Below are 288358 nucleotides of genomic sequence, written 5' to 3' on the forward strand. Positions count from 1 at the left end.
AGCATTGCCGCCCGTGGAACCTGAGGGCCGGGGAGGAGTGTGGGTTGTAGGATTGTGGCACGGTGAAACTGCGGGCCTCCCGATGTCATCAGTGTTGGGAGAGCTCCTTCAGCGAACTGGAGGTCTTTGGATACATGCGGACGCTGGTGAAAGGTCCATAGTCAGCCAGGGGGAGTGATGGAGGTGTCGGGCTGGTTTAGAGGGTCCGGAGGCAAAGTGGCCGGCTGTGGAGGGGAGAGTTTGGGTGATTTTCTCCGAGTTGAGTTGTCGGCACATGGAGGAGGAGCCTGCTGGGCTGATGAGAGGGGCGCCAGTGGCAGTGGAATGTTGCGGATCCAGTGAGGTGGGTTGGATTCAGTCTGCTGAACTGGAGGGCGTTGGAGGAGCGGAGGCTGGATGGTACAGGGTCCTCCAGTGAAGCAGGAGTTTTGGGATGGAGCTGAGCGTGTTGCGAGACCCAGAGGTTGAACGGGAGGCTTATGGAGGAGCCGAGGTGGTAGCATTGCCGCCCCTGGAACCTGAGGGCCGGGGAGGAGTGTGGGTTGTAGGATTGTGGCACGGTGAAACTGCGGGCCTCCCGATGTCATCAGTGTTGGGAGAGCTCCTTCAGCGAACTGGAGGTCTTTGGATACATGCAGACGCTGGTGAAAGGTCCATAGTCAGCCAGGGGGAGTGATGGAGGTGTCGGGCTGGTTTAGAGGGTCTGGAGGCAAAGTGGCAGGCTATGGAGGGGACAGTTTGGGTGATTTTCTCCGAGTTGAGTTGTCTGCGCATGGAGGAGGAGCCTGCTGGGCTGATGAGAGGGGCGCCAGTGGCAGTGGAATGTTGTGGATCCAGTGAGGTGGGTTGGATTCAGTCTGCTGAACTGGAGGGCGTTGGAGGAGCGGAGGCTGGATGGTACAGGGTCCTCCAGTGAAGCAGGAGTTTTGGGATGGAGCCGAGCGTGTTGCGAGACCCAGAGGTTGAACGGGAGGCTTATGGAGGAGCCGAGGTGGTAGCATTGCCGCCCCTGGAACCTGAGGGCCGGGGAGGAGTGTGGGTTGTAGGATTGTGGCACGGTGAAACTGCGGGCCTCCCGATGTCATCAGTGTTGGGAGAGCTCCTTCAGCGAACTGGAGGTCTTTGGATACATGCGGACGCTGGTGAAAGGTCCATAGTCAGCCAGGGGGAGTGATGGAGGTGTCGGGCTGGTTTAGAGGGTCTGGAGGCAAAGTGGCAGGCTGTGGAGGGGACAGTTTGGGTGATTTTCTCCGAGTTGAGTTGTCTGCGCATGGAGGAGGAGCCTGCTGGGCTGATGAGAGGGGCACCAGTGGCAGTGGAATGTTGCGGATCCAGTGAGGTGGGTTGGATTCAGTCTGCTGAACTGGAGGGCGTTGGAGGAGCGGAGGCTGGATGGTACAGGGTCCTCCAGTGAAGCAGGAGTTTTGGGATGGAGCCGAGCGTGTTGCGAGACCCAGAGGTTGAACGGGAGGCTTATGGAGGAGCCGAGGTGGTAGCATTGCCGCCCGTGGAACCTGAGGGCCGGGGAGGAGTGTGGGTTGTAGGATTGTGGCACGGTGAAACTGCGGGCCTCCCGATGTCATCAGTGTTGGGAGAGCTCCTTCAGCGAACTGGAGGTCTTTGGATACATGTGGACGCTGGTGAAAGGTCCATAGTCAGCCAGGGGGAGTGATGGAGGTGTCGGGCTGGTTTAGAGGGTCCGGAGGCAAAGTGGCAGGCTGTGGAGGGGACAGTTTGGGTGATTTTCTCCGAGTTGAGTTGTCGGCACATGGAGGAGGAGCCTGCTGGGCTGATGAGAGGGGCACCAGTGGCAGTGGAATGTTGCGGATTCAGTGAGGTGGGTTGGATTCAGTCTGCTGAACTGGAGGGCGTTGGAGGAGCGGAGGCTGGATGGTACAGGGTCCTCCAGTGAAGCAGGAGTTTTGGGATGGAGCCGAGCATGTTGCGAGACCCAGAGGTTGAACGGGAGGCTTATGGAGGAGCCGAGGTGGTAGCATTACCGCCCGTGGAACCTGAGGGCCGGGGAGGAGTGTGGGTTGTAGGATTGTGGCACGGTGAAACTGCGGGCCTCCCGATGTCATCAGTGTTGGGAGAGCTCCTTCAGCGAACTGGAGGTCTTTGGATACATGCGGACGCTGGTGAAAGGTCCATAGTCAGCCAGGGGGAGTGATGGAGGTGTCGGGCTGGTTTAGAGGGTCCGGAGGCAAAGTGGCAGGCTGTGGAGGGGACAGTTTGGGTGATTTTCTCCGAGTTGAGTTGTCGGCGCATGGAGGAGGAGCCTGCTGGGCTGATGAGAGGGGCGCCAGTGGCAGTGGAATGTTGTGGATCCAGTGAGGTGGGTTGGATTCAGTCTGCTGAACTGGAGGGCGTTGGAGGAGCGGAGGCTGGATGGTACAGGGTCCTCCAGTGAAGCAGGAGTTTTGGGATGGAGCCGAGCGTGTTGCGAGACCCAGAGGTTGAACGGGAGGCTTATGGAGGAGCCGAGGTGGTAGCTTTGCCTCCCGTGGAACCTGAGGGCCGGGGAGGAGTGTGGGTTGTAGGATTGTGGCACGGTGAAACTGCGGGCCTCCCGATGTCATCAGTGTTGGGAGAGCTCCTTCAGCGAACTGGAGGTCTTTGGATACATGCGGACGCTGGTGAAAGGTCCATAGTCAGCCAGGGGGAGTGATGGAGGTGTCGGGCTGGTTTAGAGGGTCCGGAGGCAAAGTGGCAGGCTGTGGAGGGGACAGTTTGGGTGATTTTCTCCGAGTTGAGTTGTCTGCGCATGGAGGAGGAGCCTGCTGGGCTGATGAGAGGGGCGCCAGTGGCAGTGGAATGTTGTGGATCCAGTGAGGTGGGTTGGATTCAGTCTGCTGAACTGGAGGGCGTTGGAGGAGCGGAGGCTGGATGGTACAGGGTCCTCCAGTGAAGCAGGAGTTTTGGGATGGAGCCGAGCGTGTTGCGAGACCCAGAGGTTGAACGGGAGGCTTATGGAGGAGCCGAGGTAATAGAATTGCCGCCCGTGGAACCTGAGGGCTGGGGAGGAGTGTGGGTTGTAGGATTGTGGCACGGTGAAACTGCGGGCCTCCCGATGTCATCAGTGTTGGGAGAGCTCCTTCAGCGAACTGGAGGTCTTTGGATACATGCGGACGCTGGTGAAAGGTCCATAGTCAGCCAGGGGGAGTGATGGAGGTGTCGGGCTGGTTTAGAGGGTCCGGAGGCAAAGTGGCAGGCTGTGGAGGGGAGAGTTTGGGTGATTTTTTCCGAGTTGAGTTGTTGGCGCATGGAGGAGGAGCCTGCTGGGCTGATGAGAGGGGCACCAGTGGCAGTGGAATGTTGTGGATCCAGTGAGGTGGGTTGGATTCAGTCTGCTGAACTGGAGGGCGTTGGAGGAGCGGAGGCTGGATGGTACAGGGTCCTCCAGTGAAGCAGGAGTTTTGGGATGGAGCCGAGCGTGTTGCGAGACCCAGAGGTTGAACGGGAGGCTTATGGAGGAGCCGAGGTGGTAGCTTTGCCTCCCGTGGAACCTGAGGGCCGGGGAGGAGTGTGGGTTGTAGGATTGTGGCACGGTGAAACTGCGGGCCTCCCGATGTCATCAGTGTTGGGAGAGCTCCTTCAGCGAACTGGAGGTCGTTGGATACATGCGGACGCTGGTGAAAGGTCCATAGTCAGCCAGGGGGAGTGATGGAGGTGTCGGGCTGGTTTAGAGGGTCTGGAGGCAAAGTGGCAGGCTGTGGAGGGGACAGTTTGGGTGATTTTCTCCGAGTTGAGTTGTCTGCGCATGGAGGAGGAGCCTGCTGGGCTGATGAGAGGGGCACCAGTGGCAGTGGAATGTTGCGGATCCAGTGAGGTGGGTTGGATTCAGTCTGCTGAACTGGAGGGCGTTGGAGGAGCGGAGGCTGGATGGTACAGGGTCCTCCAGTGAAGCAGGAGTTTTGGGATGGAGCCGAGCGTGTTGCGAGACCCAGAGGTTGAACGGGAGGCTTATGGAGGAGCCGAGGTGGTAGCATTGCCGCCCGTGGAACCTGAGGGCCGGGGAGGAGTGTGGGTTGTAGGATTGTGGCACGGTGAAACTGCGGGCCTCCCGATGTCATCAGTGTTGGGAGAGCTCCTTCAGCGAACTGGAGGTCTTTGGATACATGTGGACGCTGGTGAAAGGTCCATAGTCAGCCAGGGGGTGTGATGGAGGTGTCGGGCTGGTTTAGAGGGTCTGGAGGCAAAGTGGCAGGCTGTGGAGGGGACAGTTTGGGTGATTTTCTCCGAGTTGAGTTGTCGGCACATGGAGGAGGAGCCTGCTGGGCTGATGAGAGGGGCACCAGTGGCAGTGGAATGTTGCGGATTCAGTGAGGTGGGTTGGATTCAGTCTGCTGAACTGGAGGGCGTTGGAGGAGCGGAGGCTGGATGGTACAGGGTCCTCCAGTGAAGCAGGAGTTTTGGGATGGAGCCGAGCGTGTTGCGAGACCCAGAGGTTGAACGGGAGGCTTATGGAGGAGCCGAGGTGGTAGCATTACCGCCCGTGGAACCTGAGGGCCGGGGAGGAGTGTGGGTTGTAGGATTGTGGCACGGTGAAACTGCGGGCCTCCCGATGTCATCAGTGTTGGGAGAGCTCCTTCAGCGAACTGGAGGTCTTTGGATACATGCGGACGCTGGTGAAAGGTCCATAGTCAGCCAGGGGGAGTGATGGAGGTGTCGGGCTGGTTTAGAGGGTCCGGAGGCAAAGTGGCAGGCTGTGGAGGGGACAGTTTGGGTGATTTTCTCCGAGTTGAGTTGTCGGCGCATGGAGGAGGAGCCTGCTGGGCTGATGAGAGGGGCGCCAGTGGCAGTGGAATGTTGTGGATCCAGTGAGGTGGGTTGGATTCAGTCTGCTGAACTGGAGGGCGTTGGAGGAGCGGAGGCTGGATGGTACAGGGTCCTCCAGTGAAGCAGGAGTTTTGGGATGGAGCCGAGCGTGTTGCGAGACCCAGAGGTTGAACGGGAGGCTTATGGAGGAGCCGAGGTAATAGAATTGCCGCCCGTGGAACCTGAGGGCCGGGGAGGAGTGTGGGTTGTAGGATTGTGGCACGGTGAAACTGCGGGCCTCCCGATGTCATCAGTGTTGGGAGAGCTCCTTCAGCGAACTGGAGGTCTTTGGATACATGCGGACGCTGGTGAAAGGTCCATAGTCAGCCAGGGGGAGTGATGGAGGTGTCGGGCTGGTTTAGAGGGTCTGGAGGCAAAGTGGCAGGCTGTGGAGGGGACAGTTTGGGTGATTTTCTCCGAGTTGAGTTGTCTGCGCATGGAGGAGGAGCCTGCTGGGCTGATGAGAGGGGCGCCAGTGGCAGTGGAATGTTGTGGATCCAGTGAGGTGGGTTGGATTCAGTCTGCTGAACTGGAGGGCGTTGGAGGAGCGGAGGCTGGATGGTACAGGGTCCTCCAGTGAAGCAGGAGTTTTGGGATGGAGCCGAGCGTGTTGCGAGACCCAGAGGTTGAACGGGAGGCTTATGGAGGAGCCGAGGTGGTAGCATTGCCGCCCCTGGAACCTGAGGGCCGGGGAGGAGTGTGGGTTGTAGGATTGTGGCACGGTGAAACTGCGGGCCTCCCGATGTCATCAGTGTTGGGAGAGCTCCTTCAGCGAACTGGAGGTCTTTGGATACATGCAGACGCTGGTGAAAGGTCCATAGTCAGCCAGGGGGAGTGATGGAGGTGTCGGGCTGGTTTAGAGGGTCCGGAGGCAAAGTGGCAGGCTGTGGAGGGGAGAGTTTGGGTGATTTTCTCCGAGTTGAGTTGTCTGCGCATGGAGGAGGAGCCTGCTGGGCTGATGAGAGGGGCGCCAGTGGCAGTGGAATGTTGTGGATCCAGTGAGGTGGGTTGGATTCAGTCTGCTGAACTGGAGGGCGTTGGAGGAGCGGAGGCTGGATGGTACAGGGTCCTCCAGTGAAGCAGGAGTTTTGGGATGGAGCCGAGCGTGTTGCGAGACCCAGAGGTTGAACGGGAGGCTTATGGAGGAGCCGAGGTGGTAGCTTTGCCTCCCGTGGAACCTGAGGGCCGGGGAGGAGTGTGGGTTGTAGGATTGTGGCACGGTGAAACTGCGGGCCTCCCGATGTCATCAGTGTTGGGAGAGCTCCTTCAGCGAACTGGAGGTCTTTGGATACATGCGGACGCTGGTGAAAGGTCCATAGTCAGCCAGGGGGAGTGATGGAGGTGTCGGGCTGGTTTAGAGGGTCTGGAGGCAAAGTGGCAGGCTGTGGAGGGGACAGTTTGGGTGATTTTCTCCGAGTTGAGTTGTCTGCGCATGGAGGAGGAGCCTGCTGGGCTGATGAGAGGGGCGCCAGTGGCAGTGGAATGTTGTGGATCCAGTGAGGTGGGTTGGATTCAGTCTGCTGAACTGGAGGGCGTTGGAGGAGCGGAGGCTGGATGGTACAGGGTCCTCCAGTGAAGCAGGAGTTTTGGGATGGAGCCGAGCGTGTTGCGAGACCCAGAGGTTGAACGGGAGGCTTATGGAGGAGCCGAGGTAATAGAATTGCCGCCCGTGGAACCTGAGGGCTGGGGAGGAGTGTGGGTTGTAGGATTGTGGCACGGTGAAACTGCGGGCCTCCCGATGTCATCAGTGTTGGGAGAGCTCCTTCAGCGAACTGGAGGTCTTTGGATACATGCGGACGCTGGTGAAAGGTCCATAGTCAGCCAGGGGGAGTGATGGAGGTGTCGGGCTGGTTTAGAGGGTCCGGAGGCAAAGTGGCAGGCTGTGGAGGGGAGAGTTTGGGTGATTTTTTCCGAGTTGAGTTGTTGGCGCATGGAGGAGGAGCCTGCTGGGCTGATGAGAGGGGCACCAGTGGCAGTGGAATGTTGTGGATCCAGTGAGGTGGGTTGGATTCAGTCTGCTGAACTGGAGGGCGTTGGAGGAGCGGAGGCTGGATGGTACAGGGTCCTCCAGTGAAGCAGGAGTTTTGGGATGGAGCCGAGCGTGTTGCGAGACCCAGAGGTTGAACGGGAGGCTTATGGAGGAGCCGAGGTGGTAGCTTTGCCATCCGTGGAACCTGAGGGCCGGGGAGGAGTGTGGGTTGTAGGATTGTGGCACGGTGAAACTGCGGGCCTCCCGATGTCATCAGTGTTGGGAGAGCTCCTTCAGCGAACTGGAGGTCTTTGGATACATGCGGACGCTGGTGAAAGGTCCATAGTCAGCCAGGGGGAGTGATGGAGGTGTCGGGCTGGTTTAGAGGGTCTGGAGGCAAAGTGGCAGGCTGTGGAGGGGACAGTTTGGGTGATTTTCTCCGAGTTGAGTTGTCTGCGCATGGAGGAGGAGCCTGCTGGGCTTATGAGAGGGGCACCAGTGGCAGTGGAATGTTGCGGATCCAGTGAGGTGGGTTGGATTCAGTCTGCTGAACTGGAGGGCGTTGGAGGAGCGGAGGCTGGATGGTACAGGGTCCTCCAGTGAAGCAGGAGTTTTGGGATGGAGCCGAGCGTGTTGCGAGACCCAGAGGTTGAACGGGAGGCTTATGGAGGAGCCGAGGTGGTAGCATTGCCGCCCGTGGAACCTGAGGGCCGGGGAGGAGTGTGGGTTGTAGGATTGTGGCACGGTGAAACTGCGGGCCTCCCGATGTCATCAGTGTTGGGAGAGCTCCTTCAGCGAACTGGAGGTCTTTGGATACATGTGGACGCTGGTGAAAGGTCCATAGTCAGCCAGGGGGTGTGATGGAGGTGTCGGGCTGGTTTAGAGGGTCTGGAGGCAAAGTGGCAGGCTGTGGAGGGGAGAGTTTGGGTGATTTTCTCCGAGTTGAGTTGTCGGCACATGGAGGAGGAGCCTGCTGGGCTGATGAGAGGGGCACCAGTGGCAGTGGAATGTTGCGGATTCAGTGAGGTGGGTTGGATTCAGTCTGCTGAACTGGAGGGCGTTGGAGGAGCGGAGGCTGGATGGTACAGGGTCCTCCAGTGAAGCAGGAGTTTTGGGATGGAGCCGAGCGTGTTGCGAGACCCAGAGGTTGAACGGGAGGCTTATGGAGGAGCCGAGGTGGTAGCATTACCGCCCGTGGAACCTGAGGGCCGGGGAGGAGTGTGGGTTGTAGGATTGTGGCACGGTGAAACTGCGGGCCTCCCGATGTCATCAGTGTTGGGAGAGCTCCTTCAGCGAACTGGAGGTCTTTGGATACATGCGGACGCTGGTGAAAGGTCCATAGTCAGCCAGGGGGAGTGATGGAGGTGTCGGGCTGGTTTAGAGGGTCCGGAGGCAAAGTGGCAGGCTGTGGAGGGGACAGTTTGGGTGATTTTCTCCGAGTTGAGTTGTCGGCGCATGGAGGAGGAGCCTGCTGGGCTGATGAGAGGGGCGCCAGTGGCAGTGGAATGTTGCGGATCCAGTGAGGTGGGTTGGATTCAGTCTGCTGAACTGGAGGGCGTTGGAGGAGCGGAGGCTGGATGGTACAGGGTCCTCCAGTGAAGCAGGAGTTTTGGGATGGAGCCGAGCGTGTTGCGAGACCCAGAGGTTGAACGGGAGGCTTATGGAGGAGCCGAGGTAATAGAATTGCCGCCCGTGGAACCTGAGGGCCGGGGAGGAGTGTGGGTTGTAGGATTGTGGCACGGTGAAACTGCGGGCCTCCCGATGTCATCAGTGTTGGGAGAGCTCCTTCAGCGAACTGGAGGTCTTTGGATACATGCGGACGCTGGTGAAAGGTCCATAGTCAGCCAGGGGGAGTGATGGAGGTGTCGGGCTGGTTTAGAGGGTCTGGAGGCAAAGTGGCAGGCTGTGGAGGGGAGAGTTTGGGTGATTTTTTCCGAGTTGAGTTGTTGGCGCATGGAGGAGGAGCCTGCTGGGCTGATGAGAGGGGCACCAGTGGCAGTGGAATGTTGTGGATCCAGTGAGGTGGGTTGGATTCAGTCTGCTGAACTGGAGGGCGTTGGAGGAGCGGAGGCTGGATGGTACAGGGTCCTCCAGTGAAGCAGGAGTTTTGGGATGGAGCCGAGCGTGTTGCGAGACCCAGAGGTTGAACGGGAGGCTTATGGAGGAGCCGAGGTGGTAGCTTTGCCTCCCGTGGAACCTGAGGGCCGGGGAGGAGTGTGGGTTGTAGGATTGTGGCACGGTGAAACTGCGGGCCTCCCGATGTCATCAGTGTTGGGAGAGCTCCTTCAGCGAACTGGAGGTCTTTGGATACATGCGGACGCTGGTGAAAGGTCCATAGTCAGCCAGGGGGAGTGATGGAGGTGTCGGGCTGGTTTAGAGGGTCTGGAGGCAAAGTGGCAGGCTGTGGAGGGGACAGTTTGGGTGATTTTCTCCGAGTTGAGTTGTCTGCGCATGGAGGAGGAGCCTGCTGGGCTGATGAGAGGGGCACCAGTGGCAGTGGAATGTTGCGGATCCAGTGAGGTGGGTTGGATTCAGTCTGCTGAACTGGAGGGCGTTGGAGGAGCGGAGGCTGGATGGTACAGGGTCCTCCAGTGAAGCAGGAGTTTTGGGATGGAGCCGAGCGTGTTGCGAGACCCAGAGGTTGAACGGGAGGCTTATGGAGGAGCCGAGGTGGTAGCATTGCCGCCCGTGGAACCTGAGGGCCGGGGAGGAGTGTGGGTTGTAGGATTGTGGCACGGTGAAACTGCGGGCCTCCCGATGTCATCAGTGTTGGGAGAGCTCCTTCAGCGAACTGGAGGTCTTTGGATACATGTGGACGCTGGTGAAAGGTCCATAGTCAGCCAGGGGGTGTGATGGAGGTGTCGGGCTGGTTTAGAGGGTCTGGAGGCAAAGTGGCAGGCTGTGGAGGGGACAGTTTGGGTGATTTTCTCCGAGTTGAGTTGTCGGCACATGGAGGAGGAGCCTGCTGGGCTGATGAGAGGGGCACCAGTGGCAGTGGAATGTTGCGGATTCAGTGAGGTGGGTTGGATTCAGTCTGCTGAACTGGAGGGCGTTGGAGGAGCGGAGGCTGGATGGTACAGGGTCCTCCAGTGAAGCAGGAGTTTTGGGATGGAGCCGAGCGTGTTGCGAGACCCAGAGGTTGAACGGGAGGCTTATGGAGGAGCCGAGGTGGTAGCATTACCGCCCGTGGAACCTGAGGGCCGGGGAGGAGTGTGGGTTGTAGGATTGTGGCACGGTGAAACTGCGGGCCTCCCGATGTCATCAGTGTTGGGAGAGCTCCTTCAGCGAACTGGAGGTCTTTGGATACATGCGGACGCTGGTGAAAGGTCCATAGTCAGCCAGGGGGAGTGATGGAGGTGTCGGGCTGGTTTAGAGGGTCCGGAGGCAAAGTGGCAGGCTGTGGAGGGGACAGTTTGGGTGATTTTCTCCGAGTTGAGTTGTCGGCGCATGGAGGAGGAGCCTGCTGGGCTGATGAGAGGGGCGCCAGTGGCAGTGGAATGTTGCGGATCCAGTGAGGTGGGTTGGATTCAGTCTGCTGAACTGGAGGGCGTTGGAGGAGCGGAGGCTGGATGGTACAGGGTCCTCCAGTGAAGCAGGAGTTTTGGGATGGAGCCGAGCGTGTTGCGAGACCCAGAGGTTGAACGGGAGGCTTATGGAGGAGCCGAGGTAATAGAATTGCCGCCCGTGGAACCTGAGGGCCGGGGAGGAGTGTGGGTTGTAGGATTGTGGCACGGTGAAACTGCGGGCCTCCCGATGTCATCAGTGTTGGGAGAGCTCCTTCAGCGAACTGGAGGTCTTTGGATACATGCGGACGCTGGTGAAAGGTCCATAGTCAGCCAGGGGGAGTGATGGAGGTGTCGGGCTGGTTTAGAGGGTCTGGAGGCAAAGTGGCAGGCTGTGGAGGGGACAGTTTGGGTGATTTTCTCCGAGTTGAGTTGTCTGCGCATGGAGGAGGAGCCTGCTGGGCTGATGAGAGGGGCGCCAGTGGCAGTGGAATGTTGTGGATCCAGTGAGGTGGGTTGGATTCAGTCTGCTGAACTGGAGGGCGTTGGAGGAGCGGAGGCTGGATGGTACAGGGTCCTCCAGTGAAGCAGGAGTTTTGGGATGGAGCCGAGCGTGTTGCGAGACCCAGAGGTTGAACGGGAGGCTTATGGAGGAGCCGAGGTGGTAGCATTGCCGCCCCTGGAACCTGAGGGCCGGGGAGGAGTGTGGGTTGTAGGATTGTGGCACGGTGAAACTGCGGGCCTCCCGATGTCATCAGTGTTGGGAGAGCTCCTTCAGCGAACTGGAGGTCTTTGGATACATGCGGACGCTGGTGAAAGGTCCATAGTCAGCCAGGGGGAGTGATGGAGGTGTCGGGCTGGTTTAGAGGGTCCGGAGGCAAAGTGGCAGGCTGTGGAGGGGAGAGTTTGGGTGATTTTCTCCGAGTTGAGTTGTCTGCGCATGGAGGAGGAGCCTGCTGGGCTGATGAGAGGGGCGCCAGTGGCAGTGGAATGTTGTGGATCCAGTGAGGTGGGTTGGATTCAGTCTGCTGAACTGGAGGGCGTTGGAGGAGCGGAGGCTGGATGGTACAGGGTCCTCCAGTGAAGCAGGAGTTTTGGGATGGAGCCGAGCGTGTTGCGAGACCCAGAGGTTGAACGGGAGGCTTATGGAGGAGCCGAGGTAGTAGAATTGCCGCCCGTGGAACCTGAGGGCTGGGGAGGAGTGTGGGTTGTAGGATTGTGGCACGGTGAAACTGCGGGCCTCCCGATGTCATCAGTGTTGGGAGAGCTCCTTCAGCGAACTGGAGGTCTTTGGATACATGCGGACGCTGGTGAAAGGTCCATAGTCAGCCAGGGGGAGTGATGGAGGTGTCGGGCTGGTTTAGAGGGTCCGGAGGCAAAGTGGCAGGCTGTGGAGGGGAGAGTTTGGGTGATTTTCTCCGAGTTGAGTTGTCGGCACATGGAGGAGGAGCCTGCTGGGCTGATGAGAGGGGCACCAGTGGCAGTGGAATGTTGTGGATCCAGTGAGGTGGGTTGGATTCAGTCTGCTGAACTGGAGGGCGTTGGAGGAGCGGAGGCTGGATGGTACAGGGTCCTCCAGTGAAGCAGGAGTTTTGGGATGGAGCCGAGCGTGTTGCGAGACCCAGAGGTTGAACGGGAGGCTTATGGAGGAGCCGAGGTGGTAGCTTTGCCTCCCGTGGAACCTGAGGGCCGGGGAGGAGTGTGGGTTGTAGGATTGTGGCACGGTGAAACTGCGGGCCTCCCGATGTCATCAGTGTTGGGAGAGCTCCTTCAGCGAACTGGAGGTCTTTGGATACATGCGGACGCTGGTGAAAGGTCCATAGTCAGCCAGGGGGAGTGATGGAGGTGTCGGGCTGGTTTAGAGGGTCTGGAGGCAAAGTGGCAGGCTGTGGAGGGGACAGTTTGGGTGATTTTCTCCGAGTTGAGTTGTCGGCGCATGGAGGAGGAGCCTGCTGGGCTGATGAGAGGGGCACCAGTGGCAGTGGAATGTTGCGGATTCAGTGAGGTGGGTTGGATTCAGTCTGCTGAACTGGAGGGCGTTGGAGGAGCGGAGGCTGGATGGTACAGGGTCCTCCAGTGAAGCAGGAGTTTTGGGATGGAGCCGAGCGTGTTGCGAGACCCAGAGGTTGAACGGGAGGCTTATGGAGGAGCCGAGGTAATAGAATTGCCGCCCGTGGAACCTGAGGGCCGGGGAGGAGTGTGGGTTGTAGGATTGTGGCACGGTGAAACTGCGGGCCTCCCGATGTCATCAGTGTTGGGAGAGCTCCTTCAGCGAACTGGAGGTCTTTGGATACATGCGGACGCTGGTGAAAGGTCCATAGTCAGCCAGGGGGAGTGATGGAGGTGTCGGGCTGGTTTAGAGGGTCTGGAGGCAAAGTGGCAGGCTGTGGAGGGGACAGTTTGGGTGATTTTCTCCGAGTTGAGTTGTCTGCGCATGGAGGAGGAGCCTGCTGGGCTGATGAGAGGGGCACCAGTGGCAGTGGAATGTTGCGGATCCAGTGAGGTGGGTTGGATTCAGTCTGCTGAACTGGAGGGCGTTGGAGGAGCGGAGGCTGGATGGTACAGGGTCCTCCAGTGAAGCAGGAGTTTTGGGATGGAGCCGAGCGTGTTGCGAGACCCAGAGGTTGAACGGGAGGCTTATGGAGGAGCCGAGGTGGTAGCATTGCCGCCCCTGGAACCTGAGGGCCGGGGAGGAGTGTGGGTTGTAGGATTGTGGCACGGTGAAACTGCGGGCCTCCCGATGTCATCAGTGTTGGGAGAGCTCCTTCAGCGAACTGGAGGTCTTTGGATACATGTGGACGCTGGTGAAAGGTCCATAGTCAGCCAGGGGGTGTGATGGAGGTGTCGGGCTGGTTTAGAGGGTCTGGAGGCAAAGTGGCAGGCTGTGGAGGGGACAGTTTGGGTGATTTTCTCCGAGTTGAGTTGTCGGCACATGGAGGAGGAGCCTGCTGGGCTGATGAGAGGGGCACCAGTGGCAGTGGAATGTTGCGGATTCAGTGAGGTGGGTTGGATTCAGTCTGCTGAACTGGAGGGCGTTGGAGGAGCGGAGGCTGGATGGTACAGGGTCCTCCAGTGAAGCAGGAGTTTTGGGATGGAGCCGAGCGTGTTGCGAGACCCAGAGGTTGAACGGGAGGCTTATGGAGGAGCCGAGGTGGTAGCATTACCGCCCGTGGAACCTGAGGGCCGGGGAGGAGTGTGGGTTGTAGGATTGTGGCACGGTGAAACTGCGGGCCTCCCGATGTCATCAGTGTTGGGAGAGCTCCTTCAGCGAACTGGAGGTCTTTGGATACATGCGGACGCTGGTGAAAGGTCCATAGTCAGCCAGGGGGAGTGATGGAGGTGTCGGGCTGGTTTAGAGGGTCCGGAGGCAAAGTGGCAGGCTGTGGAGGGGACAGTTTGGGTGATTTTCTCCGAGTTGAGTTGTCGGCGCATGGAGGAGGAGCCTGCTGGGCTGATGAGAGGGGCGCCAGTGGCAGTGGAATGTTGCGGATCCAGTGAGGTGGGTTGGATTCAGTCTGCTGAACTGGAGGGCGTTGGAGGAGCGGAGGCTGGATGGTACAGGGTCCTCCAGTGAAGCAGGAGTTTTGGGATGGAGCCGAGCGTGTTGCGAGACCCAGAGGTTGAACGGGAGGCTTATGGAGGAGCCGAGGTAATAGAATTGCCGCCCGTGGAACCTGAGGGCCGGGGAGGAGTGTGGGTTGTAGGATTGTGGCACGGTGAAACTGCGGGCCTCCCGATGTCATCAGTGTTGGGAGAGCTCCTTCAGCGAACTGGATGTCTTTGGATACATGCGGACGCTGGTGAAAGGTCCATAGTCAGCCAGGGGGAGTGATGGAGGTGCCGGGCTGGTTTAGAGGGTCCGGAGGCAAAGTGGCAGGCTGTGGAGGGGACAGTTTGGGTGATTTTCTCCGAGTTGAGTTGTCTGCGCATGGAGGAGGAGCCTGCTGGGCTGATGAGAGGGGCGCCAGTGGCAGTGGAATGTTGTGGATCCAGTGAGGTGGGTTGGATTCAGTCTGCTGAACTGGAGGGCGTTGGAGGAGCGGAGGCTGGATGGTACAGGGTCCTCCAGTGAAGCAGGAGTTTTGGGATGGAGCCGAGCGTGTTGCGAGACCCAGAGGTTGAACGGGAGGCTTATGGAGGAGCCGAGGTGGTAGCATTGCCGCCCCTGGAACCTGAGGGCCGGGGAGGAGTGTGGGTTGTAGGATTGTGGCACGGTGAAACTGCGGGCCTCCCGATGTCATCAGTGTTGGGAGAGCTCCTTCAGCGAACTGGAGGTCTTTGGATACATGCAGACGCTGGTGAAAGGTCCATAGTCAGCCAGGGGGAGTGATGGAGGTGTCGGGCTGGTTTAGAGGGTCCGGAGGCAAAGTGGCAGGCTGTGGAGGGGAGAGTTTGGGTGATTTTCTCCGAGTTGAGTTGTCTGCGCATGGAGGAGGAGCCTGCTGGGCTGATGAGAGGGGCGCCAGTGGCAGTGGAATGTTGTGGATCCAGTGAGGTGGGTTGGATTCAGTCTGCTGAACTGGAGGGCGTTGGAGGAGCGGAGGCTGGATGGTACAGGGTCCTCCAGTGAAGCAGGAGTTTTGGGATGGAGCCGAGCGTGTTGCGAGACCCAGAGGTTGAACGGGAGGCTTATGGAGGAGCCGAGGTAGTAGAATTGCCGCCCGTGGAACCTGAGGGCTGGGGAGGAGTGTGGGTTGTAGGATTGTGGCACGGTGAAACTGCGGGCCTCCCGATGTCATCAGTGTTGGGAGAGCTCCTTCAGCGAACTGGAGGTCTTTGGATACATGCGGACGCTGGTGAAAGGTCCATAGTCAGCCAGGGGGAGTGATGGAGGTGTCGGGCTGGTTTAGAGGGTCCGGAGGCAAAGTGGCAGGCTGTGGAGGGGAGAGTTTGGGTGATTTTCTCCGAGTTGAGTTGTCGGCACATGGAGGAGGAGCCTGCTGGGCTGATGAGAGGGGCACCAGTGGCAGTGGAATGTTGTGGATCCAGTGAGGTGGGTTGGATTCAGTCTGCTGAACTGGAGGGCGTTGGAGGAGCGGAGGCTGGATGGTACAGGGTCCTCCAGTGAAGCAGGAGTTTTGGGATGGAGCCGAGCGTGTTGCGAGACCCAGAGGTTGAACGGGAGGCTTATGGAGGAGCCGAGGTGGTAGCATTGCCGCCCCTGGAACCTGAGGGCCGGGGAGGAGTGTGGGTTGTAGGATTGTGGCACGGTGAAACTGCGGGCCTCCCGATGTCATCAGTGTTGGGAGAGCTCCTTCAGCGAACTGGAGGTCTTTGGATACATGTGGACGCTGGTGAAAGGTCCATAGTCAGCCAGGGGGTGTGATGGAGGTGTCGGGCTGGTTTAGAGGGTCTGGAGGCAAAGTGGCAGGCTGTGGAGGGGACAGTTTGGGTGATTTTCTCCGAGTTGAGTTGTCGGCACATGGAGGAGGAGCCTGCTGGGCTGATGAGAGGGGCACCAGTGGCAGTGGAATGTTGCGGATTCAGTGAGGTGGGTTGGATTCAGTCTGCTGAACTGGAGGGCGTTGGAGGAGCGGAGGCTGGATGGTACAGGGTCCTCCAGTGAAGCAGGAGTTTTGGGATGGAGCCGAGCGTGTTGCGAGACCCAGAGGTTGAACGGGAGGCTTATGGAGGAGCCGAGGTGGTAGCATTACCGCCCGTGGAACCTGAGGGCCGGGGAGGAGTGTGGGTTGTAGGATTGTGGCACGGTGAAACTGCGGGCCTCCCGATGTCATCAGTGTTGGGAGAGCTCCTTCAGCGAACTGGAGGTCTTTGGATACATGCGGACGCTGGTGAAAGGTCCATAGTCAGCCAGGGGGAGTGATGGAGGTGTCGGGCTGGTTTAGAGGGTCCGGAGGCAAAGTGGCAGGCTGTGGAGGGGACAGTTTGGGTGATTTTCTCCGAGTTGAGTTGTCGGCGCATGGAGGAGGAGCCTGCTGGGCTGATGAGAGGGGCGCCAGTGGCAGTGGAATGTTGCGGATCCAGTGAGGTGGGTTGGATTCAGTCTGCTGAACTGGAGGGCGTTGGAGGAGCGGAGGCTGGATGGTACAGGGTCCTCCAGTGAAGCAGGAGTTTTGGGATGGAGCCGAGCGTGTTGCGAGACCCAGAGGTTGAACGGGAGGCTTATGGAGGAGCCGAGGTAATAGAATTGCCGCCCGTGGAACCTGAGGGCCGGGGAGGAGTGTGGGTTGTAGGATTGTGGCACGGTGAAACTGCGGGCCTCCCGATGTCATCAGTGTTGGGAGAGCTCCTTCAGCGAACTGGATGTCTTTGGATACATGCGGACGCTGGTGAAAGGTCCATAGTCAGCCAGGGGGAGTGATGGAGGTGCCGGGCTGGTTTAGAGGGTCTGGAGGCAAAGTGGCAGGCTGTGGAGGGGACAGTTTGGGTGATTTTCTCCGAGTTGAGTTGTCTGCGCATGGAGGAGGAGCCTGCTGGGCTGATGAGAGGGGCGCCAGTGGCAGTGGAATGTTGTGGATCCAGTGAGGTGGGTTGGATTCAGTCTGCTGAACTGGAGGGCGTTGGAGGAGCGGAGGCTGGATGGTACAGGGTCCTCCAGTGAAGCAGGAGTTTTGGGATGGAGCCGAGCGTGTTGCGAGACCCAGAGGTTGAACGGGAGGCTTATGGAGGAGCCGAGGTGGTAGCATTGCCGCCCCTGGAACCTGAGGGCCGGGGAGGAGTGTGGGTTGTAGGATTGTGGCACGGTGAAACTGCGGGCCTCCCGATGTCATCAGTGTTGGGAGAGCTCCTTCAGCGAACTGGAGGTCTTTGGATACATGCAGACGCTGGTGAAAGGTCCATAGTCAGCCAGGGGGAGTGATGGAGGTGTCGGGCTGGTTTAGAGGGTCCGGAGGCAAAGTGGCAGGCTGTGGAGGGGAGAGTTTGGGTGATTTTCTCCGAGTTGAGTTGTCTGCGCATGGAGGAGGAGCCTGCTGGGCTGATGAGAGGGGCGCCAGTGGCAGTGGAATGTTGTGGATCCAGTGAGGTGGGTTGGATTCAGTCTGCTGAACTGGAGGGCGTTGGAGGAGCGGAGGCTGGATGGTACAGGGTCCTCCAGTGAAGCAGGAGTTTTGGGATGGAGCCGAGCGTGTTGCGAGACCCAGAGGTTGAACGGGAGGCTTATGGAGGAGCCGAGGTAGTAGAATTGCCGCCCGTGGAACCTGAGGGCTGGGGCGGAGTGTGGGTTGTAGGATTGTGGCACGGTGAAACTGCGGGCCTCCCGATGTCATCAGTGTTGGGAGAGCTCCTTCAGCGAACTGGAGGTCTTTGGATACATGCGGACGCTGGTGAAAGGTCCATAGTCAGCCAGGGGGAGTGATGGAGGTGTCGGGCTGGTTTAGAGGGTCCGGAGGCAAAGTGGCAGGCTGTGGAGGGGAGAGTTTGGGTGATTTTCTCCGAGTTGAGTTGTCGGCACATGGAGGAGGAGCCTGCTGGGCTGATGAGAGGGGCACCAGTGGCAGTGGAATGTTGTGGATCCAGTGAGGTGGGTTGGATTCAGTCTGCTGAACTGGAGGGCGTTGGAGGAGCGGAGGCTGGATGGTACAGGGTCCTCCAGTGAAGCAGGAGTTTTGGGATGGAGCCGAGCGTGTTGCGAGACCCAGAGGTTGAACGGGAGGCTTATGGAGGAGCCGAGGTGGTAGCTTTGCCTCCCGTGGAACCTGAGGGCCGGGGAGGAGTGTGGGTTGTAGGATTGTGGCACGGTGAAACTGCGGGCCTCCCGATGTCATCAGTGTTGGGAGAGCTCCTTCAGCGAACTGGAGGTCTTTGGATACATGCGGACGCTGGTGAAAGGTCCATAGTCAGCCAGGGGGAGTGATGGAGGTGTCGGGCTGGTTTAGAGGGTCTGGAGGCAAAGTGGCAGGCTGTGGAGGGGACAGTTTGGGTGATTTTCTCCGAGTTGAGTTGTCGGCGCATGGAGGAGGAGCCTGCTGGGCTGATGAGAGGGGCACCAGTGGCAGTGGAATGTTGCGGATTCAGTGAGGTGGGTTGGATTCAGTCTGCTGAACTGGAGGGCGTTGGAGGAGCGGAGGCTGGATGGTACAGGGTCCTCCAGTGAAGCAGGAGTTTTGGGATGGAGCCGAGCGTGTTGCGAGACCCAGAGGTTGAACGGGAGGCTTATGGAGGAGCCGAGGTGGTAGCATTACTGCCCGTGGAACCTGAGGGCCGGGGAGGAGTGTGGGTTGTAGGATTGTGGCACGGTGAAACTGCGGGCCTCCCGATGTCATCAGTGTTGGGAGAGCTCCTTCAGCGAACTGGAGGTCTTTGGATACATGCGGACGCTGGTGAAAGGTCCATAGTCAGCCAGGGGGAGTGATGGAGGTGTCGGGCTGGTTTAGAGGGTCCGGAGGCAAAGTGGCAGGCTGTGGAGGGGACAGTTTGGGTGATTTTCTCCGAGTTGAGTTGTCGGCGCATGGAGGAGGAGCCTGCTGGGCTGATGAGAGGGGCGCCAGTGGCAGTGGAATGTTGTGGATCCAGTGAGGTGGGTTGGATTCAGTCTGCTGAACTGGAGGGCGTTGGAGGAGCGGAGGCTGGATGGTACAGGGTCCTCCAGTGAAGCAGGAGTTTTGGGATGGAGCCGAGCGTGTTGCGAGACCCAGAGGTTGAACGGGAGGCTTATGGAGGAGCCGAGGTGGTAGCATTGCCGCCCGTGGAACCTGAGGGCCGGGGAGGAGTGTGGGTTGTAGGATTGTGGCACGGTGAAACTGCGGGCCTCCCGATGTCATCAGTGTTGGGAGAGCTCCTTCAGCGAACTGGAGGTCTTTGGATACATGCGGACGCTGGTGAAAGGTCCATAGTCAGCCAGGGGGAGTGATGGAGGTGTCGGGCTGGTTTAGAGGGTCCGGAGGCAAAGTGGCAGGCTGTGGAGGGGACAGTTTGGGTGATTTTCTCCGAGTTGAGTTGTCTGCGCATGGAGGAGGAGCCTGCTGGGCTGATGAGAGGGGCGCCAGTGGCAGTGGAATGTTGTGGATCCAGTGAGGTGGGTTGGATTCAGTCTGCTGAACTGGAGGGCGTTGGAGGAGCGGAGGCTGGATGGTACAGGGTCCTCCAGTGAAGCAGGAGTTTTGGGATGGAGCCGAGTGTGTTGCGAGACCCAGAGGTTGAACGGGAGGCTTATGGAGGAGCCGAGGTGGTAGCTTTGCCTCCCGTGGAACCTGAGGGCTGGGGAGGAGTGTGGGTTGTAGGATTGTGGCACGGTGAAACTGCGGGCCTCCCGATGTCATCAGTGTTGGGAGAGCTCCTTCAGCGAACTGGAGGTCTTTGGATACATGCGGACGCTGGTGAAAGGTCCATAGTCAGCCAGGGGGAGTGATGGAGGTGTCGGGCTGGTTTAGAGGGTCTGGAGGCAAAGTGGCAGGCTGTGGAGGGGACAGTTTGGGTGATTTTCTCCGAGTTGAGTTGTCTGCACATGGAGGAGGAGCCTGCTGGGCTGATGAGAGGGGCACCAGTGGCAGTGGAATGTTGTGGATCCAGTGAGGTGGGTTGGATTCAGTCTGCTGAACTGGAGGGCGTTGGAGGAGCGGAGGCTGGATGGTACAGGGTCCTCCAGTGAAGCAGGAGTTTTGGGATGGAGCCGAGCGTGTTGCGAGACCCAGAGGTTGAACGGGAGGCTTATGGAGGAGCCGAGGTGGTAGCTTTGCCGCCCGTGGAACCTGAGGGCTGGGGAGGAGTGTGGGTTGTAGGATTGTGGCACGGTGAAACTGCGGGCCTCCCGATGTCATCAGTGTTGGGAGAGCTCCTTCAGCGAACTGGAGGTCTTTGGATACATGCGGACGCTGGTGAAAGGTCCATAGTCAGCCAGGGGGAGTGATGGAGGTGTCGGGCTGGTTTAGAGGGTCCGGAGGCAAAGTGGCAGGCTGTGGAGGGGACAGTTTGGGTGATTTTCTCCGAGTTGAGTTGTCTGCGCATGGAGGAGGAGCCTGCTGGGCTGATGAGAGGGGCACCAGTGGCAGTGGAATGTTGTGGATCCAGTGAGGTGGGTTGGATTCAGTCTGCTGAACTGGAGGGCGTTGGAGGAGCGGAGGCTGGATGGTACAGGGTCCTCCAGTGAAGCAGGAGTTTTGGGATGGAGCCGAGCGTGTTGCGAGACCCAGAGGTTGAACGGGAGGCTTATGGAGGAGCCGAGGTGGTAGCATTGCCGCCCGTGGAACCTGAGGGCCGGGGAGGAGTGTGGGTTGTAGGATTGTGGCACGGTGAAACTGTGGGCCTCCCGATGTCATCAGTGTTGGGAGAGCTCCTTCAGCGAACTGGAGGTCTTTGGATACATGCGGACGCTTGTGAAAGGTCCATAGTCAGCCAGGGGGAGTGATGGAGGTGTCGGGCTGGTTTAGAGGGTCCGGAGGCAAAGTGGCAGGCTGTGGAGGGGACAGTTTGGGTGATTTTCTCCGAGTTGAGTTGTCTGCGCATGGAGGAGGAGCCTGCTGGGCTGATGAGAGGGGCGCCAGTGGCAGTGGAATGTTGTGGATCCAGTGAGGTGGGTTGGATTCAGTCTGCTGAACTGGAGGGCGTTGGAGGAGCGGAGGCTGGATGGTACAGGGTCCTCCAGTGAAGCAGGAGTTTTGTGATGGAGCCGAGCATGTTGCGAGACCCAGAGGTTGAACGGGAGGCTTATGGAGGAGCCAAGGTTGTAGGATTGCCTCCCGTGGAACCTGAGGGCAAGGGAGGAGTGTGGGTTTTTTTCAGTCTTCTCTCATTTTGCCTCAATGTTTTAAAGTATCTTCGTTTGTCTAAAATCCCACTACAGTTTGTGGCTGTGTAATATTGGAGATTTGTGGTCCTTCTGTATTTTTTTTTAAAAATGTCAGTGCTTGTTTGAGTTGAAATATTTTTTTTCTTCTCTTTTTGACGATTTGTGTTTTATTAAATATCCCCCACGCCAACTATTTGATTGTCGTTTAGTTCAATTTGATCTCTTTTCCCCTTGTCAGCATTGAACGTCGTTATATAATGCAGGTTATGAAAAGTTTTTCAGGCAGTGTTCTGCTTGCTGCAGTAATGTGCCCTTAGATTTCCTCTTGCTGATCTGGTAGGTATTTGGTTTACTTACTTTGATGAAAATTCCCTCCGTGATATTCAGTTTTGTTCCAGAGCCAAGGTTGATGTTGTTGTTTTAATTTCTTTTGTGGTTTGTCGATGGGCCGAGGTATGTGAAAGATCTCGCAGGTAAATTTGAGGGGCATTTTACGCTGAGGTTCATGAAAGTCGTCTTGTTGAACTGGATTTCCGTGGAGAAACTGAGGTTAGTTAAAGTTACAGCTTTTCAACTGGAGGGCTTAGCTTGAACTGAGGTTGGTGTATGTCCCGCTGGCCTCCTTTGTTACCTTGATTTGGTCACAATGTTATAGATGTAACAGATGTGTCGTGACGTCATAATAGTTTTGAAGTTCCACCCAGGTTGCTTTGAATACTCTTCTCAAATGTCTTGAGGCCTATTTTTGTGTATCTGGACACCCTGATCGTGCCAGTTTTTTGAGGTCATAGGTTGAAATCTTGTTGACTAAGACTCTAGAGATGATTATGGTTAAGTGGAAACTGCAGAGGAGACCATCCTGCAGCTACATAACATGGCTGATACTGTTAGAGTGTGGGTAAAATGTTATTGTTGGGCAGTGTGAGATTCCTTTGTATTGAACAACTGCTACTTTGCTAGGCCAGGAGGTGCCTGGCCTTTTGGAGGATTCCGCTTTAGTGATAAATTTGCTCTTTGCTGCCTTGCAACTTTGTAAAGGCAAGGGCACAGTTCTTCTCCGGTCCCAAGAGCAGGAGGAAGATAAGGGTGTGAGAATGGGATGAGCCATAAAGATAGTGGGTATGGGAACAGAACAGGCTCCCTGTGCCTGAAGGCCATAAAACAATGAACATGTCTAAGGTTGTTACTTTTGATGTGTTTCCCAGCCCAAAAGGTCCTATATAAGCTACTGTCTTGGGCTGTTCGGGGTCCGACAGCCCGGCTTGTCTGGCCTGCATGCCCCAAGTGTGGTCTGACCCCAGCATGCTGACGCAATAAACTCTGTTTGCTGTTTATATTACCGGTGAGACTCTTTGTCATTCTCTGGGGGTTGACTAGCTCGCACCCTGATGTCTAGGGGCTTTGGCCCGGACTCTAACATTTGGAGGCCCCAGCAAGATTGTAGACCCCATTTTAGAGTGACCAAACAGTCAACTGGTATCAGAGTTAAGTATTCCTCGAGGGCTCGGGTTAGACCCGAGGGGGAGCAAGAGGTCTCGGGGGGCAAGTGAGGCCCCAGGACACCGTGGTGGGACCTGATCATCCCAGAAGGGAGCAAGGAAGCTCCAGGTACTGTGGCGGGACTTGATCACCCCGGAGAGGAGCAAGGGAAGCTCCAGGGAAGCCAGGGAAGCCAGGGAAGCCAGGGAAGCCAGGGAGGCTTCAGGGGAGCAAGCAAGGCTCCAGTGACCGCGGCGGGACTTGGCCATCCTGAGTAAGTAATGTAAGAAATGACCTGCAGGGCAGGAGTAAGATTACATCCTAGAGGAAGTTTTTGAGCTCATTGATTCTTGGCAGTCCAAGTGGACGCTGTTCAAGGCACTTCTAGTTAAGGATCTGGATCTGGAGGAGTGGTGTGTGAAGTGTGTGAGGTAGACCGGTTTGAGTGGAAATTGGCTTGCTATGAGAATTTGTGTATTTGCGGGCCTAAATTGGATGTGTGCTATGTGTCCTCCTTTTGTAGCCCTGTTTTTATTTCAGGCTTGAATTAGATGCCTGGGAGTGCTGCTGGTTTGCCAAGGTGTGGCTTCTAGGCAGCAGGACCTGGGCGGGAGTAAGCTCTTCATTTACTTTAACTCTTTCTAGTTTGAGAGATTTTAGTCCCTTTTCTGGGGTGGTCTCTGCCTCTGACTAGGAGTGTGGAATCCTATGTGCCTTTTGTGGTGTATTTTACTAATATTGGTGATGGGTTCATGCACCTTATCAGAGTTTTTATATTATGGCAAGTGGCACAGCAAGCTGAGCCTCTACATGCAGTGTCAGCATCCCTTATGATTTCTTGCTCAAGTACCACAGTTCTGGTCCCCAGGATGTAGACAACTCAACTAGTAGGCAAAATATATACCTCCTTTTATATATCTTCTTTTTAGAAATGACTATTCAGGTAATTTTCTCATTTTTGATTGGATTCTATGATTTGTAGTATTCACTGTGTTGCTTTTTATATTCTGGACATTAGTCCCTTGTCAGATGGGTAGAATGTATTATTTTCTATCATTTAACTGCTTTCTCTTCACTCTGTTCATTGTTTTTGTTTGTTTGTTTTGTTTTGTTTTTGTTGTGTAGAAGTTTCATGGTGGAAGCAATATAATTGCATTCATCTACTTTTTAAGAAAATTTTGTTTGCTTTAGAGATGCTATCATACCACACACACACACACACACACACACATCCTTAAGGTCTTACTATTTTTTGTTTTTGCATACATCAGTGTCTTGAAGTGCTGCTACATGTTTTCCTCTGGTAGTATGATGGCTACAGATCTGAATGGCTTTGGTCAGCCTTATCAACTCTGGAATTTGGGAGAGTAAGCCTGATAAAAAATGTATTTCGGTCTCTGCTCTCTCTATTTTTAAAATAAAAATAGAGCTCAGAAGAATGATCATATTTTTCTTAATTTTGCACAAATAACATGTTTACATGTCTGTATGTAAAAATTTACAATAAAAACCGTGATAGAGTATTGAGGTTTACAGTTAATATACAACACCATTGCTTTGCTTCTTTTTACTCTGCTGGCAATGAATTAGCACCTGGTTTCTGTAATTAGTGAATACATGAATGAATAGAATGTATTTCTTCAGCAATAATTGTTTAGTTGATATTCTTCACCAGGAAACTGAAGTCATATTCCCTATATTTAGTCATCTGTTAACAATTGCTATTAGCTCTCCAGGTTCCAATAGATCTAGATCTTTGTCCTATCTCAGGAACACAAATAGATCCTACCTCTATGTACACCCAACACCCAGTCATTTTCTCTATCCATTGGCTCCTCCTCAGAGACATTCATTTTCTTCCTAAATAAAGTAAATTACTGCTCCAGAAATAGGGAGTTGGAGTAGGATCAAGGGTAATTTTTAAAAATTTTTGTTTATTTTTATTTGCAAGGTAGATTTAAATAAAGAATAAGAGATATAGAGAAGGTCTTCCATCCACTTGTTCACTCCCTAGATGGGTACAATGTAAAAGCTGAGCTGATTCAAAACCAGGAACTCCTCTGGGCATCCCATGTGGGTGCAGCATCCCACTTTGGGCTGCTTTCCAACACTGTTTGTAGAGAGCTGAACTGAAAGTGGGAACAACTGGGACATGAACAGCTTCCATATGGAATGCTGGTGATTGAAGAATGGCTTCTAGAGTCACGGCACTGGCCCCAGGAGTGAATTTTTATGTGGATGAAGGTATCCATGTGCGAAGCACCACAGCAAACCAACTACTACCAAGAGAGTTGCTACCTCAATTGGCCACAGCTTACAGAAAAGCTGCAGGATACACTTAGGTCTGTAAACCTGTTTGCACTAGCAATCAAAACAGCTACACTCTTTAGAAGAATATTTGTATAGGGTGTACAACATTTTCAACACAAAGCAGTACAGGAAGGATTTTGTAGCACACGTAACTGTGCAGGCTTAACCTGCAGGAGAGCAATGCCTCTTTATCTGTGCTCCTTGCCATTTTCTCATTCCCCCTATAGTGGGTTTAGCGAATAGTTCTTTTTTATTTTATTTTTGAAAGGACTAAAGAAGATGAAGCCCTTGCCAATATCTAAGCCTGTGGTTATTTAACTGCTTGTGATGGTGAGCTCAAGTTCCTTCCTAGGCATGCAAAACCTGCAGGGAGAGTTTTAAAGGAAGGATTTGCTGGAATAAGATAATGAAACAATGGGCAAAGGAAAGCTCCCCTCCATAATCCTGAGATACATGGGACTTCTTCACTAGGGTTTATCCACCCCTGTGTTTCATTATGCAAATAGTTGCTATTTTCATAGTTCTCATTTACAACAGAGAAAGATATTTCTTGGTACTCTCACTTTTAAAAGACCTTTTCCAGATATATATTTTTTTCTCCATGAAGGGGAAAGATTCTTTAGATTTGCCTAACATACAACTGAATGTATTTGGTAAAAGTGGAGTGATAAAAAGACAAATCGTCTTATACCACATCGTCTTATAAAGCATTTTTAATTGTATTGTGTTCCACCTTGCAATTGTGATACTATGGATAGATTTGAAATGAAGTGTGTATTTCATTCTCCCTTGTATGGTAGCTCTTGCTGATCCGTTCCCTGCAGTTTTGACTTCCATGATTTCAGTTACTTTTAGTCAGATGTGGTTTGAAAAGTATTAAATTTAATATTCCAGAAATCAGTAAGTCAGACATTTTAAGTTGTATGTTATTATGCTGAGTAGCATTATAAATTTTTGTTCCATCCTAATCCATCCTACCTGGGACATGAAACTCTTTATTACCTTCCTCCCTCCTTGTTTTCCTCCCTCCCTCCTTCCCTCGCTCCCCCTCCCTCGCTCCCTCCTGCCCATTCCCTCTCCTTCCCTCTCTTTGTAAGGCAGCATTACAGGGTGAGGAGAGACAGACATAGAAGATAGATTTTAAACCATTAAACTCTCTCCCCAGATGGCCCCAGCCCTGCCCAAAGCTAAGAGCCAGCAACTCCACTCAAATATCTGACTTGAGTGGCATTTATTAACTGGATGACATAGGTACCAAAATTTTTTCTCATGCTGTATGTTTTTGAGCCGCCAAGCTAGGTGCCTCCAGGGGCCCGTGTTGCTCAGAGCGCCAAGCAGTCTCACAGCTTTGGTTGCTGGAAGTTCCGCCAGGAGGGGAGGGGTCGCTGCTGCTGGTAGGGGCCTTCGCAAAAGGCAACCCATCCCGCTGTCTCCAGCTGCTCTGGGTCCTCTGGGCTTCCCGCTGATGCGCCCCCTTCCCGGGATGACTCACCACGTTTTAACCGGGTCTTTGTGTTTCCTGCGTTCCTTCTCTGGATTTCTTCCAAATTATGTGTTTCTTCTTGGATGCTCGATGTCCAGGGAGCTTCTGGCACTCCTTCCTGTGGTTCTTCAGTCCGCAGATCTCTCTCCAGCGGCACCCTGTCTCTCCTTCAGTGCTTCACTTTCTATGCCCATCCTCCCAGGTCGGCCATCTTTTTTCCAACTCAACTGATTTACTTTTCATAAATTTAAAGCTATACTAGGCAAGAGATCATGCATTTATAAAAAAGTTGTATCTACCATCAAAGATAAATTTACGCCTGTTGATATTTTTAACATGTTTTTGTTCACAAAAATTCCCCAGTTCTTTGAAAGGCCTATTCAATATGAACTATTATTTTTAGAATTCTAGTCATGTCTACTATAACTCCCAATATATCTAGATGGAGAAACTATAGTAGCTGTGGATGAAAGAGTTAGGATTCTCTGTTACCCCTGGTGGCTCTTAAAAACTGCCACTGCACTAATGCTGTGCTGGAAACCCCCTAAAGTATACCTAAATGAAATCAGACTGTGGATTTGAGATTTAATTTTTCCAGTTCATCTCTCCATCGCACTATCTTTTCATTCCCGAATTCCTCTAAGTCACATGTTCTCTTTGTCATTCACGTTTTAGGTGAATTTAGATTCAGCAAGCACTCTCTTTGTCCTAGGCATTGTGAAAACACTAAGGAAAGGAAAACAAAAATATCAGGGATTGCTGATTCTGTGAATGTATGGACATGTTTAAGTATCTTTTAAATCATGAAGACAGATGAGTTCTACAAGAGTATTGAATTTTCCTTCCAGCTGTACCACTTAGCAACAATGTGACTTTGAGTAAGATATTAAACCTCTGAGAGCCCTAATTTCATTTGCAAATGAAGTAATTTATGTAAAACCATTTAGTCCAATGCTTGATACATTTGTAAAACATTGTTGGACTTTGTTAATAGCTACTGTTATTTAAATGGTGTCAATCTATATTTCTATGAAATCACCAGTACCTTGGAATGTCACCAAGCATTCCGCTTCTGTGTTGTAATAAACTTCTGCATTGCAAGACAATAAATTAAAAAGTGCATGATTATAGACATGGAAATGATATAGGAGATTCATAAATGTCACTCCTCTGTGATTTTCCTCATACATCCATAGTTTCTCCTCCTGTCCGGTTCAAGCCTTTAGCTTGTTATTCCTACCCACAAAAATTGCCAACAAGTTTGTCAATTATTTATTGAAAATAACTAAGGTTTTTCTATGTGTCGGTTCCAGGAGATGTAAAAACAATTAAGTTGGAGTTCCTCTCCTGACAGTCTGTTGGCATTGAGGAAAATGTAAATCATCTCTCAAAACGGATGAGTGTGATAGCCAAAGCAGGGCCTGAAACAAAGGCTGCGTGCAGGACTTTTCTTTGGGAGGTGATTACAAGGAAGAAGTAGGGGCAGTGGGAATGAAATGGAAGAGGAGGATTTCCTTCACAAGGTTGTACTAACCAGGTCTTAGTGAGTGGCCTGGCACATCAGCCCCCTGGACCTTGTGAGATACACCGTGCAATGTGCCTCAGAACCATTACCTTCTTTAGGCCCTTTGTCTCCACTCCTCAGTAACCCTCTCCCATTGCTTGGCCCCCAGGCTTCAACACCTATGCAGGTTCAGTTGATATGTGGCTGAGTAGACAGCTGCTCCTTTAGGTAATACAAGCTACTGTTCTTGGAATTAGAATAACATTTTAACTAGAAGTTCTAACATCCCAGCTTCTTAGTCTCTGATTCCTTCCTTAATGCTATGTTAAAACACTTCTGAAATCTTCAGACATTTTACTGTAGACCACTGTTGTTCCCACAGGTTAAAGAATAATTTAGTTAGTTTTCATACCAGCTTCAGTTTACTTTACTAGAATGCTGGATTTCACATCATAGGTATATACTACTAATTCAGCACTCTGCCATCCTGCCGTTTCTTCTAGTCATCTGAGGCCTACATATCCAAACCTACTCTCACACATATCCCACCGATATACGCCAACTACTGGCTAGAAGTGAATACTTTGGTGGGTAAGCCATTTTCCTTCTGCAAAAGGGACTTTTTGTTTGAGCTGTGTGGAATTCTGATCTATGATAAAGAGCAAAAGACAGTAAGGAAGAACAGCATAATCTTGTGAAGCTCTGGTTTCTTTCAAGGTTTCGTGATGTCTCTAAGCCAGGGGAAGCCTTTTTTCTCAAGCAATGGATTTACCTCTGCCAACCTGAAAGATTCTGATGGTTTCAGATTCTCAAGCTTATTCACAAAAATATGCTATTTCAAGATTTTAAGTGCACGTAGTTTATTTGAGAAGTGATTTCAAGTAACACGGGAGAGGTGCTGTGACAATGAAAGAGAAGGATTGGAGGCCAACAGAAAGCTGATCGATAAGTAAGCTATGAACATAGCGGACTGGTGCTCAATCCTGTATGAACTAATGTTTATTTTCACATAGGAAGCACTCAACAGCTGCCAGTGGCAGGAGGACTCAGGGAAGCACTTTCCCATTGCCTTTCATCTCCCAGTGGCCAAGTGTTATGCCATTGCATTAGTCCCTTGCACCCCCATGAGTATCCCAACTACATAATATGTCCCATAGCAAGCCTTGAGAACAAAATGAGCCAGCATCCCATATGGGTGCCAGTTTGAGACCCTGCTGTGACACTTCTGTTTCAGCTGCCTGTTTATGTGCCTGGAAAAATAGCAGAGAATGATCCAAAGTGCTTGGGGCTTTGCACCCATGTGTGAGACCTGTGTGACTCCTGCTTTCAACCTGGGCATTGGGGAGTGAACCAGTGGATGGAAGATCTTCTCTCCCCTCTCTTTCACTCTCCTTCTCTTGCTCTGTAAGTTTGTCCTTACATAAATAAATAACCAAATAAACATTTTTTAAATGGAACCCTAACACCTATTTTTAAGAAAGATTGGACAAAAATGTAAAACAAGATCATCATTCTCACTACTTTTAGAAAATATTTATTTCTTTGAAAGGTCAAGAAAAATGGTGAAAGAGAGATCATATGTATCAGTCCACTTTGTAAATGTCGGCAACAACCAGAATAGGATAGGCCAATGTCAAGTCAAAAGAGCCTCATCCAGATCTCCCACATGGCTGACTGGGACTTGACCACCTAAGCCACCAGCAGCTGCTTCCCAGGGTGCACAGTAGTTGAAAACCAAAAGGAAGAGGTGAGCTAGGACTTCACTCTGATATGGAATGCAAGAAAGGTCTTGATCTCTGCTCTAACACCCAATCCAGTATTTTTAAAATAAGATATGTAAGAATGTGTTAGCTGGAAGTATGTTCATTATGATTTAGGTTAATTTAAAATGTTCTGTTTTCATTTATGACATACCAAATATTTATAAATATTACCCACATAAATAATGACTGAATCCTCAATAATGTTGAAGCATCTAGGCTTTGAAGCCAAAATGTTTGGCAACAGGTACAATATATATAACTAATTGATCGGATGTCCTGAAGAATTCGGAAAGAAGATACCTGATGGTCAGAAAATTTGGTGAGGAGATGTTGGAGTGAGACTTGTAGTGAGATTTAATGATAAGGGAGTTAAGAGTTGTAAGCAACATCTATTTAGGAAAGCCAAAAAGACAAGTAACGTGCAAAATAGTGTGTTGCAGAGTGAGTGAGTCAGTTGGTTGTAACAGGGAAATCACAGCAACACATGTAGAACAATCACATGAGACCATTGGAAAGACAAAGACTGGAAGGCTTAAATTTAATAATACTGGCTGCAGGGAGCCACTGGGCTTTCCAGCAGATGGTAATATTAGGAAAATTCATCTTGGTAGTGGGCTGGATTCAGTATAAAAAGAAATTAGTAGAAGTTTTACTATAGGAGTTCATGCGTAACATGATAAATCCAACACTAGTGTTTCTAAGTTTGAAGCCCAAATTCTTCAATACCTGGGGAAGCTTTAAGATTAAACAGAGCCCTAACCTGGGAAAATAAGACAAGGCAAAATACCCACACTGATGATCAATCACTATTTGAAATTGAAAAGGCACCTGAAAAAAAAAAAGAAAAGGCAGCTGGATCAATAGCATAAAATGAAATGTGGCATAATTTGCATATCCAGATTATTTTATCACATCAAAATTGTTAATTACTTGGGTTGATAGAGTGTATGAAAACTAAAATGCAGATAATTGATTAATTAGAATGCTCTATTTTCAGTCATGCCAGGTAAGAAAAAATTTACTATGATTTTCACACTGGCATAAGCTATTGAGTTATCTCATCAATCATAAAGAAACGACAGTTCCTTCTGATTTAAAGAGGGTACTTCACACTTGATCAGGCCCTCTGTGAAGCTTGATAGTAATGATACTACTTGATAGTACTTGATCCTACTTTATTCTCCATTGGAAAGTGCTAACTAAGCACTGTTACTGAGAAACAGCTGTAAAATCAGTGGGAAAAATAAAGCCTTCAAGGAAAATGTTAGTTCTGAATTTGTTTTTTTCTTTTACATTTATTTATTTTTATTGAAAATGCAGGTTCACAGAGAAAAGAGACAAAGGAAAAGATCATCTGCTGGTTCCCTACCCAAATGGCCACAATGATTGGAGCTGAGCTTATCTGAAACCAAAAGCCAGGAATTTCCTCTGGGTCTCCCATATGGGTGTAGGGTACTAAGACTTTGGACCATCCTGTTCTCCCAGGCTACAAACAGGGAGCTGGATGGGCAGTAGAGCAGCGAGACAGAGAGCAGTGTCCATATGTGATCCGGGCATCTGCAGGGGGACAATTAGCCAATTGAGTCATTGTTTATCAGGCCCCCAAATCTTTTATTTTTAAGCGGCACTAAACAATAGTAAAACTGCTATACCAATGTGGGGGGGCGGAATCGGGTACGATCCTGACAACCTCTTAACAGGAGGTCATGTGCGTGGAGCAGGGGGGCACTCCAGAGTGGAGCAGGTGGTAAGGAGGAAGCTTGGATCCCAACCATGAAGACTCCCAGACCTTCACCACAAACTATTAATACGAGCAACAAGGACTACATCCCAACTGCCTAGGAGGCCACAGGGAATTGGATGCCCTGGGAGGCCGAGTACTCTGAGGTCACCCACCCCCAACCGGAGCTTCCGCAGGGGATGGAAGAAGTCCAAACACTACCGTGCAGAAACCAACGTCATCGGAAAGACAACCAGAAGCCCTGAGCGGTCCGCAGAAACAGAAGAACAATAAATGTCCTTCGGGACCAGGGAGGAGAGCTTTCTCTGGTCCGAGCCTGGCTCCACCTCTGGACCCCCCCCCCCTTGCAGTGACCATCGGGATCGCTTCGAAAACCCCTCACAGCAAACAAACAATCATACAAACTAAAAAAAAACTAAAATAAATAGACAAACAACAGAAAGTAGAGCTTGGAATCTGACAGGAAAGAGCTGGCATGGATTGGCTCATGCCTCGCTGGGTGGGACACAAAGATTAGTTACTCCTCACCGTGGTGTTGAGGATTTTCCTGCACACCCCCAAAAAAAATTTGTTCTGCACCTTAATTGTCGATAAATATCTTGTTAGAGTTACAAGCCAGTCTAGATTATCCTAAGATCTGCCAAGATCAGCAAAATTATACTTCAACACAACAAATGGCTAAATACGAAAATGAAATAGACATGAGACAGCTGAATTGTACCTTATAGCCATTTTAAGGTATATAGCAGCCGGTCCTGTATATAAACTAAAATTGAAATGTCAATGAGCTAATCATAGGTTGTGGTTAAGAACTTGCTTTTTTTTTTTTTTTACATACTGGTTACTCAAAACCATGTCAATTCCATAATGTTGCAAATTGCTGTTGATGTTATATTGGGACTCTTAATTGACTGGGATGATATTCTACCAGCTCTAACTTTGGACCAGAAATGGTCTCCCCAAGAAACTGTTCAACCCATCTGGACAATAAGTAGCTGGACTCTGTGCTTGGTATACGTTTGCAAGGAAAGAATATTGATTGAATTTGAACTGTAATACTGCATCAAGGTGGAGGAATCCACCAGGGGGGAGGGGCTTGTGGAGGGGTGGGGGGATCCCCAGAGCCTATGAAACTGTCACATAATGCAAAATAATTAATAAAAAAAGATTTGCTTTATTTATTTGAAAGATACAGTGGCAGAGAGAGTCAGATAAAACATATTCTGTCTACCAGTTCATTTCCCCAAACAGCTGCTGCAATGGCCAGGACTGGAATAAAATTATTGCAGGTTGAATCCCATTAAATAATAATTTAGTCAATTTAAAATTTGAGTTCCTTGATAAGTACTGAGTTCAGTGCAGAGAAACAGGCTTCAGCATATTTCTTCAAAATGGATTTAGTTTCTGAAACAGATGATGAACTCTTGCTGAAAATCAAATGATTTGTTATAATAGTCTATCATGAAAATTAATGACTGATTATAGTTTCAATTAAATGCTTAATTAGACTAATACAAAAAAAGTCACACTCAGCATGTGTGGAGTTTTTTTTTTTTTGTAAAACTATCCATCATTTCATTCCTTGAAAATGACAAATTTAAAATATACATGTATTCAGTGAAATAAAATTATTGGTTTATATGTTATCTCATTTGACGAAATTAGGATATAAATTGGTAAGAAAGATATGCGATTGGAGATTTAGTGTGAGTCCATTTATAATTTTTCAAAATACAGTTTAAACTTTAACATGTAATTTTAAAAAATGGTAATTCAAGTTAAGTCAAAAGAACTTGAATTGATCATTCGTATACTAACAAATTACAACATTTTTAGGCCATGGGAACCACACATCAAAATACTGTGTTAAGTATTCTGCAGCAAATACAGCTATCTAAGTCCAGACAGTCTGTTTGGCATAAAGAAGACAGCAAATTTATCTCTTCTGCTCACCTGGCTTCATAATTTCCTTTTCAGTGTTTTCCTGGCATTGTCGAACATTTCCTCAATTATTTCCAGAATCTTAGACATACTCTCTACCCATTCCTCCGACCCTCTTGGATTCTTTTCTGTTTTTAAATAAGTGCTACAGATTGCTTGAATTAAATAGTTTCAGTCATTTGTCTCACTTCCTTCTTTGTACACTTTCATTAAGATAAAGTGAATTTTCTTAGTGAGTCTCAGAAAATTCTGCCAAAAAGCAGCTAGACTTGGCACTCTGATCTCAAAGCATCTGATACAAAAGAATGTAAAAACAGAATTCTTTCCTCTTTCCTGTTTCCAATGACCTCCCCCTCTCCACCTGCTAATACCAATGAAGAGGTCTTTGAAATTATATTTCTTAGGCGTAGCATATGTTTCTCTGGCCTGTCCAGATACAGGAACATGCTGAAGAAATAAGGGAGAGACTGTTTGTTTGAGATAACCAAATATTCAACGTAACCAAATCATAGCTGAGGCTTGTTTCTGGAAACCTCCTAAGCACAAACACCAGTTATAAAATCCAATTACATTGGTACTTGCTCTGTAGTATTATAATTCCATGGGATAAATCTTTTACTGGAACATTCCTTAGTATTGTGCTTTAAATATTAATTTGTATTAGCTTTGATATGATAAAAATTTGGAGGAAAAAAATCCCAACAATAACAGACATCTCCTATGCAAAGGCTGATTTCAATTGTTCTCCTGATGATGTTTTGGTGCAGATACTTGCTTGGTGTCCTTCCTATCCACAAGGCCTCATGCATGTATGTTCCCCAAATCTTTGGTGCCTTCACCCCCCCTCTTTTTTTTCCTTTGCTGTGTTTTTAACTTTTAAATCATTTTAAAAAGGTTAAATATAGTTCATAGATATCAACTGTAAGAGTAAAATTATATTCCTTCTTTCCCTTCATTCCCCTCTTTCTTCTTTAGTTTTTAAGATAGTATGTATTTTTTTAAACTTTTATTTTTTTTAGACTTATTTTTATTGGAACATCAGATATACAGAGAGGAGGAGAGACAGAGAGGAAGATCTTCCATCCAATGATTCACTCCCCAAACAGCTGCGATGGCTGGAGCTGAGCTGAGCTGAAGCCAGGATCCAGGAGCCTCTTCTGAGTTTCCCACGCAGGTGCAGGTCCCAAGGCTTTGGGCTGGCCTTGACTGCTTTCCCAGGCCACAAGCAGGGAGCTTGAAGGGAAGTGGAGCCACTGGGATACAAACCGGGATTCCAGCACATGCAAGCCAGGGACGTTAGCCACTAGGCTACTGCACTGGGCCCAAAGACTCCTTATCTTTTATGATAAAGTTGTTCCATAGGCTCAGGAATTTCACCTTTCCACCTGCATTGTTGGTGGGAGTTTAGGCTAGTACAACCACTATGCGTGTCAGCATGGAGAGTGCTAAGACAACTGAAAATTGGTCTCCAACTATCGCACTTCTGGGTCTATATCTGAAGGAAATGGTATCTGTGTATGAGATAATGTAGTTTATTGCAAGTATGAAGTAGAAGGACACTGGTTTCATGGGAATATAGGCAATGTGTATAAACAGTAATTGAATGATTTGATATTTCACTCATACAGTAAATCTTAAGCACAAGATTATTAAATGGATAGTAGTATAATGTCCTTAACCATTGATTTGACAAAGATATAAAGCAAAGTTTCACAAAACTATGTTGTCAGGCCTAGCACAGTAGCCTGGAAGCTAAAGTCCTTGCCTTGCATGGACCGGGATCCCATACGGGCGCTGGTTCTAATCCTGGCTGCCCTGCTTCCCATCAAACTCCCTGTTTATGACCTGAGAAAGCAGTTGAGGATGGCCCAAAACCTTGGGACCCTGTACACGAGTGGGAGACTCAGAAGAGGCTCTGGGTTTCTGGCTTCAGATTGGTTCAGTTCCTTCTGATACAGTCATTTGAGGAATGAATCAACGGATGGAAGATCTTCCTCTCTGTCTCTCCCCCTCTCGGTATATCTGTCTTTCCAATAAACAGAAATGTCTTTAAAAAGCAAACAAACGATGTCTTCCTGAGTTAACTCTGAGGTTGGCATAGGGTTTTGCTCCTTTGCAGGAGAGTCTTCAGTAATATTCATTGTGCCTTTGTCTCTTCTTTTGCTCTTGGTCATTATACTTCTGGTTATCAAATTATTCTCCTTGGGGCAGGTTTCTAAGCTGTGTCACCCATAGGTCTACAGTTTGATTTTACTTATTGCAGTTGGTACACAACTCTTTGCTTGCAGCCAATTGTGACACTCGCTCCTGCGAGTTCCAGGTCTAAGTTCTTACATTAGATTTCCACCATGGTCTCATAGCCCCAGCTCCTGGCTCACCACTTTCCAACTCCTGTGATATCATGCTGAGGCTGCACTGTTGTCTGTAAAACCTTTCTCCCCCTTCTGGTTGGGGCAGGTCCCAGGATTAGTGAGACACCAGGTGTCCTATATAGCTAGGACACCTGGTGTTAAAAGAATTTGCCTCTTGGTAGGTCTCAGGATGGGGCGTCTCATGCCTGGATCCCAAACGCCAGCCACCACGTGCACATGGTCAGCTGTCACTGGGCCTGCCTGGACTCTAGGGGCTGCTCCTTTGGGGTGAGTACACTGAGTGGGGAGGTCTCCGTGTCTGGGCAGGTCTGGGACCCACCTGCCACCCTCATTGGGCAGTGAATGGGACTGGGGAGGGGTGCGACCTTGGGCCTGGGAGTTTAAACTTCTATCAGCCTCCTGGCTGCTGGTGGGTCTCAGGATGGGGCGTCTCATGCCTGGATCTCAGACGCCAGTCACCATGTGCATGTGGTGAGCTGTCCCTGGGTGGCCAGTGAACCTTTTGGTGCCAGGCTCCTCCTGCTGGCCACCCGGTCTGGACCTCCGGGATTTTGGTTCTTTGAATTGCTGCTTAGGTAGCTCCAGGTTTAATCCACTGTGCTTCTAGGACGTCAATCTATCCTAAAGATTCCCAATGACAGTAACTCTTCTTTTGAAGAACTTGTAATCACTGAACAATGCTGACCACCAGTCCATGCAAAAGGTATGGCTCGGGGCTTGTCCAGCAGAATCATATCCTGTTACCTGACATGATGATATTTCAGGAGAAGGGTTACATTAAGCAGGGCCATTACATTAACTAGCACTCGAGAACCATATCCGGGTGTAGATTCTGTGGGGGATGTGTGGGCCAAACCCTGTGGAAATTCTAGCCCCACTGGTTAGCTTGAGGGTTGGGGTGGTGATGGACTAAGCTAGGTGTGACCAAAGAGCCTGCTATCATTCACAGGTAAAGGAACCCACAACAGTCTGGACTGGTCAAGGCAGCAGCACCCAAATGTGCATCCTGAATAGGGTGTGGGGTGTGCCGGGCTGCAACGTTCACCAGCTCATACAAGGCCAAATGGAAGGCCAGACTTCGCTGGAACCTGGCCTAAACCCAATGGCATGTAGGGGAACTGGGTCTGGGAGTGGAGTAAGTGGAAGAGCTTGGGAAGCTCCTCTGGCGAGTCATAGCTCCCGCTGGTGAACATGTGGTCCAGACCTGGGGGTCAGACAAGCTGGACAAAGTAGCTTCAACCCCTGGCTAATGTGTCAATTGGTAATGGAACAGGATGGACTGGGCAGGACTGAGCAAACTTTGACCCACAAGTGAAACCAGAGACCAGGATGGAGCACAGATCATGCCGAGCTAGGCTCTTGTACTTACTGGTCTGCGTGAGCCAGGAACGTTAAGCCACAGTGTCTAAGGCAGAGGTCTGGACAGGTGAGAGGCTGGACCAAGCTGAGTCAGAGCAACCACTGGCAGGCGCGTGATCTACGGCTGGGAGCAGGGCCGGTGGGGGAGCTAAGGGGACAACCCTAACTGGGTTGAGGTTCCCACCAAGGGGCGCATGGGCTGGAATGGGGGCTGCGTTCTGATCAGGAAACAGTTGTAGTCTCCCTCGGCACAAGTGTGGACTGGGATTGGATGCACCGAGCTGGGCCAGACTCCAACACCCTCTGGTGTCCTGGAGGACCAGAGTAGGTGTGGGACAGACTAGGCTAGGTCTCAACCTCTACTGAGCCATATGTGAGCTGTATGTGGGTATGGACGAGCCATGGCTGGGCTGAAACATCCAACAGCAAGGACCAGTTTGGGTTGAAGGCCAGTCAGGAAAAGCCACTGTTCCTGCTAGGACAGGAGGTGAACTGAGTAGGGCTGGCCCATGGACCCCCTGATATGCGCAAAATCTGGCACTGGGAGAGGTTCTGATGGAGGAGCCTGGGCAAGTCCTCTGGCAGGACACAGTCCCTTCAGGTGAGCACTATTTAGTTTTAATTGCAAAGACTCTGGAGTTTTTGTCTGGCCTTTCACTAGTACTAATGAGCCTTTGGGAAGGTTCCAGGAGCTCCAGTTTACCCAAGCACTAACATTATGGACCACCGGAGTTGTCCCATGCTGTCTCAATCTGAAATGGTGACTCCTCCAGACCAAACAATCCTCTATGTTGTCTGAATAGAGCATTCACTCTTTCTCTGAGAAGTGAGATTTCCCAGAGGTAATATGGAGTTGTCATGACTATCTAGGGGAACTTGAATACTAGAAAGATTTCATAGTTACCTTCAAACAAAATGAGAAGAAACACTCATGAAGAGAATACTTTATTTTCTGTGAAAGGGATTATATGGAAGGTAAGACTTCAGTGTTGGTTCCTTGTTCTGAGGGTTTTTTTTTTTTATACAGCTTGATAAAATTTTGTAGGAATCCCTCTCTTGTACATGTGAATGTTAAACTGCGTCTCGGCTTCCTCTTATCTCCCTGCAGATGAGGGGTGGGAAGCAGCACTTTACCATGGTGATATAATAATATTTGTTCAAATGTGGCTCTTATTTTTCCCTTTTGATCTTTCTGCTCTTTTTCCTGTTCTTGGGAAATTTTCAAGAATGAAAGATTAGAAAAATAATTTCCTTGCTATATGTGCACTCTGGGACTGCCTAGTGTAAACATGAGATTTACTTAAAAAAGAAAATCCTTACTGAATTTCACTTACTTAAAAATCATCAATGCTAAAACTTGTATTTACATAGAAAACTTTATTGCTACAAATTTTAGTGAAAAATAAAGACCTTAGTCCAAAATTAAACTGCAACTATGAAAAGGTATAGAATTTACTTTAAATGAAAAGTAATAGCAGCACAATATTTAGCTTTAATAGAAGATCAGAGTTAAGTTTATTATGACTTAAGTTTCCTAAGTTGATTTTGTGAGTGGATCATCACTCTTCCGTAACCTTAAAAATATATTTTTTAAAATAAATCAAATCATAATAGAAATGACTTTTTAAGTTACAGGTTTTTTAAAACATTTTGTTTTTATTTGAAAGACAGATTTTTATAGAAAAAGATATTTAATCTGCAATTTACTCCCTACATGGCTGCAACCGCCAGAGCTAAGCTGATCCAAATCCAGGGGCCACCAGCTATTTCCAGATCCCCCAGATGGGCTTAGGAACTCAAGGGCTTGAGCCATCCTGCTGCCATAAGCAGGGCCATGAGCAGGAAGTTGGATCAGAAGTAGTGGAGGACACGAACCAGTTGCCTCTATGGGATACTGGCACTGCAGACAGAGGATTAGACCAATATACTTCCATGCCAGCCCCAAAGCTTAGTTTTATAAGACTCTTATGACACTGCTAGTCATGAAGACGTACTATTTTAGCTAAGACTACATTTCAAGTTCTTAACTTGACCTTCACACTATTTAGCCCAGTAGCAATTTACTTTACATCAATGTGGTATTTGAACTAATTAAAATGAAATATCCAGTTCCTCAGCTGCAGCAAGCAGGTTCGTGTACTCAATAGCAAAAACAGTGGCCAGGTTCTGTGATCATTGAGACGTTCAAATATGTGTGCAACATAAGGCATATGATTTCATTAAGAAAAATATTAGAGTTTATCAATCTGGTACATTTATTGTGACATATGAATTATTTAGAGTACTGATAAGTTATATTTTAACTGTATGCATATATACATATTAACTATGTATATATATAGCTTATATATGTATTTGTGAATATCAGACCAAGTTGTAAAAATTATTAAGTTCCTGGGCCCGGCGGTGTGGCCTAGCGGCTAAAGTCCTCGCCTTGAAAGCCCCGAGATCCCATATGGGCGCCGGTTCTAATCCCGGCAGCTCCACTTCCCATCCAGCTCCCTGCTTGTGGCCTGGGAAAGCAGTCGAGGACGGCCCAGTGCATTGGGACCCTGTACCCGCGTGGGAGACCCGGAAGAGGTTGCAGGTTCCTGGCATCGGATTGGCGCGCACCGGCCGATGCGGCTCGCTTGGGGAGTGAATCATCGGATGGAAGATCTTCCTCTCTGTCTCTCCTCCTTTCTGTATATCCGGCTTTCCAATAATAATAAAATCTTAAAAAAAAATTATTAAGTTCCTGTGCCTTTACTTCCATGCTCCTTTAACTCTATGACTCTAAGGCAACTGATGTCATGGTAACCAACAGATCCATCCTCTAGGATAGCTGCCTACAACTTTGTTATGTAACTATTTGGCAATGATTCACTTTTAGTTGTAAGATCACAAAATAAATCAGGGGCGATGGCTGGGTGCAGATACTTCCTTACAGTCCAATCACCTGCCTTGGACAAGCATTTATTTTCCTGGGTGCATTTTTGTCCACTGCTGTGAATAAAGAGGTATGAATTTGCACAAGATTCGTAAGTATTTGTTTGGTCTGTCTAAATCCAGACCTCATCTCCCAGGGGGTCAAACTTTTGAATTCACAGTTGGCATAGTCGGCAGGGTTTGACTCAGGCCAAACTCATGAAGCCTTTACCCCTTTGGAGAGTGAGATTCAGGGATGGTTTGTCAAAAATACGTAACACCCAGTGCTTAAAGCTTTGTCAGCCTGGGTGCCTCCCCAAGAATATGTGGGAGTAGGGGGCAGCCCGCTAATGTGACAAAGGCATTACATATCCTTGGAGAAACTCCTGATAACTGAGATGCTCAGATGGTGGCTGGAACTAAGGGGTGGATCTTTCTGATGGCTTTATGAGCAGAAAATGATAGGTGGCAGGTGGAGTCTTTGAAACTGTGGGAGGCAGGGCTGCAACTCATCTTAAGGTGAAATAGAAAAGATCAGAAGGTGAGAGGAGAGGCTATCTCTGACCAGAAGGGAAGGGCTGCTGCTGTCTGCGTTGACTCTGATGCTGGAGCTGTCTCACTGATTGCGATGGGCATATCTTTCAGGGTTTGAGGATAACCTTGAGCATCCTGTGCAGTTCAACGCCCAGCTGGTAATTGCTCACAAGTTAATGACCCAGACATTGAGCCTCCTCTTGGATATTCACACAGTCTCCCTGTTTCACCTCTAGACTCATATACAGCTAGTGGATCTGGGAAGGAATTTCAGGGAGAAGCTGTCTGATTTTCTCACAGCTTGGTTGGTTCTGGTTTTGGGATGTAGAGGTAGATGGAATTTTGTTTGTTGAGTCAGAGATAAACAAGCTGGCACCTCTGAGTGTGCACTGAGTCCAGTGTCAGAGATTCTAGATTGCACATCATACAGCAGATGTTCACTCCTTTTGGATTGTCTTAAGGATGTTTCTCCCTTAGTGACACAAATCTAAGGCTGTGGCTTGTCTGTGACGATTAAAAGGGACAGATATAGGGTGAATCACAGAAAGTGTTGTAGGAGCTGTGTAAGCATAATGCTATCTGCAAAGTTGGGTTCATGGACCAGATGAAGAAGTTGTCATTAGAGACATGTGGGATGGGGTGCTTCAACTGTTCCTTTGACTCTGGTTCTTTGGTGCAAGTACTAGTCCTATATGTGGGAGAGGCCAACTGTGTGATTACCTGTACTATGGCTGATCTGGAAGAGGCTAACACTGTGTGTACACAGGAGATGACAAATATGACTTGAAAGAGAAAGGAAAAACCCAATAAAGGTCACTTGTGGGTCAACCTCCTGGCAGCAAAGGCAGTCAATGACAAATTAGAAGGCCAGGCTAACAAGGTACTGCTGGAATTTTGGAACTCAATCAGCAGTTCTGTTCCCTTTAGAAGCTTAAGTTGAACAAAGCAAAACACCTAGATGAACACCAAGGGTCTGAGCAATGCAGCTCTGAGATTTTTTTGAGGGACTCTGAGCCATCTGACATGGCCATTCATGAAAATGAAGCGCTTACATTTGATTAGGGGATGGACAAATGTACCTGCCTGGTTGGGGCAGATGGAAGCCAGGCCACCCTGCTGGTCACCCTCCAATTTTCAGGGAGTGCTGGCACTGATTGATACAGAGAATGAATGTACATGGCTGCATGGCCACTTGGGCAGTTTCTTGGACTCCTGTAGGCATACATTGCTATGGAGAACACTTTCTTGAAATAAAGCCACTAAGATTGCCTTTGGGTAAAGGACAGCTGCCACCCTGGGAATATGTAGTAAATGCATCTCCCATACACAAGTACATTCTGGATACTGATGCTCTGCAGGTTTGATGGCTGAAAACTATAGCAATAAATTCTGCCTGCAAGTATGTGGTTAAAGCAGAAATGAGGGCATGCTGCCTACTCACTATTGCAGATACCTAAGCACAGGTGGATGCTAAATGCTAAGCAGAAGAACTTACCAGAGGATTGTGAGAAAATAGCCAGAACCATCTTGCAACTGAAGAAGATGAATAGGCCTGTACAATGCCTGTTTAGCTTATCAGCGTTATCTGTGACAAAAGCTGATGGGAAATTGGAAATAATGGTAAATTATAGGAATTTTAGCATAGCTGTTCCTCCCCTCTATGCAGCAGTTCCTTCAATGACTGACATGGATTGCCTCATTCATGAGCTTGGAACATGCCATTTTGTTATATGCCTAGTTGATCTTTCATCGGTATATTATCTATATTGACATGTCTCCTGAGAGTCAGGCCATTTTGCCTTCACTTGGAATAGACAGCAGTGGAACCTCACCATTTTTCCACACCACTCCCTACACAGCTCCACCCTTGGTCATGGCCTGCTAGCAGCAGACTTGGTGCAGTGGCCTGTGGGTCTGGTCATGCGGATGTGTCATTACATAGAAGTTATGATCACCTGTGACTCTCTTGCAGAGATGAAAACACATATTGCTACTTTGCTGAGTCATCTAAAGTCATGTGACTGGGTGAGTAATAAGTCCAAAATGCAGGAACCCAGTCTCTGTCCAATGTTTGGTCATTGTCTGGTCATGTAAAAGCAGTATCATCCCTGAAACAATGATAGATAGTATACAGGGTTTTTCCCAACCAACAACTATAAACCAGTTATGGGAATATATAGAATTCTTGGGGACATTGTAGTGTTTGTCCTACATTTGACACAAGTTCTGAGGCCCTTGAGCCATTTGGTCAAGACAGGGATCAGTGAGCAATATTAAATAACTTTCACACAGCAGCTGAGCCAGATTTACAAGCTGCACACCCTTCAGTGTGCTTGATCCAACCTACCAGTCAGACGTCGATGTGTGTGTTGCTACAGAAAGTTCTGGTTGGGACATTTGGCAATAGAAGAAAAGGCTGAAATAGCATATTGTGCTTTGGCCCTATTTATGAAAAGGAGCAGATACTCAATACTCCTTAACTGAGTTCACTGCAGTGTATGCTGCTTTGGTGGCCACTGAAAACACAATGGGCATGATTCCATTCACTGTACACACCTTATACCCAATGCCAGGTTAGACATGAGACTGAGCAAAATGTGGCACTGAAAAAATGTCGCTGATAGCAAAGTGAGGTGTCTACTTGCAACAATGGAGAGTTTTAATACTAATCCATTGTGAGCTGAATTACAAGGGATTTGGAGACTTGTGACTTATGAGACTGACAATACACTCCCTAGGCCCCATGTGATATAGACTCAGTACCTAATCCACTTCAGGTCGGGGCTCTACGGACTCCAGTAGAGGTCTGTTACATGGTTGGATCCAACAGAGGACATCTCATGCTGTGTGCTCTGTGGCCTCCCAGTCTTCCACTGAGAGGAGTTGGTGGGAATCAGGTAATCATAAAGTAGTCAGTAGGCCAAATTATGGATAGTTTGGCTGGTCAATGTCAATAAGCCCTCAGCTATAGCAATTTATATCAACAGTTGAGCTGTCAGTTGGAGCCTGTTTGGATAGAGACATGGCACACATAGAACTGGATGGTTATATATCAGCCTTTGTCAGGCCAAATGGTGTGGCAAGAATGGTGAGCGATGAGGTAACCATGAGAAAATCACCTTGTTTCATGTGATGGATCGCACACCTCTTTTCTATCCAGAAAATGATGAGGCTGATATTCTTGCTAAAATATATTGTTTGGAAACCCCCCAAAATGATATTGCTTGGTATTTATATTAGCATATGCTGTATTCAGAACAAAAGATGATGTGAGCCACAGTGGTCTGGAAATCTATCAGCTTGTAAAAACGGTACTGTTGGCTTCCAGCAATATGTCTGTTGGTGGCCACTGAAACTATGACAAGGTCTTTGGGAGGTGAGAAATGGACTTCTGCAGGCCTTTGCCTGATTTGACTGGGGCAGGTATGTCATGACTTGCACGGATGCTGCTACAGGACTGCTTTTTGCAGTTACTGCTAGGATACCTGACCACTGCACGCTCTAGAGAGACGATGCACTATGTATGGATGGCCACAGGAACCACTTTATAGGTCCTGGAGGGCAGGACAGAGCTGGCTTCCTGTGGTCCAGAGGAATTACTTCACACAAGAAAGGGGCCACTAAGTTGCTCAAGTGTACATTTGTTTCAGCCTTGTGGTCAATGTTGGCCTTTCTACTGTCCCTATAAATAGAACTCTATACAAGAAGAGCTTTGCTCTATGAAGCCTGGAAAACTCCTTTTTTTCCAGCTGTAAAGGTCAAGGCAGCTCCTCTCTCCAGTTCTGGGATTATCTCAATTTGTATATCTTATTTTACCAGATGGTAGAGAATTTTCCCCTACCCCCTTTTCCCGCTCCCCAAGACAGTGGGGATTTGCCATTGGTAGTGCCATAAGCTTCTTTGCCTTATCACCTTTAGCAAACTGTGCAAACTCCTTTACAATGGTGAACAACAAATTGGCTTATTGGATGTACACTAAGTTACCTATTCACTCAACTACTGGTTGCCTTGGAAAAGAATGCAGCTTTTTACCAAAACGACCTGGTTGGGATTCTTCTGATCCATTATGGAACACTTGGATTTATGCAAAGACTTCAGTCTAGGAGAAACACAGTAGAACATATAGAATGGGTGTTCTTTGTGGATTTGTGTAGGCTGACTCTGATGAGGCACTTACTACTTGCTTCACATGTGCCACAATGTGGAACAGGAAATAAATCCCAATTGGGATGGGTTCTTGGTATCTTAGCACATAACTGCACAGCACATGGCTAAAACTACCAGGTAGGAAAGGGAAATCCGAACACTCTTGCGAGCGCCTATTTTGTGCTTTCAGTTGCCTTGTGGATCCTACATAGAGTATTAATTGCCTTATGGTTGGGTAGGGGATGCTGTATGTTTAGATGCCCCTTTCTACCCAGATAATGTAGCCCCCACACTCCCCTAGTTACCTTCCAACTGGAATTCCTCCAAGACATGGCACTAAGTAGGATGTATGGCATGGAGGTATTACCTACTTGCTTTGCTCTCTCCGTGTGTGGCTACTACTGTCATTCTAGCCAAGGTTATGCATTTGTCCCTGCATACAGCCCCAGATTTTAATGCAAGGTATTGAGCCTTTTGGATAAGAAACTGTAACAAACAACAAAAATCAGATAGAATTAGATATCATTACAGCAGCCTAATTTGGTGTGTGTACCTTGCTAAAGACTGTTGTCCATAAGTCTCTGATGATCATCATGGTATAGAGCAGCCCTGGCTGCTCTGATCTGACAAAGATTACACATTGAGTAGGTGACTGAGGACTCCCTTTGTTTTGGTGAGTATCCCTAACTAATATACAGTGGTTACATTCAGTATTGCATGCTGGTTTGCAAATTTTTGCTGTAGTTTACATTGTTGTTGTGGCCTTTGGGTGCAGTGTTCTAGATCCTTGTGTGCTCCTCACACAGTAACATTTCAAAAAGATAATGAATGTGCAGAACCTAAGTGGTGGAAGATAAGGCTAAGAACCAAGTTACCATGCTTTTATGTCCTTGCCCCCTTATCTCTGTGCCTCTATGACTCCTGCTGTCATGGTAACCAACAAGCCTGGCTGCATGGGTAGATGTCCAAAATTTTGTTATCTATAACTTTGTTGTAAACAGCTACCATCATCAATATGTTCAGACAAGAAGCTGAGGCCACTATGGATAAGTGGTTATTTTCCCATGTACCCTTTTCCCACCATTGCAAAAAAGAGATATGAACTTAGAGAAGCATATATTAACACATTATTTCTGTATCCTTCCATGTTTTAAACAGATTGCTTATTTTAAAGCAAAAGCTAGGTATGTTTTGACAATATTGCCTGTAAATATTTTTTTGCCTTTAAATAGTTATGACTTATGTCTTACATTCTTTGACAAATATGGTAGATACCAGATGTGTTGCTAAGTTGACAGTTTAAAAATGAATATACAGCAATCAAAGAAGTGACTTTACTGTTGGCCAGGAATCAGCAATCACAAAGGAGGTAGTATGTGGGTTGTTATTTAAGGATGGATAAGATTTTGTTGCACAGAGAATGCAGACGATGTCATTTAGAACGATGCTACAGTAATGGAGGCAGGAACATGTGGCATATGGCAACTCAAGGTTCTTCAAAACCTGTGAGTATATCTCTCTAAGAACATGGAAAATTAAATATCCCTTTGCAAATTTTAAAGAAAACAATGAACACTAGTCACCATGATTTTCAATGTTTGCAAACATTCCGATTTCCAGTGAGTTGTAAATATTAATATTTTACAAGTAAAGCCATCATAAAATTCTTTTAACAGTTTCCAAAGGAGTGGAAATGAAAGCCAGCAACATGCATCAAAAAAGAAACTGTTGAACAAGAAAAACTTCTTAACTGTTAGATGCTTTATATAACCTATTTATTTCCTTACACATTCCATTATGTCCATGAGGTGCATATATATATATATATATTATGTACACATTTTGTAATTATAAATATTATTTATCCATGTATATATCTTATACCTGAAACTCTAACACTGAATGTGGGCATGCTATGTGGAAGCTTTAATGCATTGTGTCAAAACACCAACCCTTATATCATACTTTCTATAAAATTATTTAGTAGAAAAAAATTTGTATTAGAACATATCTAAATAAATCACACACTTACTGCTTGATACATTTTTATAAAGAATACATGTTAATGAGATGACCAGCATTCAGATGAAGAAACAGATCGTGAGATATTTCTGGCAGTTTCTCAGACTGTATTCCAGCCACTGCTGTCTTACGTCAAGGGTAACCAGTTTCCTGACCTCTGACCTCTTACATTAACTTCATGTCTTGATCCTATGTTGTAACTTTCACTTACATTGTTATGTAAATGTTAACACATTGTAATTGATGTGTAATAGGCTTATATCAAATGATTCTGTTGCTGATGGCTTTGTTCTTTCTATATTTGTGCTTTTATGAACAAAGCTGTCATATACATTTGTAGAATATGTGTCCATCCAGACGGGTCAGACAGGTTGTATTTGTTTTTTTCTTTTTTGTTTTTTATTGTTTTTGATACAATTTAGTTGGTGGTGGGCTCTCCCTTCCCCCTGCCCTAAGTTCCCTCCCCTCCCCTCTGCTCTCCCCTCTAGGTTCATAATGTGTGGCCATTGTGAATTTTCCCAAGTCCACTATGCATCCACTGGAGTGTCTCTCAGCTATGTAGGAGAATAACTTTTCGTTGTGGGTTAATTCTTGTATCCTGGGGCCCTAATGTAGGTATAGTGTAGATATCCGTCAGGCATTCCTTGTTCATGGGCCATACCAATAACAGTTATATGTGGATGCTGACTGTCTCAGGTGGTTATAAACAATTCACCTCTTGTGGATGGTTAATTAAATAATTACAACACAGGTTCTTATTACATTAGGTACAAGTAAGAATTAACATTGATTAACAGAGTAAGGTTCACATATGATATCTCTAGATTTATGAGTATCAAATAATAACGGCATTAAATACGCATTATAGATGTTAAGAAACTAAAGCATGCAAACTAGAGCAGTAAGAGAGGCACTCCAATGTGAGTTGAGTTCTACTCTAAGTCAGACAAAGGTAACAGGCTTGTAAGACAACAGAGAGGGAACAAGGAGAATGATAACAAACAACAAAAGGCTATCAGGGTAACAATGAAACAGAACATTAGAGAAGGGGATAAATGGAAAATTATTGAAAATAGCTTGGCAATATGGATTGGGACACTGTACACTCTGTCATGTAACATACATTTTTTTGAGCAAATATTTAGAATGGGTTTTGGGATCACTTTGGGGACACAGCCTGGTGTAGATAACAGGTTACAGATGGGGTGAGTCCTTTTGACAAATCTATGGGAGCTCACAGCAGCTACAGATACATATTGGAGATATTAAATCTTCATTTCCAGATCACTGCAAAAAGGCAAACATTGCAATATATCATCATACAAATTTTGTTTTCCAGTGCTTAAAGAAGTTATGTTTATACTGTAATTTAGTTTACTAACTGTGAAATAACACTGCCCCCCAAAAAACCAGTTTGCGTTTTAATTGAATGTATTGCAAAAATGCTGTTGATTACCTGAGCCTTCAGCAAATTCTCATCGTTTTGCTAGCAGAGCGTCTCTGCTTCTGAAGTCTGTTGACTGATTATAGTATTGATGGTTGAATACTGGGTGTGCTGTGGGGATCTCTTAAAACAGAGAAAATCACATTTCTCTGGTACATGAGATACAGTTTGGTAGCATTTTACACAGAAGTAGAATAACTTTCACAATTTGAATCAACCTTTTAAACCCTGTCAATTAAGGTTATGTAATATTCCAAATGCTTTTTGTCATTTCAGTCATGCTTATCCAGCCGTCTACAAGAATAGACTCAATCTCAAGAAACCAGCTTTGTTATTTTGTAAGAAGCTCTTCAAAGTTTCAGCATGACATTGCAGTAATTCAATCACATATTTAGGCTCCACTTCTAATTTCTTATTTGATCCCATATCTACAATTATTTCCTCTACTTGTTTTATACTCTAAAAATTATCCATGGGGTTTGGAACCAACTTCTTCCAAACTCATATTGATGTTATTTTGATCCTCTATGAGTTACAAATGTTCATAATGATATTTAGCATGGTGTATCTTTCCCAGAAGGTTTTTAATTTATTGTCTAGGTCCATTACAAAATGTATATTTTAAGTAATAAGGCTGTAACATAGTATTCTATGATCCGTGGTTAGCAGGATCAGAAGAACACCAATGCTGCTGTATAGTTCCATCATGCTTATTGAGTGATTAGGTGCATTATCAATGTGCAGCAATATTTTGAAAGGCATCTACTACTTCTGAGTAGTGGGCCTCAACCATGGCTTAAACCAAAAATTAGACATGCTATCAGTCTTTGTTCCTTTCCATAGACCACAGGAAGATTTAAGACAAATCTTATTTTTTAAGAATTATTTTATTTTTATTAGAAAGTCAGATACACAAAGAGGAAGAGAGAGAGGAAGGTCTTACATCTGATGGTTCACTCTCCATGTGGCCGCAATGGCCGGAGCTGAGCCGATCCAAAGCCAGGAGCCCAGAGTTTCTTCAGGGTCTTCCACGTGGGTGCAGGGTCCCAAGGCTTTGGACTGTTCTCGACTGCTTTCCAAAGCCACAGGCAGAGAGCTGGATATGAAGTGGGACCAGTGGGGTAGGAACCGGCCCTAAGTGGGAACCTGGAGTGTGCAAAATGAGACTTTAGCCTCTAGGCCACCATGTAGGGGCCAGTTGAAAACAAATCTTAAGGGGCCCGGCATGGTAGCCTAATGGCTAAAGTCATCTCCTTGCATGCTCCGGGATCAGTATGGGAGATGGTGCTGGTTCATATCCCATCTGCTCCACTTCCTTTGCAGCTCCCTGCTTGTGGTCTGGGAAAGCAGTAGAGGACGGCCCAAAGCCTTGAGATCCTATACCTGCATGGGAGACCTGGGGGTGGCTCTTAGCTTTGTATCGGCTCAGCTCTGGCCATTGCAACCAGCTGGGGAGTGAACCAGTGAACGAAGATCTTTGTCTCTGCCTTTCCTTCTCTCTGTAAATCTGACTTTTCAACAGAAATGGAATAAATCTTTTAAAAATTTACATGTAATTGAGGGGGACTGGAAACTCAAAACACAGGAGCATAATGTCAGGTAGTGGAGGTGTTGAGCCTATAAAAAGTTAAGGTGTGTGTGTGTGTTTTAAGGGTAGGGATTTTATATTTTAGATAGGTTGCTTTGAAAGAGCAGAAGCTTGGATTTTAGGAGATCTGAGAGTTGATCTAAATAAAGTGATGGAGTATACCAAGTAAACATCTCTGTAGGTGAAAATGCCTACAATATAAGGAAATAACAAAAGTGAAAGCTTTAGAGCAGGTGTGCGTGGCATATTTAAGCAAAACAAGACGGGTGGCACAGGTAGAGCACAGTGATAAAGTAGGAAAGACAGGAAATGTAGCTGGGAAGGTACTCAGGTGAAAGGTAATAGAAGGTTGAGGGGATGGATGACGGCTGTTACAGACGAGCACACGGAAAATACTAGGAACTGACTTGTGGATTAGAAGGATTACTCTGGCTGCTGTACCAAGAATAGAATGCAGGATGTCGGGCTAAGTAGTCTTGGATTATGGTCGTGCAGGAGGATACTAATATGTTTATATAGGAGGAATAACTAATTATATCTAATTTCATTGTAATAAATTCTAATATTTCACTGATATAAATAAGTTTCTGATTTATATAGGCCCCAAAGAGCCTATATTCATACATTTCAAGGGAAAGCAAAGAACTATTCCTTTGTAGGGTTAAAGCAAAACAAGCAGGCCATGCCTCAAAGGTTGTTTGTATAGTTGGAGTTTCTGTGTAAGCACACCTGTACCTGGAAATTCTTCTTGGGATTTGAAAAATGGGGGGGCGGGTGGAGCAGATCACAACCAAGTAGCTGACTGGTTGTAACAGTAGGGCCTACCCACCAGACCATACTCAAGAAAAAAGCCCAGCTGCAGCCAATTAAATAACTTCTTGTCCTCCACATTCAGCTCCTGCAGAACTGCTGCGCTTATTGTTAGAACTGGCTTTCTGAAGTTCTCCTCCTGCTTGCTGCCAAATTCACTCATTTGTCTATGCTCAAATGAACTGGTAAGTGTAACTCATTTAAAGTTGTTTTAAGTAATAACATGGGAAAGTGCACATACAGTCATGGCAAATCAAAAGCCTGAGGTAAGAGACATTGATTCACAGATTCCTTTCAAAACGCTCATGGAGCATAGTAATGCCTTACAGAGCCCAGCTACCACTGTTCTTCTGGCCTTTAATTTTTTTTTTATCTGAACATGTCTGCATTAGACAGTATTAGATATCTGATAGGGTTCTTGTGGAGCAAGAATCTTCATCTGGAGTAATGGAAATTTAAATTCTAACTCTCAGGAGCTCACAAAGTGCTGGAGTCTCTTGCATGTAATAAAGACAGTTAACAAGCCACTTTAAGAAGTTTTAGCAGAACCTGTAGCCCATACAAGTTAGATTTTTCTTATCACAGTACAGTTGTGAAGATATTTCGAAATACTGCAATCAGCCCTAATTCAAGACTCCCACATTTTTAGAATTCCTACTAGATTGCATGTAATGGCAGAATTTATTTGCATCTCTTATCCCACATAGCTGGCCAGCATCTGGAAAATTCTGAACATCTTGGTCATTCACACTGTGAAGCCTAAATGTTAATTTATTTTTTAGATGTATTTATTTTTATTGGAAAGTCAGATATACAGAGAGGAGGAGAGACAGAAAAATCCTCTGTCTGCTGATTCACTCTCCAAGCAGCCAATAGCCAGAGCTGAGCCGCTCTGAAGCTAGGTGCCAGGAGTCTTTCAGGTCTCCCAGGTGGGTGCAGGATCCCAAGGCTTTGGGCAGTCCTTTACTGCTTTCCCAGACCACAGGCAAGGAACTGGAAAGGCAGTGGAACAGCAGGGACAAGAACTGACACCCAATTGGGATCTCGGAGCATGCAAGGCGAGGACTTTAGCCACTAGCCTATAGCGCAGGGCTCTAAAAGTTTCTCACTTTTAAAAAATTTTTAATTTTAATTTTTTTGAAAGTCAGATATACAGAGTGGAGAGACAGAGAAGATCTTCGGTCTGTTGATTCACTCCCCAAGTGGCCACAACAGTTGGAACTGAGCCGATCTGAACCCAGGAGCACAGAAGCTGTTCCCGGTCTCCCACACAGCTGCAGGGTCCCAAGGCTAAATGTTTATTTCTAATATCTCCCCAAATATAAGCATTTGTTGTCTTATATAAAAGGTTAATTGGTTTAATTTTGATAACACTCTTTCACTGTAACTAGTTCCTTGGTAATCTTATATATTCATTTCTTAATATATTTAAATATGCTGTTTTGACCCCAGGATCTAGAGCTTCATGCAATGACAAGAGGTCACCGTACAAGGGAAGCCATGTTAAGGTACAGAAATACGAGCCAGGATATGTTAGAACAGTACTCTGGGACCACAGTGGCTGCACAGTGGCTTAAACTACAGTTTCTGTGCAGGTACATCATATGGGCAACGCTGCTCCACCATCTGGCTGAAAGGCAGGGTAAGATGGCCTTAAGTGTTTGGGCCCCCGCCATGCACATTGGTGCTGTGGCTCTGCCAAGGCCGCATGGGGACTGACCCCCAACCCCCACGAAGGAAGTTCTCTATTTTTCTAACTCAACTTTCAAATAAATCTTTCCTTAAAAGACCTCTTTTATGTCTGCACAGTGAGTGGTTGACTGCTACTGTCCTCCCAATATCCTAGAGAACAGGACTCACAACAAGTGCTCTTCGTGTCTGCATTGCTCTGCACCATGGCAATGCAGCAAACTAGTGAATGGAGCCAAGCGAGGGGGCGAGAGTGCCATCTCAGGCACCTCCATCGGTGGAAACTCTGGTTTATCCCTACCAAATGCCCCTAGGGGATTGAAGACAGCTGAGGTTGGATGGAGCCGGTTATCTATTCCACAAAAGCTCTTTTCCATCATCCCAGGAGCTCTCAGTTCGAGGCTTCAGTGTCGGGCTAACAGGGATCTCGTAGGGCCCGGGATCGGTTCAGCAGCGCACAGCCTCCTGCTCGGGCCTGCCAGAGGCACCTGTCCCCCCGGCGCAGGTGCAGCGCGAATTGCCCGCCGCACGCGCGGAGCCTCGCTGCGTCGCCACGCCCACTTCCTGCCCCATCCCGCTCCTTTCCAGGTCCCTCTCCCGGTGAACCGGATGCTCTGTCAGTCTCCTCCTCCCCGTCCTCGGCCGCCACCCCGGTCCCTCGCGAAGCCGCAGCCGCCCCGAGGGCCCACCCTGGGGGCTCTTGGCGAGCGTGAGGCGCGGTAGGAGCTGGGCGCACACGGTTACCGCGCGTGGAGGAGACACTGCCCTGCGGCCATGGGTGCCCGGGGCGCTCCTTCACGCCGGAGACAGGCGGGGCGGCGGCTGCGGTACCTGCCCACGGGCAGCTTTCCCTTTCTCCTCCTGCTGCTGCTGCTCTGCATCCAGCTCGGGGGAGGACAGAAGAAAAAGGAGGTAGAGTGAACCCCGCTGGCTTTCCCGCGTGGATGGGGCGGGCCGCGTTGCCAGGCAGCGCCGCCGCGTTGCTAGGCAGCGGGAGGACAGGGCGTGGGCGATGGCGGCCGCGGGGGTGGGAGGCCGCTGGACGTGGCGGGCAGCTGGACGTGGCCTCGAGGCTAGGCGTCAGTCCAGCCAGGCTTTTGCGCGGCCGCTTCTGGACACCTTGCGTTGCAGACCTGGGGCTCATTGGTCCTCATCCCGAGGCCGAGCCTCAGAGGCGTGTGGCTAATAGGGGGCGTGTGGGTAGTGAACACACGCTGTGTAATTCCTGACAAACAGTAGGAAATTGTTTTCTTATTGCTCAAGCAGCAGCAGAAAGTACTTGAAGGCGTGCTGTATTGCTTTCTTTCATTCTTGCTTGTTTCTCAATATGACTTAAAGCTTTGCCTTGAATTCTGCAATTCTGAGCATCACCTCATGATGAAAATTTATTTCAGAAGTTCAGGTCATTTGATTTCCTGCTTAGCCCATCAGGAACTGTTGAAGGCGAGATTTGAAGTCACTGTGTTTAACGTAATTGTGAAAGTGTTTAGGAATTGTACTTACCAGTAGTTGATAAGGCAGCTTTAGAAAAAATTTATTGGCGAGTGTGATTACGGTTTTGAACAGTAGGCCATTCTGGTAGGTGTCTCCTGGTTGTGTAATTTCTAAATGGCCTTTCACATGGAGTTACACTCCTACACATGACTGCAAGTGAATGTGAGTAGGTTGAAGATAGTTGCAAATTTTTCTAATAGCTTAGAATGAGAAAAACAGCCTCAGGTGAAACAGTGTATCCCTACTTCTTTCTCTTTACTTGAACAGCTGAATTCATTATGAGATGTTTTCCCCTTAATTCAAATCTTAAGGTGAAAATAGGCCCTTAAAAATTCTTGATAATGTTCTGAAAAGAGATTTGAGAGGCTCCACCATTAAATTTTTTTTTTTTTTTAAGATTTATTCATTTTATTACAGCCAGATATACACAGAGGAGGAGAGACAGAGAGGAAGATCTTCCATCCCATGCGCCCCGATCAGAAACCAGGAACCTGGAACCTCCTCCGGGTCTCCCACGCAGGTGCAGTGTCCCAACACATTGGGCCGTCCTCGACTGCTTTCCCAGGCCACAAGCAGGGAGCTGGATGGGAAGTGGAGCTGCCGGGATTAGAACCAGCGCCCATATGGGATCCCGGGGCTTGCAAGGCGAGGACTTTAGCCGCTAGGCCACGCCGGGCCCTCCACCATTAAATTTTATGTTTTCAGATAAAAATACCTTTTCAGTGATTTTTTTTTGTTTCTATGCCATAATCCAACAGTTTTAGTCTTGGTGGTTGTTCATAGAAAGTTAGGAGAGTCAAGGGTAAACTTTGGTGGGAGAATTATCAGTGTAGAAGGCAAAAAGAAATAAGGAGTTAGGAAGGTTATTACTACACTAACTTTGAAATGAAGGTTTAAAAAAAATCTAAAGAACATATTCATAGCATCTTACCAGCTTCAATGGCTTGACTAATGTGAAAACATTTGACAACAAAATAATTAAATTTGAAGAGCATTTTTTTATGAGCAGCATTTAACAATGAAAAAAACTGAAGAAAACATTGTCACAAATTAAAGAATGACTTTGAAAATTTTCTTTTTCATGAACAAGAGTTTTAATGCTAATACATGGTGATGTTTCAGTGTTCACTTGTTTGACAGGAAGAGAAAAATATCAAAGAAGTGAGCTTTTGAAATTTTATGAGTACAGGAATGTCTGGAATGTTGAGTCCTGGAACTCAGTCCACAAGCTGGGATCTCTTGCAGTCCTGGGAGATAAGCCTCCTACAGTGCAAAGAGAAGTGGTTATGGTGTACTTTTAAAGGGGTATGCAGAACAGGTTTGATCAGAAGTGATTTCATCCTTGCTGACTTCAGAACCTGAGGTCTAGAGTAACATTTGACAACACTTCACCAGAAAGTGTAGCAAATTAATTATTATTATTTTTCTTTACTGGAGTAAACGTTGATGGCATATGTCATAATAGTTGACTTGGCATGACTTCTTTCTGGACGAGGGGAATTGAAGCCTGCAGTTGACCCTGGATTGAAGCGATATTAGCTGCCTTTTAGGAGGTGGTAATTCTGGCAGCAAGTGTTAACACTTTAGTCTGTCTGTCAGCATATTTGAGAGGCAGAGAGAACAAGTGAGAAGAGAGCGCGCTATTGCAACAGTGTGCTCTTGTCTCCCAGTTCACGGCGCTAAGCTTGTAAGCACCTGTTGCTGAGAATGCCGTTGGAGTTCTGCCATGTCAGTGATAGGGAACCAGGGACTTGAGCCATTCCTACTGCCTCCTTGATCGGCACGGACAGGAAGCTGTAATCAGAAGCCTGAATTGGGTATCCAAACTCCCGTGTGGGTTTTGGGCGGCATCCTAACTGCTTACCTAGCTGCCACCCACTCCCCAATCATGGATATCTAAATCAGACACATGGTGTTCCAGTTACAATCCCAGCCCATATTTTAAATTAGTGACACTAGCCAAACCATTTAACAAGTCAGGGTTGTTAGGATTAAATATGGTGTTCAGTGCATTGCTAACACATACTATATGGTCAGTAAGTAGTAGCAATTATCAAATGTCCACTTAAATGAAAGCATTGCACAGCATGATGAAATTCTGAAATACAATTTTTTTAATATTTGAATTTTTTTCCAAATAAACTTTCCAGTAAGTTCTATATGGGCTCTGGAATACATGACCTGTTATTATGAAACAGCGAGCATTCCACATCTTGTGCATTGTATGATACCTTCCTTGGACGGGTCTTTTTGGGACGGGAGGAATTGGTTACAGTTGATGGATGGTGTGTGTGTGTGTGTGTGTGTGTGCGCGTATGATACCTGCATGTGGATGTGTATACAGCTGTGTGCTTCCTCATGAAAGCATCGTTACTCATGTAAATAAATTGTTAATTTCTTTAAGAACATGCTCAAGAGAAATAAGTGGTTAGGCCAAAAAAATTCTAGTCACTTTTCTGCGACTACATTGCATATGGTTATTGAAAACTAGTGTTGGATTCCTCATTCATGCAAAGTGATGTGACTTTGTGGGAAACTTGCTTTTTGATAGTATATCATTTGTATATCTAGTGCCACTTTCATTTATTTTGGTAATTTATTTAATTGCTAATGCAGATCAGTTAATCAGCACCTTTAGAATCGTTTTACTTTATAATGGCCTCTTTTGTTCATGTAGAAAGAATTCAAATTCCCTAATGATTTCTAGTAGGCTTATCAACTTGACCATCATCAAAAACTACTCTTGCAATAATTTGTGTGCAAATAATGTGATTGTTTCTTAGGCTAGGATATGTAAGTAGCTAGGAATATGCACTGTGAAAAATTGAATAGTTCACTACTACTTTCTAAGAAAAGTAGAATGTTTGCTCAAATGAAGATATTTGGAGTGCCTTTGACATACCTTTGTGTGTCATCAGTATTCCCAAGTAATTTTGCATGGATATGTAGTTGTTTTTAATGGCACAAAATAAATGCATGGTCACAGCATCCGCTGCGTCTCGTGCGTGTGAATTTATTACTCACATGCAGGAGACCTTCAGTGTATTTGCACTGGTTTCTGGAGTTTAAATCATCACGGAGTATATGAAGAGTGCCAGGTGATGTGTTCCACTGCAGGAGAGGGCTAGGTAGCTTAAGGAACTCAAATCTTTTAAAACGGACAATCTGTTTAACCTCTGTGCTAGAGGGAAGACATTATCTTTACTCAACTTGGGGAAGAGTGTAAACCTGAGGAAGACTTCCACAGTGAGGTGCTACAGGAACTTCTTTGAAAAACCCAGGACAGAGTTACAGTACTGCCACCTGCGATTTGTGTAGAAACTCTTGGGGAGTTTGTCTCCCTAAGAGACAAGTTGTCAAAACATTTTCAAATAATTTTTCTGCACATTCCACATATCACTGGCGTATTCAGTGCTGTTTGTATACTGGGTTCAGTGTGTCAGACACAGAGAAAGGGAAGGAGTTGGAGCATGAAATCCGAACCGCGAGTGAACCAACTCTGGACCTTTACCCATATTTATTTTTTTCTTATTATTTCTAGATAGCGAGTTTGGGGTGTAATCTGCTTTGCTTGGTATTGATGTTGGTCACTTCAGTGTGTTTATTTAGCATATCAGGCTGTTATGATTACTTATTGCTCTAAAGACCACTCCAGAACCATCATGCTAATTTTTCAAAATGGGCAGTTTACAGTTGGGTGTAGGAATGATGTGATTTCTTGTTTATCATTTGGATGAGAAACAAATGTGTGTACTTTTATAGAACTTTTATACTTTTATAGAACTCTGTGCGTGCATACATGTGTGTATTTAACTGTGCAATTTTTATTTCCATTGGATCTCATTGACCTGTAGGACATAATCCCAGCTTCTTTCCCTGCAGTAGCGGCCTTCTCCTGGGTGAATTTTTGTCTGCCTCTCCTGTTTGATTTCTGGACAGTCTTAAATGTTGTCCTTCCGTTATTCCCTGCAACCGTTACTTCATCTTTCCTGTTCCTAATGAACTACTCCTCTTTACTCACAGAGGTGGATCTGGGTACTTACCTCGTGAGAGAATTTATGTGAAGTGTGGTCTCCTGCCTGTCTTTCTCCTTATTCTGAAAGTTCATGGAGGAGGACGGTTACCTTTTTTGTTTTTTTCATTAATATTCATTAGGTGTGTGTGCCTCCAGCAGGATGCCTTGCACCTTGTTAAATGCTTAGTAGTTGCATTGGTCTATTTCATTTCTGGGAATCTAGTCATCTGTGGTGTCGATGGTTTGTTAGTCCTGACTGCAGAGCTGTGAGCGTTGAATGAAAATCACATAGGCTGCTTAGCATAGTGCCTAGGACATAGTAAATCCTTGATGTTTGTTCTGGTACAGATAGTGATAAATTCACAGTTCCAGTGTGAGTTGTCATTTTTTCTAAGTTAATTTCTAATTCTTAACAAGATTTATGTGTTTATTCAAAAGGCAGAGTTAGAGAGAGACAAAGGTATTCCTTCTGCTGGTTTAGGCAACAACTTCACCCACCATGCCTCAACACCAGCCCTTGAAAGTTATTTTTTAGTAGCAGATGTTGGTATTTACAAGTGAAAAATGTAAAAAAAATTATGGCTTTAAATGTACTTGATTTTTTTAATGATATATGTAATTTCTTGTCTGACAAAGTTTGTAGCGAGCTGATTCTTGAGATGATCACCATCGACTTCCTCAATGCAAGGCCAAGTGGGTACCCTTCCTGCTGGATTTCTCTCATGGCATTTGATGTTGTTAGCCGCCTTCTCCTATCTGAACTCTTGTCTCTGATGATGTGCTTAGAATAGCATTGTTTGTTGTGTTTACTGTTGACTTGTTCCTTTAAAAAAAAAATTAATTGAAGACCTTGATGCTATAAGTTTGGTTGCTCTTTCTCCGTTTTGATGTCATTTGTATTCTTTAATTATTGTTTAGTGTTATAGAATTAAAGTGAGAAAAGCAGGTAATATGAAGCCTTCCATTCTGTTTATTTTTGACAATTAGTCTACACATGTAGTCTGTTTTCCTCCTTTATAAACTATACATATATTGTTTGGACTATGTGCTGAAGAAGAAAATGAAGTGCTAACTTATAACATGCTCTGGGTTTTTATAATTGTAAAATATAACTCCTTTGTTTTGGGCTAAATCACTTAGTCATTGGAGGCATTAGTGTTCCTCAGATGTAAAATGAAGAGGTTGAACAATATCAGGATTTTTGAATCAGATGAAAATAACTAATTGTTATTTCTGCTGTGTTTTTGAAGTGAGATGCATTTTTCATTTATGGCACAAATGCATTGTTGCTGGCATACATATAACTATAAGATGAGGCTTTTGAAAACAACTGGAAGAGACCTCTGCTTATACTTTTTAGGTTTAAAATTACATGCTATGATAATAAAGTGATTTATGTTAGTCTTCACACCAAAGCTAATTGTGTCTTAGAAGTTAACCATAATAGCATTTCTGTTTTGATTTGATTACAACTTCCTTATCATAAAGAAGCATACAGAACATTAATTTTCAACAGTTTAATTGAGTAATATGATTTGTAGGTAATAATTAATGTTGGTTGAGTTATTTATGTTCTTTGATTATAAAGTAGCAATTAAATTTTTACTCTCACTACTGTTGTTTGGTTCAGATATCTAATTTATAATGGCACAAAAATAAAAACAAACTCTTTTGTACATTGCTATAACTTTCAAAGTCCTTTGTAGGTGTCATAACCTCAGTTACTCAATAGTCTAGAAAACTTACGTAAGTTATTTTTTTAAGCAAGTCTTACTGTTGGTCTCGTATGTTCAGGGTGTGTTGTAGAATAGTAGACATAGAATAGTGTACTTTCCACGAAGGGGTTGGGAGGAGCAGAGTTCCTCTGCTTTTTCTTCTGTCTGTAGCCCTTCTTCCTTGCTGTGTCAACCGTGAAGTTGGTTTAGGTCTGTGTAATTTCTCTGTACATATTAGTCTTTTTGTTTTGTTTTTTTTTTACAGGGCTTTCCTATGTCACATACAAGCAGGGTCTCCTAGAAAGGTTTTATGCTATGTTTTGCTCATTTGTTACATGCTAACCCTGAATAGGATGACTTTTAGATGTCTGAGCCATCGTAATCATGGTGTAAGCCCAGTGTAGATGAGAGTTTTATGACTGCTACTCTGTGGAGTTGTTAAGTGTTTGTGAATGATTTTTATGTCATGTCTTTAAAAACGATTCTAAGCAGAAATAATATGGTTGAAATAATCAGTAAAAATAAATATATTAGTGTCATGTCCTGAAAATATGTTCTTGTGTTACTAAGTAAAGTTTAGTAGTGTGTTTGTGTATGAAGTTTGTCTGAAATGAGATATTTATGTCCTTTGTCCAATAAATTTTTTTTAGTGATGCTACATATTAGACATTGTGCTGAAATTTTTAGTTAGAGTGATGAATAGGACATCTTTGTGTTCATTATGTCTTACAGATCATAGCATAATGGGGAATTGAGACAGAAAGCAGTTACAATACAGAATTACATAAACTAGAAACTTTTGGATACCTTGGGTATCAGTGTTGTATTCAGAAAATTTAAAAAGTGCGCATAGAAAATTACCCAACAAAGAGTGAGAGTTACTCTGGACAGAGGAAAATAGTACAGGTCCAGAAGTCCAGTAAGGGGAAACAAATCCAAAGAACTTAATGAAGTTAATTCTGAGTAGACCGGTTATTAAAATATCACCAATTTGGAGGAGTGTTGAGGCTAGAGTGGAAGCCAGAGTCAAATCATAAAGAACTTCCTAAGCCATTTTAAACATCTTGATCCTGAAATCAATGGGTAAATAGAAGGCTTTTATCTTGAAGGGGACAGGATGAGATTTGTGTTTAGAAGAATAGTTCTGGCTATGCTGTGTAGTTTGGAAGATTGGAGGAAGGGCCACAGTCTACTCAGGAGGCTACTGTGGGAATCAAGGTGAGGTGTAACGGGGACTGCAGATTGGTTGTAGCTGTGCGATGAGGAGAAATAGCTGATTTCACAGCCATTGAGGAGCCACCTAGAGTATTTGGCAATTGTGAGGTGAGGGTAAGGGGCAAGAATAATGAGTATACTCCTTGGTAAAAGGGCAGTCCTTTTTAATGAGGCTGGGAGATAGTAGAAGGGAGAGCTTTTGGGAGGATGAGCGTTTCAGCTCTTGAGAATGTGTGAATGCTTGTGGGATGGCTAAACATATTTGGAAAAGCAGTAGAAGATACAGAATTGGAGTGTTGGACTGAAGATAATAAGATGGAGATATTAGCGGGCCCGGTGGCGTGGCCTAGCGGCTAAAGTCCTCGCCTTGAATGCACCGGGATCCCATATGGGTGCCGGTTCTAATCCCGGCAGCTCCACTTCCCATCCAGCTCCCTGGTTGTGGCCTGGGAAAGCAGTTGAGAACGGCCCAGGGCCTTGGGATCCTGCACCCGCATGGGAAACCCGGAAGAGGTTCCTGGTTCCCGGCTTCGGATTGGCGCGCACCGGCCCGTTGCGGCTCACTTGGGGAGTGAATCATTGGATGGAAGATCTTCCTCTCTGTCTCTCCTCCTCTCTGTATATCCGGCTTTCCAATAACAATAAAAATCTTTAAAAAAAAAAGATGGAGATATTAGCATGGGAATGGAATTTTTGAGAATGGATAAAATCACCCAGCTCAGTAGTGTGGATATTTGTTTCCTGTTGCACTGACCTATCTGATTGGCTGAATTGTGAAGAAAGGAAGTTATTCAGAGGTGCAAAATGCAAGACCTCGGGGTTGGCAGAGTTCAGAGGTGGTATGGAAATCTCATAGTAAGAGACGGAGAGCTCATGTGTCTCTTCTCATCTTTTTCCCTCTTATAAAGCCCCCAGGATGTGTTAATGGGAGCTACACTGTAAAGACTCCTCTACTCCCATACACCTCCCAAAGACCTCACCTGTAACAACCACTCACGTGACATTTCTAGCCTCTGAACTCCTCAAACTGGAGATTACATTTTAACACATGAGACAGTGAGAGACACACATCAAGCCATGCCAGAACTGTGGCATGGAGTATGTACAGTGCTGATGCAGACTCTTCAAGAATAGCAGTATTTTCCTGTGCTACCGGCTCTTGAAAGGGTAACAGTTTGACACTGCTGGAGGGCTAGAAAGAAATCCTGCCTGATTTTGGCTGTCACAGGAGAAGGACGGAGAGGTCCTTCGTGGTGACTGCTGAGATGATAGATAACAACCACATACAAAGTCCCTTGGATTAGCAAGAAAATGCCACTGCAGTGTTAGGATGGAAACTAGAATGCAGAGGTGGATTAATGAAAGACTGGGTTGTGAGAAAGCAGAGCTAGCCATCACTCTGGTCAATTTTCCTGTGGCTAGGAGGTGATTATGATAGACATGGTAGCTGCAGAAGAGGCTGAAATGAAAAGGAGAACCATTGGTGTAATTATACTTCCGTCATTGGAAGGTGGTAGTTCTTAGAGCTATTGACAGGAATTTGCGTTTCTTTTGTATGGTGCTATTGTGTAGTCAGTTTGTTAAACACCATAAACTGGGCTGTTTATAAACACCAGAAATTTATTTCTCACAGTTCTGGTCTGTAAACTGCAAGGTAAGAGTGTTGTCCCTCAATATCCCCCTTTACCTCAGATACAAGATGGAAACAATGTGGACATAATAGTATTACCCACTTCCCTAAAAAAAAAAAAAAAAAAAAAAAAAGAGTTGGTGTCTGATGAGGCCCATTGAACCTGAGAGGGTGCCTTTCTAGTCCGTCACATGGTGAAAGGCGTAAACAAGCTCCTTTTGCCCTATTTTATGAGCCAAAAATACTCTACCTTTATGCTTTAATCAACCTTAAATGTTGCCTCTTAATTCCATTACTTTGGTTAGTAGGTTTCAGTATACAGGTTTGTAAGGGGCAGGGACATAGAGACATAGAAGATAGAATTGTGCTTCCCTGCCCCTTTGAACTTGACAGTATGACGATTGACTTTGGTGAAGTGTGAGCATATGTGTGTTGTCACTTTTCAGCAGAAGTTTTAAGTGTCATTCAAGGTTTTCTAACTCTCCCTCCCCACTTTTTTGTGACTGTGAGTGTTTGAGGGTGCGTTAGTAACCTGGATTCCTGAGTGACTACATAGAGAAGAGTCCGTGATGCAAGAATACAGCTTTGATATTTTTAATACTGAGATTTGGCGGCTAGGGCCTTCTGATCTAAGCTGTTAGATTGTTTAAGCACTGTTGGTCTCTCTTTAAATGTAATTAAATGTGAAACCAAATGTGAGAACAGACGTTAAACTCAGAAAACAATGCGATGTCTATCATTATACACCACCTGAAGGACCATTAAGTTTTGGGTTCCAGCAGAGATTAAGAACATACATGTTACAGTTATAGAAAACATAAGCATTTTTTGTGATTTTGAAAATTCTGTGTAAGCATTTTCATTGATTAGGAGGCAATATTGTAGTCTTAAAATGAGAAATTGTTAGGCATGTAGTGATGACCTTCACTTGTCTCATAGCTTACTTCCAGGGTCTCAAGCCAATTCCCGATGTTATCATGCTTCTGTGAATCTCATGGACCTTTTCAGGTTTGCAGTATTCCATAGTTATATGGGAAATGCCTCTGTTTAAAAGATCATGCAGAAATTTGGTAACATTTGAACATTTGTTCTAAGAAAACTTTTGTTTAGAATTGTCAACCTTAGCTGTATCGTAGACCCATTCAGTGGTGTGCTAGTTTCTGACCAATATTGTAATAATTTGTAGCTCTAATAAACCTATCTTGATATATGATTTCTGGATAAGTAATCTGAGTTCTGTTTTTCAGTAAGCCTTTATGCATAGGAAATGAAAAAAATAGCAGGAATAACCATGTAGGTATATCTGGCTTCAGAGATAGGGGAGGTAAAACTTTTTCTAGCGTTTTCTTATAACTGCTGTGCTCACCACAGAATTGCTTCTTGTGGTAAAGTAGGGCAGTGATTTACAGACTATCATCTTGTGGTTTTCTTCTGAGATGTTATCATAGGCAGACTGTATATAAAATCTTGTTCTGAAATAGTGTGGTGCGACTAATATAACTACGGTTTATCTTTCTATCACTCTTATCTCCTCTTAAAATGAATAATCTCCAAAGAGCACAAAGAAATAAGATATTGTACAAGGATGGTTTGTGGATATATTTATACTAATATCTAACAAATTTAGTGCTTTAAAAGCAATCTCTTTCCAGTCTTACAGTTTCTAGTTGCCAGAGGTCTGAGCGGGGTATAGCTAGATTTCCTTTGTCATTTTTCAGGAGGATGAAGCTAAGGTGTGTTGCATTCTCATGTAGATCTGAGTCTTAACATCTCATATCATTATTGGCAGTGTCCATTTTCTTGTAATTGTAGGACTCGGGGATCTGTTTTCAGGCTGGCGAGGTACACTCAGTCTTTAGAGGCTAGTTCAGACTCCAGCCAGGTGGGACCTTCCCCAGGCAGTTTACACGGGGTGGTTTTTCTTCTGGTCATTGGGATGGCTGTTTGACATTTCACTTTCTTTTAAATGCTCACTGATTAGATCAGTTCCTTTTTTTTTTTTTAAAGGTTTATTTTATTGGAAAGGCAGATTTACAAAGAGAAGCAGAGACAAAGACCTTCTATCTCTTGGTTCACTCCCCAAGTGGCTGCAGTGGCTAGAGCTGAGCTGAGCTGATCCAAAGCCAGGAATCAGGAGCTCCTTCTGGGTCTGCCATGCAGGTGCAGGGTCCTAAGGCTTTGGGCTGTTCTCTGCTGTGTTCCCAGGCCACAAGCAGGGAGCTGGAAGTGAATTGGAGCAGCTGGGATACTAACTGGCGTCCATATGGATCCTAGAGGATGAAAGGCAAGGACTTTAGCCACTGGCCATTGGGCTAGGCCCCTAAATCCATTCCATTTTAAATAACTGGAAGTTCATTGTTTTTTACCTGCAAATGATTGCTGTGTAAGATAACATAATTTGGGCACTGCTATCTATTCTGTTACAGGTCTTGTCCACACCGAACCTGAACCATATAAAAAGTAGAGGCTCACTGGAGATTACTTCAAAATACTGTCAAAATTGACAAGCTGTACTTTTAGATTGTTTTGTATAATTCTGAGTGGTGACAATAAAAGCAACACAAACAAGCATGATAGTAAATAGGATAGCATTATTTAATACAAGACATTTTGCAATGACTATAAAGTGATAATAACATGAATATCAGGGTTTAGTCGGAGAATGACAAGATGTGTATCTGTCTGCCTGGATTTATTACAGACTTGACCTGATGCAATGGTAGAATTAGTTATTTGCCTGCTGAGGCTAGAAAAATGACCTTGTGGTGGGGAAGAGACCTGTGTGGATGGCCTGGAAACAGTCGCAGAGTGACCATAAAGCTTCAGATTGTACAGTCCTAAGCAGTTACCTGTTTTCAAAAAAGAGTAGTTTAAAACAGTCCTAAGAATTACATTTAGCAGTTCACTTCTTTTGCAATGTCAGGCTTACCCATTAGACCAGTCCAGAAGTTTGGAAAAATAATGGGCATATTTTTCCTGCAGGGGAAATGGACAATTAAAATACATTTTTATTGTGTTAAACAGTTATGTGGTGGGACATGCTTCTAACATATATTTCACTAGATTAAAAACTTTATAGAGTTGCTTCCTGCTTCATGTCCATTATAAAATGAGCCATTATTTTGATGTGATATTTACCTGAAGTTTCAAAGGAGCAGAGTATTTATTGCAAATCAGATTATTTAAAAAAATGTATGGCTAATACTGTATATATTTTTATGTCTGCAACAATGGATGTTGCATTTCCAAATTGCATGTGTTGTATACTTTATGGAGGATAGTAAATATGTAGGTTGAAGCAATGTTACTGTTAACATTTCTCACCAACTAAAATAAATACAGATGAAAAAGTGATCTGTGTCATTGAAGTATTTATGCAAGTATTTAACCTTTGTTCAGCTGCCAGTAGATTTGTATTGCAAAAATATGGATTGTGAAATTCACTGTCTACAGTCTTACTACTAAGTCTGGGTTAAAACTGACAACTTATGCTATTCGCCATTATTTTGAAACACACAGATCTTTTAACAGCCACCTTTATTTGTATATATACTGTGACTACAACATTAAGAAAGCTACTTTGCTTTCTTTAAAGATTTATTTTTTTTGGAATGGTAAATTTACAGAGAGAAGGAAAGATAGAGCTTTTCCATCTGTTGGTTCACTGCCCTGTGGCTGCAATGTCTGGAGCTGGGCTGATCCAAAACCAGGAGTCAGGAGCTTCTTCCAGGTCTCCCATGCAGGTGCAGAGTCCCAGGATTTGGGCCATCTTCTGCTTTCCCAGGCCATAAGTAAGGAGCTGGATGGAAAGTGGTACAGCTGGGACTTGAACCAGCACCCATATTGCGTGCTCACACTTGCAGGCTGAGGATTATCCTGTTGAGCTATTGTGCCAGTCTGCAAGAAAGTTAATTTTTGTGTGTGTGTGTGTGTATTATTTTTCCTGTTTTGGCTTTCTTATTGTTTGTCATATTTTATTACTACATTCTTCTGGTAAATTATTTGGTGATTTTTCAGATAATTCACCATAGACTTTTTGCCTCTTGATAGGCACAAGCTAAGTGCTATTTCCCAATCTTCCTGTCTTGTGCTCCACTCTCCTAAACCTTTGAGTTCAGCGAGGGTCTTGTAAGGATTCCAAGCCGGTGAGTGTGAAGTACTCTGTCTCCTCTCTTAGCTGGCCTCTGAGGTTTGCAGGTGCTTGACTGCCCTGGCTCACTATTCTCCTGGCTCATCTGTCCTCTTGCATGAGCTTCCTGAAGAGCTTCTGGAACGGTGTGCCACTGAGACGGGACGTCAGAGGGCAGAAGCTGCTGTTGCTCACTAAGGGTGTAGGTAGACTCAATGGCCAGATAAAAGATTGGAAACATTGTGACACAAAGTCCAGTATGTCCATTTGTTGATTTCAACAATTTACTGGCTGAGTAATCTTGAAGTTCTGGAGGTAAGATATTCCAAAATCTGTCTCTCAGTGAAAGTAAGCATGTCCATCTTCATGCCTTCTGGAAGCTCTGAGCAGAGCACATACAGTTATGTTCAGCCTCAGTGTTGCCGCTTGCAGAGCTCTGGTTGGCATCCCCAGTGTGCCTGGCTCTGAGCCTCCTGCTTTGCTTTTGTAGAGACCCTTTAAAGTTGACTCAGTGGCGGATGTAGCACAGTCTCCCTGCTTCAGATCTGCTTAACCCCATCAGTACAAGTCCTTTGACCAGGTGACATCGCATACTACACCTCTCTGAGAATTCGAATGCACATGTCCTCAGGGAGTTCTGTTTAGCTAAACCTCCATTGCTCTGCTTTTGCAGACCACATTACTTGGTGGAGGCCTTCAAGAAATTCAAGACCTCTGGGTGAGCTCTTGAGCCTACCAGCTTTGTCAGCGCAGGCTGAAATGGTTGGTCGATGCTTTCTTTGTGTTCGTTTCTCCTCTCCTGCTATCGTTTGGGTATGGTTGGTTTGCTAGCAAAATGCATGTGTAGGCTTAAACCTTCACTTTCCTCATGCTTTTTCTGTATGCTTGAGTTGGTTCTGTGAAGAGGGCCCCAGACCCCTTGCCTTCACATAGCAAAGAAGCTGTCAGCCTGGGTGTGGGGAACCGGGTGGAGAGCAGAACCTGCTCTCTGGCTGGTGCTCTGCACTGGTTTGGGGACCAAGACACTAGTATCTCATTGTCTTTTACTGTAATGCTTACCACCAACTCCTTTTATTCTTACCAATAGAAATCATTTACTGAAAAGCAGTCACTAACAGAAATCCTATTTCTTTGTGCATAAACACATCTCATTTCAAACAGTACCCTTTCCTTGTATTTGTGTCTATGGATATAGGCAGAAAGGATCATTTGTTAAGAAAAAAAATTACTCCCAACTCTTCAGTGATGTTGCTGTGCATTCTCAGTGCTGTTTGTGGATGTTATCAGAGTGAAGTACTGTTCAGAGAAATGTGCTCACATCATTCACATTTTACAATGTGTGGATGAAAACACAGAATTCAGTAGCTATTCATCAAACAGTATAAGCCTCTCAGGAGAGATGTGCCAGTTTTATTACTAGTTAAATGTATTTTTGTAAGCAGAATTAAAATAATGTCTGGTACTCCAGAGTCATCTTCAGTGGCTAATGGCTAATGACTTGAAGATAGCTTTGAAACCATAGCATAGTCTTATCTTTGGCTTGTAGGAATACCTTCAACAGGTAGTAGTTTCACTATTTTAAGCTGATGGAACCTAGCTTAGTTCACAGATTTTTTCATCCCAAGGTAACACAGGTGGAGAGAAGAGCTGGACTAAAATACTGATCCTTGGTCTGTAAGTTCATTGTTTTTCATCAGATACAAGGAAATGTCAGACATTAGTAGAAATAAAATTAAAAGGTGACTTTTTTAGTGCAAAAAGTTTAGAAATTCGTGCACTTGGTGGGAACTAAAAAACGTTTGTAGAAAATATGAGTAAAACATGAATACATGTAAATTATTTGCTATGAACTTTTTTAAAAAAAAGATTTATTTTACTTTTATTGGAAAGTCAGATATACAGAGAGGAGGAGAGACAGAGAGGAAGATCTTCCTTCCAATGATTCACTCCCCAAGTGAGCGCGACGGCCAGGGCTACGTCGATCCAAAGCCAGGAGCCAGGAGCATCTTCCAGGTCTCCCATGTGGGTGCAGAGTCCCAAGGCTTTGGGCTGTCCTTGGCTGCTTTCCCAGGCCACAAGCAGGGAGCTGGATGGGAAGTGAACTTGTCAAAGTTCCCTCCAGTCCTGTAGTAGGGTATGTACTTTGTTACTTTGTTTCACAGAAGCCACATCTGTTGTTCTGTTTTGTGCCTTCTAGTGGTCTTGGCTTAGTAATGAGCATGAAGGGATGCTTCTTGTGCAGTGTGGTGTTGGCTAAGCAAATGTCACTTGGCGATTCTGTGCCAAGGGCCTTATTCCTAGCTATTATAACTCTGAGCTCTGTGATCTTGGTTAAGCTGTATTACCTTTGCAGATCATAGTGCTTTCCCTAGTTGAAAACTTATAGTTGAGCCAGATCAGAGGTGGTTTTGACTTTTTATATCCTTTTTCTTCTAATGAATGAGAGTTGAAATTTACTTAGGAAAACATTGTTTTGAAAGAGCACTGAAGTTACAACTTGTTTTTCAGTTTCAAAAGGTATTCTCCTATCTTACTATTTCTTTAATTTACAAAAACTGGTGCAGTCATAGAAATAATAAACAAAGAATGTGTTGAATAATCGCATAAGGTCCTTTATAGTTTCTTCAAATCTATAGAACCTATTCCATTTTCTTGCAGAGTAATTATTTAATATTAAAAACAGTGATCATTTCTCAAGTACACATGCTTCATTCTGAATTGAATAGCACTTGGAAAGCAGTTAGTTTATGATCCTAGTTAAAATGACGACAGTTTGTAGTAGTGAGATCAAATTTTGGGGTTCTCTATAAAGAGAAGCCCAATTTATAAAAATTTGCCTGTTTGTTCATTTATTTGATCTTTACAATTTAGCTTTTAAATGTAAGTAGTTTTAATTTGTTGGAATGAGCAAAGAATGAATAAGTGCTGGTAATTATATAATATGACATAGGATATTTCCAGTTGATGATGAGCTTCTGGATCAGTATTCCTTTTTTTCTCAAGATTTATTTTTATTTGAAAAACACATCATACAGAGAGAAAAAGAGACAGAGAGGGAGAATGAACCATGCACTGGTCCTTTCCCCAAATGGCTAAAACATCCAGAGCTGAGCCATTTTGAAGCCAGGAGCTTCTTCAGGTCTCCCATGAATGCAAGGGCCAAGGATAAGGGCTGAAGGGAACTGGAACAGAAGTGGAGCAGCAAGGACACAACTCTCAACTCATTTGGAATGCTGGTGCTACAGGTGGGAGTTTAGTGCACTGTACTACTGCACTGACCCTAGGGAATTATGTTAGAGGCTATTTCTGCAAAAAATTAAATTTTGTTGTACCTGTTTTCTCAGGATGCCATTCAGTTCCTTGGTGTTTGCATTCTTTTCTGAGGTACCTAAATATTATCATTGTAGTCTTTTTGTTTTCATGTGTTAACGGCAATATTTTTGACAGATTCTCATTTGTCAATAGATTGACTGTAATCTAAACAGTTCCTTTTAATTAGTTTCAACAGAACAACTCCAGGAAATCCTTTGGCATTTCAAAATTGTGTTGAAATATGAATATGAAGTCATGTGGCATGCTCAGTTGGCACAGATGGCAGTGCGGTATGAGGATGGATGTTTTTTGCACAGTGATTGTTTTAAGTGGCTCATCAGTAAATATACCAGTGTTTTCCCTCTTCATGCAACTTTCTATTTTTGTGTGTGGACACAAGGACTTCCATAAGAAGGATCTCCTGCGGTGTATACTGAAAGACTGAAATCACTAAGAAATTTCCAAGGTAAAAGGCTTACTAGGCATCTGGGGTTTGGTAATAAAGAACACACTAAATTAGGTGTGCTACCAATTAATTTTGTTTTCTGTAGGCCTTCTCGCCTTTTCCTTTTTGTTTTCATTTAAACAAACTCCTCCTTCCGCAGACAGCTCACTGTGTTGGTTGGCAGTTCTTTCAGAGCTTAAAATACTGGATCACTCCTTTCCTTCTTGGCCTGCAAGGTTTCTGTTGCGGAATTTGCTGTTCATGTAATGTAGATTCTGTTAAAAGTAACTTGGGATTTTCCACTGTAAATTTTAAAGTTCTCTGGGTTTTGCTTTTGAGTGTTGGACTATTGTATGTCCTGTTGGTAATCTTTTCTGATCATGTTTATTTTGCATCTGTGCCCCTCCTATACTTGGTGGTCCATGTCTGTCTTTAGATTGGGGATGTTTTGACTTATAATTTCATAGGTTTTCTGTGTCTATATTCTTTCTTAGTTCCAATGCTGGAAGTATTTAGTTCATTTTTAATACTTAGTTCACAAGGATCAAGGAAGTAGATTTCATCAATTTAAAGATTATATTTTCCTATCTTTGTGATATTTTAATCTATCTGTTTTCAAGAAGTGTTTTCTTATCTGATTTAGTGTGATTTTTTGAGGTTTTGCATTTTATTTTCCATTCAGCTCACTGACTCATTTATTCCTAAGACTGTCATTTGATGATTCTTCAGGATTTGTATCTGCTAAGTTTCTCGTTCATATCATGCATTGATAGCTGATTTTGTTTAACTTTAGATGTGCTCCTTGTCTGTTTGAGTAGCCTTAGGCTCATTCCTTTGAGTTCTTTATTAATCTTCTGTGGAGACACTGAAGTGTTACTGAGTGCCTTTAAAGGTATCCTATTACTTCATGTATTTCAGTGTTGGTTTTTGTGTATTTGATGGGTCATTTGTTTCAAATGCTCTCTTTTTTAAAAAATATATATATATTTTATTAATTACATTGCATTATGTGACACAGTTTCTTAGGCTCTAGGGATCCCCCAACTCTTCCCTGTACCCTCCCCCCATGGTGAATTCCTCCACCTTGTTGATGTATTACATTTCAAATTCAGTCAAGATTGTTTCATTGCAAGAGTATATGAAGCATAGAGTCCATCATCTTATTGTCCAGATGGGTTGAACAGTTTCTTGGGGAGACCATTTCTGGTGCGAAGGCAGAGCTGGCAGAGTATCATCCCGATCAATTTAAAGCCACAGCATAACATCAACGACAATTTACAACATTATGGAATTGACATGGTATTGAGTAACCAATATGTTAAAAAAATGCAAGTTCTTAACCACATCCTGTGACTACTTCATTGACATTTCGATTTTAGTTTATACACAGAATCAGCTGCTATAAACCTTAAAATGGCTATAGGGTACTGTTCAGATGTCTCATGTCTATTTTCATTTTAGTATTTAGCAGTTTATAGTGTTGAAGCATAATTTTGCTGAACTTGGCAGATTTTAGGATGGTCTAAACTGTGATATAACTCTAGGAAGGCATATGTCAACAATTGAGGTGTAGAACAGTTTTAGGAGGAGTGTGCAGAGAAACCTTCAATACCTTAGTGAGGAGTAATTAATCTTTGTGTCCTACCTAGTAAGGTATGTGTGAGTCTATGCTGACCATTTCCTGTCTGGTTCTAAGCTTTCCTTGTTGTTCTCTGCCTATCTATTCTAATTTGTGTTTGTGTGTGTGTGTGTGTGTATGTGTGTGTGTGTGTGTTGGGGTGTGGGGCTCTGGAGCGATCCTAATGGTCATTGCAAGAGAGGGTGGGGATCCAAAGTTGGAACTAAGTAAGGACCAGAGAAAGCTCCTCTCCCTAGTCCCGAAGGAAGTTTACTGTTCTGTTTCTGCAGACCGCTCAGGGTTCCTGGCTGTTCTGATGACGTTGGATCCTGCGAGGAAGGATTTGGGCTTCTTTCATCCCATGAGGGAGATCCAAAAGGGGGTGAATGACCTCAGAGTTCTCGGCTTCCAAAGGCACTCTAATTCCCTGTGGTCTCTTTGGCAGTTGGGATGTCGTCCTTGGTGAGGATTTGGGAGTCTCCAGGGTTGGGATACAAGCCTCCTCCTGTCCACCTGCTCCACTCTGGGGTCCCCCCCTGCTCTGTGCGTGTGACCTCCTGTTAAGAGGTTGTTGGAATTGCTCTTGATTCCCGCTGTATGTCTTTGTAGTTTTACTATTGGCTAATACTGATTTGAATCTGTTGTCTATAAGTTACCTATTATGATCCTGATAGGTTATACTTCACATCTTCCTCACACATTCTAAGGAGATGGAAGATTTCTCTGCTCTCCCACCCCATTTACGAGTAGCACAGGACTTTGAAAGTATATTAAGTTTTACAATTTTTTGATGTAGATCATAAGCAGTCTGACTCACATTGATTGTTGGTTAATTGGTTACAACACAATATTTTATTGCATGAGATACAGGCTGTTTGGGGATGAAATAATATTCCATTATGCTCAGTGAAATGAGTCAATCACAAAAGAACAAATACCATATATTCTCTCTCATATAAGGAAGCCAACATGGAAAGTGTAACTCCAGTAGTCCAATCCGTACTGGTTTTTTTTTTTTTTTTGATTGATTGTTTGCTTTTTTGACTGTATCCCATGTGTTTTGATGTTTTTATTTCAGTTTGGTTCCTTCCAATTAATCTCTTTTCTCCAGTTGAATTCGTCACGTGCCTATGAATTATACGATGGAATCATTTTTCCCAAGAGACTTCTGTGTTTCCTTTTTGTCATTCATGTGTTGGTTACTCAGTGGTACATTATTTTTTTCAAGGTGCTACAATGCGTTTTAGATGATGTTGTTGTTGTTGATGTGGCTGTCCTAACTCATACAGGTTGTTGACCTCATTTCATGGCCTCTCACTTATGGTAATGTAGAGTGATGGAGTATTAGGGTTTATCATATACACACGTGGGGGTACGATGGAACATGCATCCCTACATCCAGACAAAAGATGGATTCCCAATGAAACTATTGGACATGTGTAGAATCAATAATTGCAAAAACTTGGAAGCAACCGAAATGCCCATCAACAGAAGACTGGATAAAAAAGCTATGGTTCATTTACTCCATGGAATACTACTCAGTTATTTAAAACAAACAAAAAAAAAACCCCAAAAAACCAAAAAAAAAAATGAAACCCTTTGTAGCCAAATGGGCCCAACTGGAAACCATTATGCTAAGGGAAATGAGCCAATCCCAAAAGGTTATAAAACACACGTTTGCCTTAATTTAACATGAAATGATGTCAATCTGAAAAACAGTACCTGTAACCTGTAATATTATTTTAACCTCAAATGCTGCAGACGAGATCGGCGCGTTCTGGGTGGTATGGCCGTAGAGTCTCAAATGCTTTCAAAGATTGGGCTTTTGTTGGTTGAATGCTTTTACCAGAATATATGTCTTCAGCTGTCACTTTGGAATAGTTTGATGATGGCTTTGTTTCTGGCTGGATGCTGGTGTGTAGTCTTGCATTTCTTACAGTATCCCTGATGGCAGTAGCAGCAGGGTGAATAGGCTCCTTTCAGTGCCGGCAGGGCTGCATGGTTCTCTGTGATGGTGGCCTAGGCTGTGAGAGTCTGGGCCACATGTGCTCACCAAAGCCATGGTGCACTTCTGCCTGTGATGAGGCTGGGATCTGAGTCCATCACCCTAGCCAAAGTACCCTGGAGAAGGGGGCTGACAATGCTCACGGGTCTAAAGCCAGCTGACCTTAAGCTGTATGAAAAGGCTCAAGTGCCAGGTGCCTGTGTCCACTAGAGAATAGATCCCACAGCCTGAGAGAGGTGTATGTGGCTAGTCGTACCTCCCCTCTCCCACTCAAGGCATGCCCACCAGCCACAGGCTGGAGCCTAAGGCCGAGGCCTGCTCAGGCAGCATTGGGGCTGGGTTCTGGTGTCCTCGCCAGAGTTGAGCTAGCTGGAGAGGGGAGCTGTGTAGCTTGTGTGTATGTTCAGACAGGCTCCCCGGAGCCTTGCAGTCTCAGGAAAAATACTGTGGTGAACCCTGGGTAGCTCTTCTTCTGTTGCTAGAGTGTATTGCTGATATGGGGTGATAAGGAATGCAAAAGTTAGTACTGTACCTGTGGAGGCAATGGTTCCAGATTTCTAAATCGTGAAAGTATAGCCTAGCATACTGTGCCAAATCTCCTGTCCCATGTATTGTAGAGTGTTAGTTGGACTAAGGTGATGAGCTGACTGTTGCTATTGGTTTTGGTTGGGCTTTTGAGGCTGCAGTTTTCACTACGGTGCTGGAATGACCATGAGTGTCACATGGGAATATGCAGTAACTTTTGTCTCCTAAGTTTGTCAGGATTCCTAGTGACTCCTTTCTTAGGATAGCATCACAGTGTCAAAGTTTGTGCTCCAGGAGTTAATGGGTAGACAATGGGAGTTTCTTTTTTGAGGAAAAGCTGTCATCTATATGGCAGATAAATGCTTCCTAGGGTCCATGCTGGATGCTGCTGTGATGCTTCCTGTTGTTAAAGTTGCCTGAGCTTAGTGTCCTCAAGAATGGCGTCTGATGGAGCGCGCCTAGTCAGTGCTCCCCTGCCTGGGACTGGAATCTGGGCTGTAGGTGCTGCTGGCCCACATCTGTGTCTTCCGGGGCTCCCAGACTTTCTTGATGGAATCAGGGTTTTCGCTTGGACACTTAGGCTGAAAAATTATTTACCTATCGTTTCGGTTCTTCTCTGCGGAGGAGGGGGAATTAATCTTGCTGCTTTTATTAGGCTGTTTTGAACTCTGTCCTATATTGTCTTTAAGTAGTGGGAATACACTAAGTGTAAAATATAGTAAGTACCTATAGCAATAACAATCATTTCTTATCAAATGTTACATACCAAACACAATTTTGTGTGCTATGCTTTCATGTGTTAATAACAGTATGTTCATTTACCTCAGTGGAACCACAAATGCATGAGTAATGTTTTGCCTTAGACAAGAAGTCATTAGGTGATAGGAGCCTCTCATCTCTGTTGCTAGGTCATGGACTCGTTGTCAACTAAAATGCTGTTACACATGACTGTATTCCAGCTCTTAAGGCAGGCAGTTGTGTGTTGTAATAGTAGTAAATGATACTTATATGAATGTTAATAGTCTACATTCTTGTGTGTGCATTCATATTTAAGGCTCAAAACAATACATTATGTCACTACTAACATTACTTTTCATTTTAAAGATGAGAAAAACAACAAGAGAATTACTGTACTCCAGTCACCCCATCAGTAGTGTTGGTAGCATTTAAACTCAGGTTTTCTGGCTCTGCATCTCAGGCCCTTAAGTAACCGGTCTACTAAGGTACTTATGTAAATGGAGTTGTTAAAAGATTATAATTGGAGTTGTGAACATTTTGGAATTCAGTAACCTATAGAAAATCTTCATTGTATGGGTTTTTTTTTAAGCAATACCGTTTATCAAAATGACATAAACTGTCTTTTCCATCATGCTAGTAGCTGTGTTAGAACATTATAGACTTCCATAGAATTTGAAATAAGTCATTGATGATTCTGTATGTAAATCATATGCTCCTTGATCTTTGTTGTTACATGAACATTTTGTTTAAAGCCTAAACCATTTGAATTGTTCACATCTTACATTCTGAAGATTGGTGTGATACTACTGTTACAATTCATATCCACACCTTAACCTCTTGTAGTTTTTCCTCAGTCTCTACCAAAATTACTCTGAATTTTTCCTGTTTTTTTCCGTTCTGTATCTAAAATCTTTTTAATTTTTGTTCTTGTTGCTTTTTGTGCTGTTTCTTACTACTACCCAGGGCTTCCTTTTCTACAGTCTTTCAACTGCTGCTGCTGTATCTTTTAATTTTTTGTCACCTACCAAATATTAACAATATTGAAAGTTCTTATGAAAACATTAGCATCTTACATTAAGTTGTTTTTGACTGTTATACCAGTATTGATCTTCTTTAATTCACTTTTTCCATATCACTGATTTTTGTCTGTGTTAATATGAGGTGTTCTATGAAAGTATGTTCTTTCTTCTTCATTAGTACATTACTCTGTATAATAATTAAACATTTATTAGTTTTCTTACAGATGTTTCACAGTTGATTGGTTTTCTGTATGATTTTGTATTTTTGCTTCTTGGTTTTGTGCTTTTTCATTTTGTATTATTTTTATTGGATATCTCCAACATTACTAATTTCTTTTGTCAACCATCCCACCTATTACTGTATTTTTTATTTCAGGTGATGTAGTTTTTATCTCTGGATTCAATCTGGCTGCATTTCATATATTTTATGTATAATGTATTTTGAAACAATTTACTTGAGAAGCAGGGAGCTAAAGGTGGCTCCCATCTGCTAGCTCACGTCCTAAATGCTCAGGATGACCATAGATTGGGCTGAGCCAAGGCCAGGAAAGGAATTCAGTCCAGAACCCCCGTGTAGATGTCAGGGGCCAAACCATTGGAGACAGACCTGCTGTCTCCTGGGTTCTGCCTTGGCAAGGAGGTCAGTTTTGGGAGCTAGAGCTGGGAATCAAATTCAGACACACTGAGGTGATACCAGCTGATATCCAAACTTCCATGCCAGTCATCCACTCTTATGTGAAGTTTACTGCATTGTAGAATAAAGTTTAATGTTCTTTGCTGATTTTAACATCTGTCAGCTTTCACAGCAAGCAAGCAAGCAAAACATGCCACCATCTGCTGACTCATTTCCCAAGTATGATGACTAGGGTGACGTTAGGGATTAGGGCTTCAATTCGCGTGTCCTATGTGAGTGGAAGGGATGCAATACCTTGAACCATCACTGCTGCCTTCCGGAGTCTGTGCCGGTGGAAAGTTGGAGTTAGAAGCTAGAGACAGTCATTGGAGACAGTCGTTGAACCCAGGCATGGAGATGAGGATTGGAGTTGTTCTAACCAATTCACCAGTATATCAAGTGCTCACGCTTCAGTTAGTTCCGATTAACCTTTTTCCATATGATGAAGTGCATTTTCCTGTTTATATTCCTACCTGGAGCATTTGATCGAGTGCCAGACAATGTGAGTTTTAATTTGGATGCTAGCTATTTTTACAGTCCTCTCAATGTGTTGGGAACAGGCATAATTTCTGGTCCTTCGTGAATGCTGTGTAGTGTTCTTGGGTATGCAGATCTGCTGTGTACTTAGCATCAACTTGTCTTAGTCTGATGAGACAGAGCACATTTGTATGCAACAAGTTACATGTAGGGGACCCTATATTCATAGGGTTCTAGAAGCTTGTTTCCCAAGTTTCAAGAAAACTTTCTGGGGAAATTCAGGTCTCTATTGCATATCCCCTACTTGCACATAACTGAGAGACCTTGGAAAGGAGCACTCCCAACCCCCTTTGTTTTTGTACGGGGGGGGGGGCAGTGTGACATTGTGCTAACGCATGAAGGACATACTGTTTCTAAGAGGGGCTGGAACAGAGTGGTGTAGTTTGGCCAGTTTTTTCCTATATCGAGATTTGAGGTGTTGCAGTCTTACCACATTCTACCATTGTTCTTGAGAACTAGCTTGATCCAGGACACTTGGAGAACTGACATGCAGTTCTCATCATCCTTTCAGATAAATCTGCTCTCCTCCCCACTCTCGCATCTCAGGTAGTTTCCTTACCGGAAGCACTTGAGCCACACTGAGCAGAGAACGCAGGGGAGAGCATCCCTGGTGCTCTGTGCAGCTCTGTCTTGCACTGTGCTGCCCTATGATTGTAGTTGACTAGGTTATCTGCACTTTGAACTTTCTAGTTGGGAGTCGGCTGGTCTGTTTTCCTGTCATGCTTCAGCCTTGAATCTGTGTTTAGGCTGTAAGTTAGAACACAGGGCTCACATTTGTTCCCTGTCTCCTAAGGTTTCACCATCTTTCAGTTCCTTTTATCCAGGGTTCTGAAAAGCTATTTCAGGTGTTTGTTGACTTTGTTCTTTCACATGGGTGATGAAGTCCAGTCCATGTTGCTATGTCTTGTCTAGAAGTAGAGTTAATTTGTGGTTTGTTTTTACATAAGCATTGTAAGGTTGTTGAAAAGTTCTTAAGTTATTTTTAAGCCCCATGCAAACTATAGTGCTCCAGTAGCTTCGTATTTTCAGAAAATTGTTTCAAAAATTTGATAAGACGTAATAGTCTTTTTGTATGTCAGCTATCATGACTTTAAGAATTATAATGACAGACTTAATATGCTAAAGGTGTGCTATAAGGAGTTTTTTAATTTTAATGAGTGACTTTAATTTAAATAATTGAATAATAAAGGTCCCAGTGGTAAATCTTTGACATATTTCTCTAGGTTTTTAACACTAAAGTTTTGTGTAAAATAGTTTCAAGAGGATGGCCAATATTCCCTGGATGTAGTTTGCAAATTTTATAATCTTCTGTCTAAAGTAATACAATGTTTTATATTCTCCAGATGAATTTACATGAAGCATTTAAAAACCTGTCCTTTCCCTTGTTATAGTCACATATGTCTTTAAGTAGTGGGAATACACTAAGTGTAAAATATAGTAAGTACCTATAGCAATAACAATCATTTCTTATCAAATGTTACATACCAAACACAATTTTGTGTGCTATGCTTTCATGTGTTAATAACAGTATGTTCATTTACCTCAGTGGAACCACAAATGCATGAGTAATGTTTTGCCTTAGACAAGAAGTCATTAGGTGATAGGAGCCTCTCATCTCTGTTGCTAGGTCATGGACTCGTTGTCAACTAAAATGCTGTTACACATGACTGTATTCCAGCTCTTAAGGCAGGCAGTTGTGTGTTGTAATAGTAGTAAATGATACTTATATGAATGTTAATAGTCTACATTCTTGTGTGTGCATTCATATTTAAGGCTCAAAACAATACATTATGTCACTACTAACATTACTTTTCATTTTAAAGATGAGAAAAACAACAAGAGAATTACTGTACTCCAGTCACCCCATCAGTAGTGTTGGTAGCATTTAAACTCAGGTTTTCTGGCTCTGCATCTCAGGCCCTTAAGTAACCGGTCTACTAAGGTACTTATGTAAATGGAGTTGTTAAAAGATTATAATTGGAGTTGTGAACATTTTGGAATTCAGTAACCTATAGAAAATCTTCATTGTATGGGTTTTTTTTTAAGCAATACCGTTTATCAAAATGACATAAACTGTCTTTTCCATCATGCTAGTAGCTGTGTTAGAACATTATAGACTTCCATAGAATTTGAAATAAGTCATTGATGATTCTGTATGTAAATCATATGCTCCTTGATCTTTGTTGTTACATGAACATTTTGTTTAAAGCCTAAACCATTTGAATTGTTCACATCTTACATTCTGAAGATTGGTGTGATACTACTGTTACAATTCATATCCACACCTTAACCTCTTGTAGTTTTTCCTCAGTCTCTACCAAAATTACTCTGAATTTTTCCTGTTTTTTTCCGTTCTGTATCTAAAATCTTTTTAATTTTTGTTCTTGTTGCTTTTTGTGCTGTTTCTTACTACTACCCAGGGCTTCCTTTTCTACAGTCTTTCAACTGCTGCTGCTGTATCTTTTAATTTTTTGTCACCTACCAAATATTAACAATATTGAAAGTTCTTATGAAAACATTAGCATCTTACATTAAGTTGTTTTTGACTGTTATACCAGTATTGATCTTCTTTAATTCACTTTTTCCATATCACTGATTTTTGTCTGTGTTAATATGAGGTGTTCTATGAAAGTATGTTCTTTCTTCTTCATTAGTACATTACTCTGTATAATAATTAAACATTTATTAGTTTTCTTACAGATGTTTCACAGTTGATTGGTTTTCTGTATGATTTTGTATTTTTGCTTCTTGGTTTTGTGCTTTTTCATTTTGTATTATTTTTATTGGATATCTCCAACATTACTAATTTCTTTTGTCAACCATCCCACCTATTACTGTATTTTTTATTTCAGGTGATGTAGTTTTTATCTCTGGATTCAATCTGGCTGCATTTCATATATTTTATGTATAATGTATTTTGAAACAATTTACTTGAGAAGCAGGGAGCTAAAGGTGGCTCCCATCTGCTAGCTCACGTCCTAAATGCTCAGGATGACCATAGATTGGGCTGAGCCAAGGCCAGGAAAGGAATTCAGTCCAGAACCCCCGTGTAGATGTCAGGGGCCAAACCATTGGAGACAGACCTGCTGTCTCCTGGGTTCTGCCTTGGCAAGGAGGTCAGTTTTGGGAGCTAGAGCTGGGAATCAAATTCAGACACACTGAGGTGATACCAGCTGATATCCAAACTTCCATGCCAGTCATCCACTCTTATGTGAAGTTTACTGCATTGTAGAATAAAGTTTAATGTTCTTTGCTGATTTTAACATCTGTCAGCTTTCACAGCAAGCAAGCAAGCAAAACATGCCACCATCTGCTGACTCATTTCCCAAGTATGATGACTAGGGTGACGTTAGGGATTAGGGCTTCAATTCGCGTGTCCTATGTGAGTGGAAGGGATGCAATACCTTGAACCATCACTGCTGCCTTCCGGAGTCTGTGCCGGTGGAAAGTTGGAGTTAGAAGCTAGAGACAGTCATTGGAGACAGTCGTTGAACCCAGGCATGGAGATGAGGATTGGAGTTGTTCTAACCAATTCACCAGTATATCAAGTGCTCACGCTTCAGTTAGTTCCGATTAACCTTTTTCCATATGATGAAGTGCATTTTCCTGTTTATATTCCTACCTGGAGCATTTGATCGAGTGCCAGACAATGTGAGTTTTAATTTGGATGCTAGCTATTTTTACAGTCCTCTCAATGTGTTGGGAACAGGCATAATTTCTGGTCCTTCGTGAATGCTGTGTAGTGTTCTTGGGTATGCAGATCTGCTGTGTACTTAGCATCAACTTGTCTTAGTCTGATGAGACAGAGCACATTTGTATGCAACAAGTTACATGTAGGGGACCCTATATTCATAGGGTTCTAGAAGCTTGTTTCCCAAGTTTCAAGAAAACTTTCTGGGGAAATTCAGGTCTCTATTGCATATCCCCTACTTGCACATAACTGAGAGACCTTGGAAAGGAGCACTCCCAACCCCCTTTGTTTTTGTACGGGGGGGGGGGGGCAGTGTGACATTGTGCTAACGCATGAAGGACATACTGTTTCTAAGAGGGGCTGGAACAGAGTGGTGTAGTTTGGCCAGTTTTTTCCTATATCGAGATTTGAGGTGTTGCAGTCTTACCACATTCTACCATTGTTCTTGAGAACTAGCTTGATCCAGGACACTTGGAGAACTGACATGCAGTTCTCATCATCCTTTCAGATAAATCTGCTCTCCTCCCCACTCTCGCATCTCAGGTAGTTTCCTTACCGGAAGCACTTGAGCCACACTGAGCAGAGAACGCAGGGGAGAGCATCCCTGGTGCTCTGTGCAGCTCTGTCTTGCACTGTGCTGCCCTATGATTGTAGTTGACTAGGTTATCTGCACTTTGAACTTTCTAGTTGGGAGTCGGCTGGTCTGTTTTCCTGTCATGCTTCAGCCTTGAATCTGTGTTTAGGCTGTAAGTTAGAACACAGGGCTCACATTTGTTCCCTGTCTCCTAAGGTTTCACCATCTTTCAGTTCCTTTTATCCAGGGTTCTGAAAAGCTATTTCAGGTGTTTGTTGACTTTGTTCTTTCACATGGGTGATGAAGTCCAGTCCATGTTGCTATGTCTTGTCTAGAAGTAGAGTTAATTTGTGGTTTGTTTTTACATAAGCATTGTAAGGTTGTTGAAAAGTTCTTAAGTTATTTTTAAGCCCCATGCAAACTATAGTGCTCCAGTAGCTTCGTATTTTCAGAAAATTGTTTCAAAAATTTGATAAGACGTAATAGTCTTTTTGTATGTCAGCTATCATGACTTTAAGAATTATAATGACAGACTTAATATGCTAAAGGTGTGCTATAAGGAGTTTTTTAATTTTAATGAGTGACTTTAATTTAAATAATTGAATAATAAAGGTCCCAGTGGTAAATCTTTGACATATTTCTCTAGGTTTTTAACACTAAAGTTTTGTGTAAAATAGTTTCAAGAGGATGGCCAATATTCCCTGGATGTAGTTTGCAAATTTTATAATCTTCTGTCTAAAGTAATACAATGTTTTATATTCTCCAGATGAATTTACATGAAGCATTTAAAAACCTGTCCTTTCCCTTGTTATAGTCACATATGTTTATCTATAAAAATGAGATAAGGCTTTTGAAATGAGTATTTCTTTATTTGACTGTTTGTAGAATGTTATTCCTTTGTTTTTTGCTAAAATTATTTTAACCTTCAGTTACTTTCCTGTAATTTTAATTACAAATTAATAATAGATGTAAGTTTTAACTAATTTCTCACATTGCCGTTCTATAATAACTATATTATAGTTTATCCCTATAAAATCTAACATTTTGTTGATATCTCACCATTGAAGGTGAGATATGTGGTTTAACTATTATTGGGAGAATTTACGTTGTTGAAATTAGTGGGTAGTTTTTACTATGATATACCATTTTGTCTGGGATTATATTTTGTCTTATTGTAGATTACTCTCTTCTCTGGTTGTTTCATGAAATGAAAATTTAACTGTGCTCAATTATCATTTCAAATAGCAGGAAATCTTTCTTAATTTAACTGAATAGACTCATCTGCAGTTGTGATAGATTGTGTAATATTTAGAACATTGGGTGGTCTGATTTAAAGATGGATCATAATTGTGGAAGGCTAATAGAAACTGGGTCAGCTCAGTGGAGGTGAGAGTTGTTTTTGCTAGTATCTGTAAGGTAGGGTAGCACAGTAGGAAGACTTAAATGACACAGTGATTGAGATGAGACAAGATCTTAACCAAAATTAGAATCATAACTGGGAAGAGATGAGCTTAATAATAGGCAGTTGTTGTATATTTTTTCTATGAAGGCTTACTTGTTTCAAAGATACACTTACAGAGACAGAGATCTTTCCTTGCTGGGTTACTGCCCGAATGGCTGCATTGGTTAGGTTTGGGCCAGGGCAAAGCTAAAAGCCAGAAGCTTCATCTTGGTCTCCTGAGTGGGTGCAGGATTAGAAGTGGAAAAGCTGGAACATGAACTGGCAGACAAGTGGGATGTTGGCATCCCAAGAGGCAGCTTAGCTAGCTTTGCCATTGCTGTTCATCAGTGGGAGTAATGCACAGGTTTGAAGTCTGACATAAGGTTTGTGTACACGGCCTTTGAAGGCTCATGGTCCGCTGAGCTAAGAGAACCTTGCCCATACCATTTGGTTTATTGGGAAACAATTGATTAAGCATTCTAAAAATAACATCTAATTCATTGTTTTGAAGATTTATTTTATGTATCTAAAAGATGAAGTGGCAGGATATTGGGAGAGATAGAAATAGAAAAGGATCTAGCATCCACTGGTTCACTCCCAACGTTGTGGTATTGAATAAGGCTGTACCATGTTGAAGCTAAGGAATTATATATAATTGCATTCTGATCTCCCGCATGGGTTGGAGCCCAAGCCCTTGGAGCATTTTGGTTGCTTTTGCAGGCATGCAGGCAATGTGCATACATATGAAAGTGCAGATGTTTCTTAGAAGTAACTGCTTCAGATTCTTTTGGACATATATCAATGAGATTGTTGCATGAGATGGCTGCCATTTCCAGTTTTTATAAGACTCTCTATTGTTTTCTTTAAGGGCTATCCTAATTTACCTATCTATTAACAAGTATTGTGAGATTGGTAAGTGAGTGGTAAGTGAGTTCTTGGTAGGGGAGTTCTTTCTCTGGATTCCTTTAAACAGCTGTTACTGTCTCCTTAATAGTTACCATTCTAAATGGTGTGAGAATGCATACAATTGTACTTTCGATTTACATTTCCCTAAGGATTAGTGGATGTGTAGCATTTATTTCACCCACTTACTGTACTTTTGTGTATATTCATTTGAGACGTGACTAGTAAGGTAACTTGTATACATCTGTTTTGTTTTTTAGGTGGTTTTCTGTTTTTGTTAATTTCTTAAATTTTTTTTTTCTTTAAATATTGTGGATTTTAGACCTTGGTTGGATAATTTTGTTTTTTTCTGTTCTGTATTTCTGTATGCTATCTCTTCATTCGGTTTTTTTTTAATGTTTGCACAGAAAAAGAAAGTTTGATGTAATTCCCATTGTCATGAAATCCCCACTTATTAGTTTTCCCCTTTGTTATCTGTACTTTAGGTATCATATATAAAGTGATTACCCAGACTATTGTCCTGAGTATTTTAAGTGTTCTGAGGCCCAGCCCCCCAAATAGCTTCATAGTTTCAAGTCTTACATTCAAATCTTTGATTCAGGTTGGAGTTTTGTTTGTGTTGTGTGCTGAGATGAAGGAATCTAGTTTTATTTCTCTGCAAATGGATATCAAATCTTCTTGACACCATTTATGTACACCAGTATGTATTCTTTCTACATTTGTTAAACTCCCTTAACTGTAAATACATATTTTTTGGGCTTTCTAAGTAGTTTCATTGGTTTCTATTTCTATTTTTAAGCCATAACTGTATTGAATTGGCTACTGTGACTTTTGTGATGTGATAAGTTAGAAATCATTCTCTAGCTTTATTTTTTTATATAAGCTTTTTTTGGATTTATTTCTTTTTATTGAAAAGGCAGATATATAAAGAGGAGGAGAAAAAGAGAGGAAGATCTTTCTTCTGATGGTTCACTCCCCAAGTGGCTGCAACTGCTGGAGCTGAGCCAATCCGAAGCAGGAGTCAGGAGCTCTTCAGGTCTCCCACACGGGTGCAGGGTCCCAAGGCTTTGATTGCTTTCCCAGGCCACAGGCAGGGAGCTGGATGGGAAGCAGGGCCGCTGGGATCAGAACTCGCGCCCATATGGGATCCGGACACGTCCAAGGGGAGGACTTTAACTGCTACGCTATCACACCAGGCCCTAGCTTTATTCTTTTTAGTCAGAATTGTTTTGTCTCTTTAAGGTTTCTTAAATTTTGTAAACATTTGTAGAAGTGTTTATTTCTGTGGAGACTATAATAAATGTTTCATAGACATTGCATTGCATCTGTAGGTTTCCCAAACTATTGTCCTGAAGTACTCTAAGTTCTGCACCCCACCTCTCCTTGTCCCCCAAATAGCTTCATAGTTTTAGATCTTACGTTCACATGAATTGTTCCACTCAGTGAACATAGGATGCATTTTTATTTTTAGTTCTACTATTTCTTTCATCAATATTTTGTAATCTTAATTGTAGATATTATTCATTTCCTTTGTGAAATTTATTCTTATTTAGCTATTGAAGCCAGAATTACTTTTCTGGTTCTCAACAGTTTCATTCTTGTTATAAAGCCTGTAATGCCTATTGTATGTTGATTTTGTATCCTGTAGCCTTAATGAATTGCTCGTTACTTCTTACTATTTAATGGTGAAACTTTTGAGGTTTTCTAAGTGTAAAAATCTGAGTGTGAGAAATACACCACTTACACAATCAAAAGATGGACATGGATGCGGAAGGATCAATGAAAGCTGGAGTTAATTGATGGTCTTGCAAGAACAGTATCTGGTCAGTAGGCATACCTAGGGCACTTACCAAAAGAAACTTATTCTCCTAGCATGCAGGTCCCTTCCCTGGCTCCTATGGCTGCATACTGGGGGATACACAATCCTCTCAACTCTTGCCTTATTTTCACTATTTCTTGTTCTTTATTTTTGATTGTTTATTTAGAAAGGCAGAGTCAGTTCTGGAATCACCTCAGACACAGTGTCTTTGGGGATCTGCTCCCCCTGCACTAAACAGCTGGACTCAGAACTCCAACCAGGATCTGTGATCTGATCGTGAACTGCAGTGGCTAAGATGGAGCAATAGATGGCATGCCAAATGCACATGGGAGATACGGCAGTCCACTGGGGCCTGCAAAGCACATCTGGTAAGATAGCAGAGGATACAGGGCAGAATAAACTGAACAATACCATCAGCCAAACGCTGACAATGAGTATCTGGGTGAATGGAGACTCCAAGATGCACTATGTCAGCCAGTTGATCTTGGAAAGATTTCCTCATCCTTAAGTGGTGAGACGCACAGCATTTCAGAACGATGGAAGCCACTTGAGCAGAACCCCTCAGAGCGTGCTGCATATTGGCGACCTGGGATGACAACAGATGGCCATTCCCCAATCCTGGGTCCTGAGGTGGTTGGGAGGCCGGGTGTGGCTTTTCCCTTTATCTTTCCCCCTTCTCCCAGATACCGGAGGAAGAAAAAAAACTCCCTTCACCTCTCGTTTGTCCCTCCCTGTTCCACTCCCCCCTCCCACCCCTGCCGCCATTCTTCTTCATATTATCACAGTAAATCCCTTTAGTAACAGTTGTGAAGTTTAATCTGCTATGTAAATGCTTCATGGTATTATAGGCTTAGGCAAAGGTAGTACCTGTAGCATCATAATGGCAAGGAGTATTTAGCTGTCATTGGGAGTCCTCCTTTATTTTGGAGTAGAGATGTGTACAGACAGCATGTATGCGGGGCTTTTTGTCTAAATAAACTGGACAAGTTTCACATGATAAAATTTAGAAGCTTCCCTTCTTACTTCCCCTCCTTCCTCCCTACCCTCTTCCTCCCTACCCTCTTCCTCCCTTCCCACCCTCCGCCTTCCTTACTCTATTCTGTTCTCGTTTTTTATTCTGTTCTCGTTTTTACATTAGCATACTTTGATTTCATTTTGCAGTCACAGATTTAACACTTTATTAATTAAAGATACCTATGCATGGCAAGTATAAAATGATAATATTCAAGAAAAACAACTTCTTCTATTCTTTGGTACCATTAACAAAGGCTGTACACAATAGTTAAGACCCCAGAATGTCACTCTCACACTTCTAGATTATATTTTTATTGTGTTAGGGATTAAAAAAACATTTGTATTTTTAGGACTGGTTTATTTCACTAAGCATGATCATTTTGTTAAGATGTAAAACAAAAAAATGTTTTTTACAGCTGAGTAGTATTTTTTTAAAAAGATATTTTATTTTATGATACAGTTCCATAGGCTCTGGGATTCTCCCCACCCCCAGTTTTCCCTATATTATAATAGTATAATCCTTCATAAACAGTCATAAGTCATTCTGTTTAAGTGTATCCTGATATTGTAGGCATAGACAATGGCAGAGTTTCCATCATCCTATTGTCAAGATATATTTAACAGTTTCTTTGGGAGTCCATCTTTGATTTGGAAGTAGTAATGCATACTGCATTGTATCCTCACATCCGGATATGATAGTCTCTATTGCACAGTTACTATACATCCCCTTAAATAAAAAGCCATAAAACATAAAAAATTAACAACAGCAAAAAAAATTTATAACATGAAGATCAATAGCCCTTTCAATACTATTTTCACTAGTTGTCTTTAAAAAAAAATTTTTTTTTAGATCTTCACATAGTTGATCAAGGTAGAAGGTTCTAGGGGTAGGGAGAAGTGGGTGTGATCATTGTTTCCAAACTTTCTATTTCTTCTTCCCATTTCTGTGGAGAAGGGAGAGATGAAGGGAGGGGCCATATCCAGCCTCCCAACCATCCCAGTACCTGAGGATGGAGAATGGCCACCTGATATCAACCCAGGATGACAATGTGGCACATACTGAGGGTTCTGCCCAGGTGGATGCGATAGTTCTGAAATACTGTCGATTTTGCCAATCTGTGGTTGAGGAATGTCTTGCAATGTGTATTGGCTGACACAGTCCACCTTATAATCTCCATTTGCTCAGATACATGCTGTTGTAGTTTGGCTGGGGTAATTGTCCATATGTTCTGTTCTCCATTCTCTGCTATAGCATCAGATATCTTCTACAGGCCCCAGTGGGCTACCATGTCCTCTGTGCACCATGGTCTGCTGTCCAGCACTCCATTCTTTACATTGAGGAGGAACAGTTCTCACAAGTGGGTCCATGGACCTGGGCTAGGTGACCCAGGCCCAGCTGGACCCCCAACCCTGGGGCTTATGGACTCAGCACCCACCCTGAGGGTAGGCCCAAGAACCTGGGTCAGGTGACCTGGCCAGGCAACCCAGGATCTGCTGGATCCCCATTGCAGGGGCTCACAGACCTGGCACCTACCACATAGGAGAGCCCAGGGACCTAGACCAGGAGACCCAGGTCCGGCTGAACCCACTCCCTCAGTGCTCATAGACCCAACACCCAACACATAGGTGGGCTGCAGGACCTGATCTAGGTGACCCAAGCCCCCCCAGGCCCCCACCCATGGGGCTCATGGATCCAGCACCCACTTCGCAAGTGGGCTGAAGGGTTTCTCCGTCACTGGGGCTCACAGCCCCAGCACCCACTGCCCCCAGGCTGATATGAATCATTTCAGCTCAGCATCTACCAGTGAATGCTTCAGCCTAGTTTGATTGAACCTGCCCCCAGTTCCAGCTTATGCAGGTTGGTGCTGCAGCCTAACCTTGCCCAGTCAGCCACCTGTCCCTGCTCCACTTTGAACTAATTGGTGTTGCAGCCTGATCTGGCCCCTCCTGCACCTCATCCTGGTTCCTGATCTGCCAGTGGATGTTATGAACTGGCCTGGCCTAGCCCACCCCCAGACCTGACCCATGTGTATCCCAGTGGGTACTGTAACTTGGCCTGGCTTGGGCTGCTCCTTTCCTTGGTGTTTGTGCTTATCTGCAGGGACTCAGATAACCTCATGAAGGAGTTCACCAAGCTCCTCTATCCAGAGTCCTCCCAGTGGCAGATCTTGCACATTTCTTGGCCCAGGTTGACTTTGTCCACCTCCTTTTCTGGCAGAAAGAGTCCTTGCCTAATTGGCCCATACCCTGTCTGGTTCTTACTGTTGGATATTGCAGCCTATCCACACCTGGTCCATACCCAGACACAGCTCACATATGGTTTAGTGGGAACTGGGACCTAGCCTATCCTGTTCTACACCCAACCTGACTCATGAATACCAGTGCATGCTGGAGTCTAGCCCAGTCTGATGCTCCCCAGACCTAATCCACACCCATCCTGAGGAAGACTGCAGCCATGTCCAGTCAAGCCCAGTGTCCCCATTCCATCTCTCACACTCACCAGTGGGTGTAACAACTCAGCCGGGGCATGCTCTCAGCTCCCGAATCAGAACTATTCCCAGCCACAGATCTTGCGTATGCCAACAGAGATTGCTGTTCCACATGGGTGAGCACACATACTCCCCTGCAGAATCTACCCCCAGACCTGATTCTGTATGTGTTTGTCAGGTTCGTGGCCCAGCTTCACAGCACCCATTCCCTTTTCCAACATTTGCTGGTGGGTTCCATGTTCTAGCGCTTTGAGTAGAGTGGTTTTATCCATGGAAGTCCCTCAGAAGTCATTCCTTACTTGGACATGAACCCTCAGTTCCCTGCTTGGCCCCACCTGTGCTGTCCGCAAAACTCACTAACTCCATACCCCCAAGTCCCCAGAGTGTACCACTGAGTGACTGAAGGGCTTTGCTCAGCACCATAGGTGCCCTGGCTACCTGGCCCTAATTCCCCCAACTGCGTGGCTGCACTAGGGGAGCAAAGCACCTAAGCCTCCAGCCCAGACTTGGGATCCACGCACAACATGATGGCCATGGACAGAGAAAAGCCCAGACTAGCTCAAGATCTGTGGTGGTGGCTAGAATCTCGAGCCTCAAGCCTGACCTGGCCTGAGTTCCCTGGCTGCAGTCATGCAGCTAGGGGAGCAAAGCTTGTGAGACTCTAATTGAGACTTACTTCATTTCATGAGTTTCGATGTATTTGTCTTAATTTTCATTTCATCAAAACTTTTTTTTTCTTATTTCTTCACTGACTAATAAGAATATAGTAGCATTGTTTTCTTCAAGAACGTTTTTGATTTTTTATTTCTTCAGTGACACATTGGTCATTCAGTAGCATATTTTTTAACTTCCTGTTGTAAATTTTCTGTTTCCCTTCCTGAGTAGTAGTTTAATTGGAGGTGTTAATCTTCTACAATATAGATTACTGATATATAAAGACAGTCTACATTTTTTTCTCGGTTCCTTTGTATGTTCTTCCTTTTGTGTGTCTTTGCTGTTTGATGTCTTTCTATGTTGATAAGGCTTGATTCTTTTTTGTATATTTACTGTTGTGATTGGTAACTGCCATCATGAAAATTCCATTCTTTCGCTTTGAGTATATAGCACCCCATTAAGCATTTCTTCAGGGCTAGTTTGTTTTGTATTAGGAAGACTTTCTCTTTCCTTTGTCAAGGATAGCCTTGGGTGGTATAATATTCTTATTTTGACAAATTTTTCTTTTTCTAATACTGTGAGTTTATTATCCTGTATTCTCTTGCATGTAAGACATGTAAGACTTCTACTGAGAATTCTTCTCTGAAGTCTAATGGGGATTCCTGACTGTGAATTGATCCTTTTCTATTTCTTGAGTAGAGAATTCTTTGTCTTGTATTTTTGATTGTTCGGCCATAATATGCCTTGGATATATTTTTGGTCATATCTCTTAGAGGAGTCATTGGAGTTTCCAACCTTTGTTTCCTCAGATTTGGAAATTATTGAGCATATTTTTTATGCCTTCCATTTACTTTTCTCTGATGTATCAGTGATAAAATTTGTTCACTTATTTTTTCCGTAAGTGTAATAGGCTTTCTTTGTTCCTTTAAATTTTTTCTTGTTTTATATATGATGGATTTATTTGAAAAGACATGTATTCAGGCAGAGAAATTATTCTGCCTAGTCTAATTTTTTGTTGAGGCAATATATATATATGGATATGTGCTTCTGAATATTGGTATATATATTAGTGATAATCTAAATGATAGCATGTTTTTTTACCTTTGAATTCTGCTTGGTTTTTGCTGGCATATTTTTAAAAATGTCATCACTGACTTCATTAGCAGTTGAATGTGTCAGTCGTGATAGATTTTGTCACAGCATTATGACTTTGTATTTTCCTGCTGAATTTGTATTGAACAATCTTTTTATGTTTATTCCCCATTTGAATCTATTCTTTAGTAAGATGCTGTTAAGGTGTAATTGTATATGCTTTTTTTGTGTGGGTTTTTGAAGTAAAGGAGTTTTTTTTTTCAATACATTGTAATTTGTTTTAAGGTTCATTTATTTATTTCTAAGACAAAGTGATGGGGAGAGACAGAGAAAAGACATTTTCTGTCATTTGGTTTACTCCTGAAGTGCATATAACAACAAGAGCTAGGCCAGACATTACCCAGGAGCCAGGGAATTCTATCCAGTTTTCCCATTTTGGTGCAAAAGCTCACATACTTGGATCATGACCTGCAGAATCTCAGGAACAATAACGAGTTGGAAGCATAGGAGCCAGGACTTGAGCCAGGACTTACGGGGTTCCAGTCGAGGTTTACTGTGCTGTGCCACAATGCCCAACCTTTACTGAAGAGTTTTAGCAATTTTTTTTTTTTTTTTTTTTGCTGATACTTCTTTCTAATACATGTGTTTTTCTTTTTTTTTTTTTTTGAAGATTTATTTTATTATAAAGTGAGATATACAGAGAGGAGGAGAGACAGAGAGGAAGATCTTCCGTCCTATGATTCACTCCCCAAGTGAGCCGCAAAGGCTGGTGCTGCGCCAATCCAAAGCCGGGAACCAGGAACCTCTTCCGGGTTTCCCATGCAGGTGCAGGATCCCAAGGCCCTGGGCCGTCCTCAACTGCTTTCCCAGGCCACAAGCAGGGAGCTGGCTGGGAAGTGGAGCTGCTGGGATTAGAACCACACCCATATGGGTGCCGGTGCGTTCAAGGCGAGGACTTTAGCTGCTAGGCCACGCTGCCGGGCCCAATACATGTGTTTTTCAAAAATTTTCTCCAAAGCTGTGGTTTCTTTTTTTTTTTTTCCTACTTACTCTCTTGACATTTTTAAAAAAAGATTTCTTTTATTTGAAAGGAAGATTTTATGGAGGAAAAGAGATAGAGAAGGTCTTCTATCCGCTGGTTCGTTTGCCGAATGCCTCCAAGGCCTGGAGCTGAGCTGATCTGAAGATGGGAATCAGGAGCTGGTCCTGATCTACCCCAGTGGTTGAGGGACCAGAGAAGCTGAGCCATCCTCTGCTGATTTCCCGAAAAACAGGGAGCGGCATGGGAAATGGAGCAGCTGGGGCATGGGCCATTTGTCGGAAGCCTATCTTTTTTTTTTTATCAACTATCATTTGACTATATTTATGTTAACTTCTTTATTTTGTAAATTTAGTAATTTATTTGAGAAGGCAAAAATACTTAGAGCTTCCAGGATTATTCTGGATTGAAGCTAGGAGCTGGAAACTGCTGAGGCTTGGACTCCCCCTTGGGTAGCAGGAACCAGCTCTTAGACTATCAGCACAGCTTCCTAGAGTCTTCATATTAGAAGGGTAGAGCCAGGGCCCAAAGCTTGGGATCAAATCCAACTGTTCCAATATGACACGTGTTTTAACTGGCAGAGTCATCATTAGTCTAAGTGACCATTCTTCAGAATATTTGTTGGTTGTCTATTCTGTTCCATGAATCCAATTGATATTCTTTTGCTAATATCATGCTAAATTGATTATTGTGGCTTTAGAATGAATTTTTGAGTTGGGAGATCATTATGTGTTGTATATCATTAGTGTTAGTTCCCCAGCTTTGTTCCTCTCTAGTAATCTCTAGAATCACTGGCTTCATGCATCAGTAGCCATAATATTTAACAAGTAAAAGGTAAAAAGACCACAGTTTCAAAGCAGTGTATCAAGGGCTGAAGACAACATGTCTCATTCTCCCTGGATCTTCCTCACTTTCTCCTGAAATATTTTATTCATCATTTCATTTTCTTACATAGTGCCTAAGGGGAATTCAGATGAACTACTTAGTCTTATACCCATAGAGATAATGATTTTATTTTACTTAGCTACCTTTCTTTTTAAGGCTTATTTTTTTTTTTGTTGTTTCTTTAACAGTGGAGTTACAGCAGAGTAGCAGAGGGAGGTGAGGGTGGGGGAGAGAGAAGGTGGAGAAGGAGGAAAATTGAGACTCCTTCATGTGCTGGGTCACTCCTCAAACAACCATAGTTGAGAACGTTGCGCCCTGTGGAAGCCAGGAGCCCAGGGCTACTTCTGGGTCTTCTACATGGGGGAAGAGGCTGAGGAACTTGAGTCATTTTCTGCTACTTTCTCAGGTGCATTAATGGGAGATGGCCCAAAGTGGACCAGCCAGGTCTCCCAGCAGGTGCCCAGTATATTATACTGGGGTGGCAGGCAAAGCCTTAACTGCTGTGCCAGATGCTGGTCGCATCTTTTTTTTTCAGTGTTTTTCTTTTTATTTTATTTTCTGTAGCTTGAAAATGACATTTGTGCTTGTTTTGTGGGTTTGGTGTCTGATCTTCATTTAGGGTAATTCAGTATTTTAATTTTCAGTTTTATACTTCTCAGTTTAATTAAGGAATTAAGCAAACTTATGACAAAATTCTTTTTAGTCTGTGGATGTTTGGTAATGTTTATTTTCCAAAAAAGTTCTGAAGACCACCTCATGCTTATCATAGTTTAAAAATGTAAGTCTGTTAATTGCAACATCTTTATCATGTCTTATTTTTTAAAGATTTGTAAGTTTTTATTGGAAAGGCAGATATACAGAAAGAAGGAGAAAACAAAGAGATCTTCTGTCCACTGGTTCTCTCCCCAAGTGGCCACGACAGTCAAAGCTAAACCAGCCTGAAGTCAGGAGCCTGTAATTTTCTCTGGGTCTCCCACGAAGGTGCAGGGTCCCAAGGCTTTGGACTGTCCTCTACTGATTTCCCAGGCCACAATCAGGGAGCTGGATGGGAAGTGGAGCAGCTGGGATATGAACCAGCACCCACATGGGATCCCAGCACATGCTGGGCCAGGATTTAGCCGCTAGGCTACTGTGCTGGGTCCATGTCTATTTTTTTATGTGTTGTATATCATCAAATTTGTATCTTTGCTCTTACTATATCCTGAAATGTTATCCCTCCCTGCACCCTTTTTCTTCTTGTTTCTTTTTGCTTTTTCTCTTTTAAAGCCGAAATAGTGAAAGAACTGAAATAAATCAGTCTTAGTAATATGGTGATGAGGTGTTGGTGTGAGTGGGGGTGTAGTATTCTGAATCTGGTAATTTCACTGAGCTTGTTACCTTGGAATGTGGTTGCTATGGATTTTATGTGTATTTTTCTCCTCTTTAAGAGGAGCTGGGATAGTTAGTGTGATCAAACGGTTTTCCCGTTTCCCCTGGTGAGTCAGGCCCTGATCCGATCCCTGCGGATAAGGCTGTGGTTGATTTGTTTCTCTTAATAGCAGCTATCATTGAGAAGGAGAGAAGGTCCTGGTGTATTTCAAACATTGTTCCAGTTCCCTTCCTGCTGCCATAAAAATGAGATTTTTCTCTGATTTTTCCTGTGAGAAACTGATCAGTCCCTCACAGGTTCGACTTATCACTGTGTGTGTCAGGGTGGGGGAGTGCATGGCTGAACCTGCTGGAGTTTTTAATTTTCTGAGTTACCCAGCTGAGTCTCCAGAGATTTCTCAGTTACAGTTCAGATTTTCTGGGTCTGGCACTGGCTGCCAAGGTAGTTCGCACAGGTGAGTGAGCTTCTGGTGTGCTCAGCTGTCACTGTCTCTGTTCACTTCTCTGCCGTCTTGGGTGCAGTGGCCTGCCCTGTTCTCACCCTAGTTAGGCCTTAAAGAAGCATTGTTTTTTTTTTTTTTTTTTTTTTAGCAGTTTGTATCTCCCTCCCTCCCTCTTTTTTTTCTTTTTGTTGTTGTTAGCATGGGGTAGTCACTTCCATTCTTCTCATATGTAAAATCAGAACGCAGAAATACCTGTGTCTTCTTACTGAGACTTTGATGGGGTCAAATAAACTTTAGCTTTATTCCAGCCTCCATATATGCAGTTTAAGTTTTGCTTTATTTCATCGTTAATTATAATTCCCTTTTATGTCTTACTGCAATTCATGTAGGAACATAAGAGAAGTACTGAGGATTTTTCATCCTATTTTTACACTTTAAAAATAGACTTACAAGTTTTTCAAAATCCCTTAATTTATTTTTATTATGTATGTATTTATTTATTTATTTATTTATATTGGAAAGGCAGATATACAGAGGAGAGACAGAGAGGAAGATCTTCCGTCCGATGGTTCACTCCCCAAGTGACCGCAACGGCTGAAGCTGAGCCAATCCAAAGCCTGGAACCAGGAGCTCTTCCAGGTCTCCCACACAGGTGCAGGATCCCAAGGCTTTGGGCCATCCTCAACTGCTTTCCCAGGCCACAAGCAGGGAGCTGGATGGGAAGTGGGGCTATTGGGATTAGCACTGGTGCCCATATGGGGTCCTGGTGCGTACAAGGCGAGGACTTCAGCTCCTAGGCTATTGCGCCAGACCCAAAATCCCTTAATTAAAACACAGTTCTTACCTATGTGTACATAATCCTAAATTTTCTTGATTTATATTCAGTCTTTGCTATATGATTTCAGGGATCTTTCTGTGTTGGTTAAATTATTAGTGGTTTCCATTCTTGTAATATGAATTTTCTTGTTATGAAGTAATTTTGGTCTGATGACACAGGATTTGGATTTTAGATAGTTCTTTAGGATACGTGCATGTTACAAGCTCTGCTAGGGCTTGGGTCCCTGCTGTGTGTGTGGGAGACACACATGGGTCTGTTTCTCTCTTTCCCTGCCTCCTCCCTATCAAACACAGTTAATACTCCCGAGAGGTTGAGGTTGATGCTGCATTGCTGTTACTATGGAAAAGCAAAAGTGACTCCAGTTAGCAGCGACCTCCCGGGCCAGCCCTCTAAAGAGAGGAGTAATGCTGCTGACGGCCATTCCTGTCACATCTGACATAGCATGTGTTCAACATATAAGTATTCTATTTGTAAAAATATTTATTTTATTATTCCATGATTGTTACAAACTTTTTTATAACATATTTTATAATTATTTGTTGGCATGTGAAAGTAATTTGTTTTCTAAGTCCATTTTCTACCAGGAAAGCACAGTTAATCCTTGGGAAACCATTTAATCGACCGAGAGTAAAGTATGATGAAGATGAAAGGAAATGCTGTATAAGTAAGAGTAAATATGCAAAAAAAAAACTGAGTTTAAAAAGGCACATCAGAAACGCCGATGCTTAAGGCCAAACAGGTTTTATTAAGACATGAATAGGCTTAAAAAATACAAAAATAACATTCATGTGTTGAGAATTAGAAATGGCTAGTTACAGATTTTCTATATACATAACTAAATCCCTTGATTAAGTCTATCAGTGAATGTTAAATTTGTTAGGCAAATGTTAAATTTGTTAGGGGATTGCACATTCTAATGGATTGTGATAGGAGATGTGTGGGATATGAAACACACATGAATGTTTGAAGAATTTGTAAGAGGTAGGGGATTTTGTCTTGCTTTCACAGGTTAGTTTTTTTTTTAAGATTTATTTATTTTATTACAAAGTCAGATATACAGAGAGGAGGAGAGACAGAGAGGAAGATCTTCCGTCCGATGATTCACTCCCCAAGTGAGCCGCAACGGCTGGTGCTGTGCCGATCCGAAGCCAGAACCAGGAACCTCTTCCAGGTCTCCCACGTGGGTGCAGGGTCCCAAGGCCCTGGGCCATCCTCAACTGCTTTCCCAGGCCACAAGCAGGGAGCTGGATGGGAAGTGGAGCTGCTGGGATTAGAACCGGCGCCCATATGGGATCCCAGTGCGTTCAAGGCGAGGACTTTAGCTGCTAGGCTGCGCCACGGGCCCCGCTTTCACAGGTTAGTAACCGAGGTCTCTGTGTCCCTAAACCCTCTTCATGAACGATACAGTATTGCTGTGTTGTCTTCTGATTTGTGTGTGTGTGTCTGTGAGCATTGTTGATCTTGCTTACAAAGGATGTTACTAGTAGATTGGCTAAGTGAATGTATCAGTAAAAATTGCTGAAAAACAACAGAAGTGACTCCTATAGTGGTTGGTGCTGTGGCATGCACGACTGCTGTCTGTGGCACCAGCGTTTTGTATGGGAGCCATTTCCAGCCCTGTCTGCCCCACTGCTGATCTGGGAAGGCAGCAGCACATGGCCGCAGTGCCAGGAAGCTTGTGTCTTGGCTTCTTCCTGGCTTAGTCCTGCCGATTTTCATCGTTTGGGGAGTGAACTAGTCCATGGAAGATCTCTGTCTTTTTCCTTCTCTCTCTCTCTCTTTCTGTAACTCTGAAATAAAACAAATTTTAGCAAACAAATGACCAACCTGAAATACCTAATAATTTAACAATTAAAAGTATCCAGAGCCAATGTGTGCAGATAATGCGCTTAAATAGTTTGAGAGTAGTGAAATGATCTTCCCTGCACCCGTGTAGATTGGAACTATAAAATCGGGAAAATTCTGAGTGCTTAGTCCATTACCCTCCATGAGTTTAAAATATGTATAACTTTGTTTCTTTTTAAGCTTTATTTTTGTATTTTATTGGAAAGAGTCAGAGAGACAGAATGGTTTTTCCATTACTAGTAACTCCCCAAGTGGCTGCAATATCTGGAGCTGAGTTGACCTGAAAGCAGGAGCCAGAAGCTTCTTCTGAGTCTCCCATGCAGGTGCAGGATCCCAAGGCTTTGGGCCATTCTTGACTGCTTTCCCAGGCCACAAGCAGGGAGCTGGATGGGAAGTGGAGCAGTCAGGGCGTGAACCAGTGCCCATATGGGATCCTGACTCGTAAAGCGAGAGCTTTGGCTATTAGGTAACCATACTGGACTCATATGCATAACTTTTGTAAAGGTCAGTGGGTTTGTCCTCATAATATCCATGAATAGTGAGTCTGTTACCCAAATATTCTTATGAGGAGGAGGACTCACCATGTTACAGAAGATTATTATTTTAATAAGCATTAGTTGCCCTCTTGTTTTTAAATCACCAGGACTTTGTAATTCTCATTTGTATTTCATAGTGTGTAAAAAGGCATTCCTCAGGTCCTGTCTCCAGCAAAACATTTTTTCCCAAGCTGTTCTTTTAGAAATGTGCATCACAATCGGTTTGGAAGGTCTTTGTGCCTGACACAGGGGCTTATGGGTGTTGGTCTCAGGTGAGACCTAGTCCATCCAGGAGCCTACACTGGCTGGACTGTGGTGGGGAGCCTTTCTTCTGATGTTGCCTTCAGTTAGTTCGGAAGAGGAAACTCCTGTGGAGAATTTGCTCTTTTTTTTTTGAATTATTTATTATTTAACTTCAGTAATTACATTGTATTATGTGACACAGTTACATAGATACTTGGGTTCTCCCCACCCCTCCCCAAACCCTCCCACCATGGTGGATTCCTCCACCTTGTTGCATAACCACAGCTCAAGTTCAGTTGAGATTTCCCCATTGCAAGCGTATACCAAACATAGAGTCCAGCATCTTATTGTCCAGTCAAGTTCAACGGCTTCTTAGGTATACCCTCTCTGGTCTGATGACAGAGCCAGCAGAGTATCATCCCAGTCAATTGAAAGCTCCAACATACCATCAGCAAAAATTTACATCACTATGGAATTAATTGACATAGTAATGAGTAACCAATATGTTAAAAGTAAATGCGGGTTCCCAGCCACCTTCTGTGACCACCTCACCTATACTTCGATTTTAGTTTATACACAACATATAACATTCAAAACATAACATGTTATACATAACATCATATCATCTTACATTAAGGCAAACATGTGGTATTTAACCTTTGGGATTGGAGAATTTGCTCTTTTCGCTTGTTTAAAAAATAATCAGAATAAAATAAAACTGTACATACAGTCTGGGTTGCTTCATGATTTAAACTGAAATTTGTTGCTGTCGTTTGACTTTTATAAAATTTATGGTTGCATAGTAGTGGGGGCATTGCTTTTTACAGAGAACAAGGTAAATTTTACAAGATTTTATAAAGGAAGTAAAAAATACATAAATAATTATAAGAATACTGTTAAAGTATTCTTTTGAGACCTTAGAACCATGATTTTTATATTGCTTTGGTTTTCTTTTCTTTTTTCTTTTTTAAGATTTATTTTATTTTTATTACAAAGTCAGATATACTGAGAGGAGGAGAGATAGAGAGGAAGTGGAGCTGCCAGGATTAGAACCAGCGGCCACATGGGATCAAGGTGAGGACCTTAGCCACCAGGCCACGCTGCCGAGCCCCAGAACCATGATTTTTATATTGCAGAATAAAAATGTTCAATAGTTTTGCATTTCTTTTTATTTGTAACTATCAGAAAATATATGTATTTAGAATGTGCAGTGTGTGATTTGATGTACGCATACTTTGAGAAGCCGTTAACACGATTGAGCTAAGTCAGTCTCCATTTTTGGGGCGCTGGTTGGACCTGGTGCTTTAGAGGCAGGCATCTCTGGTTAGGGGATCTGGGTGGGGCATTGTTTGGTTCCTGATTGCAGCTTCCTGCTGATGTACTTAGCAGGTGATGCACTTGACCCAGGTACTTGGATATCTGTCACACACATGGAAAACCTGGGTTCCTGGTTTCTGGTGTCCATCTCCAGCCTAGCTTAAGCTGTTTCAGGTGTTTGGGCCTTGAACCACAGGGCAGATCTCCATTTATGTCTCTGCAAACAAGTACTAAGATCACACAGAAAGCACCACCACTGCGTGTAGGTACCTCTGTTCTCTGTGGAGAGAATACCGAGTGCCCCTGCAGTATAGGTTCCCTGTGCCCACGCTGCTGCACACTGCATCTCCAAGCCGTCCAGTGTGACCCCTGTGAAGCATCACAGCCCTGCGCTCTGACTGCACCCCTTCCCTCCCTGATACATTGCCCTTCTGCTGCTGAAGGTCGGTGTCCTCTTTGGTGTTAGGGTGTGGCGAGTGAGCTGTGCTCCACCTGCCAACGCTTGGCTCCTGTGAGTCCCGTTTCTTCATTCTCGGGAAGGCAGAAGCTGTGAGAGCCTGAGGTTTCAGTCCCTTGTGGCCTAAGGAGGGAGCCTGCCAGGTGGCAAGTGCACGTCCTCACCCGTGGCCAGGATCCAGGAACTCCGTCCTGGTCTCTTCTGCAAGCTCCAGAGACCCAGTGCTAGGGCCGCCTTTGTCTACTGTTTCCCAGCTGCTTTAGCCAGGAGCTAGGTCCGAAGCAGAGGAGATGGGCCTGGAACCTGAATGTTGACATTAGATGTCCGAGTCAGAAACGGGCCTAACTGGCTGCAGCTAGGCCATGGCCTCTGTTTTGCTCAATTTTGTTGCATATTATCCGTGAAATGTTCTGATTGATAACACGGGTGAACATAGTGCTGCCAATTTCTTCAGTTGATTACATTGCATGTTCTTGGAGCCTTTTTCTTCTCTTTGAAGTATTTGCCTTTATACGATGTTTTGTGTACAATATGTATAGTAATACACATTCATAATATTTTGTGGCTTTTGTACCAAGTTTTATGTATGTATTTTCTTTGTGTGTATTTACACATTATGAGAATTTATTCATTGTAATGGTGTGTTTTCTACATGGCAGTTTGTTTTTTAGTTTCCAGAATTAACAGAAACGGATAACTGCCATTTTATTTTACATTACAATTTGTATTATATGGGAGTTCTAGGAAATTTGCTTTGTTTTATTACCTACTATTTATATAATACTGTATTTCTTATGAATTCTTATGTATAATTTATTATCACAATTTTATGTGTCTGGACAGGCATTTGTAAAATGAATTTTAATATAGTATTATAGAAATATTTAATGCATTTCCTTTTCCCAGAGTTTCTCAAATGGGTTTTTCATATTTAACATCAGGTTGTGAAGAACATTGTTTAGTGTTTTGGGAGAATGGTTTCTCGTGGTAGGAGTTCGGAGTGCTGCAGGGTTTAATCATGCATTTCTGTGAGGCACAAATAATTGATTTTTTCCCTATTGCCATAGCTTTATAAAGGATATTGTAGTAGTTACTCTTTTGGGATTATTTAAAAGTGATTTTTAAGTGTGTATATGTATCTTGGTGGGCGTGAGCAAAAACATATTAGTGTGTAATACTTAATACGTCATGTCAACTCGGTCTCAGTCTAGGCTAGCCACTATTATTAACACTCATTGCAGTTGTTTTATATGAAGAAAATCAGCACAACAATGATCCAGGAAAAAAAATAGGTTACTAATTCTTAGAAACAATGAAAAATACCTCTCCCCACCCCTCCCTGCTTGGCCTCGTTGAGATTCCAGTTAGACAGATGCGTCATGTCAGTTTGTGTGTTCAGTACCCACCCCTCATTCTTGGCTTTGGCCATGGCCAGTCCTGATCTTTTGAGTGTTTAATCATTGAAATGGAACGCGGATTCTGTTTCTCATAAAACAAAACAAAGCCAAGCCAAGCCAAAAACCCAAGCTGCAAGTAAAACATGTAGGTTAGTAGAATAAAAGAAGATTTTGTGAGACTGAGGCAGATAGAAAAAGTCTTAAGATAAAATTCCAAGGACAGCAAATTATGAAGGTCCATACAGTTTTGCTACAATAGAAAAAAAAACTTTCTGGAACGGAGAGTATAAGTAAATGTATATGTATAGGTAGATTGCCATTAAAACAACTGCAAACCTGTAAAAGACAAGCCAGTTGGAAAATACATGTTTTGACCAAGCAGTTCATGTATGAAACTTTAGTGGTTAATAAACATATTAAAATATGTTCAATATTATTGATAATTACAGACATGAAAAACACAGTAAGATTGCAATACTGTTTTGTACTTTAAGAGCTTAGTAGTAGTTTAAAGTCTGACACTAATGTTGATAATCTTATGGAAAAATTAGGACTTAAATTTACACTTGCCAAAATAAATTGGTAAAATTAGCTTTGAACATGCAACTTGACAGTATCTTGTAATTAGTTCTAAACAGAGCTCAAGTGAACATCTATTGGGTTATAATTGTGTTTTATGGATGTGTATGCATGGGTATGTTTGGTTTTTATTTGTTTTTCTCAAAACTCTTAAAATTCTAAAATAGAAGAACATCTTTATTATATATATACAGGTTAGTCGTTGAGAAGAGGATCAGCCTCTCATGGTACAGGTACTGGAGTTTTTTAATTACGTAATTGCAGAACTGATACTTTGTAGTTTTAGAAATTTTATTTTTTGCTTTTCTATTGAGAAAGTAAAAGTAAGTCCCTGGAAACTTTTTGCTGTTTATGGTGGCAAACATAAGTTCTGTATGTAGCCTGGACTTGACTACTCTGTTGTAACTCAGTAGCCCTAAAATTGTCCATTTTGGGCATCTTTATCACCAGAAAAGCTTAAGACTTTATCTTACTGCACCCAGGAATGTGGTTTTATTTATTGGACTTGTATTGGTTTCTTGTATCTCCTCTTTCTAAAGGTTCACAAAATTAGATTTAAACGATCTGGGATTGCTTTCTTCAGTTTCTTAGTCAAGAGATACATAAAACTCTGGCTATTGAAGAACTTCTGATGCACACTCCAGGCGATTCTCACCAAAATGAACTAAGGTGTTAGTCAATCAAGATGAATGTAATAGTAACTGTGCACGTTAGAATGTAATGAATGTCCTCATTTTCTCGCACGGCATCCTGATCGAGAAATAGGGTTAGATTGAAGGTAAGTGAGTATAGCTTCAGAGAGTGGATTCAGTCAAAACAAGGCAAGACTAGTGTAGAAACAGCAAAGGGATGGACCATGACTAACGCCTATACCTGGCTGTTTCACATTTCTCTGAGAGGACCAACTTTTCCTTGTTTTTGTACTACTCTTTTGTATCAGATATCTCTTTTGCCCTCTCTTGTTGATTAGTAAACTTTACTGTTCTTTTCTAAGATGCTAGTAAGATAAAAATTTCAAATAATAGTAAAATTTGGGCCCAGCGCAATAGTCTGGCAGATAAAGTCTTCACCTTGCACATGTCAGGATCCCATATGGGTGCCTGTTTTAATCCCAGCAGCCCTGCTTCCCATCCAGCTCCCTGCTTGTGGCCTGGGAAAGCAGTCAGGGATAGCCTTGGGACCCTGCACCTGCAAGTGAGACCTGGAAGAAGCTCCTGGCTTAGGATCAGAGCAGCACCAGCCATTGCAGTCAACAGGGGACTGAATCATCGGATGAAAGATCTTCTGTTGTCTCTCCTCCTTTCTGTATATCTGACTCTCCAATAAAAAAGAAATCTTTAAAAAAATTTTATCAGGCAGAAACAAGTTTACTCCTCTAGTCCTCTTCTTTACAACTAAACCTTTAACAATTTGAAGTTTCAGCAGTAGAAATGTTAAGACTTACAGTGAGAACTCAAACTTTCACCACCCAGATTCGAAAGTAAATTTCATTGTAATTTATCACATATAGATGAGCTCATGAGTTTAAATGCTACTGTGTATTAATTTATTAATTGTAGTTCATAAAAGATTGGGATATTTTATACTTTTACACTTCACCCTAGTTCTTTTCTTCAACTCTTAATATTTTATAAATTAACTTGTATAATTATATCACATGAAATGAATCTTACTTCTGTTAGAAAGGCAGAGTTAGAGAAGAGAGACAGAAAGAAAGATCTTCATCCATTGGTTCATCCCTCGCGCGGCCGCAATGGAAGCCCATGCAAAGCCAGGAGCCAGGAGCTTCTTCCACATCTGCCGTGCAGGTGCAGGGTCCCAAGGCTTTTGGCCTTTTTTCTACTGTCTTCCCGTGCCACAAGCTGGGAACTGGAGGGAAAGTGGGGGTGGCTGGGACACGAATTGGAGCCCATGTGGGATGCCAGCACTTGAAAGTGGGGGACTAGCCTGTCGTGTCACAGCACCAGCCTCAAGGGTCAAAAATCTTAAACAACTATTTCTAACTTGCATAAACTATGTCTTTTCTCTTTGGGACAGTGTAAGGCAGTGCTGCTAATAACTATATTGGGATTAACTGTAAATGCCAGAGTGTTTTTTAAAAATGTTTAAATGTATTTACATTTAAAAATGCTATAGTCAACAGTTCATCTTTTACCATTGTTTAATATTCTAAGTTCTTTGTTTTGATTAATCACTTAATTAGATTTTGCCCTCAAATAATTTCTCCCTTCTCCATGAAGATTTACTGTTTATTACATTAATCTCTCCTTCCCCATTTACCTTATATTATTCTGTAACTTTTTATTGGTGATAAATTTAGGTATTAAATAGTTATTTCTATTGAAGAGTTTCATGGAAAAGTGGTAATGGCGTTACTGTCTTAGAAGGGAACTTGGGTATTATAGCTAGGTTATTCCATGTCTTCTGCATATATGTGTCTGAATCTTTGGTGATTTTAATGTTTTTACAGTTACTAAGTAGCTGCGATCATTTTAACCAGTGCATGTCTTATACAAACTAGCCAAAGGAAAATTTTTGTTCTACAGAAAAAGCTTGAGTTGTTCCTGCTAATTAGAAGCAATTTGATAGACTGAATCCTATTTAAGTTTATGAGAAAAGTGGTATAAATCTTATAAAATGTTTCATGGATTATTATTGTTGAATTCTGTGTATTATTTCTTGATTTAAATTATTCTATCACTGCATATTTTACTGAGTCAAAAGTTTGTTGTATAGGCAACCCTAATTTTGGAATTTTTTGTTATTTTTATTCTAGTGTGGCTCTCCTGAAGCCATAGCACATAGCATGTTGCTGTTACGGTGAAGAGTTCAGAAGGGTCACTTCTAGAGCAGTAGAGATTGTTCATGATACAGTGTAGCATTAAACAGGGTGACTGTTGTACCTCGAAAACAGCCATCTCATCTGGATCACTTGTCCCAAGAGGGCAAGGACAGATGGCTTTGTACTGCTGGAAGCAGATCCTGCTGTATGCTTTAACAACTGCCCTGATTCTCCATATCTGGCACGTGTTTTAAAGTGGTATATTGATTTATTCAATAACAGCAAAATTTTATGAAAGAGTTTACGAAGACTGTGACAGAAGTAATACAGTGATGGAATTAAAACAGGGTGGTCAGCTTATTTTATGACTGTGGGTCATTGAAATGACGTCGTGTTGTGATTGCACAGAGTATGTCATGGCTCCCATTCTGATGGTGCTGTCTTTTAATAGTAAGGTATGATACTGAGGCAGTTTCATAGTGTAAAATAGTCACAAGGACAACCTACATAAACAAAGCAAAAAAATCAAACTGTTGTCCCTTTATAGTAAAAATAAAGCGCAGCTACTGATATTGATGGCAAACTGTTTGCAACTATTTACACGAGTCTGTGACCTGTCTTTATCGTCAAAAAGACAGTTTTGTTTAGTTGTAGTTGGTGTTAACTTGCTCTTTTTTGATTTTTATTTTTCATAGTGCAGTTCTATAGGCACGGGGATTTCCCTTCCTGTCATCCCTGTTTCTGGCTCCGCCCCCCGCTGTTTTCCCCTGTAGTGTTAAAGTAGATAGTACCTCAGCTACAGTCCCGCCACTTCAGTGTAGCAAGGCCTCGTAGGTACAGCTAATGGCAGTTGTGATAAAATGTTCTGACTGTTCACAGAAAACGGAGGCATCCTAGTCCCTAATATTGCTTCCCTATGCTCTTTATTTCTACCTATTTTTATTTTTTAAAAGATTTTCATTATATTTGTTGGAAAGCCAGATACACAGAGAGGAGAGACAGAGGGGAAGATCTTCCGTCCGATGATTCACTCCCCTGTTGACTGCAATGGCTGGTGCTGCGCTGATCCTAAGCCAGGAGGTCAAAGCTTTTTCTGGGTCTCCCAAGCAGGTGCAGGGTCCCAAGGCTATCCTTGACTGCTTTCCCAGGCCACAAGCAGGGAGCTGGATGGGAAGCAGGGCTGCTTGAATTAGAACAGGCACCCATATAGGATTTTGACATGTGCAAGGTGAAGACTGTCTGCTAGGCTATTGCGCTGGGCCCAAATTTTACTATTATTTGAAATTTTTATCTTACTAGCATCTTAGAAAAGAACAGTAAAGTTTACTAATCAACAAGAGAGGGCAAAAGAGATATCTGATAAAAAAATGTGAAACAGCCAGGTCCACAGCCTTGAGAGTCGCAGGCTGGTGTATGGAGGCTTCAGTCAGCTAAGTCTGAAGAAGAGAGTGAGAGCTGAGGGCCTGGCCTGGTGGACTAGGAGGGCTGCTGAGATTAGAACTGGTGCCCATATGGAATCCTGGAGCGTGCGAGGTGAGGACTTTAGCTTCTAGGCTACTGCACAGGGCCCTATTTCTACCTATTTTTATTGCTTTCTGTCATGTAACTATGTTTGGATTTTTTTTATGTATTTTTAAGGTCTTATTTAAAAAGACGTAATTAATTATGGTTATCACTTCATTTTGTATCATGTAATGAGGTCCTAGTATTTTAGGTATGAAATCTACTTCATGATGTATCTAAATTCATGTAATTACTTGTAGTTGTTGGTTTTATGTTTTTAAGTTAGTACTGCTGTCCAAAACAAAACATTTCAAAACAGTGTATGATATTTTCTGTTGTGTTTACTTTGTGAAATGTGAAAGATTTATACGATCTGAAGAGAAACCAGAGTATTGTTGTGTTTACTTTATAAAATTAAGGTGCAAGAAGGAGGAATGTTTAACTTAGCAATTAAGATACCGGCATCTCACATCAGAGATGCACATGGTGTCCGGCTCCAGGTGCTGAAGCAGGCCCTGCATTGTGGTCACAGCTCATGAAATTTGACCCCTGCTGCCCATATGAGAGCCCTGGTTTGAGTTCAAGTTCCCTGTCCTAGGACATTTGGGAATGAAGAATCAGATGAGAGAGTGTTTTCCTTCTTAGTTTCTATTCACTGTCACCTCCCCAATAAATTAATTTTTTAGAAGAAGATTGTTGTTGCTGCAAATCGGATACCATTCCCTTGAGGCTCGGTGTGGATAACTGCCTCATCTTTGATCCAGCTGCTTTCTGATTTGAGCCATGGTAGGCAGCAGGTAATAACATAAGTGCTCGGTTTTTGCCAGCTAGTTAAGGGACTCAAATAGATTCCCTGGCACCTGGCCCAGGCCGGGCCCTTGCTTAGCTGTTGGCTATCATTTGGAAAGCTGTATCAGCAAATCGAAGAGTCATTCATTGTTCTTCCCCCTCCCTTCATGCACTTTATTTTCATAAGGAACATATATTCATGTGTTTATGTAAATGTGTTTTTCTGTATTTTTGTAAATAGGGAAATCTTAAAAATATTAAAATTGGTATTCATGTTTTGAAATACTACTGTAAAAATGCCATGGTAATTCATGTTTTTGTATGGTTGCACCAATCGTGTGTATAGACAGGTGTACGCATAGATAATTGGGACAGATGTGTAGTTTTTATAAATAATTGTTCCTTTAGTGTTTTGTTTTATAACCAGAGAATGAGTAGTACAAAGAGAAACTAAAGCAAGAAATTCTCTGTGGTAGAGCTTGAATAGGATCCCCAAGTTACCAGTTCCTCCATGATTTATTAATTTTTTTATAAATTATCCTTCAGCTCGTGTCTCTGTGTGAAGTGTTGTAGGGTTTATTGGGAGTTCAACATGTTTTGAATGTCTTGGGGTATATCTCAAATGAAGGACTATTTCTGAGGAGAGTTCCAGTTGACAAAACCATAATTAAATGTGTGTTATTGGTAGTTTTTCTTTTTTTTTTTTTTTTTTGTTACTGAGTCTGTAGACAAAGTTCATGTAATTGAGTATTGTCATACTGTCATGTGAAAGTTTCTTTCTGAAAAAAAAAAGCATGCATTTGCGAATGAGTGTCTTCTCAAGGAAACTTTTCTCTGTGCTCAGATGTGAATGAGTTGGATATCACTGGGCTGGCAAACTTACTTGATGATACCTTAGTGGAAGTGTGCAGATACTGATGTACCTGTCAGGGCTGAATTCCTCTTTTTTTTTTCACTCAGAAAAAAAAAAAATCTTTAGGGACTTGTCAAAGCTGGATTTTGTCTAGATATTTCAATATTCTTTAGCTCTCAATGTTTCACTGTGATTTGGTTAATGCATTTTTAGTTTCTTTTTAAACTTTTAATGTAGTGACAATGGCAATTTAGAGTCTCTAGTAAGAGCGTAGATAGTGTTGTCTGTAGAAATGTAAAATTTCTGTGTTTTAGCTGATTAAACTTATTTTTGATTCTCCCTCTTTATGGTACACATGGGTTATTGTATCTTTGATACCAAGAATACTTGTCTTACTGTGTAACTCATTTGGGTGTTCTTGTTGCTTTATTACTGTTAGTAGTCTTTATTCAACTATCAGTTTATGATGTAATTGATTTAGTATAGTGCTTAATCAAAATATGATTTCTAGAAGCAGTAGTTATGCTATATTTTACTTAGATCTGAGAATGCCCTGCTGATACATAGGATCTGGTATTTAAAAATGAAATACTTTCCAAGCTGAAAGTAGCCTTTCTCCCAGTTACAAAATGGTATACATCTGGCAATTTGGTTTATTAAGCAAGTTGTGCTATAGCAGTTGATGATAGCAGGTATGATAATAAATACTACAACAATGAATGGCAAAGAGACACATGAATTGGTGACCCTGTGGAAAGTAAGTCTTTATTATGATACGAATTATGATGTGAAACTGCATCTTTGCTTTGATACATCTGATCATCATTAAACTGTACCTGTAAGGTAATTTGTTTATGAAAGTATTAATAGTGATATCTTTTTACCTTCCATTCTGTGATGAACAATTTGATTGTTTTGCTTAATGAAATATGCCATTTCTTCTTTTTTTTGGTATGAAATGGCTTGTTATTGGGACAAAAATTCCAATTGAGAAAAAATTTTCTCAATTTTTTTGTTAACTGGTATATATATTATGCTAGTTTGTTTATAAATAGTGTATTGCCTGTTTTATTTCATAAAAACCATTAGGTAAGAGATGAAGCATGAACACTTACATTAACCTCATTAATCCATAAGTCCTGCCAGGCTTACCTATCTCAAGGTAACAATGGTAGAATTCCTTCCTAGAAGGTTGTGATTATAGATGTCTTTTTCCTTTTCTGATGAGATCAGTGTGTGCCAACTGTGTTCTGGTTTCCATCCTTGGGTCAGCAGTAGACAAAGCCATTTACTCACACACTCTATACAGGTAGGTATGGGTATAAAACTGTGTGTTGATGCTAAAGCCATTACCAGTTAGTGTTACAGAAATAAGATGCATAGCATTCTTTTCATTATAGATGCATAATAATCACACATTAATATGCAAGATTATTCCACTAACAGTGGGTCTGTCAGATTGAGGCAGACTGATGAGTTATCTGTTTTCATATTTAAAATGTATTTTCCATATTATCTGCGGCAAACTCACATGCATGGACTTCATTTTTTTTTTTGCACCAAACTCAATTTACTTCTCAATTTCTGCTTGCCATAGACTTTTTGATGTGGTCTTATATAATTGAAATTTGCTTTTTTTTTCCAGGAATGATTGTGTAAAAGTTAGATTTTTATATTGATGTTTTATATTTTTATTAAATATGTAATACTTTTCTATAAGAAAATTATCTGGAAAATATGTTTAATTTGATTCCTCATTAAAGCTAGGAACAGCTACAACATGTTCTTTTTTATGGTTTTCAACACTTTGGGGTATTAAGTAGGCAGAGCCTTACCTTCTAAAGTAAACCTTATTGAACTTTGAGTTTAATCAGTATCATTGCACATTGGTTGTGTATATATGTAGCATTTTTATAACTCAACCCACTTGTTTTTGAGATTGTAATACTTTTATTTAATTAGCCATAGTTTTTCCGTTTCGTGTGGTTGCCGTGCTGTGTGGTGTCTGAGGGCTCTGACCTGTTACTAATCCAGGTATCCTGCTCCTGGCCAGGTTCTTCTCCTTTCCTCCCCACTTTTGATTTCTTACCATTGGCCTTTGTGCCTGGCTGTGGTGGGTACTGAGCATTTCAGGTCCTTTGCTGTAACACAGGGTAGGATGCCTCTACTGATACACGTGCACTCACATAGGCACATATCCAAGACATGGCCCAGTGTCTCTGAATGTCTCATGGGTGCCACGTCCCTTTTCCAGCCGAGAGGGAAATGATTGAAAAATTTCACCTCAGTAGCTTTAAGAACATGTTCTAAAATGGCTCTGTTCAAGTGTCTTTGTTTTGTCCTCTGAGTCTTGTTTGCTTTTGCAAAGACAGGGAATATTCCTGGTAGATAGGTAAAACCTGTAGAGGTCATCCTTCTTAGACTTGCCAACGGAATGAATGACTTAAAGGTGAGAGGAGCCTGCGCAGAGCTAGTGTGCTGTTTTCTTCCCAGCAGCAGGCTGTCTCTAGTATGTAGGTTTCACTTCTGTGCCACTGTCACCTGGCCCCCTGCAGTCCCTCTGTTCCAGGAGAACCCTGTCCTTAACCAGAATATATATATTTTCTGTTTTTGACCTTAATGTAAAGAGATTTATATAGCACTTTTTGCTCATGGTTTCAGCTTTGTATCTGAGATTCACTGGTGGTGTTGCTGGTAAATACTAATATTAAGGGAACTTGTCAGGTGAGATCCCTATTAAACCTTTTCTAGTAAGGGTTGAAATGATGGTTAATGTTCATTCTTCCCCATGGGTTTGCGTGGAGTACTACAGCAAATATTCTGTTACTAGGCTGCTCCTCTACTTGGCCCTTGACTAAGCAGAGCAAACTTCTGTTGAGGCACTCAGTAGTTTTTCTGGATCAGCAAGCAGTTCGGGAAGTGTGAGGTCCAAAGAACACCCAGGAAGAGCAGCTCAGGGCGTGCCATCCTCAGGTCAGGGGTACCCTAGCCAGTGAGTCCTGAAATTAAGCAGGGTCAAGATCAACCGTGATAACAGTCATGCGGTGTTTACATGAAATTCAGGATTTTAATTCTGTTTCAATTCCTGTCTTTATTTGCAGAACCTTTTAGCTGAAAAAGTAGAGCAGCTGATGGAATGGAGTTCTAGGCGCTCCATCTTCCGGATGAATGGTGATAAGTTCCGAAAATTTATAAAGGCGCCACCTCGAAACTACTCTATGATTGTTATGTTCACCGCTCTGCAGCCTCAGCGGCAGTGCTCTGTGTGCAGGTAATGTTTGGATAGTTTTTGAATGTTAACAACTGTTGTCCCAGGGCTATCTCATTATTTTAGAATAAATATGTAGGAACTTTTCTTTGAATCAGCGTTAAAGTATGTGAAAGCTGGTTTATGAGAGGTTATTTTTTTGAAATAAATTGTCAAAATGATTCTAGTGTGGTTGCATTATCTTACATTGCCAATAGCAGTGTATAAGTAAGTGAGGTCACTTTTTTGTTGGCTTGTTTTCCTTTGCCAGACTTTGATGTTATCACTGTTTTTTTAGGCATTTAGATAGAAAATGTGGTAGCATTTTGTTGGGATTTTATTTAGCACTTACCTAGAAACTGTGATGACAGGAATTTTTTATTCGCTTATTTCTCATGTTCTCTCTGAGCTGTCTGTTTATGTCTTTTGTACGTTTGTTTTTGTGTGTCATGAGTTTTAAAAAGTTTTTCAATATTTTACATATTAGGCCTTTGCTAAATATGTGCTTTTCAAATATATTCTCCCAATCTGTGATGCATCCTCATTACAGAATTATTGCATGTTTTAATTTTCGTTAGGTCCAGTTACCAGTCAGATTGAAGAACAACTGATTCAGCTGTGAATCCTAAATACTGTCTCAATTTTTGCTATTTAAGATTTATTTTTATTTATTTGAAAGGCAGAGAGACAGAGAAAACAAGAGAGAAAGAGAATATGGAGAATATGAATGAACAGATTTTCACCTGCTGGTTCACTTTTCAAATGACTGCAGTGGTGGGAGCTGAGCCAGGTTGAAGTCAGGAGCCAGGACCTTCCTCTGGGTCTCCCACTTGGGTACAGGGACCTAAGCACCTGGTCTGTCTTCTGCTACTTTCTCAGGTACATTAGCAGAGAGCTGGATTGGAAGTGGAGTAGCTGGGGCTGGAAATGGTACTCATATTGGATGCCACTGTGCAAGGCTCTCCTATTGTTTTTTTTTTCCCCTAAAAGTTTTACCCTTTCTGTGTTCTGTAGTTTGATGGGACCTTGATGAAGTGTGTATATATATATATATATATATATATATATATATATATATATATATATATATATTTAATTTTTATAGCTGATCTTGATCAAGTAGAGAAGCTTCACCTACTCCCTAGTGTCCTTTTTGTTTTTATTATGTATGAGTTTTGAGTTTTGTTAACATTTTTTTAATGTGAATTGATATGGTTTCTTCTTTAGCCTGTTGGTACAGTGAATTGCATTGATTGCTATTTGTTATATCAATCCTGCATACTGTAATAAATCCTATTTAATTATGTTATATTATTGATTTATGCATTTTTGTGTTGTTTCTAATATCTTATTGAAGAATTTTGCATTTAAGTTCATGATAAGTTCTGGTGGGTAGTTTTCATTTATTGTGATATCAAAACAAAAGACTTTTTTTTTAGTTGTTGGACGAGATTATGTAAAATTAGTGCTAGTTGTTTAAATGTTTCTTAGAATTTTCCAGCAGTCATTTGGCATTAGAATTTCTCGTCCAGGGACTTTATGTTACATGTTTTACTTCTTTTTCCCAGAAGAAGCACTAGTTATTTTGTGGGTCCATGTGACAAGACTTCTCAGAGATTTAGTTTATGTGTTTAAATTGTTTTGGGCTATAGTAGAATTTTGGGTTATTGGTAACCTATGACAGTGAAAAGAACCTGTTTCATTCAGACAAGCTTGCAGACTGGAAATTTTGGTGTTCTATAAATTTTGGGATTGATCTTACAACGTATTAATCACAGCATATCACAACATAGTCATGAATGTATGTGTGATGATGGCTACAAAATAAGCGTTTTGAAACACCACACCATCAGATTCTTCTGTCAATTCTGAGGCTCTGTACTCAAGTAAATACCAATGTTATTTTCAGAATTGTGCTAGCACATGTGAATAGAATGTGTCTACCTTAAGGAATGGTCTAACACACTACTCAGGTGAAATAAAATCAATTTGGCACTTTGGAATAGAATTACAGTTTCCAATAAAAATATAAAAATGGCTCTTGGCTTCATTAGATATATGTATTTTATGTTTTGGCTTCTGAAATAGGAAATATTGATTCTCTATTAGTGCTATTATGAAGTACACTTCAGTAGTCACACTTTTTTGTAATGGTAATCTAGGAATATTTTATTTACAATTTATTTCAGTTACATATAATTATAGGTGGTTTGATGACAAACAATAAAATATTCCTAAAGACACACCCTACAGGTAGCATATTTACTTAGCTTAGGTTTTGTAATTTATCGATACGGATCCTTAATTTTTTAATGGTATTTAGCTTTTCATGGCCTTAATATATGTGCTTTTTGCTTATTTAATTATTATAGCTAAATTTTTGTAAGCTGTAGAATTTTGGAAGTGTCTTGGTTACGTAAGAAAAAGATTCATGCTATCAGAAAATTTTCATGAATCAAGGTATGATTGGAGTTGTTACAGAACAAGTGGAGGTTTGTTTACAATGTTGGAAGATTTATCGACTCTATACCCAGATATTCTTATATAATTGTTGTGTGAAAAGACCAAAGGATTAACTGCAGTGATCACTAAGTTCATCACTTACAACTTTGTTTTTATCTTCACTGAGGAGGAGTGGGAAGGGAATCATTTAACTGCATCGATGGCCATGTAGCTTTGGGAGTTCTTTATAGGATTAGAAGACTTGACTGTTTTGTGAAGAATGTATAAAACCGATTGATTTTCTGACCCCATATTCTGCAAGTTATGAGCAAGAACAACTTTTCTGTGGGATTACCCTGTTTGCTTTGTGGTATAAAGGGGATTTAGAGTGCCAAGAGAGTGTCTTTGAAATATGTGATTTCAAAGTAAGGTGGGAGTTCAAGACAGGTGACAGGTTAGTGTGATCCCATCAAATTCGTCTCCACTAAGCAGCTTTCTCAAGAAGCAGGATGAGTTAAAAATAAGGAAGTTTTCATAAAAAAGGATTCCCAGTAAATGAGGGAATTGCTCAAAAGTGATGAAGCTGAATCTTTTACGGGATAGAAGAGCTTGAGAAGCTGTGAGATTAGGGGGTTGTCTAGATTATACATTTTTTGGTGTGTTGTGTTATTCAGGATGATCCTGAAACTGGAGTGGAAGACTGAAGCTGATGGTAGTATGTTTGATGCTTCCTGGGTGGAGTTGATACATTTGTATTTTAGCGTCATCTAAACTTGAAAGGAGAACTCTGTTGATTCCTTATGATGGAGCCTGAGGTCTGATCCCAGGTGACACGTGTGATCAACGACAGAGTGAGTCAAAACCTGGCAAGATGATGGTGGCCAGATGAAAGATCAGCAGAGTTCCAAGAACACAATTTTAGTAAAAATATTGAAGTTATATTTCTGTACTATAGAATAGGCCTCAAAACATATGGAAGATACATTGAGATAGGTTCCTAGACATGTTTTGAAAATATCTTTTGTGATTACGTATTTATAAATATATATGTTTATATATATATATATATATATATATATATATAAATATATATACTTTTTTTTTTACTGAAAATGCAAACTTTACAGAAAGGAGAGACAAAGATCTTCCATCGACTGGTTCACTCCTCAAATGGCTGCAGTGGCTAGAGTTGAGCTGATTTGAAGCCAGGAGCCAGGAGCTTCTTCCAGGTCTCCCACGTGGATTCAGGGTCCCAAGGCTTTGTGCTGTCTTCTGCTGCCTTCCCAGACTGCAGGGAGGTGAATCAGAAATGGAGCTGCTGGGATGGAAACTGGTGCCTGTGTGGGACGTGGTGCTTGGAGGTGTAGGTTTAACCAGTTGAGCCAATACTCCAGCCCTATGTTTTTAAAAAATCTTAAAGTTTTCCATTAAGAAAAAAAGCAAAATTGTCTCGTAGAGTCAGTTTAGTTTCTCTGGTTATTTCTCTTTGAAATGCTAGTGAATGAGCTTTTGACTTCCTTATAAGTTCTTTTTAAAAAACATTTATTCTTCCTTCACACAGTCAGTAATCTCAGGATTCAATTCTCACTTCCCTGAGTGCTAACATCAAATTTCTTGTCCAAATAAAGTTGTTAATTAAGACTATTCAATACAATTCTCACCTCCATTAAAGTGTTAACTCTAAACTTCCTTTATGAAATTATACTGTAGGGAGTAGTCCTCATAATTGTAAAATTTCTAGATATATTGTCCCTTGAAGTCAATAATCTTCAGAATTTACCCAAAAATTTAGCAGTACAATGTCCAGTTTTTAGGTTTTGCTGTTGGATCAATTGTTAAGAAAAAAAATCCTTATAGAGCAAAATTAGAAGCCATTTGTGGAAAGAAGAAAGGTGTATGTATAACAAAACTTTTGAGGATGTGTTGAAGATAGATAATTTTTTTGGATTCCAACTGATTGCAAACGTTAGTAAATTACAAAAGTATTTTGAAAAGGGTGGAAAATAATTTCTTACTGACAAATTAGATGTTCGCTAATGTCTTTCTTCTCTCAACTAATTAAGATTGTTTATTATGTGTCAGATATGTAGAATCTTCCATTAAAGTGTCTGTCTCCATACACACGCAGACACACAGACACACACACGGAATCATCGATTCTTCATTACACTGAGACTGAAATACAGTGACCCCCATTTTTGAATGTTAAAGAGGTTAATTTGTTCAAAACTCTAATAATTTGCTAAGCTGTAATAGCTGTCAGGGTATGATTTGTGACTACAAAGGATTACATTTGAGTCCCTCTCCTAAGTGCCTTTGTCATGTGATTTGTAGTTTGCATCTTGCTTTTGTTTTCTCAACTAAGACTATTGATCTTTTTTAGTCTTTCAGGGTAATGGGGCCTCAGATAGTACTTTTTGAACCTAAATGATCACTTGTTGCCAGAAATCTTCTTAATAGAAGTATGGTTTCCCCTGCAGTAAGAATTTTACAGAGAAAAGTGGATTAGGAACGTATTTGATGATCATATGACTATCTTTTTTTCTTAGAAAATATTTACCCAGTGGCTGTCGCATCCATTGTTACCCAGTGATGACCCTTGCCTGAATATGGCATTATGCAGGTGATTGTAAAATGGTGATTTAAAAATCCTGTCATTTTTTCTATGAAAGAATATCAACTAATTGGCATAAAGGAGAGCCTCTGCTTGCTTTTCTGTTACTAGGATCGTCTCAGTTCCCTGGTTCTTTGGTGTTGACTAATGCATTGCTGTGATGATTCTTCATGGTTACGTGGTCCTAGATTTGGTCTTGTGGACCAGTTCCTGAATCATGATGCATCTACATTTGTCTGCTGCTTGGAATAAGATGTTTTAAGGTTACTTTGCATGTTCTCTTCCATGGAAGTAGTATTAGTGCTTCTCCCAAGGAGCACTGACAACTTTTCCATGGAAAACAGTGTTTAATGCAAGAGCTGAGCTCGGTACTTTTGTTGCTGGGGTAGTGTTGTTTTCAGCCATTTGAGTAGACAGAGTTCGGAGGGGGATGAGTATATTAGTGTGTGTACATCATTACTTGCACATACATATTTTAGAAATATTACCTCATTTATCTGGTATAGGAAAACATAAAGTTCTTCCTTTTTCCCTTTTCCAGATGTTTATCTCCATTTTCTAAAACTGCTGAGTTCTAGAAATATAGATACTCATTGATGCTGTGTTACCAAGTACATTGAAGTTTTGGAATCACAACACCAATGTGACCTATGACATAAAACCTGTGAATTAAGCTGCCTAGTTTTTATTTAATAATTTTTTACATTAGAAAAGAATGTACAGGGCCCGGCGGCATGGCCTAGCAGCTAAAGTCCTCGTCTTGAAAGCCCCGGGATCCCATATGGGCGCCGGTTCTAATCCCGGCAGCTCCACTTCCCATCCAGCTCCCTGCTTGTGGTCTGGGAAAGCAGTCGAGGACGGCCCAAAGCTTTGGGACCCTGCACCTGCGTGGGAGACCTGGAAGAGGTTGCAGGTTCCCGGCTTCGGATCGGCGCGCACCGGTCCGTTGTGGCTCACTTGGGGAGTGAATCATCGGACGGAAGATCTTCCTCTCTGTCTCTCCTCCTCTGTGTATTTCTGACTGTAATAAAATGAATAAATCTTTTTTTTTAAAGATTTATTTTATTTTTATTACAAAGTCAGATATACTAAGAGGAGGAGAGATAGGAAGTGGAGCTGCCGGGATCAGAACCAGCGGCCATATGGGTTCAAGGCAAGGACCTTAGCCACCAGGCCACGCTGCCAAGCCCAAAATGAATAAATCTTTAAAAAAAAAAAAAAGAAAAAGAAAAGAATGTACAAAATATTGTGTTTATAACTTACTGTATTTCCTTGGTTATGCTTTCTTTTGATATATGGGTTTGAACATGTGTTTCCGTTATTATTCAGTTTTAACTTTATTTCGTTAAAATGTTGATGTTTAATTTTACCTTTTGCGCGTGCAATCCCATGGTACATCAAGTTACACACATTCATGCATACGTGAATATATACATATGTGTGTGAAAATGTAACATATGTATGATTAAACATGAGTGAGAAGTCATTCTCTGCATTTCGTGTACCCCATTCCCCCTCTCCCCCCACTTCCCCCACTTCATATTGGTAGCATGTACTGCCCTCTGGCTTAACCATTCTATTGATATTTTAGATGATTTCATGCGTTTGTTGTAGATGACAATCGCTCTTGTTTGAATGCCACCAGCAAATCTCATCTTGAAATTGATCTCCTAGTAACAAGGTAGTAGTGTGGCCGGGGGAACCTCTGGGTTACTGTATCTTACACTGATGCACCAGCTGTCTGCGGAGTGGGTCTCTTAGAAAGCCAGTTTGGCTTTGTCTGATGTAGGTGCCCCTGTTGATACATGATGCCCTGCACCGCTTTGGGACATTGAAAGGTGTCCTTATGAGCACTGAGGCCTGCACCAGATGTACCCCTCACACTTGAGCTTGCAGACAGTGAGATAAATAAACCTTGTTCTTTATAGATCACCTAGTGTTCAGCTATAGAAATAGAAAACGAAATGAAACAGGCCTCTGGATTATTACGAATATTTTTGCCTATGTAAATATGCCACAATGAATAATTTTGTGCATGTGTCTTTTGTTCCTCTTTAAAATGTTTTCTTTTATACAAATCGCTGTTTGTATATTAGGTAGATTTGTTCTTTTTCTGTGGTATAAGATTTTCTCTCAGCTCTCCCTAACCTAGGTTATAGAAGAGTTCTCATAAGTATTACATCTATAATTTTACACCGAAGTAATGTTTTGGTTGATTGGTCTGCTCTTGTGTCTTACTCAGCCTCTCTCGGGTTCTCTGTCTCTGCCCTAAGCCTTGTGTCGTCCCACCTTCCTCTGACTGCCATATGCAGAGACGTTTTCTTTTTCGAACCAAGTAAAGTAACTAACAACACATTGCAGGATTTAATACAGAGACTTTTTTTTTTGAAGGAGAGCAGCATTATTCAGCTACATAAAGTTGCATTTTGTGCATTTTATAGATACAGGTATGTTTTTGTTGTATTTAGATTTTATTTTAAAGTGGTATAAAACTAAGATCGTAACGTAACTTTTTCCCGCAGACTAGTTCTAAGCAATTTTTGTTAATAGGTACACTTTCCCCACAGTTAGAGAGAATGCCTTTATTATGCATTGTTAATTTATTTGGTACTCATGCACAGCCCTGCTTTGGTTAATTTTTAAAAATTATTTGATTTCATTGTTTATGTACTGTTGTTTTAATCATAAAAGCTTTATAACTTTAGGTTTAGTGTCCATTATCTTTTTCTGGGGTTTTCAAGTTTGGTCTTGTATTTTTATTTCCCTATTTCAACTTCAGAGCCAATTTATGTGATTTCAGGAAAAAAAGCACTGATACGTTTCTTTGAATGCACTGAGTTCACATATTTATGTGAGAATTGACAGCTGTATGAGGTTTGAGTTCACCTGAAGAACAAATAGGATTTTTGTTTCTCTTCCAGTCTTTTAAGAATATTGATTGGCTCTTTCATATTTTACTCATTTCTTCATTTTACTTTATTGAACTGTGTTGGGACTTTGTTTCCCACTGTATTATTGTAGCTATATGTGAATATATGAAAGCTGTCATAGTGTGTTGCTTTACTGAATTCTTGTATGCTTTATGTTTTATTTTACTGCTCTTCTTGAGTTTTCCGTATTTACTACTTGTCTTCTGCAAATGCAGTTTGCCTTATTTAAGTAGAGATCAGGCCTCCATTTTCTAGATCAGTTCTGAGGATAGCATTTTCTTAGACTGCTGAAGAAATGAAGAGTTGTGCTGAATGGGCTTAAGTAGTCTCAAGGAATTTTATTTTCTGTGATGATTTACAAAATCGGTGCCGACCTAATTTCCTACTTGGATTTGCTTTGTCTTTTTGCCTTGAGGACCACATGCATTTTTCTTCTCTACTCATTTATTTATTAATTACATTGTATTACATGACGCAATTCCATAGGTACTGGGATTCTCCCCGCTTCACCCCAAACCCTTCCCCCATGGTGGATTCCTTCACCTTGATGCATAACCACAGCTCAGGTTCCGTTGGGATTCCCTCATTACAAGCACACACCATACATAGAGTCTAGCATCCCACGGTCCAGTCAGGTTCAGCGGCCTCTTAGGGATGCCCTCTCAGGTTTGAAGGCAGAGCCAGCAGAGCATCACCCCGATCAATTAGAAGCTCCAACATACCATCAGCAACAATCCAGGTACGATGAGACTGGTGCAGAGTCCACTGATTGACATAGGCCACCTTAGAGTTTCCCCTTGTCCAGTATTTTGCTGCCAACATATAGCTGAGGTGGTTGATTGATCTACTCCATCTTCCATCTTTTCTTGATTAATGTTTTGATTCCTCCATTTTGTTCAGGGGAATCCCCAAAGAAACTTTGAGGTGTTCCCAGTCCAGGCTCCTACATGTACTAGTAAGCACAGTGCCCGCCACAGTCCATCACTCCGATCAGCTGGTGGTTGTAACCCCTGGGTTGGTTCTATTCTGAGCCCTGACCTCCATTGGAACCAATGAGTATTGCAGCCCTTTCCGGCTCTGCCCATCACACACTGGTCCCTCACCTAAACCAGTGGGAGGTGTGCTGGTCGGGTGCCTCATTCCCTACTGGCACAGGCCATTTCGCCTTGGCATTTGACCACATGCATTTTTAAAGCTTTTTTTTTTTTCAATTAGAAGGTGAAACTTTGTCTAAGAATTGATTGTTTTGGATCACCTTTTGTAGGTATACAGAAGGCTCTCTAAGTGTGTGAATTAGGGGCTCGGCAGCCGTGGCCTAGCGGCTAAAGTATGTGAATTAGGTTTTCTTTTATTTCTAGGAATTTACAGTTTAAAACAGCAGCTCTGCTTCATTAATTTCTATGTTTTTGGAGCGTATGTATTATTTTGTTATGTTTTAGATATTTATTTGAAGGGCAGAGTTAGAGAGACCTCCCCGCCCCCCGCACCTGCTGGTTCAGTCTCCACATGACTGCAGTGGCAGGAGCTGGGCTTGTTCCCGTACAGATCTCCCATGTGGTGCAGGGGTCTCAACGCCTGGGCCATCTGTGCTGCTCTCCCAGACTGTTAGCTGGGAGCTGGATAGAAAGTGCAGTAGTTAGTACAGGCATGCATACTGGATGCAGGTTACCTGCCGTGCTCCAGTGCTGTCCCTGTTCATTCATCTCTCTACTTCAGGACTCTGTATCTCACTCCTGATTGAAGATTTCTTCAGTGCCTTCCAGTACATTTTCTACTTCAGGCTGGAGAATCATGTTTCAGGTTTTTTTTTTTTTCCAGTTTTTAGCATTTGAACTTCTTTTTTGTCGGCTTGTATGGAAGGCATTGGTCACTTGATTTTCTTTAAAAATTTTTTTCCTGGACAGTAAATAATAGTCTATATGTGGAGTTATGGCTAGGGTTTTGCATGGCAAGGATCCTTTCTGGTTTGTTGAGTGCAATACGCTTCCTTTTCTTCTTCACCCAGCTCTGATTCTGAGATCCTTTCTTTTTCCCAGAGAAGTGTAATTTCCATAACTTTCTCTTCTGTTTCCTCCTTGTTATGCCACCAGGCCTCTTACACAATTCTGTATTTTCTGAATTCCCTCCCGCTTCACACAAAGGTGTACATTGGAAAAAAAAAGTTTGTTTCTGCTGCTTGCCAAGGTGCATTAATAGGGGGCTGGACTGGAGTGGAGCAGCTAGGACTTTGACTAGCACCCATGTGGGCAGCTGGTTTGCAGAGGCTTAATGTGCTGTGCCACCATATCATGCATTTATAAGACTGCTATGTTTATTCCTTTGTATCTTTCAGTACCTTTCCTTATACTTCTCTGCAATCCATTTTCAACTCAGCTAAGATCTCATTCTCAGATTGATTCCCTGTCCCACTCAATACCTGATTCTCCTTCTGCTAGGATACCTCTTCCTTTCTTTTCCACAGTCTCCACTTGACATTTTCCTGCATGTCCTGCCCTCCACCACCACTTTTGCATCTTCAAGATCTGTTGAATTTCATTTATGGTATACCGTTAGCATCTTAACTATGTGGGTTTTAGAAGTTTGTAGGTTGGTGTTCTATTTCAGAAACAAATATATTTTCTAACTGTTCTTTTGTTCTTACCATTTGCAGTCCAACAACAAATAAATTTCTTTGTGGACAAATGATAATATTATGATGAAAGTTACATGTTAGTGCTTGATCATGTGAAATTCAGGATATTGTATTTATGTGCTTAGTAGGATGTTACTGAGTGAAATGAGAGAATATTCTCATTGCGGAAAAACTCATTTCTTAATACATGGTTGTGGCTACAGATGAGCTAGAAAAAGTAGGTTTATTATCTGAAACACTTTTTTTTTTTTTTTTTTTTTTTTAATTTTATTTTAAATTCATTAATTACATTGTATTATGTGACACAGTTTCATAGGTACTGGGATTCTCCCCACCCCTCCCCAAACCCTCCCACCATGGTGGATTCCTCCACCTTGTTGCATAACCACAGTTCAAGTTCAGTTGAGATTCCCCCATTGCAAGCGTATACCAAACATAGAGTCCAGCATCTTATTGTCCAGATAAGTTCAACGGCTTCTTAGGTATACACTCTCTGGTCTGAAGACAGAGCCAGCAGACTATCATCCCGATCAATTAAAAGCTCCAACATACCATCAGCAAAAATTTACATCACCATGGAATTAATTGACATAGTAACGAGTAACCAATATGGTAAAAGTAAATGCGATTTCTTATCCACCTTCTGTGACCACCTCATTGACATTTCAATTTAGGTTTATACACAACATATAACATTCATAACATAACTTGTTATACATAACATCGTGTCATCTTAAATTAAGGCAAACATGTGGTATTTAACCTTTTGGGATTGGCTCATTTCCCTTAGCATTATGGTTTCCAGTTTGGCCCATTTGGCCACAAAGAACTGCATTTTGTTTTGTTTAATAGCTGAGTAGTATTCCATGGAGTAGATGAACCATAGCTTTCTTATCCAATCCTCTGTTGATGGGCATTTTGGTTGCTTCCATGTCTTTGCAATTACTGATTGTGCTGCTATGAGCATAGGAGTGCATGTTGGTTTCTCATAAAACAAGTGTTCTGGATATATTCCTAGGAGTGCTATTGCCGGGTCATACGGTATGTTGTATTTGAGTTGTTTGAATGTTCTCCATACTGATTTCCATAGAGGCTGTACCAGCCTGCAGCCCCACCAGCAGTGGAGTAGGGTTCCCTTTTCCCCGCAACCTCGCCAACAAGTGTTGTTGGTGCTTTTATTCATATGGGCCAGTCTTACTGGCGTTAGGTGGTACCTCATTGATGTTTTAATTTGGATTTCCCTTATTGCCAGGGAACTTGAGCATTTTTTCATATGTTTATTTGCCATTTGGGTTTGTTCCTTTGTGAAGTGTTTGCCCATTTCCCGTGCCCATTTCTTGAGTGGCTTGTTTGTTTTGACATTTTGGTTGTTTTGTAGCTCTTTGTATATTCTGGAGATCAGCCCTCTATCACCTAAGTCGTGTGCAAAGATCTTCTCCCATTCTGTGGGTTGCCTTTTTACTTTGTTGATTGTTTCTCTAGCTGTACAGAAGCTTCTTAGTTTGATGAGGTCCCAATTGTTTATTTTGGTCTTGATTTCTACTGCATTTGGAGTCTTTTTTAGGAAGTGAGGGCCTACCCCTAAGTGTTCCAGTGTGTTTCCAACATTTTCTTCCAAAAGTTTGAAGGTTTCTGGATGTAGGTTTAAATCTTTTATCCATTTGGATTTGATCTTAGTATATGGTGAGAGATGTGGGTCTATCTTTTTGTTTCTGCAGGCTATCAACCAGTTGTCCCAACAGCATTTATTGAACAGACCTTCCCATTTGCCTGGGTTGTCGTTTGTCTTTTTGTCAAAGATTATTTGGCTGTATTTCTGTGGGTTCCCATCTGGTGTTTCTATTCTGCTCCATTGATCTTCTTCTCTATTTTTGTGCCAGTACCAGGCTGTTTTGATAACCACTGCCCTATAGTATGTCCAGAGGTCCGGAACTGTGATTCCCCCTGCTAACTTCCTGTTCTTGAGAATGGTTCTAGCTATTCGTGGTTTTTTGTGCTTCCAGATGAACCTTTGGATCATTGTTTCCAGGTCTGTGAAGAATGTTTTGGGCAATTTGATTGGGATTGCGTTGAATGTATATATTGCTTTTGGCAGTATAGACATTTTAATGATATTGATTTTACCTATCCAGGAGCATGGGATGTTACTCCATCTTTCTAGATCTTGTTCAATTTCTTTTTTAAGTAGTTTGTAGTTTTCTTCAAATAAGTCTTCTACATTTTTGGTTAGGTTAATTCCCAGATACTTCATGCTTTCCTTTGTTACTTTGAATGGTATCTTGCTGGTTAGATCTTTTTCCAACTTGGGGCTGTTAGCATACACTATGGCTGTTGATTTTTGTTCATTAATTTTGTACCCTGCCACTCTACCGAACTCTCGTATAAGTTCTAGTAGTCTCTGTGTTGAGCCTTTTGGCTCTTCCATATAAAGAATCATGTCATCTGCATATAGTGAAAGCTTGACTTCTTCATTTCCCATTTGGATTCCTTTGATTTCTTTTTCTTGTCTTATGGCCTCAGCGAGTACCTCTAGAACTATGTTGAATAGCAGCGGAGAAAGCGGACATCCCTGTCTTGTTCCAGATCTCAGTGGGAAGGGTTCCAGTTTTTCTCCATTCAGTATGATGCTGGCATTGGGTTTTTCATATATTGCTTTGATTATGTTGTGGATTTTTCCATCTATGCCTACCTTGGTTAGGGTCTTTAGCAGGAAGTTGTGCTGAATTTTGTCGAAAGCTTTTTCTGCATCTATTGATACTATCATGTGATTCTTGTTTTTCAGTTTTTGGATGTGGTGTATCACATTTATGGATTTGCGAATGTTGAACCATCCCTGCATTCCAGGGATGAATCCTACTTGATCTGGATGAATGATCTGTCTGATGTGTTTTTGAATTCTGTTGGCTAGGATTTTGTTGAGAATCTTAGCATCAATGTTCATCAAAGAGATAGGTCTGTAGTTTTCTTTCTCTGTAGGATCTCTGCCCGGTTTTGGGATTAAGGTGATGTTGGCTTCATAGAATGAGTTTGGAAGGGTTGCTTCCTTTTCTATTGTTTTGAAGAGTTTGTAGAGGATTGGAGTTAGTTCTGTTCGGAATGTTTTGTAGAATTCTGGAGTGAAGCCGTCTGGGCCTGGGCTTTTCTTTGTTGGGAGGTCTTTAATCACTGATTCAATCTCTGCTTCAGTTATGGGTTTGTTCAGGTTGATTGTTGCCTCTGGGCTAAGTTTTGGCAGGTTGTGTGAGTCTAAGAACTTTTCCATTTCTTGGTGGTCTTCTGATTTGTTGGAGTACAGTGCTTTGTAGTAATTTCTGATTATGTTCTTAATGGTTGTAATGTCTGTTGTTATGTTGCCTTTTTCATCTTTGATGCTGTTAATTCTTGCTTTCTCTTGTTTTTTCTTTGTCAGACGGGCCAGCGGGGTGTCTATTTTGTTTATCTTTTCAAAAAACCAGCTTTTTGATTCGTTGATTTTGTGTATGGTTTTTTTTATTTCTATCTGGTTGATTTCCTCCCTTGTTTTGATGATTTCTTGTTTCCTGTTGTGTGTGGGGCTCATCTGCTGCTGCTTTTCCAATTCCTGGAGGTGTGTGGTTAGTTCCTGTATTTGGCGACTCTCTTGGGCCTTGACATGAGCTCCAATTGCGATGAGTTTACCCCGTAGCACTGCTTTGGCAGTGTCCCACAAGTTTTGGAATGTTGTGTCAGAGTTTTCATTGGTTTCCATAAATTTTTTGATCTCATCTTTAATTTCTTCCCTGACCCATTGTTCGTTTAATAGCATATTGTTCAGCCTCCAAGAGTTTCTATATTTCCTGGGACATTTTGAATTGCTGATTTCCAGTTTCATTCCGTGGTGGTCTGAGAGGGTACATGGTATGATTCCTATCTTTTTGAAGTTATTTAGATTTGCTTTGTGTCCTATCATGTGGTCGATCCTGGAGAAGGTGCCATGCACTGCTGAAAAAAATGTATAATCTGTGGTCTTAGGATAAAAAATTCTATAAATGTCTACCAAGTCTAGTTGTTCTAATGTTTGTACGAGCTCTGTTGTTTCTTTGTTGAGTTTTTGTTTTGTTGATCTGTCTATAGTTGTTAGTGGGGTGTTAAGATCACCCACTATTATTGTGTGTGTATCTATGTCTCCCCTTAAGTCTGTAAGTAGTTGCTTCACGAAGCTAGGCGCATTGGAATTAGGTGCATATATGTTCACGATTGTAATTACTTCTTGATGGATCAGTCCCTTCACCAATATATAATGTCCTTCTCTGTCCTTTTTGATGTCTGTCAGCTTGAAGTCTAGGTCATCTGAGATTAGAACAGCTACGCCAGCCTTTTTTTCTCGTCCATTGGCATGAAATGTCTTTTTCCATCCTTTCACTTTAAATTTCTTACAGGATTTTCTGGTTAGATGTGTCTCTTGTAGACAACATATAGTTGGGTGCTGTTTGATGATCCATTCCGTTAATCTATGCCTTTTGATTGGTGAGTTTAAGCCATTTGTGTTTAGAGATAATATTGAAAGGAATTGGTTTTGGGCTGCCATGAGTGTAAGTATGCAAGTGTGTATTTGCGACTATTAGAGTTCTTGATTGGTTGACTTTTCTTGTATGGATTTTAGTGGGGAGGTCTTCCCATTTGCCATCTTTGATTTTGGTTTGTATTTTTTCTTTCTGGGTTTAGCACCTTCCTGAGGAGATTTTCCAGAGCTGGTTTCGTGTTGATGTATTCTTCGAGTTTCTCTTTACTGTTGAAGTATTTAATTTCATTCTCAAATATAAATGAGAGCTTTGCTGGGTACATTATTCTTGGTTGGCAGTTGTTTTGTTTCAGGATTTGATAGGTTTTACCCCATTCTCTCCTTGCTTGGAGCGTTTCTTCTGATAGGTCGGCTGTGATCCTGATTTCCCTTCCCCTGAAAGTAATCTTATCCTTTTTTCTTACTTGTCTTAGAATTGTTTCCTTGTGTTCACTTGAAGGTAGCTTGAGGACCACATGTCTGGGAGACGATTTGTTTGGGTCGTATCTCCTGGGGGTTCTTTGCCCTTCCTGGATTTGTGCTGGATTTATATTTCCAATATTCTGGAAGTTCTCCTGTATTATCTCATTGAGCACCCGTTGCAAGCCTGTCTCCTTTTCCACTCCTTCGGGAAGGCCTATTATTCTAATATTTGATTTTTTGAGGTTGTCTTTCATTTCCTGTATGGACCTATTGGCTTTCTCTAGATTTGTCTCCAACTGTTTGATGAGCTGCTGCCTTTCATTCTGATTGTCTTCCAATTCTGATATTCTGTCCTCTGCTGTGTTCATTCTGTTGGTTAGGCTTTCAATTTTGTGCTCTATATCGAGGATTCCCTTTTTGATTTGATTTATTTCTGCAGTGATATGGTTTTCGAATGCCTTAGACTCTTCCCAGCGCTTTTCACTCTCTCTGACGAATTTCATCATTAGCTTCTTAAAGTCCTTATCTGATAGTTCCTCTATGTCTTCATCTTGCATCTCAGATATTGAGATTAGTTTTTGGTTGTATTGGGAGGGAGTGCTTGATCTTTCCTCTGGGTCATTGCTTTTTCTGATACTTCTCCTCATTGTGTTTTTGCTTCTTGTTGTTTTGAGATTTTAGCGGTGATTCAGCTGAGCTGGCTCTGGTTTGGGGTCTCCGGCTGAGCCCAGCAGGGCTTACTGCCTGAGTCACCAGCTGCTTTCAGGGTCTGTAGATCACAGCCCTGAGCTGGGTCAGGAGGCTTTGTGGGCCAGCCCCAGTGCCAGGCCCCTTCCCCTGTGGCTCCCTCTCAAAGGCAGTGCCCTACAGATTCACTCTGCTGAGCCGCGCCTGGGCTTTGGGTCACAAGGCTAATACAGCGGGGGTCTCCGCCTCAGTGCTGAGCCGAGACTCTCCTTCAGGGTTTGAGGTTAGCACAGCAGGGGCTCCTGCTGCTCGGAGTCTAAAATCCCCAACCCCGGCCTGTGCTGGGCTGGAAATCTCCGCGGCCCCAGTGCCAAACTCGGAAGCGCTGCTCCGCTGAGGGCTGCAACACCACAGGCAGGTCTTTCCGAGTGGGCTCCTGCTGGGAAAACCTGTCCGGCCAGTTCAGCTGAGCCCGCTCTGGTCTGGCCTCTCTAGCTGAGCCCAGCTGGGGACTCTGCCCTGAAGAAGCCACTTCCTCAGCTGCACTCTCTCAAGGGTAGAAGCGGATCTCTGAGAGGCACAGAGCCCTTGAGGTAAAATGTGCCCCCACTAGTCCGCTCCTCTGACCAGGACGTGAGGCCCTGTCCAGCGTTGCCCAGCCTCTGGGGCTCAGGGCTAGTCCAGCAACAGGATCCACTGACTCTCCCGCAGCCAGTCCACAGCTCAGAGCCGATACGGGGATCTCTGAGCCCCAGTCCCACAGCGCCGCTCCTGTTCCCTCTGCACTCTCCCTCAGCCGCTGAGCAGCGGGTAGGCAAGCCTCTGGGAAATCTCCCCTGCTTTTCCTCCACTTCTGCAGGGATGATGCACCCAATGATCAGTCCAGTAGCCTCCTCTGGGGGCTCCTGCCTTCCAGGGGACTGGTGCCCCTGTCGGTGTGGGCGCCTATCCTTCCGGCCGCCTCTGTTTTCCCTGGGGCGGTAGAGCCTCTGCCGCCTTCCCCCTGCCTGGGATCGTGACTCACCAGGTTTCTCGCGGCGTGCTGTATTTTCTTTCCTACTTTTTGCGGCTGTTCCTTCACGCTGTGTAGATCTTCTTGCTTTAGTGAACTCCAGTGACCTTCTCGTTCTTCTCCCTACAGTTTCGCACCTCCTGGCCTGTTTCTCTGCTGGATCGGCTCCCCTCCTTCCCTACTCCACCCTACACCAGCTCTCTGCAGTCGGCCATCTTTGCAAAAACCCTATCTGAAACACTTTATAGAAGCTGTAGCTGGAATACTACTTTTATAAGTGTAGTATTAGTAATTAATTGCAAAATTCAAAGTAAAGGTCAGGATTTCTGCATTTAAATCTAAAGCTAGAAATATTTACTGTATGTAAATTCATGTTAATACATTATAGCAACATTGGTTATTTACGTATTTTTGCCCTAACTGTTCATGATTTTAAGATGTTATTTGTAATAGTCCATTTTTTCACTGCTGTGGTGAAATGCCTCAAGCAAGATACCTCAGAGAGTCAATTTGTTTAGTTCATAGTTGTGGATATTGAAGGGCATGGCGGTATCCTCAGGCCAACTCTAGTGAAGACCTCCCATGAACTGTAGGTGTGCATATAGGACGAAGAGATCACCTCCGCACAGTGTGAGAGTGACTCAGCAGTTGGGTCTACTCCTGTGCAGCATCGCCCTCGGGAGAACTTGGGAGGACGGTGAGCCTTTCCTTAACCCTTCCGAGGAAAACTCCCTGCAGCTTAAGGGTGTAACACTGGCTACACTTTGATTTCATTTTTAACAAGTTGTTTATTTTAAATAACTTCTTTTAGTAATCTATTTTAAGTTATTTTAAATAACTGCAGGGTTTCATCTACAGATGGCCTCCTCAGTGATGGGATTGGGCTAAGGCAAAGCCAGGAGAGGGTCTGCTTTTAATGCTGCAAACCACCTGCCGGCATTGCCGCCCTAGGGACACCTGGGAGGCATATCTATCTGAACCATACTGTAGTCATTAAATATATTAAATAGGATATATTATTTTTATGGTATCAGACTTTAGTTCTTAAGTGATTTCTCTTGGTAGTCTAGATTCTTGGGGAGGTGTAATATAATCCAATATTTTTTAACAATAAAATGGCTTCACATATTCATGTTGTGGTAGATTATTGTCTTTGTAAATGAAATAAAGTGCAGAATATAACTTTCACATTATTTGCAGCTAAGTAGTGATTACAGTGAAGCTTATAGGAATATATATTTTAAACGATATTTTTATTGGAAAGGCAGATATACACAGAGGAGGAGAAACAGAGAGGAAGATCCTTCATCCAATGGTTCACTCCCCAAGTGGCCGCAATGGCTGGAGCTGTTCTGATCCGAAGCCAGGATCCTGGAGCCTCTTCTATGTCTCCCACGTGGGTGCAGGGTCCCAAAGCTTCGGGCTGTCCTTGAGTGCTTTCCCAGGTACAAGCAGGAATGGTCTCCCAATGAAACTGTTGAATTCATCTAGGCAATAACATGCTTGACTCTCTGCATGGTCCATGCCCGCAATGAAGGAATCATGACTGGATATGAACTGTACTACTGTAACAGTATGGGGGGAGGGCTTGGAGAGGGGTTGGGGGAATCCCAGAGCCTATGAAACTGTGTCATAAAATAATAAAATTTTAAAAATATGCTTGGTTCAAAAATTTTATTTTGCCTTTAAAAAAAGATTGTTTGCATTGGAAAGGCACATTTTTTTTTTAAATTTTTTTTTACATTGCATTATCTGACACAGTTTTATAGGCGCTGGGATTCCCTCCACCCCTCCCCCAACACCTCCCATAGTGGATTCCTCACCTTGTTGCATTACCACAGTTCAAATTCAGTTGAGATTCTTTCATTGCAAGCATCTACCTAGCATAAAGTCCAGCATCTTATTGTCCAGATAAGTTCAACGGTTTCTTGGGGAGACCATCTCTGGTCTGAAGGTAGAGCCCGCAGAGTATCATCCTGATCAATTAGAAGCCGCGACATTACATCAGTAACAAGTTATGACGTTTTGGAATTAGTTGACATGGTATTGATGAACCAATATGTTAAAAGAAGAAGAAAAAAAATGCAAGTTCTGAACCACATCCTGTGACTTCTACATTGGTATTTCAATTATTAGTTTATATACAACTGGGTGCTATACACCTTAAAATGGCTATAGATTACTATTCAGCTGTCTCATGTCTATTTTAATTTTAGTATGTAGCAGTTCATAGCGTTGAAGCATGATTTTGCTGAACCTGGCTGTTTTTCGGGTAGTCTAACTCTATAACTCTAACAAGACATATGTCAGCAGTTTAGGTGAACAGTTTTGGGAGGGGTGTGCAGAGAAATCTTCAATACCCCAGTGAGGAGTAACTAATCTTTGTGTCCCACTCAGTGAGTTATAAGTACATCCCCGCTGACCGTTTCCTGTCTGTTTCTAAGCTTTTCTTGTTGTTCTCTATTTATCTATTCTAGATTGTTTGTTTGTTTTGAGGGGTTTCTGGAGCGATCCTGATGGTCATTACAAGAGAGGGTGGGGACCCAAAGTTGGAATCAGGCAAGGACCAGAGAAAGCTCCTCTCCCTAGTCCCGAAGGAAGTTTACTGTTCTTCTGTTTCTGCAGACCGCTCAGTGCTCCTGGTTGTCGTTCTGATGCCCTTGGATCCTGCAAGGCAGGATTTGGACTTCTTCCATGCCATGTGGTAGATCCAGATGGGGGTGGGTGACCTCAGAGTTGTTGGTCTCCAAAGGTACTCCATTTCCCCATGGTCTCCTTGGCAGTTGGGATGTAGTCCTTGGTGCCCTTACTGATAGTCCTTGGTGAGGAACTGGGAGTCTTGAGGGTTGGGATACAAGCCTCCTCCTGTCCCCCTGCTCCACTCTGGGATCCCCCCCTGCTCTGTGCATATGACCACCTGTTAAGAGGTTGTTAGATTGCTCCTGATTCCCCCCATATGCTGGGAAGGCACATTTGCAGGGAGAGTCAAATAGAAAGAACTCTGGGAGCTTCTTCTGCTCTCCACACAGGTGCAGAATCCCAAGGCTTTCCAAGGCCACAGCAGGAAATTGGAAGGGAGTGAAACAGTCAGGATAGAAATCTGTACCCTTATGGGATCCCAGTGCGTGCAAAGCAGCGATTTAGCTGTTGAGCTTTTGTTCCAGGCCCAAGACTTCACCTTGTAATTTAATTTTTCTGTGAGTATTTTGAAGTACTCTTGTATACAGATGCTTCATTTTATGTTGCTAGAACACATGCCTAGAAGGGTATGACTAATTTCACATGACACAGATTCAAAGTATTTGTATTTAAACATAATGCCCGGTGAGTTTTGATGTAAGCGGACTGGAGAAAACACTCTTGAGAATTGAGTTTGTGTACTTTTGCTTGTATATGTGTAGACCTTTCTGTATCTTAAAAAAAATTGAGTCCACCTCACTTAACTAACGTTTGGTTGTGCGGCATAGAAAAGTTGCTTAATCTGTGCCTTGCATTTGTCATTTGAAGGGAAATGAACATAGTTTCCATATCATAATGCTTAGTTAGAATAAAAACAATAAAAATGTGCAAGGAGCCTTTGAAAGTGATGGAAATGTTTATTACGTCATTTGTGGTAACACAAGTATATGAAAATGTCATGCCATGAAATTGTATCAGTGTGTTCATTCATTATATTAATTATTTGTATTGCAGTTACATTTCGATTAAGTTGTTGAGGAAAAACATCCAAGGATCTGTTTTCAATATTAAGCATAATGTTCACATATGATCTAGTAGTGTAGTGGTCAAACTAAACGTAAAACATGGGGAGTTGTTGCCACAGCAGAGTAAGCAGTGAGTGGCTGGTTTGAGTCTGGCTGCTCTGTGTCTAAGCCAGCTTCCTAGTATTACACCTGAGAAGGCGGAAGAGGACCTGCTGAATGATTGGGACACGGGCTAGAATGTGAAGTTCCTGGCGTTGTCTTTCCCAGCTGTTATGTCCATTTGGGGTGTCAGTCAGTAAATGGAAGATCTCATTTTCCCTGTCTCTCCCCATGTTTCTGTAACTCTACCATGCATTTTTAAATGAATGGTAAAAGCATTTTAAAATGAATGGTAGAAACATTTTTGTTTAAAAGGTAGAAACATTTGGAACAATCTTTTTGGATAAAAATGTTTCTTACAGTGGAATTTCTCAACCTCACAGGATAGTGTGTGTGTGTGTGTGTGTTTGTATAAAATCTCCAAACACATATATACACACACACAATTGTATATGTAATACATGTAATAAATTCTCTGATTAATCAGTAGCCAAGAGTTATTTGTATAAGTAAGTTATAACTCTCTACTTTTTCCCAAATTTATATTAGCCTGTTAATGTTATGAAGTAGTATAAGTTGAGATGATGGACATACTAATTAGCTAGATATAATTTTTCACATTCTGTTTAAGTCATTCTTTTGTACTTTGTAAATGCATACAATTATAATGTGTTAGAGCATATTAAAAACTGTTAATAAAAATGAAAATTACCTGAAATATAAGTGCATAGATGGTTTCAGGCACATGCTACACCTTGGTAAATGTTACTGATGATGGTGGTGCTAATTTGGCAGAGTAAAAGAAAACATAATGGCCATGACCTGTGTCTGTTCTTTAAAGGATATGTGTTTTCTGTTCTTTAACCCATGAGGCTAACACAAAGACAGGGAATTCTGCAGCTTTCAAATGTGATTTGATGCTTTACTGAGTTTTGACTTGTAATATTGTGGCAATAAGTATAGTAATTTACTTATTCAGTTAGTTCTTTTTTAATATATTGATAGTTCTAGATGTATTATTATGTACAAACTTTACATTATTTTTGACGTACTTATTTGTTGTTTTGTATGCATTTCTAGTAGAATGAAGTACCTTGACGTAAAGTCTTGTCTTAACCCTCCCAAACATTATATCAAGTATCAAATAATCTGTTTATTCCTTCCTTATTATTAATTCTAAGTATATACCTTTAAAATCAGAGTTCTTTTTTAAATTCACCCACAAGAGTTTGTGGGGTTTTTTTTGCTTTTGTTTAATCTTTTTTTTGAGTGTTTTTTTTTTTCAAATAATGATTTCACATCCTTAAACACTAGGTGAATCAGATCACTTCAGTCCTATGTATGTTACTTTGTATAGTAATTCCTTATTCGCAATTTTTATGAAGACATACTTCAGAAAACCTATATGTATGTTATTTCTCATAGATAAATGACTTACAGTGCGAACATTGAGGTTTTTATATAACTATTTTATACAATTTCATTTAAAATTACAAAGACAAACCACAGTTTTTAAAACATCCTTTCAAGATCATTAAAAGTAAAAATTACACCCATCGTAGGAAACATTAAATATATAGAAATGTAGGCGAATTAATGCTTCTTGATTTCACATAACCTTTAAAAAGGATTATAATAAAATGGCATATGGATTAAGTGATGTTTCTTCTTGTTCACATAATAAAAATGGAACAAATTTAATATAACTGATTTAGCAGAGCAATGCCCTGCAGTTACTGTTGAAGCTCTCCTGGCTCTGTTCAATGCAACTTGACTGCCCTCTTCAGGATATAGTGTTCCCTAAATATTTAGATGTTTTTTTTACATCTCTATGAAGTACCGATACCTAAATATTTTTATTTTATTGTGCGAAATATAGTTAGAAAGTCTGAATGTTTGGAACAGTTTGATTTTCAGTTTCCAATTTGAAATGGTGCTGGTGGATGAAGTTGCCAATAAGATCTAGAAAAGCCTTAATACATCCAAGTTGAAATGATTGTATGCACGAAGTCTCTGAATTTCATTATCAAGTGTTGGGTTTCCTCTGTCTACCATTAAACATTAAGGAGTTGGTATACAGGGTGACATAATGGACAGTTGGATAATATGGAGAAGAGGGTAGTTGTTGCAACAGTTTTCTGGTGAATTGTTTGCATTCTGGATGCATGACATTAATATTAAAATTTGTATTTCTTAGGCTCACTGAGTTCATATTAACGACACACAGTTTTCTTCAGGGACCCTGGTACCATTGAGTTACACCAAAGGAAGAGGACTTCCACCTACTTCGTCACTATTACATTTTAAGAATTGTGCTTGGTTCAAGAAAATGCAATTTGCCTTATTCTTGTGGAGTGCTTTATTCTTCCTGGAGATTCTCCTAGAAATCATTTAGGAATCATTTCAGGCTACTTTGGCAGGTTCTGCTCAAAGGAGTGCATGGATAGGTAATGGGTCTTAGCTGTCAGATCTCTATTTATCAGTTTTCCCTGGCATTCATGTTTCTCCAGCTAGGCTGTTATAGCAACACTGGGAAAGAATTACAGACTCTTGCTTCCCCTCCTCCCAAGTATTGCATGTTTCCAAGATGCAGTGGGATCAGTATTTTTGCAGCCTGCATCAGTCAAGAAGTTTTTGAAACTGTAGTTTTCAATATGAGTTTGTACAATAAAGCAAAAATCCTATTTGTGTATTGCTTTCTAACATGAAAATTAAATGCTGTGTCCAAAAAAAAATAATCTATATTTCATACTAGATAGTCATACTATTTTTTTTTTTACACCTTAGTGTTCTTTCCCTGAGCTTTCTTGGTATTGTCATTTTAGTTCTTTAACACATAACTGTTGTTTTAAGTTTTCACAGCTTCCCATTTTCTAATTGTTATGCAGAACTCAATATCTATTTTGTTTTTAAATAAGCGCTTGCTTTATTTAAGATCTATTCCATTTTGCAACAAATGTAAAGACTAAAGTGAACTCCATTACTGTAGCACATTGTAAAATACTGAACGTAAATATTGTTGATTAAAGTCTGGATTCCATGTTAGTATTTCAAATTGGCGTTAGACACGTCACATAGTTAGAATAGCCTTTTGAATCTATTCTTTTGATGAATAGCTCTAACTACTAACTTATACAGTTACAAAATGTTTATTTCCCTAAGTACCAATAGTTTTTTATTAATCTAAGTGAGCTCTTAGACTCTGTGGAATTCAGAACCTGTCCTGTGGTAAATTTAGTTCTTTGTATGTTTATGCTACATTGATTAGTGATCATAGTATTTTTTTTCAACACCATCAGCAACTTACTGTTAGATGTCTTAAAATGTACCATCTATCAACCTTTGGACCCTGTTTTTATAAATGTAGGATTAGATACACATACAAATACATGCAAAACACACACAGGAATCGACAAATACCTGTACAGTACACAAGTATTGTAGGGGTAGAGATTGTCTTGACTTCTGCAGGAAATAGTTTCTGAAAGTTTTTGAATAAAGAGGATATTATAAGTGAAGTGTTTGCACATTACATGGACACAAAATTTTGGTTATCCTGTGTAAACAGAGGCATAGCTCTCTTAAGGTTTGGCTAGGCCATGTAAGAATTTGATTTCTATTTCAATAGCTTTTAGGAAACTTACTAGGATTGTAGGTAATAAAATCTACAAGTTGGTTATTGATGAATTCTGTATGAAAATGGGAAAATACACACAGTACAGAATGCGAAGATACTCTATCATACTTTTATGTTTTTTTCTTCTCAGTATTTATATTTAGTTACCATGTTTATAAATAAAAATCTCTGCTTTTTCTAACTGAGTGTAAGCTCTTTGAGATAAGGGAGTTTCCATTTATTCAGTCTTACCTGTCATACTACCTACACTTACATGAATCGGTGTAATGACTTAATGAATGCATACGTGTATATATAATCGGCTGTACTAGGTCTGCTTAGGTCGTAACAGCGTAAGGTAAAGAAATTCATTGTATTTGCCTTAAGTCATTCCATGAAATACAACACACCTGTATGTCAAACACTAATACTTGATTTTTTCCCAGCTTGTGTTTTAGATTGAAGTGTTTTTTTTTCATATAATATCCTTACCACATGAATGCTGTTGCTTGCTGAAAGTAATTTCCATAAGTTTCGATTTAAGTTTCAACATTTAAAAAGTTTTACAAGGCATACAGTACGACATTTTACTAAATATATACTTTGTTAATTCTTTCATTACTTAAGAGATTTATTTGGAAGGCAGTGTGACAGAGAAAAGGGAAACTAAGAGAGAGAAGAGATTGTCCATGTCTTGTTTGGTCTCAAAAGGTCTGCAACAGCTAGGACCTCCGTCTGGGTCTCCCAGTAGTGTGGGCCTGGCCCAGCACCATGCGCATCTTCTGCTTCCTTCCCGGGTGCCTTAGGAGAGAGGTGGATCAGAAGTGGAAGTGCTGGGACTGGAGCAAGCACTGTGTTATGGCATAGCTGTATTGCAGGTGACAGCTTAAAAAAAATCAAGTCAGATCATAGGGTTCATGTTTTAGCCCTTGCAGGCTTTGAGGTAAAGAGAACAACAACGTTCTAAACTGATCAGTGATGGCTTAGACTATACACTCTCTGAGTCTTTGAAAATGCAAAGCATGCTCTTATTTACATCTCAGCTTCATTTTGCCAGCTATTGAGTTATTACCTTCTTTAGGCCTCTGTGTTAGCTACACCTGCTGATGCAGTGTTTGTGCTCTGTTTAGTAGTATTCTGTCTCATACACAGTATTACAGCTTTAGATGGCTGTTATAATCATACAAAGTATTCATTATTCATTACTTTATATAACAGGACCTGTATATTTTTTAGTATTTACCTTTTTATTTTTGTATGTTTAAACACATGGATCCACACAAAACACAAATTCAAGAGAGTTGAGCCTGTTGGAATGAGTTTGCCTCGCCTAATAAGTGTGAACTAACGGCATCTTGAAATAACTGCAAAGAATAAAACATTGACTATGCAGGTATTAAAGGTATGAGCAGATTTATTTAAAAATATTTCCCAATTATTCTGCCTCAAACAACCAGACAACATCCACTAGTTTACCAGAGGCATAGGGAGGAGCATACCTTATTGAATTGCCTCTAGCTGAACTTCAGGAACAGGGAGGAGCTTAGCTTGTTCAATTGTCACACAATTCATCCGCAGGACTATGGTTGAGAGGAATGTTGTGAAAGGTCAGTCAGAATTAGAGCAGCTATAAAATGATACTGATAAAATCTCCCTTAGTTAACAGGAGATTTGTGGAGGATTGAGCTAGGTAAAATAGGGTGCCCTGTGGATAGACCTGGCATTAGATGAGATGAAGGTGAATTTAGGGGAAATTAGCTCCAGTGTCATTGAGAGGTGTGGTTTAGGAATAGGAGAACCAAAGGAAGTGGAATGTTGCGGATCCAGTGAGGTGGGTTGGATTCAGTCTGCTCAACTGGAGGGCGTTGGAGGAGCGGAGGCTGGATGGTACAGGGTCCTCCAGTGAAGCAGGAGTTTTGGGATGGAGCCGAGCATGTTGCGAGACCCAGAGGTTGAACGGGAGGCTTATGGAGGAGCCGAGGTGGTAGCATTGCCGCCCGTGGAACCTGAGGGCCGGGGAGGAGTGTGGGTTGTAGGATTGTGGCACGGTGAAACTGCGGGCCTCCCGATGTCATCAGTGTTGGGAGAGCTCCGTCAGCGAACTGGAGGTCTTTGGATACATGCGGACGCTGGTGAAAGGTCCATAGTCAGCCAGGGGGAGTGATGGAGGTGTCGGGCTGGTTTAGAGGGTCCGGAGGCAAAGTGGCAGGCTGTGGAGGGGAGAGTTTGGGTGATTTTCTCCGAGTTGAGTTGTGGGCGCATGGAGGAGGAGCCTGCTGGGCTGATGAGAGGGGCGCCAGTGGCAGTGGAATGTTGTGGATCCAGTGAGGTGGGTTGGATTCAGTCTGCTGAACTGGAGGGCGTTGGAGGAGCGGAGGCTGGATGGTACAGGGTCCTCCAGTGAAGCAGGAGTTTTGGGATGGAGCCGAGCGTGTTGCGAGACCCAGAGGTTGAACGGGAGGCTTATGGAGGAGCCGAGGTGGTAGCATTGCCGCCCGTGGAACCTGAGGGCCGGGGAGGAGTGTGGGTTGTAGGATTGTGGCACGGTGAAACTGCGGGCCTCCCGATGTCATCAGTGTTGGGAGAGCTCCTTCAGCGAACTGGAGGTCTTTGGATACATGCGGACGCTGGTGAAAGGTCCATAGTCAGCCAGGGGGAGTGATGGAGGTGTCGGGCTGGTTTAGAGGGTCTGGAGGCAAAGTGGCCGGCTGTGGAGGGGAGAGTTTGGGTGATTTTCTCCGAGTTGAGTTGTGGGCGCATGGAGGAGGAGCCTGCTGGGCTGATGAGAGGGGCGCCAGTGGCAGTGGAATGTTGCGGATCCAGTGAGGTGGGTTGGATTCAGTCTGCTGAACTGGAGGGCGTTGGAGGAGCGGAGGCTGGATGGTACAGGGTCCTCCAGTGAAGCAGGAGTTTTGGGATGGAGCCGAGCGTGTTGCGAGACCCAGAGGTTGAACGGGAGGCTTATGGAGGAGCCGAGGTGGTAGCATTGCCGCCCGTGGAACCTGAGGGCCGGGGAGGAGTGTGGGTTGTAGGATTGTGGCACGGTGAAACTGCGGGCCTCCCGATGTCATCAGTGTTGGGAGAGCTCCTTCAGCGAACTGGAGGTCTTTGGATACATGCGGACGCTGGTGAAAGGTCCATAGTCAGCCAGGGGGAGTGATGGAGGTGTCGGGCTGGTTTAGAGGGTCTGGAGGCAAAGTGGCCGGCTGTGGAGGGGAGAGTTTGGGTGATTTTCTCCGAGTTGAGTTGTCGGCACATGGAGGAGGAGCCTGCTGGGCTGATGAGAGGGGCGCCAGTGGCAGTGGAATGTTGCGGATCCAGTGAGGTGGGTTGGATTCAGTCTGCTGAACTGGAGGGCGTTGGAGGAGCGGAGGCTGGATGGTACAGGGTCCTCCAGTGAAGCAGGAGTTTTGGGATGGAGCCGAGCGTGTTGCGAGACCCAGAGGTTGAACGGGAGGCTTATGGAGGAGCCGAGGTGGTAGCATTGCCGCCCGTGGAACCTGAGGGCCGGGGAGGAGTGTGGGTTGTAGGATTTTGGCACGGTGAAACTGCGGGCCTCCCGATGTCATCAGTGTTGGGAGAGCTCCTTCAGCGAACTGGAGGTCTTTGGATACATGCGGACGCTGGTGAAAGGTCCATAGTCAGCCAGGGGGAGTGATGGAGGTGTCGGGCTGGTTTAGAGGGTCCAGAGGCAAAGTGGCCGGCTGTGGAGGGGAGAGTTTGGGTGATTTTCTCCGAGTTGAGTTGTGGGCGCATGGAGGAGGAGCCTGCTGGGCTGATGAGAGGGGCGCCAGTGGCAGTGGAATGTTGCGGATCCAGTGAGGTGGGTTGGATTCAGTCTGCTGAACTGGAGGGCGTTGGAGGAGCGGAGGCTGGATGGTACAGGGTCCTCCAGTGAAGCAGGAGTTTTGGGATGGAGCCGAGCGTGTTGCGAGACCCAGAGGTTGAACGGGAGGCTTATGGAGGAGCCGAGGTGGTAGCATTGCCGCCCGTGGAGCCTGAGGGCCGGGGAGGAGTGTGGGTTGTAGGATTGTGGCACAGTGAAACTGCGGGCCTCCCGATGTCATCAGTGTTGGGAGAGCTCCTTCAGCGAACTGGAGGTCTTTGGATACATGCGGACGCTGGTGAAAGGTCCATAGTCAGCCAGGGGGAGTGATGGAGGTGTCGGGCTGGTTTAGAGGGTCCGGAGGCAAAGTGGCCGGCTGTGGAGGGGAGAGTTTGGGTGATTTTCTCCGAGTTGAGTTGTGGGCGCATGGAGGAGGAGCCTGCTGGGCTGATGAGAGGGGCGCCAGTGGCAGTGGAATGTTGTGGATCCAGTGAGGTGGGTTGGATTCAGTCTGCTGAACTGGAGGGCGTTGGAGGAGCGGAGGCTGGATGGTACAGGGTCCTCCAGTGAAGCAGGAGATTTGGGATGGAGCCGAGCGTGTTGCGAGACCCAGAGGTTGAACGGGAGGCTTATGGAGGAGCCGAGGTGGTAGCATTGCCGCCCGTGGAACCTGAGGGCCGGGGAGGAGTGTGGGTTGTAGGATTGTGGCACGGTGAAACTGCGGGCCTCCCGATGTCATCAGTGTTGGGAGAGCTCCTTCAGCGAACTGGAGGTCTTTGGATACATGCGGACGCTGGTGAAAGGTCCATAGTCAGCCAGGGGGAGTGATGGAGGTGTCGGGCTGGTTTAGAGGGTCTGGAGGCAAAGTGGCCGGCTGTGGAGGGGAGAGTTTGGGTGATTTTCTCCGAGTTGAGTTGTCGGCACATGGAGGAGGAGCCTGCTGGGCTGATGAGAGGGGCGCCAGTGGCAGTGGAATGTTGCGGATCCAGTGAGGTGGGTTGGATTCAGTCTGCTGAACTGGAGGGCGTTGGAGGAGCGGAGGCTGGATGGTACAGGGTCCTCCAGTGAAGCAGGAGTTTTGGGATGGAGCCGAGCGTGTTGCGAGACCCAGAGGTTGAACGGGAGGCTTATGGAGGAGCCGAGGTGGTAGGATTGCCGCCCGTGGAACCTGAGGGCCGGGGAGGAGTGTTGGTTGTAGGATTTTGGCACGGTGAAACTGCGGGCCTCCCGATGTCATCAGTGTTGGGAGAGCTCCTTCAGCGAACTGGAGGTCTTTGGATACATGCGGACGCTGGTGAAAGGTCCATAGTCAGCCAGGGGGAGTGATGGAGGTGTCGGGCTGGTTTAGAGGGTCCGGAGGCAAAGTGGCAGGCTGTGGAGGGGAGAGTTTGGGTGATTTTCTCCTAGTTGAGTTGTCGGCACATGGAGGAGGAGCCTGCTGGGCTGATGAGAGGGGCGCCAGTGGCAGTGGAATGTTGTGGATCCAGTGAGGTGGGTTGGATTCAGTCTGCTGAACTGGAGGGCGTTGGAGGAGCGGAGGCTGGATGGTACAGGGTCCTCCAGTGAAGCAGGAGATTTGGGATGGAGCCGAGCGTGTTGCGAGACCCAGAGGTTGAACGGGAGGCTTATGGAGGAGCCGAGGTGGTAGCATTGCCGCCCGTGGAACCTGAGGGCCGGGGAGGAGTGTGGGTTGTAGGATTGTGGCACGGTGAAACTGCGGGCCTCCCGATGTCATCAGTGTTGGGAGAGCTCCTTCAGCGAACTGGAGGTCTTTGGATACATGCGGACGCTGGTGAAAGGTCCATAGTCAGCCAGGGGGAGTGATGGAGGTGTCGGGCTGGTTTAGAGGGTCTGGAGGCAAAGTGGCAGGCTGTGGAGGGGAGAGTTTGGGTGATTTTCTCCGAGTTGAGTTGTCGGCACATGGAGGAGGAGCCTGCTGGGCTGATGAGAGGGGCGCCAGTGGCAGTGGAATGTTGCGGATCCAGTGAGGTGGGTTGGATTCAGTCTGCTGAACTGGAGGGCGTTGGAGGAGCGGAGGCTGGATGGTACAGGGTCCTCCAGTGAAGCAGGAGTTTTGGGATGGAGCCGAGCGTGTTGCGAGACCCAGAGGTTGAACGGGAGGCTTATGGAGGAGCCGAGGTGGTAGCATTGCCGCCCGTGGAACCTGAGGGCCGGGGAGGAGTGTGGGTTGTAGGATTGTGGCACGGTGAAACTGCGGGCCTCCCGATGTCATCAGTGTTGGGAGAGCTCCTTCAGCGAACTGGAGGTCTTTGGATACATGCGGACGCTGGTGAAAGGTCCATAGTCAGCCAGGGGGAGTGATGGAGGTGTCGGGCTGGTTTAGAGGGTCTGGAGGCAAAGTGGCCGGCTGTGGAGGGGAGAGTTTGGGTGATTTTCTCCGAGTTGAGTTGTGGGCGCATGGAGGAGGAGCCTGCTGGGCTGATGAGAGGGGCGCCAGTGGCAGTGGAATGTTGCGGCAGTGAGGTGGGTTGGATTCAGTCTGCTGAACTGGAGGGCGTTGGAGGAGCGGAGGCTGGATGGTACAGGGTCCTCCAGTGAAGCAGGAGCTTTGGGATGGAGCCGAGCGTGTTGCGAGACCCAGAGGTTGAACGGGAGGCTTATGGAGGAGCCGAGGTGGTAGCATTGCCGCCCGTGGAACCTGAGGGCCGGGGAGGAGTGTGGGTTGTAGGATTGTGGCACGGTGAAACTGCGGGCCTCCCGATGTCATCAGTGTTGGGAGAGCTCCTTCAGCGAACTGGAGGTCTTTGGATACATGCGGACGCTGGTGAAAGGTCCATAGTCAGCCAGGGGGAGTGATGGATGTGTCGGGCTGGTTTAGAGGGTCTGGAGGCAAAGTGGCAGGCTGTGGAGGGGAGAGTTTGGGTGATTTTCTCCGAGTTGAGTTGTCGGCACATGGAGGAGGAGCCTGCTGGGCTGATGAGAGGGGCGCCAGTGGCAGTGGAATGTTGCGGATCCAGTGAGGTGGGTTGGATTCAGTCTGCTGAACTGGAGGGCGTTGGAGGAGCGGAGGCTGGATGGTACAGGGTCCTCCAGTGAAGCAGGAGTTTTGGGATGGAGCCGAGCGTGTTGCGAGACCCAGAGGTTGAACGGGAGGCTTATGGAGGAGCCGAGGTGGTAGCATTGCCGCCCGTGGAACCTGAGGGCCGGGGAGGAGTGTGGGTTGTAGGATTGTGGCACGGTGAAACTGCGGGCCTCCCGATGTCATCAGTGTTGGGAGAGCTCCTTCAGCGAACTGGAGGTCTTTGGATACATGCGGACGCTGGTGAAAGGTCCATAGTCAGCCAGGGGGAGTGATGGAGGTGTCGGGCTGGTTTAGAGGGTCTGGAGGCAAAGTGGCCGGCTGTGGAGGGGAGAGTTTGGGTGATTTTCTCCGAGTTGAGTTGTGGGCGCATGGAGGAGGAGCCTGCTGGGCTGATGAGAGGGGCGCCAGTGGCAGTGGAATGTTGCGGCAGTGAGGTGGGTTGGATTCAGTCTGCTGAACTGGAGGGCGTTGGAGGAGCGGAGGCTGGATGGTACAGGGTCCTCCAGTGAAGCAGGAGTTTTGGGATGGAGCCGAGCGTGTTGCGAGACCCAGAGGTTGAACGGGAGGCTTATGGAGGAGCCGAGGTGGTAGCATTGCCGCCTGTGGAACCTGAGGGCCGGGGAGGAGTGTGGGTTGTAGGATTGTGGCACGGTGAAACTGCGGGCCTCCCGATGTCATCAGTGTTGGGAGAGCTCCTTCAGCGAACTGGAGGTCTTTGGATACATGCGGACGCTGGTGAAAGGTCCATAGTCAGCCAGGGGGAGTGATGGAGGTGTCGGGCTGGTTTAGAGGGTCCGGAGGCAAAGTGGCAGGCTGTGGAGGGGAGAGTTTGGGTGATTTTCTCCGAGTTGAGTTGTGGGCGCATGGAGGAGGAGCCTGCTGGGCTGATGAGAGGGGCGCCAGTGGCAGTGGAATGTTGCGGATCCAGTGAGGTGGGTTGGATTCAGTCTGCTGAACTGGAGGGCGTTGGAGGAGCGGAGGCTGGATGGTACAGAGTCCTCCAGTGAAGCAGGAGTTTTGGGATGGAGCCGAGCGTGTTGCGAGACCCAGAGGTTGAACGGGAGGCTTATGGAGGAGCCGAGGTGGTAGGATTGCCTCCCGTGGAACCTGAGGGCCGGGGAGGAGTGTGGGTTGTAGGATTGTGGCACGGTGAAACTGCGGGCCTCCCGATGTCATCAGTGTTGGGAGAGCTCCTTCAGCGAACTGGAGGTCTTTGGATACATGCGGACGCTGGTGAAAGGTCCATAGTCAGCCAGGGGGAGTGATGGAGGTGTCGGGCTGGTTTAGAGGGTCCGGAGGCAAAGTGGCAGGCTGTGGAGGGGAGAGTTTGGGTGATTTTCTCCGAGTTGAGTTGTGGGCGCATGGAGGAGGAGCCTGCTGGGCTGATGAGAGGGGCGCCAGTGGCAGTGGAATGTTGCGGATCCAGTGAGGTGGGTTGGATTCAGTCTGCTGAACTGGAGGGCGTTGGAGGAGCGGAGGCTGGATGGTACAGGGTCCTCCAGTGAAGCAGGAGTTTTGGGATGGAGCCGAGCGTGTTGCGAGACCCAGAGGTTGAACGGGAGGCTTATGGAGGAGCCGAGGTGGTAGCATTGCCGCCCGTGGAACCTGAGGGCCGGGGAGGAGTGTGGGTTGTAGGATTGTGGCACGGTGAAACTGCGGGCCTCCCGATGTCATCAGTGTTGGGAGAGCTCCTTCAGCGAACTGGAGGTCTTTGGATACATGCGGACGCTGGTGAAAGGTCCATAGTCAGCCAGGGGGAGTGATGGAGGTGTCGGGCTGGTTTAGAGGGTCTGGAGGCAAAGTGGCCGGCTGTGGAGGGGAGAGTTTGGGTGATTTTCTCCGAGTTGAGTTGTGGGCGCATGGAGGAGGAGCCTGCTGGGCTGATGAGAGGGGCGCCAGTGGCAGTGGAATGTTGCGGATCCAGTGAGGTGGGTTGGATTCAGTCTGCTGAACTGGAGGGCGTTGGAGGAGCGGAGGCTGGATGGTACAGGGTCCTCCAGTGAAGCAGGAGTTTTGGGATGGAGCCGAGCGTGTTGCGAGACCCAGAGGTTGAACGGGAGGCTTATGGAGGAGCCGAGGTGGTAGCATTGCCGCCTGTGGAACCTGAGGGCCGGGGAGGAGTGTGGGTTGTAGGATTTTGGCACGGTGAAACTGCGGGCCTCCCGATGTCATCAGTGTTGGGAGAGCTCCTTCAGCGAACTGGAGGTCTTTGGATACATGCGGACGCTGGTGAAAGGTCCATAGTCAGCCAGGGGGAGTGATGGAGGTGTCGGGCTGGTTTAGAGGGTCCGGAGGCAAAGTGGCCGGCTGTGGAGGGGAGAGTTTGGGTGATTTTCTCCGAGTTGAGTTGTGGGCGCATGGAGGAGGAGCCTGCTGGGCTGATGAGAGGGGCGCCAGTGGCAGTGGAATGTTGCGGATCCAGTGAGGTGGGTTGGATTCAGTCTGCTGAACTGGAGGGCGTTGGAGGAGCGGAGGCTGGATGGTACAGGGTCCTCCAGTGAAGCAGGAGTTTTGGGATGGAGCCGAGCGTGTTGCGAGACCCAGAGGTTGAACGGGAGGCTTATGGAGGAGCCGAGGTGGTAGCATTGCCGCCCGTGGAACCTGAGGGCCGGGGAGGAGTGTGGGTTGTAGGATTGTGGCACGGTGAAACTGCGGGCCTCCCGATGTCATCAGTGTTGGGAGAGCTCCTTCAGCGAACTGGAGGTCTTTGGATACATGCGGACGCTGGTGAAAGGTCCATAGTCAGCCAGGGGGAGTGATGGAGGTGTCGGGCTGGTTTAGAGGGTCTGGAGGCAAAGTGGCCGGCTGTGGAGGGGAGAGTTTGGGTGATTTTCTCCGAGTTGAGTTGTGGGCGCATGGAGGAGGAGCCTGCTGGGCTGATGAGAGGGGCGCCAGTGGCAGTGGAATGTTGCGGATCCAGTGAGGTGGGTTGGATTCAGTCTGCTGAACTGGAGGGCGTTGGAGGAGCGGAGGCTGGATGGTACAGGGTCCTCCAGTGAAGCAGGAGTTTTGGGATGGAGCCGAGCGTGTTGCGAGACCCAGAGGTTGAACGGGAGGCTTATGGAGGAGCCGAGGTGGTAGCATTGCCGCCTGTGGAACCTGAGGGCCGGGGAGGAGTGTGGGTTGTAGGATTTTGGCACGGTGAAACTGCGGGCCTCCCGATGTCATCAGTGTTGGGAGAGCTCCTTCAGCGAACTGGAGGTCTTTGGATACATGCGGACGCTGGTGAAAGGTCCATAGTCAGCCAGGGGGAGTGATGGAGGTGTCGGGCTGGTTTAGAGGGTCCGGAGGCAAAGTGGCCGGCTGTGGAGGGGAGAGTTTGGGTGATTTTCTCCGAGTTGAGTTGTGGGCGCATGGAGGAGGAGCCTGCTGGGCTGATGAGAGGGGCGCCAGTGGCAGTGGAATGTTGCGGATCCAGTGAGGTGGGTTGGATTCAGTCTGCTGAACTGGAGGGCGTTGGAGGAGCGGAGGCTGGATGGTACAGGGTCCTCCAGTGAAGCAGGAGTTTTGGGATGGAGCCGAGCGTGTTGCGAGACCCAGAGGTTGAACGGGAGGCTTATGGAGGAGCCGAGGTGGTAGCATTGCCGCCCGTGGAACCTGAGGGCCGGGGAGGAGTGTGGGTTGTAGGATTGTGGCACGGTGAAACTGCGGGCCTCCCGATGTCATCAGTGTTGGGAGAGCTCCTTCAGCGAACTGGAGGTGTTTGGATACATGCGGACGCTGGTGAAAGGTCCATAGTCAGCCAGGGGGAGTGATGGAGGTGTCGGGCTGGTTTAGAGGGTCTGGAGGCAAAGTGGCCGGCTGTGGAGGGGAGAGTTTGGGTGATTTTCTCCGAGTTGAGTTGTGGGCGCATGGAGGAGGAGCCTGCTGGGCTGATGAGAGGGGCGCCAGTGGCAGTGGAATGTTGCGGATCCAGTGAGGTGGGTTGGATTCAGTCTGCTGAACTGGAGGGCGTTGGAGGAGCGGAGGCTGGATGGTACAGGGTCCTCCAGTGAAGCAGGAGTTTTGGGATGGAGCCGAGCGTGTTGCGAGACCCAGAGGTTGAACGGGAGGCTTATGGAGGAGCCGAGGTGGTAGCATTGCCGCCCGTGGAACCTGAGGGCCGGGGAGGAGTGTGGGTTGTAGGATTTTGGCACGGTGAAACTGCGGGCCTCCCGATGTCATCAGTGTTGGGAGAGCTCCTTCAGCGAACTGGAGGTCTTTGGATACATGCGGACGCTGGTGAAAGGTCCATAGTCAGCCAGGGGGAGTGATGGAGGTGTCGGGCTGGTTTAGAGGGTCTGGAGGCAAAGTGGCAGGCTGTGGAGGGGAGAGTTTGGGTGATTTTCTCCGAGTTGAGTTGTCGGCACATGGAGGAGGAGCCTGCTGGGCTGATGAGAGGGGCGCCAGTGGCAGTGGAATGTTGTGGATCCAGTGAGGTGGGTTGGATTCAGTCTGCTGAACTGGAGGGCGTTGGAGGAGCGGAGGCTGGATGGTACAGGGTCCTCCAGTGAAGCAGGAGATTTGGGATGGAGCCGAGCGTGTTGCGAGACCCAGAGGTTGAACGGGAGGCTTATGGAGGAGCCGAGGTGGTAGCATTGCCGCCCGTGGAACCTGAGGGCCGGGGAGGAGTGTGGGTTGTAGGATTGTGGCACGGTGAAACTGCGGGCCTCCCGATGTCATCAGTGTTGGGAGAGCTCCTTCAGCGAACTGGAGGTCTTTGGATACATGCGGACGCTGGTGAAAGGTCCATAGTCAGCCAGGGGGAGTGATGGATGTGTCGGGCTGGTTTAGAGGGTCTGGAGGCAAAGTGGCCGGCTGTGGAGGGGAGAGTTTGGGTGATTTTCTCCGAGTTGAGTTGTCGGCACATGGAGGAGGAGCCTGCTGGGCTGATGAGAGGGGCGCCAGTGGCAGTGGAATGTTGCGGATCCAGTGAGGTGGGTTGGATTCAGTCTGCTGAACTGGAGGGCGTTGGAGGAGCGGAGGCTGGATGGTACAGGGTCCTCCAGTGAAGCAGGAGTTTTGGGATGGAGCCGAGTGTGTTGCGAGACCCAGAGGTTGAACGGGAGGCTTATGGAGGAGCCGAGGTGGTAGGATTGCCGCCCGTGGAACCTGAGGGCCGGGGAGGAGTGTGGGTTGTAGGATTGTGGCACGGTGAAACTGCGGGCCTCCCGATGTCATCAGTGTTGGGAGAGCTCCTTCAGCGAACTGGAGGTCTTTGGATACATGCGGACGCTGGTGAAAGGTCCATAGTCAGCCAGGGGGAGTGATGGAGGTGTCGGGCTGGTTTAGAGGGTCCGGAGGCAAAGTGGCAGGCTGTGGAGGGGAGAGTTTGGGTGATTTTCTCCGAGTTGAGTTGTGGGCGCATGGAGGAGGAGCCTGCTGGGCTGATGAGAGGGGCGCCAGTGGCAGTGGAATGTTGCGGATCCAGTGAGGTGGGTTGGATTCAGTCTGCTGAACTGGAGGGCGTTGGAGGAGCGGAGGCTGGATGGTACAGGGTCCTCCAGTGAAGCAGGAGATTTGGGATGGAGCCGAGCGTGTTGCGAGACCCAGAGGTTGAACGGGAGGCTTATGGAGGAGCCGAGGTGGTAGCATTGCCGCCCGTGGAGCCTGAGGGCCGGGGAGGAGTGTGGGTTGTAGGATTGTGGCACGGTGAAACTGCGGGCCTCCCGATGTCATCAGTGTTGGGAGAGCTCCTTCAGCGAACTGGAGGTCTTTGGATACATGCGGACGCTGGTGAAAGGTCCATAGTCAGCCAGGGGGAGTGATGGAGGTGTCGGGCTGGTTTAGAGGGTCCGGAGGCAAAGTGGCAGGCTGTGGAGGGGAGAGTTTGGGTGATTTTCTCCGAGTTGAGTTGTCGGCACATGGAGGAGGAGCCTGCTGGGCTGATGAGAGGGGCGCCAGTGGCAGTGGAATGTTGCGGATCCAGTGAGGTGGGTTGGATTCAGTCTGCTGAACTGGAGGGCGTTGGAGGAGCGGAGGCTGGATGGTACAGGGTCCTCCAGTGAAGCAGGAGTTTTGGGATGGAGCCGAGTGTGTTGCGAGACCCAGAGGTTGAACGGGAGGCTTATGGAGGAGCCGAGGTGGTAGGATTGCCGCCCGTGGAACCTGAGGGCCGGGGAGGAGTGTGGGTTGTAGGATTGTGGCACGGTGAAACTGCGGGCCTCCCGATGTCATCAGTGTTGGGAGAGCTCCTTCAGCGAACTGGAGGTCTTTGGATACATGCGGACGCTGGTGAAAGGTCCATAGTCAGCCAGGGGGAGTGATGGAGGTGTCGGGCTGGTTTAGAGGGTCCGGAGGCAAAGTGGCAGGCTGTGGAGGGGAGAGTTTGGGTGATTTTCTCCGAGTTGAGTTGTGGGCGCATGGAGGAGGAGCCTGCTGGGCTGATGAGAGGGGCGCCAGTGGCAGTGGAATGTTGCGGATCCAGTGAGGTGGGTTGGATTCAGTCTGCTGAACTGGAGGGCGTTGGAGGAGCGGAGGCTGGATGGTACAGGGTCCTCCAGTGAAGCAGGAGATTTGGGATGGAGCCGAGCGTGTTGCGAGACCCAGAGGTTGAACGGGAGGCTTATGGAGGAGCCGAGGTGGTAGCATTGCCGCCCGTGGAGCCTGAGGGCCGGGGAGGAGTGTGGGTTGTAGGATTGTGGCACGGTGAAACTGCGGGCCTCCCGATGTCATCAGTGTTGGGAGAGCTCCTTCAGCGAACTGGAGGTCTTTGGATACATGCGGACGCTGGTGAAAGGTCCATAGTCAGCCAGGGGGAGTGATGGAGGTGTCGGGCTGGTTTAGAGGGTCCGGAGGCAAAGTGGCAGGCTGTGGAGGGGAGAGTTTGGGTGATTTTCTCCGAGTTGAGTTGTCGGCACATGGAGGAGGAGCCTGCTGGGCTGATGAGAGGGGCGCCAGTGGCAGTGGAATGTTGCGGATCCAGTGAGGTGGGTTGGATTCAGTCTGCTGAACTGGAGGGCGTTGGAGGAGCGGAGGCTGGATGGTACAGGGTCCTCCAGTGAAGCAGGAGTTTTGGGATGGAGCCGAGCATGTTGCGAGACCCAGAGGTTGAACGGGAGGCTTATGGAGGAGCCGAGGTGGTAGCATTGCCGCCCGTGGAACCTGAGGGCCGGGGAGGAGTGTGGGTTGTAGGATTGTGGCACGGTGAAACTGCGGGCCTCCCGATGTCATCAGTGTTGGGAGAGCTCCTTCAGCGAACTGGAGGTCTTTGGATACATGCGGACGCTGGTGAACGGTCCATAGTCAGCCAGGGGGAGTGATGGAGGTGTCGGGCTGGTTTAGAGGGTCCGGAGGCAAAGTGGCAGGCTGTGGAGGGGAGAGTTTGGGTGATTTTCTCCGAGTTGAGTTGTCGGCACATGGAGGAGGAGCCTGCTGGGCTGATGAGAGGGGCGCCAGTGGCAGTGGAATGTTGCGGATCCAGTGAGGTGGGTTGGATTCAGTCTGCTGAACTGGAGGGCGTTGGAGGAGCGGAGGCTGGATGGTACAGGGTCCTCCAGTGAAGCAGGAGTTTTGGGATGGAGCCGAGCGTGTTGCGAGACCCAGAGGTTGAATGGGACTTATGGAGGAGCCGAGGTGGTAGGATTGCCTCCCGTGGAACCTGAGGGCCGGGGAGGAGTGTGGGTTGTAGGATTGTGGCACGGTGAAACTGCGGGCCTCCCGATGTCATCAGTGTTGGGAGAGCTCCTTCAGCGAACTGGAGGTCTTTGGATACATGCGGACGCTGGTGAAAGGTCCATAGTCAGCCAGGGGGAGTGATGGAGGTGTCGGGCTGGTTTAGAGGGTCCAGAGGCAAAGTGGCCGGCTGTGGAGGGGAGAGTTTGGGTGATTTTCTCCGAGTTGAGTTGTGGGCGCATGGAGGAGGAGCCTGCTGGGCTGATGAGAGGGGCGCCAGTGGCAGTGGAATGTTGCGGATCCAGTGAGGTGGGTTGGATTCAGTCTGCTGAACTGGAGGGCGTTGGAGGAGCGGAGGCTGGATGGTACAGGGTCCTCCAGTGAAGCAGGAGTTTTGGGATGGAGCCGAGCGTGTTGCGAGACCCAGAGGTTGAACGGGAGGCTTATGGAGGAGCCGAGGTGGTAGCATTGCCGCCCGTGGAACCTGAGGGCCTGGGAGGAGTGTGGGTTGTAGGATTGTGGCACGGTGAAACTGCGGGCCTCCCGATGTCATCAGTGTTGGGAGAGCTCCTTCAGCGAACTGGAGGTCTTTGGATACATGCGGACGCTGGTGAAAGGTCCATAGTCAGCCAGGGGGAGTGATGGAGGTGTCGGGCTGGTTTAGAGGGTCCGGAGGCAAAGTGGCCGGCTGTGGAGGGGAGAGTTTGGGTGATTTTCTCCGAGTTGAGTTGTGGGCGCATGGAGAAGGAGCCTGCTGGGCTGATGAGAGGGGCGCCAGTGGCAGTGGAATGTTGTGGATCCAGTGAGGTGGGTTGGATTCAGTCTGCTGAACTGGAGGGCGTTGGAGGAGCGGAGGCTGGATGGTACAGGGTCCTCCAGTGAAGCAGGAGTTTTGGGATGGAGCCGAGTGTGTTGCGAGACCCAGAGGTTGAACGGGAGGCTTATGGAGGAGCCGAGGTGGTAGCATTGCCGCCCGTGGAACCTGAGGGCCGGGGAGGAGTGTGGGTTTTTTCAGTCTTCTCTCATATTGCCTCAATATTTTTAAGTATCTTCCTTTTTCTAAAATCCCACTTCAGTTTATGGCTGTGTAATATTGGAGATTTGTGGTCCTTGTGTATTTTTTTTTTAAATGTCAGCACTGGTTCGGGTTGAAATATTTTTTTTTACTTCTCTTTTTTGGACGATTTGTGTTTTATTAAATATCCCCCATGCCAACTATTGGATTGTCGTTTAGTTCAATTTGATCTCTTTTCCCCTTATCAACATTGAAAGTAGTTATATAATGCAGGTTATGGAAATTTTACAGGTAGTGTGCTGCTTACTGCAGTAATGTGCCCTTAGATTTCTTCTTTTTTACCTGGTAGGTATTTGGTTTACTTACTTTGATGAAAATTCCCTCCGCGATATTCAGTTTTTTTCCAGAGCCAAGGTTGATGTTGTTGTTTTAATTTCTTTTGTGGTTTGTCGATGGGCCGAGGTATGTGAAAGATCTTGCAGGTAAATTTGAGGGGCATTTTACGCTGAGGTTCATGAAAGTCGTGTTGTTGAACTGGATTTCTTTGGAGAAACTGAGGTTAGTTAAAGTTACAGCTTTTCAAGTGGAGGCTTAGCTTGAACTGAGGTTGGTGTATGTCCCACTGGCCTCCTTTGTTACCTTGATTCGGTCACAATGTTATAGATGTAACAGATGTGTCGTGACATCATAATAGTTTTGAAGTTCCACCCAGGTTGCTTTGAATACTCTTCTCAAATGTCTTGAGGCCTATTTCTGTGTATCTGGACACCCTGATCGTGCCAGTTTTTTGAGGTCATAAGTTGAAGTCTTGTTGACTAAGACTCTATAGATGATTATGGTTAAGTGGAAACTGCAGAGGAGACCATCCTGCAGGTACATAACATGGCTGATACCATACAGAGCAGGCAAATAACCTTGTACTTTGTTTAATTTGTGACCCACAGAATCATGAGACAATCTTTTTTTCCCCAGCTAGTTCCTAGACAATACATCGCTGACTTAGACAGCTGAACACCGATGTTGCCTGGCTGGAATGAACTTCTGAGCTCCATTTCCTTCACTCAGCCCTACTTAGCAGAGCCGTCCCAGTTATTTGGTATATCTCTTTCCATAGATGTGACTAAATATCAGAGGGCAGGCAGAAGTTATTGTCATTGTTTATCTATTCACAGGATTGCATATGTGTTTGGGCTAAAATTTATAATTTATGTTCCTTGTTGAAGTATACAGCATGTACATGGAACCTTCTTCAGGATTGTCCATATTATATGCTACTAAACTAGCCTCAGCAAATTTAAAACATCAAAATTATGCTATGCATCCACTCAGTGCATCATGGAGTAAAACTAGAGACCAATAAATCAAAACATCCAGGAAGACATGCAAATCAATGAAGACTGAATAATATGAAACTAAATGAGCAGTGGGTTAGAGAGGAAATCAAAGTGGAAATTGAAAAATTGCTTGAGAACAATGAAGGCATCAACACATTGTATCAAACTTATGGGACACAGTCAAGGCAGTATTAAGAGAAAATTTCATGTCAGTCAATACCTATGTTAAGAAATTAGGAAAGCAACAAAAAAATGAGTTAACCTTACAGTGTAGGGAGCTAGAAAAACAATAGCAAAGCAATCCCAATATTAGTAGGAAAAATTAAATAACGAAAATAAGGGAGGAAATAAACCTGATAAAGACCAAACGAACAATATGTAAGGTCAGTGAATCAAAGAGCTGGTTCTTAGAGAAAATCAACAAAATAGATTCCTCAGTAGCCCAACTAATCAAAAAAATGAGGGAGAAGGTATGCATCAGTTGCGTAATACAATAAAAATCAAATCTAGTAACAGATTCCTGGGACATATGTAGAATTATTAGGAACCATGACAAGCAACTATTTGCCAACAAGTCAGATGTAGAAGAAATGGGTATTCAATTTTGAGGACACAAAATTCACCAAAATTGAGTCAGGAGGCAATTAGTAATCTAAATAACTTATAACATGGACTAAAATGAAATAATTAAAGCCTTCCCAACAAACAAAAGCCCTAGGTCAGATGGCTTCACTGTAGAATTCCACGAAAAGTTTCAAGAACTTACCGCAGTTCTCTGCAAGGTTTGCCAAACAATACAAAGGGAGATAATCCGGGCCTGGTTGCGTGGCCTGGTGGCTAAGGTCCTCGCCAGGATCCCGTATGGTCGCTGGTTCTAATCCTGGCAGCTCTACTTCCTCTCTGTCTCTCCTCCTCTCTGTATATCTGACTTTGTAATAAAAATAAAATGAAAACCTAAAAAAATAAATAAATAAAAGGGAGATAATCCTCCCAAAATCTTTCTATGAAGTCAGTATCACCTTAATACCAAAGCAAGATAGAGACGTAACAGAAAAGGAGAACTACAGACCAATATCCTTGATGAACATGGATGCAAAGATCCTCAGCAAAACACTGGCCAGCAGTATCCAGGAGCACATCAGGCAGAGTACTCACCCAGACGAGGTGGGATTTATGCCTGGCATTCAGGGATGGCTTAACATTTGCCAATCAATAAATAAGATATACAACATCAAAAGATTTAAAAGTAAAATACCTATTATCTTCTCAGTAGATACAGAGAAGGCATTTGATAAAATCCAATGCCACTTTAACAAGATAGGCATAGAAGGAACATTCTAGAACACAGTCAAAGCAGTACATGGGAAACCCAGTACCAGCATCCTGCTAAATGAGGAAAGACTGGAAGCTTTTTCACTAAGATCTAGAATGAGATAAGGAAGTCCACCCTCATCACTGTGATTCAGTGTGGTATTGGAAGCCCTTGCCAGAGTGATTATTGAAGAAAAACAAATTAAAAGAATTCAGATTAGAAGTGAGGAATTAAGATTACCCCTTCCCTATTTGCATGTGACTTGGTTCTCTACATAGGAAACCAAAAGATTCAATCAAGAGATTGTTGGAACGGATAAGAGACTTTGACAGGTTAGCAGGATACAAAATTAATGAACATAAATAGATGGTGTAGTATACACAAATAACTCTGTGGCTGAGAAAGAAATTGTTAGGAACAGTCCCCTTTAAAGTAGTGGAGAGGAATCTTACATACTTTGAAGTTAATCTCACTAAAGATTTGGAAAATTATAAAACATTAAAAAAGAAACGGAGGAAGACATTAAAAGATGGAGAACTTACGTGTTCGTGGATTGGTAGGATCAATATCGTCAAAATGCCCATATTACCCAAAGTAATACTCAGATTCAATACAATCCCAATGAAAATCTCAACATTCTTCTCAGAAAAGATGATACAGAAGTTCATCTGGAAACACAAGAGACCATGAATAGCCAAAGCTATCTTGAAGCATAAAAATCAAGCAGTAGAATTCACAATTCCAGACCTCAAGACATACTTACAGCACTGGTCATCAGAACAGTCTGGTACTGGTACCGACATAGAGGAGAAGATCAATGGAAAATAATAGAAATCCCAGAACTCAACAAGGGATTATTCTATTTTCCATAATCTAGTGTTGCTATTATTATACAGTCCAGTTTGAATGTCTTTATTTTTGTTAGAATATTGTTTTGTTTCTAAAAATATTTAGCTTTCTCTTTGTAATGTTCAGAAATGTACTACACATTTCTTAAGTTTTAGTTTTGTTTTCATTATTAAATCATTTTTAACTGAAGATTCAGTCTCTGTATTGTCTGCAGAAATATGACTTCCTTTGTTGTATTCTCATTCTAGGACTCTAATATATTATGCCTATATCTTATTCTGTTAACTTTATTTCTTACAATATATTAATTTAATTGAAAGATTTAGTGACAGAGGGAGAGACCCAGAAATAGAAGGAAATTCTATCTGCTGTTTCAGTACTCAGATGGCCACAAAATGGCCGCAGTAGCTGGTGTTCAACCATGCTGAATTATGTTCCTTCTGACTTACTGGCACAGGTATTTGCGGAATAATCTCCTGCCTTTTCCACTTCATTGATCAGAAGTTGCATCATAATTGGAACAGGGAAGATTCAAGCTGTAACTCAGATATTTGTAATTGATAAGTAAATCAGTACTCCCCCACACCCGCACCCTCTTTCTGTTTGTTTGTTTTTACCATATTATTCTTTAAGTATAATGCTTGTGGATATGTGAGTACTATTGGAGGAAGCCAGGCTATTCTGGCGATGAGCATCCATCCCTGTGTGCTCTGCCAGAGTGTGGCAAAATTAGAAAGGGTCTGACTGTTTTCACCTTAAGAGTTTCTTAGGGCTGTGCATACAGTGACAAACCTTAAGGAATGAAGTGTCCTGCTGAACAAGACATAGAATAGATGAATACCATCTCTATCTCTTTACCTCTGAAATTTTCAAAAGAAGTGAACTGCTTCGACTTACCATCCATGAAACAATAAGAGGCATGTGTATTAGTGTATAAAGTCTCAAACACTGCACATTTTTTGAGAAAGCATATACTGTTAATTTTATAAGTTAGATTGTATTTTCATCTTTTTTTTTTTTTTTTTTACTTTATCAGCAGTTACTTTTTTGCCTGTGTGGGGCATTGATTTGAATTATTTCAGTTTTTTTTTTTCCACATTGTGTGTGTGTGTATTATGGGCATTAAACAATAGTGAAACTAACATTCTAGGTAAAGATTGGTGCAAGTTTGAGTCTGTTGTTCCATTTGCAGTTTTATCATGACCATCAACTTTTAGTTTCATGTCTCAGTTTCTTACAGATTCAGTGTTTATTCCCCTACCTTGTTGCATTGCATTGCCTTGGAAATTGTAGCTTCTACCATCAAAACTTTTCTACACCCTTCCATTTTGTAGATGTTTCTTGGAATCTTTTATATGTGCGAATTCCACTTTGACACAGGTTGTTACCGTGAAATTGTTTATTTTTTTCTAAGCTTTTCTTTTTTTGGAAAAGAAGAAGATGAACTTGTGAGAATAATGAACTGTATGGAAGAATGTTTTTAAAAATATAGGAACAGCAGCCTGGTAGATAAACCCTTGCCTTACATGCTGCAGGACCAGTTTCAAGGTCCAGCTCCAGTTCCAATCCAGCTCCTTTATGGCCTGGGAAAACTGAAGGATGGCCCTAGGACTTGGGATCCTACACCCGTTTGGCAGACCCAGAAGAGCCTCCTGGCTTTGGATCAGCTCAGTTCCGGCCAGGCACTTGGGGAGTGAACCAGCAGACAGGATATCTTTCTCTCTGTCTCTCCTTCTCTCTGTGTATCTTCTTTTCCAATTGAAATATATAAAATATCAAATGAAATTAAAAAATGCATCAGCTATAATATATTGCTATTTGTTTTTATTATTGTGCTTATATACTTCCAGTAATACCATTTTCTTATTTCTACTTTCTTGCTTTATGTAGATATAAATCTTTCTCATCTGGAAAAACTGGCAAAATACCCAATTAAAATAGATCTGAAGAGTAAATATGGCCCTAGAGGAAACTTTCATTGTGCCGTTTTAGCTACTGAGAGGAATTTTTGCTTGCTTTTATGTGAATGTATTAAAAATACATATGCAAAGATGTACCATAACCCTTTATAGCTTTAGAATCAGTGTGATATTTTTTTTGTTAACATGAAGTACAAATATTCAAAATTACCCTGTGCCTTTTAATATTAGAAAACTTAATGTATTTGTGTAGGAGATGTCCAGTTGTAACATTGTTCTCAAATTGTAGCATTGTTGTAACAAATCATAGCTCAGTGGCATGAGCCCGGCGGTGTGGCCTAGCTGCTAAAAGTCCTCACCTTGAATGCCCGGGGATCCCATAGGGGTGCCGGTTCTAATCCCGGCAGCTCCACTTCCCATCCAGCTCCTTGCGTGTGGCCTGGGAAAGCAGTCGAGGACGGCCCAAAGCTTTGGGATCCTGCACCCGTGTGGGAGACCTGGAAGAGGTTCCTGGTTCCCAGCTTCGGATCGGCGCAGCACTGGCGGTTGTGGCTCACTTGGGGAGTGAATCATCGGATGGAAGATCTTCCTCTCTGTCTCTCCTCCTGTCTGTATATCCTGCTTTCCAATAAAAATGAATAAATCTTTAAAAAATATGTAAATGAATTATTATGGCTGTATTTTAATGAAACTGATTGCAATATAATTTACATTTCATATAGTTTTATCTGCCATAGAATGTTTTTTATAATTGTCTGAAAATATAAAACTTTATTTTAGCTTGTAGTCTGCACTCAGACCATTCAATTCTTGCCCTAGAATTACTCATTATAGTCATAGCTTGTTAATATTTGAATATTGATGTTTCTGCTTTGCCCCATTATCCTTATCAGGCAAGCTAATGAAGAATACCAAATATTGGCTAACTCCTGGCGCTACTCATCAGCGTTCTGTAACAAACTCTTCTTCAGTATGGTGGACTATGATGAGGGAACAGATGTTTTCCAACAGGTAAAAGAGTTGTTTTTTGTTATTTTGGTAGCATATAATATTTATCAGTATGGTTTATGTCTCTGTATTTGCCAGATAAAAAGCACAATTTATTGAATAGGTTAGTACATTCTGGAAATATTTGTAATAAATTCTGTGGTGTGATTGATTACACCTAATGTTATTTTATCTTTGCAGAATTTTTATCTTAATATGCTAGATAACATCTTGACCTTTGCGTTGTAAAGGAAAGAAGTTTTTTTTTTTTTTGAAATTATTTATTATTTTTACTTCATTAATTACATTGTATTATGTGACACAGTTACATAGGTACTTGGGTTCTCCCAACCCTTCCCCACACCCTCCCACCGTGGTGGATTCCTCCACCTTGTTGCATAAACACAGCTCAAGTTCAGTAGAGATTCCCCCATTGCAAGCATATACCAAACATAGAGTCCAGCATCTTACTGTCCAGTCAAGTTCAACGGCTTCTTAGGTATACCCTCTCTGGTCTGAAGACAGAGCCAGCAGAGTATCATCCCAGTCAATTGAAAGCTCCAACATACCATCAGCAAAAATTTACATCACTATGGAATTAATTGACATAGTAATGAGTAACCAACATGTTAAAAGTAAATGCGAGTTCCCAGCCACCTTCTGTGACCACCTCACCTACACTTCAATTTTAGTTTATACACAACATGTAACATTCATAACATGACATGTTATACATAACATCATATCATCTTAAATTAAGGCAAACATGTGGTATTTAACCTTTTGGGATTGGCTCATTTCCCTTAGCATTATGGTTTCCAGTTTGGCCCATTTGGCCACAAAGAACTGCATTTTGTTTTTTTTAATAGCTGAGTAGTATTCCATGGAGTAGATGAACCATAGCTTTCTTATCCAATCCTCTGTTGATGGGCATTTTGGTTGTTTCCATGTTTTTGCAATTACTGATTGTGCTGCTATGAGCATAGGAGTGCATGTTGGTTTCTCATAAAACAATTGTTCTGGATATATTCCTAGGAGTGCTATTGCTGGATCATACGGTATGTTGAATTTGAGTTGTTTGAATATTCTCCATACTGATTTCCATAGGGGCTGTACCAGCCTGCAGCCCCACCAGTAGTGGAGTAGGGATCCCTTTTCCCCGCAACCTCACCAACAAGTGTTGTTGGTGCTTTTATTCATGTGGGCCAGTCTTACTGTGTTAGGTGGTACCTCATTGATGTTTTAATTTGGATTTCCCTTATTGCCAGGGAACTTGAGCATTTTTTCATATGTTTATTTGCCATTTGGGTTTGTTCCTTTGTGAAGTGTTTGCCCATTTCCTGTGCCCATTTCTTGAGTGGCTTGTTTGTTTTGACATTTTGGTTGTTTTGTAGCTCTTTGTATATTCTGGAGATCAGCCCTCTATCACCTATGTCGTGTGCGAAGATCTCCCATTCTGTGGGTTGCCTTTTTACTTTGTTGATTGTTTCTCTAGCTGTACAGAAGCTTCTTAGTTTGATGAGGTACCAATTGTTTATTTTGAAGGAAAGAAGTTTTTTCAACATGTGGTGGCAGTTTAGATGCATGATCTTATTTTAATATTGTATGTGCTTTAGGTTGTGTTTTGCATACATTTATGACATTTTATATAAAATTCAGTGCAAATTTTACTTAACCTTTATTTCATCCAATACAGCATATAAAGCTCAGCTAACTACCTCTGAGGTAGTATTTACTTGAATGTGGTTATTTTTTAGATTGTGGACTGAATTGTGTCTTCCTAAATCTATGTATTGACTCAATGTGACAATATTGGAAGTAAAGCCTTTACAGCGTAATTCAGGTTAAATAAGATAATAGAATGTGTGCATAATCTGATATAACTCTGGTGTTTGTAAGAGAAAGAGACACTGGGGAGCAGTATTTGGAGGAAAAGGCCAGAAAGCACACAGCACAAAGATGACCACATGCAGATGCGGAAGAGAGGCCTTAGCAGAACCATCTCTGTGGGCACAGTAATTTTTGACGGGTGGAACTAAACTTTTTTTGTTTGTTTGTTTTGTGGTTTCACCCTTTATTTTTTTTTTAATTATTTATTATTTAACTTCATTAATTACATTGTATTATGTGACACAGTTACATAGATACTTGGGTTCTCCCCACCCCTCCCCAAACCCTCCCACCATGGTGGATTCCTCCACCTTGTTGCATAACCACAGTTCAAGTTCAGTTGAGATTCCCCCATTGCAAGCGTATACCAAACACTTTTGTTTTTTAAGCTACTGAGTTTGTGATTTGCTCATATTGCAACCAAAAACGGTCTTTTCTAGCGTAGTGTTGGATTTGGGGAGGACAGTGCTAGTTGTCATGGGTGTTGTTGGAGTTAAGTTATCATCCTTGCTAATGTTAATAGCGCATGGTCCAGGCCCTGTCCTAAAAGCTTCAAGCAAACTACTTTAGCCTCACAGTGAGCCATAGAGGGAGATGTTCTTTCCATTTCACAAATGAGCAAATTAAGGCATAGAAATGTATTGTTTATTCCAAATTACAAAGTTAGTGTAATGAGTATCTAGAATTTGAAACTTGGTGTCAGGCTTCTAGAGTTCCTGTGGTTCTTAATAATATTACCTTGCAGTTAATTTTTTTTTTCTGTTTTTACTGGCTGGTAATCCGTTTCAAACTTGAACATTGATGGTTTCGAACAGCTATCCTGGACTTTTTACCTGATATTCTTTATCATAAGGCTCTGCCAAGTCATAAAAAAGCATTTAGGTTTTTTGTTTGTTTTGTTTTGAAATAACTTATTTTCTCAAAGCTAATAAGTGCATTACAGGAAGCTGAAAAATACAAGAAGCAAAAAACAAAGCCATTCACAGTCACAAGCAGTGGAGTTCAAGTTCCGTAGAGAATCTAGCTGACTAAATATGAGTGGGCCAGCTGTCGGAGGTTTTGCTAATTTGCTGCCAGACGGATTATTTATTCATCTTTGAGACTGGTTACATAAGATGAATTCTGTTTTTCTGCCTTCATTGCCCTTTTCCTACTAGTATTCTTATTTCTTCACCCATGGTTTTATTTTAGTTGTATCTAAAGTATATGGGATATGTATTTGCATTTGAGTGCTTTTTTGTATTAATCCATTTAGCAAAATTACTGAATGCCTACTCTACAGGAATAATACATTGACTGTGATGTTACAGATTAAGAGTTGAATCATCATAATAATGATAATATACAATACTTAAAAATATGACTTACCTAATAACAAACAAAATATAATTTTTATTACTTTATAAGGAAAATGATAGTACCATGGGGACCAAATGTTATTAGAACTCTTTGGTCTCTGTAGAATATCAGTATAATTGACCTTGGGCATCATAAGATGGAAGTACTGTGGATTTTACATGTAAATTCTTTCTGCCGCTTTGGCACATGGTCAGCTGCATTTAGCCAGAGTACTTGCACAGGGGTTTAATGCCCGAATGCTTACCCTAACCGTGCCTGCCAACTAGAAAAGGGTTGAGTTAGCCTAGTTGTGTAGTAGTATTTGTGTTTAATCTACCTTCAAAATAAATATTTAATTGGAATACCGTATCACTTTACTCCTAAAATCATGTTTCTAGAATATTGGTCTCATTCTTGGAGAAGCAGTATAATGCTTGGAAAAGAAACATTTGACCTCAATGGGAGAAAAAGAATTCACCTGTATTGTTTTGAAGAAATGTGGCCACTTGTAAAATGATATATTTTTCAAGAAAAGAGTCTTTTGCAAATAACTGAAGTTTCTTTGTATTTAAAATGCTGGTAGCTTACTCAAATTTAAAAGAAGAAAAACAGGCTGAATTGGTCATGCTGATTCTAGCTTAGTGGTAGATAGTGACTCATAGTTGCCCTAATGTGGCTACATCACTGTATGGTTAGATGTAATTTTTCTACATGTTCACATCTTTCGACCTAATTTTCTTAAAAGTTCAGTGTAGGTATGAGAGATGAAGTTAAGGATTTTCTTATTTGTTAATTAATAGAAAATTTCTTGAAGTTAATTTTGATTCAACAGGGTTGTAGACACAAATTGACTTTTCTCTTTCACCATACCTAGCCATTGGCTGAGAAGGAAGAGCTGTTGTTTTAGAATACAGAAGTGCATTACAGTAACAGCAGGCAATAATTTCCATGAGAAACGAACACCTATAAAATTAGGAAGTGTAGATTTTACTAAACTTGTAAATTACTAAACCTTATGTTTTCTTTCCTGGAGTCATGTTTTCAAAACACTCTCAAAATTGATGTTTTTAAATACTATCTGCTGTAGTGTTTTATGTGAAGACTGTATTTATAGCAAGTTTACAAATTTGCTGATTTCCAGTTGGTTGAGGCTTTGTTGTAATAGTCTTCATCTGTATGCGATCCCTGTAGGAATGGGTGAAGCTATGCAATGATACATTACAGTTAGTGAGTATCATTTTTTGGAATCAGCATTGGACTAGAAAACGGTTCTGTGCTCTATTCTTTTTTGTGTAGTTTTAGGATTTTGTAGACATTAATTAAAAGAAAGGCTTTGGATTGCCCAATTTTTTTTTTAAAGTCTGGAAGTCTATGGCATTAAGCCTTGGTCTGCGGTTTCTGAATTAATGCAGTGATGAGAAAGAGGACATGTTCTCTGTCATCTTACATTTACATGTTGGTTCTAGCCATCCATCGCACATCTGTGAGAATAATTGTGTATGTCTTGAGTGGGAAAGCTGCAGAGAAGGAAGGAACTGATAACTGTGTTCTTAGTTTGATTGAATCAGTGATATTAAATGTATGTAACGTTCAGACCCCAACAAATGAGGTGAGATAGACTTCTAGTACGTATATGTACATATACAATAGTGATAAAGTGTCTTGCTCAGAAGATCTCACTTCACAGTTTCATTGTATCTCATAGCTACATGACTTCTGGTAAATTGTGTGATCTTAAACCTTTAGCTACTTATGTATAAGAGAGGGGAAATGAAATATATATTTTCCCACAGGACTGTTGAAAGATTAAAATGAGATTCTAGTGTATTTATATCTTTAGCTCTGTGCTTCGCTTTGTTCATTAAGTAGTTGTACTGCTACTACTGTAACACTAGCAATAATATTGGCATGCAGCCTCAAAACTACATTATTTTTTCCGCTAAATCTGATTCTGTAGAAATCAAGAAAAGGTAGGGTAACGGTAAGGGACCTTGAAACGGAACAGGGGTGTCTAAATCTTGGCTACCTTCATGCTGCCCCTGCACTGGCCGAGCAGTTTCAGATCAAAGTATTAGCTTATGGTAAGGTGCTTTTTGCTGGATCATGAAAGAATTGGGGAGTCTGAACTGGTCTATTATAGTGCCAGTCCCACCCATTACTTAGAAGACTCTTCTCTCTTTTTTTAAATCTTTACTCAGTCCATTTATATAAAAATGAACAGATTTCACATATTTCATAATACAGATCTCAAAATCCTACTCTTTAATTTTGTTACAATTACAGTTAGATTTAAACATCAGTTTTTAAGGGGACAGACATGCAAACCATAGCAAACATGGTCAACTAATCTCTACCCATACTCTTCCATACTATTTGAAAAGTGCCTATGTAGGCAACATGGGGTTCAATAGTAGAAATGTGTAATACCAGAAAGAAAAAATTGATTTAGGATATATCTCTTAGGTACTCAGTCCATTTAAGCTAAGCTATCTGAAGCACTATAAAGTGATTTGGAGTCATCTGGAATATAAGGCCTCCACAGTCACATGTAAGGAGGGAATTGTTTGGATCCTGACTACAAATTGTTACTATAATTAAACAGTTTTTAAATTTGGTGTCAAGTATGATATAATGGTTATACTATTTGCTTTTGTTTTTCTTGTTATTTGGAAATACTGGCCTATATTGCAAGTCATGTGTCAAAAATCTGGACTTTCACTTCAAGACATTTTTTATAATTGACAGCCAAAATTGAATATACATTTTCGTTGTTTGCTTCGCAAGTGCAAATTAATCCAAAGTGTTATTTTTAGATATTATATTGAAGATCATTATGTTGTAGGAGTATTCTATCTAGTATAGTTTCAAATAGAAATTATTTTTGAGAAATATTTCTTACCACAGTTTTAAAATAATAAAAAAAATTAGCAGTAAAACTATCATGGGGATTTCTTTCACATTCTCTGATAATAATAAATACTTTAAAGCAAAATGTTGGTTTCTGTTGCATAGTCATCTTCATTACATTAAAAAAGGAAAGGCCTTGAATTTTTTTAATAGGGAAACAGTTGCACAGCGTGTTTATTTTTCATTAAATCCAATACTTTCTAAGACTCAATCACCATATTTTTGTATTGTGCTTTAATTCAGTTCTCTGTTTCAGTTACAAAATTCTAGAGGCCAAAAGAATGAAATAACTGGTGAGATGCACAGGATACAGTTTTGAAAGTTAATAATTATTTTGAGGACTCAGAACTTAGATTTGCAAGTTCTTTTTCATAGAATAATTGCATTAAAATTAATAAAAATAAATTAAATTTGGGTGAATACTGTGTTTTCATAGCTTTATAGAAAATATATAAAATTTTAGAGCAATGTGATAAAAGAATATTGAAGTGTATTTAATATTTTATCTCATGTTTTACAGCTCAACATGAACTCGGCTCCTACCTTCATGCATTTTCCTCCAAAAGGCAGACCCAAGAGAGCTGATACTTTTGACCTTCAAAGAATTGGATTTGCAGCAGAACAACTAGCAAAGTGGATTGCAGACAGAACAGACGTTCATGTATGTTTTATTCCCTGCAGCTTTAGTAGTGCTGTGATTAATGTGGTTTGTTTATTGTAATATGCACACAGCAATATGAACATGTGGTATGTGTTTTGGATATTATCTTTCACATACAGAAAGGTATGGTTGACAGCTATACACAAAGAAGCTGAATCTTCATTGACTAGTTGAATTCAGCTGGTTTTACTAATGATTAATTTATAAAACATTAAAAAGTACATACTGGGCACAAATTAATTTTACAGGCAAAAATATATTTTGAAAGTTCAAGTTATCTGAGAAATTGTAATTTATAACAAAGATACAGGTTTTCCATCTGTCTTTTGGCAAATAGATTAAAAAGATAATTCCAGGTTTATAGCCTTGTGGAGAAATGCCTACTGACACATCTGGTCTTGACACTGTAGATTGATAGGACTATGCTAGCATGATGTTTCATTTTTAAAATTTTTTGTGAGTATACAAATTGAAAATAAGGTAGAAAAATAGTATGTCCAGTACACTTCCAAATCCTGTTTAACAATTATTTGAAGACATTATTAAAATTATGTAGTAGATTTTAATAGTGTTCTTATAATACAAGCTCACTTCCTGCTTCTTTTGAAGTATTATGGTACACATGTTGCTAGGCAATACATGATGTAGTTGATACCAGCCATGAAGGATGGTTTCAAGGACTATTAACTATTTATAAAAAGTAGTGAATTTGCATATAACTTGTTGTGACTTGTCTGGATGCCTCATTTATGTTAATAAATTTGTTGTAAAAGCATTTATAGAAATTACTTAAACATAAGTTTTTGGAAAATAAAAATAGTGCAAGTAGGCCTGTGTGTGCCCTACACTGAGTTTTAATTCTTGCTTCTAAAAAGGGAGAATAGCTTTCCTAGAATCTCATGGTGTAGTTTCTTAGCATCATTGTATTAATGATAATGCTACTATTATCAGTTTTACAATTTTGTCTGTTGACTTAGTATCTTTTATAACACATTCCCATCTTTAGAATGAGATCCAGTATACAGTTAGGCATTTCATTTAGTTATCATGTCTTTCATAAGTCTTTTTAAAATTAGAAATATTTTATAACCTGTCTTTTTCCTGAAGAATGTAGTGTGTACTCTTGCTTTTAGTGTATTGAATGAGTATATATATATTTATTTTTAAATTATTTTAAAATAATTATGTGCAATCATTATGTTTTCTTCCCTTAATATGATCCTCTAATTGCATAGGGGACCATCCCTTCTCCCTCTTCCTTTTTTTAAAATTGTTTTTATTTAAAAGGTCAGATTACAGTGAAACAAGGAGAGACAGGGGGAGAGATAGTACACGTGCTGGTTAACTTTCTAAGTGGTTGAAACAGCCAAAGCTCTGCCAGTCAGAAGTTTTGAATCAGGATCTTGTTCTTGTCTTTCACGTGGATGCAGGGCCCCAGGCACTTTGGCCATCTTGTCCTGCTTTTCCAGGCACATTTTCAGAGAGCTGGATCAGAAGTGGAGCAGGCAGGACTCCAGCCTATAGCCATATGTAATCCCAGCACTGCAGGAAGAGCCTTGAGCTACCATCCAATAGCTCTAGTCTGACTCACTTACTTGTTAGTGGATCTGTGATCTGCCTGGTGTTTGCTCATAATAGAATTCTTCTTTTGTATTTTCTACCCGTTTCTTTAATGTTTGTGGTTCTATAATGTCCTTCTGTACTTCATTGCTCATACTAATTTTGAACGTTTGACCAAAGTTTTTCATGTTGTCCCACTGTATAGTTACTTTTTTCTTTCATTTCTTTGTAATTAATTGGTCTGTGTGGAGCTGCCATGAAATCAAGACAAATATCTTGTTATGCAGTTTTTTCTTAGGGTTCATTGACTATTTTCCAGATCCAGTTTTTTTTTAAAGATTTATTTATTTTTCATTACAAAGTCAGATATACAGAGAGGAGGAGAGACAGAGAAGATCTTCCGTTCAATGATTCACTCCCCAAGTGAGCCGCAACGGGCCGATGCGCGCCGATCCGAAGCTGGGAACCAGGAACCTCTTCCAGGTCTCCCACGCGGGTGCAGGGTCCCAAAGCTTTGGGCCGTCCTCGACTGCTTTCCCAGGCCACAAACAGGGAGCTGGATGGGAAGTGGAGCTGCCGGGATTAGAACCGGCGCCCATATGGGATCCCGGGGTATTCAAGGCGAGGACTTTAGCCGCTAGGCCACACCGCCGGGCCCCAGATCCAGTTTTGATCATGATTGTTGCAAAATGATAATTTTGAGCTATAGTTGTCTCTTTGTATTTCTGACACTTAACACACTCAGCTCACACATTCTTTCTCCCCCTCTTTCCCTATGTATATATCTGTATCTGTCGACCTAGATGTATAATCTGTGTCTTTATCGTTGCTTGGACTTAGATTCCATTTTGTATCATGTATATTTTTAAAGTTTCTGCTTATTAATGATGTGCTAGCTTCTTACTGAAGGCTTCCTACCGGGAAAATTTCATCTCCCGTTACAAACGATAGACACAAATATTTAGTCTAATGAAGTGTATAGTACCTGAACAATTAAATACTAAAAAGGTAAAACAAATAAAATGGGCAAAGAATCTGAATAAACTTCTTCAGGAAAAATATAAAAATATGGGAAAATGCTAAGCGTTGCTAGGTGTCAATGAAATCTAAATGAAAACCACAGTGAGACCACAGTATACCTATTACCATATTTACACCCCTAAGTCCTATTACAGTTTTGAGGAAATAGAGAAATTGGAAGCTTCATACAATGCTAATAGAGTGTGTAATGGCACAGCTATTCTAGGTACAATTTGGTAATTCCTCATTCCATTGCTAGGTATCTACACAAGAGAAGTGAAAGTATTTGTGTAGTAACTTGTAGCAGAATGTCAAGAGCAGGATTATCAGTAATGACCATTGAGGGGAAACAACTTAAATGTTTGTCAGTTGAAGAATGAGTAAATAAAATGTGGTATGATCACAAAAGGGAATATTATTCGGAAGGAATATATTACCCATATATGTTACTATGTGAGTGAATGTGGAAGATATTAGCTATGTGAAAGAAAATAGTGGCTCTACACCTCACATTATGTTAAAGTTCAGAATAGCAGTAACTTTAAAGAGGGAAAATGGGTTACTAGTTACTTAAGTATGGGGGTTGGGAGGGATAAGTGAGCTGTTGTGGGTATTAAAATGTTCTGAAGACAGTAATGATGGAGGCATATCTGAGTTTACTGAACAATGTATTTTCAGTGGGAAAATTATGTTATTATGATTTAACTCATTAAAGTCACAAAAATAGCTTCTTAAAAGTTGCCATTTGATATAATACAAATCTTACATTTCTTCTTACCCTTTCTGTTTGCTGTTTGATTGCATGTTCTGTGGGTGAACCTGAACAGCATTGGGTTAGGTTATATTAATATATTTCATGTTCTTGAATGTATTCACATAAAATTAAGAGTGATCTTTTTCACGTAGTCACAATATTTTAAAACATGATTTTTTGACTCCTTAAGAGTATAAATATCATGTTAGTGCTAGGTGTAATTTTAGGATGTAACTTTCTGAGTTTTTTGTTGTTATTGTTGAAGACTAGTAGAACTAGAGTATGTGTAACAGAAAAAAATTAGTATTTTTCTTTTCCTTTAAAATTTCTCATTGCATTTTTGCAGATTCGGGTTTTCAGACCACCCAACTACTCTGGTACTATTGCTTTGGCCTTGTTGGTGTCACTTGTTGGTGGTTTACTTTATTTGAGAAGGAACAACTTGGAGTTCATCTATAACAAGACTGGTTGGGCCATGGTATCTCTGGTACAGTATCATATTTTACTTATTTCCTATGTTTTTGAAAGATAGTATAACTTGTACAGTGTTAACAGCGTGCACCATATTGTTACTCTCGTGAAAATCAAATTTCAGTGAGGAGAATTAATGTTGTAGGACTTGGGTGATTCAGTTTCAGTTTACTTTGTCTAAATTATGCTGTCCTCCTTTTTAGTGTTAAGATGTAATGTCTTGATATATTTGGCATTTACAAGTACTACATAGACACTTTTTGAATGTATTGAAATATGTGGAGTTAATTAGAATAATTTCCAAAGTAAAAAGGTTTGGAAATATTCTCATTTATTTTTTCCCATTGTAACTGTTTCTTGGATTTTGTGTACCTTGTAAGTGGGAGAACATCTTTTCTTTCTCAGACTGGGTATTTATAGCTCATGAAAAATTATAAAATAATTTACACATCATGCAAAATTATGAACTTACGAATTAACCTGATTTAGAGTTTCTTGAAATTTAAGTCCACCTGTGTTTGCCTTGTCCGAGCCAGAGCAGGTGATTTTGTGTACCTGTGGTCAACATGCTTTACCTTGATACCTAGTAGAGATCTAAGAATACCACTACATTTTGCTGTAAGGAATTTCTTATAGGGATGCAAATTAATCAACAGATAAAGTGTAAAGTGTGTTATCATGGAAGTAGGCAGTTATTACTAGAGGAATACAGAAAAAGGTACCCGACCTAATGTAAAAGTAATCATAACGTTTCCTGGAACATAGCACAACCAATGTTTAAGAGTAAGTGAAATTATAGGCCTGGCACAATAGTCTTGTGGTAAAATCCTTGTCTTGATACCAGCAGGGTCCCATATGAGTGCTAGTTTGTATTCCAGTGGCTCCATTTCCCATCCAGCTCCCTGTTTGTAGGCTGGGAAAGCAGGAGAGGACAGCCCAAAACCATAGGAACCTCCACTTAGGTGGGAGACCTAGAGGAAGCTCCTGGCTTCAGATTGGCTTGGCTCTGTCCATTGCAGCCTCTTACGGAGTGAACCAGCGAAAGGAAGATCTTTCTCTGTATCTCCTTTTCTCTGTATATTTGTCTCTCCAATTAAAAAAAATTTTTTTTTCAAAAAAGAGTAAATGAAATTCTATAGTAGTCGGATCATGTCAGAATTTGCAAAGCTTAAGCTTTTCTGAGAATTACAATTCTGTATTACTAGCTAGCATGATGATGTCCAGATAGGAATGATTAAGTAATGAAGTTGGAGTGAAAAGAATGGAACAGTCTCATCCATAATGCTAGTGAGTATGGGGTTTCTGCCTGGGCACAGGGAAGCCATGGGATGATGAATGACATGTTTAGTCTGGGAAATTAATTGAAATGTGTAATGTGGAAGTATGACTATGAGATGAGAGTATTACTATCTTCCTGGTACATAGATACTATTTCAGTTGATGCAAAAGTATATTTTCTTTTTATTATTATTATCATGCTAAACTGTTTAAACAATGCTTAAATTTCAATTTTATTAAGTATATGCAGACAGCAATACTATGTCTCCTATATACAGTTAAATCTGTGGTGGGTAGATCTTGAGCTAGTCTGGACTATGGATAGAGAAATTTCTCTATCCATGGCCGCCATGTTGTGGGTGGATTCTGAGTAGGTCTGGGCTTCAGATCCAAGATTTTTGCTCTGCCCACATCTGCCATGCTATGGGGTGGATCTCAGGTAAGTCTGGACTGGTAGCTTGGGTGCTTTACTCCCCAGCTACAGCCATGAAGCATTGGAAATATGGTCTGACTGACCCAGGTGCTAGTGGTGCCAGGCAAAGCTCTCACGCCATCTGAGGACTTGGGGATGTGGGATTACTGGGAGTCTGGGAGATGGCATGAAGGGGTGGGGCATGAGCAGGGACCTGAGGGTTCATTTCCAGGCGAGAAATGACCTCTGAGGGATTTGCAAGGTAAGACCACTCTACTAGATTTGCTAGTATATGGAACCCACCAGTGAGTGTCAGAAAAGGGAACGGGTACTGTGAGAACGTTGGCTAGTCATTCCCCATCATCGGATACTGGGGTAGTTGGGAGGCTGCGTATGGCCTCTCCCTTTTTCTGCCCTCATACAGAAATGGGAAGAAGAAATAGAAAGTTTGGAAATAATCATCACACCCACTTTTCCCTAACCCTAAATCTTTTCCACTCTAATCAACTATGTAAACATCTAAACTAATAAAAAAGAGTTTAAAAAAAAGGATTAAAAAGAAACAAATGAAGGCATCAGCACAACATATCAAAACTTATGGGACACAATCAAGGCAGTGTTAATAGGAAAGTTCATCTCAGTCAGTGCTTATATTAAGAAATTAGAAAAGCACCAAGTAAATGAGCTAACCTTACATTTAAAGGAGCTAGAAAAATAACATAAAAGCATTCCGAGATAGGCAGGAAAAAGAAATAACTGAAATAAGGAGGAAATAAACCAAATAGAGACCAAAAGAACAATATGAAGATCAGTGAATCAAAGAGCTGAATCTTTGAGAAAATAAACATGGAATCATTTGTTTCAGTCCTACCAAAGTCCAATTAACAGGACTCAGGCATTAGTCACTATTTGATAGCTTTATGCTAAAATTGATAATTTTGTTTTACCTGCAGATGATGCTACAAATATCCCAGTGTCTCTCAGCAGAGAAAATAAAGATCCTTCACTTTTGTTTTAAAGTAATTGGGCTTTATTTTTTTAGTAGACTTATGTTGAAAGAGGGAGAGAGAATGATCTGCTGGTTCACTTCCCAGATGGCCAGCCCTGGGCAAGGCAAGTCTCTAGCCAGGAGCTTTGGGTCCCCAACAGGGGTGGGCCGTATCCGTATACTTTTCTTAGGCCTTTAGCAGGAAGCTGGAATTGAGCAGGCACTCATATTCACTTGCCTGTATAGAAGGATTTTAATTACAAACTAATAATAATCAATATCTATTGATCTCTTCTTTGGAGTTTGTATTCTTCCTTGCTGTGACTGGAAAGGACTGTGTATTATCCTCATTTTACAAGCAAGTAAAGAAGATTTAGTTAAACTCAAGTCACTATTGTTCACAAAGCTAACAGTGATGAACTAGGATTTGATCCCATTTGTCCAACTGCAATTTCTATATTTTTTTCCACAATTAGGCTTTTCTATGTGTAGGTATGTATCAGATGTGTTAGGTGTGTAACCCACTGGATATAGTGAGCCATTATGGTAACTGATACATGCAGGAGAGAATAGGATGCATAAATATTAAGTAAAATAGATCTGTTTAAAGATCAGTTTTGTGACATAGATGGCTATGTCATGCAGATTTCTTATTTTGCTTTGTTTTTAATCCTTGAAAGCTAATTAACTTGGCCTGGCACAGTATACTCTAACATTTTCAAACACATACTTGAGAAAGGAATTGTCGCAGCTGTAGCCTGCTCCCCAGTGGCAGCCTTTTAGGAATCAGTAACAGGCTGCAGAGAGCAGACATGTTTTCAAACAATGTGTTTGAAACTCTGCAGTGATGATAAAACTTTGAATTAAGAAATATTAAAGTAATATTTTAAACTCTCAGCTTCCATCAGTAGCATAAGTGCAAATGTCTGGTGCCTTTCACTTGTCTGTTGATGGCCTGCAGAAATCTTTAAATCATGTAAGAATGAAGGTCAAATATGTATCAATTTTTTTCAGAATTTTCTGAAAATATCATCATGATCGTTAATACCATTACCACCATCAAAATTGATTCTATGTTTACAACCTGAAAATCTGGATTTATTCATTTCTAATATATCCCAATTCTGAAAATTGCTTAGAAAGTCAAGATTTACTATAAAATGTTGACCTGGTTATTCAGATTCTCATGTATTTTCAATTTAACTGATACCATATTTCTTTTAGAAATGAAAATACATTTATAAATTTGCCAAAATGCTGTAATCTGCTTTGCAGAAACTCTCAAAGCATTGGCTTTGCGTAGTAAAAGGAAATCCCAGAAGTTAAAACAGTAATGGATTGTATATAGAGGCAAACCTCTTTAGTAATAAATAAGTAAATAAATAAATAAGCTAAAAAGATATACAGAAGAAACAGTAGTTGATGAGAAAATAAGCCTTTTGATGAATCTTTATCTCCATGCTAATTTCTTAGTGGAAGAACAATCTCTAGGTGTAGTTATCAATTGTATCTTTACCATTGAATCTATGCAAAAGTGCTCTCCTAGGTATTACTGGGGGTTTTGAGTCTCTACTTCTGTGCAGACAATTCTGGTCATTGTTCTGTTTTTCATTGTTGTGTTCCTTTAGTTGTATATGACTCATAGGTAAGACAAGAATGATAAAGTGTAGGCTGGACAAAAAGTTACTCATACTGCTTTAGAACAGGAAAGGGGAGTAGCTGCAGTATATAAAGCATGGAAAACTGGTCTGTATAGTTTTCTGGTTCTGTTTTTTTTTTTTTCCTTTAAAAAAAAACAAAAAGCATTGGGGCGGGGAAGCTAATAAATAGATCCTCCTGGTCACTTGCTTACTAAGGTGAAAAACTACTTCTTGTAAATGTTGATGGTTCATGAAGCCAAGTATGTGTTGTTGATTAGTTCTGAAAAGCAAGGACAATTGATGCCTAAAAGGAAGACAACTTTGGGCCAGTGGTGTTGTTAATTCATCAAGGAACTATAGAAACATCTAGCTGAGAGTCAAGTTGCTATGTTCAGTTCTTTGCTGAAGCACCTCCTTTTGTAAAAGATAATGTAGTAGAGAACGCTACAGTGAAGTAGGAATTTAAACCTGGGTTTGTTTTCAAAAAAAGGTTTACTTTTTAATGCAAAGTCAGATATAGAAAATGGAGGAGAGACAGAGAGGAAGATCTCCGTCCGATGATTCACTCCCCAAGTGACTGCAATGGCAGGTACTGTGCCGATCCAGAGCCAGGAGCCAGGAACTTTCCTCCAGTCTCCCAAGCGGGTGCAGGGTCCCAAAGCTTTGGGCCATCCTCGACTGCTTTCCCAGGCCACAGGCAGGGAGCTGGATGGGAAGTGGAGCTGCCAGGATTAGAATTGGCACCTATATGGAATCCTGGGGTGTTCAAGGCTTTAGCTGCAGTGGCCACAGTGCCGGGCCCCTGGATTTGTTCTTGGTTTTGGCTGTTGCACATAGTCCCTAGTGTTTAGAATTGTTCCTGGAATGTAGAAACCACTTAATATATACTTGTTGAACAAGTGAAAATTGTAATTAATGTGAGGTTTAAGGACGTTTTGAACACTGGTTGGTAGTTATATCAGTTGTGTGTAGTCCAGGGCTGAGTCTGTATTCATCTTTTCAATATATTCATGTATTTCTTTAATCACATGCTTATTGGTCATTCACTTAGAGTTTGAACACCTCTTGTTTATTCAGAACTGTGAAGAACCATGTAGATTACAAAACTAGGACAAAAAAGCAAACAAGCAAACACTTCAGACATTAATCCTGCCCGTAGGGACCTTACTTTCCTAGTGAGGAAGGTCTGATCAAAATACATCCAAACTGCTGTATTTGCAAAATTTGTTGTTTTTAGAACTTTAAAAGAATTGCCTACAGGTGAGAACCAATACTTTCCAAACGGATTGTCTGGAGGTGTTCTTTGATGTAAATGTGGCAAATGTCTTAGTGGCATTTTTACTTGGCTTTGTGCATGCTGCTGTTTGAGAGAGAGAGAAGAGAAAGAGAAAGGAAGGGAGAGAGAGAAAGAGAAAGAAAACAGAATCAAAACAGTTTCTAATAGGATATGAAAATCTGAACTTACAATGTTAAATTCTTTGGCAGAACAGAGAAGTATGTGCAGTTATTTATGATTTGGAAACTTTACTAATCTTGAGATTTAGGCTTTTTGCTGGTGAAGAGTGGGTAACAGCTTTATCTGGAAAGCTGCTCTGAAACAGTATGGAGTATTTTTATAACCTTGTGAATTAAGCATTACAACTTAGGGGGCCAAATGCGGCTGGTTAGTAAATCAAGCTGCCACGTCACCATCTCTGTTTAGTGCCAGTTTAGTGCTAATACACCTAGGAAAGCAGTGCTTGGGGCCCTGGTACCTACATGGGAGACCTGCATGGAGTATCTGCGTCCTTGTTTTTAATTGGCCCGGACCTAGCCATTGTAACCCTGTGGGACGGTAAAACCAGAATATGGAAAAACTCTCCTCATCTCCTCTCCCTTCTCTCTCTCCTCCCTCTTTCTCTCTCCCCCCACCCCCGTCTATTTTCTCCCTCTCCTCTCTCTTTTATCTCTCTTTGCTCTTCAACACTCTGCTTTTCAGCTGATTAGCTAAATAAATACACTTTGAAAAAAGTTGTACCTTAATAGCCATCAGACTTTTCCTTGATAAGCTTTGGTGGCTGAGGTGAATGAGATGTAGACTGAAGGTTGACAGGGTCATAAAGCAGCCCTGAAAACAGTGCATTCTTCTGCTGGATTAAGGTGGTCTCATACTAGCAATGCAGTGATTAGCATTAAGGAAATTGGACAGATCTAAACTATTTGACCAAACTAACAACTTATTTTACTAGGTATTAAAGTAGGAAAATGACTAATTCTTCTAAACATAAATAGAAATACAAGTCATCTTACTGCCCCAACAGTTTCAGGCATTAGGGGGTGCGCTGGCAAATGGATGGTACCTGTTTCTCTGTTTATGCACTCTGTTTTTTTCCTCTGCTTTTCAAATAAATGGATAATTTAAAAAATCTAACAGGGACATTTGAAAATGTATACGTGATAGGCCAGTCCTTGTCATTATTAGGGATGGAATTATAATAACTAAAATAGTAAAAATTCATGATAAAATGGTAACATCAGCTGTTTGTTTCAATAAAGATCTTCTATGTGAAATTTTTTTCTATGTGAAAATTTCTGTATTAAGAGGACTAAAAATATATCATACTCATAATGCATGCATATGGTATTTTATAGGTTAAGTGTCTATTAGGCAATTAAAAATAATGGGAAGCTTCCTTAGTAAGCATTGATTGCACGTTGGATTTGTTACTGAATGGGAATCCTTGAGATAAAGAGTGACAGAAGAGGACCCGGCACAGTGGCTTAGTGGCTAAAGTCCTCCCCTGAATGCCTCAGGATCCCATATCGGTGCCAGTTCTAATCCCGGCAGCCCTGCTTCCCATCCAGCTCCCTGCTTCCCATCCAGATCCCTGCTTGTGGCCTGGGAAAGCAGTCCAGGACGGCCCAAAGCCTTGGGATCCTGCACCCACACGGGAGACCTGGAACATGTTCCCGGCTTTGGATCGGCACATTACTGTCCATTGTGGTCACTTGGGGAGTGAATCATCGGATGGAAGATCTTCCTCTCTGTCTCTCCTTTCTGTATATCTGACTTTGCAATACAAATAGATAAATAAGTGACAAAAGATACCTTTTACTAGAATCTATGAGCAATGTGCTATAAAAACGAAAACTACTTTCATTAGATGGCAATTTAGTTTTGTAAATGAAAAAATATTTAATGTCAAATTCAGCAGGGTTGATGAACATGTTGTTTATGCAAATGAATTTTCTTTATATATACCACGGGGAAGTAGCTGAGGGGCCAGTCTTGTGGCACACCAGGTTGAATTGCTACCTCCAGTCTTGCTTCCCTGATGAAAGTCGTATCAAGTTCCAGCTACTCCACTTCTGACCCCCTCCCTGCTAAGTTCCTTGGGAAAACATTGGGAGGTGGACCAAATCTGTGGGCCCCTACACCCCAGTAGAAGTTGTTCCTGGTTTACCTCCGACCTGGCATTGGTCTCTGGCCATTTGGGGAATGAATCAGTGTCTATTCCAATAGACAAGTAAATCTTTAATAAAAAATACTGAAATTTCATTCATGCATTGTCAGAATATCAAAAGCCCTCCTGAATCAGTCTAATAAAAGATGTGCAAAACTTCTGTGCTAGAAACTCAAAAATTACATTTTTAAAGCCTAAACAAGATTGAGTGTAACAAATTTAATAAGTTGGAATTCAACAATGTAATGTTCATTCTACCCCTGGGCAGATTCTTAGAAACTCTTCCATTTTAGTTTGTTTGATGGTTAGTGGAAGCTGTCAGCGAGCAAATTTTTATGAAAGTGAAAGGGTAGGAAATAGGGCAATCATTAAAGAACAGTGCTGAAGAACTTGCATGAATGTAAGTAAATATTACTGCATGGTGTTAATATCATGAAGAAGCCCATGAAGTGATTATATTAACCCTGAGGCAGACTCAGGCTTGTAAGTTTAACTGGGTCAAGTTAGGTGATTTAAGGGGTGATCATGGTGTAAAAAAAATGATGGAAGGTCCAGTGCTATGGCTTATCTGACTAATTCTCCATTTCCAATTGCCAGCATCCCATATGGGTGCCAGTTTCTGTCCCACCTGCTCCACCTCCCATCCAGCTCCCTGCTTGCATGCAGGATGGCTCAAGTATCTGAGATCCTGCATCCATGTGGGAGACCAGGAAGAAGCTCCTGATTCCTGGGCAACCATATTTACAAAAGAAGTGGAATTGTGAATTTTAAGCATTAAATGAGGAAAACATTAACATTGTTGGAAAGAAGCTTGCTTACTTGTATGTTCTCATGCTTGAACTCTAACTTCTGTTTCATGCATTTTTCCCTTTAACCTCCTTGTAATGCCTTAGGTCTTAGAAATTAGTTTTCCAAATACAGGGTTTCCCCTGTAACAGCTACAGCATAGGGGAAGTATAAATAATATCTCTGGAATATGCTTGGCTTGTTTTTTGTGTGATTTCTTTCATCTCCAAACAGTTTGTGAATATTATGCCATGTACTTGTTGAAAAAATTTGAATACCTCTATGGATCTAAGTGCTGTACACTGGGACTGTTGATTCTTGGTGATCCAGTCTAACACACAAACGAAGTTAGGTGGATCTAGAAAGTAAATTCCCTTGGATTTAAATTGTCACTAAGACTTCAGGCATTTCCTCTTTGCTTCTGGCTGGGTCAGGGTAGAACACAATATCAGATAATCTTTCTCATGCAAATATTTTCCAGTTAGCCAGTTTCCATCACTAACTTACCTCTTCTTCGGAATTGTTAACCAGCTTTTATATAAATGTAAGCTGAGATTCAGGGAAAATTGATAACATGTGCAGCCCAAGTTAGTATGCCAAAGAAAGTTTTGTGGATCAGCTGATAAATGATTCTTAATTCTGGTTTCATGATGACATTTTTTAAAGTGTTAAAGTCTGGTATTCTTTTGCTTATATGTTGAAAATTGAACCTTGTTTTTCAGTGTATAGTTTTTGCTATGACTTCTGGCCAGATGTGGAATCATATCCGTGGTCCTCCGTATGCTCATAAGAACCCGCACAATGGTCAGGTGGTAAGTGTGCACTTCATCAGTATCAATATGCCGAACTTTGGTCACGAGAGATTTATATAGCAAACATTATGTTTAGTGTTTGATAAGTGTTATTCACTGCTTCTGTCATATGCATACACACAAAGGGAAACACGCATATACACATGTACATAAACACACATAAACATTCCTTGCCTGTGGCTACTTTATTGTAGAGCTTTACAAAATTTATTCAGTATGTTGGTGATGTACAGTGTACTTACATAAACTACTCTTTAGCTTTATGGGCTGTGTTAGTAATCAGTATGTAATAGGACTAGAGAAGATAGAGAAGATAGGCACTGGATCCAGAGCCAGGCTTCTGCCAGTAGTAAATTTGTTTTCTGAAGAAATTAATTAAAACCTCATAAAAAAATCCTGGTTTTTACTATATTAGAATGTTAGCAAGCTTTTATCACAGGATTAAAAATGAGATTGATGTATTGTTGAATTAGTAGTTGAGGTCATATTAGTAATTGCTACCAAATTCGTTTAATTTAGTTTCCCATCATCCCTTTCCAAAATTTTGGTGGATTTGAGATATTGTGATAGATCAACATAATAAAAAGCTCCCTGTATCTTAACATGATGTTAATGAAGATTAATAACATTTCAAGACTTTTTTGTTTTTGCCTTTTGTTTTGAAAAATATGTAGATACTAAGAAGTTAACAGGAAGAGCTAATTGTAAATTTTCAATTATATTTATTAATACATTCATTAGTTAATAAATTTGTTCTCATAGTTTTGTGAACATTTTCAGATTTCTGTAGATGCAAAAGGTAGTCAGTAGGCTCTTTGGATACTCAGTTGACATTTTCATATTGTGCTTGTATGTTTCTGAAGTCTCTTGGTTTCCAGAGAGAATGGGTTCTCCAAACTATTTTCTTCAATTTTCAAAATGGAACTTTACATTCAGAAAGATTTGGAATGTACTCCAGAGGAATGGTCTGTTCCCTTACGTTGGACTCCTCACTAATCCATTCTTCTGTGTGACACTCCCTGGAGGGTCCTGTTGAAAAGTGCAGCCCTTCTCGCTCATCTTCCTGTCCCCCCATACTCTTTCCTATTGTAATTTCTCCCATAATACTTAGTACTTTGTAGCTTATTGTATATTTCCTTATTTGATACTATTTTTTGGTCACCCTTTTGCCATGAACCCAGTGTTGATTTTATGTTTCTGTTATACAATATGTTTCTATCATATAGTGAGATCCAGTACAGACTTTTATATCTGTTAGTAAATGTTAGTGTAGGAAATTTTACATTATTTTTATTACTGATGTTTTCTTCCAAAGTAGTTTTCTTGAATTAATGTAAAAAAATAAAAATTAATATGAAAACATATTACTTATATTTGTATTCACATTATTTGCAGCTTGCTAAAGTACATGAAAAATTGATCAGTTTGTTGTTGTCATCTCCATCTTCTTGGCTGTCACCCACCAATTTGCTAATTCGTGAGATCTTGGCCTCCAGTACATGTTTTATTGGAATAATTGTAAAGGACTTTGTCTTGTTAATAACAACCAGTGCTGTCCATCAGTCATTGACAATATGTCAGGCATTACGCTATAGAGACTAAATTTATTCTAAATCATACCCTGATTATAGTTATAATATCAATATATGTGGAATTGAATTACCAGTTAAGATTTAAATCCAAAATGATTTGTTTTCAGTGTTATATGTTGGGTACTGTACAAAGAAACTTGATGTAAGGTTGTTTGTAGTCTATCTTATTCCTTACAGCTAAGCTTTATTTTGCTACCTCCTTTCTTGTAATATCATCTACTTCTCTCAAAGCATATCCATACTTCAACTCCGGTGTTCTAGCATCCCCCTGAAATTCGTCCCTCTGCAACAGCACTGGAATTCCATCCTCTTTATATATTTATGAATATATGATATTAATCCATGTATGGATCACAGATTTTTCATTGTATTGGTTTTTAAGTGTTCTTCATTTCCTATATGTGTCAAATTCATTTACTTTTATTGTAAAGTCAGAATTACAAAGAGGAGAGACAGAGACAAAAGTCTTCCATCTGCTGGTTCACTCCCCAAGTGGCTGCAACAGCTGGAGCTGAACTGATCAGGAGCCAGGAGCTTCTTCCAGGTCTCCCATGCAGTTGTAGGGTCTCAAGGCTTTTGGCTGTCCTTGACTGCTTTCCCAGGCCACAAACAGGGAGCTGGATGGGAACTGGAGCAGCCTGGATATGAATCTGTGCCCATATGGGATCCTAAAGCATGTAAGGTGAGGACTTTTGCCAGGGCCAAGTCAAGTTCTTAAACATAAGAAATTGCTGTTAATTTTTTTTCCATTTGTACAGCTTGTATATAGTTGGTCAGCAGAAAAAAAAAAAAAAAAGAAAAAAAGGAAGAAACAGAAAGTTCTTCCATCTGTTAGTTCACTCACCTTTGGCCTCATTGGCATGAGCTGGTACAGGCCAGATCCAATCACTATGTAGGTAGCAGGGACCCGAACACTTGGGTCATCTTCAGCTGCTTTGGCCTTTTACTCAGGCCATTACATTTGCAGGAAGCTGGCTCTGAAGTGGAACAAGCAGGGTTTCAAGTTCCCCATCGTGGATTGGCACTATTGACAGCTTAACCTGCTCCCACCCTTAATTATTTACTTTAAAGTTACACATTAGAAACGATTTCTTTATTGACTTAGGGATATTTAGGATTTTAAAAATTAAAAAAAATTCTCCTCCATATTTCTGTATTACTATCTTTAACTTTTTTATTTTTTGTTATTATTTTCCATGATATAGTTTTATATCTATGGGGATTCTCTCTCTTCATCCATTTTCTTCTCCCAAACCCCCCTCTATTATTATAGTAGCATATTCCTTTAGTAACAGTTTCAGGTTTAACATTCTGCTATTGAAGTACATCATAGCATTGTAGATGTGAACAAAGGTAGTGAATTAGTATCATATTGTCAAAGCGTATTTAACTGTTACATTGGGAACCCTTTGATGCTGTAGTAGAGATGGGTACTGCAACATATCTTCACTTCCCAGCATGCTAGGCTCCATTATATTTGTTTATGAGAATATATGTGTATACTTGTTCACCTACTTAACTGTTGGCTGCTTGATCTTTTGCGTGAAGGAATTAATATTTTACAAGATGTAACTGCATAAATCTTGGGGAAAGATGTTATATTGGCACAGAGAAAATATTTAAGAAAGTAGAATATTCTGTTTAAAAAATTTAGTTTGTTTGAAAGGCAGGGTGTCTGGCATAGACGCAGAGAGTGAGTTGAGTCCCTCCATCTGCTTAATTTGGATGCTGGTGCTTAAATTCTTTGTCCTCTCCTGCCTTCCCAGGTGCATCAGCAGGGATTTGGGTGACATGTGGAGCACTCCGGACTGCAAACAGCACCCATGTGGGATGCCCGTGACATGGGTGATTGCTTTATGCACCATGCCACTGTGCTTGCCTGACATTCTTGTATTTACAGCCAAACCTTATGCACAAATACCAGCTAATTAAACCCTAGTTTTAGTTCCATTTTTTTAAAAAAAATTTCTGTATACATTTATTTTATGTCCAGTTTTGAATTAGGGTTTTTTTTTAATAAAGATTTGTTTATTTTTATTGCAAAGTCAGCTATATAGAGAGAGGAGGAGAGACAGAGAGGAAGAGCTTCCATCCGGTGATTCACTCCCCAAGTGGCCACAATAGTTGGCACTGAGCTGACCCGAAGCCAGGAGCCTGGGGCATCTTCCGAGTCTCCCACAAGGGTGCAGGGTCCCAAGGCTTTGGTCAAACCTCAGCTGCTTTTTCAGGCCTCAAGCAGGAGGAAGCTGGATGGGAAGCTGAGCCACTAGGGTTAGAACCAGCGCAATATGGGATCCTGGCACATGCAAGGCGAGTACTTTAGCCACTAGGCTGTTGCACTGAGCCCTTGAATTAAATTTAATGCTTGTCTTAAATATTGGTTGTTTTACCATGGTTATAATTCCAACTATTGAGTTATAACTTCAGTGTTGAAATGAACAAACTTTTTAAACACTTTGAATTGGTGCTGTAAGTATCTGATTCTTAGAAGTAGTTTTTTATTTTCTTCCTCTAAGGTAGGAGTTTCTGTTTCTAAACAGCATCCTGGAAGGTGATGGATAATTTTATGCCAGATTTTTAATACTGAAATTGATTGCCAATTTTCCTGTATTTTTCAGTTTTATTTAATGAGATAAAAACATTTGACATTAGATATGCCATCTTAACTATTTTTAATTGTGCAATTCAGTGTTCACTGGGCAGGATATTGTACAGCAGACTTCAAGACTTAAATATATATACATACATACTCATATATGCTTCATTTTCTCTGTGCACTTACTGGTTGATATTGTTTCTGCTTTTTGCATCTATTCTAAATATTGCTGCAGTAAATAGAACTGCTAAGTGTCTCCTCAATTTGTAATTTTTTAAGAAGATGTATTTATTTTAATTGGAAATTCAGATTTACAGAGAGAAGGAGAGACAAAGCTCTTGTGTCAGCTACTTCACTCCCCAAGTCACTGAAATTGCCAGAGCTGAGCCAGTCTGCAGCAAGGAGCCTCTTCCAGGTCTCTCATGCGGGCATTGAGTTCCAGGGCATTGGGCCATTCTCTGTTGCTTTCCCAGGCCACAAGCAGGGAGCTCGGATAGAAATGGAGCAGCTGGACACAAGCCAGTGCCCACATGGGATCCTGGTACAAGTATGGCAAGGACTTCAACAATAGGCTATCCCACCAGGCCCTTTTACTTTGTAACTTCAAATGAATACCCAAAAGTGCAATTGTTTCATTTTTGTGGAATTGCTATTTTTTAATTTGAGAGTCTTCCTGCTGTTTTTATTTATATGGTATGCACATTTCCGATATTGGACTATTTAAGAACTTAGTGAGGGGCCAGGTAGCTAAGCACTAGCATCACATATGGGCACTGGTTCATGTTCTGGATGCTCCACTTGCATCCAGCTTGTGGCCTGGGAAAGCAGTGGAAGGTGCTTCAAAGCCTTGCATCCCTACAACTATGTGGGTTACCCTCAAGAGGCTTCTGGTTCCTTGCTTCAGATGGGCTCAGCGCCAGTTGTTGCAGTCATTTGTGGGAGTGCACTAGCAAATGAAAGATCTTTTCTCTCTCTCCCCTCTGTAAATCTCTTTCCAATAAAAAGAAATAAATATTTAAAAAGAAAAAAACATAGCGATATTTTCCACTCTGCTCATGTCCTTTGCCAGCTTCTTAACAGGAATGTTTTGTTGTTGAGTTACTGGAACTCTTTATCCCTTGTGGATATTGTTTATCATCTTATATTTTGCAATTATTTTCTCTCATTCTGTCAGTTTCTCCTTCACTTTCTTAAATGCTTCCTTTGTAGTAGAGTAGCTTCTCAGCCTGGTGTAAGCAGAGTGGTCGACAGCTGGTTTTATTCCTGTGCTGCTGTTGTCTTTTCCAACAAGTTTCCATCTATTGCCATTGTCTAACAGTTTACTCAGTTTTTCCTTTAGTAATTTAGTGATACTAGATCATAGATTTAGATCCTTGATCCATTTGATATTGATTTTTTGTGAAAGGTACAAGGTAGAAATCTTGTGTCATAATTATCCAATTTTACCATCATCATTTATTATTGGGGCTGTCCTCATTCTGCTTAATGTTTTAGTTGTCTTAGGTTGTTTTACTTTCTCACCAGTGGGTGCAAGGATTTACTTTTCTCCACATTCTCATCAACCAGTATCTATTTATATTGTGAGAGTGAAGGAGATGATAAAAGTTGCTGCTACAATTTTTTGAGCATGTTTCATATGTGCGTTAGCCAATTTAAAGACTTGGAAAAACTGCTTAGCCAACTCCTTTTTACATTTAAACAATCCAATTATTTGAGTTATTCCCTGCTTTTAAAGATTTAATGTTTAGGAAGCTTTTTATTTTATTTGTGTATTCTGTGAAATTTTGATACAGTAGTACACATCCATACATTTTGTATTGACCAAATTACAGTAATTCTCACATTCATCACCTCAAGTATATGTCATTTCTTTGTGGTGAGACATTAAAAATCTTACCCCAGCTGTTCTGAAATGCATGATAAATTATGGTTACTTACAGTGGCTCTGCTGTACCATAGAATTTCAGGACTGTTTCCTCTGAAGTGTATTCTATGTATTGCTTAGTCCCCGTTCTTTCATTTGACCTTGTTTGCTGCCACTTCCTCATGCAACTTCAAGGAAATTAAAATTTTAGAATCTACATGCAAGTGAGATGGTAGCATTTTCTGTATATGACTAGCATGTTTTACTCATTATTGCAACTGATAGGGTTCAGCCTTTATATGGCCAATGTTGTATTGCATTTTTGTACCTGTATCACTTGTCTTTATCCATTCATCTATTGAGGGACAATAGGCTATTCCCACGTGGTGGGTATTGTCCATATTGCTGCCACAAATATAAATGCACACATAGCTCTCAAATTCTGGTGTAATTTTAATTTTCTTCTGATTTTTATTCAGTCGTGTGCACTAAGTTAACAATTTTGACAGCTTATGTGAAATGGACTTATATTCAAACATGGAAATTGTGAAGATATAGAATCAACCAACACGTCCGTCATCAGATGAATGGATAAAGAAAATGCGCATACATACAACGGAATGCTATTTAACGCTAAAAATGGAATTCTGCCATTCGCAACAGTATGAATTCAACTAGTGCCAGTCATATTTAGTGAAATAAGGCAAACATGTTAAATATTCTTCCTCATGTGAAATAATACACTAACACACACCTCAATCTGAATACAAAATGTTGATTACTAGAGACTTGAGGAAGTCAAGAAGATAGGAGGGAGTTTGGATAAACTACTAGGGGAACGTAGCTGAGGTTCATTAATGCTGACAAGTAAAGTTATCTGAGATGTTAATGTGGAAGCCAGAGTTTGGGAAATATAGGAATTCTTTGAACCACTTCAGTTTTTCTTTTGGGTATTTAAAATTATTTTTATATAAAAACTTCTGAATAAATGAAACAATTTAAGACCTAGTTTATATATTTGGATCATCATTTTTTACTTTTAATGTTTAAATTTGTTCACATTTATTTGAATTATGAAATAAGGCATGTCCAGAAAAACTTGAAAATATTAACGTTCCATTTAATTGAGCTTAAATGTGAATGAATGCAGAGAAAGCCAAGGAAATCAATAGTGCAAGGAACATGATGCTGTGCTGATTTGCAAGTTTATTTGCTTGTTACCGTTAAGATTCTGTGTAATGGCACAAGTCAAGTACTTATGGTCCACTTAACAGCATGAAAACCATCACAATGCCATTCATTACTGTGTGGCTTAAGGGGAACCATAAAACCATATGGTTACATGGGACATAAAACTATTTTGTGTTGTTAAAAGCAACAATCATCTCTAACAAAACACATTCAGTGATATAAAGCTTCTACTTAGCTTGTAATTCCTACCATAAATTACTACTCTTTTACCCTTTCTGTCCAAGCTTTGGAGCTTCGCTGCTGCCTAAGGAGGTTTATGAGCTTGCCATGTGTTACCCAAAAATCTTGGCTGCATTATATTTCAGTTGTGAATAAAACTAAGTGCCTGTGTTCAGCATGCACTTACCCAAGGATTTTATTTCAAAATGACACACTGCTGCTTTAATCAAGAACTTAGCTTTAAGGAGGACTTTGTGTTTTAAAGATCTGTAGTTTTACACCTTTCTCTAGTGTGCCAAACATGGATGCCTCAGGGATTTTGCACATTATAGATCTTTGAAAACTTGTTAGGATTCTCTCATCCCCATTGTTTGTCACAAGTTGAAAATTGTGTGTACTTATTCAAGCTAAATATAATTATTAAATTTTGAATAGAAATGTTTTTAGATTCTTAAGAAGTAGTATCCTCATGGTCTCATCAAAAAGAATGCATGCAACATTATCTAGAAGATTTTGATAGGAAAAAATTAAAAGTCATTGACATACTAATGACAGCCAGGAAACTTGTGATAGAATTTGTAATTGGGATTCTAGTTTGTCATTTATTTGTTTCTTTATTTATCCATTCAATAAATATTTCTTGGGAGCTTATTAGGTGTCAGGGATATAATACTTGCCCTGGAGTACTGAAACATCATGGAGCTCATAACCTATTAGGAATAGATAGTATGATATGTGTTGGTCCAGAGTCTCATTTTAAAACCTACGGATCCACATTGAAGTGTACAGTTTTAGCAACTGGAGTTGTTTAATGTTTTTGCCTCCATATTAGGGTCACCTTTCACTGATTTCTTGGAAACTTTGCCTTATCATTGCATTTGTTTTTGTTTGTTTTCTAATGTGTTTGCTGGGTTAGGTTAAGCTCTTTGTGTTCCTGTCATTTCTTGCTGTTAGTCTGCCTTCTGTTTTTCACTGGATTATGATTTCTGTTGTCAACATTGTATTCATTCTTGGTCTTATATTCTCATTGCATTTAAAAAAATTTTTTTTATTATGTTTCTGTAGTTGATTAGGATGGAAAAGATCAAGGATTAGGGAAAAGCGGGTGAGACCGTTGTTTCCAAATTTTCTATTTCTTCCTCCGGTATCTGGGAGAAGAGAGAGATAAGGGGAGAAGCCGCACCCAGCCTCCCAACTGGCTCAGCACCCAGAGGTGGGGAATGGCCACCCAGTATCATCCCAGGGTCCCTGATGTAGAGCATGTTCCAATGGTTGTGTTCAGGTGGTTTCGACAATTCTGAAATGCTGTGGTACTTGCCATTCCAAAGATGAAGAAATACTTCCAAGATCCATTGGCTGACATAGTCTACATTAGAGTCTCCATTCACCCAGATATTTGCTGTCAGTGCTTGGCTGGTGGTGGTGTCCCATTTGTTCTTCCCTGCATCCTCTGCTATGGTACCAGATGTCCTCTGTAGGACCCACTGGATTTTCATATCCTTCATGTGCATCTGACATGCCATTCACTGCTCTTTGTTAGCCAATGAGGTGGTCTAGTTCTGACACATACACTACAGTCAGTGCACTGTTCCTCTGATTCTTCCCATTGATGGAGTTCTGAGTCTAGTGCTTCAGTCAGGGGGCATCCCCAAAAAGAGCTCATCTGAGGTGATCCCAGAATTGAACCTTGTGTGTGCTTGCCAGTATAGTGTCCAGCTCAGTCTGTCCTCCACATCAGCCTATGCACACATTGGTAATTGCTATTGCTGGGTCAGTTCTGTCTCCAGTCCCACCTCTAACGCAAACCAATGGATGCAGCAACCCAGCCAAACCCAGCCCTCTACACACTTGGCCTTCATGTACGCCGGGAGAAATTGCAGCTTAGTTGGAGTGATCCTCAATAACCCACACACAGCCCTTCCCTAGCCATAGTTCCTACAGACTGATCCAGTCTGTCCCATATCCCATTCAGCTCTTGTACATGTCAGTGGCCACTGGAGCCTAGTTCAACCTAACCAACCCCACTATCCAGCTCACATTGATGTCACTGAGGGTGCCACAGCCTGTCTAGCCAGGCGCTCCTCAAGTCTTGTTCTCATGCTCACCAGTGAGATTTAAGCCCATCAAAGAGGTGCCCACAGTTTCCCTACTGGGTCTGTTCCCATTTCCGGATATTTGTACTCTGCAGGTGGTTCTGTAGTCTAGCTTGACAGGATTTGCCCCTAGTCCCAACACTTGCCAGCTGAAGCTGGCACTGAACTCTGGCTCATGCATGCACCAGTGGATACAGTGGGTTTCTATATAACCCAATTCATATGCAGGGCAACAGGTGTTGTAGCCTTGGTATTCTCCTATTCCTAACTCTCACACTTACTATTCAGAGCAGTGGCCCCTCCTACCAGACTTGCACTCCTCCCAGGTCTCACATTACTGGTGGGTACTGCAGCCTACTCTGGCATGGCCTGACTCCACTGGGCATTTTTTGGCAGGTGCTGTAGCCTGCACCTAATTCCAGCTCATGTTGCTGAGTGTTACAGCCTAGCCTGGCCCAGCTAGCCCTCAGTCCTGGCCCTAATGTGGATTGGCTGTCCTGTACCGTCTTGGCTCTCAATCTGCCAGTGGATATTATGAATTGGCCTAGCCGGCCTGCCCCCAGACCTGACCCACACATATGCCAGCGGGTACTATAACCTGATCTAGTCTTGGCTGCTCCTTTCTTTGGCTCTTGGGGACTGCATCATGACAGAGGAGTTATCCAAGCTCCTCTATCAGGTCTCCTACCAGTGGCAAATCTCATGCACATTGGTGGGTCCTTGGCCTGGACTGACTTTATCTGCCTCTTGTCCTAGTAGGAACGGTGTCCTTGCCCAACTGGCCCACACCCATTCTGGTTCTTACTCTTGGGTGTTGCAGCCCAGCTACACCTGGTAGACACCTGGACACAACTCTCAGGTGATCCAGTGGGAGCCAAGACCTAGCCCACCCCCATCCTACACCTACTTTTACTTTCACGAGCACCAGTGGGTACTGGAGTCCAGTCTAGTCTGACTCACCCCAAAGCCAGTCCACAGGCATGCTGAGGGACACTGCAGCCATGGCCCACCCAGATCAATGCCCCCATCCTGGCTCTTACCAGTAGGAACCCCAACCCAGCCAGGACTTCCCCTTAGCTTCCTAACCATGCCTATTCCTAGCCCCAGATCTTAAGCATGCTAGTGGTTGCTCTGACCCAGCTCGGCATAGCCCATCCCCCGTCTTGACCTTTGCTGTTGGCCTGCCCTGTGTCAACCCACCCCTATGGTAGGTGGTACGGCCTAGCCCATCATGGTCTGCACTCCAGCCTGGCTTGTGCACATGTCATTGTGGTAAGGTTTAAGCCAACCCTGCCCAATTTGCCCCCTTTCAGAACCAACCCACGCACTTCCAACTACTTTGCCCTGCTTGACCACATCCGGGCATGAATCAAATCTTCTTAAGAGGTAACTGGGGATTTTCCCAAGTTCTTTTTTTTTTTTTTTAGATTTATGTTTATTACAAAGTCAGATATACAGAGAGAGGAGGAGAGACAGAGAGGAAGATCTTCCGTCCAATGATTCACTCCCCAAGTGAGCCACAACAGCCGGTGCGCGCCAATCCAAAGCCAGGAGCCAGGAACCTCCTCCAGGTCTCCCACGCAGGAGCAGTGTCCCAACGCATTGGGCCGCCCTCGACTGGTTTCCCAGGCCACAAGCAGGGAGCTGGATGGGAAGTGGAGCTGCCAGGATTAGAACCGGCGCCCATATGGGATCCCGGGGCGTTCAAGGCGAGAACTTTAGCCACTAGGCCATGCCGCCAGGCCCTTTCCAAGTTCTTTATTCTTTTGAGTGCCTGTGGGTGCTGCAGCCTGGATCACCCCAGCCTGCACCCAATTGCAGTACCCATGATAGTTGGAGGAGGCCATGGTTATGGCTAGCTCAGCCCATCACCACACCCAAGTCTTAAGCAAAACAGTAGAAATTTCAGTTCCAAAGGGATGGGCTCACATATCTCCTAAGGAATGTGCCCCTAAACACAATTCTCCCAACTGTTGGTTAGTGTCATGGCCCAGCCTAACATTACCTGTCCCCTGTTCCACCTCTCACTAGTGGGTACTGTGATCTAGCCCTGCCAGGTAGGACTACAACCCTAGCTTTAGAATGCCCCAGTGAGTGGTGGTCGGTGGTGGTTGATGCTAACTAGCCAAGCTCAGGTCTCCCACGTGGGCGGGTACATTGGTCTGACACATGAAGGTCTTCCATTTACCCCTCCAAACCCTCAGCCTCCTTGCATACCTGTAAGTTCAGTGACCTTGTTGATGTTCAGTCCCTTAGTAGTCATTCTTCACCTGCAACATACTCCCTCAGTGGTCCTCTCTCCCACACATCTTCTCACCTGCTTCCCTGGGCAATCTGTTCTCTGTCCTCTGCAGGCCCCAGTGGACTACCATATCTTCTATGTGCATCTGGGTATGCCATCCACTGCTCTGTCTAAGCCACTGAGGAGGCTCAGATCTGTAAGAACTGTAGCCTTGCCAATGCAAGTCCCTCAGAGGCCATCCCTCACCTGGACATGAGCCCTCAGGTCCCCCTACGCCCCCACCTGTGCCATTCCCCAGATACCCTGCAAGACCACACCCTCATGCCCCCACGAGGGTGCTGCTGGAGCTCACTGGCCCAACACCCACTGCTCATGCAGGCCAAAGGACCCAGGCCAGGCAACCCAGGCCCCTGCTGGTACTCCCCAGCCCAGCTGCCACCATAAGAGCAAGTCAAAAGCCTGACTATTTTGATTGCCAACTTTTAAAGGCAGTCCACACTGCTCCTAACTACCCCTTTAATCTTCTGCCACCTGGAAGTCAAATGAAAGAGAACGATGAACTGAGTTATATTCTTAATTCCAACAAGGTGCATCACCATGATAGATAACTAAGAAGTGAAAGCTGAATAGATGAGTACATTTTTGTATATAGAACATGAAATTACGTTTTCAGTGTTTTAAGACTGTTAGGGATTCCATGGTGGAAAAAAAATTGTTTTATCCTCACAGTTTTTTTATATATATATATACTTAAAGCTGTGAATGTACAAGCATAGAGGACCAGGGAACTACAAAAGATAATATGGTTCAGTTTGACAGACTTCTTAAGATTCAGTTACATATTTAAGGACAAACCAGAATAAATTTGATTTCAGAGTAGAATACAAAAACTAAAAAGTGAAGAAAAGAATTGCCCTCCATACTGTTTACATTGTTAAGTTTTTCTAATTATGGAAAATAGATTTCTGGTATATTTGGAAGAATGTAGTAAATAGAACCCTATGGTGTTTATAAACCAAATAATTGTTCTCTTCCTCCTGTTAAAATTTAAAATAATTACAGCAAAGTTAATGTATTAATTACATGCCTTGAGGTTTTAGATAAAAACATTAAATAGAATGACAAACTTGTGACTGTTGGTGAAGGACTGTAATATGTAATAACATAAGAGAAAATGATGATGAAGGGAGAATAAGTGGAGATCATGGAAGGGGAAATTTCTGATCCTATGAAACTGTATCTTGAAAAATAAGAAAAGCCAGTAAAACACGGCCCAAGGCCTTGTGACCCTGCACCCACATAGGAGACCTGGAACAGACTCCAGGCTTCTGGCTTTGGATTGGCTCAGCTCCAGCTGTTGCAGCACGGGCGGGGGGGTGGTGAATCAGCAGACAGAAGATCTTGCTCTCTGTCTCTCCTCTGTATGTCTCACATTGCAATAAAAATAAACAAATCCTAGACATATATGTGTGTGTGTCTATATAGAGAGATATATATGGATATATAGACACAGACATCCATTAAACTATAACTTCCTAATTGCCCACAATAACAGGAACTGAGTGAATCTGAAGCCAGGACCTTCTTCCAGGCCCAAGCAGGTGCATGGTCCCAAGGCTTTTGGCCATCCTCTGCTACTTTCCCAGGCCGCAAGCTGAGAACTGGATTGGAAGTGGAACATCTGGACGCGAATTGGTACCCAAATGGGATGCTGATATTTGAGGCGGAGGATTAGCCTGTTGAGCCATTGCACCAGCCCCTATAAATATAATTTCATATCACATTCAACTTTTCCTTATTCTTTTCAAATGCTTTTCCTTTGCCCTATTCCAGGCATCACTTTTTGACTAAGCTTTTCTTGATCTCTTTGGGTAAATACAATTCCATTCTGAATGGTCATGGAAGGTCATGTGTCGTATATCATGTGTGTACATGTGTGGTGTGTATATATTTACCATAGTCATATCTACCAGCTAATTGAAAATGTAGTGACGATGAAATCAGAGCTTGCTCATTTTTATAATCCTATTTATAATGCTGTAAAAATTTGTTGAATGATTAAGCCAGGGAGAGTGCACACAGAATTGACAATTTAATGGAGTGTATATATTTTCTTTCAGTTGATACTGCTGCCTGTGTTTCCCTAGGTATTTCCCAAATATTAAATTCTTGTTTTTTTATTTTTGGAATAATCTGAGAACATAAATGTTATAAATTTATTTTTAGTTACTAACTTTGGAAATACTAAATCCAATGTAAAGATTGCTGCTGAAGTTATTTATAGCTATATATTACTTAATCTCATTGTAATTTTTAGATTTACAAGTTGTTTATTTCTATATATGCTGAGATTTAATGTTTCAAGTTATGAATTTATGCAAAATACTTAATTTGGGATTACCGCAAAGTGTATATTGAGGCAGGTGATTTATACATAAGATATTGAAACCCAATTTAAATATTACTTATGTTTTCTTATTTAAAATATTTCATCCATGAACTTGTTATTTTAAAAAGTATTGAATTTTGCATGCAGCGCATGGCTGAATTGGTTAATCCTCCACCTTCAAGCTCTGGAATCCTATTTGGACACTCGTTCATGACCCAGTTGCTCCACTTCCCATTCACCTGTCTGCCTGAGACCTGGGAAATCAGCCCAGGATTACCCATGCAACGGTGTGAGAGACCTGGAAACTCCTGTCTCCTGGTTACAGATGGGCTCAGCTCTGATCATTGTAGTCACTTGAGGAGTGAACCGGTGGATGGAAGGTTTTTCTCTGTGTCTCTCCTTCTTTCTGTATGTTTCTTATGTTTTATGACTTAAAATACTTCATCCATCTCTGTAAATGAGAGGAGATGGTTCACTACCCAAATGGCTGCAAAGGCCAGGGCTGAGCCAATCCAAAGCCAGGAGTTTGTTTCTGGTCTCCTGCACAGGTACAGGGTCCTAAGGGTTTGGGCCAGCCTCACTGCTTTCCTAGGCCAAGGGCAGGGAGGTGGATGGGAAATGGAGCAGCTGGGACATAAACAGGCAGCCAAATGGGATCCCAGTAAGTGTAAGACAAGAATTTAACCACTAGACTAGACCATTGTGCCAGGCCTGAAATATTTGTACATTAGGTTCTGCAACATCTAAAGTATTTGAAATGGTTGCCTCTCAGAATAATAATTTGTATTTGACCATTATAGTAGTTAATGTTGTGATTGTTATAGTTCTCCAGTTCTCATTAATACATGAAGAGGAAATAAATTTTACTCTTTTGATGATGATTCTTTCTCCCCAAGGTTTTCTGTCTTTCATATTTTAAATTCTGATAACTGCAGTCTATTTATCTCTAGTTATTATTAATATGTTCTGAAAGTATGAATCATCTGCAACATATTTTAAATAATAAGCTTATTAAAATACTGTGGCAATAATTTATAATAACTTCAGTAAGTTGTCATATATACTTAATTTCTTATTGTATCATTACTAAGTAATTCTCATTTTATAAAGTTTTTTTCTCATTTTTTCTGCTTCTGTTTCTTGTTGTTCTAGAATCTTGCAAATATCCATACTTCTCTCTCATTGTACTAATCAGTGATGCTTGTAAAACTCTAATCTATGTGTTAGCAAGCAAAATCAAAACTCATTATAAAATATAATATTAATACTGGTAATGTGGTCTGAGATGATTTATGTGAATTAAAAAATTTTGTTCTAGGAGAAGGAAAATACAGAAATTCAGCTTGCTTCCTCATTAAGTAATGGTTCATAGTTCTAATGAGGTTTGGACCTTCATAGCATATGACAGTTTTTCCTTGAAGTATTGGGAAAAATAAGGAAATTGTATTATAAGAATGTAAAGCCTTTGGAATAACTTGTGACTTGGTGTTGCAATTTACAGGACTGATAGGCAGTAATACAAGCACTGGAAAAACCTAGTTCAGTGTAGTAGAAATTAACACTTACAAGTACAATAGGAGGGTCCCTCCAAACTTTGATAAATGAGATTTTACGTCTGTTTTATTTATTTTTAAATGAATAATTTTTGTAGATGTTGTTATCCACATTTCAGGAGATTTTTTAAAAGCCCTTATATGCATTGCTTTTAAAATTATTTTGTACCGGGACTGGCGGCATGGCTTAGAGGCTAATGTCCTCGCCTTGGACGTGCCAGGATCCCATATGGGCGCCGGTTCTAATCCCGGCAGCTCTACTTCCTCTCTGTCTCTCCTCTTCTCTGTATATCTGACTTTCTAATAAAAATAAAAGAAATCTAAAATTATTTTGTACCAAAATAAAATCAACCACTAATTCTACATGAACTTTTAAAAGCAATATTATGGCACTTAAAATGTATCTTAATTATTTTTATTTGAGAAAGATACTGAGTGCCCATCCACTGATTAACCCAGCTCCCAAATGCTGGCCGCGGCCAGCATTTGGTTACTCAGTTTAGGAATCCCATAAAGGTGGCATGGGCTGAATTCCTTGAGACATGACCACAAACCCTTAGAGTGAGGATGATCTTAAATTGATGTACTGGGTCATTCATTGAACTCAGGTACTCTGCGGTGAAATGTGGATGTCCCATCTGGGAACTTAGCTGAGAAGATAAACACAACCTCATAAAACAATTACTTGTTTATTTGAGAGGCACACAGTGGTGGGAGTTGCAGACTTTATATTACAAAACTGTGATTAAATGACAGCATTGGCACAAAAACATACATACAACAGAAATATCACAGAAATGCAGTAGAGTCCCTGGTTATAGTATATGTATGTACAGTCATCTCACATTTGACAAGATACCAAGAACATGCATTGGGAATAGGAAAGTCTTCGATACAGTGTTTTGGGGAAAACTGGATGTCCACATTCAGAAAGACTAGACAGCTGTCTCTCACCATGTGCAAAGAGTGACCCAAAAGAGATGAAAGACTTACATGGAAGACCTGAAACTCTGAAACTACTATTAAAAGAGTAAGAGGCACTTTAGGACATTGGTAAGACCAAGAAATTTTGGTATCAGATCCACCAAAAGACAGAAAAGTAAAAATTAATAAATACTATTTCGTAAAACTGCGGCAAAGCAAACAGGCAGTGGTTTACTTCGTTTGAAGTTACCCAGCTTCATGTATTCTATTGCAGCAGCACAAAACAGAGGAAGGCGTCTTGTTAGTGTGCATTTTCACACTCAGAATTGTAATACTGCTTTACAAAGGAAGTTAATACTGTAGTGGGTACAATCAGTCCTTCTTGGGTGAGGGGATCGCTCACGGTTACGTGCGTAGTGATGTTGAACTCCTCACAGAGTCTTCAGACAGGCTGCCAGCAAAGCAAAACAAAATGCCTTAGAATTATTGCCGTAAAAAGAATCAGCATTGTTTTTCAGGGAACAAGTAGATTTAAAATCTTTGCAAAGCTTTGGGATCTGAGCTCAGATGGTTTAAAGTAGGCTTTTCACGGCATGCAGCTGATATGGATGAGGCACAGCAATTGGCAGAATATTTTAGGTTCACTGGAGAGTGCCAAACACAAATTTTAAACTAAGCTGTTTATCCAGAAGACTGGACTGTTGTCTCTGATAAATTGATAGATAGACATTTCCTGAGGTAAACAATGAGGTTGTTTCTTTGGCATATAATCTTATCTCTGCAAGGCAGATTTCCTTGGGCAGAGTACTAAGTCATGTTGACACAGTTGGTCTCAGTTCTCAGAGATAAGTTAAAAGGTTGTTGATGAATTTCAGGTTATTAAGGCTGCTACCAAGATAATGGCAATGTGATCAGAATGGAGGAAAAATTATGTAAGGAACTAATCAAGTGTGTAAGGGTAAAGTTACTCTGATTTCAAAGGCAGTTGGGGCTTATTTTTGTAAACTTTTTAACGTTGGCATTTATTCTTCAACAATCTTTTCATTGATCTTACAGTTGGCAAATTCTCTATAAATTACCATAGTCTATACTTTTACAACATCCATGTTACTTAAGAATAATTGAGCTTTTCCTAAAGAATTTAGAAATGGGTCCCAGCACAAGAGCCTCCTGGTTAAATCTTTACATTGCATGGGCCCGGAATCCCATCCAGCTTGCTGCTTGAGGCCTGAGAAGCAGAAGAGACTGGGCCAAAGCTTTGGGACCCTGCGCCTGTGAGGGAGACCTGGAGGAGGCTCCTGGCTCTTGACTCCTGGCTTTGAATCAGCCTAGCTCTGGCTAAGAAGTGAACCAGTGGATGGAAGACCTTCCGCACTGTCCTTTATTCCTGTTCTCTGTAAACCTGTCTTTACAATAAAAATAAGTAAATCTTTAACAAAAAAGAATTTGGGGGAAGTAGGGATTTGCCTTCTTGTAATATAGTCAATTTTAGCTGTAGAAACCTCTGTTAGTTGGGAAGCTATTATATTAACTTAAAAACTATTTTTAGGTGGTTTCTAGTAATTTTTCCCTTCCCTGGATCTTCCACAGAAGAAAAGCCTTTCATGGCTCATATTTCAGCCAAGTAAGTGTTTGTGGTGGATTGTGGTACTGTCCTCTTTATTCTAGACACCTCATTCCAGATCCTACAAGTGTTTTCAAGGCATATAGATTTTCGGACCTCACTGTCCTGATATCTGTGTTCCCCTCCTTTTTGCCACTGTTTTTCTTAGTAACTAGTGGAAATGATCTTGACTTCCTACTTTGCTTTTTCTTTCTGGGTGCCAGACTTACTTATTTAAAATTTAAAACAAAATGAGAAACAAAATGAACTTTGTCTTTTCTGATAAGTACTTCACCCTGTATAATGCTTAACCAGTAATAGGCATAGTTGTAGATGGAGGTAACAGTTCCAGAGCAGTGATGGTGAAATTGTTTGTGCGGATGATACTGAGAAGATAATTGTTCTCATTTGCTAATTTGGAAAAATAGTTCACTCTTTAGCTATCACGTCCAAAAGGTGTAAGAATGTTTTGTTGTGAATCTGTTGGAGTCAAGAATTACTTTTATGCAGATTTAAACTGCTTGTTTTTATTCTCGAATGAAAGCCTTCGTCAAGAGGTAGGAGTTTCAAAAAAGAGATTAGAAGGTATTAGCGGAATTCTGGATGAATAGACAACTTTTAGATTTCTTATTCAACCAGCTTTTTCCTTTAGTAACTAACTCATAGATGGGGAGAAGAACCTTTGACTCGATTACTGGTTTTGAAGCTGAACACAAATGTGTGAAACTTGGTTTAAGGTAGACTGCAGTGCTGAAGACCTGCTGATAGCTTTACTGATTTCAGTTATGACTCGCTATCATCCTTTCTGATAACCTATTCTGGGTGCTGTGGACGAAATAGCAAGGGGAGTGTTACGGCCATTAACTGCAGGAGACTTGAGCCTCATTAATATCATGTAGACGTAAAACATATTATGCCTTCCAACTACTTTACCCCGATAGTTTTCCTGGACTATTTTAAATAAGTTATTCTCCATCAGTTTTACTGTGTCTTCCTTGAAATTGAGCTGTTAATTTTGAAATCAGTATTCTTAAATATAAGTAATGTTGAAAAAAAGCATTGGAAAAACTCCATCACTCCCGAATTTGCATCCATTTTCCTTCTCTTTTCCTCCCTGTTTCCCTGTCCTACCCTGCTCCCCTTCCCTTCCCTCGCCTCCTCTTTGTCTCTCCCTGCCTACCCCATTAACAGCAGATTTGTAACGCTTTAAAACATAAAATGAGTAAAGTTGTTTTACTAGGCAATTTATTTTTTCCTATCAGAAAATATGAAATGAAAAGGATATTTATTCAAGTTACTCAAATTTTTAAATGAAGACTCAATCAGGTATTAAATGTAGGGATTTGATCCAACCTGAGTTGACTTTTATATATGGTGAGAGGTATTAATCTAATTTCATTCTTCTGTATAACCAGTTTTCCAACACATTGCTTTGAGTACTCTTATCAAAAATCAGTTGGCTCCATGTATGTGCATTAATTTCTAGGCTCTACATTCTGCTTCTTTGATTTGTGTGTGTGTTTTTAGGCCAATATCATGCTGTTTTAATTATTATAGCTTTAACATGTTCTGGATGAAAATGTTATTTTTTGGGTGAATTTATTCCTAAATATGTGAGTGGGGGGGATATTGTGAATGGGATCTTTCTGTTTCTATGAATGTATCACTAGCATACAAAAATCCATTCTTTGCACATTGGTTTTGTAGCTTGAAATGTTCCTGAATCAGTTTATCAGTAACAGCAGCTTTCTGGTCCAGTCTTTAGATTTTTCCATGTACAGCATGATGTCATCTGCAAACATAGATAATCTGACTTCTTTTTCATTTTTAAGTTTCTTTTCTTTCCTCCCATGTTCTTGCTAAGACTTCCAATACTGTATTAAGTGGCAAAAGTGAACATCCTTGTTTTGTTCCAGCTCTGAGAGGAAAGTACTTGAACTTTCCCCCATTCAATAGAATATTACCTGTATGATTGTCACATACAGTCTTTGTAATGGTGCGCAGTGGTCATGTGTTGAATTTATTGAATACTTTTTCTGCATCTGTTTGTCTTTATCAGTTCAGACAGTGTCTTTGACAAATAGCAATCTAATCTAGTGCATTCATAGGAGTAGAAGTGTGGTTTTGAGAAAAATTAGGGTGTCCTTGAGTGTGTATCTTTGGCTAACACAGAGTATGATGTTAATCTCCCTGAAGTATTTGGTAGCCAGCACCTTGTTCTTAGTGCTGAGAGAGGCATGAGTGATTGCTACTTGTCTTGCTTGAAAGGACATGTGATGCCAGGGTTTGTGGAACCAATTGCTGTGGCTCTAGGACTGGTGACACAAATGGACCCTTCCTTAGGTCATGCTGGAAGAGTCCAGCTGGTGTTGTGGCATCCAACACCTTCAGCCCTAGTCCTAGGATGAGAGGATGTAAAGTGAATCCTGTTCTGTTCCTACAGGTTAACTGCCAGGTGTATGGATTTGACTGTGAAGACAGTGAGTAGAGAGTTAGAATACAGGTGGATTCTTGCCTTTGTACATTTTGAGTTGGTTCAAGTGGCACCAAGAAATTCATAATGAATCATTACAGTCCAGCTGTTGCAATATATAATTCCTTCTGGGTGATAGCCTCCAGATGCAAGTGTGAATCTGCATGAACATACCCCTGGGTTAATGCCCTGAAACTCCTGCAGGTGCAGTTTGCAATGAATTTGTCCTTTGCCCCACATGTTGACCTTACTTGGAGTTGTTAGATCATTTGAACAGTTAAGTAAAACTGATTCCATAATGCTTTCTACCTGGCAAATCCCACATATTTGAGAGATTATAATCATAACTCCTGTTTTAAAACATTAATGGGACACGTGGTGTCTATGACTAATTAAAGTAAAGCAGAAAATCCATGTTATTCTATAAGAATACAATTATGACCATGAAATCAGCATTTCACATTAGAAAAAGATCATGTGTGGGCTAAAGTGCATGAAGAAGCTTTATTTTAAAAATGGTACTTACATCTGAGAAGTTATTTTTAATTCATTCAAAAAAGGTTAGAGTTGGCAGGTGATCTTAAGCAGGGAAGGCAGAAATAAAAATAAAATGTATTATATAGGATACATAGCAGAACTAGAAAAAAGAAGACAGTCATATTAGATGATATTTTAGCCTAAAAAGGTATAATGCAGCCAGTATATTCTGTCTTGGAAGGCCAGCAGAAACATATTTTACTCCGTATATAACTATACTCCGTATATAACTTTTGCTTCAATGCAATCTACAATTTTCTTTGCTTAAAAACTATAAGTAGATTGCCCCAGCCAAGCAGGAGAGGATAAGAAAATGTATTACTAAGACGTTGGGTTTTGCCTTAGTTCTCTCTTGATGCATTCTTGAACTATACTTGGTTAATCCATTTTCTTCTTTTTAAAATTTTGTTAGTATTATTAATTATATTGCATTATGTGACACAGCTTTATAGGTACTGGGAATCCCCCCACCCCTCCCCAAACCCTCCCCCCATGGTGGATTCTTCCACCTTGTTGCATTACCACAGTTCGAGTTCAGTTGAGACTCTTTTATTGCAAGCATCAACCAAGCATAGAGTCCAGCATCTTATTGTCCAGATAAGTTCAACGGCTTGTTGGGGAGACCATTTCTGGTCTGAAGGTAGAGCTGGCAGAGTATCATCCCAATCAATTAAAAGCCCTGACATAACATCAGCAATTGACATAGTATTGAGTAACCAATATGTTAAAAAAAAAATGCAAGTTCTTAACCACATCCTGTGACTTCATTGACATTTCAATTATTAGTTTATATACAACCCGGTTCTATTCACCTTAAAATGGCTATCGATCACTATTCAGCTGTCTCGTGTCTATTTTCATTATAGTATTTAGCATTTTATAGCGTTGAAGCATAATTTTGTTGAACCTGGCTATTTTTTGGGTAGTCTAGACTGGCTTATAACTTGAACAAGACATATGTCAACAGTTTAGGTATAGAACAGTTTTAGGAGGGGTGTGCAGAGAAATCTTCAATACTCCAGTGAGGAGTAACTAATCTTTGTGTCCCACCTAGTAAGGTATATGTGAATCCACGCTGACCGTTTCCTGTCTGGGTTAATCCATTTTCTTACATGTATTTAATACTTTGTTCATTTTCCCCCTTGCTCTATCTTTTCTTTTTCTCACCAGTGTTTAGTTTGCAGTAAAACTCATAAGTCATTTGGATATACCCTGTCTGTGAACTTGGGGAGGACATAAGCCATGCAAATGAAGATATCAACAACAATGATGGTGATAATAAATTGCCTCTACTGTATTAAGAAATTGGCATATTGTTTCCTTCCATGTGCACTGTACCCCTATATGAAATAATCACTATTATTCCCCAGTTACAGCTGTAGCAACTATGGATGAAAGGGATTAAATAGTTAATTTGCCATTCCTTGTTTAGATCAAGTCTATGTGGTTAAAATATTCTATACCCTAATAATGTTTTGTCTGGTTGTAGGAGTTTTGTTTACATCTGTATTCATGATTATAGAGCTGTCCATTTCTCCATCATTCTGTTGGCTTATGTTGCACTAATACATGAGTTTTGAATTAAAAAAAATAGTTAATTAACATGGGAGGCAGTAGGACCTACATAGGTGTAACTTCATAGGCCTAACTCACCATCACTTTGATTCAGCATGCTTGCCCACTGTTATCCTTCTCTTACTGCGGTGCACATTATGATCTACGTTCCTAGTCCCCCAGTAGCACTGCATGCAGTCTTTATATTCCCTTACCCTGGTTTCCCTTCTACCTCTTCAACAGTGCAATTTCCTTTTTCATTATCTTTTGAAATCCTTAATACTAAGTTTTATCTAGAAATTACAAGATGGTATCTTCTCAGAAACTCTGTTTCTTCACCCTTCTAATCTTTACAATCCTTTTTTGCTGCCACTTATTCCACCCTTTTATATTAAAAAAATTAGATGAATAAATATGTATTTAAAATGGATTATAAACTACATGAATGCAGAAATGATTTCTCTAACCTATGCAATACAGGCTGATACTATAAAACAAATAGAGTAGAAATGAGCTTTGACCTTAAAAGAACCCATATTCTTTTTTTAAAAAGATTTATTTATTTTTATTTGAAAGTCAGATATAGAGAGAGGAAGAGAGACAGAGAGGAAGATCTTCTGCACACGCAAAGATCCCGTATGGCTGCCAGTTCTAATCCTTGTGGTCCTTCTTCCCAACCAGCTCCCTGCTTGTGGCCTGGGAAAGCAGTTGAGGATGGCCCAAAGCCTTTGAACTGTGTACCCATATGGGAGACCCGAAAGAGGCTCTTGGCTCCTGGCTACTAGCTTCTGGCACTGGGCTTCGGATCAACAAGGGTCCACCAGTTGTGATTGCTTGGGGAGCAAGTCAACAGAAGGAAGATCTTCCTCTATATCTGACATTCCAATAAAAATAAAATAAATCTTTAAAGAAATTAAAATATGAATTCCAGAAAAGGGGGCCTAGAAATGAGCTTAGGTGTATAATTTCCAGATCATTTACTCAGTTTTTCCAGTTTTGAGTGCAGTTTGTACCAAAACGTGATGTATATACATACAGAGAATGCACAAATTATACATATGTTGTTGATGCAACTGACCTAATTTCCATGAAATTAAATGTAACCGTTTGTGTAACGTTTTGTATAAGCAGCACCAGAAATAGAATATTAGTCATTTCCGGAAGGCATTTCGTGTTTGCTTTAGTTAGTTCACATATGTGTAAACACATACACACACTCTGTTAAGCCCCCTGGTTTTTAGTGGTTGAATTCTTGCATTATTTTTAGGACCTGGAAAGAAGTAATAAATAAAACACCAAAATGAACGTTCTGAATATTATGAATTTTTATGTTAGTAGTTTATTAAAGAAAATATGATAGTAGTAAGTGGATGATTCATCAGTCTATAATCTAGGAACAATTATAATTGTACAAATTATAATTGTTTTGCTATTTATTTTGAAATCTTATTTTGAAACAATTATAATTGTATAATTTTATAAAATTATAATTGTACATTTTATAATTGTTTTGCCATTTATTTTGAAATCTTTTTCCTTATGGAGAAAACAAAACATTAAGTTGATGTACAATTTCTTGATTTCATGCTTTTAACATTTGAGTGTTGGCTTTCTTATGTCACATACATTTTAGGAAGTTTGGTATGTTCTCATATTGAAGATAATCATAACTTAGTTGATAAATAAGCTTAAAGGTTCTCAAACTTTCCAAGGTCATATAATTCATTCTATTGTCTCTGTATGTTTTTCTCTTTTTTCAGTCTGTTTGTTCAGAGGTCCTGCTGATACCTGTAGTACACAGACTTGACATTATCACCTTTATCTTCCAGTTCTGTCACCTCCCAATCCATGCCACTTCATCTTCTCACTTGTGAACTGCTTCAAAACTCAAAAAACTTTCAATTGATTGTAACACCAACATCTCAAACCTGGAAAACACATCATTATGTTCAGCCTGGCTGTCTTCAAGCTTATTCTGATTACCATTTTCCTATCCATTTCCTTGCATCTGTTTTTCTGCCTAGTCACTGTTTGTAAGGGATTTACATGATTTCCCAAGGACACCAGTCTTTTCTTTCTCCAGAACCTCCACCCTCATTCTTTTAAACTGTATCTTCCTTGTGAATCCCCATTATTATTAGGCTCAACGGACTATTACTAAGAAAATATTGTGAAAAGTTTGAAACAAGGCATTGATTTCTCATTCACAGTGTGTTTTCCTAAAGTTTATCACAAGCATCCAGCCGTCCTAACTTTTGTACTTCACACCAAATGTAGCTTTAGATAATCTTATTTCCTAAGTAAGCTAGTAAATAATGTCTGTGCTTTTGAATTTCATTGTTGCCAGTGTACTCTTCAGTGCACTTCAGCCTGGCTGCTAATACCCAACATCGAGATCAGTTACTATAGGACAGCAAGTTTCTCTGTTAATCAGGTGGATATTTTAGTCATTAGGACTTATTTTTCTAGAATATTTTAGAATCATTGATGACAGTGGTAGATGTTTTTAATATTATTTTCAAATCTTGTTTATTGACATGTAATCTGCATACATCTCAGATGTAAAGATTAAGTTAAACACTTTCCTTTGAATAGTCTCCCAGTTTATTAGATTAAGATCGTATAATGGTTTATTATGTATCCTCCCAAATTATTTTGTATATTTTTTTCACATGTGAAATTAGTTTCACATGTGAAAGGAGTGTCTAAATTTGCTGCTTAGATGTTCAAAAGGAAGCTGACAAGGACATCAGTCCTTCTGATGCTCAAAGATTTCAGCAGAATTGTGGTGATCTACATTAGTTAGAATGTGCGTTAGTTTTAGTTTAGTACTGTCATACCAAAATATTACTGATTTGATAATTTCAACAGTAAACATTTTTTCTTCGCTTCTCAAGCCTGGAAGGTTCTTTTTTCTTTCTTTTTTTTTTTTTTTGGTTTTACTTTTATTTTATTTGTACCTATTTTTTTTTAAAGATTAATTATTATTGGAAAGCCGGATATACAGAAAGGAGGAGAGACAGAGAGGAAGATATTCCATCAGATGTTTCACTCCCCAAGTGAGCCGCAACGGGCCGATGCGTGCCGATCTGCAGCCGGGAAACAGGAACCTCTTCCGGGTCTCCCACGCAGGTGCAGTGTCCCAAAGCTTTGAGCCGTCCTCAACTGCTTTCCCAGGCCACAAGCAGGGAGCTGGATGGGAAGTGGAGCTGCCGGGATTAGAACCGGCGCCCATATGGGATCCCGGGGTGTTCAAGGCGAGAACTTTAACCGCTAGGCCACGCCGCCGGGCCCTATTTGTACTTATTTTTAAATTATTATCATTTTATGATACAATTCCACAGGCCCTGGGATTTCCCTTGCCCCCTCCCCAAGTGCACCTCCCCACCGAATTCCCCTATATTATGACTGTAGCATAGCTCTTCATAAAAGCCTGGAAGTTTTAGATCACAGTGCCAGCAATGTTGGTTTCTTCAGTGGCCCCTTATCTTGAACTGCAGATGGCCACCTGCTCCCAGTGTCTTCACATAGTCTTGATCTGTGCATGTGTAGGCCCTGATTTTCTGAAAGATTCCCATCATAATGGAATAGGACCAATCCTAATGATCCTACTAGGCAGTCAAAAGCAGAATGAAATTCTACCATTTGCAACAAAATTGTCTCAATTAAAGACCATTATCTTCAATGAAATAAACCAATCCCAAAAGGACAAATATCACATGCTCTGATGCAGGGCAACCTTTATGCAAAATACTGATCAATAGATGTTCAGGTAAACACATGTACATGTAGTCATCCAGAGGACCATCACATCGGGATGTGAGGAAGCAATGCAGTATGTGTCCACTTCCAAATCAAAGATGGGCTCCTAATGAAACTGTTCAGGACAACTATGTTTTCATTTAGATCTGCAGGTTGATCTTTGCTAAGTTTTCAGAATAACTACTGTATAAAGTTTAGAGTCTGTATTATAATGTAGAAATTTGAATTAAAACTAGGAGAAGCCATGTGCTTCATTCTTTTAACTTTAGAAGATTGCATAATAATTTAAGTGAACTAGTGGCTTCAAAGTGGAAATTTCAACAAAATAAACCTGAGTTCCTGTTAGTCTTTAAAGATAAAGACACACACTGTTCATAAATGAAGGTAAAGTCTTAGTGTACAAACTGATAAAATAGCTTTGAAATGTATAAGGAAAAGGTATTTTAAAACTAAATATCAAAAGTATCAATTGTGGGTAAAAATGGGTTTAAGTGTATATTGAAACTGATATATTCATATTATTACTGACGTAATATGAGTTTTAATTATATGGCTGCAAATAATCACCACCAAATGGCAATATTCATTAAGGAAATGTTTGGCAAAAATCTTCCTCTGAAAAGAAAATCACTGTTTAATGTTCCCAGTGTTTATCTCAGAGGAGTAGAATCTTTTTTATTGATTTTATAAAATTTCATTAGTCATGTAAAGTATCACCTTTTCTATCTAAGATTTATTAATGTGGCTTAATTCATTCTTCTTGTCAGTATTAGTTTTATTTGAGAAGTTAAACATTGGTATGGAGTTATAAGTAGATGCTTCAAATTAAATGAAAAATTGCTTAAGTATTAGAAATATGAAGGCCAGTGTAATCTTTGTTTTTATTTTGCTTAAGCGTACTAATGTTTTATTTTTAAAATTCTTTATGTCAAATTGAACTACAGGTCTGATATTTATATTTAACGTAATGAAGATTTTCTGCTTTATTCTGTATACCATATGTCATTTTTCCTAAGACAGGAATAATTTTTTATTTATTTGAGATTCCTGCAAATAATGCTATAAAGTATTAATCTTTATATTATGAGATACAAGTTAAATGGTATAAGCGGATTAAACTAATAGTTTAAGAGCAGAATAGTTATCCTGAGGAAAAATGACTAAGGAAAATTTTAATGAAGAAGGTACTACTTGATTTAGCCTCAAAAATCAAGGTCAGTTTTCATCAGGCAGTAAGAGTAAAGCTCATGCATGGGTTCACATCTAGAAAAAATGAAGCAATCTTACAAATGTGTGTGGCAGCAGATTAAAGATAGTAAGGCTTGGAGACATAAAGAGATAACTTTTACTGAAACATGTCATTTTCTTAATAATTATAGCATGAGACAATCTTCCTAATTTGGAATTTCAGTCACTTATACCTTCAAACCCCTTCTTGATAAAATCAATTAAACAGTATTGTTTTCCATCCCTACTCTAGTCATGTCCTTGTTATTACTTGTCTTTTGGAAATCCTATTCTAATATCCCTCCTTTATATTAATATAATCTGCCTTTAATTACGCCGTTTACTATTAACTATCTCCGGAATCATCTTTCTTTGCATATATCCTACATTAATTCCATTTTTTTGTTGTTGTTGAACGCATTTGGACATACACATTTATAAACCTATGGCCAAAACTACAGTGTGTATTAAACTCCAACTAATTTATTAGGTAAATTAAGTAGTATATGATTGTTTTACTTGTGCAACATTCTTCAATAAGAATATTATTATCTCTACTTATAATGGAGTTGGTTTAGCTACAAATTTAGATTTCGGTCTGCTAACAACTCCTAGCATGTTTTAATGTTAAAGTCAAATGTGAATTCTCTTTTGCCTTATGTGATCAGATATATTCTTGTCATGTTCATCTGGGCATATATGCCATGTTTTGTAGTTTCTGATTTTACGAAGTACATTATCTATCACTGAAATTTCATCTGCTGATTGACTTTAGGTGTTTGAGATTATTTCTGAACAGTTACACATTTTTTAAGGTCTGTGAGGTGATGGGAATTGTGTTTCTTTTTTGTTGTTGCTGTTAATTACATTGCATTATGTGACATAGTTTTATAGGCACTGGGATTCCCCCCACCCCTCCCCAAACCCTTCCCACATGGTGGATTCCTCCACCTTGTTGCATTACCACAGTTCAAGTTCAGTTGAGATTCTTTCATTGCAAGCACATACCAAGCATAGAGTCCAATATTTTATTGTTCAGATAAGTTCAACGGCTTGTTGGGGGAGACGTTTTCTGGTCTGAAGGTAGAGCCCGCAGAGTATCATCCCAATCAATTAAAGCCCCGACATAACATCAGTAACTATTTCTAACGTTGTGGAATTAATTGACATAGTATTGAGTAACCAATATGTTAAAAGAAGAAGAAAAAAATGCAAGTTCTTAACTAAATCCTGTGACTTCTTAATTGACATTTCAATTTTAGTTGTATCCAACTGGGTTCTGTACACCTTTAAAAGGTTTTAGATTACTGTTGAGCTGTCTCGTGTCTATTTTCATTATAGTATTTAGCATTTTATAGCGTTGAAGCATAATTTTGTTGAACCTGGCTATTTTTTGGGTAGTCTAGACTGGCTTATAACTTGAACAAGACATATGTCAACAGTTTAGGTATAGAACAGTTTTAGGAGGGGTGTGCAGAGAAATCTTCAATACTCCAGTGAGGAGTAACTAATCTTTGTGTCCCACCCTGTGAGGTATAAGTGCATCCCCGCTGACCATTTCCTGTCTGTTTCTAGGCTTTCCTTGTTGTCCTCTGTCTGTCTACTCTAGATTGTTTGTTTGTTTTGAGGGGTTTCTGGAGTGATCCTGATAGCCATTGCCAGAGAGGGTGGGGATCTAAAGTTGGAACCAAGCAAGGACCAGAAAAAGCTCCCTTCCCTAGTCCCGAAGGAACTTCACTATTCTTCTGTTCTCTGCAGACCGCTCAGGGCTCCAGGCTGTTGTTCTGATGCCCTTGGATCCTGCAAGGCAGGATTTGAACTTCTTCCATCCCATGTAGTTGATCCAGATGGGGTGGGTGACCTCAGAGTTCTCGGCCTCCAAAGGCACTCCAATTCCCCATGGTCTCCTTGGCAGTTGGGATGTAGTCCTTGGTGCCCGTACTGATAGTCGTTGGTGAGGAACTGGGAGTCTTGAGGGTTGGGATACAAGCCTCCTCCTGTCCCCCTGCTCCACTCTGGGATCCCCCCTGCTCTGTGCATATGACCTCCTGTTAAGAGGTTGTCAGGATTGCTCCTGATTCCCCCATATGCCTTTGTAGTTTTACTGTTGTCTAATGCTGATTTGAGTCTGTTGTCCATGAGTTACCAGTTATGATCCTGATAGGTTATACTTCCCGTCTTGTTCACACATTCTATGGTGATGGAAGATTTCTCTGCTCTCGCCCCATTACGGAATATCATAGGGTATTACAAGTATATTAGGTTTTGAAAGAGCTGGCGTGGATTGGCTCATGCCTCGCTGGGTGGGACACAAAGATTAGTTACTCCTCACCATGGTGTTGAGGATTTTCCTGCACACCCCCCGCAAAAAAAAAAAAAATGTTCTGCACTTAATTGTCGACAAATGTCTTGTTAGAGTTACAAGCCAGTCTAGATTATCCTAAAATCTGCCAAGATCAGCAAAATTATACTTCAACACAACAAATGGCTAAATACTAAAATGAAATAGACATGAGACAGCTGAATGGTACCTTATAGCCATTTTAAGGTATATGGCAGCCGGTGCTGTATATAAACTAAAATTGAAATGTCAATGAGCTAATCATAGGTTGTGGTTAGGACTTGCTTTTTTTTTTTTTAACATACTGGTTACTCAAAACCTTGTCAATTCCATAATATTGCAAATTGCTGTTGATGTTATATTGGGACTCTTAATTGACTGGGATGATATTCTACCAGCTCTAACTTCGGACCAGAAATGGTCTCCTCAAGAAACTATTCAACCCATCTGGACAATACGTAGCTGGACTCTATGCTTGGTATATGTTTGCAAGGAAAGAATCTTGATTGAATTTGAACTGTAATACTGCATCAAGGTGGAAGAATCCACCAGGGGGAGGGGAGGGAGAGGGGTGGGGGGATTCCCAGAGCCTATGAAACTGTCACATAATTAATACAAAAATAAAGACAAGTATATTAGGTTTTACAGTTCTTTGGTGTAGATCATAAGCAGGCAGACTCACATTGATTGTAGGTTCATTGGTTACTTCACAATATCTTATTGCATGTGATAGGCTGTTTGAGTTTGAGATAATATTACATTTTACAGGTACTATTTTTTCATATTGACATTATTTCATCTTAAGACAAACATGTGGTATTTAAACTTTTGGGATTGGCTCATTTCCCTTAGCATAATGGTTTCCAGTTGGGCCCATTTGGCCACAAAGAACTGCATTTCGTTTTTGTTTGTTTGTTTGTTTGTTTTAATAGCTGAGTAGTATTCCATGGAGTAAATGAACCATAGCTTTCTTATCCAGTCTTCTGTTGAAGGGCATTTCGGTTGCTTCCAAGTTTTTGCAATTATTGATTGTGCTGCTACGAACATAGGGGTGCATGTTGGTTTCTCGTGTAACAGGTGCTTTGAATATATTCCTAGGAGTGCTATTGCTGGATCATATGGTATGGTGGTTTTCAGTTGTTTGAGTGTTCTCCATACTGATTGCCATAGAGGCTGCACCAACCTGCATTCCCATCAGCAGTGGAGGTGGGTTCCCTTTTCCCCACATCCTTGCCAGCAAGTGTTGTTGGTGGTTTTTTTATATGAGCCATTCTTACAGGCGTTAGGGGGTACCTCATTGATGTCTTAATTTGGATTTCCCTTATTGCCAAGGAACTTGAGCATTTTTTCATATGTTTGCCATTTGGGTTTGTTCCTTTGTGAGATGTCTGCCCATTTCCCGTTCCCATTTCTTGAGTTGTTTGTTTTGGTGTTTTTGTTTCTCTGGAGATCTTTGTATATCCTGGAAATTAGCCCCCTATCACCTATGTAGTGTGCAAAGATCTTCTCCCATTCTGTGGGTTGTTTTTTTACTTTGTTGATTGTTTCCCTTGCTGTGCAGAAGCTTCTTAGTTTGATGTAGTCCCATTTGTTTATCTTGTATTTGATTGCTATTGCTTTAGGTGTTCTATTTAGAAAGTCAGGGCCTACACCTAAATCTTGCAGGGTGTTTCCAACATTTTCTTCCAAAAGTTTGAAGGTTTCTGGATGTAGGTTTAGGTCTTTCATCCATTTAGATTTGATCTTAGTGTATGGTGAAAGATGTGGGTCTGTCTTCTGATTTCTGCATGGTATTAGCCAGTTGTCTCAACAGCATTTATTGAAGAGACCTTCCCATTTGTATGGGTTGTCGTCTGTTTTTTTGTCAAGGATTATTTCGCTGTATCTGTATGGGTTTCCATCTGTTATTTCTATTCTGCTCCATTGATCCTCCTCTCTATATCTGTTCCAGTACCAGGCTGTTTTGATAACCACTGCCCTATAGTATGTCCAGAGGTCTGGAACTGTGATTCCCCCTGTTAACTTCCTATTCTTCAGGATGATTCTAGCTATTCATGGTTTTTTGTGTTTCCAGATGAACCTCTGTATTATTTTTTCGAGTTCTCTGAAGCATGTTTTGGTATTTTGATAGGGATTGTGTTGAATGTGTATATTGCTTTTGGCAGTATGGACATCTTGACAATATTGATTTTACCTATCCAGGAACATGGGATGTTTCTACATCTTTTGAAGTCTTCCTCAATTTCTTTTTTAACCTTATTGTAGTTTTCTTCAAAGAGGTCCCCTACGTTTTTGGTGAGGTTTATTCCTAGATACTTCATACGGAAATGTTGTTTCTTAAAGATTTGACTCGAAGTGAGAGATTTCATGACCCATAATCCAAGCCTGATACGATAAACATTTATACGAACGAGTTACATCAAAGTACTAGGATCACATCAGACAGATTGGGCTGTGCACACCGGCTTCAGGATAGATGGTGGGCACATAGCTCCACAATGAGGCATGGCGCATTAGAGGAAAGGTTGTGTTATTGACAGAAGCATGAGGTTTGACAAAGATATATTAATTTGTGTGGAGAATGTTGACATTTGTCCATAGTGTTTCGTTTTTGCTATGGGTTTTCAAGCAGAAATATGTAAAATGCATTTACTCCATTATATGTGAGAATAGGCCTTGGTGGGATTCTTCATGTAAAATGTTAACATTCTTGAAAATAAGCTTATTAGTAAGAAGTTGTATGGCTGCCAAGTAGTGTTAATGTTAGCACACTGGGTTTAAGTGAGTATAAGCTTCACTAAGAGATCACTGGAACTCAAAAGATTTTGGCAAAGTTGTAGGATATAAAAGCAACACACAAGGAACAATAGCACCGGGATATGAAAGCAATCCATGGATGGAACATAGCCTGTTAATCCCATTCATAATAAATAAAAAAATTTTTAATGTTCTGAGACAAATTTAGCCCACCATGTGAAAGATCTCTGCAGTGAAAATAAACAAAAACTGAGCAAAGAAATAAGTGCACCCCAAGTTGAAAATTTTTCCGTCTTCCTGAAATAGATTTACTATCACCAAAATGCCATACTACCCAATGTATTTTGCTGATGTCAGTGAGATCTTAATCAACATAAAATTACATTCTTCTCAGATCTGAAAAAAAAGACCCTAAAATTTATATGGAAAAATAAGAGACCCCAAATCCCTTAAACAATAAAAACAAAGCAGAAAGCATCATAACACCAGGTTGCAAGACACATTAGAGAACAATGATAATCGAAACAGACTGTTAATGGAACAGAAATAGAAATGTGGACCAATGGAAAAATTTAGCCATTCCAGAAATTAATCAATGCATCAACAACCAACTCATGTTTGACAAATGAGCTGAAATCACTCCTTGGAGGAAGGACAGACCTTTCAATAATTGATGTTGGAATAATTAGCTCTGTGCATGCAGAAGTATGAAATACTCCTAAAACTTCTAAAATTTAACTACCAGTGATCAAGGATCTAAATGTGAGACTTCTGAGACTTTAGAAGCAAAAGTAGTAGTACAAATAAAAATAAATGTGATCCATGTTTGCCTTAATTTGAGATGAAAAGAGGTCAATCTGGAAGATAGTACCTGTATATTGTAGTAGTATTACAATCTCTAACAGCCTGTATCAAATGCAACAAGATAATGCGATGTAATGTATAAATCAGCAATTAATGTCAGACTGCTTATGATCTACATCGAAAAACTGTAAAACCTAAAACACCCTCAATACCCTATGTTACTCCGTAATGGGAGAGGGGTGCAGGGAAATCTTTCAGGACCATAAAAAGAGTGAGGAAAAAGTACAGTATAACCTATCAAGATCAAATCTGGTAATTCATAGACAACAAACTCAAATTGGCACTAAACAATAGTAAAACTACTATACTAAGGCATGAGGGGGGAATCGGGAGCAATCCTGACAGCCTCTTAATAGGAGGTCATGTGCGTGGAGCAGGGGTGGTACTCCAGAGTGGAGCAGGTGGACAGGAGGAGGCTCGGATCCCAACCCTGAAGACTCCCAGATCTTCACCACGGACTATTAATACGAGCAACAAGGACTATATCCCAACTGCCAAGAAGGCCATGGGGAATTAGATGCCCTCAGAGGATGAGAGCTCTGAGGTCACCCACCCCCAGCCGGAGCTTCCGCAGGGGATGGAAGAAGTCCAAACACTACCATGCAGAAACCAACGTCATCGGAAAGAAAACCAGAAGCCCTGAGTCGTCCACAGAAACAGAAGAACAAAAAATGTCCTTCAGGACCAGGGAGGGGACCTTTCTCTGGTCCTAGCCTGGTTCCGGCTCTGGACCCCCACCCTCCCTCGCAATGACCATTGGGATTGCTCCGGAAAACCCTCAAAACAAATGAACAAACATACAAACAAACTGAAAACACCTAGAATAAATTGACAAACAACAAAAAGTAAAGCTTAGAATCTGACAGGAAAGAGCTGGCGTGCATTGGCTCATGCCTCACTGGGTGGGACACAAAGATTAGTCACTCCTCACCATGGTGTTGAAGATTTCTCTGCACACACCTCCAAAAAAACAAAATGTTCTGCACCTTAATTGTCGACAAATGTCTTGTTGGAGTTATAAGCCAGTTTAAACTATCCTAAAATCCAACAAGTTCAGCAAAATTATACTTCAACACAACAAACGGCTATATACTAAAATGAAAATAGACACGAGACAGCTGAATAGTACCCTATAGCCATTTTAAGGGGCATAGCAGCCAGTTCTGTATATAAACTAAAATTGAAATGTCAATGAGCTAATCACAGGATGTGGCTAAGAACTTGCATTTTTTCTTTAACATATTGGTTACTCAAAACCCTGTCAATTCCATAATGTTGTAAATTGTTGTTGATGTTATGTTGGGACTCTTGATTGATTGAGATGATATTCTGCCAGCTCTACCTTCAGACCAGAGATGATCTCACCAAGAAACTGTTCAACTTATCTGGACAATGAGATGCTGGACTCTGTACTTGGTATATGTTTGCAAAGAAAGAATCTTGATTGAATTTGAACTGTAATACTGCAAGGGGGTGGAAGAATCAACCATGGGGGAAGGGCATGGGGAGGGGTTGGGGGAAACCCAGAGCCTATGAAACTGTCACATAATGCAATGTAATTAAGAAAAAAATAAATGTAATCACATCAAGCTGAGAAACCTCTGACTGAACAGCAAAGGAAATTCAACAGAGTGAATAGGCAGCCAACACGATGGGAGAAAATAATTCTGATAAAGATTAATATCCAGGATGTATTAGTATCTGAACACATTCCACAATAACAAAATAAGCAACCCAGTTAAGAAATTGACTAAGGATATGGAAAAGTATTTTTCTTTTATATATATATATATATATATATATATATATATATATATATATATATTATTATATTATTATATTTTTGACAATCTTTACATAGTTATTTACGGCAAAATGGTTCAGGGGCTATAGGGAAGTGGGTAAGACTATTATGTCCATATTGTTTCCTTCTTGTTTCTGAGGTAAAGGGGGATATTGAGGGAGAAGCCCCACCCAGTTTCCCACCCTCCCCAAGTCCCAGATGTGGGGCATGCTCTGAGATACTTGCTCAAGTGGTTTTAATAGTTCACCAGTTATGAATCACTGCCAGTTTTGCCACTCCAAGCACGATGAGGTCATTGAAGAATCCACTGATTGACATAGTCCGTCAGAGTCTTCATTTGCCCAGTATTTCACTGCCAACATACAGCTGAGGTGGTTGATTGACTTGTTCTTTCTGCTGTCTTTTCTTGGCTAGGGTTCTGAGTCCAGCAGTTCGATTAGGGAGATCCCCAAAGAAACTTTTGAGGTATTCCCAGACCAGATTCTTACATGTTCTAGCAAGCAAGTGACCAAAAATGCATTAAAACTTTTTCAGTTCACTAGCTGCCTGAAAATCCAAACCAGACTAACAAAAAAACAAACACATGGTTTTACCTCATCCCAGTTAGAATGGAAGATAGTATGGAGATTCCACAGAAATCTGAAAATCAACCATTCCACTCCCGAGAATTTACATAAAAAATTATGAAATCAGCATATGCGTTATATGTATCCTTATGCTTCTAACAGCCCAAGTAATAAAACTTAAGGTATGGAATAAATACTAATGACCATCAATTGGTGATATTATAAAGAAAATTTGTATATACACAAAGGAATATTGTTTGCTTATACATTTAGTGAAACAATCCACAAAAGGCAAATTTATGTTCTCTGATACATGTCTAAAGCTAATGTGTATATAGTCCATAGTTTAGTTAAATAGACATCTTGAGATTTGATTATTGTAAGTGGGCCCTGACTGTACTATTCTGGGACTGTGGTCTTTCCACTTGTTATTTATTTAGTGGAGGATTGAGCTTGTGGTTATAAAGTAAATTGAAAATGTTTTAATGCAAAACTTAAGGGAAAAATGGAGGAATGGGAGAGTGCAGTGCTGTTTTGTTAACATTGTATCTATGAAATATGTGAAATATTTTCCTCATGTAAACAAACACAAGAAGACAGCAGGAATGGAATTCCTGAGCATATGGTCTGCAAATACAGAGAGTGAAAAAGAGTTCAGTATTTAAGTCAAATCGACCCAAGTTCAATCCCAGGGTTTATACAGAAGAAAGGTGAGAATGTTGATTAGCAAGTTTGCCTTCTCAAGCCTCAGTTATTGTTTCTATGAAATGATCGTTATCAAAATACATGTGTACTAGGATTTTAAGAAATAGATTAGATACTGAGTAGAAACCTTGAATGCCTTGCACAAAACGAGTGCTCAATAATTGGTAGCTACTCATGTTGTTACTCATCTTTTATGGCTGTGTTTGTCTTTCTCCTTGCTAGTGTAACTATGCAAAGGATGCAATGTTAGCTGGTTAGTTACTTTCTCATCAGAATCAATGTCAAGTGTAATTTATAACATCCACATTTGTTTTGCTGCATATTTTTTTCAGTGATTTCATATTGTCATCCATTAGCAATGTTGAAACTCTTAGGATTTTCTTTATAGCAATTAGATTAGGATATTTGTCGTTAGGCTTGTTTATATGGAGATAGAAGTTATAATGTGAATACGCCAGAAATGACAGTTTTATCTAGGTTTTCTAAAATTTTGTATAGTGAATGAATGTGAACATATGATCAGATGAAACACTGTGCTTTGACTTGCTGTGAAATAAGACAATCCAACAAACAAACCGAGAATTCTGAGACAGGGCTGATAGCAAAGCACACTTTCTTTCCCCTCAGTATGACCGTAGGAATAATCTATCTCAGTTTCCAATTTTATGTATGTGAAAATATCGAACTAATGAAAGAGTTGCTGACATGTTCAGGATGAACAGGATGAACATGAAAACCAGAAAGGAATAATTTTCTTGCTTCTGGTTAAGTAGTCTTATCCATTAAAACACTCCTAATTTTTCAAATTTGAAATACATATTTCAAAAATAGAAACAAAAGAGAATGTTGAACATAAGATTTCTTTTGTTAGTAATAAAAACAAGGAAAACCATCCAGAGGATTTTAGTCCTTATGCATGGTACATTTTTGCACCACACGAGCTGCCAGAATTTAAGCCAATATTTAATATTGTGAGCTGTTAATATCCTCATCGAGTTTTTAAAACTTTTTTAATAAATGGAAAGTCTGACAGGGAGTGTTATTTTAAAAAAACTGTAGTGCACCTAATTTTCATAAGCATTATGAACAGCAGAAAAATACTTTTGGGAATTAATTTAGAAGCACACTATTCCAGATGGGTATTTGTGTCAAATTTGTTATAATCAACTAAGGTCAACTGAACATACAACTCTTCCCAAGTGTCGAGAAAAAATTTTCAGTATAAAAAAGATTCAGTACTTTTATTTTGAAAATAAAATCATTGATTTGACAAACTGCATATGAAGCTAACTTCTAATTTTAAAACTAGGAAATTGAAAATGAGTTGGTATTTCATCATATTTGATTTTGAAAACTGAAGATTCGGAAAAATTATTTGCTCATGTTGATACCATATATTATTGAGTATATTTTTGTCATAACCCTTGAAGGGTTATGCATGTGTATTTTGTGTAGTAATTCCTTTTAGCAAGTTACATAATTAATTCTGGTATTAAACTGTTGTCTATAGTTTACAGTAATACCATCAACCAATATTTTTATGTATTTCCCATGAGTTAATTATTCAAAAATTATAAGTTGGAACATAATGAAAAACATCTAGTAGGTAACTTCATGACATAAAGCTGTGAAATAATTGTGAATTTTTCCCAGACTTTAATTTCTGTTTCTTTGTCTTCTGTTCTAGAGCTACATTCATGGGAGCAGCCAGGCACAGTTTGTGGCAGAATCCCACATCATTCTGGTGCTGAGTATCCTTTAAACATTGAATTTCAAAGGGCAGACCAAAGAGCATTCCATCAAATTGATTTTTCCCCTGACAGTAAATGTCAAGAATTTTACAAGACTGTAAAATCCAAGCTTTACTGTATTGCTGATTTTCTCATACCTATGCTAGTTATACCAAGTATACTAGACATGTGTATTATTTTGAATCATTAACAAAAGTCCATTTTTCTTTTTGCTATTGACTATTGAATTTCAGAGTATTGCTTTTATCTTGCATTGCTTGTCTGGCTGGATTTTTGGTGGTGTTTATATGGTTTTCCTCTCTAGCATCTTAAAAAATCCAAGTTATCAATAGAAACATACAAATGAAACTATCTTACTCTTGAATATGTAAATCAGAAAATTGAGTGTTCAGGATAGAGAGCCATATATGAAATGGACCTTCGTATTGTGAGTCAGATCTTCTGGTTAAAATTACAATTTGGAGTTAGGAGAGCAAATGAGAGTGGAGTAGGAATGGGAAGAGGTTTCAGTGTCTAAGTATGAATATTCATAAAGCAAAGTTCATGTTTCAGAAAACATTTAGAGAGTGTGTAAGTGGGTATATGTGTGTTGTGAAATCAAAGTTAAATTTATAGTGTGTTGCTTGAACATATCAAATTAGTATTGGAATTTAAATGGTGCCCATAGTATTACCTGTAAAATTTACTGGTGCTGGTTAAGAATCATATTATGAGGCAAACTAGACCAAATTTCCCAGTAGTTTATAACTCATGTTTTGCAGAACTCATGTAAGCCAAAACCTCATACCGGTTGGAAAGTTTGAGTTGACACGTTTGTTGACTTGCTTTAAGTTAGTGGGAAAATTGGGATTTTAATTTGGTTTTTCACATCCATGGTCTGTTGATTGTAAAGGCATTTACATTTTCTATAGAACGCTGACTTTAATAAAGTCACCAGATTATACAGCACAGTAAGGAGAGTAAATAATTGTGAATACATTTAGAGAAGTATCTTCTTACTAAAATGTAAGGGCAAAACAATGTTTACTCTGTTTTTGAAATTGTTTAAATGTATTTATGCTGTAAAATACATTCATATGAAGTCAAATGGGAAGAAACACATGTTGCAGGTGAGTTTTAGCTCTCACATGCATCTTGTAGAATATGGAATTTTGCGTTATATGAGGTGACGGAACTGTTAAAGCACATCAGGAATGCCTTGCAGGAGGACTGAAAGCGCTTATGAGACCATCTTTCCATTGCAGGGCAAGAATTCTCCAAGGTGTCATTTCATGGATCATTGACGTCAAGCTGAGATTTAGCATGCAAAGAAATTTTGCAAGCAGTAGAAAACCTTTGACACAGATCCCAGTAGTAATCCGTAAAGGATTAAAAGTCCTTGTTCTATTTATGAGAAGAAATCATATCTTGCTTCATTTCTTCAGTATTTTTCTAATTTTAGAGATACCTCAAGTAATGAGAAAGAAAAAATTTTAAGTGGTACCATCATGAGTATTATCGGTAAAAGCTTATAGGGAACTATGTTATAATTTCTAATTTTACTTTTACTTTACAGTGCCTACTGATAACTTTGACTTAACTGCACTTCTTTTGGTTAACTCACTTGTGTATTATTTACTTTAATGCGAAAAAGTAAGTACCAGATGGTTATTTGTTGTTATCTCTAGAGAATATCGCTCCCTTTTAGTTTTCCTGTCCTGATTTAGTAAGATCATTAGTTGCAGTTGGTATATACCAATAAATTATACCTATGAGAAAACAGATGGAATCTTTTGATGTCACAGGTTATAGATTTATATTTACAAAGGGTAAGGGTTTTCTCTATGTCTAAATTTTATTATCTTATTCAGGGAAAACTTTTTAATTTTTATTTAAAATTTTGAATTGTATGTTACAGTTCTGTACAGACTGGGATTTCCCTCCCTCCAATTCCCACAGGGAAAAAATATCTTGAGTAAGGACTAAGAAATGTTACATTTTTCATTTAAATAAAGCAGATATGTATACTATATAGTAACATGGAATGCTTTGTGTTTGTCCTAGTAAGATTGTATTTCCATTTTTTATTCAGGTGTATGTCCATTCACACCTGATGCACCATGAGTATTTAGTGTTTGTAAGAAGTGAAGATATGTGTAACCCAGCTGGCGGATGCTATGATGATTTCTTGCAAAGGAAGCAGCAGCAGCTCAGTGACTAAGGAGACTGGCTGCAGCTGTTTTACAGTAGTTTCACAGAGGCACATGAATGTAGAGAGGACAGGGGTCTTCCTTTGGAAGGCATAATTGGTATAAAGGAATAGAGAAGAAATGTTGTTTAGTAGAGGAAAAAAGGCAAGCATATAAACTGGGAGCAGACTCTTGGGAGTTCCATAGGCCAGATAATGAAAACCTTACCAACAGGTTTGACCTTCATAAATGTAATACGTGTGTTGCAGCTGATGGGCCAATTCTGTACATTGGAAATTGTTAACCCTGAGAGGCTTCATAAACTTGGCTTTGGACTCCTTTTCATTAGAAATTACCATGTTTTATATGAGTAAAATATTTCTAGAAATAGTTACAAAATCATTGAAACCACAGAAATATATTATTATTAGCCACCTGACAAATCTTTAAGGTTGGACAAAACAAATTTGAAACAAAAGTGGCACAGGCATTTTTTTTTTATTTTAAATCAACCTAAAACATATTGGCATGTATATTCAGACTATCTTGTTTGTCCTTATTTGTTCCTGTTTATACAACTCCCCCCCCCATGTCAGTTTGACAAAATCAGGTTTGCAGTACTCTGTCAGTAGAATTCAGGAGAAACGGAAACTCTTCCGTTGGCCATTTTAGAGATCCCTGTGACTAAGTAACAAACTAGAAAACACATACACCTCATATCAAAAATTTTACCAATGAATGTAGAAAATACAGCTCATATTTATAGGGAGTCTTACAAAACAGTCATTTTGCAGAGATTTTTGTAATTTGCAAAAACATTTGGAAGCAAATGTCATACAGTCACAAAATGTCATCAAAAACAATTTGTTGTGTATTTGAGAAGTATAGTTGCTCATGTAGTTTGTAACCTTTAATGGTTTAGAAAGTATTAAAAATGGACACTACATTAACAGGGTATGTTACAGTGAAGTCACCAGTAACACTTTTGGCTGAGATGTCTATGTAAATGTTCTTAATTGCACACATATATTTTATAAGTTTATATAAAATTGATGTTGATGTTTTAATACAACTTGCAATTTTTAGATATTTCAGGTTTTTTTTATTAATTACATTGCATTATGTGACAGTTTCATAGGCTCTGGGTTTCCCCCAACCCCTCCCCATGCCCTTCCCCCATGGTTGATTCTTCCACCCCCTTGCAGTATTACAGTTCAAATTCAATCAAGATTCTTTCTTTGCAAACATATACCAAGTACAGAGTCCAGCATCTCATTGTCCAGATAAGTTGAACAGTTTCTTGGTGAGATCATCTCTGGTCTGAAGGTAGAACTGGTAGAATATCATCCCAATTAAGAGTCCCAACATAACATCAACAACAATTTACAACATTATGGAATTGACAGGGTTTTGAGTAACCAATATGTTAAAGAAAAAATGCAAGTTCTTAGCCACATCCTGTGATTAGCTTATTGACATTTCAATTTTAGTTTATATACAGAACCGGCTGCTATACCCCTTAAAATGGCTATAGGGTACCATTCAGCTGTCTCGTGTCTATTTTCATTTTAGTATATAGCCGTTTGTTGTGTTGAAGTATAATTTTGCTGAACTTGTTGGATTTTAGGATAGTTTAAACTGGCTTATAACTCCAACAAGACATTTGTCGACAATTAAGGTGCAGAACATTTTGTTTTCTGGAGGGGTGTGCAGAGAAATCTTCAACACCATGGTGAGGAGTAACTAATCTTTGTGTCCCACCTAGTGAGGTATGAGTAAATCCACGCTAGCCCTTTCCTGTCTGCTTCTAAGCTTTACTTTTTGTTGTTCGTCAATTTATTCTAGGTGTTTCCAGTTTGTTTGTATGTTTGTTCATTTGTTTTGAGGGGTTTCCGGAGCGATCCCGATGGTCATTGCGAGGGAGGGTGGGGGTCTATGTAAATGTTTTTAATTGCATGCATATATTTTATACTATAAGTTTATATAAAATTGATGTTGACGTTTTAATACAACTTGCAATTTTTAGACATTTCAGTTTTTAAACTTTAATTTTCCTAGCAATATAAATAGAGGCACTTTTCCCATGACTATTAATGGGATAGAGAAACTGCAGTAGATGGAATAATGAAATGAACAATGTTTGTTCTTCATATCTGCATCAGTGTGTTTTTAAATGCCACTCATACTTGGAATATTTATATAAATGGTTTTTTCCTAAATAAACTTCTGTATAAATTGCAGTAAAGCGTATATGTACATTTAAGTGTATACAGTAATGTGTTCATTTGTTTTCTCAAATAATAGGTCATCTACCACGAATAGTTTTAGTGGTTTTGGTTTCTACTTCTGTTTCCATCATTTTATTAGCACTGTCTTGTGACTATGAACTGGGGTGGGATAAGTAATATGCAGAGATTCTCCCAAGTGTTTGATAAGGTGGAAAATTTTCCAATCCACAGAATTATTATCACATTGGTACTAGTAATAGTTGTTCCCTGGAAATATTCAGGTCATTGCTACACACTTGAACCCAAGAATTCAGTAATTCAGTTTCACTGGGTCTTCAAACTGTGTACCAGTATGTATCAGTACTAGGGTAGGTCTTTTTCTCTTGTATATATTAAGCTTCCAGCCAAGGTAAAGTTACAATTTGTTATACATGAGTTTTCACAGGTATTTGTATTTAAGTCTGCAAAAACAGACATTTTCTAATTGATAAAATTGGATAATCTGGTCATGAAGACACTAAAATATAGACAGTGTATATTAAGCAGTTTGAAGCTGTGGTGATGAAAAGAGTCTAGAAAGGAAATATTTACTCAGAACAATGTCTGTGACCTCCATTTAATTTTATAGACAAGCCTCCAAATTATACCCTTTCATCTTTTGCTAGTAGGAGTAGGAGGCACTTGGGAATCTCCTGCTGTCTGGGTACAAATAGCAATGAAGGCAAAAATGAGGAAATTATTTCTCAAAACAAATTTTTAAAAATTCTGGCCTGTACTTTTCAGTTTTTCAGCTCATTAGTCATGTGGACAGAATTCACAATAAATGTGACTTCAAAAAGCCCATGGAAAAATATGCTATTAAAGCATGCAAATTTTTAATAACCTTTTGAAGCCCCCTCATATATTGCCAGAATTGGTGAGTTCTAAAACCTTCCCAAGGAAAATATTTAAGTTTCATACCAAACAATGTTCTGATGATGTTTCTTAATCACAGGCATCTCTCGGTGCAGCCTGACTATATTCTTCCTGTTACGGGCCGATAATGGGCACAGAAAAATTTCATCTTCTTGTTTTAAAATATTTGACTGGTCTTAAACTGGCTGGCTGGCTAACTCATTAAATTATTGTGTCATAGTGCACTTGTTTTGTAATACTTGTGATTACCCAAATATTTCCAGGTGACATGATTCAACTCCACAAAGATTTTTTTTTCCAAAATAATAATGAAATAACACACTTAGGAGTCTAGAATAACACACGCACACGTATATATGCATGCTGTGTAAATGGAAAAAATGCTGAAATCTCTTTTAATGCTAATGAAATGTGCCTCTGTGACTGTAAATAATACTTTATTAGTAAGTGAAATTGTGTATCTTTTGGAGGTCCGTAATTTATATGCATTAAGTCATGGATTTGAGAGCACTTAGAATTAGATTAAAATTGAAACTTTAAGAACTCAAGGCATATTTTCATACCCAAAGAATTATAATTTTCTCTTACATAATCACACTTGCATTAACCTCCATGCATTTGTGACTTAACTATTCTCGAACATTGTATTCACACACTGATAAACCAGGTTTTCTTTCCATCTTTTTGTATTGCTTCCTTAACAACTGTTGCAGATGCTGCTATTACCATGGGGATGGTTCTGCTAAATGAAGCAGCAACTTCCAAGGGAGATGTTGGAAAGAGGCGGAGTAAGTCTCTGTGGTGGTATATTTGATTTAATTGGTTTTAGTCTTAATGTTTTTCAGATAAAATTAGAAATGTGTTAAAGCCTTTTGTAAACATAAGCATATGAAGGGATTTCCTGGTCTGAAGAAGGTGGTTTTGTGTTTAGTTACTGTCTTGAATGTACGCATATACTTGAACATGTATTTAAAATGAAATTGGTTTCTGTCAAGTGCAGTTCTACATCTCTGTTGAACCCATAATCTTTGTTCCGTCACCCATGTTGCCTAACAGGATGGAGGTTGTTAAGGGCAGTTCTTCAGAGATTTTGTTGACACATACTGTGTTTCTTGTACCAAAGAATCAGGTACACACGCAGAGCCTAAGGCAGAAAAGATTTTGTAAAATTATTATATACTAAAATAAAATACTACCTTCCAGTTACCTCTAAACCATTTTTTTTTTTCTGAAAGGCAGAAAGACAGAGAGGGAAGACAGACAGAAAAGGACCTTGATCTGCTGTTTGACTCCCCAGATGGCTGGAGAATGCAAATCAGGCCAGGTGCAAGCGAGAGCCAAAAACTCCATGTGGGTCTGCCACGTAGCTGGTAGGGACCCAAGCACTTGGGCCATCTTCCACTGCCTTCCCTGGCGTTTAAACAGGGAGCTACATGGGAAGCGGAGCAGCTGGGACTTGACATGTGCTATTCTGGCACTGTAGGCAGCAGGACTGCATGGTGGTATATTCTTTTTCCATTGAAATACACAAAGATTTGCATAATTAGTGCTTGATTTAGTAATTTAGCCAAGAATAGTTGTTGATATGTTGTATCTAGTGACTGGTGTCCATCACCCTTGGATATTCCACAACTTTTAAAGGATGTTTTTCATTACATGACATTAGGAAAGCCAGTTTTGCTTTCTGTCTACCAATATTTGAAATTCAGTTGCATGGGTGTGGTCTAAGTCAAAAGCCACAGAGACTGCAGTTGGATGGTGATGAACACTTCTGGTATTTTTCGTCTCTAAGTTTTGAGAATGAATTAAGCACAAATGTTGCATTCAACTCTGGAAGTCTAACGGTTTCATTGGGAATCCATCTTTGATTTGGAATTAGAGACGCATACTACATTCTATTCTCACATCTTGTTATGATAATCTCTGATACAGTTCCTGCAAATGGCTATATGTACATGCATGCTTACCTGTATATCTATCGATCTTGTATTCTGCAGGAAGGTGGCCTCGTATCAGAGAGAACGTGATATTTGCCCTTTTGAGATTGACTTATTTCACTGAACATGTTAAATATATCTTGACAGTAGGATGCTGGACTCTACCATTTCCCATTACCTACAATGTCAGAATACACTTAAACAGCAAAACAATGAATTTAGGAATGTTTTTTGAAGGGCTATATTATTATAATAAAATAGAGGAAATCAGTGTAGGAGAGAGGAGGGGAAAAATCAGCTTTTGGAACTGTGTGATAGAAATTAAAAAACATTTAGACAGTGCATTTTTATTACAAAGTCAGATACACAGAGAGGAGGAAAGAGAGAGAGGAAGATCTTCTGTCTGTTGATTCACTCCCCAAGTGAACACAATGGCCAGTGCTGTGCCGATCCAGAGCCAGGAATTTCCTCCAGGTTTCCCACGCAGGGTACAGGATGCCAAAGCTTTGGGCTGTCCTCGACTGCTTTCCCAGGCCACAAGCAGGGAGCTGTATGGGAAGTAGAGCTGCCGGGATTAGAACCATGCCCATATGGGATCCTGGTGCGTTCAAGGTGAGGACTTTAGCCACCACGCCGCACCACCTGGACCCAGTGCAATTCTTAATTTGTTCATTAATGCCTAGAGTTACAGTGGAATGTACTTATATTTATATGCTGTGAAAATTTTCCTTTTGAAAGCATATAGATTACATTTGCCTTAACTTTTTTATCTGCATTAGGCATTAACATTTGAATATTTTTTTCATGAGTTATTCTTCCAATATGAGAATTCTGTGAAACAAAGAATGCTATTTCCTTGCACAGCAAACAAGAGTGATACTTTGGGACTACTACCTGCTACCGAGGGTTTTACCCCTCTCTCATCCCTCATTGAGATTATTTTCTTACTCTCCAATCTTTTATTCCCAACCTACTATATTGTTTCTAGGTAACATGCATTGAGACAGGCAATAATCTATCACATAACTTATATTTTTCTTTGTGTTCCAAGATATCTGAAATAGAATAAAATTATATTTAGCATTATAATAATACAAATGTATTACAAATATTACTGTTAGAGTAGATACTTTTTACACGGGGGCTGATAATATTGTTTATGGTTTATTTTGATCCTTCTGGAGCTTTATAATATTTGTTGGGCTGCTTTTGGAAAACTGTGAGAGGAGTTGAAACAGTCGATTTTATTGTTTTCATACCCTTATTAATACATTTACATTGAGGAGAATATGGAGAATTGTGGATTATTTTATTATTCCTTTATGTGCCATGGACTAAAATGTGTTTGGATTGTCATTTGCATGGTTTCAGGCAGTAATGGCTTCTCTGTGTGTTTCTAGTCATTTGCCTCGTGGGCCTAGGCCTGGTTGTCTTCTTCTTCAGTTTTCTACTATCAATATTTCGCTCCAAGTACCATGGCTATCCTTACAGGTAATATCTTTAAACTTATATCTTCATCTTCTTAACATCTAAACAAGTACAATTAATGATCAGTTAAAGGATTATTGTGAAGTAGCTGACCGAGCTACTGATTTGCAACTCCCTTAAGCAAATGTTTGAGCACCTGCCATGTGTTGCGCATGGACTAGACAAAGCAGATAGAAAGCAGAGCAATCACGTTCAAGCAGAATACATGTGTGTATGTAACTGAATTTTTCATCAAATTTTCTCCTTCCCTTGATGTGTCTAATTCATATAATTTGTTTATATTTAGTATGAGCACAATCACAACAGTATTATCTAATAGAATTCGTATTTTGAATCTTGTAAATAAAAACTGGCTTGAATTAGTAAGCATCAAATATTGAAAGGAGCTCTGGGCATTAGAAGTCACACTTTCTCATGGCAGGAGGATGTGGAAAAGGTTCCCAGGCTAAACTGCCATTTTTGAAGCTGCAAAATTCACCTAATTACATTTTGTGGATCTGATTGTAGTTGTTTAATCTATGAATTAGACACATGTTCACTTGTTGAGCATATTAATCTCTCAGGTTTTCTTACTTAGAAATTTTGGTCTTTAATACCAGAGAATCCTTCTTGGAGGGTGATCCATCTTCCTGTTAAAGAAATGGAAAGTATATATTTCCTTTCACATGTTTTGAAGAATTTGTCCTGAGGTGGTAAGGCTAGTAATATTATAGTAGAAAATATAAAATGCGTATTGCCTGAGAGCAGCCTTCCACAGATGAACAAAGGACAAGGATAATCTTGTGAAAGCAAGGTCTGAGTACAGAATTGAAAAGACTAAGTGTGCCAGTGCCCATTTCAGAGCCATGCCGAGGTCGTGGTTTGGCCACGCTCATTGAAAGTAGGTGTACAAGGGAGGTGGAAGAAATGCACTATAGGGTGATGTTTTTGGATAATCTGCCTAAACTCTGCTTATGTTTTGAACAAGAATTCTACAGGCCAAAGCATCCAGTTTCAAAAATGAAAAATCATTTTAAAATGCAAGATTAAATAATACTCTAACTTCACTTCTCTTGGTATTAATTAATCTTATTTTCTGATAATTCCACCCTCAATATTGAAAGTAACAGTTCTCTACATGTAACAGTTCTCTACAAAGTTCAGAAAAAAAAACTCATTAAAAGGTGCTTAGAGGGGCCCAACCCTGGGGCGCTGCTTCCAGTCCTGACAGCTCCACTTCAGGTTCAGCGCTCTGCTCAGCCTCCTGGGAAAAGCAGAACTGGTGGAGCTCCTGGCTAGTGCTGGGCCCAGCACTGACTTTTTTGGTCATCTGGGGAGTTAAGGAACCTATGGCAGATGTAGCTCTCTCCCCCTCTTTCTGCCCTTTGTCTCCCTCACTGCCAGTACTGTGTCTCTCTGTTCCTCCCTAACTCTTCCAGCCATTCCAGACCAGCTGTCTGCACCTCTGTCTCCCTGCCCTTTGTCTAGCTCCCTCTGTACAGCCTTTCTCTCCCAAGCATGCTCTCTGCCTTTCCCTTCTCTGCCCCTCGTGGTCTCACATTCTGGGTTCTTTTCCTCTCTTTATTTGCCCTCTCTGTCTCTGCGGTCTATCTCTTAGCCCTTCCCCCATCTCTGTCTAGCTCTCTGCACGCTCTCTCTCTCTCACACACGCTTCACTCTTGCTCTCTGCCTGCCCTTCCTTGCTCACTGTACCATTGCTCAGTTTTGCTCTGGCTCCCACTCTCTCTGTTTCTCTCCCCTTAGAGCTCGTTCTTCTGCCACCCCCTTGTTTTCTGAGAAACCTGTTTGTCCATCCTTCCTCTCTCCTTCACTGTGCCCCCCTCTCCCTCCCTTTCTTAGCTCTCCTTCCCTCTCTTGGACCTCTCCCTGTTCTGCCTCATGCTATGTCTCCCTCTCTACTTTCCCTTCCTCCCTCTCTTGTATATCCTTCCTCTTCTCCCCTCATGCTCCGTAATTCTCTTGGTAGTGTGCTCACTTCATCCTGTCCCTCTCTCTGCTTCCTCCCGTCTCCCTGCATGTCCATCTTTTTTTTTTCTCTTTCTGGACTCCCCCTCTCTCTGCTGCGGTCTGTCCTCTCCTTCCTTAGCTCCTCCAGATGACAGCTCCTTTTTCTTTTAGCATTTCAAAGGCAGGTCAAACAATCAAAGAGAGCCTAACGAAGAAGCTGGGAGGCCCGTGCGGTGTATTAAATGGCTGGTCACCTTGTGCCTGCTGCAGGGACTTTTCAGAGGGCTCTATTGTTTGTTTGCTGTTTACCCAGCTTATTTACACAGAGTAGATTGTTACTACCATTTTGGGTAACTTTACAATTACATGTCCAGGATAAAATGAAGGCCTTTTAGCTAATAAGGGGTTTGTTAAAGATTGCAGGAGCAGGACAACTGAAAACCCAGTTGCACCCCTAGCTGCATGTTGAGTGTTGGACAAGGTGCAATCTTGTAGTGCTGCCTGTTTATTCTCTTTTCTTTCTTAGCTTGGACCCTTGCTAGAGACTTCATTCTCGGTGTAGTTTGTGAACTTACGTTTCTGAGAGGAGCCTCGTTTGGATGCAGTTTGTCCTGGCTTCTCTAGGGCATCTGAGTTAAGTAGAACTGCTGTGTCAGTCTGCTTCTTGGGGCCACCCTGGGGAGTCCTCACAGGTAGCTCCTCCTTCCAGCAGGTGCTTTTCCTTTTCACTAGTGTTCTTCACATGTATGAAGTACGTAATGCTACCAGTGATCTTCAGAGAGCTCACTGAATGTAAGAAAGGGACTTCATTTGAATGCTCATCCAGGGGAAGACAGGACATTGACAGAGACCTACAAAAAACTAAAGAAAAAACACCACATAAGATAACAGGGCTTTAGTAATTCAGCTCATGTTTGGGAAAAGAGGTCTGTTAGCTCTTTTATAACCCTTAGGGTTTCCAAATATTGATTTTAGTTTGCATAAAATTGGTAGCAACAATAACAATGCTTGAAATGAATATTTTAGATTTTAATGATTATCTCTGAAAATTGATCAGAGGACAATTAACACATTGAAATGTCCATTATTTGCAGTGTGCCAACTAGTATCTTATGTATAAAACTAAGAAAACAAATACAAAACTGGGATCATGTGAAATAGATTATTCATTTATTTAGTCGGTATTGACCAACTTGTTACTGTATTTCTGGAATATAGGGATAGCACCATGAAACAGACCAAAACCACTATTAGCATAATACTCCCTGCTGGGTGTGTAAAACAGAGGGTATGGTCAGAAAACAAACAATGTAAATACAGATTAATATGTAGACAATATCTCTGGGGAGGTATTCACTGGTAAGAAGACATCTTAGTAAAGATCTAAATAAAGGTGCTATAATGAGTCATGGAGCTATTTGGAGAATGAATGTTGTAGGCGCTGAGAGCCGCAGGTGAGAACACTCAGGAGGAGGGTTGTGACTGAGAAACGGGGCAGCTGTTTCCAGAATAGAGTGAACAAAGGGTTAGATAAAAAGATGAAGCCTGAGATCAGAGTGCAAGCAGGGGATGGCCCTCATGGGATCTCACAGAGCACGATAAGTGTTAACTTTAGGTGAGTTGATGCACTAACTCATTGGAGGAATCAGGCATGATGATTCTATTTGTTAGATACTGTCGGCTCCTTAATAAACAGCCTATGTTATCTGTCTTAAATTGACCTCTGTGAAGAGACTGAGTCTTATAATTGTTGCACGAAACAACAAATGTCTCCTGGCAATCAGTTCTCTGTGGGATCAGAAAGTAATTTATGCACTTTAAGATCTGAAGTGATCATTCTTAAAAGACATTGTTCCTGCTTGTGTTTTCTGTTTCGTATGAAAATATCTCTGAAAATGATTTTCCATAAAGAGTTTTTAGTCTATGTTTACCTAATGAAACTCATTCTGTAAATTTGCAGCAATTTTATAATACACCTAAATGAAAAGAGAAACATTTAAATGAAAGAAAAACCTTGAAAGAGCAAACATGAACATATACTTGCTTTAATTTTGCCTTTACTACTACGTATCTAGTAAAACTTGTTACCTCTGCTCAATATGAACTTACCGCGGGCAGAGCAAAGATGACTCTCCTGTTCACCTGTTGATCACAGGGTTCTTGCATGAAGGTTATCTTAAGAGGCTATTGTAAAATTGATAGAAAATTGAAGTTGAAATTCATGCATTCTTTTTCATGATATTCATTTTCCATTAACCTTGAAAGATCCATTGTATGCATGTGGTATTTGTGCCAAAAATGTTTTTAGTTTCAATTTCTGAGGTGCTTTTTTGACGTACTCTTGTGCATGTTGAACAAATGGAAGATAGCGATTAAGAGCGAGCTCAAACTAATTATAGAACAAGAAAAATATTTTAGTCACAAAAAAGTCTGCTTCATTACTGGAATATTGGAATATATGTTTTTAAGAAATTCAGTGGCAGAATTACATAGCTTGTAAGTTCAGAGGACACACTAGTTTATTAATCTTAAAGGAATCAAAACAGTACCTAAAATTTATAAAAAATTAAGTAATTTCCTTTTATTTCTCCAGGAATTGTTTTCCTTAAAATGCTATCCATATGAATGCAATATTATATGCACACATGCATTTTGCCCCAGTCAAGTTTTCTGAAAGACTTAAAATTCTGTAGTAGCATTGAGGCAGAAAATTACACACACAACACTGTTATAGCAGGCAATTCTACACAAAGAAAAATAAGAACATCTCAGACTTTCAAGTAGTGGTTGTTAAGTTGTATTACCTTAGACAACATGGATATTGTGTAAAGTGATAGCCAGTTTTCATTTGCATAACTAACACAAAAGCTTCAACTTTATATTTAGTACTTGCAATGTACATTTATGGATATAAGTACAGCTATATAATCTTAAATGTCATAGCGTTTGCTAGTGGTACATACGAGGGAACTTTATGAAGTAAATGCGAAATGGAGTGAGTACCTAAGTTTATTTTGGCACAAGAAAATTTGACTTGCATCCATCAATGGCTTTTCCATAATATAAGATTTCCATGAATTATTTTTGGAAGCCTTTCTTCATTGTGGCTCTTGAGTTCTCCCATATCTATCTGTTTTAGGTCATACATGACTATACCCCTTAGTGAGAAGGTGCTTTTAAGCAGAGCACTCCACAACTCCCTTGTTGCCATGGGCTGCCATGACAGAGTACGTTCTTAGATGCTGTGTCTCTGATTTTTGTAGCCTTTGCTGTTTTACTTTTAAATTTCTTTAAATTATAACTTTTGTCCCCCAAATTGGCTACATTCATCCTTACCTTTGTACACAGAACTATGTCCATAGTTATGTTTTTCATTCTTCCCCTGATTTTTCATTCTGTTCACTCTGAATACTTAGAGGAAACACAAAAATATCACTATAAAAAGCTATTTCATTTTTACCTTAAGTCAAAGTCTCAGTAAACTGCAAACAAATACTCTCCATTTACTCAGTACTTCGCGCTAACTTGAAAATAGGTACTTTCTGTGTTGATGTGTATTTCTGCCTATACGGGTAAAAATCTGCCTTAAATGATTGGCTAATTTCTTCTATCTTCCCCACATTGATTGCAGCAATAATGTACATGATTTATTAACATATTCTCCAACATAACCTTTTAATGTTAAATTGGCAGACTTACTTGATTTGCCTCACCATTTTGCATGTCACTAGTTGTGTGTGTTTAGGTGCTAGCTTTGCTCACTCTTGAGTTTTCATTCATAATCAAATGATTTTACATTCCTCATTCTGTTTATGTGAGAATGCGAGGTAAGTGTTAATTACCTAAAACAATGCCATCACAAAGTATTAGCAAGGAATTACTGCTTTCCAATAATTATTTGAGATAAATCTTTTAAATTCAGTTTTAATCTACATTTCTATACAGGTTTTTCCCGCTGATTATTAAATTATTTTGTTTTGTAGTTGTGTGATTCAGTTGAGAGAAAAACAGATTTTCACAAAAACTTTGATGAACTTAATTGGACCCCAGGGTCCCATGAAATACTAGAATTATGAGTTTCATCTAATTATCACCAAAACCTGAGTTCAGAGGAAGAAATTGCATCCATTGTAGCATTCAATTTATTTTCTGTTAAATAAACTACGGTAGTAGCCGTAATTTCCTAGAAAAGGAAATGGGTAGCAAGAATACATAAGAGCCTTTACTATATTTGGGAGTAACTATCTTATTTCATATTTTGCTATAGTAATGAAAGAATATTCAGAATTCTATCATTGAATTTCTAATTGTCCTAAAAGCTCTTTAGCTGGCATGGTAAACAATGATGGCAAAATCACTAAATAGACAAAGTTCTGAGTTCAGGTTTTGATTTTAGTAAGCTCAGATGTCTGGCTCTGCAGGTAGAAAATTCAGCATATAAATCTTAAGTCTGCTAACTTAGCAATTTGCAGTTACCTTCTTCTACATTTCTTTTTCTGTTCTGAAATAGTATTCTTAGGGAATCATACAGATTTAGTTGTTAGTCTCATTATTTTGTATTTTTGCCAATACATAATACCAACCTTAGAAGATTCTATATAAACAATGTTCATAAAATTAATTTATGATCTCTTAAATGTGGAGGGATCCCAGTAAAAGCCACTGTTCTTACCTTTCTTCACTTGTCCCAGCCATGGTAGTACCTAATTGTTCAGAAGTGCTATACTGCTTTACCTTTTCATTACACATTAAGGTATGACTGTTCTACCTGTTAAGCCCCTTTCTCTCGACAAGACTTTAAGGTATTTGAGGAAGGGTCCTTGGCAAATACCTATTTTATATCTCAAATGCTGTACACATAGTAGGTGCTCATTACACAATTATTAACTGAATTTCTATTTGGATATTTTGTTGCCTAACTGTTCCCTCTAAATCCAAGAGCAGGCATTAAAAATAGAATGCAATCAAGTTAAAAACACTGCTTTGCCGTAAAAACTGCAATTTACAAAGAATGACAACCTCCACAGTTGTCAGTTATTACAGAAACTTGAGCTCTGCAGCTAGTTGCTATAGACCTAAATGGATTCTGAACTGGCTAGCATACATATCAAAAAATAAAACATAAGCTAAAAGTGGACTCAAGGTGTTTCCGATTTACGTTATGAAGATAATAATAGTAATGCTGTACAAATGCATAAAAACAAATACTGGAATAGCATTCAATATGGGAAGGTCAGCTAGAAAGGATAGGCATCCTTACCAGTTTGGAGAATGGTGTGACAGTGAGCAAGTGAAAAAATGCCAGCATGTACAATCAGCATTCTCCATCTGTAGAGAAAATAACGCAGTGTTGAGCTGTACAAATTGAAAGGCAATGCAGGTATGCCAGGGGTGCATCCGAAAACACTCCATTGAAAACAATGTCCCATTGTCAACAGTGTCGGGGTCCACTTAAATAAGAGACTAGTAGAATTATGATTGCTTATGAAGCATCACACTATTGTAATTAAATGGGGAAAATCTAAAATCTATCGGGGGGTGGAAATTTGGCAGGGGGAATCCCAGCCTATATGAAATTGTACCACATAATTAAAAATTCAAAATAAAAATTATTTTAAAACAAGAATGCCATAGTATGGTTCACTGGTCATATTTGTGCTACTGGAAACAAACTTTGCGCTGCCAAATATAGTACAAACAATATGGACAGTAAACAATACATGTGTTAATAAACAGGTATGTTACTGGTCAAAAAAAATGTGCCTTGTTCTGATTGTCATTCTTCAAAACTTGGAATGAGTATGAGAAAAAGATCTGAAGAATCAGAGATGATTCAAAGGAAAGCATTATAAAGGCACTCTAGTGTAGCCTGTCTTATCTGGATAAAGAATATAGTACTAAATTTTGTAATAACATTATACATATAGAAATTCAATCTTAAGGATTCTTTTCTCCATATTATTGTATTTCATTGTGGTGTATTGGAAAGTGATCTGGACTTTGAGTGAGAAGATGAGATTTGGACCATGGCACTTAAAAACTCTATAACCTCAGGCAAGTCTTTAACCTTTTCTGTGCCTCAGTTTGCCCATCTTTCAAATAAAGTCCTTTTATCTCATGTAACATGAGTTGTAGTACATTACTGTGTTACAAATACAACATTACACATAGTTGAGAACCCATATTCTAATGCTTTTATATTTTAGTTGGTGCAGAGACAAGTTCTCTGCTGAAAATTTCTACCAATTAGAATTATGTGGAATTATCCCTATGATATAACATTTTTACTAATAATTTTCACACAAATACATACTACCTTTATTTTTTTGTTTGCAGCTTCAGGGGAGAAAAGCAAAACTAAAATAGGCAGAAATATTTTGTGCCTGGGAAGCATGTGTGTTCAAAGTTTTTTATGCTGTTAACAAGCAACATAAACCTTAAGATTCAAGATTTGACCAAATGATTATTTCCAACTGTTACCGTCCTAAAATTTTTCAAGATTTTATCAGATCAATAAGGCCACTTTTATATAAATTCAAAGTAATTCATCATAGGAAATATAGATTTCAGTTTAATTACATACTACATTTCTCAACCTGTCAAATGGAAATTGTACTTTCCCACTTCAACAGAATGTCACAACATGCAACAACTCTTGAGAACAAGGGAGAAACGGAAGCTTCAGTGGTCTGCCCAGGGTTGTTCAACCTTTCCCAGTGTTACTCCTTTCCTCACTCAGTAGCTATATTAGTCCCTTCTCCCCAGACTTAGCAGCTCCGTTTCTGCCCATTACTGAGTACTAGCTGGGTCATCAGGTTTCTAGGTTTCTCTGCAGGAGGTGTGCAGACAACAGGTAAGAAACCAAGTAGATAGACATAATTCCTATTACCCAGTTTGAGTGTAAATACAAAGGGATTTCTTTTCTCTCAAATTGCTATACCAGCTCTACATACATAAAGACCTAAATCTCCTTAGGCACTTTGAACAGATCATTTATTTCAGACTTGAAGATTTTTCTGGGTTCAGTAGTCTTCTGTTAATAAGACAAAAGCTGCAAGGTTTTTGGCTAAAGATGCTGAGCTAACAAATGAAACATTATTCGCTCTACAATTTTCCACTTAGTATTTATGGTTTCCTAAAACCTTTATATTCCTAAGGAAAAATTAGTGAGTTGCAATGCATGAATAATCCAATGGAACAGAGGTAGAAGTTCAACCTGTGGCCTGTCTTTGTTTAGTAAAGAGGCATCTTCCTTATTTTCTTCTAGACAATTTCTGGATCCCCAAATTAAATCCAAACAGCTGTCCCTTAGCCACGTTAGTGATTTCATGGAATTGAGTACAGTATAGAACCATTAAGTCTCCCCTTCCTTTTCCTTAATTTGCAAACAATGTAAGAGTAGCATGCAAAATGTTGTCCAGCTGTATATTTAGGAAGAATTGAACGAAGTCAATATTAGACAAAATGCTTTATTTTCTAGATTTTCTGAACAAACGAAGTCAAATAGCAAACCGGTATTTGATGCTAATTCAGATTATTTCAGACGGGAAAAAGAGCAGTCATGTTGTTGATAAATCCTGGGGCTCTAATGTCAAAATCCAGATTTTTTCTCACATTCTCTGTCCTTCTTGGGAATACTTCTCTGTCCCTAGATGTGCGTATCACATCCTTATTCTCCTGAGATTGAAAACCAGAGCTTAACATCATCCCTGCTTCCAAACCTGTTTTTGCTCTTCTTATGCCCATTTTTCCTGAAAATATTCTTAGAGCCATACAAGATGAAATTCATGGAGTCTAATAGTATCTTACATCCTCATCCTGTGTTTTGTTATTTGATTTGGCCTTTGTCACTTTGACACATTAATTTGTCTATCTTTCAGTTAGCCATTCTCTTAATTTATCTCAGAATATCTCTTTGCTATTCTCTAATTTATCACTTAGTCTAGAATCAGGCCAGCATTACCATTTTAAGATACGCACTGATTATATTGCATGTTCATCAGATTTCATTAGTGGGCAATAAAGAGGAGCCAAAAGTTAATACTTGTCTCTTTGACAACACATATAGGCAAAATAAAACTTTATCCTAATGCATAGATTATCAAATACTAATAGCATAGCCTGTTTATTGTGAGTCTAGGTAAGAATTATATGATAATATGTTGTTAGGAGGTGTTTTTGATGTATGAAAGAAATGTGGCCCTGTTTCCACTTTCATATCATTTAAATAAGGTATCAAATTTTTTTCAAATATAGAAATATTATGTAAAATTGAAATTATGGTATAACTTCTTCATTGAAGCACAACCAGATTTTTAAAATGTCTTGTCAGGGCTGCTTTTGCGAGGCAATAATTCATTTGAGTTGCTGTAAACTAATGTCTTAGGCCCACAAAATTAAAGTATGTGACTGCTGGATCTTCCCCAGACAGTAGGCTGGCTCCTAGTACAGCCATACTTAATGCAGCATTTGAGAAGTATCCATTCTAAAACTAAAGAACTGAATGAACGAAAGTACTTAAGATGCTACCCATATTACTACTTCAGGATTTTGCTTCATGTGTTTAGTTCCTGTAACATCTCAAGCCATCACTACCAATAAGTATTTCATTATTTATCCAAGTCTTTCATAAACATAAAGGCTGTAATTGTCACAGATAATGCTTCCTGCCCCACTCTCCCATACACAGTACATAACAGATGGTCAGTAAGTGTTCAATCCTGAATGAAACTGGCCATTTTGACCTGAATTTTTGAAATTTTGAACCAAAACTTTCATGAACTTTTGGACCATCACTTCTCAGAAAATCAAGAACATTGATCAACTTGACAGAGAGGAAATGAGGTAATGTCCACACCCTCCAATTGGTGGACACTAGGACATCTAGACACCCAATACAGATGTTACCCTGGACCAACACTTAATACCCTGGCGCTGACCAGATCCCTGATTCAGCCTGTAACATTTGTCTGGATATCTACTGAATGAACAGGCACATCACTAAGCCACAGAGGCATCTTTCAAAAATAAAACCTGTCACAAAACCAACAAGTGGTTCCACAAATGCCTGAAAGTTAAGTGCAGAAACACGTGAAACAGTGACAACACTGATACCTGACAAAAGGGATACAGCGTCATTAAAATATTAGAATGCAAATATGAAGAGATTGATGAAACGCCTGGAAAGGATTTCAAATGAATGATTCCAACATGACTCAAAAACCATGAGAAGCAAAAGTATGGATTCAGAAATCTATACATGAATAAGAATTTTCCCTTGAAGCTGAGAAATTGAATAGAAATCACACTGAAATGTTAGAAAGGAAAATTCAGTTTTCCAAACAATAAAGTGGAAAGCCTAAATAGAGTGGAAAGCCTAACAACAGACTTGGTGAGACAGAAGAAATAATCTGAGCTGTTAGACAAATCTTCAGAAGTACTTCAGACAGAAATAAAAGATAAACAGGAAAAAATAGTGTTTGAGATGAAAGGCATACTATCAAAGGACATAACATTGCTTGTCCTAGGATTTCCTGAAGGTACAAAAATAGCAGCAGAATGCCTGGTCAGTGAAGTAATAGTAAACTTCATGAATGTGGAGGAAGAAAAGGATAGCCAAGTACAGGAAACAGACATCCTAACAGACACACCAGAAAAGATCTCCACCATGATACATGATAATCAAACTTTCCACCAAATCTAAATTGGGCACAAGAACTCCACATTACCCAGTTAGATTGACAGCTGATTTCTCCTGAGAATCCTTGCATACTGTAAGAGAATGGAAGGATAAACCCTGTATTCTTAAAGACTGCATCCTGCCAAGCTCTCATTTATAAATGAAGATGAAATAGATACACTCCCCCCCAAAAAAATTAAGTGATGTTTAAGGATGTGCTACACAGAGATAGAGTGATAGTTTTCATTATGAAAGAATGACTATGGAGATAATCTGGTGCAACCCTGAAGAAAAGCAAATGATACGATTATCTGTGGAAAGAAACGGCAGGCTCGGTTTTCTTATCAACACAATAAATGATGGTAAATGGCCTAAAATCTTTCATTAAAGGGTTGCCAGAATGGATTAAAAACAGAACCCATGTATTTACAGTGAAAGTTACAGAAAGATAGTCCAAACCATCTTATTCAGACAAAATAACTTGAACACAAACACTGTCAATCATTATGTAATGCCCTAATATCATTTAAGAGATTAATTTGATAGGAAGACTTAATCAATTTATATACATCTAAGCCCAGGGCACCTAACTGGCTGTTTTAAACAGATAGTAATTGATCTAGGGAGACTACACTCCAGTATAATGATAAAGGGAGCACTTAAACATCTGAGTTTCTTTAGTCAACAAATCAAGGAAACAAAAAATCAAGATAGAAACAACAGAGCTAATCTATACTGTGGACCAACTGACCATCACTTGTATCTACAGAGCATTTCATCCCTTAGATGCAGAATACAACTCATTATTTTCAGTGTCTGGAGTGAAGCTATTTCTACGATGTACCATATGCTAGAGCATTAAACAAATTTGTTCAGATTCAGAAAAACTGAAACCTTACCATGTATTATGCCTGACCACACCGGAATGAGCATGTAAATTAATAAGAGACTAGAAAATGTCAACTGGATGGAGTTCATGCAGACTGAGTGGAGAAAACGGAGAGTGAATAAATGTAATAAAAGCATTCTTGGAAATGACAAAGATGACAGTACAGCATACCATAATCTGATACAGAAAATGCAGTGTTAGTAGGAAAACTATTCACAGTTTACATATTCAGTGTGATCTCAGTCAAAATATCAACAGTCCTCAGAGCTTTAAAAAAAATGCCATGATTCATAGGGTAGCAGATAGCAGTAAAAGTTAAAGCAAAAAAAGTGCGGTGAAAACTGCAGAGATCACAATTCCTGCTTTTAGGACATGACTGAGTGCAGAAATAACTAACACAGCCAGCCCTGGTCTCTGGAGGAAGGACAATCAGCAAATGGGCCTGTGAGATTTAGATCTCCACATGCAGAAATGTAAAACAAGATGCCTAACTTACACCCTATCCAAAAATCAACTGAAAGTCTGTGAGGGACCCAAGTCTCCAGCCTCATAACATAGTACTAGAAGAAAGCATCACAGGGAAAGTCCATACGATAATGGCATACACACCCGAAACACGGGTACCTAAAGCAAAAATAAACAAATGGGATTACATGAAGCTGAGAGGATTCTGCACTACAAAGGAAACCCTCAACACACTGAGAGGCAACCAGCAGAATGGGGAAAATATTTGCAAGCTAAGGAGATAATAAAGGTTACTATCCAGATTCTGTGAAGAGCTCCAGAAGCTCAACAAGAAAACCAACCAGTTTAAAAGGAGTCAAAGCCAGGAACATGCATTTTTAAAAGGATGAAATTCTAATGGCCAACAGGCACATGAAAAATTCCAGTCATGATTGGAAATGCAAGTAATAAGCATACTGAGGTTTACCATTCACTCCAGTTAGAATAGCAGTCATTCAGAAATCTTAACGAATCTTTCATTTTACAATTAAACCTAAGCCGTCTAAGAGAAGGTGGAAACAGAAGGGAGGGAGAGTGGAGTACCAAGTATCATTATGCTCCTGATTCTGTATTGTGAAATACATGAAATTTTTTCACCTTAAGTAAAAAAATATATATCTAATCCCTAGTCATTTACTAAGATGATGGAGTTAGTAAAAGAATTTGGCCTTATGAGAAAAATAGTTAAACACAGTCTGTCCTTTTTTCTTTTTTGTGTAAAGATCCCTTCATATATGCATCCCAGATAAACTCCAAGCTATGATTAAGTTAGATACGATAATGAAGTCATTATCATATTATGAACTTCTGGGCATATTTGTGGTGTTTCTGCCCTGCTCTCTGATCTCTGTGTGTGCAGTTCACTAGCCTTGCCCAGCTGCTTCCTACATTGAAGCATGTATGTATGCAGTTCAGAATAAGCTGCTCAGACTATGAAGTGTTAAGCACAGATTACTATCAACCACAGTCTGGTTTTCACTGTGCAGACTAATATTGTACAAACAAAAGTTGACGACAAAACCCAGGACAGCATCTTACTGAGGAAACAGAATTACACTGAAAGCACAAATTAAGGGAATATATTCAGCTTTTAGTATGTGTAGGTGTTTTTTTTGTGATTTAGAACATTTATGAATTCCTTTGGATCATTATTAGGGAAAATAATATCAAGGAACCTTTGGAAGCTCGAATCTGTAACACTGGTAGATTGTATTCCAACAGTAGTAGATAAGGAGATGTAAAAATATATATGTCACATCTTGAATTATAAACATAAATCACTAATCCCTTGAGTCATGATGCAAACATGAAACATTCATATTGGAACATACTTGGAGCATTTGTTATTTATATAACCAGTAAAAGTCAAGTTGATTTACTAAATGATTACCTAGAGAATAACAATCCATAATTTTCAACAAAATATTTTAACTGGCACAACTATACTTTTATACTTTTATCCTGTCCAATACATGTTAAATACATGAAAAATCATTTTAAACATAAAAGAACAGGATAATAAATGCACCTATTTATCATTTCATATAGAACAGTTGATTTATTCAGCTCATGATACGTACATATTATAATGATATAACATGTGACTGGTATCACACATTTTAATTAACTGCCTCAGTTTGGAAAAGCCCGAGAGTTAATAAAAAGCAAAATTAGTTTTTTTTTTTTAAAGATTTATTTTATTTTTATTTCAAAGTCAGATATACTGAGAGGAGGAGAGATAGAGAGGAAGTGGAGCTGCCGGGATTAGAACCAGCAGCCATATGGGATCAAGGCGAGCACCTTAGCCACTAGGCCACGCTGCCAAGCCCAGTTTTTTTTTTAACTCAGAAAATATTTTAGAGTTTTTTATTCCTAGAAAATTTAACAAAATATGGATAGGAATATAAAATTATCTTCTAGGGGTGGAATAATACATTTTCATGAGTTTTTTTTTTTTTTTTTTTTTTGACAGATAACCCCTATCACTCTAAAGCACTAAAACTAAAATTTGGGAATTTGCAAAGCATCCACTTGACATAAAAAATACATATAAACCCTCAGTTTCAAACCCCCAGTTTTACTAACTAATTGAAGTTTATGTTAAAAGTTTGCTAAAAGATTTCAGCAATTATTTACTTCAAACATAGAATCCTGAGAATCCAGCAATAACACTGGAAAGAACTTCGGAGATCATTCAAATCTAGTCTCCTTTTCCCTGATGATTAAACCAGAATAATGATGATTAAGCTCAGAATAACAAAGCACTAAACATTCACGTTATTATAAACAAAAAATAGTAAATTTGCTATTTTGAGCAGTTTTCCACGACGTGATTTTTCCATGTGCAGTTAACCACTAATGCCATGTTGCAACATTAGCTGAAAGCTACAGTTATTAAAAGCCCAGCAAGCATTAAAAACAGTGTTTTTCAAAGATAAACTTACAAATTAAGTCTGGCAGAAAGTTTTAAAAAGTTAAATGTTCTTTTGAGTGGACGTAAACATTTAAGAAAATCTAAATGTGATTTTTGTTTCGTGCAACATTTGAAAAACAGGTATATTTTCATAATATGCATTTTCCATAAACTATTTGAACACTTTGTTTCTATTTATAGAAGCATCTGTAGTGTTTAATCAGAATTTGATACAGATTTTTTTAGGAATCATAAGTATGTTTCTTTTGGTTATTTAAGAAACAAATTATAGAATCTAAGACCAAGTGTTTGACACTTTTAACTTATATAAATAGATCAATTACAGACTCACTATTCAGAAAAATTTTGTGATGTTCAAATGACTCAGCTTTACTATTCACCATTCATTTTCCTTTATATCTACTGCATTATTTTAAATGCTGATTGAACTGTTGTTCTTGGCAGCCCACAAAGGAAAAGGTATTTATGTAAATTTGACCACCACAGATTCAGGTTATAAACTCTTCTCCCCCTGCACCCTGTTCTCACTTAGCCTTTCCTTATTCTAGGAAACACGTTAGATGTATTGCCCTGAAATCAAAATTAGAATTGTATGAATCAATGAAACTTTTATGTTTACATGTATTTAGAATGGAATTACAAAAGCAGTTTGCATTTCTTCATGTTTAGCAGATATTTTTTTTCTTTCTTTTTCAGCTTTTTAATTAAATGAAACCAAGTGGAATTTGAGTAAAGCGAACGTTTACCATGAAGATAAACTGTTCCTGACCTTATACTATTTTGAATTCATGATTTCATGTATTGTTGATTGTGATAAGTTGGCTTATTCTTGTATATTGTTTTTTTAAACTGTGGGGTTTTTTTGGTATGTTTAATTTATAGTAATGAATAGCAACATTTTTAAGTGTTTTTTAGCGTACTAAATTCAGTGTATGCCACAGATTGAAATAAATGACAATGTAACTACGAATTCATGTTTTAGAACTGCTCACTCATTAGTAAAGGAATCACACTGTTAAAGGAAGCTTATGAAATGTGTATTTAAGAATTTTGAGCATTGTGAGGAGATAAAGCCTATGCATTAGATGTGCTGTTGAAAATTATACTTATTGCGATTTCAGTTATAAAGGCCGTGCAGTTACAAAATAGTGTTTTGTTATTATTCATCAGAATTAGATGAAGCTGTATGGAACAGGAATCTGAATCAACAGTATTTGCAGCTTAGTTTCTGAACCTATGCAAGGGAGCTTTTTCCTCAGATCATAATATAATCCACGAGATTTACTGATGAAGAAAGTAGCGAGTAGAAACAAAAGTAAATTCAAATCCTCTCATGTGTAGCAGTATGACCCCAGGAATCCATCCATGTTACTAAAACCAACTAACACGTAACGGACACATTAAGTTTTATGGAAGAAATTAAATTCAAAGCCTCATTCTCATAATCCAGACAAAAGATTAGTCATCCTTGAATGAACAGTTCAGACTTTCTTGAAAACCAAATATTGGATTACTGCCATTCGCCTTGTATCCTGTTTTAGCATAAAAAGCACTTTGACATACATGATCATGTTTCTCACAACCCTGTGAATTTACATATAATTTCATCTCGTTTGTAGAAATAATGGAAGCTATATAACAAAAATAGAAACTACACAGGTTAACTCCGCTTTCAAACTCTGAAGACTGGTATTTTATAGTGCTACAAAAGTGCATTCAGAAGGATTTATTTCAACACATTGTTTGGTTTTCACTGAGCACCAAGTAACAGATCATCATGCATTATGTCCATTAGGAAGTCTACCTGTAGAGTCTCTACCGAGAACCAGGTGACCATCAATGGATTTCCTTAAGCTGAGCTTCCAGAGTGGGAAATCTGGAGCATGTTGATCAAGTTCCCAGAGTAATGGGTGTGCTAGCAAGACAGACGCCATCTTTGCAACTGAGTCTATTCAAAACAACATTAATTTTCGTAATTCCTGTCCTTAGGTAGGTGAGCACAATCATTTGTTTTAATGGCTGTCACTTTAGATTTTATTTTATTTTTGTTTTAATTTTACATAACTATAAATGTGATTATCCAAGTTCCCAGGCACCTTCCATCCCATATGCCCTGTCAATATCTCGCAGTAACTTGTCACAATAAACCACATTTAAAGAAAAATTCCCAATTATCACTCTACTTGTCAAGTATTTTCACATTCCCTAGAGTTTACTCAGGAATTGAAAAGTGACAGGGACTGGCATTATGGCATTATGGTTCAGAATCTGGCTACCTCGCTTCCAATCCAGTGCTGTTAATGCACTTGGGAAGGCAGGGGAGGACAGCCCAAGTGACAAGGCCATGCCAGTGGCAAGGATGAAATTCCTGACTCTTGGCGCCCAACCCTGGTTGTGACAGCCAGGTAGGGAATGAATCTGTAGAGGAAGTTTGCTCACTCACTTGTTCATTCAATTTAAAAAATGTGTATTTCTGGAAATCCAAGTGGGGTTTGAAGCCAAATCGTACAATTAAGAACATTGTTAACTATGTTTTACATCCTAAAACGTCAGTAAGCAGTTGATTGAATGCCATTGGTAAGATAACTGAACTCTTTCAGATGTAACAGTACTTAAAATTACCAGTGCCCAGTGATCCTCAAGACACTGAAAATTACAGCAGAGAATACTCTGCATCCCACATGAGGAAAAGTTCTCTGGCCTACATTCAGTCATTTCCTCTGCACCCTGAAATAATTCAATAGTCACATTTCTTCCAGAATTTCAGGACCTAAAAGCCAGCAGCTTCTCTGCAGACACTTCTTCAGTTTAGGGACATGACTTTCAAGGTAAGTAGAACTTGTACATTTCACAGATAAACCTAAGAAATATAACTCAAATATCATTTCCTTATGGATTCTAATCTTGCAAAAAAAACATTTACACACTATAATCTCTTCAACTTTGTGACAGTATCAATTGTTCAGTTCTTACAATTTCACTTGCCAATGTGTCTCCATTATATTCAAAATTGATGAATTAGTTTAACACTCAAAGTTCTGTATTCACTTGAAGAGTTAAAACCCTAACTTTAAAATTCAATCAAAATAAATTTTAATATATTCTTCAATATAATGTAGATTGAATAACCTGTTAGCTATTCACAACAAGTAACAGTGTTAGGTACTCTAATCTTTAACACACAAATTTATATCCCTCACTTGTCAGTTACAGCCCAAGTATAATCGTTTGGGGAAGATTTGAACTTGCTATAACATTAGAGTTTGACAGTTATTTCATTCTTTCTTATTATTAGAACCTCCCTTGTGCTAGATGAACCCCCCTTCAGCTAATAGCTATTGTATTCTAAACAGGGCATAACATTACACTATTCAGGGATAAATAACATGTTGTTGTAAGAATTACTTGTGACATATGCATTAACTGTCACACCTCGTAGAAAAATATTCAGTAGGCTGTTAACAGGATTTCTCAGAGTCTAAAATCTCATTAATTTTAAAAGCTTCAAGCAGTATCTCTTATGCTTCAATGAAAATCTATGTGAGGTCAAATCTGTTGATTTTTTTTCTAGTAGAGGGGGAAATGTTCAACACTGCAGCAGGGTGGCTCCACTCACCCAACTCCCAATAGTACCTGGGCAGCCGAACAGAGCAATTCATCCCACAGGGATCCTGAGAACTGAACAAGTGGGCTTACACACTATTAATAATCTTGGGAAGCAGCCAAGCCACCTTCCTAGATAGGCTTAGCCTGCTGTAGCCCCCAGGAAGCTGCCTAATGACACTAACCAACATCCAAGGGTCCGGAAGAGGCAGTCAATTGCGTAGTCTATTCTCAGAAGTTTGGTCTGCTGAGGCCCTATGAAGCCCATTGACATACTGCCCCCTGAGAATAGATTATCTTCATGAGATCCTGGGAGGTCACCCTGATATCTGCTAACTGCAGGTGCCTCATCTTTTCTAGAGGTGTGACTCTGCCACCATGAAACACTCACACGGAAAGGCACAGTGCACTTCTACCAGGCACCTCAGACCACCACAGCTGCCCGTTCCATACTAACACCAGTAAGTACTCTACACCAGTAAGTCAGTTAGTCACTTAAGACGACTACATCCTACTTACATAATCCCACAAACTCTATACCATAGACTTTCTGCACAAATTGTTGATTTCAGATGAAGTAGCTACACAGATGGCATGAAAGTGCCCACTTGAGGCCATCGGCAAGAGTTCTTTTTGCAGCCAACATGAGATTGGTAAAGGCATCTGACCTGCCAGGTGAACAAAACCAGCATTGGATACAAGAACCATTCTGCATCTGAAATAAATAGACCCCAAAAGAAATTCGTCGATTTCTCAAAGAATGCAAAATCTCAACTTTGAAAAATATGAAAAAACTGAAAAGCTTAATGAAATTAAGACAAATTATGGTTTGAATAAAAAATTCAGGGAAGGGTAAGATCACCCACTACTCCAAATAAAAAGAAAACCAAGGAACTGATGAACTAAAGAACTGAACATACAGTAGAAAGCCTCTAAACAAAAGAGATTAAGTATAAAAGCAAATTCTGAAATCAAACACAGTTCTTATGAAAAAACCTCATCAGACAAGAAAACAAAAGGAAAAACAATAAACCTTTTGAAATATATGAAACACCAAATAAGCAAACCTCCATTTTATGGTTTTTCAGGAGAAAAGAAGTGAAACAGCAAGTATAACTTTAAAAAAATCGCTGAATAAGTTCCCAAATTTTAGGAAAAATAGGGATAAGCTGGTCTAGGAAGCTCAAAGAGCTCTGGATCACATCAACCAGACCTTACTCTACTCATGTTCTATTAGGAAGGTCAAAATACAAGACAGAACGGTAAAACTCAAAGACAGGAGTTACCAATCCACATGTAAGAATCTCTTATTCACAGTAGACTTCCCAGTAGAACCTTTCAGGCTAAAAGAGAATGGGATGATGGCAAATTCTGAAGTGAAACTAAAAGTGGCAACTAAGAATACTATACACACCTGACTTGCAAGATGGCCGACATAGGAGGAAGACTGTGAGGGAGCTCACAGACAAAGAGGGCTAGAACGCGACAAAAGCGTAAGTGGAGCAGCATAGAGCTACAGGGAGAAGAACGTGAAGTTCCCTGGACAGCGTGGAGACAAAAAAATCCACACAACTCGGAAGAGCAACCAGGGAAAAACAAAACAAAACAAAGGGCAGGGAAGACGACTTTCCGCTCCTGACCTGCTGAGTCACCTTTGAGTGCAGACGCTGAAAGCCGCCGACCCACCCGCAGACCTCGGGACCCAAAGACGCTGTGGCCGTGAGGACTGGCGGTGATCGGGACCCGCTGGCACCTGCTCACCCTGGTCGCCAGGACCCGCCAGGACCTGCGCCCGCTGCGGACATCAGGACCTGGAGTCATCGGGACCCGCTGGCATCCGCCAACCCTGGTCGCCAAGCCCCTCCGGGACCTGCACCAGCCGCAGTCTCCAAGTCCCATTGGGACCCGCCGGGACCTGCAACAGATGCAGTAGCCGGGAGACGCACCCGCGGCGAGGGTTTCCACCGGAGGAAGAGGCAGACTGCAAGAACCTGAGGTTTGAGTGAGTTGGATGGGGACAGTGGTGGGTCGGAGGCACCGGGAGTTGGCCCCCCAGGGACATGCACAGAGCCTGAACACCCTTGGTGCTCATCTCCCTGCCCCTCCCCCCCGAGACTCCAGCGTCTAGGGACACAGGGCGAGTGCCCTGAAACTGCCAAAACTGTGGGAGGTGACGCACAGTGGTCCTGTGCGCTGAGGAGAAAGGCAAAAGGCACACTGAATACTCCCCCGTGCCTTTGCGGTCTGGCACTCAGCTGGGCGGTGCTATCCCACAGGAACCCGAGCACGCCTCTGGGCTGGGCAGTCCTGTGCTAGCGCTGGGGCAGTCGATCCCGTGCAAGCGCTGGGGTGGGCGGACCTGCGCAGGAGGCGCTTCCAGAGAGCACCTGGAACACCCCACGCCCTATAGTCCCGTGCTTGGGAGACGCACCAGGAGGGCACTGCGGACCCGCGTGCAGGAGGCATTCCCAGAGAACACCTGGAACCTCCACGCCCTGCAGTCCCTGGCACTGGGGACACACTGAGAGAGCACCTAGAATCCTCCGAGCCCTGTGATCCCGCGCACTGGGGGCGCGCACAGAGAGTGCCTTCACTCCCCCACGCCCTGTGGTAGCATACCTGTAGGGGACGAGCTGAGAGTGCGCTTTGAATGCGCTGGGCCCTGGAAGTGGCGCCCTGAGGTCCAGTGTTCTGGAGACTCACCAAAAGTGCCTTGAAAATTCCCACACCCTGCTACTCCACACCTGCAGACTCCGATCTCTACAGGATAGTGCTTGGAGACCCCTCAGCACACTGGTGCCTAGGTCTCTCAAAAAAGAAACACTAACACAATGGGAAGAAATACCAGAAAAGGTAATGATCCAGATGAGAGTGCCAACACCCTACCAATAAAGGATCGAAAGCCAATGTCTATTTCGGAGATGCGAGATGAAGACATAGAAGATCTACCAGACAAGGAATTCAAAAAAATAATGCTAAAATATGTCAGAGACAATGAGAAGAATTGGGAGGACTTCAAGGAATTCAAGAACCACATAGCCTCAGAAATACAACAAATGAAAAATAAAATCCTTGACTTAGAGCACAAAATTGAGAGCCTAACCAACAGAACAAATACAGCAGAAGAGAGGATCTCTGAAATGGAAGACACACAAAACAAACATACCCAGTTCATGAAACAGATGGAGACAAGTCTGAACAAAGCCAATAAGACCATACAAGAAATGAAAGACAACCTCAGAAAATCGAATATTAGGATTATTGGCCTTCCTGAAGGAGCGGAAAAAGAGTCAGGAATGCAAATGGTGCTCAACGAAATTATACAGGAAAACTTTCAAAACACTTGGAACATGAACCCAGCCCAAATCCAGGACGGTCAGAGGACTCCCAGCAGATATGACCCAAAGCGATCTTCACCCAGACATATGGTGCTCAAGTTCCACTCCAACGAAGACAAAGAAAGAATCCTAAGACAAGTACGAAGCAGAGAAAAGATCACATACCAGGGAAAACCAATCAGAATCACTGCTGACTTCTCTGAAGAGACTTTACAAGCAAGAAGAGAATGGACAAAGATCTTCCAAATCCTGAATCAAAACAACTGTCAACCAAGAATATTGTACCCAGCAAAGATCTCATTCGTATTTGAGAATGAAATCAAATACTTTCATAGCAAAGAGAAATTAGAAGAATATGCCAGCACAAAACCAGCTCTACAAAATCTCCTTAGAAATGCACTAAATCCAGAAAAAAAGGAGGTGAATCATAAGCAAAAATGGCAAACAGGAAGGTCTCCCCACTAAAGTCCACACAAGGAAGGGCAATTACACAGATATCAACACCCACAAAAACAAGTATGGCAGGGCAAAATCACAACCTCTCAATTTTAACTCTTAACACAAATGGCCTGAACTCACCAATCAAAAGGCATAGATTAACAGAATGGATTATCAAACAGCACCTAACTATCTGTTGCCTACAAGAGACACATCTAACCAGAAGAGATTCGAAGAAGCTGAAAGTGAAAGTTGGAAACATATTTCATGCCAATGGACGAGAAAAAAAGGCTGGGTAGCTGTCTTAATTTCAGATGATGTGGACTTCAATCTGACACACATCAAAAAGGACAGGGAAGGACATTATATATTGGTGAAGGGACTGATCCATCAGGAAGTAATTACCATCGTGAACATATATGCACCAAATTCAAACGCACCTAGCTACGTGAAGCAATTACTCACGGACTTAAGGGGAGACATAGATATGCACACAATAATAGTGGGTGATCTTAACACCCCACTAACAACAATAGACAGATCAACAAAACAAAAACTCAACAAAGAAACAACAGAGCTCATACAAACAATAGAACAACTGGACATGATAGATATTTATAGAATTTTTTACCCTAAGGCCACAGATTATACATTTTTTTCAGCAGTGCATGGCACCTTCTCCAGGATCGACCACATGATAGGACACAAAGCAAACCTAAATAAGTTCAAAAAGATAGGAATCATACCATGTACCCTCTCAGACCACCACGGAATGAAACTAGAAATCAGCAATTCAAAATGCCCCAGGAAATTCAGAAACTCTTGGAGGCTGAACAATATGCTACTAAACGAACAATGGATCAGAGAAGAAATTAAAGATGAGATCAAAAAATTTATGGAAACCAGTGAAAACTCTGACACAACATTCCAAAATTTGTGGGACACTGCCAAAACAGTGCTACGGGGTAAACTCATCGCAATTGGAGCTCATGTCAAGGCCCAAGAGAGGCGCCAAATACAGGAACTAAACACACACCTCCAGGAATTGGAAAAACAACAGCAGAAGAGCCCCACACACAATAGGAAACAAGAAATCATCAAAACAAGGGAGGAAATCAACCAGATAGAAATAAAAAAAACCATACACAAAATCAATGAATCAAAAAGCTGGTTTTTTGAGAAGATAAACAAGATAGACACCCCGCTGGCCCGACTGACAAAGAAAGAACAAGAGAAGGCAAGAATTAACAGCATCAAAGATGAAAAAGGCAACATAACAACAGATACCGCATCCATTAAGGCCATAATTAGAAATTACTACAAAGCACTGTACTCCAACAAATCAGAAGACCACCAAGAAATGGAAAAGTTCTTAGACTTCTACCACCTGCCAAAACTTAGCCCAGAGGCAACAAACGACCTGAACAAACCCATAACTGAAGTAGAGATTGAATCAGTGATTAAAGACCTCCCAACAAAGAAAAGCCCAGGCCCAGACGGCTTCACTCCAGAATTCTACAAAACATTCCGAACAGAACTGACCCCAATCCTCTACGAACTCTTCAAAATAATAGAAAAAGAGGCAACCCTTCCAAACTCATTCTATGAAGCCAACATTACCTTAATCCCAAAACCAGACAGAGAACTAACAGAGAAGGAAAACTACAGACCTATCTCTTTGATGAACATTGATGCTAAGATTCTCAACAAAATCCTAGCCAACAGAATTCAAAAACACATCAGACAGATCATTCATCCAGATCAAGTAGGATTCATCCCTGGAATGCAGGGATGGTTCAACATTCGGAAATCCATAAATGTGATACACCACATCCAAAAACTGAAAAACAAGAATCACATGATAGTATCAATAGATGCAGAAAAAGCTTTTGACAAAATCCAACACCACTTCCTACTAAAAACCCTAACCAAGGTAGGCATAGATGGAAAAATCCACAACATAATTAAAGCCATATATGAAAAACCCAATGCCAGCATCATACTGAATGGAGAAAAACTGGAACCCTTCCCACTGAGATCTGGAACAAGACAGGGATGTCCACTTTCTCCACTACTATTCAACATAGTCCTAGAGGTACTCGCTGAGGCCATAAGACAAGAAAAAGAAATCAGAGGAATCCAAATGGGAAACGAAGAAGTCAAACTCTCACTATACGCAGATGATATGATTCTTTATGTAGAAGAGCCAAGAGACTCAATACAGAGACTACTAGAACTTGTACGAGAGTTTGGTAGAGTGGCAGGGTACAAAATTAATGAACAAAAATCAACAGCCATAGTGTATGCAAACAGCCCCAAGATGGAAAAAGACTTAACCAGCAAGATACCATTCAAAATAACAGAGAAAAGTATGAAATATCTGGGAATAAATCTAACCAAAAATGTAGGAGACTTATTTGAAGAAAACTACAAACTACTTAAAAAAGAAATTGAACAAGACCTCAAAAGATGGAGTAACATCCCATGCTCCTGGATAGGTAAAATCAATATAATTAAAATGTCTATACTACCAAAAGCAATATATACATTCAATGCAATCCGAATCAAATTGCTCAAAACATTCTTCATGGAAGTGGAAACAATGATCCAAAGGTTCATCTGGAAACACAAAAAACCACGGATAGCTAGAACCATCCTGAAGAACAGGAAGTTAGCAGGGGGAATCACAGTTCCGGACCTCTGGACATACTATAGGGCAGTGGTTATCAAAACAGTGTGGTACTGCCACAAAGATAGAGAGGAAGATCAATGGAGCAGAATAGAAACACCAGAAGGAAACCCACACAGATACAGCCAAATAATCTTTGACAAAAAGACAAACGACAATCCAGGCAAATGGGAAGGTCTGTTCAATAAATGCTGCTGGGACAACTGGTTAATAGCCTGCAGAAACAAAAAGATAGATCCACATCTCTCACCATACACTAAGATCAGATCTAAATGGATAACAGATCTAAACCTACATCCAGAAACCTTCAAACTGTTGGAAGAAAATGTTGGAAACACACTGCAACACTTAGGGGTAGGCCCTCACTTCCTAAAAAAGACTCCAAATGCAGTATAAATCAAGACCAAAATAAACAATTGGGACCTCATCAAACTAAGAAGCGTCTGTACAGCTAGAGAAACAATCAACAAAGTAAAAAGGCAACCCACAGAATGGGAGAAGATCTTCGCACACGACATAGGTGATAGAGGGCTAATCTCCAGAATATACAAAGAGCTACAAAACAACCAAAATGTCAAAACAAACAAGCCACTCAAGTAATGGGCACGGGAAATGGGCAGACACTTCACAAAGGAACAAACCCAAATGGCAAATAAACATATGAAAAAATGCTCAAGTTCCCTGGCAATAAGGGAAATCCAAATTAAAACATCAATGAGGTACCACCTAACGCCAGTAAGACTGGCCCACATGAATAAAAGCACCAACAACACTTCTTGGCGAGGTTGCGGGGAAAAGGGAACCCTACTCCACTGCTGGTGGGGCTGCAGGCTGGTACAGCCTCTCTGGAAATCAGTATGGAGAATATTCAAACAACTCAAATTCAACATACCTTATGATCCAGCAATAGCACTCCTAGGAATATATCCAGAACACTTGTTTTATGAGAAGCCAACATGCACTCCTATGCTCATAGCAGCACAATCAGTAATTGCAAAAACATGGAAGCAACCAAAATGCCCATCAACAGAGGATTGGATAAGAAAGCTATGGTTCATCTACTCCATGGAATACTACTCAGCTACTAAAAAAAAACAAAATGCAGTTCTTTGTGGTCAAATGGGCCAAACTGGAAACCATAATGCTAAGGGAAATGAGCCAATCCCAAAAGGTTAAATACCACATGTTTGCCTTAATTTAAGATGACATGATGTTATGTATAACATGTTATGTTATGAATGTTACATGTTGTGTATAAACTAAAATTGAAGTGTAGGTGAGGTGGTCACAGAAGGTGGCTGGGAACTCGCATTTACTTTTAATATATTGGTTACTCATTACTATGTCAATTAATTCCATAGTGATGTAAATTTTTGCTGACGGTATGTTGGAGCTTTCATTTGACTGGGATGATACTCTACTGGCTCTGTCTTCAGACCAGAGAGGGTATACCTAAGAAGCCGTTGAACTTGACTGGACAATAAGATGCTGGACTCTATGTTTGGTATACGCTTGCAATGGGGGAATCTCAACTGAACTTGAGCTGTGGTTATGCAACAAGGTGGAGGAATCCACCATGGTGGGAGGGTTTGGGGAGGGGTGGGGAGAACCCAAGTACCTATGTAACTGTGTCACATAATACAATGTAATTAATGAAGTAAAAATAATAAATAATAAAATAAAGAAAAAATTAAAAAAAAGAATACTATACACATTTAACTAAATTATTCACAGCAGTAAAGGACAAATAAAAGACTTTCTATGACAAGAAACATTGAGACAATTAATTACCATGTTAGTCATGTAGGAAATGTTTGAGGGAGTCCTACATCAGAAGCAAAACGGTAACTCATGGCATTAAATTGAAGAACTAAAAACTTTTATGGGACCACACAGGAAATAAAATCAAAACTTAAAGCACAAAACCACCAGACCACAAACTAATAAATGATATACAGAAGGAATACACCAAAAAGAGTGAAATGACAGGCTTATGATTTATTCTTCAGTTGTTAACTTGAACATAAATGGATTTCATTTCCAGATTGCACATATGTACTGATTAAACATGAAAACTAAGGTCCTACAATATGCTTTACAAGAAACTTACTTCACTAGTGAATACACAAATAGGCAGGAGTTGAAGGGAAGGAAATAGTGTATTATGCAACTAGCAATCAAAACCAAACAGGAATGGCTTTATTCCTATCTTGAATTTTATTTGAAAAACTGTAAAAAGGGGTGATGTCCATTATGTTGTAAGGAGATAGTTGAAGACACATATATACTGAACTACTACTTGTATATAACGAATTTTATATCTGGAAAGGTTGTAACATCAGAATTTATACCACGGGCAAAATGGAGTAAAAATCACTTTTGGAACATTTCATCTAATAGGTGCATGAGACACATCCTTTTTATCCTCACATGAAACAGTCTCCAGGACAGATGATGGGTTTAGTGACAAAAAGTATCAACAGTAATAAAAATTGTTAGGATAATATATTATCTTGGAACAACACTTATACCAAGAAATTCTGTATCTAAGTCATTCCACTTGAGTTATTACATATAGATTGATGAATACAAATGTACCATTTAGAAGTTTGCTATCCTCAGTTATATTCATTCTGTTTGAGTATTACACTCAAATGCATATTGGTTTACCAAAGTATCACCTCTGTATACATTTGACTTTTTAAAAAAATGTTCCTTCATGAGGATTGAAAATGGAATATTCTTTAAGTTATAGTTGTGTGGCCTGTGATGTGATGCAGTACGTTAAGATGCTACCTGAGACACCTGTGTCCCACAAACTCATTTTGGAATACTGGTTGCTCCAGTTCCAATCTTGCTCCCCACTAATGTGCCCGGGAAAGCAGATGTCCCAAGTTTCTTGGGCCCTGCTACATACACATGGGAGACTTTGTTAGAGTTCCTTGAAACTGGCCCCAACCTGGACCAGTCGTGGTCACTGACACCATTTGGGGAATCCAAAGAAGGAAGATCTCTTTGTCTCTATTGACCTTGTAAAATATGTCTTTTAATACATATATATATATATATATATATATATATATATATATATATATATATACATATATATATATATATATATTCTAATTCTGGAAAGTTATAAGAAACAGTCTACTAGTTGATGTTTTGTTCATAAGACTTCTGGAAAATAAGTAACTAGATACTGATTTAAATGATCCAGAACAAAATACTGTGGTGCTTGGGATCAGAGAGAAAGCCTACCTGTGTCTAAGAAACTGAGTCAGAATCCTGGGTAGAAGTTGTAGGTTGTAATGCAATGAATATAGGAAGTAATCATGTAGCATCCATAGAAAAGCCCTTGGTCAAAAAAGGTACTCTGTCAGCACATGAACCTGTCTCATGCATAATTCAACCATCTATAATAAGGGGAAATACATGGAGACACAAATGGAAAGATCACTCATATTCATAGACTGTAAGTTTATTAAAACAGCTATACAACCCAAATAATATGATATACATATCCAATACAATCCCTTTGAAAATCAGATATTTTGGGGTCCAGCGCGGTAGCCTAGTGATTAAAGTCCTCTCCATGAACACACAGGGATCTCATATGCACATGGGTTCATGTCCCAGCAGCCCCACTTCCCATCTACTCCCTGCTTGTGGCCCGGGAAAGCAGTCAAGGACAGCCAAAAGCCTTATGACCCTGCACCCATGTGGGAGACCGGAAGAGGCTCCTGGTTCCTGGCTTTAGATTGGCTCAGCTCTGGCCATTGCAGCCACTTGGGGAGTGAATCATTAGGTGGAAGATCTTCCTCTCTTTTTTCCTCTCTGTATATCTGACTTTGCAATAAAAATAAGTATTTTTTGAAAATAAAATATCATTTTCCCATAAACAGAAAAATTATGGAGACCACAGAAGACATCAAATAGCCAATAAACATTGAATGTGCATGGAGTAAACCTGGAGACACCATACTGATGACAAAATACATTGCAAACCTGTAGTATCAGATTTTTCTGTTTCTTAACCCAGTTTGTGTTGATCTTAAATAGGGGATGAAATAAAGATTATACTTCATTCCATAGTTTGTGGATGGATAGTTTTTTCAACATTCCATACCACAGGAGCATGGTACTGGTACAAACACAGAGATATCCAAAGTGGACATTTGGCCTGGCAGTCACAAGGCCAACTGGGACACCTATATGTCAAATTGGAGTACCTGAGCTTAAGTTCTAACTCCACTCCCAACTGTAGCTTCCTGCTATTGCACACTTGAGGGGCAGTACACAGCGGCTCAAAAAGTTGGGAGACTCAGATTGGGTTCCACATTCCTGCCTCAGCCCTAGAAACCGCCAGCAGTTGAGGAATGAGCCAATGGATGAAAGATTAATTTCCCTCTCCCCCTCTCTCTTTGCCTTTCAAATAAACCAAATACATTTTAAAAAAACAAAATAGCAGTCATATTGATAAACAATATAGGATAAGGAGCCCATAAGTAACCCTAATATCAGTCAGTTCCCAATAAATGTGCCAGGAACACACAACTGAGAAAAGGACAGTTCCTTCAATAAATGTTTGAAAAACTGTCCATCCACATACTATGGAATGAAGTATAATCTTTATTTCACCCCCAGTACAAGAATCAACACAAGCTGGCTTAAGACTTTAAATGAAACAGAAAAATCAGGTAGTATTGACAGAGAGCACAGAGTATCTCTGACACTGGTCAGGGTAGTGATTTCTTGGACAGAACTCCAAAAGCAGGCAATGAAAATAAAAGCAGACAAGTCTGATGGCCTTGGACTGACATGGCTCAGTGCAACAAAGAGAACAATTAACAGAGCAAGGGAACAAGTTACAGCAGTGGCCAAGTCTCCTAATCACCCACCATATACTGGGTTAATACTCAAAATACAAATCACACGACTACCTAACAAGAAGGAACTCATCCTGTTTCCAAATAAGAGCACTTGGATAGAATAGCTGGATCTCAAACTAATGCACGTTAAAGGTCAACAGATTCATGAAAAAAAATGCTTACCATTACTAATCAACCTTCAGGGAAATAAAAAAAAACACATAGCAGCACACACCTGTTAAAATGGCTATTACCATAAAAGCTGAAAGATAAGTGTTCATGAGGATGTTGAGAAAAAACTTCATGCACTTACTGGTGTAGCAATCAGTACAGCCATTTTAGTCAAGTGTGAGGAAACAGAATTACTGTAATAATCCAGCAGCTTTCCTCATACATATACAAAGGAACTCAAATAGGTATGTTACAGAAATACCTGCTTTCCAGCCTTCATCGCAGTAAGACTCACAGTAACCAAAATACAGAAACAGCTGAAATGCCAATCAAGGATTGGGTGGATCCGGAAAATGTGCCACATATGCAAAAGAGAATCCCATTCAGTCTTAAAAAATTCCTTTGTAACAACATGGATAAACCCATAAGACATCATATTAAATAAGCCGGTCACAGAAAAATTACTGTGTGATTACCCCTGCATGCAGAGCTACCTGTGAGTCTAACTTTTATGTGGAAAAAGTTGAACACAGAGAATATGATTTGATTGATGAAGGTTAAGGGGCAGGTGGTGGTGATGGAAGGTGAGAGAAGGGTTTCAAGCTTTGGTTAGGAGGATTAAGTTTTAGTTATCTATTAACACTAGAAACTGTGCTGTGCAGTAACATACTGCATATTTCAAAAATTTGCTCAAAGAGTAAATTTTAAATGTCGTCACCATAAATAAGATGTGAGGTGATAAAATAGCCTTAATCAATAAGTCCACATGATATACAATTGCAAATGTCAGTCACTTAGAATTAAATTTTTAAAATACAATGGATTAGACCCTCTGTTCGCTGATTCACTCCCCAGGTGGCCACAATGGCTGAAGCTGCACCGATCAGAAGCCAGGAGCCAGAAGCCACCTCCAGGTCTCCCATATGGGTGCAGGGTCCCAAGGGTCTTCCTCTCTCTGTCTCCTCCTCTCTGTATATCTGATTTTCCAATAAAAATAAATAAATCTTTAAAAAATATTACTGAAAATCTTTAAAGGGGAAAAATTCATTCTAATCCTAGCACTCAAAATAGTAAAAGTCAAGGTTCTAGGATCTGAGACCTGGAAAATCCAGAATTTTCTTCTGTCCTGTAATCTCTCATATCCCATTTCTATCCTAAAATGTGAAGAAGATGTTTCACAGAGAAATTCCCTTTATTCTCTTGAGCTTTTCCAAGTCAGCCCTGCCCTCAGAACCCTCAATCAGTTCTGGGTTTTGAATGTGTTTTAGCCTACCCAAACATGACCTATGAAAACTCACATCAAGCTCTACTCTCATTCTTTACAGATAATGCTGGGCAGGAGCTGGAAGGGCTTTTGGCCAGAAATAACATCAGGAAATGTTTACTCCAACCCTTTTCTCCCTGGAGCAAAACGTCAAATTTTCACTTCTTTCCATGCATACAGTTTCTCCCTCTCCCAAGCCCACCTCACTGAAGAGGATATGAGGGTTTGACTGCTCATCCCTGAGACAGTCTCACTGGCCCAGCTACAAAAAGGGAGACAGATCAATATAAATAACGAAACAGGCCACATGAACCAATGGCTAGATAACACAAGCTTTGAAAACACTGTCCATTTCTGCTTGATCCTCCTTGTCTGCCACAATGTTCTGTGTGTAAATTCTTTCATCAAGGATTTGTTTATTTTTATTGGAAAGGCAAAGTTACAGAGACAGAAGGAGAGACAGAGGAAGGGAGATCCTCTGTCTGCTGGTTCACTCCTCAGGTGGGTGCAGGGGCCGGAGCTGGGCTGGTTCGAAGACAGGAGCCTGGAGCACCTTTCATGTCTCATGTGTGGGTGCGGGGACCTAAGAACTTGGGCCATTTTATCTTGCTTTCCCAGACACATTAGTAAGGAGCTGGATCAGAAGTGGAGCAGAAGGGACTCAAACCAGCATCCATATGAGATGCCGGCAAAGAGCAGCAGGATGCTAAACCTATTATGCCACAGTGCCTGCCCCATACTCAATTCTTATACAGATTAGGAAAAGTCTAATTCAAGCCATATTCTATACATAAATACAAACAAGAATTTATGGATTATCATCCTATGTATAGTAAGTAATCTCCAGTCTAATGAATAACTGGATTCAATGAGTTGTTCAACTTTGCCACGTAGAAGAAATTCTGACTAGCGAAAACTTAAAATGAGGGGGATTTTCTTCAGTACCAGAGACAGGATACCTCAGTATTGGACAATTCCTTTAAAAAAATTATGAAGTATTTAAAAATGGCTAATAATATTTATTGTAATGAAACAACCAGGATATTTCAATTACCCAGTTTAATAAAACATTACCAAAACAATTGAAGTGAAGCCACCTGTGTAGTCTTTATCACACAATTTGTACCATCTCAGATTTGTTCTTGATTGTTTCCATGTATATCTATATAAATTTACTAAATAAATGTCTATTTCCAAATAGTAAAAAAAAATACAATGGATTAATACTATATTACCCTTTAAAGAATTATTTTTTGCATGCCAGGGATCCCAGTGGGCTTTCCGTCATGTCCCACCTGCTCTACTTCCCATCCAGTTTCCTGCTTGTGGCCTGGGAAAGCAGTGGAAGATGGCCCAAAGCCTTGGGACCCTGCACAGGAGACCTAGAAGAAGCTCCTGGCTCCTGGCTTCAGATCTGCTCAGCTTGAACCATTATGGTCATCTGCCTTTCTATAAAAACAAATCTTTAAAAAAATTATTTTGTGGGGCCTGCTTGTGTTGTGGCATATTGGTTAAAGCTGTCATCGTGATGCCAACACCCCATTTGGGCATTTATTCCTATCCTGGCTGCTCCACTTCCTTTCCAGCTCCCTGTGAACGGCCTGGGAAAAGCAAGAGAAAATGGCCAGGATGCTTGGGCACCTTCCATTGATGTGGGAGAACATAAGATGCTCCTGCCTCCTGGCTCTGGATTGACTCGAATTGGGCTCTTATAATCATTTGGGGAAGGAACTGTTTAAATGAAAATCTTTCTATATGTAATTTTGGCTTTCAAATAGAAGTAAATAAATCTTCAAAAAAGAATGAATTTAAGTTATTAGTTGTTAGATATTTAAATTTTCCACACAGATATGTAATCTGGCTTAATTTTCTACACATTTTGAGAGGTCTTAAAATTTTATAACATATATAATTATATACAGATTTTCAATGTATGTATGTTAATTGTATATGAATTTGTATAAAGCACAATATAGTTATAAAATCATCTACATGCTATGTATATGTTAATATAGAATTATTGATATACTTGCTGTTTATCACAAATCAATATATTATTTTCATATGTGCACAGGACACCAAATCTAAGAGTTTATTCACAATAAACTGATTAAATTTTTATTGTATTATATTAAAAGGATATAATATCTCTGGTTAGACACGGTGGCTTAGCAAGCTAATCCTCTACCCTGAAGCACTGGAAGTCTATATGGGCACTGGTTCTGTCCCTGGATGATCAACTTCCAATCCAGCTCCATGCTTATGGTCTGGGAAAGCAGCAGAGGATGGCCCAAGCCTTTGGACACCCTGCACCCACATCGAAGACCTAAAGGAAGCCCCGGCTGCTGACTCTGCAGCAGCTCAGCTTTCATCTTTGTGGATATTTGGTGAGTGAATCAGTAGATTCGAGATCTGTCTCTCCTTAGCTGTAAATCTTCCTTTTCAATAAAAAATTTTTTTAAAACTCACATCTTCATAATATGTAATCTGTGCTTTGATGAAAGTTGCAAACAATGACTTACTCAGATCATGTGACAATATCTCAATGAGGTAGTAAGTTACTGAATGCTATCGTTAAAATGTAAACTGAAAATGTGTCTTATGGATGCATCTGTCTTTCTATAAACATTTTTTGAGTGAGTTATATTTTGTGCTTTATTTAAAAAAAAACTGAGTATAGTAATAATCCAGGGCATGTTACTCTTTCACAGTGGCTTAACGTACCTCTCACATGACACCCACATGGCCTGTTAGAGTACTGCTTTAAGTTGTGGCTGTTTTTCTACTGATCTAGCTCATTGCTCAGTGGTCTGTTACGCAGCAGAGGATATTTCAAGTTCTTGGGTCCCTGAGAACCCATACAGGAGACCCAGAGGAGCTCCTCCTGGCATCAGCCTGGCCCACCCCTGATCTTTGCAGTTATCTGAAGTGTGAACACAGACTGAAGGCCTTTTTCCCTAGCTCAGACTAAGGGGAAAAAAAAAAGATTGCATTTCCAATTCCCTTAATCTTCGCAAATATACAACCACGTGAAGCCACACATCAGAAGCTATTCAAAGACACAGTAAGGTGGAACAAGAAAGCACCAGGAGGACAAAGTGTCATGAAGCTTGTTAGTTTCATATTGCAATAGTCACATTTTCCCCATCTTTTAAAAATATTCTTTGACTCCACCACTTTTCCTCTCAAGATTTAGAAATTTGGCATCACTGGGTTTTTCAAATATGGACATTCATTTCATCCTTTAATGTGATAGCTTACAATGTTTTTTTTTAGGATCAGGCTACTGGTTATCGGTCTATGGAAAAAAAATAACTTAGAAATTAAAGATTGCTTTACATACTGTTAAATTCTTAGATTTTTTTTTACATATGACTTTAAAAGTAATCCTTGCAAGCAAGCTAACAAGCTATTTTTATAGCCAGCAACATGCAAGCTAATTACAGAGTGAGGCAAAGGCCAGTGCTTTAAAGATACATAAGATTCAATCACTGACAACGAAAACAGATATGGACTACACATTGCAATCAAAGTGCCACAGAGATGACAATTTGGTATTACAAAAGTCTATCAACAGATTATATACTCATCAAATATGTTTTCATTGTGTTTGTATCAGTCTTTAAAAACTGTAAAGAAAATACTTTGTTTGGAAGGTTTTACGATGCCAGTTAACGTCTCAGAATAGCAAGACCAATACCCGTTTTGCTACCTATATTTTGTCACTGTCATCATTCATTTCTTATTCCTGTGATAAAAATTTCTAAAATTTTAGAAATTGGCATAGGATTTTTTTAAAAGATGTTTTTAGATTAATTGAATGTCAATTATAGAGACACAGGGAGAGAGATTCTCTAGAAAGGGAAACATTCTGTTCACAACTAACCAAAGAACTATTTCACACAACCGATCCAACTGAACAGCTTGCTCTATATTTTAAAAAATATTCATAATTTACATTGGAAAGGCAGATATACAGAGAGGAGGAGACACAGAAAGATCTTCTGTCCTCTGGTTTATTCCCCAAGAGGCCATGATGGTCAGAGCAGAGCTGATTTGAAGCCAGGAGCTTTGTCCAAGTCTACCATGTGAGTGCAGGGTACCAAGGCTTTGGACCACTCTCTACTGTGTTTCCAGGCCACAACCAGGGAGCTGGGTGGGAAGTAGAGCAGGCAGAACATAAACTGGCACCCATATGGTATTCCAGCACACACAAGGTGAGGATTTGAACATGAGGCTATAGTACTGGACCCCAGCTTGGCCTATTTTTAACATTAGCTTTTCTTAGCAACTGGCCGTAAACCTACTCACTGTAAGCCTAATGCTAGCTTTACAGAGTAATGGTCACTGGTTGTTAGAAGTTGACAGCCTCGAGGACAAACACCTTTCATAATTGTACTGATTTCTGTCTGAATCAACTCCCAGCACCGCCTTCTTTTTCCATGCACACCATAAGGCATCTGCTCTAGTGCACCCCACATTCCAATCCTGTTCTTTACTTCCAAACAAAAGCTATGTTACTCGAAATTTTCCCACTTGTTTTTGTTTGACTTCAACACTGGCAAATTTTATTTCTCAAATGCTTCTATTCTACAAAGAATTCAGAAAGACCATGTGAGTTTCAGGAAAATCTTTCAAGATCCTGCAAATATTTGTCTCCTTCGTTCTCTACTGCTTATTCTCATGAGGTGACCAGGCCGTTATGTTGCTGGTCACTTTTGAAATCCAGCCAGGAATTCTAACTAAAAATGAATGCTTCAGCCCTTGGTCACTCAGTAGCTAAAATAAATAATGGGTTATTTTTTATAGTAAAATACAAATGTTCCTCATCCTTTGAAAGGAGTTAAGTAAATACTTATCCAAGAGGTGAATTAAAAATTAAAAGAAAACAGAGAAGCCACAGAAACTGGTTCTTCCTTCACACTGCCTATCTCAGAAGTGAGGGAAGAAACATTGGAAATGGCTATCAGGTGGAAGATTTGCTGCACTTCAAAGGTAGCTATTTAATCACTCTGTTCCACACAGTGTGTGCCAGCATTGCTGCAGCTCTCAGGCAGCAGGTCCTCATGGCGGCTGTGATGTTGCTGAGGGATAGTAGCATCCCCATAATTGCAGATTCGAGTGGAGAATTGGAAAGCCACTTCAAGTGATTAGACTGAGTAGCTTAAAGAAGTTAGTGTTGGTGTTTCTACATTTCTCAGTCATTTGGGGATGCAGAAAGTAGCTCCCTGGCAGGTGGTACATTATCAGGAAGATTAAGCAGATGGCATTGGCAAACTACATCTCCCGCTCCTCAGGTTTAGCTTTCCGTATGTTTGTTTAAAATACTCCTGCATGTCAAGGAAATGGAAGTAGTGTCGTCAGTCAGGCACACCCAGGACTTTGGACAGCTTCCTGTACATTTTCTCAGTGTTAGGCACACTCATTTTTGTTCCCTATTTGTCACTCACAACCTGCCACAAAGGATCCCAATGAGGCAGTTTGTGTCCCTGGATCAGGAGAGCAAGGGAGTGTGTTTCATCGACTGTTCGCACTGTTCAGTCTGTTGTAAAGTTGAGCCGATGGCCTAAGTCGTCGACAGGAGCAGCTAAGTCTCAAGTCTCCGCATAGTGAAACAACAACAAAACTGCACTTTCCAGACCTGTGCTCCATGATGCTTAAGCCCATTTCCCTTTGGTAACCCTGAGGTTTTTATTATTTTATGTTCATTTATTAACCTTTCTTAAGACATGGATCACAAATATGTAATAAAATCTCATACAAATACCTCAAGACTTTTCATATGTATAGTGAAAGCATCAAGTGTAATAAATGGAAAACATGCTGAATATTCCAAGTATCCTAACAAAGAATCTGGAAAGATATTTTTAATGACATATTTGTGTGCACACATAATTATAATTCTGAATTGTAATGAACAACAATGTATTTATTCAGCAGAAATCTATCCAACATTTATCATGGACCTCCCTTTGGGAAATGCAGTGGGAGTGTGGGGAGGGTCCAAAGAGACAATTCTTGTTCTCAGCAGGATTAGAAATGACAAAGAAAGCAGAATTACAATGAAAAATGATATTGCATTTTTTGTGAGCATATTTTACCCACAGAAGAGCAGAGAAACACTTTGTGATACCTGAGAAATGTTAGGTGTTTTCCAATCAAATAAGTGATAGAACAAACTCACTTCCTGGCAGTAAAACTTGAAGAGAATCAAGGTATAGGAAAATTTGAGTATATAAACTTAAATATGGTTACGATGTTTACAGTGCTTAAAAACAGAAAAATAAAAACTACGCAGAGATCTGACTAGAGTCTTCTCTGAGGTTTGTACCAGGAAGAACCTGAGAGCATTTTTAAGGAGCTAACCCTGAGTGCATCAGCAAGTCCTAAAGGTCCCTGAGCAGAGTAGTGGCCCCATTAGGTTCTCAAATGAAAAACAGTATTTTGATCCCCATGTGGAGAGCCGATAGGCCTGGGATAGCCCTGGAGGCAACGTCAATCCTCAAGACGAAAATGCTAAATGAGAAACTGGGTAATAAAGCAGTGATGGAGAGAACAGATTTATTTTTTAATCTTTGTGGGGGCAGGAATCATAGTTGTCCCTTAATTCAGGATGCCATGAGAGTTACCAGCTCAATTACCTTTGTCAACTTGTGAGCCCTTTTTCTTGGTGTATTTGCTAGTATAAGGGAATCCCACAGAATTGAAAGGTTAAAAGATAAGTTTACTTTGGTGTGAAAGAAAGGATGCAATGCATGTATAGTTTTGCTGTTGTTTTGTTGTTTTTAATATTCACCTTCCAAGAATAGTTTGAAGAATTTTTATATAAATGCTAACTTGGTGATTTTAGAATTTCTCATGGTTAAGATAATATTAAATTGCCTACCAAGCCCCGTCTTAGACTATCCTACACAGTTAACAGCATGCTTTCATTGTCTGCCTTACATGTCATTATGTATAATGGTAAGTGACAATCCCATCATTTAGGTGAAAAAATAAACATCCCTAGAGTTGTTTTTGTAATATTCTAATTTATATGCAGAGGACTTTACTTGAATGCTTGGCACAATGTTAATCATAAACTGGATTAAAATGCATCTAATCTGCTCCTGTTTGGATGACAGCAGTGCATTATTTTGAGAAATACATTTCCATATTGACTAACTGTTAGAGTGTTTTCTCTAACATCAGGCCTAATTGTCTCCAAGTAAGTTTTACACCATTACTCATGCTGACACACAAAACCATCCCGTCTTCATATCTTACACATATGGGAAAAATATTTTAAACTTGAAAAATGAAGAAACCTCATTTAAGTTCTGCCTTTCTACTGTATCTCTTTTTAAAGTTATGAATCTGGGGCTGGTGCTGTGACATAGTGGGTAAAACTATCGTTTGTAATGTCAGCATCCCATGTGAGTGCTGGTTAAAGCCCCAGCTTCTCCACTTCCATCAAACCCCTTGCTGATGCTTCTGATAAAGTAGTAAAGGTTGGCTCAAATCCTTGCACCCCAGCCCCCACATGGGAGACCTGGAAGAAGCAACTGGCTCCTGGCTTTGGCATCACCTAGCTAAGGCTGTAGAGACCATCTGGGGAGTGAATGGGTGGTTGGAAGAGCTCCTTTTCCCTCCCCCTCTAAATCTTACTTTCAGCTAAATAATCTTTCAAAGCTCCTAGTCCTCCACTCAGATAGTTGTTCATCTTAATAAGGCAGGTGCATGCTCTCCCGCCACTCCAGTCTGTAAACTACTATTCAGGCTGTAGATCATGCTCTCTCTCACATCAACTACATAGCAGCCGGTGTCACTTCCTCTTGCTTCTAGAAGTGGAAACTCCCCTGTGAAAGAAACTACATGCAGCACTCATATTAAGACATTCCTTTACCATTCTAGAATAAACTGCTAGGGTAGGTACACACCATACTGAAAATCAAAGAAGGGCAATATTCCTGAATGGCCAGTTTAAAGTGAATGAGAGAGATTTCTCTCAAGAGATAATGTTTGTTTTGTCAAACTTCGTAGCTGGACAGACTGTTGAATTGATTTTGGAAAAAGAAACATAAAACACCACACTATCTCAGCAAGAAGTCTCATAGGAAACTGATGATCATGGACATCCAGGTGACTCAACACTGCTGGTAGTATTACATCCTTCTAGTCCATTTCATGTCCATTTCTTTCAAACTCTAATACTCCCATTCTTGCCTTCTGCTCAAGTTTCTCCTCCCCAAATCACAGACAAAAATAAAAGGGAGAAGAAACAATATCCCCAAAGCTCCATGCCACGTTCCCACGTCCTGCTGTGCTCTGCAGGATGAGCTTCCTGCTCCTGGACAAGGTCACTCCTTCCATTTCTGTTTTACATCCTTTCCCTCCAACCTAACGGAATGTTTTGTGTCAGCACTGTTTCTCCTATTCCTCTTCTTCCCGGTCCATCGTTGATTAATCCTGTTGGCCTTCCATTCCGTGTAGCAACAGCCACAATAACCGTGAGCTCCCTGGGATTCCGTGTCAGCATCTTTATGACGTCAGTGCCTGCTCTTCCATTATGCTATACTGTTCCTGGCTCTTTTTCTCATCCTTACACATGGCATAGCATTTAGCCATGCCACGATCTTTGCACTTCAGATTTTCTCTGCCTTTATTGGTCTTGCTCCATGACTCACTCCTCATTTCTTTGGTCCTGCATTCAAATGTTACAGAGTTCAGCAAAATCTCTCAAGTAAAAACTCCAATACTACTGTTATTTACCACTTCCCTTGCCAGTTTTTCCCTGCTGCATAGCATTTGTCTTCATTTGATATTCCATTTGTTCCATGTACTTATTGTTAGAATATACATTCCATGGGGTAGGAATTTTTAATTCTTAAATTGATATATTTGTACTTATTTATGTGTTACAGTGAGATAGTTTTATACTTTAGAAAAAGGCACAGTGCTCAATTTGAGGTAATTATCATTTGTATATCCATTATTTCTATATCTTGGTAAGCTTCAAACTCTTTTCTAGTAATGATGAACTGTAGGTTATCATAGACAACAATTATCTTACTAAGCTATAGACCATTAAAACTGACTTCTGTCTGTATTTGGATGCCTGTCCTGCAACCTCTATAACCTTTGACCTCCTGTCAAGGTTCTAGTGACCACTATTCTCATCACTACATCTAGGTGATCAATATTTTTAGTTTCCATGAATAAGGAACTGCAGTAATTACATTCCTATATCCGGCTAATTTCACGTAGCATAATGTCCTCCAGTGCCTTTGCATCACTTTTTCAAGTATGAATATTCCACTGGATATTACCATTTAAAAATACATTGATTTGCTGATAGGCATCTCAACAAATTCTCTATCTCGACTATTGTGAACCGTGCTATGCAATAACATGCCAGGGCCAGTATCTCATTGATACAATGATTTCATTTTCCTCAAATGTAAACCTAGTAGTGGGATTGCTAATATGGTGGATTTACTTTCAGATTTTTCAGACCTTCCACATGGTTTTCTTGGCTGGCTGGACTAGTTACATTCCCACCAACAGCATATAAGAATTCTCTGTCTATATCCTTAAAGGGCGGAAATTTTACTCTGTGTGTGTGTCGGAAGGCTTGGTTTTAATTCACTAATGCTGTATCCCAAGAATGTAGAATAAAACCTGGCACATGAAAGGGTCTCATACATATCTGTTTAATGATTTGAGTGTAAGCATGATATAGAGGTCTTGTGAAGACCTTGGGAAAGGACATTCTAGACAGAAGAAACAGCCTCCAGTTACTGGTGACTCAATGAATTGCACATTTAAATTCCAGCCCTCTCGGAACAATGGATAGTCTATACCCAATAGGTCTTAAAAACTGTGCTCAGTCCCTCCACATGACCTTGGCCCTCTAGAACTTATCACTTAGCCTGTCCCATTTACATGTGTGTAGGTAGAAGCCATAGCATCCCTCATGAGAGATAAAGAATAGGTTTTACAGAGAGCAACAGCATCACCCAGAGGGTGTACAGTTATAATGTTTTCCCTGAGTGTTAGTTCCTAGAGAGCCATGTGAGGACGATGATACCTGAATGCAGATGGCTTGCATTTCTGGAGAGGAAGCAAAGCTTTGTTAACACACAGCTAGCATGTTTGCTCCAGGCTCCAGAAGGCAGCATTATATTTCTTACACAAGAACATAAACACCTCTGTCCTTTTCTCTAGAGGGACAAACTACTTCTTCCTTGGCTGTTTTCTAGACAAACATTCTTAAAAGGCAATCCAGAGAAAAGAAGTCAGCACCCCACTCACAAGACACTCTGAAATCTGAGGTCTTTGATTTTTCTAACATTTGCTTCTCAAGTCCATACCATTCAAGCTGCCTATACCAAGCCTATGACACCCCAAGAGCTTCCCTGACCCTGGAAAACATCCTTTTTAGTTGTCATCTGCAGCATTTAATTCCAGTTTTACCAGCAGGACTCTACACAGAGGCCTCAATTAATATCCTCAGGTTCTTAGTCCTAACTGATCAGATCAAATCCCAGAAACCAGCAGGTTCTGTACTGTTTCACTTGGCCCATGGTATTCATCTTGGGACAGCAGGGTGTATTAGCATTAGTAGCGACTTAGCCTTGCCCAGCCAGTGGAAGGAAAATATAAGGCAATTATGTCTTTCCAAACAATCCTGATCACTTAGCTGAAAGTGACCTGGGCTTTCTAGAGCCCAGCCGGCCCTTTGGGTCTCTTCACCTAAGGTCAGCAGCCAGTTCTGCAGCACCATCTCTAATTGCCTGCAAAGAATACACGAATAGGGCGAGAGTTACTCCTTTAGGAAGCCCCATGCTAAAACCAAAAATAGCCTCATTTTTTGAAATCTGAGTTCCTCTATAAGCTCTTAGGACCATCCCTAATGTGTGAGTCACAAAGTTTCAAAACTAAGGTGAGAAAAGTTCATCCTCACTCAGTTCTTGACACAGATAGGATGCTGTAAAGAAAGTATTGTTACAGTTTGTCAGAAAGCCCCATGTAAAGCATGCACCACTTTTGACATCCAAGTTCCCACACATCATCGCTGGGGCCTCCCTGCTCACTGATGAGTACTCTCATTGCCAGTCCAGTGTGAATAATTTAGTTGATCCTTGTTTTGGGTGATTGCATGAGGCCAATTCAACTTGTTCTTTATGCACATGGCACCAGCTGCCTTTTTAGCAAAAAGCCTTCCATTCCAGGGATCCAACTGGAAACATTACAGTAAAGCGATCACAAAGTAATAATGGCAAATGTGAATAGCCCCAAGGGGACTCAGACATTGACAGCGTCTGAATTCCTGTCTTCCCCAACAAAAAGAATGCAACTGGAGATCCTTACACTTCATGAAATATGCCAGTCCCCCCAAATGTTTTCCCTGATTTGTATATGCAACATACAGATACAAAGAGGTAATGTATGAACAAAATTCCAGAAGGCATGGTGGGACTGAGACAGACTATGGTGGGAAGTATCATTATGCACTTAAACCTGTATATTATGATAGTCAATGAAGCTTGTTCTCCTTATGTAAACGGAAAAAAAAGTATCCTCCCAAAAGATCTTTCCACCAGGAATGAATTGGGACAAGACCCAGGCAATGTGGCCTTCCTCAACTTGAGAAACACCGTTCAACTTTGGGCAGAAACCTCAAGCCTGGCTTACTCTGGTTGTCTCTACATCCGTGCTTGGCATGCTCTCTATTCTGGAGAATGTCTTACATGCCTGCTTCAGTGATGGATTCAGGCAGCAAGGGTGACAATCTGTGTTGTGCAGGCTCAATAAGCTGCTTAATTCCAGTTGGTCTCACCAGAGAATAGGTTCTTACATGTGTTACATGAATGATCCAGATGTGCTGATTAGCAGCTGTGAATTATTTCCCCAGTTCTTGGTCCCACAGAGGGCTATTTTAATTTACCAGTTTGTAGTTTTCCAAGTGACACAGTGAGAGTAAGGGAACAGCCTAAGCATCAGTAACAATTTAACAAAAGTCATGAATTCTGCTGGCCAGAGTAATGCGAACGGTCCTGAGTTACTGACTGCAATGAACCACACTCATTTTCTGCATAGCTGCCACTGGGATTAAACAGCTCCAGCAGCCTCGTTAATATGATTGGGCTCTGCCTCAGCCAAACCAGTGGCGAACCAGGTGTAGGCATTTAGAAGACTGCTGTAGCCTTGAGGACTCTGCTGATACAGTAACGTAAACTCAGGTGGCTCAAAGTGAAATAAAGTTTCTAGCAAAATGACAGCTAACACTGATTTATAAAAGATGCTGCCAGGATGTGGAGTTGCTGCTGGGACTAAGCTGGTACTTTTTTTTGCAAAGAGTATTGCCTTTGAACCTCAAAGATTTGTTGGACCTTTCCCATCTCATCGTTGACAATGAATTGACACCCCACAATGAAAGCATCGGAACAATCACAAGGCCTCCATGGGTCATAGTTTTCATTGCAATGAGACTGGTAGCTGCTTTGTAAAGGGGTTCTACCTGAATAGCCTTGCCAAGGAAACAGTACAGGGCACCTCTGGATGGTGAGAAACTCAAAGCAGGTAATAGGTTGTGGGATCCCAAGCTGGATAATACATCATGGTTGGTTGGTAGCTTCCAGTGAAGCTTATTGGTTTGGGCTCAAAGTTTTAAAATCCAGACTAACAGATAACTTGACATAAAGGACCAAGCAAAAGGGTTAAGAGAGGTGCCTTCAGTAACCAATCCCAGAAGAGCCTGATGTGTTAGGCCTCCTTTTGGGGTTTGGAGTCCGATCACCAGTTTTTCACAGTCAGGCAGAGTGACTAAGGAGAGAGAAATCCACTCACAGCTCCAACACTTCACTGGCAGAGATTTCTCTGAATTTCTTTACGGTTTCTCAGCCACTTCTGCTGTGTGGAGCACAGTACAATTAGAGCCAGAGTCACGGAGTAGAGTGTTCTCACTTAGCATCATGGACACAGAGAATCCCTTGGAAAACAGGATAAAAGCAACTGCAGCAAATCTAGACCTGTTCACTGGTGCTAGATGACAGGGAAATCTAGCTGATCCCAGGGGAATAAGACAGTCCTATGCTGGAGAATTCACCAAGTGAATGGAAAATGACATGGATCCTTTCATACCTGTAGAATAGCCAAATACGCCTAGGTGATTTGCAAGGGAGCACACTCAGGATCAAATGGGTTGTTAATCTTACAGTGTAACTACTAAGGCAAAGGGAGCACAGATGAATGTCATTGATGGTTGGGTTCACTGTGAACCTCAAGCACCTGTGTTTTTCTACTTTGTGTTTTAGGCAATATATTAAATCGTCACCTCTGTTATGAGGCAGGGTCCAGGACCTTGGAGGAAGAGAGGGTGGTGTCCTTTTCTTGGACTCCACATCACAGTAACTGTATGTACTAGCTGGGCTGGCTGTGCAAAGCAAGACCTTGCTGTTACCAAGACGACAAAGCCGAGGGGAGTTTCTCTGCCCAGACCTAGGGAGTGCAGGTTGTGCTCCCAGAACAGGACAAGATAATCTCTTCAATACTCTCATTCAAGATACTCCTTTATCATTCCAGACACCTGGGTTCCCCATGCCTCTCTCTATGTTCAAAGAGAGAGAGAGGAAAAAAAAAAAATAAAAGCCCAAACCAAATCTGCTAAACCAGCGTCCAGTCAGTCATTCCACTTCCCTGCTTCTTGGAGCAGTGTTTTCCTATCGCTTTGCTTTGAATAAAGATTCTGTTACGGTTGCACTTGCATCCTGGATTTTTATTTCTATTCTAAGCTAAGCAAAGTACCCACTGAGGCTTCACCAATAACATCTTACTGCCCTTTCTCTTTCTGAATCCTTCATCTAGTCTGTTTCTTCTTTCTCTAAAGTTGCTACTTCTCTTAGGTTACAGTTGCAATGGTGAAAGGAACATACAATTCTGAGAAGTTCTCTCAATGGCTTTTCTCAAGAGAATTGCTTCTGGCACCATGGAACATGTAATACATCCACGCCTACTACACACTCCACAGTCAGACAAAACAGACCATGCTGACAAGACCACATCAGATGTTGTCCCCCAGTGAACGCCTTCCAAATTTTGCTATTTCAATCTATTTATTTTCTTGTGCAAAACCCATAAAAATCTATGTTCCTTTTCTGTCAAAATTTCTGCATGTGCTGTAGTGGTCAGCTGTAGCCTTTGATTCTACCTTGGGCACAAGAAGACCTCAACTTCACCCCAACCTTCCTTTGTCCTAAAGGAGTTGAAGTTTGGAGGTATACACAGAGAAGAGGGAGACAAGGTGCAACGGAGAGGAAGGAGCTCATTTAACAAACTGAGCTTCTTGCTTACCTTTCATCTTGAGAAGCATGGCCGAAGCTTCAGTCAACCAAATGAACTCCTGGTATTTTTATCATGCCTGGTGTTCTATATTGGGTGAGGTCCTATTGCTTAGCTGTGCAAGCCACAGAACTCAGCAGCACAGAAACACTGCTTTTCAGCAGGGACTGCTAGGCTTGTACCTTCCCAACAAACTTTGCTTGGCCACCACAGCTGCAACTATTTAAAGGAATTCAGCTTAATATGAGACACCTGTGACCCTACGCGCACGCTACAGTCTCTTCACATTTTGCCTTATTCAAACCTAAAGTTTAGCCCAATGTTTCGTTGAGATGAGGCTGATCATAAGAAATTTTTTTGAGGTCACTTTCTCAACTAAAACTAAAGTTTTCCCTTTTAGCAGCATTACAAATCCACTCATGGGCAGTAGGAGTCAGACCCAAGTTCATGTGACTTCTGTGGTTTCCTCAGGAGTTTCACTGCCTCAGAGAAATCTTCTTGAGGAGGCTACTGCTCCCTTGGAAGAGCCAAGATCCATTAATCACAATGTCATTTCTGGATCCTGTGCTTGTCTTGGAATCTGTCCACAATTACTATGATAGACTTAAGAGGGACTAAGTCAGCCATAAGCTGGTACCTTGACACCCCACCTCCCACATCCTAAAGGAATCAGCTGAAGCTTTAAGAGCCTAATTTTGCTAATAGTGATTCTAAATTTTGCTCTTACACATTTACTTTTGTTGTCTGAAAGATGCCACTTGTGTTGGTTTAAGATGAATCTCAATATTAGTTGTTTCAGTCTATTGGACCCAAGTTGATCACTACATTCTCAGGGCAGATATTTTACTTGAAGGTGATTACCTACAGTGGTATTCCAATTAGAAGATGCTTTTACACATGCTTCCTGCTGTGTTGATTTTCAACTACCACCCAGGTTCTTCCTCATAATCAATGGTGAAGAATCCTATCTTGTGCAGTTAGTCTTATGATGGTCCCTGTGTTCACTGCAAATGCCTGTAGCCATTCCTCATCCAACTTCCATTACTAAAATTGCTAAGGAGTATGCAGGGTCTGAAATCTTACTTGCAGGCCAACATGTTAATTTGTCACAGTTTCATGGATGCTGATAAATGGCATGAGACTCTAGCTGAGTAGTTGCCTTGAGTCTTTGTACTTTGTGTCAATTTCCCAGGCTACAGGAATCACAGAACAACACAAAGAGGGCAGGATGACATATGTACATGCAGCCAACTGCACTGCATGGGAAGATCCAGGAGCTTTGGGACTCCTACTTTTTCAGTTGGACTATGTATGTGTTCAGAAAAGCATGCTCCTCTCTCTTCCTAGGCAATAAGCAAACTTGCCCTTTGCCACAAGGTAAAAGCTCTGTTTCTAGTACTTCTTCTGCAATAGGTAGTCCAGAATGAAGTGGAATCATTGCCTTGGTTACTGACAATAACAAGATTCACAGCAAATTAGCTCCTTGTAGCTTTCCCCTGGGAAACGCCTCTTAGAAACTGCATAGAAAATCTTAGAAAGCATGTTTTGCTTGACAGAGCAATGCTGTATTATGACTACTTATCGCTAGCCTGTACTACCTGCTGACTTGCTAGTCTGTTGTACGAATGTGAAAATTTGACAGGTGGCTTGTCAGCAGTTTGTGCATACTTAGATGTTCACGGCAATTCTATTTTAGCCATGAAGATACAGCAAATGATGTTCCTAACCTGATGTCATTTTTACTGTCTTCTTTTATCTCTATATACATCCTCAGATTCTAGCATGCTTATTTTAAAAACTCTGAACAACACAGCTCGAGACTACCCTGATCATTTAATCATCTCTACAAATATTTTTTGAGCTCCATTTCATGCCCAGCAATCCTACAACAAAATTGTGAAAACTGGAGGATTCTTATCCCCCTGAATAAGGCCATAATCAAATGAATAAGTTAGTAGAGGGCTAAATGAGATGGAAAAAAATAAAACTTGGAAAGTATAAGTGCTAAATTGTGGCCCTGGTGCCATCTGATCCAATGACCAATGAACACATCCATGATTGAGTGATGTTGGAGTGAGACCCACATTATCTCAGAATGAGTAATGTTTTTGTCAATCCCAGGTAGGGATAACAGCAAATGAAGGGCCCAGGGGCCTCAGTTGTTATGTATTTTTTGAGCCACAACAGAGAAACAAGTATGGCTTGGACAGAATGAGGACTAGGTCAACAGTAAGAAATGTAATCAGGCTGGTGGCAGGAAGGTGGGGAGCATAGAGGAACCAATTAGGGAGGTGACTCGATAATAACTTGCAGATTTTATTTTCAGTAAGAAGTCATTCAAGGATTTGGGACAAGCAAATGAACTAACATTTTTGAAAGAACTACTGTAACTCTTGTAAGGTGATAGACAAGGTACAGGGATGTAGGAAAAGATAAAGATACTTTATTTTAAAAAACTTTAACTGGCTATCTCTTGGAACAGCAGTTAAGATGCTGGATAAGAGGTCTTCTGCCCATATAGGAGGCCACAGATTCACCACTAGGCTCCTGATTCCTGACTTCAGCTCCATGACAATAAAGATTCTGGGATGCCGCAGTGATCATCTCAGAAATGGAGTTCTTGCCAGCCATTAAGGATACGTGGACCCAGATACTCTCCTCCTTCCCCATCAACCTTAGCTAACCAGGCCCCATTCTGTTCATTGTGGCCATTGAAAGGTCAGAAGATAAGGGCTCTTTATCTCTCTGCCAGATAGATCTTTACAACACTGAAGAATAAAGAGAAACTTAGAGTTCATGATGGACTGAGTGTAGGAGGTAGAGGGGCAGTCAGATCAGGCACAAAACAGAGCTGGCTGGTTGAATGTGACAGCATAAAGGAGTCACAGATGCTTCCAACGTTTGCTTCTGTCTTGAGCAATTGCAAGAAGAGATTGCCTACGTGTGTATTGATCCTGGGATGATTACAAGAAGTGAGATGAACAGGGTGAGGAATCAAGAGTTTGGTTTTAGACAAGCAAATTATGAGATGGCTAGTTAATATTCAGGTGGGATACCAAGAGGCAGTAGGTATGGGAATCTGGAGAGAGAAGCTTGGCAGCCATCAGTTTACATGTGCGTACTTGTGTAAAGTCGTAGAACTGGAAGAGGCGCCTAGGAATGTATGTGGACAGATATTTGCAGACGGCTTTCAAGACATTTAACCCTGAGTGCTCAGCAGATGAGGATACTCCAGCAGCTGAGGGTACAGACGGGCAAGAAAACTAGGGAATCAGATGATAGTATGATAGCAATTCTGAAGAGGAAAGGCTCATCTGTTAAATCAAAACTTGTTGATGGGCCCAATAACATGCAGACTAACCCTCCCTGCCCCCATGTGGCTCTTTGGATTTGGAAGTCTGAAGGTTCATGATCACCTTGCTGGGAGCAGGGGCAGAAAAGTGATAGGGTGGGGCAAGACCTTAACTAAAGTTAGTCAAAGAGACATTGTGAGAGCAATTTGAAGCACTGGCCTTTGATCAATACTTTTTTTCTTCTATTACAGATGCAAAAATTGGGGTAGCATTTGGGTTATGTGAGGGTTAAAGAATATTTACAAACATGGGTTATATCAACTGAGCTGTATTTTTGCTTTTAAAAATGATTCAAAACAGCTGTAAGGTAATAAGGCAGAAAGAGAGGTAGTTTCTAGAAGTTCCCTGAACAGGTGAGAGGGAATGGGATCCAGAAATCAAATCTGAGCAAAAAATGAGTGTGAAGGTTGTCCCATGCGGGAATGATGAAATGAGTTGAATGCTGTTAGTATTAAGAGTCTGTAGATGCTTTCTTCTAGGGATTTTTTTTTTATGGTTTTCTACATGAAACAGAAGCAATATCAGTAGGACAGGAAGAAAAAAGGAGGCCAGGTATTAGAGGCTTTTAACTAAAAGAGAACATATCAGAAAGAGATGTAGGAACATGCAAGGAAGCTGGGATTAGGAAAAAAATGAGGATACTGTCAAAATTCATGGAAAAATTCCATTAAAAGGTAAGTTTGCTTTGGTGCAAAAATATGAACATCATATGCCTTCAATAATCTGCATTTTCAGCTTTCCGAAGACACCTTCTATTGCCATCTAAGAGCAGATGGGAGTGTAGATATGTCTAAGTTGCTATTTGTCCCAATGGCACTGTTTGTTTTTCCTCAGCCAGCTTCGGCCACTGGGGTACACAGGCAGTAAACAGAATTCTGTGTGTGAAGTTTTGACTTGGCCCTTTCAAAGACCATGGATAGTACCAAGGGAAGGGAAAGCACCAGCGAGCCCTGTAGGGCCTCAGTTAGAGAACAGATCCATCCTCACAGGCTTCAACTTACTAAGGCCATTTCATGCTGTGGAATAAATATTTCCCACTCCATTACCCCCATTGTAATAACAATGAGCCTTTTGGACATGATTTGAATTCTCTCCAAGTCGGTGCTCACCCTGCTGCCTTCTCTTGGGTCAGTGAGAATATATTGCATTGCCAGCCTGTGCTAAACACTGGGCATACTTCATTATCTTTCATTATAACCAAAACCCAATGAAGTAAATATGTTTATTGTAATCCCCATTAATAGAAAAAGAGCAGCAAAGGGGATAGTGAGAAGCTGAAGTAGCTCTTTCAATGTAGTACATGTTGCCACATTGAGATTTGGCTCATGATATCACTGACTAAAAATCTGTGGATATAACAATTACACCTAGAAGTGTTTCCACATACTGGTGCACATCACATTAGGATTGTGCCCTATTTCAAGGAACATTGAATCCTAGGATTTCTCATTATTTTAATACATCACCAATTTGATCTGTATATAGATTTAAGGTTTAGTTGTCATGACAAAAGAAAAATAACAGCAGCAAAAACACATTACAGAAAATAGTGTTTCCTCTTGGCCAGGAAATCTTTCCGTGAAAGAATTATTTATAGACCATATAGTGTTTTGGTGTCCTTCAACAATCACATGCCTAGCAGATGTTTAAGATTTGTTATTCACATGTTCAGGATCTAACCTGACGACTTCAGGATGGGAAAACCCACGGGAGAAACAGACCCGTTGTGGAAAGTTGGAGGCTTTCTGACTCACAAGTTCTACACACTGAAGTTTTAAATTTTTTACTGGAAAGGTAGAGAAGCAGACAAGGTAGAGAAGCCCACAACAGCTAGACCTGGACCAGGAGGAAGTCCGGAGCTCAGTCTACTTTTCCTACATGGGAGAGACTCGAGTACTGGAGCCATAATCTGTTGCCTTCCAGCACATGCATTATCAGGAAGCCGAAATTGAGAACAAAAGCAGACTGGAACGCAGGTACTCTGATATGGGATATAAGGTGTTGTACGTTACGTGTTCACTACTGTTCCAAATGCCTATCCTTGAGGGGCTCACTTTTAACTAAGTGTTTTTGTCCTTCCAATTTTGTTTCTGATCAAGAGAACATTTATATAAGAGTGTGACTAGAACGCCCTGTTATATCTAGTTGGTAAGATTACCATTGCCCAGAATGCGTAGCAAGCATTTCCTGTAAACAATAGCTAGTGCACTGATGTGTACTTATTAATGGAGAATGGTTGGGGTGTGCTCTGAACTAATTTTCTAAATTAAGGCAAAAAAATGTGCACAAAAGTTGTCCGAAAATGAAGATGGGAGAAAATGCAACTTTACACCCCCTTCCACTGGATAATGGTATCCTAATTATGCAAGAGTTCACAAGACAATTGTCGATTCCCAGCTGATCACAAGGAGAAGCATTGAGAAAGGAGAGTGGATTAGACTTGCTGGTTCTTAAATTCTTCAGAGAATCTGATGCCTACTATGTCTCACTTTCTGGGAATGCATTTTTCCTAGTCTGTTTAGTGCTCTAAACCCCGAGATTAGGGAGATTGGTTGTATAGAGTTAAGAGCAGTGAGAGGCAGAATTTTCTTTTTAACAGTGTTTGTGTTACTAAGACCACATTTGCTTGAGGAGTGATATAAATGTGACCAAACAGCTTCCAGAATGCATTGCAGAAATTGTTGCTCTTTGCTGCTGCTTTTAAATTAAATCCCTTTAATTAGCATGCAAGAAAAAATAAGACAAAAGGTATCTTGTGTATTTCAAGAACTGTGACAACTCAGTGTTTATGGATGGCTGGGTAAATTGAAAACATTCTGTGCTGGGAAACTGATTTAAAAAAAAAAAAACTGAGAAACATGAGAACTTAAGAACCACAGTGAAGGCTGGGAGAGGCTGGGTGTGGTGGTGCATGAAGGATATAGCTGTCCTCTGCCCAAGAGGGGCTTGAGAGCCACAGATAGCCACAAGATAAAACGTGGGCTCTCTGTCAGGGAGACTGGCGGCACAATGGAAGGATTTACTCTAGGCAGGTTGCTGTCTGAGAAGTTGAAACAAGTATCATAAAGTTCGTGGTGACTGTTTTGTAATGAGAAAAACAACTTCAGAATTTTCCAGAAAGCAATTACCAGCTAACACTAGATTCTACTTTATCACTTAGCCCTTCCAACTTGGGCCCTAAGACTTCGATTAACTCTTCTTAGAGAAGAGTCTGGGCTGATAAACTCTAAAAGGTGCTAGAACTGGACCCCTGGCAGTGCTATGAAACATAGGTCTTGTACCTTCCATCCAATTAAAGAACATTTTCTGTGCCTGGCGCAATGGCTCAGTTGGCTAAATCCTCACTTTACAAGCACCAGGTCAGCTCCCTGCTTGTGGCCTGGGAAGTCAATGGAGGATGGCCCAAAGCTCTGGGCCCCTGCACCTGCATGGGAGACCCTGGGGAGCTTCCTTGCTCCTGATTTTGGATCAAGTCAGGTCTGGCCATTTCAGCTATTTGGGGAGTGAACCAGTGGATGGAAAATCTTGCTTTCTGTCTCTCCTCCTTTCTGTAAATCTATGTTTCCAATGAAATTAATTTTTTTTAAAGATTTATTTTTTATTTTTATTACAAAGTCAGATATACTGAGAGGAGGAGAGATAGAGAGGAAGTGGAGCTGCCGGATTAGAACCAGCGGCCATATGGGATCAAGGCAAGGACCTTAGCCACTAGGCCATGCTGCCGAACCCAAAATTAATTTTTAAATGAATGTTTTTATTTATTGCTGAGCCACTTTAATGGAGTTCTTGACACCTGGATTTGCCTTGGTGTAAACCTGATCATTGCTCTTCTTTGAGGAGTGAACCAGCAGGTGGTCAATATCTTCTTCTCTGCTTCTCCCTTGCTTCAACTCTGTCTTTCAAATAAATAAATCTTAAAACAAAACCAATGAAAAGAAAGGGGAAGATTATCATGAACTAACCAGGCAGACATCATGTGAGAGGGGCTGAAACAGTAGAGCAGGTGAAGACCATGTGATGATGGAAATACTGGTTGGAATTAAATGGAGCCTTGAGCCATGGAATGAAGGCAGCTCTCAAAGCTGCAAAAGGCAAGAGACTAATATCTAAAAGCTCCAGAAGGACACAGCTTTGCCAAATCTCTGATTAATGTCTCCTGAAACCAAGGCTGCTAGTCTGCTTTCTAGAACTATTAACACAATAAAGTTATTCTCTAAGTCACTAAACTTGTGGTCATACATGATAGCAGCAATAGAAAATGAATTCAAATTTTGGTGCCTCAGAGTATGTAATATTGTAACAGATACCTAAAATTGTAGAAGTGGTTTTGGGATTGGTCCCTGTGCAATGACAGGAAAAATTGGAAGAGGTAGCTAAAAAGAAAAAAGAAAAAAAAAATGTCTGAGCAAACAGCCCAAGCAATGACAAGACATTCTTAGTGCACTTAACATGTTAAAAGAAATAGTGATGCTCCCAGAGGTTTGCAGAAGCCTGGGGAGGTGACAAAGTGTGGTAGGAAGTACAGTACCCTGGGCCTGCTGCAACAGGGGAGACTGAGGCTGGAACAGCTTCCTTCGGGAGTAGAGTGGTTATACTAATTGAACATCCTTTTAAAGGATATTTTTGCTATTGTCCTTCAAAGAAAATACAGTTTTTCCTTACTTGGGTCATGAGTATGATTTCATCTGTGGAGTGACCACAAGATTTATTCTTACAGTCTTGGTTCAGAAATATATCCCAACTTGTCATGTATTCCACCTATAGTCAGAGACCACCAGTCAGAGAATGGCATTCAGAGGCAATTCAAAGACTCTCTTCCCTATAGAAAAGGTATTTGTGTAACCAAATGCCCACGGTTTGACTAAATGTAGCAGAAACTTGCTAACTGAAGTTATATTCAGTGGTCATTCCAGCATTACCTGTTAAAAAATTAATAAGCATTTGCAATTATGTGTGCATGTCAAGTCATTCAAATCAAAAGATCAAGCAAGTATGGACAGCTCTCTCGACTACATCAGAGTACGTGGAACTTGTTCCAGACCTGTGCTTGTTAGAGAAGTTTTGACTTCATACAGATTCCTTCCCCGGCACATGTTCAGGCCCTACCAGGCCTTGGTCATCGTATACTCTCTTATGTGCTGGGGACATCAAATGTTCAAGTGGAACATCCCACACCCTAAAAGGCACAGGGTTGCTCCACCTCACATCCTGTTCCTTTCCCAGGGAAATGTTGTCTGTCTCCCTCCCCCAGGCCCCACTTATTGCTAAGAACTGCTGTGTGTACAAACCTTAGTTATCTGACCCCTGACTTGGGCTCTGTATACTACCTTGCCTGCAGCCATCTAAATAATTGGTAGACAGCTGATGTGACCCCACACTTGTACTCTTTGCCTTTAAAATGTTGCTCAGACATTGCTCAGAGGGCCTGATGCAGTAGCCTAGCAGCTAAAATCCTTTTCTTGCACGGACCAGGATTCCATATAAGTGCCAGTTTGTGTCCCGGCAGCCCCACTTCCCACCCAGCTCCCTGTCTGTGGCCTGGGAAAGCCGTAGAGGACAGCCCAAAGCCTTGGAACCCTGCACCCACATGTGAGACCTGGAAGAGACTCCAGGTTCCTGGCTTCGGATAGGCTTAGCTCTGGCCACTGTGGCTGTTTGGACAGTAAGTCAATGGAGGGAAGATCTTCCTCTCTGTCCTCCTCTCTGTAAATCTGACTATGTAATAAAAATAAATACATAAAAACTAAAATAAATCTTAAAAAAAAAGCTTGCTCAGAATCCACATGATCCAGCAGGCCACCTTCAAGACTGTCAGTGTTTTGTTGTTTCCTGGGCTGCATCTCTAAACAAGATCTTTCATTTCATGATTGATTTGTGCTTTAGCGTCTCTTAAGTGTTGACACATATCAAGTAGGGAGCAGGATAAAATGAGCTCAGGATGCACAAATCTGCCCATATGCCAACTAGGGAGGCATCAGTACATAAATTGTATTTATAACTATGAAACTTCATAGGATCCTCAAGTCAGTAAGAGCAAGGACTAAGCCCGGAGTGAGCCACAGTCAGAGATCAGAGCCATGAGGCAGGACCAGGAAGAGAGACGACAGTGTCAAAAGAATGCTCTGGGACTGGTGTTCTGGAAGTCCAGAGGAGCCCACCCACCACGCTGTAGGCTGCTCCTTTCTAGGCTAAGCTGGGAGAGTTGACTGTGGGGTTAGCTTTATGCTGGTGGCAGTACAAGTTAGAGACAACAGAGAACTTCTGGGTTTAAAGTAATTTAACAAAGAGATGGATTTTGTGAGAATATCAATACAGCCATGTGTTGGTGCTATTGAGAGTAAGGGGTGGTCTCGGTACGGAGCCCTGTCATTGGCACGGCAGAGCATCGAATACAGGCATCAGCTAAGAAGGCTGAAGTGATGTGGAGACTAGGTAAGTCCTGCTCTGTTGTAAACTTGTCATCCTCCTTTGCTCTCTAATTCTAGAACTTACTCTTCCTATGTAGGTTTGTTTAGTATCTGTTATCCAACCTCTCTCCATCCTCATTCTCCACCCCCTGATCTAACTCCAGAAACCATTCTAGAATTCTGCAATTTATGTTTGAAAAGCATTTAGATATCATCTACTAACAGAATCACAAACCTGGAAACTATTTCGCAAGTAGATTGTCTACAGAAAAACACCTTTTAAAAACAACTTTGGAACCCAGTTAATAAAGCTTTATTTCAACAGCATCTTCCAAATGCCTGGGATGCAGTCAATAATTTGTAATCATTCCCCATTTTAACACATTTTTACTCCTAGAAAATACTTCTTTATGTGAAATTAAAACAAACTTCTGGGCCCAGCACGATAGCCTAGCAGCTAAAGTCCTCGCCCCACACACGTGAGGATCTCATATGGGTGCAAGTTCTAATCCCGGTGGCCCTGCTTCTTATCCAGCTCCCTACTTGTGGCCTGGGAAAGCATTCCAGGATGACCCAAAGCCTTGGGACCCTGCACCCATGTGGGAAACCTGGATGAAGTTTCTGGTTCCTGGCTTCAGATCGCCGCAGCACCGGCAGTTGTGGTCACTTAGGGAGTGAATCATTGGATGGAAGATCTTCCTCTCTGCCTCTCCCCCTTTCCATATGTATGACTTTCCAATAAAAACTAAAATTAAGATAAATCTTTAAAAAAGAAATTAAGACAAACTTCTGATGAAAATTACCTTTCCTTGCTGTAACAGTAGAAATTACTTTAATGAGTTTATATGTACAATTTCTGGTAAATGTAGTTACTTTGTGCATTGATGACTTCTACTTATTATTGGTTATTATAAAAAAGCATTTGAATATGCTCTGATGTAAAAAAAAGGACAGTTTAAAGAAATAAGAACTTTAACCCTCAAAAAATGTTCTGTGTTGATTGTTCCTAATTTCTAAGCCAAATAAAAAGCTTGGTTATCAGCAGAGAAAGGAAGAATGTGTGTGAGGGAATCATTTAGGAGACTGGAAATATTAGCAGGCCTGGGAATAGTAGCCACATTGCCTTGTAGCATTCAAGGACTCCTTGCACTGATTAATTACCCTACGCAGAAACATCTAACAAATACCCTTTGAAACTCAGACACGTAATATACTAAATACCTACCCCCTCAACCCTGCTTCTTTTTACCAGAGATTTAGAGAGAGATTCTCCCCAAGATCCTTCAGCTACACCCCTTCCCCACGTGCCAGGGTAAATGACCTTCTTCGGGCATTCGTCACAGAAAGAGGACATGGATCATTTCACACACTTTCTTGTGTCGGGCCTGAAGGTGGTGTAATCATGTCTGCCCACATTCCACTGAGCAGAATTCAGCTCCAGGGTTTCTGCCAGCTGTCCAGGAGATTAGAACATGTAGTCAAGCTGTGTGTTTGCACAGACTTCCATCTGACTAGCACTAGGGGTTGCAGAATTAGCACAAAAGAAGCAAGTGGGAGGTAAGCAAGAGAGGGATTGACTGATGTACAGCTAAGTGAAACCTACAAAGAACTGACCTTTGAATTCAATTAGGAAAAGAAGGGGGGATGAAAAAATGGCACGATCAATGGTCTTTTAAGACACATAGGTCTCTGGTGAAGTTGTAAGGTTTAAAAGAACTAACCAAGGTAATTTGTGTTTTCAAGTTTCATGGAGAGCTGCCCCCTAGTCTAAGTAGCAAAGTTAGGTATGCCATAGTAGCTGGATCTGAATGGAGAACTGAGCCAATTCTCCAGTTACTGGTTTTATTTTTGCAGAGATAAAAAATTTCTGTAATAGCTGTTTGAAGAACAGAGGGTTTTTTTGTTCTCTTTGATGATGATCCACTAAAGTATTTTGTCCATGTTTCTCACTGACTTAATTTGCATTCCTTTTATTATCAAAAAAATAGGACATAGAATGCAAGGCTACATTTATTGGTTTTCTTGTCAAGGTTTTGGGGATATCCAACTTAGATGAGAATTTTTAATTTTACTGTCAGCAGGCATTAATGTGCATTTGAAGTTGAAACGCATTTGTTGATTTGAATACAAGGCTTATAAGCCAATAAGTACTGAATGTAAACTTATTCAGGTTTATGTAGCAAGGCTGATTCTTCAAAAAAATTTTAGATAGCAAATACTGACAGGGTATTGCAGAAAGTAATACCATTCGGACTTTCTGTTTTATGCTGCAATTATTTCAGTGGGAATCAGACTGAAGAAAATGAGAGTATCCAAATTGATACAACTACCAGTGGCAACGTTTAAAAATTAATTTGTATCCTAAAGTACTTACTTACTTGTTAAAGAACTAATCTCAGTGATAAAAGTTTGTAGATGTGTATCTTTGATTGCTGTGAAAATGTGACTATGTTTGCCACCAATTTGGTCACAGTTCATCATTTGGTCACAATGAATTCTTCATCTCTCTCCATTAATTTCTTACTGTCAAAAATTCATGTACCCCCAGGCATTTGTAATTCAGTAGCTTCTTTCCATCTCACAAAGTACAGCTTATCGGGTTAGGAGAATAGTAACTATTCAAATAAATCTCAATAGTAGAAAACTAACAGATACTAATTGCCAATATTATGCAAGAAATGATACTGTAAAATTGTTATTCCTTATTCTATTAAATCCAATGTCTTATGGAATGTAAAATACACCAGGATCTTATGTATCCTAAGACATAACAAGGAAATAACTTTTGTGTCATGTAGACTTGCTGGAAGAATCTGCTTAGGTCTAGAAATTGAACAATCACATAAAAGAGAATGTAATGAAATTAGGTTGAATAAAATTTCTCTGAAAGATTACCCAATATGGAATCTCAGTCATCTTGAATACCTTTCCAACCCAGAAAGCTGAGTTCTCCATGTTTTTAGGGTATTAGTGAGGTATAACAGCACGGCTGAGGTTTGAGGTATTGGTTACAGTGTGTGTGTGTATGTGTTTGGTATTCCTAATTTCCATGATGTAAGGTGTAACAATATCTTTCCTACAGAAGGATAAACACATAAACCCACAAAAAGAAATGGCTTGATTTGTGTTACCTGGTGCCTTGTTAGGAGGTTCCACTTTTAAGTGAAAATAAGGGACTTAAGGAAGATGCAGTTTGCAGTCTAGTAAGATATAAATATGAATGTTTAATTTTAAACTCTCCTACGTAATATGCTGCTACCAAACACTCATTTAACTCAAACTTGTAGATTTTTTGGGGGGGGTGGTTATTTTCATGCTGATTGGCTTCATGTGATTGTACTTGATCAGGCCTTCAATCATTCTTTTGCCCGGGACATAAATGAAACATAGGTACTTATGGGTAATACAAACAGCCATGTTATATCAGTCATTTTTGTATTTAGGGAGCTGATGTATCTAAACTATTTCCCTTGAGCAGACTCTCACTGACCCCTGGGCTTAGGGTCTTACGAACTTTAAATGTTTAAAATATGGGAAATCTTCTCTGGCAGCTAATTCCCATATTCATGAATACTTTGAGAGACTGGAAACCAAATATGTCCAAATATACTGAGTGTATACCATGTGCTTGATAGTAATTCTGTGTAGGTGTTAAGTTGCCATGAGAAATGTAAGACACATTGGTTAGAGTACATTACTGTCTGGTTTATAGGAGGTTAGGAAACAAATAGCATACACAGACACGCACGAATGGGTACAGCTTACAGCTGTATTCCTGACATAGGCAATGAGATCAAGTGTACCAAAATATATTGAAAAATAAAAAACTGTTAATAAATGCTTAATATCTTAAAAGGACTCAGGAGGAAAGCAATTATGAGCTGCTCTGGCTTTAACTTTTGACAGGAATTTGTGCAGAAATTGAAACTTCAAAATCACAAGTTTACATAGTAAGAGCAATTATGACAATCTGAAGGTTGATGTAGAGGGAGTCCTGTAAGTGCCTTGAGGCATTGCCCTGGCAGGGATTCCCCACAGGAGGGTTGATCCTAAGGACCTTCCTTGGGTCAGACCTCTCTACTTACTGGCTCACTATGTTAGCGCTCCTTGGTATTAGGTCTTCTATCATCTGTCACGAACATGACAGGCCAAACCAATGGGTTTCCTAGACTGGATGTGATCTCCAACATTGAGAGCTAAGTAAGTCTGATAGTTGCCTCAGGTATTTTGTTATAGCTATGAAAAGTCAATAAATATCTAAGACTTCCAGGTAGGTATGCCGTAGTGGTTGGGCCTGAATAGTGAACAGAATAACAGAAGGTAGAAAGGATTTCTGATGGAGGAAGGGCAGAAGGCCATCACTAGTCACGGCATGGAGGGTTCTTGGGGTGGGACTAGGAGTAAGGAAAGCCATATCTAAGTCAGATGAAGTTTCTGGCAGGAAATAGTGAAAATATTTATTTAGTGTTATTTATTGAGTCAGAGTTTAGAGACTGTTAAAAGATGTAGAAGCACTTAAAAATATTAGCAGCTACTGCAAACTCATCAATGGATCAGTAAAGGGGATGAATTCAAACCAACCAGAGGCAGGAGAAAGTCATGTGAGGAAACAAGAGACACATGAAGTACAGTTAGAATTGGGAGCAAAAGAGTTTTCCAGCAAACTGTGCAAGGCAGTTATCTATTCCCATGACAATCTTTAGGCGAGTTTGCCTTTCTAATGTTCAGCAAATCCCATTTCTAATGGCATTCTGCCTCTTTTTCTCTTGTCCTTTGAACAATGAGTTCAAATCTCTTGATTCAGATAAATTACATCTCAGTTGCTTATTAAACAACTCACAGACAGTATCATAAAATGTTTTTTAAAGGTGAGCACTACAAATTATAAAATAGCAAACTTGGCATTGCTTCCAAGGAAAATTCCAGAATAAATTATGGTGGAGAGCACTTAGTATGGAAGTAATGCTCTTTAAGTGCTAGCATAGCCCATAAATAGCAAGGCATAAGACAAACATAATTGCCTTTTTTGGTAGAGTTGTCAGAGGAAGGAGGAAGAAATACTAGACATATTGAATTCAAATTCCAGTGAGGCAATTTACCCTGCGTGTCTGGTAAGGATTCAGCATGAGTGGCATTTAAGACGAATGGCTGCATTATCCCAGTTAGCAGCAGTCTGTGGACAAATGCAACCTGGAAGGGGTTGAGGAGTTTCTAGAAGGCTCTATTTTCAACTGTGCCTTGGTAAATGAATCAGACTCTTGAATTATCGCTACAGAGTAAGATAACAAAGTGAATAGAGGTGAATTTTAAGAGACACAATTAAAGTCTCATTCTTTGATTTAGATCACCCACTATGCAAGTACAGGTCTAGCTTTTTGAAATACAGAGGAATTAATAGTAGGAAAGCATTTTATGAGAATGCAATGCTTGATCTGAACAAACTAATAATTGTAATAATATAAATTCAGGTAGCATACTGGGAAAGAGAATATGTTAAGACAAAGATATCCTAGAAACCGATCAGTGACAAATAGAAAAAGGATTTAGTCTTATATCAAGGGATTATTCTGTTTCTTTCTCTTGGAAGACTAAATTGGTCAGATGATTTCTTCTAAGCCTGCAGTTCAATTAGTAGAAAGTTCCAGAATAACGTTTTTACCTGCATTTTAATATCCAGTGCCTGAACCATAACATACTCATATAGTCCGTAATAAATTCACTTTCCCAATGAACAAAATCCTTCCTCACAAAGTAGCAGCATGTTTTGACAATCAGCAAGTATTGCTGTGGCATTCCAATTAAGGGGAGCTTGCAACTGAAAGCATAGATTAGGCTGAGCTGATGCTTAGATCAGAACTGAGACTTAGAGTCTAGCAGCACCAGCTCCCAGATATTTAAGGTCAATGAGAAAAAGTGAATTATTTACTTACACCTCTATTGCTCCAAAACTAAGTTCTCCTTTATTTTGTTGGAAAGTGAACCTTAAATTATAAAGACTGCAAATCAAATTACTGATTAGTAATTTGGGACTTGCTGTTAAAACGTACATTAAATCTAGCAATAATGTAAAAAAAAATAATGTAAAATTATGTAAAAGGGAATCTTGGTCACTGTAGACTATTGCTATCAATGAAGGTACCAGTCATGTTTCCTTGCAAAACTCTGTTGGCTTTTTTCTTTTTCCTGTGTGTTACTTGGAAGCCTGAGGTAGTAGAACGAGCACAACCATAAAACTGTGAGTTAGTACTTAGCTTTATCACAACATTGGTGGTTCTCCTGGACAGCTGGATAACAGAGAAATTAAGACTGGACATGAACATGCTCTATGGACAAAATTATGATACACATAAGCAAACAAATAAAATGGGCCAGGGGTGAATACAAGCAGAAAATGTACTCAGTATCTTGTAGCTAATTAATTAGCATTCATCACACCCTGTCCTTTTGCAAAATATTATGTTAAGCATGATTAAATACAAATCAGATAAAATATAAACTACACAATATAAACAAATACCATAACAATTACTACTCTGCCACCCAAATCAAAAGACTGTCCTTTATTTCTCAACTTACTGACATATGTTAACACCTGGGGAGGGGATGGTGAATAATTCTTTCACATTTTGTATGAATGTGACATTATATTTTTAATATCCTGGTGAGATGAGTTATTCTATTCACTTATTCTTCAAACATTTATTGAGTGCGTTCTGTGGGCATTCTTTGTTAATCATCATGACATCCATTTATTTTTTATATATTTTCTATATCCCAGGCATTAGATTAGTATTCTACACATATAATTTCATCTACTCAACACCAACTCCCTGTGAAGGAGATATGATCTGCAATGGGGGTGGGGAAATTTTATCATATAGGAGCCAGTTGGGTATTTACAACATTTGCAGAACATACAAAATCATCAACCTAAAATGATCCCACTGCAGATTTATTGAGGTTTGAGTCCCAAGAACTTTAAGTCCCTTTGGTTACTGCAGCAGATTCATATAAAATGATTTCTGTGAGCTACACAGCTTGTGAATGAAGCATCCCCCACCCCAAGGAAACAGAAGCAATGACTAGCATAAATTGCTAACAGTTAGTTCACGGCCAATGAACTGCATTTTTTTCTTTCTCAAAATAACTCTTGAAATTTCCTCATTCACTACTACAAAAAGAAATGTTTCTTATTTAAATGAGTAGCAGATGTCAAGCAAATAATATTCATTTTTTCAATACTGTAACATCATAATGTATGAAACAAAAAATTGACTTAAAACACAATTAAAATATCATAGAAAAAAATATTCATTCAATGCATTAGCTTCTTGTAACTGCAATAAAAATATATAGAGAGAAGTTGAGTTAATTTACCTAGCTCGTGAGGCTTACCTCCAAGATCGGCAGATTCATTGGTTGGGTCTTTGATGAGAGCACCAGAGGTGGAGTATAGAGTACAGGCAGACGAAGGATCCCATGGCAAACTAAGAAGAAGAGAAAGGGAAACTGAGTCTCACTTGCATTTTATAGCCAACTCTCCAATATGAATGACTGCTCCAGGTCATGCTCCTCAGTGGCCTGCGGGCCTCTCAGCGGGTCTGCCTCCTAGACATCACAGCTGAATTCTATTTACACTTTCTAAGTCCCCCT

General features: G+C 41.4%; 1 protein-coding gene and 1 long non-coding RNA gene across 4 annotated transcripts; one reads left to right on the plus strand and one right to left on the minus strand.

Annotated features, from left to right (window-relative positions):
• Positions 1 to 47582: 47582 nt before the first annotated feature.
• Positions 47583 to 53039, minus strand: LOC131481376 (uncharacterized). The gene is made up of 2 exons (XR_009246263.1): positions 52901 to 53039; positions 47583 to 47825 (listed from the first exon to the last, which is right to left on the minus strand). It is a non-coding gene; the product is annotated as an uncharacterized LOC131481376 (long non-coding RNA).
• On the plus strand, positions 52493 to 241215 carry TUSC3 (tumor suppressor candidate 3). 3 transcript variants are annotated; one of them, XM_058669864.1, is made up of 10 exons: positions 52501 to 52981; positions 110792 to 110961; positions 157400 to 157517; positions 164149 to 164289; positions 167970 to 168110; positions 177364 to 177453; positions 215997 to 216060; positions 222085 to 222159; positions 224709 to 224799; positions 232733 to 232847. In XM_058669864.1, the coding sequence occupies exons 1-10, from the start codon at positions 52844 to 52846 to the stop codon at positions 232749 to 232751; spliced, it is 1047 nt and encodes a 348-aa protein (XP_058525847.1). In that variant the 5' UTR covers positions 52501 to 52843; the 3' UTR covers positions 232752 to 232847. The 3 variants fall into 3 exon arrangements, with proteins under 3 accessions (XP_058525848.1, XP_058525847.1, XP_004597896.1); XM_004597839.3 differs by lacking the exon at positions 232733 to 232847 and adding an exon at positions 240946 to 241215 and having other exon boundaries at positions 52502 to 52981; XM_058669865.1 differs by lacking the exon at positions 177364 to 177453 and having other exon boundaries at positions 52493 to 52981.
• The last annotated feature ends 47143 nt before the right edge of the window (positions 241216 to 288358 follow it).

The sequence above is a fragment of the Ochotona princeps genome, chromosome 11, assembly GCF_030435755.1.
Source record: "Ochotona princeps isolate mOchPri1 chromosome 11, mOchPri1.hap1, whole genome shotgun sequence".
In the NCBI taxonomy this organism is placed as follows: domain Eukaryota; kingdom Metazoa; phylum Chordata; class Mammalia; order Lagomorpha; family Ochotonidae; genus Ochotona; species Ochotona princeps.

Bases quoted from the DNA above. Each gene is read 5' to 3' on its own strand.
- TUSC3 (XM_058669864.1), top strand. From the start codon at position 52,844: ATGGGTGCCCGGGGCGCTCCTTCACGCCGGAGACAGGCGGGGCGGCGG. The intron at 52,982-110,791 runs GTAGAGTGAACC...CTTTATTTGCAG, and splicing joins GAGGACAGAAGAAAAAGGAG to AACCTTTTAGCTGAAAAAGT. The intron at 177,454-215,996 runs GTAAGTGTGCAC...CTTCTGTTCTAG, and splicing joins ACCCGCACAATGGTCAGGTG to AGCTACATTCATGGGAGCAG.